The 243,793-nt window shown below is 41.0% G+C and overlaps 1 protein-coding gene, 1 long non-coding RNA gene and 1 other non-coding gene across 4 annotated transcripts; 2 read left to right on the forward strand and 1 right to left on the reverse strand.

The window, feature by feature from the left end:
- The first annotated feature begins 36,678 nt into the window (after positions 1–36,678).
- On the forward strand, positions 36,679–55,620 carry LOC124965854 (uncharacterized). 2 transcript variants are annotated; one of them, XR_007105247.1, is made up of 5 exons: positions 36,679–37,002; positions 45,316–45,425; positions 53,059–53,148; positions 54,819–54,931; positions 55,278–55,620. It is a non-coding gene; the product is annotated as an uncharacterized LOC124965854 (long non-coding RNA). The 2 variants fall into 2 exon arrangements; XR_007105248.1 differs by lacking the exons at positions 53,059–53,148; positions 54,819–54,931; positions 55,278–55,620 and adding an exon at positions 48,855–49,149.
- On the reverse strand, positions 42,797–42,873 carry Trnaa-ugc (transfer RNA alanine (anticodon UGC)). The gene has a single exon. It is a non-coding gene; the product is annotated as a tRNA-Ala (tRNA).
- Positions 55,621–78,439: 22,819 nt separating the features above from the next.
- Positions 78,440–242,506, forward strand: Lama1 (laminin subunit alpha 1). Its single transcript, XM_047526974.1, has 63 exons — positions 78,440–78,649; positions 115,497–115,667; positions 116,059–116,171; positions 143,499–143,741; positions 144,719–144,898; positions 145,971–146,060; positions 148,847–148,964; positions 149,952–150,130; positions 150,660–150,765; positions 152,616–152,776; positions 153,668–153,808; positions 155,655–155,828; positions 157,261–157,362; positions 158,449–158,660; positions 159,378–159,489; positions 163,006–163,116; positions 170,588–170,715; positions 172,612–172,695; positions 173,488–173,699; positions 176,264–176,370; positions 176,683–176,863; positions 177,514–177,650; positions 178,716–178,952; positions 179,950–180,093; positions 180,577–180,756; positions 181,619–181,804; positions 182,997–183,124; positions 183,762–183,882; positions 184,849–184,986; positions 189,265–189,386; positions 191,969–192,055; positions 192,317–192,510; positions 193,335–193,477; positions 195,126–195,215; positions 197,628–197,739; positions 198,869–199,031; positions 203,747–203,957; positions 204,143–204,259; positions 204,385–204,548; positions 206,481–206,616; positions 207,529–207,622; positions 209,658–209,774; positions 211,252–211,434; positions 211,729–211,883; positions 213,184–213,327; positions 213,916–214,049; positions 215,017–215,167; positions 216,346–216,470; positions 222,357–222,507; positions 223,385–223,529; positions 224,085–224,226; positions 227,789–227,903; positions 228,081–228,251; positions 230,268–230,419; positions 231,078–231,263; positions 232,682–232,817; positions 234,083–234,195; positions 235,043–235,232; positions 235,777–235,935; positions 236,450–236,603; positions 237,626–237,759; positions 241,131–241,353; positions 242,150–242,506. Exons 1-63 carry the CDS (start codon positions 78,577–78,579, stop codon positions 242,308–242,310), a joined length of 9,243 nt encoding a protein of 3,080 aa, XP_047382930.1. The 5' UTR covers positions 78,440–78,576; the 3' UTR covers positions 242,311–242,506.
- Positions 242,507–243,793: the final 1,287 nt, after the last annotated feature.

Below are 243,793 nucleotides of genomic sequence, written 5' to 3' on the forward strand. Positions count from 1 at the left end.
ACAGGGGGCTTATGAGTTGAGTGTTGCAAGATGACTTTCAATGCTTAAAGAGTCACTTCAGTGGCCACCTTAGTAATCACAGGCACCCCTTGTCCCAGAAGGATATGCTAACCCTCCCTGGCTACACATCTTTCTCTCTCCTGGATAAAGTTAACTTCTACCCGAGTACACAGAGTCAACTGTGGGTGTCATGGACTGAAAGGCATCACCCCTCAGCAAATTTCTCAAGTTGAAATCCTAACTCCCTGTGTCGGAGATGGGCGTGGAAGACTCAAGGAGAAGATGACCATCTGCACACCAAGGAGAGAGGCCTCTAAAGAAATCAATGCCTGATCTCAGACTTCCAGTCCTCAGAACTGTGAGAAGTTCATTTCTGTTGAGCCTGGTCCTTTGTTACAGCAGCCTTGGCAAATTAACCCAGCCGGGAGGGGACAGACACACTTGTGTAGGTGAAAAATCCTAAAAATAGGTCGTGATTAAAGACAGAAGGGAAAGCAAGGCACTGACATAGGTTCTGAGAAGAGGGCTGGTGGTCCGTGGCCAGGGCTGATTTGGCCCGGAAGCATGTGGTTTTTGCTGGCAGCTGGACTGGAGAGTAATGCTGCTCTGTGCCCCTGACCTTGAAGGACTGTCCACCAGCCCGGGAGCTCCAGCTGGACCTTGGCTGAGGAACTTGCAAGTCCAGCTCCACTGAGGGACTGTCTCTGGGTTGGAGGGGTGGCAGAGGGTGTAGGACAATGGGAACCCCCTTCTCTCTTCACTTGGCATTGAAAGATCTGATCCCTTTGGACTGAATCAATCCCAGGATTTTTGGATAAAGATGAAGATATTGGAAGTTTTTTTTCCCCTCCCTTGGGGCATTTAGCTGTTTTAGCATTAACTAGACCAAATAATAATAATAATAATGCTAAAATTTGTACTCTAAGTTTTTGAAGTCAACTATACCTTATCTACGTAAATTTCCTAAGACAATACAGGTCTGCTATTAAAGAAAAAAGTTTTGCTCCCGCATTCCTTCCTGAGCATAAGAAGTTATACTGGAGGACCTGAAATGTGAGGAATAGAAAGAGCCGGGATATTCTGAGAAGAGGCAACAGTTTTCTTTTTTGTAGTGATTATCTTTCTTTTCTCTTAATATGTTTTTCCAGTAAATTTTTTATATATATTTTAGATAGGCAAGTGCTCTACCACTGAGCCACAACCCCAGCCCTTCCATTAAATACTTTTGAGTACTTATCAATAATTATTAATTGTTTACTATGTGAAAATAATTGTAGAACTGCTTTATTTTCAGGATGGGTATTAAAAGAATCTATTTTATAGATGAAAAAAACAGAGAGGTCAAGTTACTTATGCAGAATCAGCTCAGTTGTTCAAGGTCAAGTGAAGAGTCAATGACAGAATCAAACCCTGTTAGCCCAGCTTGGAACTACAAGAAGACTCTGGCCTTCCTCTGTAGACTTAAAATAACTGACAAGGATATGGTTCCTTATTTTCAAGTGCTATGGGGTAGGGCTACTGCACACATGGAAATTAAAGCATAATTAGTTATTAACCCCACTCACTCTATCACCAACACAACCAGGAAGACTAAAATTAAGAGTAGTAGAATTTAATTCCTTCCAAAAATATTTCAGGTCTTCTCTGGTGTGGTTCTCAAGCTTCAAATGGATGAGTTGTGTGAGTAGCTGACTTGGTTTCTTCTAGCTTTTTGAGATGCAAATACTGTCCACTTAGTCAATCATAGTTATCCAGTTAGAACATAACTCACCTAGAGGACATTCATTGTTTTTTTGTTCTTTTTTCTTTTTCTTTTTTCTTTCTTTTTCTTTTTTTTTGGTGCTGGGGATTGAACCCAGGGCCTTGCACATGCAAAGCAAGCACTCTACGAATTGAGCCATATCCCCAGCCAGACATTCATTGTTTTGGGCCTCAGTTTCCTCATCTATGAAATGGGCTATCTGGACTCCCTGATTGCCCAGAGTCCCTGACTACTCTGTGTATCTGACTCACACTATAAATGAGACTTCTGTGGGGAATGAAAGGTCTCATTTCATCCTTTTCTGGCAAAAATATATAAAATTCAAGACAGCTTTCATTTTAGTGACTTTGATGTTGGTTTCTGGGGGAATAAACAGTAACAAGTTATGGTATGTTTCACCAGCAGAAACTCCTCAAGGCTCCCTAAATGGATCTCAGTTTGGAATGAGCCTCAGAATGAAGCACTGTTGGACAAGTTTTTGAAATTCTACGACCTGGCAAGGAATGTGATTGTCTTTCAAACCTAAGGTAGTTATGAAGTAATCGAAAAACAATGAAATAGGCCCAATGTGGTGGCCGCATTTCCAATTGATTACTGTTCCAACATATGAAGGTCAACGTTGATTATTTATTTAACTCTAAGTAAAATAATACTGAAATGATGAGTGTAAAATAGAAGCTTATGAAGACATCTGAAGTTACTCCTGAATTCACAATAATGGAATGTCTATTAGAAACGATTCACTTTCTTCTCATGATGACTTTTCAGTGTGAATTCACACATCTATTAGTTTTAGGAAAAAGAAAGAATATGCATGTTTAAGTATTTTATTGAAAGAATCTTTTCACTAATTAAAAATTTAAAAAAAACAGAAAATACACAAAAGGATGGAAACAATCCATTAAATATTTTGCATATATAAATCAAGATTTTTTTTCCTATGCATACCTACTTCAATCTTTACAAATTTTTAAATTCTGTTGTAGTCCAGTGCTATGATTCGGATATGGTATGATCCCAAGTCCCCATGTGCTGGAAGCTCTGTCCCCAGAGAAGATGTATTGGGAGGTGGTATGAAATCTTGAAGAGATGGGTCAGTCTGGTAGGAGACCCTGAGGTCAGTTGAGGGCTTTGCCCTAGAGAAAGGATTGAAGAAATTTTCCAAGATCCTCTTAGCAGCTCTCAGGAGGGAGTTGTAATAAAAACCAAGTCTGCCCCGTACCCAGCTCCCTTGCTATGGGATCACTTGCTGCTGCATACTGTTCCCCTGTTGTCATCCACTATGATGAGAAGCATTCAGTGGGTCCCTCACCAGAACTGGGCCGATGCAGGCACCATGCCCTTGAACCTCCAAAAGTGCGAGCTAAGAAAACCTCTTCCCATCACAAGTATCCTGTCTCAGGTATTTCCTCATAGCAAAGAAAACCTGACTCATACAACCAAAGCTTACGGCAAAAGCTTCTGAGGCTAATGTTTTCTTGAGGAGCACAATCCCAGGTAAGCAAGAGTAAGGGGGACATGGAAAGTAGGACAAGGAAGGAGAGCAGCAAATAATGCAATCTGAACTGGTCACATTTTTGCATCAAGCATAATCTGTTGCTAGCTTTTGCAGATATCTACAGAGATGCCATTTTAAACCACTCTGACTCAGAACAATACATGACTGAGCATCATAAAAGTCAGACAATAATAAAACCCAAAGTACATTATAAAATTCCCCAACTCATGATTATTAGTGATGGTATATGGTAAGATATCAATGAATGATATTTGTTCCAGAAATGGTAGCTATTATACACACAAAGCCCCCTTCCCACACCCACATGTGTACCCCTAGAATGATTTAAGAAACATTCTCCATGTGTTTGATTTTATTTTGTCCTTCTTCATGAACTTTACATTTTCTTTAAGGTCCATCAAACCCAGAGCTATGATGCCTCCTGCATTTATCTTGCGTTCACTTTATATTTACAGTGTATTTAGTTAGTGCCCCCATTGTTTTGGATCCTTTCATACGTTCTATTTGATACTCACGAGACTTAGAAGGTTGCTATTATTAACTTCATGTAAATACAAGGAGGCCAGGCTTCCATGGGGTTAAATGCCTCTTCAAGTTGCAAAACTAGTCAAGGTCAGTACAAGATCAACACGCAGGTCTTCTGATCCTGACTCTGTTCTCTCTCTACCATCAGTGTTCTCCTGCATTTTTTTTTTCTTAGTGAAGTAGCCTGTTATTATCCTGAGGAGAGCATGGCACAAGCTTCTGGCTTTTAGCCACTCTAGGGAGGGCACCCTGGCCTTTGGGTTATAACCGCCTCGGGTTTTGAGGATCTGTTACTCAAATGCTGTGTGACCTAGGGCAAGCTACTTTAGTTCAAACTGAGATGATAATAGTACCTATGGTATAAGGTGGCAGTGGGAATTAAATGACTCAATATATAGAAAATTCACAGAGGGGCTGGGGAGATAGCTCAGTCGGTAGAGTACTTGCCTTGTAAGCACAAGGCCCTGGGTTCGATCCCCAGCACCCCAAAATAAATAAATAAATAAATTCATAGAGCAGGGCTCCAGGCACAGCAAGGATACTTGATGAAGCATGAGATGGTCAATCCCATGGCCGCCCCTGGGTGCGGAGCTGAGCACCTTTACCAGCACAGGGGGAACCTTGTCACTTTCTTCCCTGTGGTCCTTCTCATAACCATCCCATGCCCTGCTCTGCATAGGGGCATACCTGTTTTTGTAGTGTGCAAGATTTTAGGGGCAGGTTCTCAGGGAGACTGAATCCAACTGCTTTTCTCTCTAGAACATACTCCTCAAATCATTTCTTCTCCATTTGTTTACTATCTCACTGTTCATTCAACTCACATTAGCTGTTGGCTTAATTAGATAGCAAACTTCTTGTCTCCTCCCTCCTGAGTCCTGGAACAATTCCAAGGATACAGTAGGTAGTCAATAAATGCTCACCGAAATGATCATACATTTGGGCCCTAAAGGGAGTTTGATGTGAGAAAAGAACAGGGCAGAAGGTTCTTGAATACCGTGTGTGCATTAAATTGCTTCTCTGTGACCTTGTGTTGACGTGTGCTTAGGAGTGCAGGCTGTTCACATCCTCTGTGCATGGGGCTCACAGATTCCCTGATTTAAGCTCCTTTGCAGGGGCTCTGTGAACAAAAGATTTGTCCGGGCAACTAATCTATTTCATCTTTAAGGGGGTGCCTCAGCACACTGTCGGGGAAGAAAGACCGTGCTTCTGATCAGACAAGGCTGCTTGGACCCCCACATCCTCTGCAATTGGGGATAATTACTCTTCCTCCTCCTGCTGTGAGTGTGAAATGGAAGGACAGAAGTAAACCCAGTAGCATAGTATCTCATGCAAAAGAGCCATCGCAGCAGCCCACTGTCATCCATGATGTCCAGAAGGTTCTAGAAATCCATTCCCAACTACTCACTGCTAAAAGGCCCTCCACTGCACACCTGTGCCTACACACTATCCTTGCAGCCCATGGCCACACACTCACCTGCATCACAGTCTCATTCACATCTCGGCACACACACACTTGATGTTTCAGACACCGAGGTGGCAAGTGGCTCCCCTGCTCACCCCTTGGGGTTTCATAACACTGCTCCTTTGTTTGTGCTGGTCTCTTATTCCACATGGCTCTCACCTCATGCGCATCCATGAAAGGCACAGGGTCACCTCCTGAGGGAAGGCTTCCCTGGCCACCCACCTTCTTCCAAGCCCTGCTGGGTATTACTCCTCACTCCGAAAGCATCCTGGATTTACTTGGTCACAGCACTCACCACTCCATATGGCAGCAAATGTCAACTGGGTCAATTTTACCAGTTGGGCAATGTTTCACTGTGTCTGAAGATATATTCGGCTGTCAATTGCAGGGGACAGTTACTGTCGTCTGGTGGGCAGAGTCCAGGGCTGCTGCTAACCTCCTACCATGCTCAGGTCAGCCCCAACAAAGAACTCTCCAGCCCAGATTTCCATAATGCAGACATTGAGAAACGCCGCCACCCTGGAATCTGCAGCTGGTCTCCTCCGCTTGGTGCTGTCTCCTGCATTCAACTATAAATATGTTTTTAAGGAGGAGCTAAATCTTGTTCATCCTTGTTGGTTCCCCAGAGTCTAGGAATGGCCTCCCTCACTATGTCCTCTTGTTTATGAGTCAAGTGCACTGGGATTTGAGAGAGTCCCTGCCTCTCTGTTCTCCCAGGGAATCCTCCCCACTATGAACATACATAAAGCTGACTTTGTTTCTCAACTGGTGTCAAACTTCTGTGTGCCCAGAGTGACATCACTGTCACTACATTCAAGAAGTATAAAACCTGAACAAGGACATCCTCTTCAAACTTAAGTTAGTGGAATTGCCATTACACAAGCCAAGTCATTAACTAACTTTAAATGGCTCTTAAAATACAATTTAGAGGGAATAAATGTAAAGAAGTCGTGAAGAAGTACTGATAATGCTTTGAAATGTTTGCAACGATATCACATGTCCAATTAAGTAAACTTACTTTCCACGTGAACACATTTTTAATAGTCGCAGATTCTCCTCTCTTGTTCTCATCCCCTTGGCAGTTCATGAGCTCACTGGCCTCTTTCTCCAGCATGCAGGACTGGACCCTCCACCAGGGCTGTACTCCACTGTCTTGGAGTACCTCCCAGGAAAACAAGCCTGGGCACTGCCTGCCTACCCAGCTAAGTTCTGGAGGGAGGGGTTTGCATGGGGTATTGAGAATCGATGGAATACTGATCTCCCAGTTTAGAGGTTGGATATAGAGGGATGGTTTTTCCAACTTCCAGATCAACCAAAAACCCCAGTGCCAATCAGGGTAAGGTGAGAAATTTCTGAATTTGATTGAATAGAAACCAAATATTACTGCAAAATCGCCAAGTTTAACTACATATTTATGAATATTCTTGTGTATATTTTTAGTTATTGGGCAGCTGTGAGATTTGTTTTGTTGTGAGAAAACAAGACACTTATTTTTGCATAGCTCAATGTGTCTGAAAATCATGCATGCCATATCTGCAGAGCCTTTAAATTTTACAAACAAACCTAATGAAAACATTATGGAACAGAAAACAAAACATGCTTTTTTGAAAGGGAAAGAAAATCAACTTCTGCCATAGGTTATGGCTCCATAAAATTTGCATATTTGGATTCAATTTGTCCTGTAGTTCAGTAAATTGAAGCATCTCATGTTGACTTTGGTGCAGTTCATATCCCTATAAATACATTTGTCCTTCAAGAAGCAAATATATCCCACACAAGAAAGTCTAGAAAGGTAACTTCTACCCCCAAATCACTTCTATCACTTTGTAAGCATATGAAATACCCAGGCCTAGGACTGAATTTTCTTTCAGAGGTGTGTTAGTCTACTTTACATCCCTGTGACAAAATTGTTGAAGAAAAAAAAAGAAAAAGAAATAAGATAAAATATTATCATTTGGAAATTATAATTAAGTGGACAAAAAAATAAGTTGAAATTATGTCATCAATGAGAAAGCAAACTATAAGAATCACACAGGGAGGAGGGAAGCAAACAGAAAACTGAAGTTTTCAATCATATTGGACATTCTAAAATCTGAAAATAAATTAGAGCTAAGTGTTTGAGCAGTAAGATGGAGGAGAAAGTGTAGAGGAAGCAGCAGGTGGAGAAAGTAAAACCTTTTCATTTTTGCAAACCTAGTGCTCAGTACGTGAGTCTCACAGTAGCATGGAACTTGCTTTCTCTTCATTCTTCCCTTGAATGACATTTGTCGGTGTTTTCAATTGTCTTCTTTTTGAAGAAACTCCCTTTAGTGTCCAACAACCGCCTTTAAAAAAAAAAAAAAAAGAAAGAAAAAAAAATGCTTATTGAACCTCAGGGAAGTTTGGTTTTGATTCTTCCTTGTTTTTATTGTATTTGGTGCAGCAAACTTGGGCGAGAAAACACTTGGTTTTCCTTTACCTTTCAGGCTTGACCCCAGCAGAGGAGAATTTTAGAGCTAGCACAACTCTGAGGGCCAGCTCACCGAAATGCTCCAGCTATAGTGGGAGGGTCTAGAGATGCAGAAAATGAAGTGCATGACTCAAGGTCAAGTGCATCACTCAAGTTCAAACAGGTAGTTAGAGGTAAAGTTGGATTAAGGACGTGGGTCTCCAGACACCTCGTCCTGTGCATTTCACACTTGAGCACACTGGGTCCTCAAGATCTTATGGGCTCTGCTTTCCCTGTGTGACTGGGAGAGCTTGGAAGAGTGTACGTGGGGACCAGGAGAGGATGGTGGGGCACAGCCTGTCACCAAATGCTGACAGCGCTCTGTCACCTGCCCCCCGCCCACACCCCCCAGGCACTGGGAGCCTCTCACAGGCTTGCTGGGATGGTGATGTTTTGAGTTACTCCAAGTCAAGGTCTTACATACATTTGTTTCTTCTGTTCTTATTTTATCTTTCTCTTTAAATAACACAGCATTTTTGCTTTAAAATATAGAATTATTGTTTTTAAAAAAGGAAAGATAAGAAAACCTAGAGAAAGGATTTGAAAATGATTTTAACACAGCCCAGAAAAAGAGAAAGACACAGACAGAGGGGGAAGAAGGAAGGAAGGAAGAAAGGAAGAAAGAAAGGAAGGAAGGAGGGAAGGAAGGAAGGAGGGAAGGAGGGAGGAAGGAAGAGAGTTTGTTTCATGTTAATCTTCAAAATCTGGGCCTTTCCCTGGAAAGACTAATTTTCTTGGTGGTGGACAAGAATTGGGAAGTAGAAAAGTTTACTGGCAACCAGACTCAGGAAGTCTGGGCTGTTCAGTGGCAGATCCAGAGTCACTGGGCGATGTGGGAGGCTGCCCCTTAGACACGTGAACAGGGTGCATCCTTTTCTCACTTACATCCAAAATTCCCAACTGTCCTCACAGGACACAGCATGGAGGCAGATGCCTTTCTCGCTGTGGCTCTCAGGTGGTATGAACATCTCCTTTCTGATTTCCCATCTCCCTCTGACAATATTTATCCCAAAACAGTTGAAATGACTTTTAGGGAAAAGGAGACATGGTGGCAGGTGAATGCTGGAAGCTGGGAGGAGGTGTCTTACAGGTAAATGGAGGGAGTTTTGTAGGAAGAGCATTTTGGAGATGACATTTCTGTTTCTTTTATACCTGACTGTAAAGACCCTGTTTTTTTTTTTTTTTTTTTTTTCTTTTTCTTTTTGTGGTGCTGGGGATTGAACCCAGGGCCTTGTGCACGTGAAGCAAGCTCTCTACCAACTGAGCTATATCCCCAGCCCAAGATCCTGATTCTTTTGACATGAATACACAGGCCTGTTTTCTACCCTTACCTTCACAAATGATCTCCCTACAAGATGATTCCTAATTCGAGATGATCAATTCTTTTCAGACACAAAGGGACAGACGCTGCTGTGTGTATTTTGTTAAGGGGCTGGCTTACATACCTGGACCCCCATTTTTCCCTCTGCGTGTTGAATTTTAAGGATCAAGTGCCCCTTTAGCATGGAGTCTGGCACATGGGATATGCTCAATTCATGATAACTGCTATTATTTTCATTGTCTTATGTCTCCCTTATAAAATTACAGAGGTGGCTTATCAACTCTTATGCATCTAATTAAATGAAATCGGGGCAGGCATAATGGAAACCAGGAAGTATATTAGGAAAATTTGGCAGTCGGCATCAAAGGAATCGAATCTGCTTTGTCTTCCCTTCTTCTCCCCTTTCCAGTCACTGTAGTTTATTATGCTTGGCACCTGGCGTTTTGACCTCTCAGTGTCCTACTCAGTCCCACACGGTGGCTGCAGAAGAGTCACAGTGGCCTGTGCCGGGGGAGGCACCAAATGTGGACAAGCCCTGAAGCAGCTGCAGGAGGAGGAGGGGGTGGGGAGGGGAGGCTGAAGATTGAAGAGGCAGTTTGAATTTAGGAGGGTTGATCAGACCTTTTGCAGTGTAGTGATTTTTATTAACTAATTGCGAGGCTTGGCATCATCCCAGGAATGACGTTTTGCAGGTTGAATAGATTCAGCAGTTCTACCAACTAGTTAGATTAGCCCTAATGACACAATAAAATGCTTATGTTTACAGAAAGTCTATAGATATTGAACCCTGGGCACTTTTCCAAAGAATAGAATAAATGGCGAAAGTGAATGGAACGCAAATGGCATTAGGTTTGGGTCTTAAGTGTCCCCCAAAGCCTCATGATCAAAGGCTTGGTGCCCAAATGATGGTGCTGTTGGGAGGTGGTGGAACCTTTAGTAGGTGGGGTCCAGGGGGAGGAAGTTAGGTCATGGGGGGGTGTGCCCTTGAGCAGGATACCAGTACCCCTGTCCTTCCCCACTTCTTCCTGGCCACCGTGAGATGAGCAGTGTCCTTCACCACATGCTCCCACCATGATGTTCTGCCTCACCACAGGACCAAAGTGATGGAACCAAGGGACCATGATCCAAAACCGTGAGTCAAATAAATCTTTCTTTCTTCAGTGTTGCTTATCTCAGGTATTGTGTTACAGTGACAGAAAGCTGACTAATGCAGGGGGAAAGAGAGAGAGAGAGAAGAAGAGAGAGAGAAGGACAGGAAAGGGAGGCAGAGAGGGAAAATGGGAAAGAAGGAAGGAGAGAGTAAGAGAGAGAGGGAGGGGGAGAGAGGGAGAGAAAGAGGAGAGGAGAGGAGAGGAGAGGAAAGAAAAGGAGAGAAGAGAAAAGAAAGAAAAGGAAGCAAGTTGTCTTAGGGTTTGCTAACCCCCTGAGGGTAAAAGCTGGGCAGGATGGGGCAAGGTTGTTCTCACTGAGAGCCTTTGTAGGAGTGTGACAACATCCAGAATCAAGTTAACACAGCATCATCTTTTTTTAGAAGACAATTCAGGGAAGATTTTTCTTTTCCAGCAACTCAACAAGTATCCTTTGAAATGGGCTGACCACAGTCAAGTCCTTACATAAAGTCCTGCCAAAGTGTTTCACAACTATCTTTTTAGAGCCAAGCAAATTATTTTTAACCAGTAGACACTGAAGACTCCCTGAAGCAGGTCATCAAACAGAAGTCTGTGTTCTTCCACTGTTGATTCTAATCTCATAATTCAAAACAGTTGAAATGTCTAAACATCAACAAAGGACATAGGAAGCTTCACAAAAGCCCAGCGTGGTCAGCTGGAAGAACTTTTGGGTCCCTGGCTCATTGCCTCTGAGTTGAATGAGGACCCAGTGCTGTTGAGCAATATCTCCAGAGACGCACAGCCAGTGTCAAGGCCAGGGCTGGACTGAATCCCCAGGTCTGACTCCCGATTCAGCAATACTCCCCTCTACATGATGGCCTTTTCCTGAAAACTCTTCAGAGACCAACTTCCTCAGGGATATTTTGTTGTGGGCAGAATCAAATCTTCATAATAAAAGGGATGCGGCTCCACTTGATTGACTTGTGAGCTTTAAAAAGTAGATTGAACTGTTTTTGGTCACCAATGTATCCTCCCTTGTGCCTGAGATCGCCCAGGAGGAGGGACGGGTTGCATCCTCTCCCTGCAAAGACTAGCTTGTGGGGAGGAAAGGAGAACTGCAATGGCCTGTGGAACGCTGGGCATCCATGTGACACCTCTTCACCCCTCTTCTCCCCAGAGAGCTGTAAAAGAGACCCTGGGGAATGTGTCATCCTGACATTGAGCCTAGAGACAGGACTCCCTCTGCCATGGGGATGTGACTCCTTCAGTGATTGTCTGAGTGATTTGCCTCTTGCTCAGACTTTCTGAGCTTCAGTTTCCTCATTATGCAATACAGGGACCTTCTAAATCAGGAGGACCGAAAATGTTTCAGCAGAATTATGGATATGGTGACTTAATGTAAATGATAATTTGCTCTACAGATTTAAGTTAATAATAATAATGATGATGATGCTGCAATTAATAGGAGTGCAGTTTTTAAAAATTGAACACTCCTCTGGCTCTTGCCACTTAGCCAGTTGGCAAACACCTTGATGGAAATATCCAATGTGACCAAGTCCATATAAAGTAATAGTCAGAAGAAAGAATTTTGGCATTAGACAAATCTGAGTTTTAAAACTTGTTCTATCACCGACAAGTTATTTACCTGCTAAGCCTAGTTCCTCATGTGTGCCATGGAGATGGTAAAACCACCCATCTCTCTGCTTCACATGAGGATTGAGTGATCTCTGCACACACAGCATCTAGTTCGAGGCCCAGCACATACATAACACTGTCTTCAAAATGTTAACTTGTTTTATTAGTAAAAGAAGTCAAGACTCTTCCTCTCTAGAGAGCTGAGATGGAATTTGGTCCTGAAGCCTGGAACTAAGGCAAGATGAAGTGCCTTTGAAGGGGATGTCTGCCTGAGCTGTGGAGAAGGCCAAGCAGGCGTGGGACTCTGGTCTCACCCGCCCTGGTCTGGACACACCCTTCCGTTCAGCAAAGGATGCTGCTCCCGTGATGCCGTGAAAGTCAGGACCGGAACACAAACCTGGCTGAGTCTAATGCTCCTTCCAGAATCCCCCACGCAGTCTCAACACAGAGAAAGGGCTAGTGGGTCCCTTTACAGTACAATGGGGGACTTCGTAAATGCAATTAGGAATATAAATTAGGCAGTAATCATGTCATTTAATTGGATATATTCTTTAGCTTGAAGATTTGTTATCGGGTAATTTTAATTTAAATGGAAAGATATCCTTATTTTCTTAAATTGATCATTGTTGCAGTATTCTAAGATGAAGCGTTCTTCAACGTACACTACAAACGACAGCGACCCTACGGGAGGGAAACGGGGGTGCAGATGTGAAGCTTGTAATCTGAACATTTTGTGCCAGGATATGAAAAGAATTTTTGAGAAATAACAGATTGGCACCCTGTAATTTTCTGTTGTGCATACGTGTGTGTGTGTGTGTGTGTGTGTGTGTGTGGTGTTTGTGTGTGTGTGTGTGTGTGCGCTGTGTGTGGTATGTGTGTGTGTGTGTGTTGTGTGTGGTATGTGTGTGTGTAGTGTGTGGTGTGTGTGGTGTTTGTGTGTGTCTGTGGTGTGTGTGTGGTGTGGTGTGTGTATATGTGTCTATGGTGTGTGTGGTGTGTGTGGTGTGTGTGTGTGTGGTATGTGTGTGTATGTGTGGTGTGTGTGTGTGTGTGTGTGTGTGTAGTGTATGCACATAACTTTTACTGCATTATAAAAAAGATGCTGGCATTTTGCTGCAGGAGCTGGAGAGCAATGGTAAGGGAGTTGTGTGACCCCTAAAGTGAAATCTGACCTTCAGAAAGTCACCTGAGCCTTCAGAATAAAGGCAGAAGCCCTCCCCCAGGCCCTGCGCCCAAGTCCTTGCTCCCCGCCCCCACTTCCTCCAGCTCGCCCCGTGAGCTTGCTCCCTCCAACCAGCACCCAGAGGACCTTCCTGCCCACTCTCCCCTCTGGGGTGCTTCCCGCTAACCCCACAGGCCTCCCTTTAGATGCAGATGTGCATGTTCAGTGGGGTTCCCTGACTTTGTCACTCTTCTTAGAGCCCAAACAGCCAAGGAAAGTCTACTTCTTTTAGAAATTACCTGCATGATCCCTTTTGCTTGGATGAAAGTTCATAATGCTTCGTACAGTCCATCTGATTACTTTTGGTATTTGATTTTTATAGCATTCCTTGAAAAAGTAATTTTAAATAGTTTTTATTGGTTTTTAAAAACCTGTTAAGGGTTTTGGGGGTGGGAAACAGAGGTCAAAAGTCAAAAGCCAGTATCCGGGTCATTCCGTCTCATGGACATCTCTCTGTTTTGAACTCTGATATAAAGTGATGGAGAACATTTATTCCACCAGAAGTCCCTTTGGGAAAATCATCATATGTGTTTGAAAAAAAAAAATTCAGAATCTTGATTGAAGGGGAAACTCAGAGGGGAAAAACAAGTAGTTTTTTTTTGACTAGTTGTCCAAACTGCTTTCTAAGGAAGTTGGGACCAGTTATTGTAGAATTCATAGCTTTGACGAGCAGTAATGAGAAATTCGGAAGTTCCAATGGGGAGAAGTTGCTGGTGTGACCCCGAATTTTTCCCAAAATAGAAGGGAAAGCATCTCACTGAATTTTTAAGAAGTCTCAGAGGGCCAGGAAAAGGCCAGAGAAACTGATGGCAGAGAGACGAGCAGCCAGCCTCCATCCAGCTCTGTGACCAAGAAGCGACACCTGTGTCCAGGCAGGACTTCCAGGTCATCTGCTGAGGAGCATGTGTTGACCCCCTCTGTGTCCCTACCACTGATGTGCTCACCCGTGCTTTTGCCTCAAGGCCTCTGAGTTAGGGACAGAACCTGCCTGTGCAGACAGATGTCTGGGGCACAGGGGAATGTCACCTGGGTTCCCCTGAGCAATGCAGTCTGGGCGCTGTGTGTGTGCATATGCATGTGGGTCCGTATGTGTGCTTGTGTAGATGTGTCTGAATGTTCATGTTTTGGGGGGAGCTCCTCCGGCCCCTCAGTAGTCATATAAAGCTGTATCCACCAAGCCTAAGCCCAGGTCTCAACCTCAAGAGGGAGATAGACGAGGCCCAGAAACACAAGGCACACAGGTTAAGCCCCATTCCTGTCCTGACTGCATCCCAGGTGAGCAGGTAGAGAAGGTCAAGTGTCCCTCTGTGCCCTTGTGGGTTCTGCCTGACTGTGGACTCGCAAGTGGTTGCCTCTGCTCTTTCCTGACAACTGCCAGGTTCCCTCTCACGCAGGTCGCATGATTGGGTGTCGGAGGTCACCCCTACAGAATCATATTGTCCCTTCTGTTGCCAGGCTTCAGTGCAGGGGAAGATTCTGTTTGATGTAATCGTCAGTTCAAAAAATCAGCAGAAGTCCAAGAATGAACTCTGATCAGAGTTGGAGCCTGCAGAGATTGCCAGGGTCCCAGTGAAAGCTGGTGACACCTTGTAATAAAACATTTATTAGGATTGTGATTTTGCAAATGACAAATCAATTTGGAGCCGTGTTCCTTCTGCCGGCTGGAGCTGCACAGCTGGGCTTCCCACCCATCACGGCTGACATTTCCTTGAACTCCCAGCCTCAGCCTTTCAATGCGCAGCAAACGCGTGACACAAATGTAGCAGAGCGGACTGCTCCTGCAAGGCGCAAACCGCTCTGACAGGCCAGCACAGCGGCCCGTGTGGCCACCATAAATAAAGCATCAGCGGATTGGGGAAAAGGGATGCGTAACTGAACTGAGGGGACAAGAGTCAGGTTTCGTACCATCATCCCAAAGAGAATGCAGCTAATGGCTTTATCGTTTCTTCCCCAAGCCGGTTGAATGGCAGGGTAGGCAGCTTAGGAAGCCTGGCGCTGAGGGCAGGCCCCAGGCACAACTGCAGGAAGCCCAGGCCTGGCTGGGGAAGTCCTTTTTAGAAGGCCTGGGGAGTGGACGGAGAGGAACAAAAAGTTGAAAAGAAAAGAGGGAAAATGGAGTGGAGTTGTCTTCTGCTTTACAAAGAAATCCTAAAGCCTTGGAAAAGCAGTTTTCCACAAGGCCTTAGACTCCAAGTCCCTGCCGGGAACTATGGCTATGCAAAGGCGAGAGGCCTGCTAGGTGCCCTACCTAGGTGGCCCCCAGAGAAGGGACTCAGGGAAGGTGTGTTGACTCATTTTACCTTTAACTTTATTAATTCCCTGTTCCTTCTTTCCTCTAAATCCTTCATTCCAACTTTTTTTTAGAACTTTATTTATTATTATTATTATTATTATTATTATTATTATTATTATTGCAGTGCAGGGGATTGAACCCAGGGCCTTGTGCTTGCGAGGCAAGCACTCTACCACCTGAGCTACATCCCCAGCCCCTTCATTCCAATTTTTAAAGTGACCTTGGCTTAATGAAATCCTAACCCCTACTTAGAAGTGGACAGGCATGCAGAAAAGAATCATGAGACTGTAAATTGAAATAGTATAAGTTGTAAATTTAAGACTTTTACTTCATGTCAAGGTGGGATAGCTACAAAATAGGACAAAATGCACACAACAATATTCTCAGTCACTTCGGACTTTGGACAGTGGGGGACAATGACATCTGAGATACAGGAGACAAACTAGGGGAGCCCTGTGCTTGCCCACAGGCTGCCTGGAGGGGAGGGGACCAGAAATAGCTGGGTAGAGTCTTCCTGGGTGCAGGGCAGGATGCAGGGACTGAGGTTGGAGCTTGCAGGTCGCACTGAGTGGGGAAGAGTTCCAGAGAGTTCCAGAGAGTTCCAGAGAGCTCCAGAGGGGCCTCCGGTCTGCAGCCTGACACCGCCAGGTCTGTGCGTGTGAGGAGGCTGCCCAAGGCCAGGAAAACACCAGCCCAGAGATTGCCGTGAGCAATAACGTAAACCCATACGGGCCCAGCAGAGGCCTGTGAACCAGGGTGGAAAAGGTCATAATGCACACTCTACCTGGTCGTGTTTTCTCATAGTATCACCTCAACAGTGAGAAAAATTTTAAATGAGGTCTCCTTGACCCAGCTGTTGGCTTCAGATCTGCTATTTTGCTGCCACCATTATTCTCCCTTCCCCACACCACTTTACAACCCAGATTGTTAGCCTCGAACTTCCTCACCAGCCATTGATCTGTTGTTATTAGCCCTCAAAATTCCACTACTTAAGAATAGCTTCCCCGCCATTTTCTGTCTCTCTCCTCCTGGCTTTCACTCTCTCTCTCTTTCTCTCATTCTCTCTCTTTCTCTCTCACCTTGCAGGGAGACACTCTGCCTATCTGCTTAATAAAATCTCTTGTGTGAGTTCCGCATCTGGAGTGGTTTCTGGGTGCTTTCACCAGTCAACAAAGCTTCAAAGCAAGCTACAGATGGATCACACAATTGTCAAGTAATTCAATGGCATTCCACACAAAATTCAACACAAAATATCCAGCACCTCACAAGGTCAAATTCATAGTGTAATTATGTGTAATAGCTGAAAAGAGGAAAAGAGAAATGTCCATCCACAGTTGAGTGAAGAGATAAGCAAGTCATAGAATATCCACTCAATGGAATACTACACAGCCATAAAAAAGAACAAGCCATGTATACGCAATGACGTGGATGCAACTCAAAATAATTATGCTGAGTGAAAGAAGCCAGCCCACAAACAAACAGAAGCACATACTTTATTATCCCATTTACAAAAAATATTGACTATGCAAATGAATCATTAGTGAAAGAAATCAGATCATTGGTTGCCTGGGGTTGCTATAGTCAGGAGAGCCAGTGGAAACATTTTGGAGGATTTTGGTTTTGTTCATTTTGTTTATTGTGATGATGATTTATATACACACATATGTCAAATCCCATCAAAATGTATAGTTTGAACACCCACAGTTTATTAGATGTCAATTATAGCTCAATAATACCAATAATGCTTTTTTTTTTTTTTTTTTTTTGGTGCCAGGGATTGAACCCAGGGACACTCAACCACTGAGCCACACCCCCTGCCCTTTTTATTTTTTTTGTTTTGAGACAGAGTCTAAAGTTGCTTAGGGCCTCACTAAGTTGCTAAGACCTGCTTTGAATTTGTGATCCTCCTGCCTCAGCCTCCCAAGTGCTGGGATTACGGGTGTGCGCCACTATGCCAGGCCAATAATGCTTTTTTTAAAGTAAATTTACCTCCTAAAGTGTTTAACTGAAAATAACAATATTTACATCTTTACGTGGAAACCCCTAAGTTTTCAAATGCCACTTTGACTTTCTGATTTTTGCAGCAACCCTGTGGACTCAGAAGGTTAAAGGGTTCTCATTCTCGTGTCGAGAGAAGGAGACTCACTTCCAGAGGTGAGCAAGCTGGTTCAGGTTCCCGTGGCCAAGCAGTGGCAGAACCAAAGTTCCAGGGGAGGGTTTCTGACCCTGGAGCCTTGGCAGCAGCTGCTCTGCTTAGTCCCAAGTCTCACAGGGACCCTGGAGTTGGCCTGTTGGAGATTCTGTTTTCATCTGCCAGAATCTAACCAATAAATCTCCAAGATCATTGTACTTTAACGGGGTACTAGATTTGGAATAAAATCAAAGATACAAGTGGCAGTTTGAGGGAATTCTCAGCACAAAATGTGAAGCACATTGCACCACAGAGACCCGGATGAGTGAGTGGCCAGCTTATTGATCACGGTGGGTAATCACTTAAATCCCCAGAGCTGGGTAATGGAGCTCCTGTAATTCCTGCTAAAAGGGGAGTCCATAAAAGGGAGGCTTCTCTGTGAATAACACACTCTCCTTGGGAACTCTCGGAGTCCTGGTCATGATCTTGTGACTGGAGATGTGCTTCTCTTCATGTCTTTGAATTTTCTTTTATCTGAAACATGTTTGAAGGACAGTGAGGCTCTGGATTGCTCCTGCAGTTCTGAGATGCACAGAGTGAGGTTTGGATACCACACGTGTGTAAGCACACGCGTGCGCGCACACACACACACACACACACACACACACACACACACACACACGGCATTCCGTTTCCTTCTTTGCACCTCACCAGCCAGGTGTCTTAGACAGCACTGTCACCTGAGCACCAATTTTCACATTATATCTAAGGCAGATTATTTGCTGCATAGGGATTTTGAAGTATGGAATGGTGTTGGAGCCAGGAGCAGCGGTGCACGCCTGTAATCCCAACGGCTTAAGGAGGCTGAGGCAGGAGGATCGCAAGGTCAAAGCTAGCCTCAGCAACTTAGTGAGGTGCTAAGCAACTCAGTGAGATCCTGTCTTTAAATAAAATACTAAAAAGGGCTCAAATATTCTCTCTGCTAGGATTCACCGATACCACCAGGTTCCATTTTATGCATGCTTCCCTCAAGCTCCATTCCAAATCTTCTCTGATGATTTCACAAGCCTTATTTAGCTCTGTCCTTACCTTCTCACATTATTTGATGTGTGTCCTAGTCTGCTTTATGTGACTATAACAGAATACACAGACTGGGTAATTTATAAAGAAAAAAACTTCATTTTTCACGGTTCTGGAGACTGGGAAGTCCAATATCAAGATAATGGTATCTGAAGGCCTTTGGGTTACATTATTCCATGGTGAAATGGGGACACAAGAGATCCCATGGGAGAGACTGAAAGAGCAAGAGGGGGCTGCTTTCCTCTCAAGCCCACTCTCATGATAACTGACCCCTCCAGTGATAAGGATGCCAATCCCTGCCCACAGGCAGAGGCCGCATCACCAGTCAATCACCTCTTATTAGGCCCCACCTCCCGACGCTGCTGCATTGGAAGCGGGCTTCCTGCTTGCCTGTCAGCTCCTGCCTTGTCCCATCACCATGCAAAAACATGTGTATTTCCTTCACTGAGAGCTCAGCTCAGCTGGTTTGTTCAAATGGTGTCATCGAGAATCACACATGTCACTGCACGTGACACACTCAGCTCAGGGGACAATGGGTCACAGTTCAAGGGTCACAATGAACTGTAAGGCACAGTTGCCACTGGGACGCTGGACAAGCAGGCAAGTGCAGGATGCCGATGGGACAGTCACCATCAGTGGAGCAGGAGAGGAAGCCAGGCAGTGGCCTGAGGTGGCCCAAGGGGCACCGGGTGTCCTCGGTCACCCTCAAAGCTACGGAAGGAGACCTGGTGCAGCCCCAAACACAGAAGGGTGATGTCACATTACCAGACAGGCCAGCAGGCAAGCAGCAATTGTCACTGAGCGAGGAGGATCGCATGGAGGGGAGGAGTCCGCAGTGGCGTGGCCGTGCTTTGACCCCCAGGCTCACGTGTTGGAGATTCTCGGCCCTCAACACAGTGATGGTGGGAGATGATGGGGAACTTTAAGAGGCAGGGCCCCGTGGGAAGTCCTTAGGTCTCCAGGAGAGCCACCTCCAGAAGGATTCAGGCAGCTTTTATGAGACCCCTGAGCAGAATGTGAGCTCTGCCTCCCATACTCCCACCAGGATGCCATCAGGTCCTCACCAGAGGCAGAACCAACAGGACTGTCCAACCTTGGACTTTCAGCCTCCAAAACTTTGAGTTAAATAAACCTTTTTTCTTTATAAAGTTAGCCCGCCTTGGGTATTTCATTATAGTAACAAAAAAAAAAATGGACCAATACAGAAAAGAACACCAACTGTGGCCCTGAGATGAATTGCAGTGCTGGCGGCTGTAGTTGGACCATTGGCTCCCCTCTTCTAAATTTTCACTGGGGTGCAGGGTTCCCCAGGGACCACAGAGGAGCTGCCTCTGAACCTGTGTGGACAAGTACCTTTGCAGCATAAGGAGTGAGCCCAACAGACCATGAAAGACATTCCTGGGAGCAATAATTGTTCAGTGCGCCACTGCTGCACTCTGAGCTCCTCCACAGTGATCCCTCCAGACCACACTTCCCAGAATTGGTCACCTCAAATGGGTGACTCTGGCTTGGGGACGCCTCAGTGACCTTCTGGAACTTTCATTAGACCTTCTCCACAGTTTCCACCCAAATCCCTTCCCTCCTGCCCTCTGTCCTTCAGGTGTGGTCTAACCCTTCCCATAGTCTGCCAGCTCCCAGCCTCTCCCAGCCCCTCCCATTACTCTCACAGGTTTTTCCCCTAATCCCCCCCAGGTCCTCCCACCTTGGCATATGATTCTGGAGGTTTCAGACAAATAGAAGTCCACCGACATTTCTGATGGCAGTTTTCTATATTTTCTCTATTTTCATCCAATGTATTTGTCTTTTCAAACAGTCAACCTTTGACTTTGTTAATCTTCTCAGTTTCACATTGTTTCTATTTTGTGACTTCTCTTTTACTTTTTAGCTCCATTCTTCTCCTCTTGGGGTTTCTTTCCCTGTTCTCTTTCTAGCTTCTTGAAATGGAAGCCTAGTTCATTAAATTTTATGCTTCCTTCACAATATACCTGTTTCAGGCAATAAATGTCCTTTTAAGTATTACTTCAACTGTATTTCATAAATATTAATGATTTTCTCTTTTGTTTAACTCAAAATATGTTCTAATTTTTGTCATGATTTCTTATTTGGCCTGGGTTATTTAAAAACAAAAGGGGATTGTTTTTGCTATTCTTTTACAATTGATTGCTAACATAATTAAATCATAGTAGTAGAATATGTTCGTATTGTTTCAATCCTTTGCAAATTTGAGGGCTTGCTTTGTGCCCAGTACATGGTCAGGTTCTGTAAAAGTCCTTGTACAGTTGAAAATAACTTACCTCCCACCTTTGGATGTAGTGCTGAACGTATATAAATTTGGTCAAGGCATTCATTGTATCATGTTCAAGTCTTCTATCTCAGTATCACCCATGATAAGATATAGACTTAGTTATGTCAACCATTTAAAACATAATTACAGTTGTGTTGTAAAAATTGTAAAAGATGCATGAAAGTTTTCACCTGCGGTTTCTTCCGAGTTAACTGACACATTCATTAATTAGAAGTCCCCTCCAAGATCATTCACGTTGTCACACGTGACAGAATTTCCTTCTTTTTAAAGGCTGAATACTATTCCTTTACGTATGCATACCACATTCTCTTTATCCATTCATCTGTTAACAGACACTTATGTTGATTCCATAACTTGGCTATTGTAAATATCAAAAAACATGCTTGTGCCAACATCTCAACATAATAATTTCAAATCTTTTGATAAACACCTAGAAATGGAACTGCTGGCTTATATGATCTTTCTTTTTTTAGTTTTTTGAGGAACTTCCAGTGAGTAAGGGACAGAAAGACAAGTATCCCATGTTGTCAATTGTATGTGGAATCTTAATCAATCAAATTCGTAGAAGTTGAGAATAGAATGGGAGTCACTGGGCAGGGAGGGGACCCGGGTTCTGGCCACAGGGCAGAGCTCCTCAGTCACACATGAGGAACATGTTTGCTGTTGCTCTTTGAGATTTGAACAGCAGGGCAGATAGAGTTGCGCATTTCAAAATTGTTGAGTAAATTTTTCGAGAGAACCTCAAAAATAATAACTATTTGAAATGATGGGCGTATTAATTAGTTTGATTTAATCACCCTACACCACATTTATAAATCATAACACACTTGGTACCTCATGAATATGTGCAATTATAATTATAATTATAATTTATATTATAATTTTTCAGTTTACAACAAAAGAAAAAAATTAAAAGGTAAAAGAGAAGCCCCCTTCCTTACCATTTTTTAGGCTCTTTTGACTGTAAACCTTCTTCTACCTATTATTAAGATTTAATCTGTATAGTATTTTAAAATTTTTTCCATATTATTACTTTCAATCTTTCTGTATTCTTCTGTGTCCTATAATTTCTAGGTGATTTTTAAAAATAAGAGGCTTAAAATTGTTGTCTTTTAGTAATTTTTCTTTAAAATGCATTGTTCTTTCACTGGAACTTTTGCCACATTAAAATCAATTACAATTGATGTTTAATTGGATGTTTCTGCTTTTTATTTCTTTGCCTGGTTTTATTTTCTTCTTCTAATTTATTTTCTGGCATCACTTGCCTTCTTCACATCCCTTGAATACCTTTTTTTCCCATTCTTTGTCTTTTTCAATTATTTCGGAAGTTAAGAATGACATATCATTTTTTTAACTAGTTTATTTGCTTTTTTTTTTTTTTAATGACAAATATGCAGGGACTATCACTGGTGGTTAGGAAAAGATTGAAAAAGATCCCTGTTCTTGTGAATCTCATTGTGTGTGTGTGTATGTGTGCACACGAGTGTGTGTGTAAGAGAAATAACAAACAATAGATAACAATAAATATGTAAATCAAGTATATGCTGGAAAGCAATGAGTGTTAAGGAAAAGAAAAATGGAGCAGACAAATGAGGTTGGGAGTGAGGATGGAGGGGTGGGGAGTGAGACGCATCTAAATCGGAGAAGGTGAACATTGGGTGTTATGGTTTGGATGTGAGGGTCCCCAAAAGCTCACATGTGAGTCAATGCAGGAAGGTGCAGAGGAGAAGTGATTGGGTTTTGAGAGTCTTAACCTAATCAGTGAATTAATCCCTGATGGGATTAACTGGATAGTCATTCGGGGCAAGGAGGGTGTGGCTGGAGGAGGTGGGGATTGGGATGTGGCTATGGGATATACATATTTGTATCTGGCCAGCCAACTCTCTCTCTGCTTCCTAATGTGAGCTGCTTTCCTCCGCCACCCTCTCCTGCCATGATGTTCTGCCTCACCTCCAGCCCCAAGGAATGCAGCTGGCCTTCTATGGACTCAGACCTCTGAGAACGTGAGCCCTCAAATTAACCTTTCCTCCTCGATAATTGTGCAGGTCAGATCATCTAGTCACAGCAGGGAAATAGCTGACAAAAACACTGGGAAGGTGAATATTGAGGCTGTGGGGAGGGTGGCCCCGCAGATATCAAGGGAAGAGCATGAAGGCCCCCGAAACTTCCAGGGATGTGCTCTAACCCAGCAGGATTACCTAGGAGGCCCGCGGAGTCAGGCAGGCCAGGGAAAGAGATTCATGGAGCTTCCTGTCAGGACCAGGGTAGACTCAGTGTTCACTCTGTGAAGCAGGAGGCTATGGTGAGCAGGAAACTGATATGATCTGACTTAGCATTCTAGAAGAAAGTGTGATATATATATATATACAGTGAATTTTTTTAAGCTATAGAACAGAATGAAATCCTGTTATTTATGGTAACACAGATGGAACTGGAGGACATTGTGCTAAGTGAAATAAGACAGGCACCCAAAGACAAATGCCGCTGTGTTCTCACTCACTTATGGAAGCTAAAAGAGTTGATCTCCTTAAAGAAGGGACTAGAATGCTGGTGACCAGGGATCAGGAAGGGAAGGTGGCAGTGGAGATGAAAAGAAGGTGGGTAACAGGTACCAAAACCCCAGATGAACTAACTCTAGAGTTCTAGCCCAATACTCTACAACAATTTAATGTTTCAAAATAACTCCCAGAGGCCAACGTTTCCCGACGCACAGATAAATGTTGAAGGGGATGGAAATGTTAGTTATCCTGATTTGATCTTTACACTTCATGTACTTATATCAAGTTATCATACCATACCCCAGAAATATGTGCAAATATGACATGTTGATTAAAAATAACATTTAAGAATATTTTTTTCAAAAAGGACCACCCTGGATGCTGTAAGGAAAACAAGAGTCTCGTGGCCAATGGTAGAAATGGGGCGCGTCAGAAGCCAGCTTCAGTGATGGCGGCTCAGAGCAGCTGAGAGCAGGGACCAGAGGAGGTCCGGAGAGGCGCTGTGACCCAGATCTGAAGTGTCCCCCAGAGCCCGTGCCTTAAAAACAGTGTCCAGAGCCTTTGTGCTATTGGGAGTAAGGGGAAACCTTTGTTGAGGGCCTGCTTGGAGGAAGTTAGGTCACTGGGGGTGTGCTCTTGAAGGGGACACTGGGGACATTGGGACCCTGGCCCCTTCCCTTCTCTCTTTGCTCCCCAGCCCCCATGAGCTGAGTAGCTCCCTCCAGCACTCAGCACTATGGCCATGCTGTGCTGCTACAGATGCAAAGGCAGCAAGCTCAAGGGACCATGGACTGAGACCTCTGAAACAGAGCCAGAATAAAACTTCCCTCTTTTTGAGATGTTTATGTCATGTATTTTGTCACAGTGTTGACAAGCTGACTAACACAAGAGTTTTAAGATGCTTCTGGATGGATTGAGAAGGGTGTTTGAATTGAACAACTGGAAGGATGGAGTCACAGTCAAATGAGATGGGGGCCGGACGCTGTGGTGCACTTCTGTAATCCCAGCAGCTCAGGAGGCTGAGGCAGGAGGATCATGAATTCAGAGTCAGCCTCAGCAACAGCAAGGTGCTAAGCAACTCAGTGAGCCCCTGTCTCTAAACAAAGTACAAATCCTCCATTCCACCCTGCAAAATGAGATGGAATACCCCACTAGAATGGGGTTTGTTTTTGATTGGTGGTGGTGGTTTCCTGATGGGGGAGAGCAAATGAAGAACTAAGCTTAGAACATGACCATTGTTTTTTGTTTGTTCAGTGATTTTGTGGTGCTGGGATTTGAACACAGGTCCTTTCACATGCTAGACAGGCGCTGGACCATGGAGCCACTTTCCCTACCCAAGGACGTGGTAATTTCAAATTGCCTAGTAGAAATCCAAGAGGAGATGTAAAGTTTGTAATTCGATATATGAATCTGGAGTTTAGGTGGTGAGGTCTGAAGTTAGAAATTGTGAAGTCTCTAGCATACCAGTACTATGGTGGCTACCCCAGAAATTTTAACATGAATATTTGACTTAACCGAGCATGAAGTTAATCAATATCTACTATGATTTTAACATGAGTAGTTCATGTGTTAAAGGTCCATGTGTTAAAGGTTGGTTCCAGGGTGACCCTGTTGGAAGGCAGTGAAACTTTTAAGAGGTGGAGCCTAGTGGGAGGGCCTTTGGTCACTGGGGCTGTGCTCTCAAAGGGGATTAGGGACCTCTCTTCTCCCCTTTTCTCCTGTGACCCCTGGTTTGTGTGATTTTGCTCTTTCATCACTCCCAACATTATGGTTTTGCTAGAGGTTCAAACTGGCAACTTCAAAACCAAGCATAAGTCAAAATAAACCTTTTCTCTTTCTAAGTTAATTATCTCAGGTCTTTGGTTATAGTGATGGAACTGTTTTATATAATATCTTTACAATTTTACTAAATACACAAAGAATTTGGAATGCTATATCTTTGATTATTCCTCCTTTTGTAGTGCACTTTCTTCTTCCTTGCTTTTGTTTAATCCTCCAGGATTTATTGATATTATTTTACATAGCCAGAACTTGCATAGATTTATCATCTATCAGCACTTATTCTTGCATTTCAGTTCCACATTTTGGGGTCATGTTCCTGTTCATGAAATACAATCTTCAGGATCTCTTTAAAGTTAGTGGCTGAAAACTGTTTTATTGACTTGAAAATGATTTTTATTTCACATTCATTTCTGGGAGATGTTGTTTTGCAAAGAATACAGTTCTAGGTTGACATATGTTTTCTCTAAGGACTTTGAAAATAAATCGTATTTCACTGTCCTGGGTCTCCTGATATTACAGCGAGAAATCAAATCTCAACCAAAATGTCATTCAATTGTCATTTCCTGGGTTTTCTCACTAGCTTTTAAAAGATTTCTTTGTCTCACTATGACATAACTAAATGTGGATTTTTTTTTTCTTTTAATTGTGCTTAGAAATTGTTGGGTTGAGTTAATCTGTAAATTGAAGTCTTTCGTCCACAGCTATTGTCCCTTCAAATGTCACCATTGGTCCCTTGGTGTGTTAGATCTCCTCACCTCTCTGTCTTGTTTCCCATCAGCTGGTCTCAGGTGCTGATCTCTGAATCACTTCTACACAATTAGCTTTTATTTTGCTAATTCTCTCTTTAGTTATGTGTAAACTGGTTCTAAACCTTTCAACTGTTTCAATGTATCAATCATTACACATACCTCCTCTATAAATTTTATTTCACTTTAAAACCTGGTGTGCTTTTTTGTTTGTTTGTTTGTTTTGTTTTGTTTTTTTAGTTTTGGTGCTTTGGTTGTTTTGTTTTGGTTTTTTTGCTGTTTGTTGGTTTTTACTATTTTAAGCTCCTATTGTTATTTCTTTAAATTCTATTAGGCATTCATATTTTATATTCTGTATTCGATAGTTCTAGTATCTGCTGTCTTTGAGGGTCTGAGGCCACTGTTTTTGCGAGGTCTTTTTATTTGTGTGTGTGTTTGTTTGTTTGTTTCAGTCCTGGGGATTGTATTGAGGGGTGTTCTACCACTGAACTACATCCTCAGACCTTTTTATTTCTTATTTTGAGATAGGGTCTTCTCAAGTTGCCCAGGCTGACCTTGAGTTTACAATCCTCCTGCCTCAGCCTCCCAAGCAGTTGGGATCATAGGCATGCAGTCCTGGGTCTGGTTTTCTGATCATGGCTCCTTGATTTTGGGGTGTTTTGTAACTTTTCACACCGAGTTAATATTTCTTGGACATTTATGTGAGGGAATTTGTTGAAGCTTCAGATGCAAAGCCCATGCGCCGGAGGTAACTTTAGTCTGCTATGGCCAGTTAGCTCAGAGCACCGCCACCTCTGGGCGATCATAAACTACTCTGTGGTTTGAAGAATTTGGGGGCCACCAAGTTGGAGTGAACAAATCTTCCTGAGACTACCTGGCAGTGATAACATTTCCAGGAAGATTTTTGGCCTGCTCTAGTTCAACTATTTAAACCACACACTGAGCTTTGCAGTCCCCCGGGAAGAGGATCAGTATCCTGACTCCATCTTGACACCAAGTGAGTAACCATTTGAGGTTTCAGCTTAGCACTGGGAGTGGAGGGGTCTCCTGTTCAGTTCTCCTTCTTGTACCAGCCAGGAAAATCAAAGACCAAGGCTCAGGTTTTGCAAATGCACTCTGCTAAACCCGCTTTCTATTTATTTTCATTTCCAGATTCTACTTTCCCTTACTTTGGGCCCCTGTGTGTGTCCAGTACATTTCATTTGTGTAAATGGAAGAACCGAACAAGGCATCTACTGTCCAGACTGTAGGAATCTCAAGTCCTCTACTGACTTTCCATCTTAAGCATATCAATGGTCATATAATGGAAAACAGAGTCACTTGTAGTGGTTAAGAAGATGCTACTTTTTTGAAAATCTGCTTCCTCTTCTTGTCCATAGTTAAGTTTTTAAAAGCATATGTAGGAAGGAAAGAAAATGAACCAGAATCAAAGAACCAGGGTGATCTAGGAAGTCCAGAAAGTAAAATGGAACAAAAGGGAGATAGTTGGGATTCATTTTGAATCAGAAATGGTGAGCTTTTCACAGAAAAGCTTCCACAGATTTTTCTGATCAGGATAAGTGTGTTCAAAAAGAATTGGTTAGGATATGTATCCTCAAATAACAGCAGCTAGATGCAGGATTCCAAATTTGAATCTCATTTAAAAAATTATGCATATTGAGATGTATTTTTTTTTTGGACCCATCAGATCCTGTTAGTGAAAACAAATTGCTTTGAAATTCATTTTTCTAGGTGTTCATATAGAAACTCTGTATCTAACCCTGGCTCATTAGATTTGTATTTCTGCTTGCAAATTCAAACATCTTTTAATGTTTCACTTTCTGGTTCAAAGCTTGGTCTTCCCTTTGATCCTTTTATTGAGTAAAAAATAATGGTGGGTTAATACTAAATGTTAACCAAGTCTCTATAAAATACATTTTTAAAATTTTACTTGGGTGGCAGGTCGTCTCTAAACATGTTAAGTGAATGCAATTATATTGTGATAAATACCATTAACATATGTTCAACTACTGTGGGGTTTGATGATGTATTTCTTCTCTGTCAAGTCTTTTCCAAACATTATCAAGTTTTTATTGATTTGACTTCTCTAAGAAATTTGTGACTTCATGTAGCTTTGGCCTTTGGGTATCTTTCAGTTTAATTTTCAGTCTTCTGGAATATTTTTCTCTTGTGTTATGTTAACTCAGAATTATACAGAATAATTTCCCAGTTAGATGAATGAAGCAACTAGAAAAGACAGTAAGTAACAAATGCCACAAATCTCTTCTAAGCACAATTCAGGCTTGGAGAAAGTTTTGAAAAGAAATATGTGCCTCTGTCTTAGCATTTTACTATTTCTCCCAAACGTATCGGTGACAGCTACTTAATCACATTAATTTCTCATGAAATCCAGTCCAAATATTTTAGTCTTACCAGTACTATACTTGTAGTTTAAGAATAAACCCTTGTGGGATGCTTTGATACATTAAGTGAATGTTCTGAGATAATTAAACTCACTTTTATCTAAGGGTTTTTTAAAAATTAAGGCTACATGTATGATATTATAAAAATTACAAAAATATAAGTGATACATAAAGTAAGTTACAAAAATATAAGTGACACATCTTTTAAGTTCTTTCTAATTGATAATTATAATGGTCACATTTTTATTGTACTTGTAAAATCTGCCTTAAGATGAGGTTGGATGAGGTTGGATCTGGTTCCTCAGTAAGCTAGGATGAGCACTTAGTAACCGAGTTGTGCCACCAGGGGGCGATGTTGGTCCTTCATTGCTGGGTAAGCCGGCAATGGCCTCCGCCCAGTCTATAAAGCTGCTTTCTGATTAGGAGTGGCTCATTATCACTTCATGGTTGACACAGTTATGAAAGAACTCTCTAATCACTCTGAGAGGCCGTTAAAGAAGCTAGTAAAAAGAAGTTGATAAACTTGATCAGATACCTTGAAAACTTCTGAAGAACGTTCAGCTGCCTTGAGGCTCATCATCAAATCCTAACAACTACTCTAAGGCAGAAAGTAAAATTATAAAAATTCCATACAAGACACACATTTCATTAAAGATAAAAGGGAGCGTAGGTTAAGAAGTACATGATGAATGGCCCCCAAACTGCTTATTAAAGAACAAACGACCATGAAAATGTCAATCAACTAGGTCTTTTAATTTTTTTTAACTTTTTTTCTTTTTTTAATCCAATTCAAAGTACTTGGTTATACCTATCCCTCTACAGCCTCAGGGTACAGAAAAGTTCATATTAACACTGAGATCTGAATGTTTGTTAGCTTGATAAACCCATTGTGGAAATGTAGAATCTTGGCTCCATTAAAAGTCTTCCCTGTATTTTAGAAGAATCTCTGAGAGCCCACGCTGTCTCTCCTGCTTGGGGTAAAGGTTCCTTCTATTATGAGTCTTTTACTGTGGTCCAAATGCTGATAGAGTGCAGGGAGAAAACTCCCTCAGAAGTGCAGAGCCTTCTTCCCCAGCCTTTGGAAAGGAAGTGGTCACCACAGTGACCCTCCAACTCTGGCAAGCCTGTTGTGGACACTATTCTCAAGGTGTGTCCAATCTCAGGGCCCTGCTCTTCCTCCTGATAGTCCAGTGTTTACCAACCTCCTCTTCTTGCTTCAGTTTACCAAACCAATCCATAAGCATTCTTTCCCTCCACATTAAAACAGGAAGGATGGTAACTCAAAAATAATAAACTAACCAACTTCTCATTTCTTTCTCCTGTAAGCCATTCCTGTTGGCAGCCATTTTGCCATTTGGAATAGGGAGAAGGTAACTCAGAAAGCAAAAAACGATAAAACTCTCATGGAGGAAGGAAAGGGAAATGGACTACTGGAGCTTCTGGATCCTGTGAAAGGAATGAGATGGAGCACGTGGGAGACAGTAGAGAAGAGCCCTGATATGGTCTGAACTGTACCCCCCCCCACCCCAAATTCACATACTGAAATCCTAACTCCCAGTTCTTCAGAATACAACTATGCTTGGAGAGAGGGCCTTTAAAAATGTTACTAAGTGTTAAAGGAGTTCATTCGGGTGGGCTCTAATCCAAATACATCCTTGAAAATCCTGACAGAGACACACATAGAGGGAAGAGGACGTGAAGGTGCAGGAGGAAGGCCGCCATTTGCAATCCATGAAGAGAGGCCTTGCAAGGAGCCCACCCTGCTAATACCTTGATCTCAGACTTCCAGTTTCCAGAACTGTAAGAAAGTCAATTTCTGTTGTGTAAACCATCCAGTTCCTATGCTATGGCAGCCACAGCAGACTGATACAGCCTAATTTTCCTCTCCTGCTAATGTGTTAAAGGAAAGTTAACATGTGAATAGAGTGAAGGGACACTGAGAGCAGAGGTCTTTGTCCTACTTTCCATAGGATTCTGGAAGAAAACACCTCACAGTCCTTGATCCCACATGGGGTGTCCCATCTGTGTATAACTGGTCACATAGTTGGAAGTAGGAGGACAAATATTTACTCATTCCCTCTCCCCTCAGCTCCTGTGAAACCAAAAAGTCCCTAACACCCACCCATGAGGGCCAGTATGGAGGAGGTACGAGGAGGCTCACATGCCAGAGGACGACCTAAAGAGAGTAGTCGCTGCTGTAGGGGAACAATCTGGACTCTAGGCCAAGACTGCAGAGTAGAGTCACCCAGGAGGCGTGGGTCACACTTACACTGTGTCCCTTGAAGTGTGAGGGAGGCTTAGCTAGTGGGGAGCAGCATCAGGTCAGCCGAACAGAGTGGACAATAACCAGGTGGCCGGTCACCATTGCTGAGATGCCATCAGCAGTCAGAGACATCTGGATGCAGAGCTGAGCTGAGCACGCCTTGACTCCACTTCCACGAGGGCACAGTAAGCTCCCCTGGTCCAGATGCCACCTTGGGGTGGGAAAGGAGCTGTGCTGTGGAATGCTGGAGAGGTGAGGGCTGCCCTGTAAGGAGCCTGAGCCAGTGAGCACTCCTTCCAAGGGTCACTTTCCCTTCTCCCGGCGCATGGAAGCTGAGTGTGCAACCTCCTACACAAGTGGCCCAGGGCAGCCAAGGGAACCGTGGAATCACACGGCGCTGACCACCATTTCTCCTGCGACGTGGGCAAAAGTCACATGCACCGTGTGGGCGCCATGCCCTGGAATGTCACTCCTGGGACATGACATAATCATCCTGTCCCTAAAGATACTGCCCCATTGTCCCTTTGTTTTCTTTCACCTCTGTTTCTCTTTTCCTTCTGTATTATCTAGTGCTGCCCCGCCCCCTGACGTCATCACCCAAACCATCTGCTGATAGGCAGACAAAGCCGGCTGTTTGCTCTTAATTTAAGGGGGAGGAATGGGGGGTGGGGGGAGGGCAAAGCTGAGATACTTACTGAGACTGTGAAATCTGGATTAAGGTGGGTCTTGCAATTGAAAGGGTGTCCATGAAGACTGAGCGGGGACAATGGTGCAATAGTTTAAGATTGCTGCACATAGCAAGGCAGCCCTATCTAAGCGGGTCAAGGGAGTCTTAGGGGTGTATTAACTTTGATGTTTTCAATCGAACAATGGATGGGTCTTTTTGGAAGATTCTGGGAATACAAAGTTACAGACGTTCCTCGGTTTCTGATATGGTCAAGTTCTGAAAAACCAATCGTGAATTAAAAATATCATTAAGTCAGAAATGCATAATACACAGAACCTGCCACTCATCCGAGCTAGGCCACACAGCACGTCTTGAGGGGCTGACAGGGAGCTGGGGTTGCTGCTGCTGCCCAGAACCCAGAGAGGATCAGACCACATATCACTGGCCAGGGAAAAGATCACATTCAAATAAACCAAGCTCAGAAGGCCAAGGGACATATGTTTTCTCTCATATGTGGAAGCTAGAGAGGAAAAAGGGAATAAAGGTGGGGACTGGGGAATCTCATGATCAGTAGAGTAGAAGAAAGGAACTAGGGGAAGGAGGAAGGGAAGGAAAGGGGAATGATATTGGCCAAATTTTATTACTATTTTCTGTGCATATACAAATGTGTAAAATAAATCCCCTCATTACATGTAACTCTAATGCACCAATAAAAAAGTATGGAAGAACAAAATCCAAACTCAAAATTCCAAGCACAGTTTCTACTAAATGTGTATTCTTCTTGTACCATTGTAGGGGGGCTGGAAATCCTCAGTCAACCCATTGTAAGCTGGGGACCACCTGCATTTGCAACTTCTGGGCAAGATGTCCCTGGAATAGTAAACCTATGTTGGAGAAGACAGTGGCCCAGTGAAGGCAAGCTAATGAGGACAGCAAGATGTGCAGTGTAGACAGTTCCATTCCTATCTGGGAGGAGGAAAGCCCCCGTTCTGACATGGATGCGGCAGTGTTGCCAAGTGTTAGGAGCCACGCACACTGCAGCTGCGGGAGCACACCAGGCTTCGTCGCTTACCACGTGTGGGGCTGGAGCTAGCTAATCTCAGTTTCTGAGAGAGAGCAAGTTCTGTCCATTCATGTTATCAAAGTCTATCATCAGGCCTCGTAGAACCTCAACATCTATGGCGAAATCCAATATGAACTTCAATGGCCATTACAGAAAGTCAAAGAGAAGCCAGGGTGGGGAGCCAGGCTGATGCTTAACTGGTTCCTCAGAGAAGCTATAGGAAGAGACAGGCCATGAGCAGAGCTGAGACTGACAGGGGAGGATGGGGCGGGGCAGGGCTGGCCTTGCCTTCTGAGTGATTCTGCTATCTGCCTTACGCTTCCTCGCTTCCTCCATGTCCCACCACCTGGGGCCTCTGTCTGAGCCTCCGTGGACACAGATTTCCAACCCTAGATTCCTTCCCAAATGTAATCATGAGAAAATGGAAGTTCGCTGGCTGGGAAAGGAGACCCACACTTACCTCCTGGAAGGTCTGGTCATCACAGCTGACCACCATGTGACCCTGGGAGAACAAGTCACTGGCCCTCCAGTCACACAGTACTCCCTGTGAGATCTGCTCTGTGCTTCTTTTGTACTTTATAGGCTTGTTGTGGACGTCAGATGGAAGAGTATAGTCAGTTTTGGATACTTCACTGATCAAGGCATCTCTAAGGGGCTTCCCCTTCCATTTTCCCCTGTGATCCTCTAACACCCTCTGTTCCCCCATTTCCACTTGACCTGTGTCTGTTTGTCCCTTCTCTGTATCCTGGGTGTCAGGGCAAAACCCTTATTGCAGGCTACCTCTGTCTAGGTTCAGTTGGGTGTACAAGGTAGGCCGTCACATATCACGAGACCACCAAAGGGCCCTGAAAAGAGCTTGACTTTGAGGCAGAGTCCCGGGTCAACCGGGGTCTAATGCTGGGTTGTCTGTTTCCACATCTTCAAAGCAAGTGAGAGCTTGCTGTGTGGACATGCATCTCCACACCAGTTAGCATGAGAGAAAGAACAAATGCTTTACTCACCTCTCAAGGTCTGCTGGGACAGTGGGCACTTCCCTATTGGCTTGGGAATTCATTTGACCCCCTGGGCCAGGTAGTCTGTGTTCAAATCCTGACTTCACTACCCAGGGTGGGAACTAGACAGTAAGGGGGTGAAGTACTCCACTTCCCACAAGATCTGTAAGTTTAACCAAGAAACTTTGTAATCAAGTTAGATAATATTTTAATGCAATGTTTTAGAAAATCATATCAGTAAACTATAGCTCACACACTGGCTGTCTGTATTGTCAATCATTTTTTTTAAGAGCTGAGAGTAGGGCCAGTGGAGTGAGACAAGGTTGTACAAGCAAGAGATCAAATCCTGTCTTTATTTAAAATGTTAGTGTTTTATTCTTTGTGAATTTGGGAGTTTATAAATAAACTTTTCAAAATATCATTTTTCTTAACTGGGTGCAGTGGAACATTCCTGTAATCCAGCAACTCAGGAGGCTAAGGCAGGAGGATCACAAGTTTGAGGCCAGCCTCAGCAACTTAGTGAAGCCCTGAGCAATTTAGCAAGACCCTGTCTCAAAATAAAAAATGGGAATGTGGCTCAGTGGTTAAGTGCCTTGGATTCAATCCCTGGTACCAAACAAAACAATTATTTTTCAATGACTAGGTTTTTTTTTTTTTTACCTTACATTTGCCCCCAGTCCTACTACCACTTACTTAGCTGTGTGAACTTTGCTAAGTTACTTCAACACCCCAGGTCTGAGCTTCATTATGCATAAAATGCAGATGACAATAATAGAACCTCTCTCATCAGTCTATTGCAAAGATCAAATAAATTGATGAATGTAAAGTATTTGTGCAAGTAACTATATACATATTTTTTTTTTTAATTTTCTTCTTATGGTTGCCATCTAAGCAAAATGCAGGTTCTGCTGCCATGGAAGGAAGGGGGAAGGGCAATCAACATCTCCTACAGAGGAAGTATATTTCCCAGGTAGTTTCCAGACTCTTCCAAAGGCATACTAGGAGTGGCATGTTAAGAAAGGATTGCTTGAAGCTGAGAGAAACTCTGTTAAGTCAGTGTTTTTAACTTAAAAAGAACAATGAAAGGGTGGGGTTCAGAAGTTCTTTGTCTTTGCTGTGAAAGTCCCTCCCTTGACTCCCTGTCCCTCTTTGAACCATGAAGGCAGTACCATCGAGCACTGTTTATGGTCAGAAGGAGCCATGACTTCCAGTCAGTTGAAGGGACAGTGGTTGAAGTAGCCTTTGGAGAGGTGGGACTTGGCCTTGTAGAGAGGGAGGGGCCTCTAGGGACAGAGATAAGTGAGAGCTACTGATCAGACACAGGAGCAAGAAGCATGTCTAGAAAGTGGCCAGCCAGTCTGGGGCCTAAGTGGGCAGAGGCAGGGAGAGAAGGCGGAAGGTGTCCCAGAAGGCAGGTGGAAGGGCAGGAGCCCAGCTTTGCAGCTGTTTAAGGATATTCAATTAGGCTGTAGAAAGTAAGAGAAACAAGCAACTGGAACCAGAGGGTAAACCCTCTAGATTTGACCAGCTTCACTTACTTTTGGTTGATTTAAAAAAATCACCTACTTAGTCTGTAATCCCAGCGACTCAGGAGGCTGAGGCAAGAAGATGGTGAGTTTAAAGCCAGCCTCAGCAACTCAGTGAGGCACTTAGCAATTCTCAAGATGCTGTCTCTACATAAAATATTTAATAAGGGCTGGGGATATGACTCAGTGCTAGAGTGCCCCTGGGTTCAATTCCTACAACACACACACAAAAAAACACCTACTTTAATATGCATGTACAAATATTTAATAACAAATCCTACTATTATATATAATTATAATACACCAACGAAAAATAGGAAAGTCAAAGAAAAAAAATCACTTTAGAGGTCACTTAGCTAAGCAATGTGTTAGATGCCCAAGAGCTTGGCCATGGCTAACACGTGGGTCATAATGCTAGTGGTTGCCAAAGTTCTTTTTCAGAAACTTGAAGGTCACTTTTGTTCAACTCAAGCCAGTTGAAGTCAGTGACCTGAATCACTTGTCCCTAAACAAGTGTCCACGGAAAGGACCAAAAACTCCACCCTCAGATCACGCCAAGGAAGCCATTTTCTGAACCTGCCTCTATGAAGACCCATGGAGTTCGATGACGCATGTGCAGACCACTAATAACTTTAGTTTAACCTTTCCCCATGTCTTAGACCAGTCTCCTTCTTTATCCTGGAAATATCCCTCAACCCTGTCCTTGGAGAGGCAGGTTTGAGGTTGACTCTCTCACCTCTATGGTTGGTTGTCTCGTGAATAAACTCTTCTGTAAAATCGCGTTGTTGCAGTGACTGGCGTGCTGTGTGGTGGGCAACACAGGCCTGGTGCAGTGACAAAACTAAGTATGGAAGCAGGTGACGTAGGAGCCACAGGTGCAGCTCCTGTAAATGGAGCCTATAGACGTCATGAAGCCATTATGAGGGAGGTGGAGGGAGAGGAAGAATGGGCTCTCAGATTCAGGCTCCCAAAGCTGAAATTGGCATCTACCCAGGAGGCCCCTTCTGCCCAAGAATTGGCCAGGCCACTTGGTGGAGAAAGTGCATGCTGGTTTTCAGAACCACACCAACGCCAGGAAAGGCTCATTGGAAGGGAGAGCCAGGGGCAGGGGCAGGACTCAGGAGTGGGCCGCCCCACCCCAGCAGCTCCCCACCCTCAATTCGGATTCTTCCAGTTCATTTTTTGTGTTGCAGGGCAGATCCTGGAAGGAAGCTTTAGTTCCCTTCAGCACAACTGTAGGCTTGACAGCAGGGCTATTGTCTTGAGAGAGACGTTTCTGAACCCTTCTCCCCAGGTTAACACAGCAGCCAGCCAGGGAGTCTGCACAGCTTGAAGCAAAGCCCTTGGTGGCAAGCATTCAGGTGGCAGTTGGTGCCCCTGCTCACTTGAGTTCCCCTGACTCGGTGTCTTCATCTTCATCCACACCGAGAGGTTGCTATGCGATTATTTCATAAAATAGGTGTGAAGGTTAAATGAGTTTATTCATATGGAGTGCTTAGAATTATACCTGTCCCACCTGCATACTGAGTAAGCACTTCAAAAATGTCACCCATCATGACATGACAGAGGAAGAGGTCCTGACTTGTTCTGCAGGGGAGGCAGTAGATGAGACATCTAGAAGGAAGCGAATAGAAAATTCTTCATTTCCTCTTTTAGGGATGGTCAGAAGGCAAAGGGAATGATCACACTCCACCCACCAGTCACCCTGGGCCCCTGAGGAACTGTTCCAGAAAAGCATAACCAAGATAGCATCAGCTGTGGCAATTTCCTGATCGGTGTTACTTCAAACAAGAATCCAGGGCGGTGAGGCCCAGGAGGTCCAGTGTGGGGGTGCTGAATGGCCCCACACATGCACACGCACAAGGGTCTGGAGAAGAAGGTACCTAGGAGTCTTGCAGAAAGAAAGAGACTCAGGCCACGGTGGGTGAGGTGGAAGGGCTGGTGAAGAGGTCAGGACACTCCCCAAGTCCCTCCCTAGCTCTGCAAACCTCAGATGGCCTCTGGACATGCAGTCCCAGCACCAGGAGATCCACCTTGGGGATAGCACAACTGAGTGGAGCACCCACCAAAGACCAGCCTGAGATGGGGCTCCCCACCAAGACCTCCCACTGTCTCTCCTGAACCCAGGTCAGCTCAACCTGCCTCAGCCAAGCCCCGCAAAAGACCATGGTTACTTCAATGCCACCAGATCCCAAGAAAGCTCCAAAAAGGGTAAGTTAAACAGAAGGATAGAAAGCTCTTGACACACTGCAGTTAAATTATCTTTAATTTTGCCAATTTGACAAAAATATATGAGTGTGTGAAGCTATTGTGGGGGTCCCCTGAGACCTAATAAGAAACCCACGTAAGTGAGAATTCATTAGTTTCCAGGTAAATCCTCCTCTGTTGGAGGGGATCAGGGAAGTGTGTTTTTCTCCCAACTCTATCTCTGCTCAATTCTATTTATTAAACCCAAGATGGGGTCTCTGTTTGGAGGAAGGATTAACTACTTTCTTTGAAAGATAAAGTAGATAGTAAAAAGCCACATATTAATGAATTGGAGCTTGCTTATAAAAACCTCATCATCAAAAATTAGATTTGAGGAAGATTAAAAAAGCCCAATTTATCCTCACACATTTCCCTGGAAATGATGTGTGCAGAATGTGAACATTAATCTCCAAGACCTGGGACTTTAAATTCTAAACCTAGATGTCACCTGTTTTCTTAGGCACCCTGACCTTTCATAATCAAGCAGTTATTCTTATAGTTTTTTTTTTTCTTTATGATGTAGTTTTGTATTTTTTTAAAAATTTTAACTACTCTGGTGTGGCAGAGAATATCTCATAACAGTTTCAGAGCACAACCTTTGGCAAAATAAAGTCACTGCAGGTTAATTAAGAAATTTAGAAAATTCTTTCGCAGACAACTCTATGCCCTGAGAGGAAAGGTTATAATTAAGATAGATTCAGTGTCATTAGGATCATTTAAAATGCCAACTCTTCAAAAAATGGAGATAATAAAGTCAGCAGGGAGAAAACGTGCTGTTTAACGGGTTTGGATGAACTGACCTTGTTAGGAAAAAGGAACTTTCTTTTCTTCCCCTGGCTGTCCTCACGCCTGCAGTCTCGTGTCCATTCCCAAGGCCCAGAAGATGCCCCTAAGCTTTCCCTGTGACTTCCAAGAATTATGACAGCCTCATTTTCAAACCTAAAAAGCCCAGGCACCAATAAATCAAAATGAATAGCTCTCATTTTGTTAAAAGCTTCCCACAGCTCAGGCCTCACCTGGGTTTAGTGACACACCAGGTCTATGTCCAGCCTCTCTAGGGCAGGGCCAGGGTGGGACTGGGTGTGCAGGGGAAAGGGGCTTCCTGCGTGAGGTTGAGGCATCTGGTGTTGCTGCCCTCCTCTATGTAGCAGGGGTCCCGTGCTGATCGCCTTGTGGGTTCCGTAGGGACAAACATAACTGTGAACATCTGACCTGGCACCTCCCTGGAGGGAGCAAGTCCCCCTGGGTGACTTCTTAGGACTGTCCTCAGGTTCTCCTTCTGCACCACAGGACCCTTTACTCTGGAAGGTGACCATTTTGTGTAAATGTGTCTGCAGTAGGTCCCATCTTGCAGCTGGGACCGCTCCCACTGTCTCTTGCTTTCAGACTTTTCTGGGACCAGGCACACTTGATCTGCAGGGGGCCCTGGGTCTAAGGGGCACACCTGTGGCTCCCCAGGAAGCCCTTCATCTTGCTTTGTTCTCTCCTGGTGGCTCTAGGCCTGGTGACTTCTCCCTCCCAGTAAACCTCCCAGCTGCAGAACCTGCCCTTTGGCAATGGAAGTGGGGACTGTGGTCTATTTTCTAAGACCAACCACTGTTTTCAAAGCATCTTCTTTTACCACAATTTCCTCCTGTCGTTCTCATCTCTTTTAGACTAAAAGTGGATAAGAAGTGGATGGAGAGTGAACATTCCGGAACCAGATCTGGGCTGCCCCTGAGCAAGTTCTGCCTAGATGGCCTAGCACACATTCTAGAGTATGGGGAGTTACAGCCTCACCTGAAAGTCTCTGACAACAGAGAAAGCCTATCATTCATGAAATTCATGCTTTATTACAATCTGGGGGAAATTCTTTGCAGTGCAAATTTACAGAATGCAATTTCTTTTTATTCTGATGTCACCAATCACAGCAGATACAGAGAAGTAAAATTATCAAGACTTTTAATCATCACTACTGTATATTCGATCCTTTCTGTGTAAAAGACTCTTCATTGACACCTGATCTTCTGTGGACATTCAGGTCTTTCAATCCAGGGTGAGACACATTATCTTTCAAGAGAGGTAAAAGTGAAAGACTCCAAAACATTATGTGACTTGACCAAGTTTACTCAGCTTCTAAGTAGTGGGTCTGGGGTTTGAGTTCAGAGCTGTTAGGTCCCAAAGCTTTTACAATCATATACTCTCTGACTTCACTAATATAAAAATATCACTTATGCTAGAGCTTGAGACTTCTAGTCTCTCTATTGCCTAATTTTTCTATATCCCTGTGTATCCTTTTTCTGCTACTATAACAAAATATTTGAGACAGGGATATTTATAAAGAAAAAAAGAATGATTTAGCTCATAGTTTTGGAGGTTGAAAGTCCAATCCCCATTTGCTCAGCCTTTAATGAGGGCTCCCTTAGCTGGGTCAAAACCTAATAGAGCAGCAGAAAGGGAAAATGACCATATGCAGAAAGAGCCAAGTGCATGGGGTGGTATCAATGTACAAAGATATGCTCTCTTGATAACTCACTCACTCAGAGACCAGCATTAATTTCTAAGAACGATGCCCCCAATAACCTAACAACTCCTACTTCTTAAAGTTTCTACCACCTCTCAACATCAATTCAGTGGGGACACAAATGTTCAGGGACATATTCAAACCATGTCCAACCATAGCCTCATGAAATGATTGAATCAACCGACTTGATACGGAAGTTAACGATGCTCTGGAGAGGCCTCTTCCAGCTTCTGGCGGCTGCCTGCGTCTCTGGCTTTCCTTGGCTTGCAGCTATATCTCTCCAAATCTCTGTCTCTGCCATCATTTACTCTCCTCCCCTTGTTTGTCTCTGCTTGTCTTTTCTCCTCTTAGAGGGACACCAGTCATTGGATTAGGGGCCACCTACTCCACTCTGACCTCATCATATGTTAAGGAGTGACATCTGCAAGGACCCTATTTCTAAATGAGGTCACAATCTGAGGCACTAGGGTTAGGACTTCCACACCTTCTTGGGAAGGACAGACCTGGAAAACACCTGCCAGTTCCTCAGCTTAGTGTTCCAAGTCTGTCAGGGGACAGTCAGGTCCCTCACATCCTGTCCTCAGCTCCTCTCCTGTCTCACAGTCCGTTGATCTACAAGCTTTGCACTCAAGCTCAGAGCACTTCTTTGGAGTCCAGAGCACCTCGTGGTCCTCATGGGCTTTGCTGTCTCTTCCCTATGCCTCCCCAGACCTTCCACTGAGCAAATACTTCCTATTTCAAGTTCAATGTCACTTCCCCAGCTGGGTCATTCCCTCAGGAATGATGAATTATTCCCTTGTGGCATTGTCTTGAGGGCCTCCCTACCCACTCAGTGTGCAGTGCTGCTAACTAGGTGTGACCCACTTTTAACTCTTTAGGTTCTGGAGTCCTTGAGGGATGGGGTATTCGGATGAGTGGCAGTGTCCTCAGCCAGCTCTCCCATTAGATCTGTAGTCTAGTTGAAGCAAAGCCTGCATTTGTCCACACAAGCTTATCCAGAAGTGGGCAGGTCATACCCACCTGAGATTTGAGGGACACATCCGTTCCCACACAGTAGAGGCAGGAGCTTCCAGAGCAAAAGCTGGGTGTCAGCAGGGAAGTTCTGACTGGCAGGAGCCTGGGCGCAGACCTCCAAATACCTATGGAGGTCAAGGGCTCCAGTTTTAGGATAGCAATAGGGTTGTGTGGAAGAAGAAGAAAATCCCAGGTAGCTCTTTTGGCTCCTACTCTTCTTGTAGAATCTTTAGAAGGACCCACGGTTGGGATGCGGTTTGGTAATTGAGTATCTTCTAAATTGTCACATTTAATACAGATGAAGTTATCTTAGGAGACTTGGGGTTTGATGCGGCAGGGGGGTGGCTCGCTCTTTCTTTCTTTCTTTCTTTCTTTCTTTCTTTCTTTCTTTCTTTCTTTCTTTCTTCCTTTGTGAGTGATAGTCACACTATTGTCAAAGACAGATGAAATTTTAGAATCACTCTCTGATTCCATACAAGGATTCATACTTGGCACTCTCAAATACACAGCCGCCTTAGAAAACCGGCTCTGCTGATGGATCCTCAGCCACTGTACAGATCAGCAGCGCCATCTAGTGGAGCTCAGAGCAAAGTGTCATGGTCCAGAACACCAAAAACTGACTGTCCTAGTGTGTGTTTTACATAATTTATTACAGATTTGAATAAAACTTTAATGAGGGGCTGCGGCTGTAGCTCAGTGGCAGAAAACTTGCCTAGCACATGTGAGGCACTAGGTTCGATCCTTAGCGCCGCATAAAAATAAACAAAGACATTCTACCCGTCTACCACTACAAAATTTTAAAACAAAATTTTTTTTAAAAAGAATAAAACTTTAATGAGAAAACACTTTCTGCAGGGATATAATCCTTTCATTTAAAACTGCTGAGGGGGGAGAAGGGAGGATACAATGAACTTTAACCCTAGCAATGCTTCATCATTCAGCAAATACCACTAGGTGACACAAAGCACCAGGTGTAGGACACACAGAGGTCCCAGCAGCGTCACAGCCCCGGCCTTCACAGGGCCATGATAGGGAAGTTCATAAGAATTCGTATACACTCCATGCTTTACAGATATGCTTCCCACAATATGCTTTTTACGAAATGATGGGGAGTGGTTGTGGCTCAGTGGTGGAATGCTTGCCTAGCATGTGCGAGGTGCTCGGTTCAATTCTCAGCACCACATACAAATGAGTGAATAAAATAAAGATCTAAACTAAAAATATTTTTAAAAAGAAATTATAGGGAGAGAACCTTGAGTTTATACAATTTTCTAGAGCACTTCAAAGTCTATGTTGGCATTTTTATTTTGAGATAACAGTATTTTCTCACCAACCCAATGGCAGGCTTGTTTTTGTTCCTTCCACTTCTTGTTGACTGAGGTGCTCCCCTGGACTGTCCTTGACCCTTGTCCCCACCAATTTAATTGCTGCATAAGTAGACGAGTTTTGCACCTCTATCTGCTCCCCTGATCGCTGACCTTCCAAATGCCTGTCATCTCTGCTTAGATGACCTGCAGGCACCTAAAACTCAACGTGTCCCAAACTGAAGTCAGTATCGTCCCCTCAAATCGGTTCCCCTTGTTTTCTCTTCCTTGGTTAACGGAGTGACACCCACCAGGCCTCCTGAGCCAGAAATCCTGGGGTCGTTCATCCTTGACTGTTTCTCTCCTGCTTCACAGCGCCTTCATCGCTCGGCACAGATCCAGGACCCTGGAGAGCTAACAAGCACACACAGGTGATTTAGGACTCAGCAGGCTTATTTGCTGAAAACAAATGAACAAACAAAATAAGCAAAGTTATTTCAAAATGGACATTAAAAGCACGTAAACGATTACCAAGCCAAAGTCATCTTAACTTCAGCAATTATTATATTTAGTACTCACGAATATCTGATTACATTGAAATTGAGGGTTAGTTCCTAGCATTTTCTTCAGAAGAATGCCTATTTATGCAGGATGGTGATTTGCCAGGAATTGTAGGCAATCACAAAATAAATGAATGAGAATGGTTGCCAAATTTCAAAAATAAAATAATAAGATATGCTTTCTAAGACTTTATTTTATTTACTTGTTTGTTTGGTACTGGGGATTGAACCCAGGGATGCTTAACTGCTAAGCCACATTCCCAGCCCTTTTTATTTTTTTATTTTGAGACAGGGTCTTGCTAAGTTACTTAGTGCCTCACTAAGTTGCTGAGGCTAGCTTTGAACTTGCAACTCTTCTTCTTTTTTTTTTTTTTTTTTGGCGGTGCTGGGGATTGAACCCAGGGCCTTGTGCTTGCAAGGCAAACACTCTACCAACTGAGCTATATCCTCAGCCCACAACCCTTCTTTCTCAGTTTCCCAAGTGGCTAGAATTATAGGCATGTGCCACTTTTTTACAGCAGAAAAATATATTTAATGTGGGAGACTATATGAAAAAGGAGATTGCAACTAGGTCGTCAACTTCAATAGATTGGTGGAGCCTGTGAGGGGCTCTCAGTTGGTAAGGATTCTGAGGTTCAGCTCTGAGCTCAGTAAGTTGTGTTGTCATTTTGGGATTGGGAGGGATAAGGAGTACATGTTCAGTGGTGAGCTGAAGCCAACTCACAGTGAAATTTTGCCAGTTGTTAAACAGTCATTTTTAAAAATTAAATGATATAAACTTATAATAAGTTATATTAAAAATAAAAATAAAAAGCACTTAAGATTCTTCACATTCTAATTATTTTACTGCATCTTCATATTATCTCTGTGCTTGAAGTTATTTATGTCCATTTTACCTGTGCGAAAGAATATATTACTATACGTTGCTCCCGGATTCTGCATTGAGGGAGATCACACTAGTACCTTGAAATCAGCCACAGTGGGCATATTTACACCATGACCATTGGCAAATGTTACAGATCAAAGCTTTCCCCTCAGAGAACCAGTTGTTGAACATTTGCCAACACACCACATATATATCATCCTTATATGCAAAGAAATAATTTCCAGAAGGAAGACTCGGAAAGACACAATAAAATAAAAGCTAACACATAGTGTGTTTTATGTGGTAGGTACTATTCTAATAGTGCCTTAACTACTGTTTAAATGTATTGCTTTATTTAATTCAGTCAAATTCTCACTTTGACTCTGAGCTGAGTACTACTATTATTCCTGTTTTATAGATGAAGAAAGTAAGGCACAGGCATGTCAAGAAACTTGATTAAAAGTTGGTTGAATGGTTACATAAAAGTATACAATTGCTCCCTTCCAGGAGCTTATAGTTCTGGAGAGGAGTCCAACCTGCAAAGAACAGCAAACCACATAGAAGTACAGTAATGGTGGTGTGTAGAAGGTTCCTTGAGAATGGGACTGTGCTTACACACATCTGAGATAACAGTGACTGCCGCTCTGTTGAGATGTGGAGGATCCTACAAGACTGAGCCTCCACCTTATCCAATCCTGGTGTGCTGCTGCCACATTTACTTCAGGCTGTGTGTGTAGGGGGGAGTGTGTCATCCAGCGTGGCTCATTATGTTGCAGCAACAGCTGATCCCCAGGTCTCCATGATACCACACAACAAAAGTTTGCTTTTATTCATACAGCACATTAATGAGGCTCAACCATAGTCACTGCTGTCTCTTGGGGTCCTCAACCACAGATGCACACATTCACCATCACTGTGGCCGTGATAAGGAGATAGAGTGACTCACACAAACTTCTCAAAACTTCACCCAAGAGTGACACAGATAACTTCCTTGGCCAAGACAGTCATGTGCCCACATTTAACATCAGAAAAGGTGAGGAAGTGGAACCCTACCATAGTCCCTGAAAAAGGAGAAATGCAGTATTTGTGAACTGCCGCGGGGTTAGAGACTGAGAGTCAGTTCCCTGAAGATGGGGGATATGTGATGGTGCCTGACTCAAGCCTGGAACATAAGCCACCATGACAGCAGGGTGGAAGGGGCTGGTGACCCCACAGTGGCAGGACAGGGTCAAGGATGCTGAGCACACAGATGGTAAGGACTAGACTGTCTTAGCTCCCAGGGTGCCCTCCGATGCTCTAAGTACTCTGCACACATCGAATCATCTGACACTCAAACCTATGGCCCTAAAAGTGAAGAGCTATAGGCACCCTCAGAAGAGCCCCCCCTTAGATGACTTCTAGTACCTCACTTGTCTCTTTTCCCTCGAACACCTTACCAGGATGTGTGTTACGTCCTGAACTCCCAAGAAAAACTGATAGACTGAGGAACTCCATTCTTTTGTAACAGACTGTCTATAGTATGGTGAGACCCAGAAGAGATGGCTCTTCCTCTGATTTTCATTTATATTATTGCTTCTTGAGAGTGATGTTGACCAGCACGCTGTCTCTGGGACAAACATACACTTCCTTGGATTTGCACCGTAGCTAAAGAGCCACAAGGAAAAAAAGAAAATGTTGACGGTATCCATCACTGGGTTTCAAAAACATAAGTAAGTTTGTTTTGGGTTGATCTGGGTGACCTTTGACAGAAGTCAAATTGTGGAAGGATGGTGGGGTCCCAAGAGAGAACTCGCAGTCAGGGAATGAACAGGATGAAAGATAAAGAGGAACGTTATTCTGGGTCTGCTATAATTTAGATCTCCAATGTCCCCCAAAGGCCTGTGTGTTAAAGATGTGTTCCCCAGAGTGCTGCTGTTGGTAGGTGGTGGAAGCTCTGAGGGGCGGGACCCAGGGGCAGGTCTTTGGGTCACTCAGGTGTGCCCTCCGAGGGGACTGTGGGATCCTGGTCATTTCCTCTCCTTCTCTTCCCAGCCGTGAGGTGAGCTGCTTTTCTCTGCCACATGCTCTCACTGTGATGTGCTTCGCCTGCACAGTCTTAAAAGCCAGAGGGCCAAGTGATCGTGGACTGAGCCTCCAAACCTGTGAGTCAAAAGAAACCTCTTCTCCTGATTAGTCGACTATCTCAGGCATGATGGAAAGAGGACCAGCACAGGGTCCTGGGCATAGGAACAGTCAAACACAGCCACCCTGTGGTATGTGTCTACCCCGATGAATAGGGATTTTGGGTGGGCACCAAAAATGAACACTCTGAGCAAACAATAGTTTTCACAGTTTCATAGAACATGCTAGGCACGGTCTCTCAGAAGTAATGAGGGCTACAGTGTCATCATTGTCAAAAAGACTGATACTTAGAGCTTTGCACAGCCCTAGATGCTTCAGGCATGCCAACCCCCAGATGCACAGCAAATAGGAATTACTGTTTATTCATTTATGGATGAAGACCCTAAGGCACAGAAAGAGTAAATGACTTGCAAAGGTCACACAACTGAAAAGGAGAAGAGTTATGAGGTCTGGATATGAGCTAAAGGCTAAATTGACCTAATTAGAGGGCTTTGTTGAAGGAAAGAAATAGAAACATATTTAGGACTTCAGATAAGCAAAGTTTGCGTAAATTTCAGGACCCTCAAAGCATTACCCATACAATTGATTTGTACATACACATATATAACCAAAGGACTCATAACCAGAAGAAATAAAGAACTTCCATCAATCAATAAGTAAAAGATCAAATAAAGGAGAACATCAAAAATTCAAGGCAGCTGGCCACAGTGGTGCATACCTGTAATCCCAGCGGCTTGGGAGGCTGAGGTAGGATAGAGAGTTCAAAGCCAGCCTCAGCAAAGGTGAGATGCTAAGCAACTCAGTGAGACCCTGCCTCTAAATAAAACACAAAATAGGGTTGGGGATGTGGCTTAGTGGGTCAAGGGCCCTGAATTCAATCCTTGGTACAAAAAAAAAAAAAAAATACTTAATGCATGAGTACATAGGTGCCAACTAGGTCCACTCACCAGGAAATAAAATTAAAATCCCAATGTGATACTTTGATATACCCAAGGAAAGGTCAAAGTCAAAATATCTAAGAGTACCAAAAGTTAGTGAAGATGTACAGCAGCCAGAACTCCCTACATAGCAGGTATAGTACAAGCAGGGAAATTATTTGACAGCAGATCCTCCAGTTAAACACACACCTAGTATGCCTATGGCCACAAATATATATATTTTATTAGTAGCTCTATTCATAATAGCCCTAAGCTAGAAATAACCAAATATGTTCATCAACAGGAAGGTGGACAAATGAATTATGCATATTCAGTGGAAAACCATTCAGCAATAAAAAAGAATGAACTACTTACACACTCAACATGAACCATAGGATTGTGTTGAGTGAGAGAAACCAGAAACAAAATAGCAGTTAACATATGACATTATTTATATACATTTAAGATGAACCAACGGAGATGGATGTCAGAATAGTTATCACATCTGTTGAGGGAGGTCCTGCCTGGGAAAGGGTCCTGAGAAGGTCGGTGATACTGATAATGTATTTTAGTCCAGTCACAGATCCATGGGCATATAAGTGAAGCTCTACAATTAAAACCAACACCTGTCACTTGTTTCAGTGCATATATTATGCTTCAATTAAAAAGCGTGTATGCTTAACAAAGTTGGTAGCTACCCTCCAATCATCTCCTCCTTATCCCCCCAAAACACACAGCCTGGCCTCAGATTTACACAGGGCAATTCCACCACTCTTCGAAGAACAGTATCTTCTATGCTACATAAACAATTTCAAGAAGAGAAAAGGACAGCCTCCAGATGTGTACTGATAGCCCAATAAAGAAAATTAAGACCAATCTTATATATGAAGATCAGAACAAAAGAAGTCAAATAAAAAGTCATGGAAAACAATCCAGAATGCCCTGACCAATCAGAGGTTATGCCTTGAATGCAAAAGTTATTATTTATTAGAAAAAAAATTAATGAAATTCACCATTTAATACATAAAATGGGGAAAAGCATATATTTCTCTAGATCAGTGATTCCTGCAAATATAAGCCACATGTGTAATTTAAACTTTTCTATAACCTACATTTTTAAAAGGCAAAAGAAACAGATAAAAATATTAATAATATATTTCATTGAACCAATGTATTTAAAATATTATTTTATTATGTATCCAATATAAAAGTTATTAATGTGTAATTAACATCTTTATAATAAGTTTCTGGCACATATTATACTCTATGGCATATCGCCATTCAAACACAAGATTTAAAAAGCTTAATCTCTGTTTAGATTTAATTAAATTTACACTTGAAAAAGTGGATTTATATATCTAAGTTCCAAGCATACTTTAGTTTTCCAATAACTGAATTATCAGTTTTTAAATTTAGTGTAATAAAAAATCCAGTTCCCAATCACAAAGTCACACTTTAAGCGCTTTCTAGGTAGCCACACAGGTAGTGGTTACTTTGCTTGACAGTAAAGTTGTAGCTGAGGGACAGGATTTAGATAAAATGCAATATACATCTTTGATTTAAAAATCTACCACTGAGGGCAGTTCTTTTAACACACAATCTATGTTAACTCAGGGAAATCTAGTCACTGAATACTGTTCATTTCCTTCTGAATTCTTCACTAAATTCATCGTAACAAATGACAACAAAATAAACTAATAACTTTTTAATTATTTTCATACAAAATTCTAAAGCAGTCTAAAATTCTTGAATTTGAAAATCTTGCTCAAGGATAAAAGACATTTTCATTTTTCATGATTATTTTAATTAAGGCCATCTTTTTTCAAATTTTAAGAATTTTTAAATTGATCTACAAAGATATCTAAACTTACTTCTATAAGTCATTAGAGTTGACCATTGAATCAACTGAATTTTATGTGAACCCTTTCAATAAGGGAACTTCACTTGCCATTTTGAGTAATAAAGCACACAAAGAATTACCTTTCTTAAGGTCATTAAAAGGAACTAGTTTTATATTCAATTCAGCTCACATGTCAATTTTCAGCTTAAAGAGTTCTAGTTTCTGTTTTATATATACAGCAAGAATCACATCACTCTTTAATCCTTTCTTCAACAAACTTTTCCTGCCAATAAAGGTTACTGTGAGAGGGTTATTGTTTCAAGCACCACATCACAATTTTAATTTCCTGTCTTAATTTTACAGAAAGGTACTCTTTGGGAATGTATGTATTTTGGCAAAATTTGAAAAGGTAAAACAAAATAAGATTTAAGATTGATTTGGTAAAATCTAACCTCAATTATTTTATATCTTTACTTGAGGGAGTTTGGGGGTGGGTCACAGGAACTTTTATTGCTATAGTCTGGATCCAGAATATTCCTATGTGTTAAAGGCTTAGTCTCCAGTCTATCATGCTACTGGGAGGGGTGGAACTTTAAGAGTGGGGTCCACTGGGTTTTAGGTCATTGGGGCCATGACACTGAGGAAGATTGTGGGACTCTGATCTTTCCCTCTTCTGATCTTTTGTCCCCCAGCTTTGCTCCACCATGTACTCTCCATTGTGGTGTGCTGCCTTGCCACAGAACCAGAAGAAATGAGGCCAACTGGGCCATGGACTGAAACTTCCAAAACTGTGAACCAAAATAAACATTTTACCTTTATAAGTGATCATCTCAGGCATTTGTTACAGTACCAGAAAGCTGACTATCACACCTATAATAAATTAATTTCAAATTTATGTAAAGTAAATTTACTTGCAGTTGAATGGAAATGACCTTGAAGTTTCTCTTTGAGATGACAGAAATGTTCTAATGTAAGATTGTGGTGATGTTGCCTAACTACTAATTTTACTAAGAGTCATTGAATTGTACACTTACCATAAATGCATTTAATGTATATGAATTATAACCCAATGAACCAGTTGAACAAATAAATTTACTCCATTTCTAAATTCATGTAGTGGCCAGGGATAGTGGTGCATGCCTATAATCCCAGCGACTCAGGAGGCTGAGGTAGGAGGATGGAGAGTTCACAGTCAGCCACAGTAAAAGCGAGGCACTAAGCAACTCAGTGAGACTGACTCCAAATTAAAAAAAAAATACAAAATAGGGTTGGGGATGTGGCTTAGTACTTGAGTGCCCCTGAGTTCAATTCTCCAGTACGCCCCCAAATGAAAAAAAAAATAAATTCAAATAGCTGTAGCTATAGAAGCCAACAGTAGCTATAGCTATAGCCAAACAGACATAGATGCAGATATAGATATCATAGCACAGAGATAATAACAAAAATAAACTTTTCATCATCTACAGGTGTATCAGGTACTTATATACATTACATATAATGACAATATAGGCACTATTAGTCCTATTCTATGAATAAGAAAACTGCAGCTTAGAGATATGAAACAACTTGGCAAGGTGGAGCAGATAGCATACAGCAGGACTAAGATCTGAGCTTGAGTAATCCAAGGCCTGTACTTATCTGGGTCCACTTTACTGCCTCTATTGTGCAAGTACCTAGAATAGTCCAGTCTGGCAAGTCAGAGAACCAGTTTCCTAATGTACTATCCTACCATGAAATTATAGCTGATATCTGAAAGAAGGAGAAAGAAGGAAGACCTACATAGCGATCACTGGCTTGGTGTGGGCCAGCAGCCACACAGTCACTTTAGAAGTGGTCCTGAGCCATCAGGGTACCAGCCCGCCCACCTCCACGCACAGCCCTGCCCACCTGTTCCCTCCATTGCCTGCATCTCTTCCTGGTTTGGATCTCCTTCTTGCTCATGTGTCACATTGAACGTGTTCACTCTAACCCAGGCCTTCAGATGACACCCTCCACCCACCATTGTTTCTCTACAGTCACCCCAGAGTTCAGTAGAACCGTGGCAAAGTCAGAACACTACCAGAGCTAGATCTCCAACATGGTCACCGTCTCAAGAGTCCAAGGTGGTGAGCACACGTGATGATTGATTTTTAAATGAGGAAAAGGTCTTGGAGGAAACAGTATAAAGGAGAGACTGGAGGATTTTCCAGAAAGTGGTCCACAGAGTCAGCAGTACCACAAGCCCTGCTCGAGCCTTCCTGCCCCAGCAGGGCCCTCCTGAAGATAGAATCAAGCCAAGCCCATCTACAGTCCTGATAAAACCTGTCTTCTTATCTCAAAGGAGAGCCTTGGTTTTTCTTCAGCTGGGGCTTCTATCAAAAGATAAGGCAAGCCACCTTGTGTGAAGGCTTGAGGAATCGCCATGCTAATGCTGACAGGTTCAGGACGGCCTCCCCTGGGTTCTGCCTTTAGCTGGAACTCAGGGGAGGATACCATGGCTGACTTAATGACTCCTCCCCTGAAGATATTCCTCTTCTCTCTTTCTCCATTCCTCACTTTCAGAATGAAGTTGTCTCTACCATTTTGAAAAGACAGAGTGAGCTTCCTGGGTCTGGGCCCAGAAAATGGTTCTGTCCAGCAAACTAAGGATCCCTGGGTGCACGCCTTTGCCCCTTTGGGCAAGAGAGTCCTTAGTGCCCTTCGGTGAACCTGCTCCTCCTTCCACTCACCTCACCTTGTCCTGCCACAGGTCTTCATGGCTGGCTGTCTTTACAGGGTACCGAGTTAGTATGCAGATGAACTAATTTAATTAAATCCTAGGAAACGAGGGAGATGGAGTCCTTGATTAGCTTCTTCTCTGGCACAAGACTAAATACCCCACAGACCAGGAAAGAACAACAGTTAAAGCAGAGCAACATATTGTTTACAGCTTAATCATCCTTTTTTTTTTCCTCACCTAACATAAAAATAGCACTTTGATTAAAGGACACTCTTGGACATTAATAAATAAAATTACTTACATTTTCCAAGTAATTTTATACTTCATCTCAGGTCATCAAGTAACCAGGCCAGTATGTGATACCCTCTAACTCTCTAGCATGTGTCCGACATTTTCTCCAGACCTTAGCCTTAGACAGGAGGTATAAACAATGTATTCATCCCTGTGTTGATTCCTTCTGCTGGACACACAAGCGCTGAAAAGTTATTAATGTCTAACTCAACTTTCTACCGTCAGTCCTGAAAGCCATAAAATCTATGCTCCACTGGATTACTCAGATTGCATTCTAAGATGGTAAAGGGCAAAAAGTAGCAAGCAGTAGCTGACCATTTAAATTCATCCATCATTACTATGTGTTGGGTTGATGATTCTCCATCGGTGCTGAGCTCCATTCCCTGCCGTCCCCTGCCTGCTTCGTGCCCTAGGAGCCTCATGCCTGGGAATGCATCTCCTAGCTCCCTGTCTGGCTTCTCCTCTAGGGGATTCCATTCCCAGGGGCACCAGCAGGAGATTGAAGGGTGAAAGGAGGAAGGGGTCAGGATGCTTCTTCCTGGTTCCCTCCTCTCTTTAACCTGAAGAAAAGGCAGTTTCAGAAGAGCAATATTTTAAAATTTGATAGAATGCACCACTGCCATACAGTTTCTCCACCTTCAACTGTAAAGAGAATCTCCCAACACCCTAACCCTAACCCTAACCCTAACCCTAACTCTAACCCTAACCCTCATCATCCTACCTGTCTACATTTTGCTTGGACCCCTCCCTCCCTGTCAAAACCCTTCCATCCTTTCTCTCAACTTTTCTGCCCAGTCCTAGGTCTCTCAAAACCTTGTCTTCCCAGGTTTCTGACTAGGAGAAGTTTTAAATTGTGCATCATTACTTTAACAAATGCTCTCATAAGCAGAGAAACTGACTTTTCTTTATTGCAACCCTCATTCATTGGGACGAACTTAGGGAGAACTCGTCAGAATCAAAGGGCTCATAGGGTGTTTCACAAAACAGTAGGGATATGAATCTTCGCCCTCCAGCCTAGCATTATAGAGAACTAGCTAAAACTTTAAAATTAAGGTTTTCTTTCATTGTGAGTCACATCACACACTTGGGCAAATGTATTCTCCCTTTACAAGGAAGGAATCAATGGAACATTGTTGTTTTCACAAGGCCAGAGCAGGGTCCCAGGAGTCACCATTCCTATTTCTCTTCCTGATACACAAATCACAGGCATTAACAACTCTTATATAATAAACTCTTGCACACTGGTAAATAATGACTATCTTAACAGAAAAATAGGTAAGCAAGCAATTCAAAGAAGAAATACATGTGGGCAATAATTTTACTTAACATTTTCAACATTATGTAATCAAAATGCAAATATATAACTATGGTACTTTTAAAATTAGGTTGGCCAAGGGCCGGGGTTGTGGCTAATGGTAGAGCACTTGCCTAGCATGTGTGAGGCACTGGGTTTGATTCTCAGCACCACATATAAAAAGTAAATTAAGGTTCATCAACAACTAAAAAAAATTTTTTTTTAATTAGGTGGGCCAAGACTAAAAAGACATAATATTCAGTGTTGATGAGAAGGAAGAGAAAGTGAATGTTCTCAGACACTGTTGACAGGGCACTTTCTTTTTTGCTTTTCTCCATCAGCCTCCCACGCCTTTATGTTCAATGAAAAACTCCACATGCCTTATTTCTTAGCAATGAAGGTCATTTTGATCTCCCTTGTGGTGACGACAATAGAGGTCTCAAGAAGGTCCTCCTGTCACTTCTGGACTTAGTTGATGCATCTTGGGTATGGACCTAGCTCCCCTAGCAGCTGCTCTTTACCCGCAAGGACAAGGATATTGGTACCCCATGGGGTATAGTGTGGCCAATGAGAGAAGCAGCTGGTAATTTCTAACCCTCATTCTTTCCAACAGACTGTTCCAAGGCACGGTGGTTTCACATGATCTGTTCAGAGACATCCTCATTGTAAAGCAACTGAGTGTTTGCATGGAGCTAGCAACTGGGTAATATATCTCCTTAATTTGCTTTCCTCTCTTCCTTCCTTTATGTATTTTTTATCTCTTTCTTGCTCCTCTGAGAGAGCACTCCCACCCCTAATGGAGTATTCACATCTAAGACTTGCTCTTGTTTTCCTAGAAAACTGGAAAGACACTGAATTAGTATATCTTTTTTCATGTGTGTGCTGGGGATCAAACCCAGGGCCTCACAGGTGCTAGGCATGTACTCTACCCCTGAGCTACATCTTCATTCCCTAGTATAATTTTTGCAGGGGACAGTTTGCCAACATACATCATGCTGTAAAAAAATATATATACTTTTTATTGAGGCAAATATACATATTTTAATGTAAAGTTTAAATAACTAACATTTTAAATAAATAATAAATTTACATTAAATCTTATGTGAAGATAAGATTTAACATTTTAACTATTTTAAGCGTACAGTTCCGTGCCATGAAGTACATTCTCATTGCTTCACGACTATCACCATTTTCTTTTTTCTTTCTTTTATTCATTTATCGATTCTTACTGAGGATTAAACCCAGGGGTGTTTGTCACTGACCTATATCCCTGGTCCTTTTTATAAATTTTGAGACAAGTTCTTTCTAAGTTGCTGAGGATCTCCCTAAGTTGTTGGCCTTACATTTGTGATCCTCCTGCCTCAGCCTCCAGAGTTGCTGGGATTACAGGCATGCACCTCCATACCCAGCTATCATCACCACTTTCTATGTCCATAGATTTCATCATCTCAAACTGAAACCGTGGACCCATTAAATAGTCATTCCCCATTCCTCCCTCCACCCAGTTCCTGGTAACATTAGTCTCCTTCCTATGAATTGAACTACACTAGGTACCTCATATGAGTGGAATCATACAATATTTGTCCTTATGTGACTTCCAAGTTCAGTTAGCATATTGCCTTCAGGGTTTACCCATGTTATTGTATGTATCAGAGCTTCCTTCCTACTTAAGGATGAATAATATTCCATTGTATGCCTATATCACAGTTTGCTTATCCATTCATCCATCAGTGAACATTAGAGTTATTTCCATCTTTGACTATTTTGAATAATGCGTCTCTGAATGTTGATGTTCAAATATCTGTTTGTGTCCCTGCTTCCCAATCTTTAGGATCTATATCTTGAATTGGAATTGCTAGACTATGTATAATTCTGCATTTAATTTCTTGAGTAACTGCCACTCCCCAGTGACTGTATCAGAAAAAAATGTATGTACTTTCAAACACAGGACTCTTACTTCTAGAACACTGTTCTAGGGAAATAAAAGAGCTGAAGTGCCTCTGCTAGTTAACATTTTAATATTCAATCTTCAATGACCTTTGTACTTCTCTGTTGATATATAGATGCTGCTGACACATAATATATATATATTTTTGTATATATACATAGGGAAAGCTCAAAACTTTTTAAACAAAAGGCCTATAGGAAAATCCTTAGATGACTTTCCAAGTGTAATTGGTAGAGCATTAGCATCTTGTGAAGACACATTCAAAGTCAAGCAAGTGACAGCTCAGAAGTGACACATCTCGGATGTTGTCAGGGCTGAAGGAATCATCAGAGTGAGATGGATCACAAAAGTCATATTCTAGATTTGTCTTCATTTTACATCGTAGCATATGTGTAATAAAGAATTTGACTGGTCTTTGTTCCCAGCTCCTGGGATGTAACCTCGAGCATTTTGGAATTTCCTGAGTGACTGGACTTTCTTTGTTATCGTGGAAGACCGTGGACCACACTTGGTAGTCTATGCTAACAAGGTGATGGTGGTGAGTCTCCTGGTGCTTTCTACTGACATGGTGACTTAGGATGGGGGCTGGTCACATCAGAGAGACCAACTATGTGATCAGAGGATTGGGGCTTTGAGCCACTTTATCTCAGTCTGATGTTGGAAGAAGGAGCAGTCTGGAAATCACATGGACAATGACTCCATATGAAATGCCAGTGAAAACTCTCAACACAGAAGCTCAGGCTAGCCTCCTCCCTGCTTAAGGTTACAGACGGTGCCTCATTTATGGAGGCTTAACTTTCAATTTTCCAACTCTATGATGGTACAAATCAATACACGTTCAGTAGAAACCATACTTTAAATTTTGAATTTTGCTCTTTTCCCAGACCAGTGAAGTGTGATCTGAACCTCCCAGGATGCTGAGTAGTGGCAGCGAGCTACATCTCCCAGTGAACCACCCAATCACAACGGGAAACAATGGAGGTTCAACGTGGGCCACGTTGCTAAGCCGGGGTGTTTGGTAGGCTAGGTGTATTAGATGCATCATCAGCTTCTGCTAATTTCAAGGTGCAATGCATTTGTTGGATGCGAGCCCACTCTAAGTTGAGGAGCATTTGTACTTTGTATTGTCACACATCAACATGCTAGGTGTGGGAGGGGAAGGAACACATCCCTGATAATGAGTAAGTTTGCCGTTAGGAACCTTCCAGACCTCACCTTATGCATCTCTTTTTTGGCTGATTGTGATTTGTGTCTTTTTGTTCTATTAAAGCTGTAATTATAAATATAGAGCTCTACTGAGTTCTGTGAGTCATCTGATGAATTATCAAACCTGAGAGAATCCACAAAGACCCCCAAATTTGTAGCCAGCTTGTTCAGAACATGAGGGTAGCCTTGAGGTTCCCCAAAAGAACTATTACCTGAAATGAGGGTGTCTTGTGAAAGGCTGGTCCTGGCCTGTGAAGTCTGACCTTCCTCAAACAACTATAGTAGTTGTCATTTAATATAGTCTTTTTTTTACCATTTTTTAGTTATGTTTCTGCTAAGCAGTAGATATTTGGTAATGATAGATATTAAACATAAAAACACTGAGAAATTTATTCAGTTAGCTCTTTCATGAAAGCATTTGAATTTCGGGTCGAGATGACCACTGAGTAACTTCTATATGTTTGAGTATGTCCATCACAGACTTTCAAAGATCTAAATTTTGGAAAGAAGTGACATGTCCATTCATGGAGGCACAAACAAATGGACTTTGAAGAACTGTAAACAGCAAGTCTATACCATCCCATCACTAGAGCATGCTGAACATAAAGATACTTTTCCAGGTGTAAAGAAATATGGGTTAGAAAGTCTGAGTTCCCCTGGCAGGGAAATGAACACTTAAGCTCCCCATCTACTTCTCTGTGTACTCCCCTTCTCTCAAAATAGGAAGTGCTTGCTAATCCCATATGTCAGGCATCATTAAGGTCACATTTGCTAGTTGGCAGGGCTGCTGAGCATTTAAAGGGTCTATACTTACTAGATTTTCAACCCTGCTCTCTATCTGAGCTGCTAGAACTCTTAGGGAAGGCCAAGCTCTCTCTTTGCTTTTTTTTTTTTTTTTTTTTTTAATTTTGGTTTCTCTTTGCGTGCATGTGTGTGTGTGTGTGTGTGTGTGTGGTGGGGATTGAACCCAGTGCTTTCAGCATGATAAGAAAATACTCTACTACTGAGTACACCAGCAACTTTTTAAAAAAATTTTATTTTGAGACAGGGTTTTTTTCACCAGGTTGCAGAGGCTGACCTAGAACTTGCAATCTCCTGCCTCAGCCTCCCCATAGCTGGGATCGCAGGCATGTACCACTGCACCAGCTCCTATGGCCTTTTCTTATTCTAATTCTCCATGAGCTCTCTGCTGACTCCACAGTGATCTGAACCCAATCTGAGTGACCTCAAGGGCTGCTTGTTTCTCCTCTCTTTCTCTCTCTGCCTCTCTTTTCCCAACGTGAGCATGTTCATCATGGCAGTGGGCAACTTTCTAAGAGTAATTATAGTGAGAACTAGAGGACATTCTGTTAAGTGAAATAAGCCAGACACAGAAAGATAAACAGCTCAAGTTCTTTCACATGGCGAGGCTAACAAAGTTGATCTCAGAGTAGAAGAGAGTCAAATAGTGATTGCTAGAAGCCAACAACAGGAGGAGGGAGGTGAGATATGAGGTACTGAAACAGTTAGGAGAAATAAATTCTAGTGTTCAGCAAGCAGAGTAACTTGTTCACCACGACTCATTATACTTTTTATGAAAAACTAGAAGAAAGTAACAAAGTTTCCAAACATAAAGATATAATAGGGAGATGGAAATGCAAATTACCCTGATTTGATAAGTACTCATTATATACATGTGTCGAAATACCACAGGGTACCCCATAAAGATGTACAATATAATGTGCTAATTAAAAAGAAAATATCTTACTCCAATTAGAATGGCTATTATCAAGAATACAAGCAATAATAGGAGTTGATGTGGATGTGGGGAAAAAGGCACACTTTTTCATTGCTGGTGGAGTTGCAAATTGGTGCAGCCCCTCTGGAAAGCAGTGTGGTGATTCCTCGGAAAATTTGGAATGGACCCACCTTTTGACCCAGTTATCCCACTCCTTGGTTTATACCCAAAGGACTTAAAGTCAGCATTCTACAGAGATACAGCCACATCAATGTTTATAGCAGCTCAATTCACAATAACTAGATTATGGAACCAACTTAGCCCTTCAGTAGATGAATGGATAATGAAACTGTGGTATACATACACAATGAAATATTATTCAGCCTAAAGAAGAATAAAATTATGGCATTTGCAGGTAAGTGGATGGAATTGGAGAATATCATGCTAAGTGAAATAAACCAATCCCAAAAAACCAAAGGCCGAATGTTTTCTCTGATGAGTGGATAATGATACATAATGGGGGCAGGTAAGAAAAGAATGGAGGAACTTTGGATTACATAGAGGGAAATGAGAAGGGGAGGTGCCGGGGCATGAAAGATGGTGGAATGAGACAGACATCATGACCCTGTGTACATGTTTGATTACATGAATGGTGTGACTCTACATCATGTACAACCAGAGAAACAAAAAGTCGTACCCCATTTGTCTACAATGAATCAAAATGTAGTCTGTAAAAATAAAAATAAAAGAAATTATAGTCCTCTAGAACCCTTGCTCTTCTGTGTGAATATGATGAAGTATTGCTCCTGAGATTGCATTATGTTACACAACCAGAGAAAGATGGTCTGAGTGGGTCTAGTTTAATCACACGAACACTTTACACACAGAAGGGTTTCCCAGGCTGGCTGCAGAAGGGGGAGTCAGAGGATTGAAGTATGAGAAAGGTGTACCACTGCTCTCTTGAAGATGGAAGGGACCATATCCCATCTCGAGGAGGAGGACCAGAGAGTGGCTTCCAGGACCACTGAGTGACTCCCAGTCAACAGCCAGAGTGGGAATGTGGGCTTCTGTCCTGGGCCACGTGGAACTGAACTCTGACCATGAGCTAAGTGAGCCTGAAAGCTGCTCACCCGCCTTCCATGCCTATCTCAGAACAAGAGCCCAGCCTGGCTGACACCCCTAAGCAGAGACTCCCAGTAAACTCATCCAGACTGCAGACCTCAGCCTATGGGTTAATAAATGAATACCGTTTTTAGCTGTGAGTCGTGTGATAATTTGTGACACAGCAATGAAATCTGAGAGCAGAGACTTTGCCATCTAAAGGACACAGGTGCTGGGATTCCACGGAGCTTCGCTTTTCTCCTTTATAAAAGAGAGACACCACCACCATTAGGGCCTGCGGTGTGACTGAAATAAGATAACGAATGTGAAAAAACCTTGCAGACGACTGTTAAAGAGCACAGTGAAGTCTTCTTGTGGACATCACTGAGCACACACCTGGACTGTGCCCAGCTGGCGGTGTCACCGTGTTTTCCAAAGGGTGGGGCAAGGTGGGCACAAAAGGAGGGCATTGCCCAGGTCAGAAGTCTTTGTAATTCGTAGGCAAGACCACACAGGCAAGACCAGCCCTCTCCTGTTGGTCTTTCCTACCTGTTTACAAAGGTAAATAGTTCCCCTAGGTGGTGCTTGGTTTTTGTTTTTGTTTTTGTTTTTGGTACTGGGGATTGAACCCAGGGGTACTTAACCACTGAGCCACATCCCCAGCCTTTTTAAAAATATTTTATTTAGAGACAGGGTCTTGCAGAGTTGCTCAGGGCCTCACTAAGTTGCCGAGACTGGCTGACTGACTTTGAACTCACCATCCTCCTACCTCAGCCTCCCTAGCCTCTGGGATTACAAGCGTATCCCGCCTTGCCCCGCGTTCCCCTAGGTTTTTGAGGATGTAGTTTCACATTCAAGGGCTACAGCATCTTTGGGAAGTACACTGTTTCCAAATATTTAGTTGTTTCCCACCAAAATGTAGTGGGGTGTTGGTCCTGTCCCTTGCATTTCCAGGGTCTGTACTGCCAAAATACCCAATTTCTTACATCCCAGTCTAAGCCTCCTGGATTCCACAGCTGTGTTCATAACTCCTCCTTGTTCTCAGGTGTTGGGAAATCATTCCATTGAACTCATGACCCCGGATGATTTTTCTATGTCAGTTTCCACAGTATCTAAAGCCCATCTGTGAACATGTTTCAACCAGTCACACCCATAACGGGAGAAGCAGCCGCACTGTGGGGACTGGATTCTTGGGGCAGGTAGAGGCCAACTCTCATGGTTTCTTCAAGCATATTTCATTTCCAAAGAAGGATCAAAATTTTCTGAAAATGAATTATATTGTTGCCCATAACCTAATTTGGAAAACAATAGGATGACTGTAATGACTTTGGAGATACAATTGTTTTTTATGCTTGCTTCCAAAAAGTGAAGGATCTCTTTAGGATTTTTCCATTAATTGAAACAAAAATAGATGGTAGCAGCAGAAGGAAACACAGTTGAGACTGACAATATGTATATATTTATGTAAGTGCATATGGGTATGTATCTGCCTTTATGGAAGTCTTATTTGATTATTATGCCAATGTTTAAGGTGAAAATATTATCTTTTTTACTAAATTTATTACTTGGGAAAGTTAGGCTGCTTCGTTTCATTTCATTCTTCATTTAGTTTAAATATGCACATCTTAAAATGGAATGTGCCAGATAACATGGTAGAGGGCACCTTAGGTGTCAACTTGATGTAGGACAGATGAGGCTGGACACCCAAGGAATTCTCAGGAAGCTGGTTTATTTTAGCAGAACAGTCTAGAAGGCTAATGCTTAAAAATCTCTGGACCCCAAGGCCAGAGGTTCTTTGAACCTTATACCCACTAGGATTGGGGGGTTACGTATTAGTGGAAATTTATATAAAAGTATTTTTTGTTCCATTTTCTTAGACTAGACAGAGGTTTTCACAAGATTTTACTTCGGAAACAGAAATAGTAATCTTTGTACAGACTCAAGCTTGCTGCCAAGAAAGAGAAACAGCCGCTACAGGAAATAGGAATCTTCAAACTACATTGAACTCTCTGCAGAAATCTTTGCTGATATTCTGTTGATGCCCCTTGTAAAATCCTGATGATAGGAACAATTATGGGGAGGGTCTTTGGAGAAGCTTAATTATGATTCTTTGCTGGGGGGGACACTACAAACTCATTTAATGCCACCTAATATCTTGACTCCTGTAGATGTTCCTGAAGACTCACCTAGATTCATTCAATTATTTATTAACCATCCTCTTTATTTTCCATCTTTTATTAAATGTTTATTATTATTCCTTTAGTGTATTTATTAGTTTGTAACCTTGATTTTTCCTATTCAAATGCCTTAAAGGCAGGAGCCATGTAATAGCCCTGCATCTCAGCACAATGTCCCATTTAAAAAGTTTTGTTTTTAATTTTTAAACATTTTTTATTTGTTCTTTTTAGTTATACATGATAGTAGAGTGTATTTTGACATATTATACATACATGGAGAATAAGTTCCCATTCTTGGAATTACACATGATATGGAGTTATACCAGTCATGTATTCATACATGAACAGAAGAAAGTTATATCCAATTCATTCTACTGTCTTTCTTATTCCCATCCCCCTACCCTTCCTCCTCCTTTGTCTAATCCAATGAACTTCTACTCTTCCTCCCCGCCCCAACCATTGTGTGTTAGCATCTGCATATCAGAGAGAACATTAAGCCGTTGGTTTTGGGGGACTGGTTTATTTCGCTTAGATATAGTCTAAGCAATGATCGTCTCTAGTTCCATCCATTTACTGGTGAATGTCATAATTTCATTCTTCTTTATGGCTGAGCAATTTTCAACTATATAAATATATATATTATATATATACACCACATTTTCTTTATCCTTTCATCTATTGAAGGGTACCTTGGTTGGTTCCATAGCTTAGCTATTGTGAATTGAGCTGCTATAAACATTGGTGCGGCCACATCACTATAGTTTGCTGATTTTAAGTCCTTTGAGTTTATACAGAGCAGTGGGATAACTGGGTCAAATGGTGTTCCATTCCAAATTTTCTGAGGAATCTCTATACTGCTTTCCAGAGTAGTTGCACCAATTTGTATTCCCACCAGCAATGTCTGTGTACATTTTTTCCCACATCCTTGCCAACATTTATTATTACTTGTATTCTTGATTATTGGCATTCTGACTGGAGTGAGATGAAATCTCAATGCAGTTGTTTTTGTTTATTTTTCTGGTTTTTTGAAAAAAATATTGTTTTAGTTGTTAGTGGACCTCTATTTATTTACTTACTTAATTGTTTATTTATATGTGGTGCTGAGGACTTATCCCAGTGCCTCACACATGCTAGGCAAGCGCTTTACCACTGAGCCACAACTCGATCCCCTTGGGGTAGTTTAATTTGCATTTCTCCTACTGTTGGAGAAGTTGAACATTTTTTCATATTTTTGTTGACCGATCCTATTGCTTCTTCGCCAAAGTGCTTGTTCAGTTCCTCTCATAAAGATTTTATCCAACTTAAAAACATAAGAATGAACAAACAAAGCAGAACAACTAAAAAATGGCAAAAATCTGGTGACAGGCATAATAGGAAGAATGTGTCAGTGAGGACAGTTTTGATTGTAAATAATGAAGTTCAACTAAAACTTGTTTAAATGGTTTTTTAAAAAATATATGTCACATAACATAATGTCTGAAAGTAGTCGGTTATTCAGTGACCTGGCACTACCATCGGGGACACAGATTCTTGGCAGTTTCTATTTTCCGTCCTCAGTGTGTCCGCTACTACCCTGTGATGGTAGGATGGCTACAGCTCTGGGCATCACGTTCTCACACAATAATATCTAAAAGTTGTAATACAAGGCACATCTTTTTTCTGTGCCTTTTCTATGACTAAGGAAATCCAGATAAGGACCTCGTATCAATGGGAATAAATTAGCTGTTAGACTAAAGTCTTCTCTGCAACTGCCATTAAAAAATTCAAAAGCAAATTTTGTTAGGGTCAAACTGACCCTAAGTGACCTAACTTCATGCCAGAACAAAGCCAAAACACCGTTTGAAGAAATATCACATCTACTACAAAAGAAAGTAAGATGCACAATAAATTTATAAAAAAATTAGCATGCAAAGAGAAAGGGAAATATGGACTATATCAAAAGGAAAATCAATCAATAGGAAAAGATTCAGAAATGACAAATTAGCAAGAACATAGGGAAAGTCTTCATGTGCTCAAAGAAGCAGAGTGGGAAACGAAGGCAATGAAAAGAGAAACGGAGACATAAAAAGACCCTGGTCAAATCACTAGATATGAAAAAAAAATGTTCTGTGAAATAAAACCACATCCAGTAGGATTACCAGCAGTTTGAAGGTCTAGAAAAACAAACAAACAAACAAACAAAAAAAAAAAAAAAAACTAAAGGACAAAGTGACAGAAACTATTCAAAAGTAAGGAAGAGGAAAAAATGTTTTGAACAGAATATCAGTGACTTATAGGACAATATCAAGCTGTGTAATGTACATGTAATTTGAGTCCTAGAAGAAGAATACATACAAAGGAATATAAAAATAGTTGAAGAAACAATGGCTCCAATTTTCCCAATTTGATGAAAACTATACACAAGCAAATCTAAGAATCTTAACCCTAAGCAGAATAAATATGTAAAAAGAAAGATCAAGCTTCATTATAATCAAACTGCTGAAAGTCAGCAATAAAGATTAAATTGTAAAAGAATACAGAAAGTAAGATACATTACATACAGAGGAACAAAAATAAGAATTATAGCAGACTCCTCATCTGAAATTATTCACACAAGAAAGCCAGAACAACATTCTACAAGTACTGAAATGAAACAGCTGTCCACATAGAATTATATTCCCAAGGAAATTATCTTTAGACAGTGAAAATGAAACAAATTCTCCAGACAGACACAAACCGGAAAGTTCATCACTGGCAGATATGCAATTCAAGATGTGCTAAAAAAATTCTCTAAGCAAAAGATAAATGAAACAAGATGGAAATCTAGATGTGCACAATCAACAATAAAATGCCAACTATGACAAATTTGCGAATTAAATTAAAGATTTGTTCCTGTTTTAAAATTAATACAAAAGGTATGGGTCTGTTTAAAGGAAAAATAATAACTATGTGCTTGAGGTTTATACTATGTAAAGGAATAAAATGTGGGACAAGAATAGCACAAAAGGTTAAAGTTCTATATTGTAAAACCTAGAGCAATAACTTCAAAGCAAGAACAAACAAGTGAAGAAGAAGTAGTGGCAATAAGCTGATATTAGAGATAAAGTGGAATAATAAAAAATTTTGAGCTTAAGAGATATCAGAAAAAGCAGAAAAGAGAAACAAGGAACAGATTGGGCAAATAGAAATCAAACAAGAAAGTGGTAGATTTAAACCATGTGTACCAATAATTACATTATTTGTAAATTATATAAATGCTCCAATTAAAAGTGAGAAGTTGTCAGATTTAATAATAAAGTGAGATCCAACTGTAGACTTTCAATAAGAAACATTTTAAATATGCAGATAGAGCCAGAATAAAAGGTTAGGCTGAGCTATGACATGCGAACCTGAATCAAATGGAAAGTGGAAGCATTTATATTAATATTAGACAACATTGATTTCAGAGCAAGAAATTTGAGGTGGGTTAAAGTGAGACATTTCATAATAAAGCAGTCAGTTCATTAAGAGGACATAACAACCACATACGTCCACACTCCTAATAACAGAGTTTCAACATACGTGAAGGAAAAACTAATCAAACTGAAAGGAAAAAATGACAAATCCATGATCACAGTTTGGTACTTCAACACTCCCTTTTCAATAATTAGTAGAACAGATAGGTAGGGAGTCCATGAGAAGGCATGGCCACTACAATCAACCAGTTTAACCTAGTTGGCAATTATTAATTATTAATTACTAATAATTAATAATTAATTACTAATAATTAATTAATATTATTAATTAATTATTAATTATCAGGATACACATTCTCTTTAGGAACACACATAACTTTAACCCAAACAGACCAGATTCTGTCAAACGAGTCTCAAAAACTTTAAAAGAATTGAACTTTAAAAGAATTGAATCGATGGGGTACAGTGGCACATGGAGGCTGAGGCAGGAGGATCACTAGTTCAAGGCCAGCCTCAGCAACCTAGCAAGACCTAAAAAATAAAAAGGGCTGGGGATGTAGTTTAGTGGTAGAGCACCCCTGGGTTCAATCCCCAGGACTAAAGAAAATATATCAATATCATTAAATAATTTAAATAATTGAAGTCATATAAAATATGTTCTCTGAACAGAATTGAAATGAATCAGAAATCAACAACAGAATGCTATCTAGAAAATACCTACATATTTGGAAGTTAAATGATGTACTTCTAAATAAACAGCTCAAGAACAAAGAAACAAAAAATCAAAACCTATAGAAGTATGCAAGGTACCTCTAAATCAGTATGTAGTTGGAAATATATAGCTAAAAGCTATGTTAGAAAAGAATATTCTTCAATTAATAACTAAACTCTGCACCTAAGGAGACTAGAAAAAGAAGAGCAAATGAAACCAAGGAAAGCACAAGGGTGAAAATAATAAAAAGCAGAAATCAGAAAAAGAGTAAACAGTAAAACAGTAGAGAAAATCAATGAAACCCCAAGCTGGATCTTTGTAAAAATATCAGTGACTTGAAAAAACTCCAAGTAGACAGATCAGGATGAAAGTGAGAGAACATAAATTATTCATGTCATGAACGAGAGAGTCTGCAACCTTAAGATGAAAATAAGGGAACTAGTGTGAATAAGATCCTGACAAAAATTCACGACTTAAATGAAATGAATGAATGAATTAAAAGGTACAAACTACTCAAGAAGAAATAGATAACTTTAATATCTCTGTTAATAATGAAATTTAAAGCGTAAAACCTTCTCACAAAATAATCAAATTATTTTACAGGTGAATGATAGCAAATATTTAAATGAAAAATAATACCATGTTTTTTATACAAAATCTTCCAGATAATAGAAGAAACAATTCATTTTATAACAGCACAGCATTAAAAAAAGCACCTTACAGGAAAAGAACATGACCAACTGAATTTCCTTTAAAATGCAAATGCAAAACTCCTTAACAAAATGTTGACAAAGTAAATAATGCATCACAACTAATAATACATTACAACAAATTAGAATTTCTCCAAGGAATACAAGGTTAGTTTAATGCATTTGGAAGATTTAAAAAACAGAATCCATGTGATTACCTCCATAGATACTGTAAAAGCACAGTCATCCCTCTGTATCTGTGGGGTACTGGTTCTTTCCTGGACACCAAAATCCACAGATGCTCAAGTACCTATATAAAACCACATGGTTTTAGCATATAACATACACACATCACTCTGTATACTTTAAGTCATCTCTTGATTACTTATAATACCTAATACAAAATAAATGCTATGTGAATCATTGTTATTATTATATTGTTTAGGGACTGATGATAAGAAAAAATGTCTATATGTGTTTAGGATAGACATAAACTTTTTCTGAATATTATTGGTCCATGGTTGATTGAACCCATGGATGCAATGATAGAGAAGGTCAACTGTTTGTCAGAATAATTGACATTAGTGACATAAGCAAGGCAGTGGATTCCAGAGGGTGTGGGTGAGGAGCTGACTGTAAAAAATCAAAAGGAGCCAGATGTGATGGCACAAGCCAGTTATCCCAGCAGCTAGGGAGGCTGAGGCAGGAGGATGGCAAATTTAAAGCCAGCCTCAGCAAAAGTGAGGTGGTAAGCAACTCAGTGAGAACCTGTCTCTAAATAAAAATACAAAATAGGACTGGAGATGTGGCTCAGTGGAGTGCCCCCGAGTTCAATCCCTGTTACCCATCCCCGCAAAAAAAATATAGGAGACTTTTTTTTTTTCAATGCTGGGGATTGAACTCAGGGAAGCTCACCCACTGATCAATATCCCCAGCCCTTTGTTATATTTTATTTAATGATAAAGTCTTGCTAAGTTGCTTAGGGCCTCTCTAAGTTGCTGAGGCTGGCTTTAAACTTGGGATCCTCCTGCCCCCGTCTCCAGAGTTGCTAGGATTAAAGGTATCAGTCACAGCGCCCAGAAGATTTCCTTATATATAAGATATAGCACAATAATGCTGATTAGAAAAAAGAATTGAGTCAGGAGCCTGAACCTAAGCCAAGTCCTGGCCAACAGGATGGAATTACCTTGCCCAACTTCTGTTTATCCAGAATCACTCCCTGGAGTGGAAAGAGCCCGGCCTCCCCTCAAGCCTAGGCCCCCTTCAACCTGTATTAAACGGGGGTTTGGTAGTAAGCAGGACTGTGGGGTTACAAGCAGTGGTGTTTTATTCCCTGGGTCATCTCTACCCAGGTTTTGGAAAACACAAATGTCCTTATTAAGACTAATCATATGGAATCATCCAATAATTAAAATCCAGCTTTTCATGAATAATAATTACCTATGGAACCATTCCTAAGAATCAAAAGTGCATGGAATGCTAATGAAAAAGAGCTCTTTGACTAAAAGTCACATATCAAGCAAGTTCTCGAGCACAGTGAGTGCCAGCCCAGGGAAGAGTAGATTCAGTTGTGACACTGTGACCAGCACAATGTGGTGCCTGACCTTATTTAAACTTCCCTTTCCCTCCCCTCCATATGGATTATTTTATTTTCAATCCTTGGCTTGCCCTTCTGGCTTTGAAGGGAGGACATTGTGGGACTAATTCTCAGAGAGGAAAGACATATGCTGCTTTGCTCTTGAGATGTTTATTTTTCCCCCATTCCATATGTTTTGCTTCCTTCTCTAATGTCAGTCCTGAAATTGAAGAAATCTGCCTTACACCAGTGGTTTTCATTAAAATGGGACTGGGTCACTCCCTGCTTCTATCTAGACTCCTGGACTCTCAGGTTTACAGGCCAGTTACCAAGTGACACATAACTTCTCTTCTGTCACTCATGATGCATTATGGGCACTTGTTAAAGATTTGGGTGTAAGTGAACTGAGATCTGGAACAGCCTCGCTTGAAACTTCTGCCACTTAAGAAAGCTCATCTACTAGAACAATAATCAGTGCATTCTCCAAGATTCTTTAGACCCTAAATGCCCTAGGAATGTAGATAATCAAAAAAACAAACAAGCATGGCCTCATTATCTCAGTCTCTTTCTTCATAAAAGCCCTCCCTGAGTTAATAAATATGTGATGCTCTGCCCTGGACTTGAAAGAAAGGTGTATATGAGCCTGATTGAATAATGCAGGGTCTTGGAAACCTATGACTAAAAATATTGTCCATTATATTGATAATTCACAGATAATAAATTTATTCTTGAATTTATTTACACTTTTGTCTCTGCAGACACATGCTTTCATTTGGAAATGAAAACTATATAGCCCTTAGTACTTTTCATTTTAGCCTTAGTTGTTAGGCAACATAAAAGCTAAACCTACCACAAAGTTGTAACGATGAGTGTAGCTTACATACCTCTTAACAGCTGAAATATTTACTTTTCAATGTGGTCTCCATCTGAGCCCTCAGTCAATGCCTAGAGATAATGTGACTCTAGTCACTTCTTTCTTAAGGCCTTTCTTGCCTCTAGAGAAGTTCTCATTCCTCACATTGAATTGGTAATGCTTTGTCTCAGGACAGGCTTGGAGAATACCTGGAGCAGAAGGAAAAGAATCTTCCCATCCTAACACAGGTTTTCCTAGGTTGGGGAGCCCTAGGAGAACCCCAAGCTGCTCTCCTGATCAGCTTCTCTATTTGTAGCTATGTGCAGCTATTCGGTGCATATGTTTTGGAGAGCCATCGGATTGGGCTTTGGATCTTAGTGTACTTGACCTTACCCCTCCCTGTCTCTCTTGCTCTTCCTTTCTCCCTCTACATTTCGGCTGGGATCCTTAGACCTCAGTTCTTCTTATGTCTCCCAACCAAGTCCTAGCCTAGTCTACAAGAATTTCTCTGTGGTCCTTGCCAGGGCTATTTCCTCTGCATTTCTGGTTCTCCACATGCAGGCATGGGATGGCATTCCAACCTTGTTTTTCCTTAATGTTATGTATGACCAGGTGCCTGCTGTGGCCAGTGCAATATAAATGGAAACTTTAGGGGCCAGAGTGTGACTTTTTTTGTTTTTTCCGGCCTCAGTTACTATGAAAGCGTCTGTTAAAAAACTTGGATCCCTGAGTGACCATGGTGAACACAGCCCACTGCTAACCTAAAATGATCAAGAAAGATATCTTAGTGGTTTTAAGCCTCTGAGGTTTGAGAGTTGTTTGTTTCAGCAACATAACCTAGCATATCCTGATGGTATACCCTCTCCTGGGTTCATCTTTCATTCTTCTGTTTCACAGTATTGTGTAATCTTTTCCACATTCTTTATTTCACTGGATCCTTTGGGACTTGGTTTGCATTCTTTTTGACCTTGCATATTATGATTTATCCTTATTCTTACAGACTTTAACCAGGCTTGTGACCTTTGGCGTCTTAGACTCATGGTTGGTGCCCTCCTTGCCTTTAGAATTTTTTTCTTTATGTTAATGAAATCCCAAATTTCAAATGGAACACCCCTCTACCTGGTTTCACCTTCATTTAGCTTCTTAGGGATTTCATGCCTGTTTCCTTGTTGATAAGTACTGCTAATAGGAATACCTATTTCACTGGGTTCTTGTGGGGACTCAAGGAGATCATGCACAGAAGCCTGAAGGCAGCACCTAGCATGCTGCAGGTGCTCAGTAGCTGCTAGCTCTGACGATCACCGTCAGCAGCTGCTTCCTGTCACACTTGATGCATTTACTCTTCATTATTGTTATTTGGGATATTTTGTCCTCATTCTAATGTTCCGGTTTCTTCTCACTCTCTTAGCTCCCTTTCACTATGGTGGCCCCTTGCATCCTAGGTCCTAGGTCCCAGCTGTGGCTGCCCCAACGTCGCTGAGTTCTTTCACCTGGGGTTGACTGCAGACACGTGTGTAGGTCCAGAAAGGCAGCAGACAAGCACCCAGTGAGCACATTCACCTGCCAGCCCGCTGAATCATCCCGAGGGAAAAATGAATGCCGGTTGCTCCAAGCTGTGAATTTGGGGGTGGTTTGGGACACAGCAAACACTAACAACTAACTGTGTCAGTGAGTGAGGGTTTGAATATCCCTTGTGAAACGCAGGTAGAAATTTGATGACCATTGCGGAGTCAGTGAGAGGTGGAGCCGTGAAGAGATGGTTAGCTCATTAAGAGGGACCTGTGCGTTTCTTGTGGCACCCCTTCTCTTCCCTGCAGGCACCCCTTCCGTTCTCCGTGTGCACCTGATGTGTGCTTCTGCTTTCCACAGAAGCAGCAAGAGGCCCTCACTGATGCCATACTCTGGATTTTTAGCCTCCACAACCATGAGCCAAAATAAACCTCTGCCCTTTGTAAATTACCCCAGCTCAGGCATTCTGCTGTAGCAACAGAAAATGGAGTGAGACACTAACGGATGCACTCTTCAGCTATGCAACCTAAGGCAAGTTGGTTAACCTCTCCAATCTACTATGGTTTTACCTGTTTACTTTGCACAGGGTGAGGCAGTTGGCATAGTAAATACTCAGTAAAACTTCCATCCCTCATTTTCTCTGTCACTTTTTTGTGCACTCACCATGACCCTTCCTCTCTCCTCTGTGCTTGCTTTCTCATTCAAATTTCCTCCGCCAGCTCTCACCTTTAATGGCCCAGTCCTGGACCTGCTGCCTGGCCTCCTTTGCACTGCAGTTCCTCCAGGCCTCACCCTCAGCCTCCCATGGTGAGCAGCAGCCTCATGATGCTGCAGGAAGAGTGAACTCTCCAGCTCTGGCCTCAATCGCCATCTGCCTTGAATTTCCAGCTGTTGTTCTTACAGCGCCATTGGGCCCTGGTAACATCTAAACCACAACAATCAAGCTGTGCTTATTATTTCCTCTCCCATTGGCTCACCTTCCTATCTAGGTTTTTTTTTTTTTTTTCTTTTTTTACTCTCAGGAAGAAAATTTTAAATCCCCAATTTCCTTTATCATCTGTATCCAATTAGTGATTACAGCCCGTTTCATCTTTTGAACTCTTGTTATTCTCCCTTCTCCATTCCTGACCCCACTGATCACTGAAGGCATTCTCTAGATCCACATCACAGTGATCACCCACCTTTGGTTTCTCTTGATTCCACTCCAGTTATTGCTAGCAGGTAGATTAAAAAAAATATATCCTGTTTCTCTGCTTGAGAATTTATAATTTCACATTGCCTCTGCTTCAAGCTCAGATTCCTCATGCCATATTTCTCCTGCATGATGGTAGTATCATTGTAGTCTCTAGGCCTCTTTCCCGCCTCTCATTCAGGAGGGTCTTTTCTCAGTAAAATATATCTATAAATAAATCCTGAGGCCAAAAGTCAATTGCTGATGCCTAATTTGAGGATTGCAAATCTAGGGCAAAAAGTAAGAAGAAAATGAGAAGCGAAGGAAGGAGAGAGAGGAGGCAACCTAGATGCCCTGGTGCTGCCTTCTGCCACATGATGAGTACTGAAGAAACCCCAGGGGCCTGCCAGACCTGTCCTCATACTGGACTTCCCAGGCAAGCTGCCAAGAGAAACCGGGTTTTGCAGTACTGCATGGTAGAGACAAACAGGAGGCACTTATTTCTAAGTCTAGCTCCCCTGTCTTCTCCTTTCTCAAAAGTCAAAGTTCATCCCACAGGAAGTAAACTGCCCCCCGCTTCTGGGATTTCTTCATCTTTCATCTTCAGTTGCTACTTGGGGTCCCTGATCTCTCAGGATGTGTGTGAAGCTCCGAATTATAGGGAGGGGAGACTCCACAGCTGTCAGGAAGAGGCCTATTGGAGGCCCAACCATCCCAGGGTGGGGTGCTGGTTGGTCCAGCTCTGAGGAGGCCCATCAGATGTGTGCTCCAAAAGACCCCCTCCAAATACTTCCACTCTTATCTCTATTTCCTTGCTTTAGCTATTCCCCACAACCTTTAACAATTAATTCTGTGATTCCAAATTACAGTCATTCCTTAGTATCCACAAGGAATTGGTTCCAGGACCCCCATCAGCACCTGTGAGTTCCAAAATCCAAGTTGCTAAAGTTCCCACATAAGATGGCGTAGATAGTATTTGCATAAAACCTACACACATCCTCCTGGATACCTTAACTCATCTCTAAATCACTGACAATATCTAATGCAATATAAACGTCTAATGCCGTTGACATACTGTGTTTAGGGAATTATGACAGGAACAAAAATATACGATGCAACCATCAATGGCAAAGGGTATAACACACAGCAGTAACAATGTGATGTTTTCCATTTGTGGTTTTTTGGATTGGCTGATCTGAGACCTGCAAATAGAGCTGACTGCACACTTCTCCAGAGATGTTAAGACTTTCACTTCTTCGTAAAGAGCTTCCTGACCACCTATAGAAGACATTTGCTATTTTGGTTTTGTCCACATCACCCTCCTCCTCTCAGTGCTCTACTTTATCTTTGGAGAGAAGCGAGAATCGTCTATCCTGAAAACTTTGATTCCCTTCTCTTATTTTTAGTTCCTCTTAAGAATAAGAAAGGGTCAATGCTTTTCTTTCCCCTGCCTTCAGCTCACAATGTAAGCTCAGCTAATCTGTTACTAGTTCTCCAAGCTTTGAACCTTGAGCAAGTGAAACAAAGAGGCGAGGAACATTTGAAGGTCAGGCAGCTCCCAGAGCTGTCTGCTTCAGCCCAATCTGTTTCTGGTGGGTGACCTTGACGGTGGCTTCTGTTGCCTAGCATCTGTGACTCCTGTTTCCTGAATGTTTTCCAAACCCTGTCCTCTAGGTTCCTGTGGACTTGATGAAACTTATTCTCCCTGCCACACAAATCTCTTTCCCAAAGACTTACCCTGTTTAAAGTGGTTGGAGTCTTCTTTTGTCACTTGTAACCTTGTAGGTTACATTATTTTCCACCAACTTGGGATTTTTATAGCACCTGGAGATAGTTTTTGTAACACATTTAACATAGCCCAGAACATAGCTATACCCAAACAACATTATTGTCATATTCAACAAAGATTTGTCAAGTTTCAGGCACTCTGATGTTAAGACAACAAAATGAGGAGCTTGAACTCCTTGCTTAATGGGAAAATATCTTAATAAATTCAAAAGGATGACCACAAAAGAGTCCTCATCACAAAGTATGCTGATGGCACAAAGGAAGGAGAGGTCCCAAGTCCTGGAACTCAGTCATGGAAGGCCACCTAAGAGAGATGTTTGATGTGGGTCTTGAAGGATGACTGGGAATTCAAAGGTGGAGAATGGAAGAGGTGGATCTCATAGACAGAGAGAAATGCAGTTGAACTCTGAAAGGATGGGCTTGCTCAGTGGGAAAGGGACTGGTTTAAAACAGGTATCTTGACTACCAGCCAATTCTAAAGGCCCATATAATAACTGTGGGTAGGAGGCGAAGTGAGACGGATGGGCAGGATTCTTCAGTCACATGCAACCACCACGATGTGGTCCTGGGACAGGTGGGGTTAGAGATTTAAGTAGAAAAATTAAAATAAGATTCAATACATAGTAGTGATGCGGGACATGGTGGCCCACACTTGTAATTCCAGTGACTCTGGAGACTGACACAGGAAGATCACAAGTTTGAGGCCAGCCTCAACATAGCAAGACCCTCAGCAATCGTGTCTCAAAAAGAATACACAACCACCCCCACATAATAAAATACAAAACCACCCCACCAACCATGACAACAAATACTCCACAGTAGTGAGACAGTCAGGGAACCCCAAAAAGCAGGACCCCTTAGGACTAAGGAATAAATGCCTCTCAGGGGAAATAAGGCAGCCAAATAAGCTTTTGGTTTTATGGTTTAAGAGTCATACCAAAAATTAGGAGTTAAAAAGTGAACCAGTCTTCAAGATATGAGAATAAGATAACACACCAGGAGACAAGACGGGAGGTGAAGAGCTTAGCTTGGCTCCTGAGATTGTGGTCAGCAGGAATGCCAAGAAGCTGGAGTCAAACAAAGCCAAATCACCAAGACAAGGCCATGGAGACAGGACAATAGTCTGTCCCATCCTAGAAATATCAGGGGCTTTCCCAGATGATAAGGAGCAAATTCCAGGCGGTGAAGGGCAAAAGTACGGGTAGGACAGTCACTGAAGTGACCCACAGTCGCCTTGACCTTATCAGTATAGTGAAATGCACAGCCCTAGGTGGGGACTTAAGATGGTGATGAGCCACAGGACATAGGAAGCAGCATGATGGAGAAGAGCTCAGGCATAACTAAACCCCCTCCACAGGCAATGACATCAAGAGACCATGTCCCTGCCTACCCTATAGACACCATAGAAGAACTACACCTGTACCCGGGTTAGAGTTCCCAATAGGTGCTGTCTCCCTTCTGACTTGAACAGAAGCCCCTAAAGAAGACTTGACTGAGTTTACCTTCCCTGGATGCAGTTTCATTTCTGTGTCACTAGCTGAGAAGTTCCCGTCTCCTGTATCAGTAACTGTTATCATTTTACTATCAGTGGAGATAATAGCTACTCCGTCTAGAAAGTGATGTTGTTCCTCAAATTGGACAGAAGAGGAAAATTGAGGCTCTGAGAAGGCAACTGACTTCTAAAAGTCAAACAGCTAAAAAATTTTAGAGGCACAATTTTACTCAGTCTTCTGACTTTCCCCATGTTGTTTCTTAAGACTCAATGCATTTTGTGTCCTGTAAAATCTCTTGAAAAAAGAATGCATCTATTTGGAAACACATTTTAAAAAAATATTTTTAGTTGTTGATGGACCTTTTATTTTATTTATTTATTTCTACATGGTGCTGAAAATTGAACCCAGTGCCTCAGGCATGCTAGGCAAGCACTCTACCCCTGAGCCACAACCCCAGTCCAGAACAAATCTTATTTCTTAGTAACTTCTTCTTTCCAGCATTGGAATATCTTCTTTACCATCATACTAATGCCAGGTTTATAAGTTTTTTGACTTTAAATTGTATTTTTGATGGAGAATCTGAAGTGAATATGGAGAAAAGGAGCTCTCAGGGGAAAAAAAGTACAGAATGTTCTAAAATATTTGCTCCACAGGAATAAATGAAGAATTTAGTAAAAAGTAGAAGGAAGCCGCAAGAACAGCTAACAGTGTGATGACTTGTAAGCCCCAAAACCTCGGCAGATAATTATGACACAATAACAATCAATGATGAGTATCTTCATTAATGTAGACTTCTGACTCTTCAGATAATTGGTGTCCAGCTATAAATTGCTTATGTGCTGTTATGATTGCAAGCTTTGATTTCCCAGTCTAACTTTCCTGTTGAAGGGTTTTATTGTTCCAGATACCCAGCAGGCAAGGATGTCCTGCAGAGTCCAGGGGACAAATGCTGTTTACATGTTCCTATGAACAGCTGCCTTCTAGCCCCCTTCAATTTGGCTTCCTCTTCCTCTATAAAAGAAAAACACACTCACCAAGTTCCCTGATGACCAATTCCCTGCCCCAATTTTTTTTTTCTCTTTTCTCTTTTTAGTTTTGATATAACTGATTGCTACTTGATTGAAATGTCTGTGTACTACTTAGCTTTCAGGAAGATAAACTTTCCCAGCTCCCCCTCTGTCTCCTGGCAATCCTGGCTTCTTTGTAGAAATAAGAGGGTGGATAGTGTCTGTCTCTTACACATGTTCAGCTGTCTTTCAGAACCATGTGCTGCCAAATCTGCCTACCTGTGTTAAGAGTCCAGCATTATAGTCTCACAGCAGCCGTACAACCGAGTCTCCTCACCTACAGTAATGATGAGAACATACGAGAAGAAACTCATCACTGAATGCTCACTTGATGCCAGACACAGTGCTAAGGATTTTTTTTTTTTTTTTTTTTTTTTTTTTTTGTGGTGCTAGGAATTGAACCTGCGGCCTTGTGCTTGCAAGGCAAGCACTTTACCAACTGAGCTATCCCCCCAGTCCAGTCCTAAGGATTTTATGTTTATCACATCATTCACTTTTTAACTTGTTAATGTCGGGTTTATTCTTATCCCCGTGTTATAAATGGGAAAACTGAGGTAGAAAACTTTAATTTCCCAAAGATCAGACAGTTGAGGAAATGCAGGAGCTGGTATTTGTCCCAGGCAGCAATTCCTGCATTTTCTTTTAACCATGCTTTTTCTTAAGTAAATTAAATTGTATTTTTTAACATTATGCTATGAAAACCCAGATATGTAAATGTAAAATACGCTGTCCTTTAAGAAATAATTAAGGATCAGATTATTGAGCATTCTCATGACTGTTAATGAAGGTAGGATATTAATGTAAAAAAGATGCACTGGGACTCAATTTCAAGTGACACAAACCCAACTCAAACAGTTAAAGAAAGAGGAAAGTTTAATAGCATGTAAATATAAAGAAGTATTGAAATACCAAGATGGTACTAAGTCTCAGTAACCCTTTCCTCATGCAGAGGAAGGATAATGACTGTAATTGGCCAAGTCACAGAGGGTAATGACCTGGCCGAGTGGGAGAAGTTGGGGCAAGGTCATACTATGCAGACTGGGTATTATTCTGGTAATCACAAAGCAGCGGAAATTGCCATAAAATATGTGTGAGTGTGGTTTCACCATCCCACAACTGATCCATACAATGGAGGAAGTAAGATATTACTTTAGGATAAATTTTCTTAAAATGTTGTCAAAGGCAAAGACTTAAGAATGGTGAGATATATCCTCATTAAGTAAGGCAGATATGGATCAGGCCAGGCAACTGACAATCCTGATATTACTCATGTGGTTCTGTACTCTTACAAATAAATAGTAGCAATGGAATTTTGAAGAGTAAAAATATCCCTGACATTGAAGCAGGAATAAGACAGAACATGTCAGGCAAAGAAAAGTTATGAACATCCAGCTACAGAAGAATCTTGTAAGAAATACTGAAACGAGATCATGATGTGTAAATCAAATGAATCCAAAATGAAGAAATGCAGAGTAAGTCAGAAAGAAGCAATCTACTCAGGCTTGGGATTCATTCAGAGTAAGATTTGACTTTGAGAGGGTACTTTCTTTCAAAATTGAATCTTGTGGGTAGTTACTTCACTGTTTAATTAAGTTTAATGCATTTGTTTTTAATTTTAGAGTAGATGATCCCCTAGAAGGCCATGGTGATTAATTTTTGTCAACTGCACAGAGAGCCTGGTTATTCAGATTGTAGGATATTATAGAGAAAGACTAGGTGTCCTTTATAAAGAACTTTAAATGCAGTGGCTTAAGTTCTATCATATCTTAACTTCTTTCAGCTACAATGCAGTCCAGGTGGCAAGGTGACTCTTTTTCATGAAGTTAGTTACTCTCCTTCAATCTTGTTGCATCAACATCCTCCAGAAGTTGTCTGTCCCTGCTGGGGGCAGAGGGTTGAAGGGGTGGGATGGCTGAAAATTGTATAAGGGAATCACATCTGAGGTTAGGTCAGTGGGAAGGAGACAGAGATGGTGTGTAGGGCAAGCAGGTCATCTTCAGTTTAGTTGAGATGAATTTCTACTCTTCTTATGAAATGTAAACATTCTTATTATATTTGGTTTTCACCTTGAACTGGCCACCCCACTTTCATGGTGGTGTAAGTAGTTTTGATATTGTCCAAGCTTGCTAAAGGACGGAAAAATTTGTACTAAAAGGTTTTGTAAGGTATAAAGAATTGTGACATTTTTACTGCTCCAATTTTATCCAGGCTTGTTCTTTATATTGGCTTCTGAAAATTTTGTAATGTATATATGAGAGTGCATACACAATTATTTCAGGGCAGAGACATTTTTAATTCATTTCAATGTCTAAATGCTTAATATTTTATACATATTAAATACTTAATTTACTTAATGACTTATTTTACAATAGAATATCTAGTACTTTAATATTTTAATAATTGGAATTTCTGCATTTTAGCAGGACTTGGTGGTGCACCCGTGCAATCCTAGCTACCAGGGAGGCTGTAGCAGGAGGATCAGAAGTTGGAGGTCAGACTGGGCAATTTAGTGAGACCTGGTCTTAAAATAGAAATGCAAAAGTCTAAGGATGTACAGCTCAGTTGTAGAGTACCCTTGGGTTCAACTCCCAATACCACAAATAAAGCAAAGGATGTCTGCATTATCGATCTGTATTGCAACCTTTTTAAAGGACCAAACTCTTTTCATTTCGTTCTGTACTTCCACGATGTTAAAGCAATAATCATCAAGTATTGTAATTAACTTTTACTCATTAAGTGTTTAAGGACAGGTGCTTAGAAAAACTGGGATTGGTACAGTTGTCAAACTGATTCACACAACTGAGTTAAAATTATGTATCAAAAAAAAAAAAGCGTGGGACGCTAATACTAATCAGAAATTTCTTATCTTGTCTGCTTCCGTTGTGAAAATGTGAGATTTGCAAAGTGTTATAAATACTTTAGGTAGGAAAATATCAAAGGAAATTTAAAGTTCTTTATTGGGGAGCAGACGACGTAGTTTGGAGACAGAAAATGTTGAAATCTCTTTCTCTAGCAGTAAGGATAACTAATAATAAAATCCGAGAGCCCTTTTCTTGCCATTCCTAGGCAAAATGTGTAACAAGTTACAACTCATTTTCACAAAACCATCACAACATCCTCTGCCCAAAGCGGAGCGGGCCGTGGTCAGGTGAGCTCTGGTCACGACCCGGGGAGCAGACGCCCCACAAAGTTTAGGCAGTTCTGCATCGGTCCTGGCCCCAGGCTCCGCTAGAACTGCAGAGTCACCCCGGGGCGGCAGGGTCAACAGGGCAAATACCTTTTGGGAATGCACCCGCCCCGGTCAAGCTCAGCACAGTTTTTCTTCTTCTCAGTCCACTTTCTCCGCCCACCCTCAACTCGGACCCCAGGCAGCTGCAGCAGGTCAGCCCGGCCGCTCCGTGTTGGGGGTTGCGGTGCCCTTTCCCGGCCCAAAGCGCGAGCGCCGCCGGGCGGCAGCGGGTCCACGCGGGCTCAGCAGGGCGCCCTCCCTGGGGGAGGGGTCTCGGCCCGTGGGGCGGCTGGGCGGCCGGCTGGGAGGGGCCGGGTACCGCAGAGGTATACTGGGGTGAGCGGCCAGCGTGTGGGAGGCGACTTCCTGGAGGGAGAAGCGGCCCGCCGTCCTGCACCGCGCAGACCGAGCCACACTAGGCCTAGTTTTCTTCCGGGAGCGCACGGAGCTGCAGCGGAGAGATGCGAGGCGGCTGCGCGCGGGGCGCGCTCCTGGCCTCGCTGCTCTGGGTCGCCGTGCAGTGCCAGCAGAGAGGTGAGCCCCACTCCCCCGGCCCCCATTCCTAGCGGGCGGGGACAAAGCCCATTGCTTTGGGACTGCCAGAGTCGGTGGGCGCATCCCAGTTCACTTCGGACCCGGGGCATCCTACACGTGGGTCTCTGGTGCGGCCCCTGCATGGGGTCTCTGGCAGGGCGGGCGGAAGAGGGCCACTCTTGGCGGACGTTGGTAGCTCTTCTGAACCTTTGACTTTTAACTTTTTTTCTATAACCACCTCTTCGCTGCCGATAGAGGTAATGAATGGAGAGGCAGTGTGACCTAGAAAGAAAGAGCTTTATTGGAAAAAGTCGGCATGTTGTGAGATGGTTGTCTGTGCCTTCAATGACCATCTCCGCCTTTGCCTTAAGGGAGAATATTTTATATGACTTTTCAAGTGAAGGTATGTGGCTCCCAGTCAGGTGAGCGCCTGCATTGTCCAGTGTTGAGAAAAGTGAGTGTGCACATCTTATACCCCTCACGTAGGTCGACCAGAGTTGCAGTCTAGCGGACCTAAATGACATAAATGATCAAAGATAAAAATGATCAAAGTTTCTGTGTTGATTAGAGTGGCTCGTGGCTGGGTTTTGTTGTGGTCAGCGTTTCTGTCAAGCGCCCTTCCAGGTGTGACCTTCTCCAGTCACTTGAGACTAGCGAGTGTTTGGAATGGAGGGTTTCGTACATTTCTAGCTAATGTTGGTGTACAGTTCATGTATAAGAGAGGACAGGCAGTAGAAAAGAGAACCGAGAATTGGATTTCGAGATTGGCGAGGAGAGATTATGTGTCCTTTCACAGGGGTCACCGCCTTCCTGGCTTTTGCAGGACCCAGTGGTCCTGGAGCGAAGTGAAGCCAGCAGTGTTGGGGGTGGCGAGAGTGCGGCTCTCTCGGGAGTGCCAGGAGGCGGCTGGGTTTGGCTGGGCTGCTGACCTGTCTGGATGTGGGGCTGCTGCTGACCTGGCTGCTGGTAGGCGCGGGGAATGAATGGGAAAGGAATTCTGAGTCGCCCTCATTGTTCTGTGGTAAAGCCCCATCACCGCGACCTGGAAAGAGCGGGCTTCTCTCCTGCCCTTCATCAGCTGTCCTGGACAGCGAGGACCCGCATATGGCGTCCAGGGCACAACTGTGCCTTCCAGAACCTTGCTCTTTGTGTTGCCCCCGTCGTGACCAAACACGGCACACACTGGGCTCCTGTTTAAACCGTGGGCACTCGGGAGTGAGAGAACCAGCACTTTGCAAGCTCTCTGTCTGCACGGGGACAGCGTTCCAAGGTTTGAAAAGAGAAACCCAAAGCTCATTTTCAGTTTCTACACAGGCAAAGAGGGAGAGAGAGAGAGACCCTCTTTCCCTTTCTGCAGACGACCCTAATCCCCACCCCACCCACAGCGTTAAATCTTCCCAGCTCCTTGTCGGCTAGGCGACCACAAATACTTTTTGAAAACATCTTAAAAGCATGCAACACATGACAACGGTATATTCCCACAAAAACAAATCTCATTTTTAAGAAAAATACAGGTCAAAAATAGTAGTCGGAATTCGAAATACCCTCGTGGGAAAAACGTGTGTTTGGCCATTGTGCTGAGCTGTGAACTATGCAGAAAGGAGACCATCCCATTCATTCAAGCATTCATGATGAAAGCACTGGACCGAGCTGGAAACGCTGCTTTGAATAGCTCCGCGTCTGCTTAGCGCAGAGCTGGGGCTGGGAGAGGGGGAATTTACATAGTTATCAGAGAAAGAAAGGAGCCAGCCTTTCAGGAGGGAGAGAAGCCTTTGACTCTGGGAGCCCTACTCTTGTCTGTGAGGTTGCTGAAAGTGAACAAGTCCCGGTTTCCCACAGGGTGGAGAAAGAGCAGCTTGCCTCAGTTTATTGTTTCAAGAAATTGAAAGTCTTAAGACTGAGGAGATGCTCTGAATGTTTTCCGTTCCCCTGTGGACTCCACACTTGGCTTGGGCAGTTGTGAATGGAGAAAGTAGAGAACCACACGGGGCTTTCCTGCTTTGAGAGACTGCGGAAAACCACCTAGGGCATTAACCTTTTGAATCTTTCACATAGTATTCCATATTTGCCAGTCCAGTCCCCATCAGCCATCACAATTCCTAATGAGTATCCTTGAAGGAGTTTTGATGTTTTTAAGAAAAAAATTTTTTGCCCCTGGTATTCTATGGCACGCATGATTAGTGAGGTGGTATACTTTAGTCAATAAAAATAAACCTGACCTGCAAATCATGCACTGAGTTAGCTGTATGGCCCTGGCTATAATGTATGGAGTCAGCCTGGGTCTGCCTATGTTACCCAGGCTGACCCCAAACTCCTGGGCTCAAAGCAATCCTCCTGCTCAGTGTCAGGAGTAGCAGGAATTATGGATGGGCTACTGCACCCAGCCTGGTGCTTATGGTTTTGAAACTGATCATTATTTAATAAATTCAGATTATTAGAAGTTCTGTCATTTTCTCAGCCTTACTGAGTTACTTTACAGCTTACAGTGTATCTGTTAATGTGTTAAATTCATAACTGGCAATCACATAGAACTGTAAGTCTCTTCACAGATTGATTCGTCATCAACTCTCTTGTTTCAAACCATCCTTTGATTTTTTTTCTAAATAAAAAATAGACAATTCCAAGTATAGGAAAATACCTATGAGAAGGAGAATATAATTCTCATAAGCGGCATGGTTTTCAAATTTAGCATGTAGGTACTCCTCAGTAAGGTGCATGTGCCAGAATGGATTACAAGGTGTCTTTTTCCTTCCTGTAACTGTACTCTCCAACTAAGGGTCAATAAAAATGTTGATTATAACAGTTAGAAACTGCAATAGTAATAGTTAAAAATGTGTAATGCTAATAGTAACAGTTAGAAATGTGTACTAAAAACATTACTCTTCACCTCCGGTGTATCCCAGAGTCCCATTCTCCTTTTCCCTTCTTTTCCATTAAATATGAAACCTAATCTAGAGTAATGAAGAACTCAAGTGCAATCCAATTCTTGGTTCTCTTTTCTATGAAATACATCCATATGCTGTTCTTTAGTGTCTGTGTCACTCTTTGAATTGCATTTCTTTATAAACCAGTATCATCAAATACTTATGCAGCTACTTATTTTAAGATAATGAATTATAAAACCCTACTGTTTCATTAAGTCCTATTATCATCTATAGTAAATTTTTATGGAGAAGTGACACAGGGAATATCTTCACTTTTCAGGTATTAAATTCTCTGAGTGTACTAACTGTGATGGATTGAGCAAGTTACTTTATTTGTGCTTTAGTTTCACTGTGTATAAAATAGGAATAATAATAATGCTTAGCTTAATGATTAAATGAATTAGTTCCAAAAAATTTTTTAGAATAGTGCCTCCTACAGGTTTAACTCTCAATAAATATACATGTGATTATTACTATTTTACATAGAACTCTGTGGGGTGGCATTTTGCCAAACTATGATCTATGGGATGCATTTAGGGATTTGAAATCAAATAGTATGGACAAAACGCCCAGCCCTGTCGCTTTGATTAGCTGTGACAATGGGTAAGTTTCTTAACCTCTGTGAATGTCAGTCTTTTATCTCTTCTCCCACTTAAGCTCTTCCCCCACCTCAGCATCACCCTCATTGTGAATTTTCTAGAAATACCATCTTGATAACCACTCCCATCCTTATTTAAAACTATTTCCATTCCATTTCCTTTTCAAATTACTTGACATTTCCCAGTATAACTTATCTCACTTCCTTTGTGTAACAAGCACGATATATCCTTTGCATATCACATCCCCTTTCCTGGGCTCTCCTATGGGTTTAGACTTTGCCTCAGATCCCTCACTTTAAAAGATGAACACACAAAATGACAGTGTCATGTTTGGGGGTAAACCAAAGTGGCTGGGACCCTAGATGGTCTGCTGTCCTAGAACTGAGGGTTTTCATCTTGGGCACATTTACACCTGTTCATAGCTAACCAGCATTCACCGGCACACAGTCTGTGAAGTGCTGGATCAATTCAGCTGTTTGGGTTCTAAAGCCCTAGAAAACCTTCTGGTCTGGTCCTCTAGATGCTGGAGTATGGGTTAGGTAGGGTATTGTCATGCTTATCATGGTGTCAATAATCGGCTCCTTGTCTATCGCAACCCCAGACGGATCTGGGATTCTCAAGAACAGGGATGGTTTTACTTATATCTACACGTCCTTTGTTTTGCAGTTCTTCTGGCTACTTATCATGGGTGAACTACATTGAAATGAGTATCTTGGGCTGGGGAGATAGCTCAGCTGGTAGAGTGCTTGCCTTGCAAGCACAAGGCCCTGAGTTTGATTCCTGGTACCGCAAAAAAAAAAAAAAAAAAAAAAAAAAAAATGAGTATCTTTATTTAAGAATTGAGTAACTTTAAAAATATTTTCAATAGGATAAATGTACATGGTACCAAATCCAAAATGTACTAAGAAATGTTTAAGAAAAAAGTTACCACTTGACTCTGTCACCCTCTTTTTAAAAAAAATATTTTTAGTGCCTTGCAATTATACATAATAGTGGGGTTTATTTTGACATATTCATAAATGCATGTAACATAGTTTTCTGCTTACCTCTCTTTCTCCCTCCCCTTCCTCTACTCTTGGTCTTCCTTGTCTTTATTTATTTTGTTAATTTGTGCATTGTACTTATATGTGAAAGGGGCATGCATTGTGATATATCATACATGCATGTAGCATAACCTGGTCAACTTTATTCCCCAGTTCTTCCACGTGGCCTGCACTCCTCCCTTACCCTTGGTTGCCTGCTTTTCCTCTCCTGCTTTCCCTTCTAGTTTTACAGGATCCTTTTTTAAAAAAATTCCTTTTTCCTCTCTAGCTTCTGCATATGAGAGAAAACATTCAACTCTTGATATTTTGGGTCTTGAGCCACAGCTTTTAGTTTCTTAGGTATCCTTCCATAAATGTTACTTCATGGAACTTTTAAAAGCAAGCTAGTTATGAAAATCACATCTTCCTTAATAAGTGTAGGAGAGGGATCAGCTGTTTCCTGACAAAACATGGATACAAGGAGGCATGGAACAGTCCCTTTCTCTTCCCTGCCCCCTTCCATACCAGCTTCCTTGATGTACCTCATGCAGGTATTGACACACCACCCAGTAAATGTGTATAATTGTAACTTTCCACCTTCCAGCTCCTTCCTGCTACATAGATCTTGCCAAGAAAGGAGTTTTCAGAGCAGTGTGTCCTAGATCTTTCAGATTTAAAAACTAGATCATTGATTGACTTTGTGACATTACATCACTTGTGAAAGTATTGTTCACCATGGTGTTAAATAAGCTATTTTTGGGGAGGGGTACCAGGAATTGAACTCACCAATGATCCACATCTCCAGTCCTATTCTGTATTTTATTTAGAGACAGGGTCTCACTGAGTTACTAAGCGTCTCACTTTTGCTGAGGCTGGCTTTGAACTCGAGATCCTCCTGCCTCAACCTCCCAAGCCACTGGGCTTACAGGTGTGCACCACTGCTCCTAGCTAATCAGTTATTTTTGAGCCCAGAAAGCATTTGAAATATATTTTAGGAGATTTCTAACATGGAGAAATAAAGTTTGAGAATGATTCTGCTGGAAGTTAAGGGAAGTGTATTAATGATTTATTACTGAAACACCGTGGCAGACTCTGAAAAACTTAATTTTTAGGAATTCTTACTGTATGAAGTTAAGCCTGTACCTTAAATACAGACATTGACTGGAGGCAACTAGAAAGCACTCTGGAACTTAGACCATTGCTGAAGTTTTTAGTCACATTCCTCAGAAATGTTTGGATAAACAAGATAAACTATAATCTCCTAAGAAAGATGTATGTGGTTTATTTATATGATTGCAAAAATTTTTTTTTACTTGTTTTGTTTCTAACTAGTAGAATTCATGGACAATTGCATGGCAAAATTAATGAGAAGAAGTGGGGGGGGAACCTTTAAAGAAGTAATTTAGTGAAGGTCATGAACTTTGGTTCTGTTGGAACATGCCTGTCAGGGAGCTATTTTAGCCTAAAACACCACGTGCTAGCTGGCTTCATTGCATGTCCTTTATACTGAGCATGATAGTCAGTGCCCAGGGTAAGCATTTAATAATAAATAGCATAGACAATTTCCACTTATGTCTGTTTTCTCAAGGCTGGGTCAGGAGAGCCTTCTTTGGGTTAACTTGTTCCCAGTCTTGCTGCGGGGAGGAGGCAGACAATGGAGGCTGTGTAGAGCTTGGTGGGTAACATTCTTGGCTAGGGAAGCATTTATCTCGAAGTGTGAATTCAGAAATGGTGGGGGAGAAATACCACTGTGACGTCATGAGCATGATTTAAATGTGTGTGTGCACATTTTTAAAAGAATCAGCTATTTGAAGTTTTAATCTCCTCATTCCAGAAGGTATCTTTGAAGTCCTATCTGTTGACCCAGCAGGCAGTGTGACTTAAATTCTTGTGCCAGACCCACTTCCTATATTGCTTGTGGGAACGTAAAGGGCAGATTGGTATTTATGGAAAGTGCCACTTTGCTCATTCCGGAAAGTATTTCCTGCATTTTGTTGCTTTGCTCCTTAATTCCTTGAGAACATCAGGAAATTCTCTGTAACAGTGACGTTAAAGAAGATACTTAAATTTAGTGGATTATTTTTAGTTACATTTACAAGCCAGTACCACAATGCTGATTATTATACATCACACACTTAAACATCTTGTAGCCTTTGCATAATGACAGAATTTTACTCATAAAAAGTGGTTCCCTTGTTATCTCAGGCCCAGGACAAGGAATTCTTTTCTTCTCAGGGTGACTGTCCTTCCTGATTTCAATCCATTCATGACATTTTTTTTCTTTTTGATTACCTTGGTTTCAAATTTTTTGTATCTCTTATCCAACTTGTCTGTGAATTTTTATTTCTTTCATTTAAAAAATTCCCTGAGTCTTTGGCTTTTGTTTCTGTTCCCACTGCAAATGGCCACCAGCTGTCTAAACTAAACCAGTCAGCCACTCTTAACAGATCCTGGGGCTAGCTAGTGGCCTTTTACTTAATCTAGTCCCACAGTGCAATTAGACCAATCCTGCTAGCATACCACATTCATCAGGTGCCCCTCTGCCTCATGGGGTTCAGCTCCTGCCCAGCTTCCACACAGCCCTCCAGTAGTCTCAGCTACCGGCCTTTATCCACACCATTCTCGGTCTTGAGACTTCTGCTTCCATTGCAGAGGTCTCCGTCCTGTCTAACTGCAGGAGGTCTATTAACTTGAAGCTCTGTCATTTTGTGGCATGACTCCTTCACCTAAAAACTAAACTGACCACTCACGTGTAGCCCAAGGCCTGCCTAAGGACAGCCTTGTTCATGATGGCTTGTGTCAACTGTCTCATTCTGAATTTGTGTTGTATTTTGCCATAAGTTGGAGTTCCCACCCGGTCGTAGTAGCTCTCCAGTCCTCTTTTGGATGACTTTCCCAACAGTGCCATCAGTTAAGGTGTAAAAGAAGGGATAGTTGTCTTTCAAAGATCAAAACCACAGCTCCCAGTGTTTCTCAATGAACAGGTAACTCAAAGGCATGGGGTCCTGGAACCAGAGTCATGGGTGGTGAGTAGGTAGTCACACCCACTGTTGCACATGGTGGAGATAAAGAACTAGATGATCGGAGTATGCTTTCGTGAATTATCTGGTTTATTTCATGTTTTTCTGATTCATACTACTTAAAAAGGGGAGAATAACAAGACCAAACCTCACAGGGAACACATGCCATAGATGAGCTACCTCAGCCACACAGGGAGTGAGTTCCAAAGTTGCTAAAGTCCACTTGGTCCATTAGGATTTGGCAGGCCTGTGGGGAGAGTCAAGTCTAATTAAAGTTTGAGGTGGACCTTATGAGAGGGTTGTTGGGAGAAGCTGGCTTGATCACCACAGCGGAGATCCTGTGACACTCTGAGGGCCTTGGAACATGAGAGGGCAGGTGGTGCTGGCGTTCCAAGATGAGGGGCAGAGGGGCCACCCTGTTGCAGCCTGAGTTCTCAAAGTGTTGGTCAAACTCTGGAGTTTGAAATCCTGTAGTTGAGGCCAGTAACTCACATAAAGGCGACCGATAAAGGCCATTCCCCAGGGAAGGAAGCTCACTTGAAGCTCTCACACACGGGGTCTTAGATGATGTTCATTCTTAAACAAAACAGAAGGAAAAACAACAACACACGAGCTCCAAAACCAAAACCAAAACCATCTTATAGCAAACTATGTGTTGGGAATTGTTTAAAGCTACATTAATCTCCAGCAGTGGCAGGTCCATAAAACCTGTACCCAGTTGCAGGATCGCAACCCAGTCCTGTGCCCTGGTTCCTCTCTCAGCATGAGGTCCTCTATCCCCCTAGATTTCCCACCACCTGAGGAGATTGCAGGTCTGTAGGTCAGTAGGATCCAGAATCTGTATTTCAAAAAAACCTTATTCCCTTTCGGTGTTCAGAGACACTGAGAGCTTCCCAGTTGGTCTTCAAGCTGACCCTGCTGGGATTCTGGTTTAATTGTTTCCAGAGCTATCTCAGCCACCTGGCTCACTTTCCATCCAGGTTGCCATGTCCTGGTGGTGGTGGTCCATGTGGGGTGGCCTGGCATGCTTTCCCTGTTCCTCAAAATGCTTGGTCTACACTTTTAGCTCTTGTAGTCTGAATCTGTAATTCTGGAATTTCTTAGTTTTACATAATATTTTCCCAGCTCTTTACATCTCCAACCCTATTATCGTGGTAAACTTTTGTTCATTCTAGAGGTCTGGAGTGGGGAAAATTGGCGATGTTCACACACATGTGACATGCCTTTGGAAGAAAAACAGTCACTGTTTTGGTGGGGGCTACTGAGGATTGAACTCAGGGGCACTTGACCACTGAGCCACATCCCCCGCCCTATTTTGCATTTTATTTAGAGACAGGGTCTCACTGACTGGCTTAGTGCCTCACTTTGGCTGAGGCTCGCTTTGAACTCTCGATCCTCCTATCTGAACCCCTCTAGCCTCTGGGATTACAGGTATGTGCCACCTCACCCAGTGCAGCCACTTTTCTTTAAGGGAGTGGGCATTTTTTGTTGTTTATTTGTTTTTTTGAGACAGGGTCTTGCTGTGTTGCCCAGGCTGGTCTCAAACTCCTTGGGGTAAAGAAATCCTCCTGTCTCAGCACCCCAGTGACTGGGAGTACAGTTGTGCTCCACCATCTGGGAATAAGCATTTTAAGGAGTTAAGACTTTCTTGGAGGAAAAAATAATATTTCCTTATGGGATTGCTGTCATTTCTATTCAGTTTCTAATTCTTTCCCCGTGTCTGCTTATTCATTTACTCACTGGGGTACCCGAGCACCCAGCGCACACTGGGACTTGCCTGATGCCCAGCCCTCTCCGGCGGTGTGTGGGGTGGAGCTACCTGGAGCCCTGTTCTCAGCTGCCTTTGCTGTGAATCCAGAACCACAAAGATCTTTCTTGAGCTTCTGGATGAATTTGTTTTGAAGTCCAAGGAACTAAAAAGTTGATACATCAAAAGGAATTTTCTTCATCAAAAATCATGCTCAAAGAAGGAACTGAGGGATTAAAGTCCCAGTGGTGGAAGTTAACATCTATGTTTTGCTTGCTTATATTCGAGTTCTGCGTTCACAGAGAAATGAGCATGTGGAGTCACGGGGCACTTGGGGAGGCAGAGAGGTGCTCAGCATTACAGAGGCTGGCACGTTGAACTTGCAGGATCAGCTTCTACACCAGACACCACTGTTGGTTGATGGCTATGATCCTTGACCCTTAGCTCTTTTTCTTCTTTGGTGACCTCAGAGCTCACCTGCTTGGCTGGCTCTTTGTGTGCCAGAATTGCACATTTGGTGACCCGAAAGTTTCCTCTTGGGCTGCTGGTAATAAAGTCAATGTCCAGGTTCTACCCTCAGGAATCATAATTTATTTGGTCTGGGGGGGGGCCATTCATTTGCATTTAAAAGGTGCTACCCAGGTGATTCCACTGTGTCCACAGGGTTAAGAACCACCCAGTGAATTTGCTGTGCTTGTGAATGTAGTCACACAGCAATGTATGGCAAGGGACCAGCAAGCAGACCTGAGGTGGCTCCTCACTTGTCCTTGGGTGCCTTTGCACAGAACAGATCGGAATCCTCAGACCTTGGCCCACTCTCCTGGCCTGCATCATGTCTGCTTCATGCTGTTTCCTCCACTCTGTGAAGTGGTTTTACTAACACACACCTCGAGGGTGAAAACCCTTGCTGCCCTGAGAATCCAGGCCAGAGAAGTCACTCAGAAAGTCAGTTCCTTGTTCCTGTCCTCATAGCTGCTAGTGTAGTGTTTTTCATTTGGCAAGTGATCACTTGATGCTTAATTGTCCTTGTGTTTGAATGAGCACCATGACAGACTTGGTCACTTGCCAAGGGCTTTCTTTCTTTAAAAATACTCCTGCTGTGCACGGTGGCACACGCCTGTAATTCCAGCAACTTGGGGGGCTCAGGCAGGAGGATTGCAAGTTCAAGGCTAATCTGGGCAATTTGGGGAGACTCTGACTCAAAATAAAAACTAAAAGGGGCCAGGATGTAGCTCAGTGGTAGAGTGCCACTAGGTTCAGTTCCCAGTACCAAGCACACGCAAAACCAAACCAAAAAACCCTGGTTACGTGAATGGTGTGAATCTACATTGTGTAGAACCATAGAAATGAGAAGTTGTACCCCATTTGTGTACAATGAATCAAAATGCAGTCTGTAAAAATAAAAAAGATTTTAATTAAGGAAAAAAAAAAAAACCCAAACCTCTTCCTGATCAGATATGACTCTGAGAGTCCCTCATGTCTTAAGATCTGGGTAGGTTGCTGGACTGGGTCGTTGACTAAAGTGTTCATTCATCCAAAATGTATTAAATACCCTCCATATTCAGTCATTATTTTGTGCCCTGTCCCCTCTTTTCCTGATGCACTTAGGTGAACCACAAAAGCCAATGGAGCGTTTTCTCCGGTTTTATCTGAGGCACCCCTTCTCTTCCTGAACCAGCTTGCACCACCTCCAGCTGGGTGACTGCAAGGTCTGGCTGTCCTTGCTCACCTAGTGCTTCTGGCCCTGTTGGGTCTTGCTTTCAGTGGAGGACCCATCAGGCACTTGCTTTCCTGTCCTCCTTCCCACGTTTTATTATTCTTTCCTTTCTAGCTCCATTCTTTGCCCATCTCTGATGCACTGTGTGAGTGCACACACGCGCACATGTGCACAAGCACACAGCCGCACCACCTAAACTGGCCTTTCAGCCCAGCTCTCTCTACCTGGCTCCCCTGCTGGAGGAGCTTGGTGAGGTGTTGCACTGAGCAGCCCCAGACTGTACACAGCCAGAATCTGGAGCTGGGCTCATCTGCTGGGGCGAGGTGGGTTCTTCTGGAACTGTCGCAACTTCTGGCCCAGTTGCAAGTGCAAACAGTTTACCAAGAGCTCATGACACTGATGGCATCTGAAGTTCCCCATGAGTGAGTGGACCGTGAAGTTGATCTTGTCATCTGTCCCTGCTCATGGGTTCTCACTCTTAACTGAGCAGGACTTGCAGGGACCTCTGATCTGACCTGTTCAGACCTCCCACAGCCTCTTCTCCCATACTTTGGGCATTCAGTAATGGTTGTGATTCCCACAACTGTGAGCCCTGAACACTGTTCTTACACTTTAAAAGCTCTTTTTATTTCACCCATGGTGCTTTGATTTATTCCAGCCCACTCCAGCATTCCTTTTGCTGCTTCCCTAGCAATTTGTCTGTACATCTGAGCAGCACATTATTTTGTAACTGTTGGTTAGCTTGCTTGTCCTTGAGAGTAGAGACGTTTTTGGCTGTATTTCTAAGACATAGTACAGTGCCCAGGATTCAGTGCCAATTCTGTAAAGATTTGTTGCAGGAATGAAGGTTCTAATACAGATGAGCAACAGGAGCTAGAGAAGGAGTCCAGTGAGCATTTAACTTTAGAAAAATGGGCATTTGGGATTAGGGAAGTCACTGAGGAAGCAGAGGAATAATCTCCTAGGAAGGGGCTGGGGCCAGCTCAGGAGGACAGTGGGACTTCCATGGGGCACCAAGACAGAATTTGAAGACAGGGAACAAGGAAGAATCCAGGTAATCAGAACAGGGCAGAGAGGGTGGGTAAATGTTTTGGGGACCAAGACCTTAGCTTGCATTCTAAATCAGAACACATACCAAATGATCCCCAGCAGAGAAATATGTTCAGAAGCTGTTTCCTAGGTGGTGTCCATATGTGAGCAGAAAAGAACTCCAGAATCTGGTAACCCAGGAAGGACTTAATGACACGAACAGATTATTAATCTGGGTTTTTTTCCCCCACCTACCAGTTCAATACAAAGAAACAAAGTGCATTTCTATTTTTTGTAACTGAACTAATATTTACTGATGTTGAGTATTTTATTCATACTTCAAACTCAGATTATATTCAACAAACTTATTTCTAGACTCGGAGCCACTGACTACACATCTCAAGCCAGAGGTTCATTAACTCACATAGTCTACAATGTGTCTAGGATGTGCTCCACACTGGTGACAAGTGGCCTATACACTCCTAATACTTGCAGTCAAACAAGCATGAAATGCCCAGGAATCTACTACATCTGTTCAGATTTGGGAGGGATTTCTGTTTTTGGATGTCTTGAACCCCAGTATAAGTGTGCTTACCTTCTGTAAAATAGTATCATCAACAACAAAAAGACAACTTTTTTTTTTTTCTCATTGAATTTTGTTTTAATGGGTCTCATAATTCTTTAACAGATTTTTGGTCAAGTCGTGTCCATTAAAAAGTACAGATTATACAAACTCATAACTTAAAAATGCCTTCCCCAAAAAAACAAATGGCCCACCAAATGTTCTCTTTCCCCTGCTGAAGTGTGAGGTATCATCATTATTGTCATTAGCCAGCCTTTTACTATTGATGTCAACCTTCAATGGCCAATTGAGACAAATGGTTCTGAGACGGTTCTTTCACCTCTGATTAATGCTGGGACAGCAGGATTAGGGGTGATGTTCATTCAGCTTTCTGAGCTTTTGGGGCAGACCTGATGACCTTGCCTACTCCATCCCTGCTTTGATGACTTCCACAACAACTGTCTGATATCACAAACAGCAAATGTGGGCGGAGGCTGAGAGGAGCTCCCAACACACTTGGGCTCTTCAGGAACTGTGTCAGCATGACAGCTTCACCAGACTGCAAGTATTAGGGCCATTTCCAGCTTCCCTCCAGAATAATGATCAGTCCACAACGAGGGGATGCTTCATGAGTTTGTGTGCCATTCTTGTGCAAGGGCCGTGCATGTCTCTCCTAACCCATAGAAAGAGGATTCTGATTAAACACTCCATTTCTACTGCATGGAGTCTTTTTTTAGTTTAAAGAGTGTGTCTTCAGGGTACTTTGTCGTGTGTAACTTCAGACTTGAATTTGTTGACCAGCTTGCTGGCATTTGCTGAATTGTCATATTTTCACATAAAATAGAGGCGTTCTAAGGGAACTCTACCTGCCTGGCTTTAAAGGAGTTTGTTTAAGTAGAGGAACAGCTGTTCTCCTCCAGGCATTCTGACCTAACACAGCCTCCTCTTCATAGGAACAGAACAAAGGCATACAGAATTTATGTCCCAGATGGATTTGTGTTTGATACACATCACTTATGAATGAATGAAAGGATGGCCTATTCTCTTTAGAAATTTGAGCATAATATCTCCTGTGTCTTTTCTGGATTCTAACTTTCTTGCTCTAGTTTTAATTATTATAACTGACTGAATTAAAATGGGTCTTATTTTGCATGGTCAAACTTTCCCTAAAAATTTGTGCATCAGATAGTTTTTATAAATAAGATCATTTCAAATTCAATATTAAAGTAATGTTTGACTACCATGGATTTTTTTCAGTTAGAAACCATTTCTGATATTCATCCTGCCATTAACAACCCACTAACTTGATAAACATTCCATTGCTGGTATTTTGAAGGAAACAGCTAGGAAAGAAAATAAATAACTCTTTGATTACTGTTGGCAACTAACATAAACCAAATTAGTTATGCTATACAAAATGTTTAGAAGTTGGAGATACATTAAGACTGGCTACTCTCCTACAGTCTGACCACTAATGATCACGAAAGTTTACTTGGATCAAACATTGACTTGCTTGGTACACATTATTAACATACTTTTATTAGTGGACAGGTCCAGAATAAGTCATAGACTATACCCTTATTTAAAGGATTTAAAAGATTTTTGAAATTGGTAGTGTACACATTTCAACTTTTTCACCTTTTCTAAATTATTTTGATTGTTCTAGAAGTTTCCACTGGTAGCAATTTCTATAAAACAGCCAGCTGAGATTTTCATAGCTCCTGGGTTAATGCTATAGATCACTTTGGAGAGAATTGCTAGTAATTCTGGCTTCCTATCTATGCATAAAAAATGTCTCTTCATTCATTTCAATCTTTAATTTCTCTCAAACATTTTTGTACATTTGGTCTTGAATTTTTTTTGTTTGATCATTTTCTTAAATATCGTGTTCTTTTTTAATAATAATAAAAAAGGATGAATGGAGATCTGACCTAACCCAACTTGTGTGGCTGTCATGTTTCCAGGATCTCCTTGTTACATTTTTGACTGGTCCAGCTGTCTGTCACTTGTCCTTGCTATGACCAGAACTTCAGGCTAGCCCAGCTGTTAGTTTTTCTCTTCATTTTCTGCCTAGTTCATGACTTTTGCTGACAGCATCAGTGGGCATGTGCTTTTCCCATCTGCTCCAAATCAAGCCAGTCACCCTTATCTGTGAAGCTGCTGTCTTTTGTGGCCATCCCTGGCCTGGTAGGTGTGAGGGTATAGTAGCCCCAGCCAGAAGGCCTTCTCACCCACTGGTCTTCCCTGAAACTGTAGAAGACTTTCATCAACAAAACCTTCCCAGTTTGATGTTTGTCCTAATTTTATTTTCAGAGTTCTGAAATGGTTGTGTTTGAAAAGTTTATCCATTTACATAGTTGATTTTTGGGGAGGGAGAATTTGTTACTCTGCAGTAGACAGAAGTCTCTCTGAAATATTCTGATAGAGCTGCTTTGACTACCATGGATTTCTCCAGTTAGAAACCAGTTCTGATATTCATCCTGCCATTAACAATCCACTAATTCGATAAATGATCCATTGCTGTTATTTTTCATGCTAATTAGCAAAGTGCTGATGTTGGTGGAGATAGATAAGAGGTGGCTTTGGAATATGGGAAGTATTCTCAAATGAAATATCAGCTGATTTTTAGGCTCACTGTGTATTTAATACTAGCTGTAATACTTATGACTGTCTCTTTCTCTCTGTCTCTCTCTCACACACACACACGCACACACACGATCACAGGCTTTCTATTGACATATCTTTTTTTTATATTTATTTTTTTTTAATTATTATATACAAAAGGGATACATGTTGTTTCTCTATTTGTACATACAGTCAAGGCATACCATTTGTGTAATCATACGTTTACATAGGGCAATGATGTTTGATTAATTTTTTTTCCTTCCCCCCCACCCCTCCCACCCCACTTTTCCCTCTATACAGTCCTTCTTTCCTTCATTCTTACCGCTCTCCTTATCCCTAACCCTAAACCTAACCCTAAACTTAATGCTAACCCCTCCCACCCCCATTATATGTCCTCACCCGCTTATCAGCGAGATCATTCGTCCTTTAGTTTTTTGAGATTGGCTTATCTCACTTAGCATGATATTCTCCAATTTCATCCATTTGCCTGTAAATGCCATAATTTTATCATTCTTCATTGCGGAGTAATATTCCATTGTATATATATGCCACGGTTTCTTTATCCATTCATCAACTGAAGGGCATCTAGGTTGGTTCCACAATCTGGCTATGGTGAATTGAGCAGCAATGAACATTGATGTGGCTGTATCTCTGTAGTATGCTGATTTTACGTCCTTTGGGTATAGGCCAAGGAGTGGGATAGCTGGGTCAAATGGTGTTTCCATTCCAAGCTTTCTGAGGAATCTCCACACTGCTTTCCAGAGTGGCTGCACTAATTTGCAACCCCACCAGCAATGTATGAGTGTTCCTTTTTCACCACATCCTCGCCAACACCTATTGTTGCTTGTATTCTTGATAATCGCCATTCTAATTGGGGTGAGATGAAATCTTAGGGTAGTTTTGATTTGCATTTCCCTTATTACTAGGGATGTTGAACATTTTTTCATATATCTGTTGATTACTTGTACATCTTCTTCTGTGAAGTGTCTGTTCATTTCCTTAGCCCATTTGTTGATTGGATTATTTGTATTCTTCGTGTAGAGTTTTTTGAGTTCTTTATAGATTCTGGAAATTAGCACTCTATCTGAAGTATGGTTGGCAAAGATATTCTCCCACTCTGTAGGCTCTCTCTTCACATTGCTGATAGTTTCCTTTGCTGAGAGAAAGCTTCTTAGTTTGAATCGATCCCAGTTGTTGATTCTTGCTTTTATTTCTTGTGCTATGGGAGTCCTGTTAAGGAAGTCTGATCCTAAGCCAACAAGTTGAAGATTTGGACCTACTTTTTCTTCTATAAGATGCAGGGTCTCTGGTCTGATTCCAAGGTCCTTGATCCATTTTGAGTTGAGTTTTGTGTAGGGTGAGAGATAGGGGTTTAATTTCATTCTATTGCATATGGTTTTCCAGTTTTCCCAGCACCATTTGTTGAAGAGGCTATCTTTTCTCCATTGCATATTGTTGGAACCTTTGTCTAGTATGAGAAAATTGTATTTATTTGGGTTTGTGTCCATGTCCTCTATTCTGTACCATTGATCTACCTGTCTATTTTGGTACCAATACCATGCCGTTTTTGTTACTATTGCTTTGTAGTAGAGTTGAAGATCTGGTATTGCAATACCCCCTGCTTCACTCTTGCTACTTAGGATTGCTTTAGCTATTCTAGGTTTTTTATTCTTCCAGATGAATTTCATAATTGCTTGCTCTATTTCTGCAAGGTACATCATTGGGATTTTAATTGGAATTGCATTGAATCTGTATAGCACTTTAGGTAGTATAGCCATTTTGACAATATTAATTTTGCCTATCCAGGAACATGGGAGATCTTTCCATCTTCTAAGGTTTTCTTTCTTTAGTGTTCTGTAGTTCTCATTGTAGAGGTCTTTCACCTCTTTTGTGAGATTGATTCCCAAGTATTTTATTTTTTTCGATGCTATTGTGAATGGGGTAGTTTTCCTAATTTCTATTTCTGAAGATTCATCACTTATGTATAAAAATGCATTGGATTTATGAGCATTGATCTTGTAACCAGCTACTTTACTGAATTCACTTATGAGTTCTAAAAGTTTTCTGGTGGAATTTCCAGGTTCCTCTAAATTTATAATCATGTCATCAGCGAACAGGGATAGTTTGAGTTCTTCTTTTCCTATTCGTATCCCTTTAATTTCTTTGGTCTGTCTAATTGCTCTGGCTAGAGTCTCAAGGACGATGTTGAATAGAAGTGGTGAAAGAGGGCATCCCTGCCTTGTTCCAGTTTTTAGGGTGAACGCTTTCAGTTTTTCACCATTTAGAATGATATTAGCCATGGGCTTAGCGTAGATGGCCTTTATAATGTTAAGGAATGTTCCCACTACCCCAATTTTTTCTAGTGTTTTGAGCATGAAGGGATGTTGTATTTTATTGAATGCTTTTTTCTGCATCTATTGAAATAATCATGTGATTCTTAACTTTAAGTCTGTTGATATGGTGAATGACATTTATTGATTTCTGAATGTTGAACCAACCTTGCATCCCTGGGATAAAACCCACTTGATCGTGGTGTACTATCTTTTTAATATATATTTGTATGCGATTTGCTAAAATTTTGTTGAGAATTTTTGCGTCGATGTTCATTAAGGATATTGGTCTGAAATTTTCTTTCCTCGATGTGTCTCTGTCTGGTTTAGGTATCAGGGTGATATTGGCTTCATAGAATGAGTTTGGGAGGGTTCCCTCCTCTTCTATTTCATGGAATAGTTTGAGGAGTATTGGAATGAGCTCTTCTTTAAAGGTTTTGTAGAACTCGGCTGAGAACCCATCTGGTCCTGGACTTTTCTTTGTTGGTAGGCTTTTGATGACCTCTTCTATTTCATTGCTTGAAATTGGTTTATTTAAGTTGTGTATGTCCTCCTCCTTCAGTTTAGGTAATTCATATGTCTCTAGAAATTTGTTGATGTCTTCGAGGTTTTCTGTTTTGTTGGAGTATAGATTTTCAAAATAGCTTCTAATTATGTTTTGTATTTCACTCGTGTCTGTTGTGATGTTTCCTTGTTCATTCCGAATTTTAGTAATTTGAGTTTTCTCCCTCTTTCTCTTTGTTAGTGTGGCTAAGGGTTTATCAATTTTTTTTATTTTTTCAAAGAACCAACTATTTATTTTGTTAATTTTTCCAATTGTTTCTTTTGTTTCGATTTCGTTGATTTCGGCTCTGATTTTAACTATTTTCTGTCTTCTACTACTTTTGGTATTGGTCTGCTCTTCTTTTTCTAGCGCTTTGAGCTGTAGTGTTAAGTCGTTTATTTGTTGATTTCTACTTCTTTTTTTGAATGCGCCCCATGAAATAAATCTTCCTCTAAGTACTGCTTTCATAGTGTCCCAGAGATTTTGATATGATGTGTCTTTGTTCTCGTTTACTCTAAGAATTTTTTTATTTCCCTCCTGATGTCTTCTGTTATCCATTCATCATATAATAGTGTATTATTTAATCTCCAGGTATTGGAGAAGTTTCTGTTTTTTATTCTGTCATTTATTTCTAATTTCAATCCATTATGATCTGATAGAGTACAAGGTAGTATCTCTATCTTCTTGTATTTGCTAACAGTAGCTTTGTGGCATAAAATATGGTCTATTTTAGAGAAGGATCCATGTGCTGCTGAGAAGAAAGTGTATTCGTTCTTTGTTGGATGGTATATTCTATATATGTCCGTTAAGTCTAAATTGTTGATTGTGTTGTTGAGATCTATAGTTTCTTTATTCAATTTTTGTTTGGACGATCTATCCAGTGGTGACAGAGGTGTGTTAAAATCGCCTAGTATTATTGTGTTGTGGTCCATTTGATTTCTGGAATTGAGAAGGATTTGTTTGATGTACGTGGATGAGCCAATGTTCGGGGCATAGATATTTATGATTGTTATGTCTTGCTGATTTATGCTTCCCTTAAGCAGCATGTAATGTCCTTCTTTATCCCTTCTGACTAGTTTTGGCTTGAAGTCCACATTATCTGAAATGAGGATGGATACTCCAGCTTTTTTGCTGTGTCCGTGTGCATGGTATGTTTTTCCCCATCCTTTCACCTTTAGTCTATGGGTGTCTCTTTCTATGAGATGAGTCTCTTGCAGGCAGCATATTGTTGGATTTTTCTTTTTAATCCAATCTGCCAGTCTATGTCTTTTGATTGATGAGTTCAGGCCATTAACATTCAGGGTTATTATTGTGATATGATTTGTATTCCCAGTCAATTGACTCATATTTGTTTTTGACATGATTTGGTTTCTCCTTTATTTGGCTATTCCTTTAGGCTAGCGCCTCCTGTTGCTGATTTGCATTGTTGTTTTTCACCTCTTCCTCATGGAATATTTTGCTGAGAATATTCTGTAATGCTGACTTTCTTTTTGTAAATTCCTTTAGCTTTTGTTTATCATGGAAGGATCTTATTTCATCGTCAAATTTGAAGGTAAGTTTTGCTGAGTATAAGATTCTTGGTTGGCATCCGTTTTCTTTCAGGGCTTGGTATATGTTGTTCCAGGCCCTTCTAGCTTTTAGGGTCTGGATTGAAAAATCTGCTGATATTCTTATTGGTTTCCCTCTGAATGTAATTTGATTCTTTTCTCTCGCGGCCTTTAAAATTCTGTCTTTATTTTGTATGTTAGGTATTTTCATAATTATGTGCCTTGGTGTGGGTCTGTTGTAATTTTGTATGTTTGGAGTTCTATAAGCCTCTTGTACTTGGTTTTCCATTTCATTCTTCAGACTTGGGAAATTTTCTGATATTATTTCATTGAATAGATTGTTCATTCCTTTGGTTTGTTTCTCTAAGCCTTCCTCAATCCCAATAATTCTTAAATTTGGCCTTTTCATGATATCCCATAATTCTTGTAGATTCTGTTCATGATTTCTTACCATCTTCTCTGTTTGGCCAACTTTGTTTTCAAGATTAAATAATTTGTCTTCAATGTCTGAGGTTCTGTCTTCCAGGTGTTCTATCCTATTGGTTATGCTTTCTATGGAGTTTTTAACTTGGTTTATTGTTTCCTTCATTTCAAGTATTTCAGTTTGCTTTTTTTTCAGTATCTCTAACTCTTTATTGAAATGATCTCTTGCTTCCCGTATTTGGTCTTTTAACTGTTGATTGGCGCGATCATTTAATGCCTGCATTTGCTCTTTCATCTCCTCCTTCAATGCCTGCATTTGCTCTTTCATCTCCTCATTTGCTTCCCTGATCGTTTTAATTATGTACATTCTGAATTCCCTTTCTGACATTTCTTCTGCTGTGCTGTCATTGGGTTTTATTGATGTAGTATCTAGGTTTGTTTGGGACATTTTCTTCCCTTGTTTTCTCATATTGGTCAGCTGTCAGTGGGACCCTGAGATATTGCAGATTTCCGCTATTGGCTTATAGTGTCCCGGTAGATTTCCAGTGTATCACCTCCCAGCCTTCAGTAGCCTGATGTCTTGGAGAAATTTGATAATGCAGTGCATCTGAAGAAAGCTGCCCCTAGCCCCCTACTGGTTCCAGTGTTTGGAGCTGGCTCTGTGCGGAAAGGCTCTCACTGGGGGCCTGCACCGCAGCTGGCCGTGTGGGAGGAGCCCACCGCCGGAGTGTGGAATGCTACCTGGGGAAGACTCTAGCTGCCCTGCCCTACTCTGATAAGCCACCCCTATCCGTGCCTGCCACCCGGGCCGAGCTTTACCCAGTGGGCAGACTCACCCGTGGCTGTATTTCAGTCTGAGTCTCTAAATGCCTCCCCTTCTTAACTCCTGGGTTCTGGAGCGACTGGGGATGCAGTCACCCTCTAGGCCGCCATCTTGGATCGCCCCGTGGAAAGAACCTGTAGCCGGAGTGGGCAGAGCCGCCTAAAGAGGTCTCTGGCTGCCCTGCCCTGATCCCAGAGACTGCTTGCGGATCGAAGCTCTCCGTTGGTTCGGGGACTTGTGGCTGGCTTTGTGTAGAAAGCCTCTCACTGGGCGGTCTGGTCTGAGAAGCTAGCCTTGAAAGGCACCTCCCACTGCAGGGGTCCAGGCTGCTTGGGGAAGTCTCTGGCTGCCCTATCCTGGTCCCTGAAGCCACTTGTGGGCCGGAGTATGCTGGGAGTACGCTGCGCTGTCTCCGGGACTTGGAGCTTGTTCTGGTCAGAAAGGCTCTCACTAGGGGGCCTGCTCCGAGAACCTGGAGAAGCTGGCTGTGTGGGCGGGGCCCACCGCGGAGTGCGCAGGGCTGCCTGTGGAAGACTCTAGCTGCCCTGCCCGGCTCCGATAAGCCACCTCTATCTGGGCCTGCCACCCGGGCCGAGCTTTACCCAGTGGGCAGACTCACCCATGGCTCTATTTCAGTCCGAGTCTCTCAATGCCTCCCCTTCTTAACTCCTGGGTTCTGGAGCGACTGGGAGTGCAGTCACCCTCTAGGCCGCCATCTTGGATCACCCCCCTATTGACATATCTTGAATTTAATTTCATAGATGGGACCAGTGACCATTTATGTTTAACTGGATTTTCACCTTGAATCAATCTTCAATTTATGTCCTCAGTTTGAATCATGGGTCAGCACAATCAGGTGATGAACTCAGTGGAAATTTTGGTCCCTGACAGAAAATGGATGCCAACTCCAAAGAATTGCTGTATTAGCAGCTTGGGACCATGGAGCAAAGCTTGAAGGAAGGGCTGACATTCTCCAGTAAACAGAAAAGTCTCCTAAACCTTCCAGGGCTACAGCCCAGCAGGGGCAGCAGGAACAGCCTGGGGAGGTAGGTGCTCCCCAGGAGGGGACAGAGACAGGGAAGAGAGGGGGTGCATTTGAAAGCACACTTCAGAACCCAAAGCGGGGACTCCCCATTCTCTACCTGCACCAAAGTGAGGACTGTGGTCAGGACAATTCACTTGGTTTTTACTGGTTCCTGTTAAAAGAAAACACATTTTTAAAAAATGTGTATAGGAGAGATATTATAAATAGATGTGATTTATGAAAGTAGCCTTTTAATGGGATCCAGTCCGGGTTTTCATTCCTTTATTACTATGTTAAATACTTCATTTAGTAAATAAAGTATATTAATGTATTGGTCTTGCATTTTTAGTCTATTGGATTTGAATTGAGTGAATTTTTCCTGCTAGTATTATAATAAGAATACAATATAGGGAAGTACTTAGAAAATCAAAGGAAGATAATTTTTAATAGCTGATTTGAACAAGGGTCAAAGCGAGGCAATGGAGACCCCCAGCTCAGGCCCCAGGAACTTTGTCCTGGCCTCCACCTTCCAGGCCTCTCTAGAGCAGGCGGAGGCCCCATCCTGTGTGACTGGCCCTTGCTTTGCAATTAGAGGTGCTCTTGAAAATACTCTCTGCTTCTCTCACATAGACCTGCACCCTCTCCTGGAAGCTCACACTCAACGCCCTCAGGAAACAGCTTATTGGTTTTTATGATTTCTAAAAAAAAAAAAAAAAAAAAAAAAAAAGGCCAAGAAATTTTGACAGTAGAGTGAATCTATAGATTAGTTTGAAAATTACTAACAATATTGTCTATCTCTGAATAAGAATTGTCTCTTCATTTAGATCTTCTTTAATTTCTCTCAGAGAATTTCTGTCCTTTTTGTCTTGTTGGTCTTGAGTTTATTTCATTACATATTTTTTCTTACATATTTTATAGGATTCCAGGTGTGAGCTCTAGCTCTGTGTGGATGAGGCCTGGACCCTGTGCCTGGTTGATGCTCAGTGGACCTTGTTCATAGGAGCCCTTGAAGTCTTTCCCTCTTAACAATATGCCAGGGACCTTGCTTTTCACAGAAGTACCCTTTCCCTCTAAAAATAATTACCAAAGGTCTCCCAGACTTGAATGCAGAATGGGGAATCTGTAGTTATGGTTAGCTAATGACAGAAAACTTTTTGAGAAGATGTGACCTCACTCATCAGTCTGGTGATCTTTGAACCACACTTGGCTGAACTCAGAGTGTTGAGCTGGAAACAAGCCCAGGAAATTGTACACTCCCTTCAACTCAAAGTGTCATCCCTTGGTGAACTTGTTAGACATGGAACATCCCAGTCCCAGCTCAGACCCCCTGCATCAGAATCTGCATTTCCACAAGATCCCCTGGTGTGAATATGAAAGTTTGAGAAGCCTGCTTGAATTCTCAATTCTCTCTGCTGTGTGCATAGTTCATAGTTTTCATATTATGGATGCCAGGGGTCATCTTCCTCTGTCTTTAATATGGTGATTATCACTTCAACTGTAGATCATTTTAACATTTTCATAACACTTTCTCCATTTTGTGAACCAAAGTTCCTCCTTATTTACAGGGGCTACTTTTCAAGACCCCCCCAGTGGATGCCTGAAACCTCAGATGGTACCAAGCCCCATATATACTCTGTCTTTTCCTATACATACATGTCTATGACAAGTTTAATTACAAATCAGGCATGGTAAGAGATTAACAACAAGAATCAGGAACAATTATAATGATATACTGTAACACAAGAGATTTTGTCACACAATTTAAAACTTAAGAATCATTTATTTCTGGAGCTTTCCATTTAATGTTTTGGCGCCATGGTTGACAGTTAACTGAAATGGCAGAGTAGGACCTCAGATAAGGGAGGGACTACTGTAGACCTATCATGAGGAACCATGAAATCCTTTCTGCCTTTGCTAAAGCTCTACTGTACTCGTGGGTGGATTTTGGGAGAAAAGTAGAAGGTGCCGCATTCACCCCTGTGAAACTAACTCTGAGTTTATTTTGGCCACTAGTCGATTCCACTAATTCTGTGACCCCTGTATCCACTTCTCATATGCTTGATGAATCATCTCCTGTGAGACTTAAAATAGCAGCAGAAATGGACAAGTTGCTATGAGACAGGAGGAAATAGAGGAGGCAGGAGTATGATGTGTAACGTACGTATGTTGTACAATACATACAGTGTGGAAAATGGGCACCTAAAGAAATAGAATTTAAGAAAGATAAAGGTCATCATTGGCAAGAGCTTCTATGAGGTCAAGTAACTAAACACGAACTGCTTGCTGGCTTTGGAAGTTGATCATGAACTCGAAAAGGGCATTTTTGTTTATTAAAAAGAGGAGAATCCCAGTTGGAATGAAATGAAGAGAAAATGTGAGGCAAAGTATTAGGGATGGTGAATATGTATCTTATATACAGTCCTGATCCACTAACAGCTTTGTGAAAAAGAGAGCGCTATGCTGCCATTAAATGTACACATCTGTATCAAGAGGCAGCTAAATCTTAGTAGGTGGTTGTGGGGGATGGCTCTAGAATGAAGAAAGCACACTTCTATCAGTCCCAGTGAGGATGACAGCAAGGCGTTTAACTCTGTGTACCTTTGATTGGAATGTTTACTCTGGTTATTAAATGTGTTTAATAAGGTGAATATGTTTAATAAGTACATAAGGTAAAAGATACCTCCATTGATTTCTTTGTTTGTAAGGTGTCCCTCTAAGATATGTGCTGGAATAAAAGCAGCTCTGATCTGGGGGAGTCCAACCACCTGGGGGTGATCTTAGGTGTTCATCTAGAAGTGGGGGTGCTTGGCATCTTGAAGGGCGTGTGCTTTTTTCAGATGTGCTGGTCTATGGACATTTGTAAGACGATCCCCTACTGAAGCTACCACTAGGCATATGAATCACTAAGTAATTTGAGAAGTCAGTGCAAAATAAAAATGGGGGCCCCTTGTTTAAATTCTTAAAAATTTAAAGACCATTTTAGCAGAGCTGTACACAAAAAGCAAGTCCTTGGAATCCCTTGGCAAGCAGCCCTCCCTGTACACCTGGGATAACAAAACATGAATGCTAACTTTTTTTTTAATCTTAGGGATTGAATCCAGAGGTGCTTAACCACTGAACCACATCCCCACCCCACCCCACTTTTTTTCTTTTTCTTTTTTTTTTTTTTTTGAGACAGGTTCTTGTTAAGTTACCTAGATCCTTGCTAAGTTGCTGAGGCTGGCTTTGAACTCGTGATCCTCCTGCCTCAGCCTCCCAAGTGGATGAGATTACAGGCATGCACCACCATGCCCAGTGGATGCTAAAATTTTAAAGCATAAAGCATGTAAAATCTGGACAGCAGAGTGCAGAAGAAAGGGGAAGAAATAAGACTTTGGAGGGTTTGTAAAAAAGTTCATTGTTTTTAAAAGTGTTTGAACTGGTCATAAAGTGTAGAATTAATTGATGTTTTTAAGTATTTAAGTAAATAATATAAATGTTGCAAACATAATAGATGATATAAGCAATCCATAATACAAACACATTATACTCCAAGCCGGTCATCAATATTCATCTCAAAGACGACACTTGCTTTTTACCTTCGCTTAAGTCATGTTCATTCCTGAAGGATCTGGAATGCAGGAGAGGCAATGAGCTCTTCGGAACAATCGGAAGGATGTGGAGTTTTGGAGTTTGGTGTATGCTGTAGGGCTTGTGTGTTGCTTCCGTGCAGTGATGATTTTGATCAGGTAATATGCTAAAATGGTTGCCCTTGACCACAAAAGAGAATACCACTCCATCAGGAATGAATCAGTTTTTTTCTCTGCAAGTGAACATCTATGCCGAATCCAAGCCCACAAAGTCGTTGAACGTAAGCACTGAAGAAACCATCACTGACGAGCAGGCAGGTGCTGTTTTTCTGCAGACTATTTGTGCCTAACTTTGTTTGTACTACTTGTTTATCTCACAAGATAAACCCCTGGCGTCTTCAAGGACATCTTGAGCACATTGCTGTGGAAATAGGACTCTAGCAAACCCCTGCTAAGGCCTTTTGCTTGCTGCCCTCTCTTGTTTCAGGAGATTCAACTTCTTTTCATCCTCCCACATAAGAAAACAAAACAAAACAAAAAAACAAGTAAGCAAATAAAAAAACACAACTCTGTTAAAAGCCAGACTCCCCTAGAGTTTGAATTTGACTTTTCCCTCACTGTGTATTTGGGGTCTGTCTGTCTGTCTCCCACCACCCCTCTTCTCTCCTTTCTCTCTTTGTCTTGTGTTCTGTTTTTCTACGTCCCTGCCAAGGTCCTGGTGCTTATCCAGTGGAAGCTCCAGAGGACCTTGAAGCTTCTCTTTTACTAAGGTCCATCAATGATTAAATTGGTTTAGTCCAAAAACCAAGTGTTTGCTTTTGGAGGAGGAGGGGGAGAGCTTCTGTCTCAGGCAGAAAGGGCTCCACACCTAGAGGTGACTCAGGTCACCTTCACTTAAAAACACACCAACCAACCAACCACTCCCAAGTGTTAGATATTTGTTTGAGAAATATAATAACTAACTGGTAACTTTGGGATAATTCTCCTCGAAAAATGAAAATCCTATTTTATATTAAACAAGCAAGACTTTTATGTATTTCACATGTTTAAATCTTAACTTGGATGTTTTAAGATTTAGATATTTTATAATACTGAATTTTGATATGCAAAACAAGTTCATTGGGTAGTAACTAAAATAATTTTTAATGTTTAACAAATGTAGTCACATCCATTTAGATTTTAGAGGTGGGTCATTAGGTGATATCGTGGTGTGACATCATAGAAGGTGTTACACAGTCCTAGATGGTATGGGCTAGTCACTCCATGTGGCCTCTGGACACCATCAAGAGATGTGGTAAACACCAGAGCTCTGAGATCTCAGGCTGGTTTAACACAGCACTGTTTTACAGTGTTGTTGTTGTTGTTGTTAACATATAGTAGTACATTCTACTGATGATTAAAAGCATAATATAATGGATGTAAGCCAGTAACATAGTCTTTATGATTGTCACATATCATTTTCTGTGCACAGCTGTGTGTATGGTCCAGGCTCCCAGGGCAGTAGGTTTGTGTACACCAAGTTGACTGGGACATTTGAGTAACACCTTGCAGTGTGATGTCAGCATGACTTTAGGGTCACTAAGCAGTAAGTAACAACTCTTCAACTCCGTTAAAATCCTACAGGACCACTGTAGTAGATTCAGTCCAATGTTGACCCAAATACCATCATGCAGCGTGACTAACTTGAAATGGAATCTCCTTTAAGTGGTGATGTGACAGCATGTTTGGTTACCAGTATCTCATGGGAAAGAAGAACTTATTGGAGGACCCACTGCCATTTGTTGGTCAGTCAGTAGAGATAAAACCTCTCTGAAATGGGTGGTATCAAGAATGCCTGTAGTTGGGGGACACAGTTTGGTGCTTAATCTATTTTTATATTATCATGGCAAAAAAAAAATTAGTTTCAGATTCATTCTTGATCACTAATTGGTCAAATTCATTCTTGTCACTTTGATGCTAAAAGGAGTCAAGACAAATTCTGTTTGGGTAGTTGTATATTTATTTATTAAAATCTAGTCTGCTTTATCACTGTGTCCAACCACATACTGGAGAAAGAGTGTGTGTGTGCCCTAAGTGATATATTCCTCAGTCCAGTGTCAGTGTGCCTATAGAAAAATTAAAGAGTAATATCCCTAGTGTCATCCAATACTTAACACGTACCTTAGAGACAGTCAGTTAAAAGAAAACAAAAGGAAAAAGAGAGAGGAATCAAACCAGGGGGACATACCAAATCGTGTTGACTGGTGTTCTCTCTCACACAGCGTAGTAAAATGAGTTGGAGTCTTAATTCTGTCATGTTTATTTATGTGGCATCATACATATTTACATAAAAAATTTTCAAGCTTGCTTTAGTAGTTTGAATTTGATACTGTAACTTACACCTGTTATTGGAATCCACACTTAATTTTTAAACACACCTACTTCATTGTAGGCCTGTGTGTCTGTATTGTTTTCTCCAGGGGGTGGAAAAAATTTGAGTTAAGATGAATTTTGCCACAGCTCATAAGTAACTTCCTGAATATGCTGGGGATGTACTGGTATGAAAAATATTATCAAGCCTTCCTTCATCTCTACCCCTCACTCTTTTCCTATATGCCCGTAGTCTTCAGCAATCAGAGAGAATGTGTCCCTCATAATAAAATGTGCTGGAACATTGAATAAAGAAATCAAATAATAGCCTATATTTTATAAGGGTGATTTTATTATCCAGAGGGAAGGGTTAAACATCTCATTAAAGTTTTAATTGGTCTCCTCAGAATATCTCATCTCCTGGGCCAAGCAATCTAGATGCACCGAGGACCTAGGTCAGGCACTCACTGGGGACTTTCCCTGCTATAGTTTTTTGGATCTTGAATATCTCCAAAGGCCCACGTGTTGAAGTCTTGGTCTTTAGCCCATGGCATTATTTGAATGTGGGGAAGACTTTAGGAGGTGGAGCCTAGCGGGAGGAAGTTAGGTCATTGGGGACTTCATGCCCTTAGAGGGGATATGGGGACCCCAGCTCCTTCCTGTCTCTCTTTGCTTCCTGAATTACTTGAGGTGAAGAGCTTTTCTCCACTAGCACACTTTGCCATGATGTTCTGCCTTACCACAGGCCCAAAGCAATGGGAACAAGTGACTATGGATAAAACGTATAAAACCATGATAAGCCTGTGCTCCTTCGTAGTTGATCATCTCAGGTATTTTGTCAAATGATAGAACGTTGACTATGTAGAGCCTGACATCAACTCTTGGCTTGGCCTGAGCACCCAATGGACCTCTCCCTCCACACACACACGCACCTTCCCAATTCACCAGGAGCAATGGGTCATGGGCCTCCTGGTTGTCTCTGTCCAGGGAGGCTTAGGTTTCTGGAAGTCAGGAGCAGTGGGGTGGGTAGACAGAGTCCCCTCCACCTACCTCCTTGACCTCTTCCTCTACCATTAACCCTTTGCTCACCACACTTCTACCAGGCTTTCACCTTGCTCACCTTTTCTACCAGGCTTCTTGAAGTTTTTGCTGCCCAGGGACCCCTTTGACAAAGCTTGTGCACAAGTGTATAAAAACATATATTACCAAGGAACCTGAGTACGTTAAAATACAGTGCTAGCCCTGCATGCCTGACTCCCTCTCATGTTTTAGGTACATGGTCTATCACCTCTTCAGAGATGACTTCCCTTGAGCTCACCCAACAATCAAAGAAGATTGTGATTCACAAATGCGCATTTAACTTATGGGGATTTAACTTCACAGTGTTGCAAAGATAACAACAGAAAGAAGAGTCAGAGAAAAAAAGGAAGGAAAAGAGGGATAGAGGAAGGAATGGAGGGATGGAGGGAGGGAGGGTAGAGCTTCCAGATCTGAAATAGCTCCACGTGATGCAGACTTGCACATTTCCTGAGGACTGAGCTGTGGCCACCGCATCAACAGGAAGCAGAGCCAAGCCAAGGCTTCTTGGGCTCTGTAGCCACAGCTGCATGGAGCCATTGCTTGTTTCTCTCCCAACACGTCTCGAGGTGAGGGTTCTGAAGAGCATCTCTGTGTCTGTGCCCCACACCTTTTTCGTCCATTTCTACATTGGAATATAGTGATACAGTCTGAGTCTTAAGAAATGGGAGCTTTGCCTGAAAGGAAGGGATTTGAGGGCTTCCTTAATGGCTTGATTTTGACTTGAGCTCCCCCAACTAGAGCTCGTTACTGCTACCAAGACTCCCACCCACGGTACCATTCATTCTTCTGGAGAGAATACTGGACATTTCACTGACAATTGCTATAGCTTGCTACTTGAGTGTCCCTCAAAGGCATGTGCTGAAGATTTTGTCTGTAACCTGTGATGCTGTTGGGAGGTGGCGGAACCTTTTGGAGATGGGGCCACGTGAGAGGAAGTTGGGCTATTCAGGTCATGTCTTGGAAGGGGCTTTTAGGATCCTGTTCCATTTCTGTCTTTCTGCTTCCTGGCCTCCATGAGGTGAACAGGCCTCCTCTGTCACACACTCCTGCCACAGTGTGCTATGTTACCACAGGCCCAAAGCAGCAGGGTCAAGGACGGAGGACTGAAACCTCCAAAACTGTCATCCCAAATAAACCTTTCCTCCTTAAAGTTGATTTGTCACAGTAAGGGAATGCTAACAAATACTATATATATACATGTATGTGTGTGCAGATACATATATGTATTTTTTAAGTGAATTAACTTCAATGCGAGGCACAAAGAAGCAAGAAATTGTAATACTACTTTTTGTTGATATTTTATCAAAGAAGATGAAATAATTGCCAAATTACTTCTCTTTACTTTTCTGCTCTTTGGAGACAAGCTTTTATTATCTCATTTTTCCAAACACTGAGGGGTGAGAGAGAGAGAGAGAGGGAAAGAGAGATGGACGAATCTACCTGATAGTCTGTCAAAGTAAAATTCTAGAATTTCAGTATCTTAGAAAAAATGACTCATGAAGATACTCATCTTGTAGTTGAGGAAATAGGGGCCCTGAGAGTGGTTGAGATTGTAGCACTGTGTTCTGTGCACTTGTTTGTGAAGTCTGGGGATGTTCCTTCCTTCATGTATTCATTCTTTCCTTCAGGCATTAGTGGACATTCACATCAGTCAGAGGTTGACCCAGGGCAAGTAAGTCAAGGTTCCTGCCCCAAAGGAGTTCACAGATAATTTAAAAGGTCTTTGTTTGTTTGTTTGAGAAGGAAAGTGGGTGCCATGGTTTGGATGTGGTTTGTCCCCCAAAGGTTCACATGCTGGAAGCTTGGTCCCAGGGTGTGGGATTGAGATAGTGGAACCTTTATGGCATGGGGCCTGGTGGGAAGTGATTAGGTTATTGGGGTGCTGCCCTCCAAAGGGATTAATGTAATTCTAGAAGGATCCTCAATAAGAGCAAGTTGTGATAGAAGAACAAGTCTGACTTCTGAATCTCTCTGGCTTCCTGTCTCACCATATGATTTTCCTCTCCCACGTGCTCCCACTCTAATGCCATCTGGCTTGTGGTGTATCCTGAAGGTGCTCACCAGAGCCTTTCATATGCCAGCACCATGCCCTTGAACCTCTTGAACTATGAGCTAAATGAACCTTTTTTTCTTTATAAAGTACCTGGCCTCAGGTATTTTATTATAGGAAGAGAAAACAGAGTAACATAGTGGAGGAGAATGAAATGGGAGCCTTGTTAGTAGATAAACAATATCTGTATAAATGGTAAGTGTAGCAGTGGGACAAAGGTAGGGTGGAAGAAGATATTTACATTAGCTTTGGGTTCAGGAAAGACTTGGGCCTAACAGGAAAGATGAGTATGGCATCAAAGGATATATGAAAGGTGGGAAAGGAAGGAAATTGTAATTGATCTGTAGAGCAATGAGAGAAGCCACTAAAGGAATTCTAGATCTGCCCTGTCTGGTGAGTGCATGATCTTATAGGTCTGCCTGGATTGGGCCTGCCTGGTTTTTTGCCCTAGAAATTTTCTTCTAATCCATTTTATCATATCATTGCATTTTAAATATTATACTTTGATGGCTGGGGATATAGCTCAGTGGCAAAGAACTTGCCTACTATGTGTGAGGCCCTGAATTTGATCTCCAGCACTAAAAAAAAAAAAAAAATTATGTGTGTATGTGTGTGTGTATCTGTGTGTCTGTTTGTCTGTGAGTGAATAGATATCTCTATTTCCCTCACAAATCCTTAATTTTCCTGATTTCTCCATGGATCAAATTAATAGTTTTGATTTTACAAAATAAAAACTCCAGATGCCAGAGGCCCCTTCAGATACAATATTCATAATCTGTTATTTCATTCTGGGAAAAAAATGATCTGAAAATATTGAGCCAGATCCTTTAGGTTAGAATTGCAGATCATTTTCTTTGCTGATTATCATATTGATTTTGAGTATAGGTTAGGTAAATATAGCATTTTATGGAATTCAAAAGCATTATTTTTTCAAAAATGGGGAAAAATAAAACCCTCACACTTTACTTACATACAAGTGAATTAAGGTTCTGAACCTTTGGCTCAGAATTATTGGAAAAATATTGATTAAGAAATTGTTGTAGTGAGAGTCCAGCCTAATCAACATTTTAGATATTTTTTTTTCATCATGGGAAAATATTTGTGCTGGACAAAAATCCAGAAACCTCCAGAAGTGAATTCTCAAGCTATCTAGAAGTGTCTCGGGGGAACGCTGTGGTGATCCTGTAGTGGCATTGTCCACTGGCTTGGTGGCAAGTTTTCTCTTAATGTTAATAGGGAACTCTCCAGCAGATTAACCTGACCCTGTGTACTCAGGTCGTGAGGAAAGGAGACTGAAAACAAAAGCAAGCGGTGAATGAGAAGGAATTTATTTCATGCTCAGTGGAGTCTGGTGTAATAAAGTCTCTCGCTGCTAGTTAAATCCACCACGGGAGGAGGGTTTCTGCCCTGTGACTTGAATGGCGGTAAAGGCACCAATTAGTATTGCAGTAGCAGTAACTCTAGTAAACAGTGTCTCTCCACAAAAACGTATGATCTAATTTATTAAGTAGGAGAATAAGTCAGAGGGAAACAGTGTCACTTGTGTGCCAAGCTCCAGCCCTCCTGCCTTTGATTTTTTTTTTTTTTTTTGCTGTGCATGAAACCAAACTTTTTCCTTGGGAGGGTCGTGACCCTAATGCCCTGCCTCCCTCTGGGATTTCCTCTCCCTCCTCCTGCTTGATGCTCCTGTAGTCGCCCTCTATTGAAATATTTCAGTCATCTTTGAAATGATTCAGCAGCCTGAGGGACTGTTCAAAAAATTTCTTCTCACAACATGCTCTTTCCAGTACCAACTTCCAACTTTCTTCTTCCAACAGATGTGGTCGCATGCTGCAGCATGGAATAATTACTCTCTAAAGTGAGAATAACATTGTAAAGTGAAAAAATAAGGCACGATTTTTAATGGAACTTTTTTTCCACCCCAAATCCAAGCTTCTCTGAGAAGGAAGATTTAGTTTTAGTGAAAGACAGCCTACATATTTTAATGAAATTAATCAATTAATCATTAAAGGTTTTTTGCACAACCATGCTAACAAAGCAATTTTATCTTTTTATTGAAAGTATATATAGAAGACCTGTAAGGTAAGGAAAAATCAGAAGTTCTATTTTTCTTTTTCTCTGTGGTACTGGGGATTGATCCCAGGTCCTTAGCAAGTGCTCTGCCACTGAGCTACACCTCAACCCAAACTGGGACACCCTAAAAACCCTCCTAGAACAAAGAGCTACCTGAGGCTGGTGACCTCTGGAAATGTTCCTCACCAAAACAGTGCTCCGTGTATGTACATGAGTGTGAGCTGCTTGCCCTCGTGACTTGGGGCCAAGACTGTATCATAGGAGCAGGTATTGCCCCTGAGGTTCCCTGGCCGCCTCCACCACTGTCCCAAGCCTCTAGTAACTCAAGACCCTCACCAATCCCAGAGTGGGAGGGGAGCTCTGGGTAGAAAATGAGGTATTTCCTTGATGTCTTGCAACCTGGAGGGATGACTAAAGAGAAAGTGAGAACATCTGTTAGCTGATTGTCATTGATAGAGAAATGCTTTAAGTCCATTCTTGCAACCTAGATTTCTTTAAAACACCAGAGTTTTAAAAGCATGTCATACTTTCACTCATTAGTTCATAAGAACAGCATGAACCAGATTGCTAGAATATTGTGGTCATAAAGGAGGGAGAAAATTATTATTTATCTCAGTAGCACACAGTAGACATTGGCTGCTGCTACCAGACAAGGACCAAGTCCAAGGGTTCACATGTCAGTGTAGGAGCTCAGTCATCACGTAAAATGCATCTAACTGTGGTTCACAGAATTAATAATTTAGAGACCTGCATAATTAAACACTGATTCCTCCAGCTTCTCATAAAGTATTTTGTACTCCTTTTTAGTTAAATAAGTTCCTTTAAGGGAATATGATGAAAGTACCCAGTCTTAAATTAAAAAAAAACTTAAAAACCATAATGCATGACATGTTCGTGTAGTGCTTCAAAATTACAAATAATCCTCTACAATTATTAAGAATACAAACAGCGGGTTGGGGTTGTAGCTCAGTGGTAGAACACTTGCCTAGCATGTGTGAGGTACTGGGTTCGATTCTCAGCACCACATATAAATAAATGAATAAAATAAAGGTCTATCAATATTTAAATTAAAAAAAAAGAATACAAGCAGCAATAAGTGTTGATGAGGATGTGGGGGAAAAGGTACACTCATACATTGCTGGTGGGACTGCAAATTGGCACAATCACCCTGGAAAGCAGTATAGATATTCCTTAGAAAACTTGGAATGGAACCACCATTTGACCCAGCTATCCCACTCCTTGGTTTATACCCAAAGGACTTAAAATCCGCATACCACAGTGATGCAGTGACATCAAGTTCATAGCAACTCAATTCACAGTAGCTGGATTGTGGAACCAACCTAGATGCCCTTCAGTTGACGAATGGATAAAGAAAATGTGGTATATATACACAGTGGAATATTACTCAGCCTTAAAGAAGAATGAAATTATGGTATTTGCAGGTAAATGGATAGAGTTGGAGAATATCATGCTAAGTGAAACAAGCCAACCCAAAAAAAAAAAAGTCCAAATGTTTTATCTGATATGCAGATGCTGATCCATAATATGGGGGAGCTAGGGAAGAATAAAGAAACTTTGGATTGGGGAGAGGGGAGTAAGGGAGGAGTAGGGGTGTGGAGGTGGGAAGGACAGTGAAATGAGATGGTCATTATTGCATGTTAGTACATATTAGTACATGTATGATTGCATGAACTGTGTGACTCAGTACCATGTACAGCCAGAGAAATGAGAAGTTGTGCTTTATTTGTGTACAAGGAATCAAAATACATTCTGCTGTCATGTATAACTGATTACAACAACAAAAAAGACATAATAAAGAGAAAAAAAGAATAATCCTCTAAAACTGATTTGAATCCTATTATTGTAGAACAACTAAGAGGCATTTCTGGTTTTTGTGAAGTCTTTGAAAAACTACCCAATAAGTGTTTTGGATATTTTTGTTTGTTTGGTTACCAGGGATTGAACTGAGGGGTGTTTAGCCTCTGGGCCGCATCCCCAGTTATTTTATATATATATTTTTTTATTTAGAGTCAGGTTCTTGCTAAGTTGCTTAAGCCCTTGCTAAGTTGCTGAGGCTGACCTTGAACTTGCCATCTTCCTGTCCCAGTCTCCTGTGTCGCTGAGATTACAGGCATGTGCCATCTCCAACTCTAACAGATATTTTTCAGTAGGTACACAGTAGGTTTTAATATAGCAGGTCTTATGAAAATAACTGGTTTGTTTTATAAATATTTTAAATGATTAAAATATTTATATTAGAAGATATCATTGAACACATTAGGCAATACCTGCAAAATAAAAATTGAAAATATGAATCTTTTCTATATAACTAAAATTATACTATGATATTTCAAATATCAATGGAAAATAAACATCTCAGAAATAGTGTTATCCATATGCCCTTTACAAAGAAAAGATTATGTTCTGTGCTCTTTGAAACCTCACCAAGCTAAGACCCTCTCCATACTGTTTGCGATTCCCATTCACGTGGAATGCCTCCTTTATGTCACGTGCCACTTAGCCGCAGTTTCTCCATCTTTCCAGAATCTTCACTGCTGTTTTCCTCTTTTACCAAGATAAAGTTAAATCTCTCAAGAATCTAATGGAGATACTTTTCTCACAGTCCTGTTTTCTGAATAGTTTGGACCTGATCCTGATCCCCGCTGCTTAAAGATAAAAATCAGTTGAGACAAAGGGACTCTACAGAGGCAAGGATTAATTATGAGTTGAAGAGATGTCTGAAAATTGGATCTTTGTATTCTAAAGTTTTGTTCACCAAAGAAAATAGACAGTAAGGAAATTGAGAAAGAGAGAAAACTATCCAACACAATTACATGAAAACCTGTGAGTCTGACCAGAGGGAGGCACCTGGGACAAAATGGAAGCAGAGGAGATGCCTTTCTCCTCAGGGCGAGGTGTGTAGATTTCACTGGTCCAGTATGTGCACTTGAAACTTGTCTTGAAACCTATTTCCCCAACATTATTATGAAAATTTTCAATCAGAAAACTAGCAAGGGCCAGGTGCAGTGGTGCAAGCCTATAATATCAGTGACGTGGGAGGTTGAGGCAGGAGGAGTCCAAGTTCAAGGTCAACCTCAGCAACTTAGTGAGACCCTGTCTCAAAATAAAAAGAGGACTGGGGATGTGGCTCAGTGGTGAAGTGCCCTGGGGGTTTGATTCCCAGTATCAAAAAAAAAAAAAAAAGAAAAAAAATAGTGTGTAGTGAATGTCTACTCCGCCACATGGATTCAACAATTCACATTTTACTCTCTTTTCTTTATCAACTGTCTATCCATGTCTGTTTGTTCATCAGTCCAACATATTTTTTTAATGCATTTCAAAGTGATTTGAAGGTGTTCAGGACACTTCATGCCTGAACATTTCAGCATGTACCTCGATATTTGTTTATGATTATTTTATTATTTGAGGTAGAAGTTACATATAGTAAAATACCCAAATCTACCCAAACCTCCAGGGTACTCATTCTATGATTTTTTTTTCACAATTGCATGTGCAAGGGAAACCTGGACTTTCATCAGGATATGTTCTACTCCAGAAAGTTCCCTTGTGTTCCTTCATGGTCAGTCTCCACCCCTGCGTTCTTGTTCTGAATTTTGCTAATACGTGAGTTGTACTCGTCCTGGAAGGTCACATCAAGGAAACCTGACCGTGTGTCCTGCTTTTGTGGAAGGCTTCCTTTGCTTTGCTCTTGGTTTTGCCATTTCTCTTTTTGATTGACCTATGAAGTGGGTTGAGTAGCTAAGCTGATGGGGTGACTCTTGACTTTCAGGTTTGTTCCCTGCCATTCTTAACCTGGCCAGCAATGCTCACATCAGTGCCAACGCGACCTGTGGAGAGAAGGGGCCTGAGATGTTTTGCAAACTTGTGGAGCATGTACCTGGCCGACCTATACGAAATGCCCAGTGCCGGGTCTGTGATGGCAGCAGCGTGAACCCCAAAGGCAAGTGAAGCTCCTATGCATTTTATTTTATTATTTAATTTAAGTTTTGGTGCTGGGGTGGAGCCCAGGGCCTTGCCTGCACTCTGCCTCCAAGCTGTACCCAGCCATGGGAGAGTTAGAACCTGGTCCTGATCCCAGATACTTAAAGATAAAAACCAGCTGAGACAAAGGGACTCTACAGAGGCAAAGATGAATCATGAGTTGAACACAATGTTCAAAACTGGATCTTTGTGTTTTTTCTTCTAAAGTGACAACTGAAGACTTCCGTCAGGAAGCCATGAATATTGTGTCCATCTTCAGTGCCCTTCATTTTCACTGAGGGTTTAGATGTTCAGGAGTTTTAGAAATTCAGGAGCCAAGAGGAATGCCTGTTTTTATTTTCTCTTCACAGAACGCCACCCAATATCAAATGCAATAGATGGCACCAATAACTGGTGGCAAAGTCCCAGTATCCAAAATGGGAGAGAGTATCACTGGGTCACGATCACGCTGGACCTAAGACAGGTAGGTCAACCCAGATCCACTGGTGGCATCTACGCCTTTGGGGAATGTCTGGCTTGTTTTCTAACATGGCTGCATTCTGATCTCACTGTGTTCCGCCAGGCCCAGTCAAACGATACACAGAAGTAATCCCTGGCACCATTTCTTGTCACCCTTATCCTCCTCAGGTGTCTCTGAGGAGAGGAGTGACATTGCCCACAGGGGGTTGATGTTCTTTGCAGCTATGTGGCAGGGAATCCTCATCGTTCAGGACAGTATGCCAGGCAGTGGGCTGGATGTCCTGGGGAGGGTCTCAGACACCTGAGGCAAGAAGGAAGACGAATGCACACAGTCCCTAACCTTGGGCTTTCTGTCTTGTCATTGTCATTATGCACATGTATTGTACAAGGGTTGCTTAAAGCTGGGACACAAAAGAGTGTAGCTGAACCTCCTGACTGTATCTCAGCCTGCCAGATGCTGGCCACGTGTGAGCTGGGCTGCCCGGTCCTAACGTGAGCAAAGCCTTCAGCGTGAGTGGGAAGGAAGGGCCAGGCAGACTGGCTCCGTCACACATCTCCTCCTGCGGCTTCAAGGCCAAGAGGAGAATTCAGGGTAATATGATATTGGTTGTCCCCGCATTTCTGGAAAGGGAAAGGAGGCCGAGTGGAAGGCATGAAGAAGAGAGAGGGCAGGTTTGTTGGAGCTACAGGCGCACTTTCTGATTCGAGTTCTCTGGAAAAGCCATTGCAGGACATTCATACGTGTTCCCACTCACATTCTCTGTGTCGTAGATTTTGTGTAAAATATCTACATCAATTAAGACAAGTGGTGTAGGTATGTGCTGTAGAATTGAAATAGGAATTTGGAAATTTAGTGACCATTAGGATTCTTTGAATAAGTGATAGTTTAAAAATTTTTTAAAAATGTGCTGGATTTTAAATAGAACCCAGTATTGCATAACTTCGTGTAGAAGGAGCTTTTGATCTCTAATAATTATAGTGGATGAGGTTGCAAAATGTGAAGTTTGCGAGACTTTTTCCGAGCTTAGTTTCACAGTTTTATGGAATTGACACATTCTGTAGCTTTCAGCCATTGAGACTTGAATTAATATGATTTGTTTTAATATTTTCAAATCCCCCTGAAGAAAAAGAAAAAGAGCCCCTTTTTCTTGGCCTGAACTTTGTTTTGATCTCAGTGCTAAGAATGGTTCTGTGGGCATTTTTGGTTTTCCTGTCATCTTTCTAATTTGTTTTTCTTTCTTTAAGGGAAAAAGTATAACCATGTTTATTATTAAGAAAGTAGTAGTATATGAGTGCTATTGTTTGGATAAGTGTCCTGGAAAGGCCCATGTGTTAAAAACTTGGTGCCAGTGTGGCACTTTTGGAAATTGGTGGAAACCTTAGATAGAGCCTAGTGGAAGGAAATTAGGTCACTGTGGAGATGCCTTAAAGGGGATGTTGGGCCCCTGGCCCGTCCCTCCTTCTCTTTTTGTTTTCATCTGCCATGAGGTGAGCAGCTTCCTCTGTCATATGTTCTTTCCATCATGTTCTGCCTTGTCGCAGGTTCAAAAATATGGACTGAAACCTCTGAAATCATGAGCCCAAATCAACCTTTCTTCCTTATAAGTTGATTATCTCAGGTCTTTTGTCACAGTGACAGAATGCTGACTAAAAACGTGAGGTTAGCCAAATTAAGAACTGGATATTTTACCAAATAGATTTCAAACTCTTTCTGAACTGTCCTTTATTGCCAGCATGAGGAATTCCAAAATGAAAGGAGTATCAGTTTTAGATCCATAAGGCATATTTCAAAAACAAGCATGGATATATAGTTATAGATCTCTTTAGGCAATTCCTAGTGTTTTGGAGTGAGCTTCTAAAAGAAGGTAATTAAAACAATTAATACTCAAAAATTCCTTTGTCTTTTACACAGTACAAAAATTCCGTGCTTTCAGTTTAAAAAGATATTGTGTATGTGTGTACGTATATATATAATGCACTAATTAAAATAAATATAATAGAAGGTAGATCAGTATAGTAGAGCAAGTGGGTGGGGGAGGACAGGGAGGGTAAGGGAAGGTTCTGGGGAATGAGACTGAACAAATTATGTTACATGAATGTACGATATGGCATAATGAACCCCCTATTATTTATAATTGTGATGCACCAATTTAAAAAGTCCACTATACTTATATCTGGGCAAATGCCTCTAAAGTTCATTGTTTATTTTTTAGGTTTATTTTTTATCGAGCCTTTTTATTACAAACATTTTAAAATGTGTAGAACACATAGTACAGCGAGCACACATATCTCCACCCCTGAGATGCGGGGACTTTTAAGCATTGTGGCACATTTATTTCAAGGGAACTATAATCATCAGGGCATTTCGTCACCAATGTTTCCATTTATATATTAAAAAAAATAAAGACATTTGTTCTGAATAGACACCATACCATTAGTCCCCTGAATGAAAGTAACAGTAATTTCCTAATAACTGTTTTGTCATCCAATTATCTCCATTTTTTCACTAGCATTTTCTATAGCTTTCTTTCTTTCAAACCAGGATTCAGTAAGGACCACTGGATATTGTATTTGATTGCTGTGCTTTCTAACTCTTCTGATCTGAGTTGTCCTCTCCTTTTTATTTAATGGTATTAAATTTTTTAATAGGAGCCATTTGTGGTGTAGAATGTCACCCCACATTCTAGGTTGGCTGAAATGTTTCATTATGGTTTTATTTGAGATGTTCCTTTATTCCCTCTATTTCCTGTCCAATGAACTCAGCTCTAGACACTTAATTAAATTCCATTAGACATACTTGGCAAGAGCACCTTATGGAAGAGCCCGGATGCTTCACCTCACAGGCAGCCCTGAGCTAGCTGTCCCACCCAGTGATGCTCAATTGGAGCTGACAGTCTGACCTCTTCCTGGAGAGTTAGCTTCCTCTTACTCTCACATTTCCCCCAAGCTTCTTTGGTTTGGCTGATTCTCAAATTTAGGGCTTAGCTACACCTTCCTCTTATCTTTACTTTTGCCAGAATCTGCATGTTTCCCTTTCAGGCCGGCCATCAGCCTGCTGCTGGTGAATTTCTAGATTGTTTACTCCCCGAGGGCAGGGATCCCCCTGTCTTCTTCCTCTCCTCCTCTTCCCACTAATGTTTTTTGGAGGGATGTCTGGCTCACTCGTGCACACTGAGCCATCGATGTGGTTCAGGCATGGAGTGAAAAATCACTCCATGTAGTAGTAGTGTAGATCAATGCTATTTTTTGCTTCCCCTCTTTTTTTGCTTCCAGCTTGATTAAAAGACAACAGTAAACTAACAAGCCTTTTGACTGTCTTAGCCCTATAGAAATGTAACACTGAAAACGCAGATTTCTAAAGTAGAATTACAGATAGATCTTAAAATTATTTTAATATTATTGTAAATGTGTTCATGTAACTTAATAAATATGTCAGCTCCTGAGGTTTTATGACTAAATTAATTTCGTTCTGTTTTAGCAAAGGCTGGAGACATTGATCTCGTTCTTGATTCTCTAGTTGATGACAGCTGTTGACATCACAGCATTTTTTAGCCTCTATGTATAATGTTTTATCTGGGACATAAATTAAAGATAAAAAGTACAGCTATCAGAAAGCCCATGAATTTTGTATAGTTTGCAATAAGGTTTAACTACAGTGTTCATTTTAGTCACATATTACAAGAGGAATGATGAGATTTATTTCTTTACTTCTTATAAATAATGCCCGCTATTCATTTCTTTTATTGATTCATATTTTAGAAGCTCCTCTTAGATGTTCAGTAATATCTTACTTTAAAAAATTCATGGGAATGGAATGCGTGTGGTATTTTTGTTTTAAGAAAAATAAAGCTGAGTGAACTTTAACAAATGTCAAAGTGACATTTATGTGGTGGTCTGCATTAATACAATGCTGCTCACTGTCAAGTGATTGAGGATTTCACTTGGCAGCATCTCCCCAAAGTGAGCTGGTGATCTTTTTTGATGACTTAAAATTGAAAAGATATTATTCTGGGGGAGCAGACACATTTTGTGGCTCTTGAATTTTATGATTGTCAAAATTCTTTTAGGCCCCTCTAGTTATGTGATGATGTCATCCTATGTTAGTGCTTCTCAGTCAAACAGAAGCATTTCCAGTTTGAGAAACGCTGTATTAAAAGCTAATACACTGGGCAGATGAAAAGAAGGTCAGCATCATTCATTGTGAGGGAAATGACAATCAAAACCACAAGATGCCCTTCACACACATGAGGATGGCTATTATAAAAGAAATGGGAAATCATGTGTGTCAGTCAGGATGTGGAAAAATTGAACCCCCTCTGCATTGCTGGTGGGAATGCAAATGGAACAGCCACTGTGGAAAACAGCCTCTTGGTTCCTCAAAAATTAAACACAGCATTTTAATATGACCCAGAAGTTTGAGTATATACCCAAAAGGACTGAAAGTAAGGACTCGAATATTCATATTTAATTTTCATAGCAACATTATTCAATAGCCAAAAGGTAGAAACAACCCAAATGACCATCAACAGATGAATGGATAAGCTAAATGTGATACACACATACACATGTACACACATGTATGCATACATATATGCATATATGTGCATACACATGCACGTATGTGTGTATATATGTATACAATAGAATATTATTCAACCTAAAAAGGAACTAAATTCTGACACATACTATAGCATGAATGTATCTTCAAAACATATGCTAAGTGAAATAAGTCAGACACAAAAGAGGAAATACTATATGTTTCTCCTTACATGAAGTACCTAGAGTAGTCCAATTCAGAAAGACAAAAGGTGGACTGGTGGTTCACCAGGGCCTGGGAGGCAGGGGGAGGGGGAGTGAATGTTGAATGAGTACAAAGTTTCAAGCTGGGATGATGCAAAGTTTTAGAGATGCATGGTGGTGATGGTTGTGCATATACTTAATGTCACTTAAATATGTCCAGAATTATGTTATTATATAATAACATATGTTATTATATAATAACATAATATATATAATATATATAATTATTATGTTGTGTGTACTTTTCCACATTTAAAAAAAACATAATGCACCATATAGTGCATTGTATGTATTTGTCAGGATTCAATCAGGAAAGCAGAAACTAAAGTCATGTAAAGGGGTGTATTTAGTATGAGGAATTGGTAAAATGGTGTTGGAGAATTGGAAAAAAGGGATCAGGAAGGTAACTCCTCTGGGAGAGTAATGGCTGAGGAGGGAGGAGAGTGGGGTTATTAGCACCTGGGGACTTGGAGGAGTGTCCCCTCCCCTGTTTTTGTGGGGCATGGTGAGGCTCCTGTGGGAGTGAGTACCAGGAAGCAGGAGACTGGAGTCAACTTCCCCAGCCAGGCCAAACATGGTGTCTTGGGTAAGGCTGGCTGGAACATCAAGTAGACGGGGGCAGTCCCGCCTCCCTTTTCAGAATTCCAGTGTCTCTCCTCCACTCAGCCTCCTTCCTGCAGCCTTCCAGCCTCTTGCTGGTACTTCCACTGAGGAGCAGTGGTTTTCAGAGTCCCAGGAAGCAGATTCCAGAAAGGTGAGCTGACTGTTCCTTAGCAATTGGCACAGTCTTTGCAGGAGGTGATCATTTGTGCCAATGCAATGACAGAAACACTGAGTAGCAGCTGTTGACATCCTGGGACACTGGTTTGTTATATATGGTGGTCAGCCAGATCCTGAATATGCTCGTGTGTTTTTTAGATTAACTTTGGAATGGAAATGCAAATTTTAGAATTCTCCTAGAAAAATCATCGACTGCCTTTTAATTCATCCACAGACTAAGTGTCCTTAGGGCACAGGTTTGGTACTGTGACTCTAAGGACAGTGGTAGAGGAAATGGAGAAGTCTTCTTTAATGTGTGAATTGTTTACTATGAATTTTCGGTTGTGAGGTATGATGGAGATGCATAAAGAATGGTAACAAGATATACTTTAGTGCAACTTACAAAGTAGAATGTAATAGCTTTAAGAATGATACATAGCACCTGACAAATTCCTCACACTCAATAAACCTGTGTTTTCTTTCCCTCAGTCCTCTTTCTAACTCACAAATTACTTTGGATTCCCAAAGAATTTCAGATATCACCGAGGGAATGCTAAACAAGACCTTAATATAATCTAATTAGAGATAGCTAATAATATTAACTAAGAAGTACAATTGTGTAGATTTTTAGAAAATTAACTCATAAGTCAATGATTATTTTTCTGATTAGAAAAGTAATATGGGAATCATTGTAGAATAATCAGAAGATAGATGTAGGTGGAAAGAGGCAGAAAAATTTACAGTCCCTTAACTCTGAAATAGCCACTGATAATATTTTGTCGTATTTTCTTTTAGTCTTTTGCATGAAATTCCATGAGTTTTATAGTGATGCACTTATTACATATTTACTGAGCCAGACCCTGTGTTACTATGCACTTGATCTGGATTGCCACTGAATCCTTATAATCACCTTATGAGCCTAGCCCCATTTTTATCCCCTTTGACAGACTCTGAAATGGGAGCTTAGAGAGTTTAAAGGTTCAAGGGTTGGACTTGGGATATATGCATTGCGTCATGATGTTTTATTTAACATTTTAGCATGAACATTTCCTGATAAAACTACAACTCATTAATAATTTTTAAAGCTGTGTTTGTCTTCTTTAGGGTTTATGCATCATTTGCACAACAATTCCCAGACCTGGTGCTTTGCTTATTTTTTAGTTATGAATAGTCACCTGTGCTTTTAGTTAAAAAAAAAAGAAAGAAAGAAAAGAAAGAAAAAAGAGGGCTAACCTCATCTGTATGTCAATAAAATAACACAGTGAATAGAAATCATTTTTTGAGGTTCATATGACAAATTTATGGTTAGTTTTGTTTTGAGCATATCTTTAAAAAGAAATGTTTATTGCCTTGGACACATGTAAGAATTTATAGGTGCAGGTTATTGACTATTTGGCATTTTCTTCCTCATCATGTTATTTCCTCTGCTCTCCCTACAGACCTGGAGTGCAGTTGTTCTCTGTAAGAAGGAAAAGGGCAACACAGAGCCAGTAGGTCTGTGGTTTTCCAGGGTCACTCCATCTGCTAAAGCTAGGCCTGCAAACCAAAATTTCTGGTCCTCTGGGCACTATGCCACACTGTCTCACCTCCTGGGTCCCTGATCTGCAGTCCTTGTTTTCCTTTTCTTTAGATTTTATGGGGACACTGGCAAGAGCTCGTACACTTTCCTCTTGATTTCAGATTCTAGCGCCATCCCCCCACCCTCCCCACTCCCTGCTCTGTTTTCTTAGCCAGCTAACTGGAAGGCTCCTCTTCCTGAGAATCAGTAGAACATTAGCACCTCCTTCATACTTTTGCAGTGACTATTAGTAGTGCTAACTAATGTGATTTTTGGCCAGGAATCAGGAAAATGAATCAATGGTTTATATTTTCCTTTAAACAATTTTTAAACCTGGGCAAAAAATTTCACTTGGAGGGTCCGATTTGTGAGTAAAAATCCTTGAAGAGATAAAAATCTGTTTCATTAAAGAGGAAGTGTTTCCTATGGCTTTGATAATAAAGCTGCCTTTCAGAGCAGGGCCTTGTTTTCTGTGTAGGTTTAATTAGGAAGTAGCACTTTGTTCCGGGAAAATAATCACAGAAGGGCCTTTGTTGTATGAAAACCTTTAGACAAGAGCTGCTTGTGTGCTGGTTTTGTAAAACATCATTAATTCAAGTGTCTGTTGTGTTTCCCCGCCCCAAATTCTGAAAAATTGACCAAAATTAGGTGACGTTTATTATTAGATTATCCAAACATAAAGTGTTTGCTAAGCACACTGACAAGGCCAATCAGAAGGGAGGCAAGTTGCACATTCCATCTTTAAAAATTTGAGGACAAAAATTGCATGTAAATCAGCATCCCTTATTACAAATGAGTCTTGGCTTCATTAAAAGAAGTTAAGCAGAGCCCCTTCCTGGAAACGCTCTGATAGAAACCACTGGTACCCTGTACTTGTATTGACTCAAAATGATCCTATTTCCATTTTCTGTTACTTCATATGGCCTCACCCAACTTGAGATATTAAGTTTTTCTGGAATTTGGCAAAGTGAATAGATTGGAAGAATCTCGAGTTCTTCATTATGATTTGGAAGTAAGCCACATTACATTCCTGCCCTTCAGACATATTTTTGTATGTTTTTTTGTTATGTTCTCTGTGAAACTGCTATTCTTAGATTTATGTCTCTTGTTTTCACATTTTTTATTACTTCATTTTATCTTTTCCACACATAGCTTCTCTTCCAGTTATTGGTTGCTGTGTAAGAAGTCACTGAACAACTCTGTGGCGTATAACAGCAACATTTATTTTGTACCTTTCTTGGTTTGAAGGGGTCAAGATTTCAGGAAGGATTTTGCTGAATATGTCTAAGTCTAGAGTCCCTGGGGTGGAGGGGGATCAGTTGGGGGAGTGGCCCTTGGGCAGCTGGGGCAGGTGGGGACCAACCAGAAGTCTGTCTCTATGTGGCCATAGAGCCTCTCTGTGGTCTCTCCATGCGGGCTGGTGTGGGCTGCCTCCCAGCATGGCGGCCTCCATGCAGGTTGCTCACAGTGTGGTTCAGGGCTCCAGGTGCACATGTTCCAGAGAAACAGGCAGAAGTTGCATTCCCTCACAGACCTGGCCTCCAAGTCACACAGCACCAACCCCTGTGCCGAATAGACCACTATCACTAAGGTGGGCAGATATTCAAGAGCAGGAAATGTAGAAAAACCCCACCTGTCAGTGGGAGGAGAAGTGAAGAATTTGAGACCTGTCTGGACTATGAGAGCCACATGCTTTTTTTTTTGTTGTTTGTTTTCAGTGCTTTATTTTTTGAACACATTGTATTTTATTTATTTTTTTCTTTTTTTAAATTTTTATTGTAAACAAATGGGATACATGTTGTTTCTCTGTTTGTACATGGCCTAAAGGCATACCATTTGTGTAATCATAAATTTACATAGGGTAATGTTGTTTGATTCATTCTGTTATTTTTCCCTTCCCCCCACCCCTCCCACCCCTCTTTTCCCCCTATACAATCCTTCCTTCCTCCATTCTTGCCCCCCTCCCTAACCCCAACTCTAACCCTAACACCAACCCCTCCCACCCCCCATTATGTGTCATCATCCACTTATTAGCGATATCATTCGTCCTTTGGTTTTTTGAGATTGGCTCATCTCACTTAGCATGATATTCTCCAATTTCATCCATTTGCCTGCAAATGCCATAATTTTATCATTCTTTATGGCTGAGTAATATTCCATTGTATATATATGCCACAGTTTCTTTATCCATTCATCAATTGAAGGACATCTAGGTTGGTTCCACAATCTGGCTATTGTGAACTGAGCAGCTATGAACATTGATGTGGCTGTATCTCTGTAATATGCTGATTTTAAGTCCTTTGGGTATAGGCCAAGGAGTGGGATAGCTGGGTCAAATGGTGAGAGCCTCATGCTTTGAAGGCTTTCTCCAGGAGGCTCCATGCTTTGCAGCCTGACAGATCTTTCCTTCCAGGGTCCCACATGCTCACATTTAGATGAAGTGGAGAGCTGTACCATTCAAACAGGGACACCAATACTTTAAACTGCTTGAGGTTATAACAGGCGAAAATAATCAAGGCCAGGTTTCAAGAATTATGTGGAGTTTCATTTCTTGACAAGATCTAGTTTTAAACTTTCCCATTTGTGTAACGAAAGTGGTGTTTTGCAAAACCATTCAGGATAACCATTTTGCCATTTGGTAGAACTCACCAAGCCTTCTCTCATTTCCTTATTTGGTTTCGAGTGGCAGAGGATTGGCCTATCAGTATCTCTGATTCTGACTCAGACCTAGGAAGGATTCTGAGGATGAGCAAGGACAGTTTTGCAGGATTCTGTCAAAATATGTTTTCCATATCCCCAACTGTTTTGGCATCAAAATAAATCTTCTTGTATATTTATGGAAAGAAAGGGAAGTCCATTCTGAAATCATTATTTCTTCCTGTGATATTGAGGCTGAAATAAAAGGGGGGAAATTAAATTTTAATTTCTGAAGTAATATTTGTTTGAGACAGAGTACAGTTTGGAATCCACTCTAGCTTTAAAAAAAATCTTTTTTATATTTAGACTTGGCTTCTACTTGGACTGTAACATTTCCATTTTTGGAAAGAAAGCTGTAACAAATTAAAACAGACACAGTGGTTTAGGAGTACCTCAGCTATATCTCAACATATCTCATGGGTTTTTAATGTCTGTAGTGGACCTTTCCTCCATACAGAATTTCCTTTATTCTAATATTATTTTAAAAACATGGTAATAGCAGAAAAAGTTATAAAATGTAGAAAGGTATAAGAAAAAAAAATTATTTAAAAAAATCACCTGTGACTCAAGCAGAAATTAGCTTTTGCTCTATTCTGTCCCATCTCTGAGTACTGTGTATATATAATAAATCAGGAAATCTCTGGTTTGCGGGGGTTTGGGTGCTCAGGATTCATTCATGAATGTGACAATGACCATATCACACAAAGCCCTTAGCACAGAGAAGGTAAGTTCTTAGCTCCATTAACCAGGGGTGTTGCCTCCACTGTTAGTTTATGGCAGACCTGGGTCCTCAAGGGGCTTCTGGTCTAGTTGGGGAAACAGGCTTCTTGCTCTGTGGTACAAGGTGTGAAGGGGCCAAAGATGTGTGGAGAACATACAGGAAGGGTAGCTGAGGGACTCAAGGAAGCAACCCAAAGAACCACCTGCTGAAGGTAAGGAAGAAGGATGTGGTAGGAGGCAGCAGCTTGGGAAAGGCCTTCAGAACAGAAAGCCTAGCTGTGAGCAGAGCTGAACTCATGCATTCAGCCCTAAAGTGTTTTCTTTCCTTTTTTCTATTTGTTGGGATATACTGTCAGTCATTCCCTGATATCCATGGGCAATTGATTCCAGGACACCCCCACATACACATTGCAATCAGGATGTAGATATGAAAGTCCACAGAGGCCCAAGTCCCTTATGTAACAAGGTGTAGTATCTGCATATAAACCACACATCCCCCCATATACTTTCAAGCATCTCTAGTTGACTTCTGATATCTAATAGAATGTAATTGCCATGTAAATAGTTGTTATTCTGTATTGTTAAGGCAATAACGTCAAGGAAAAAAGTCTGTTCGCATTCAGTACAGATCAACCATGGTAGAACTAACTACGTGGTACATGAGCGAGATGTAAGGTACATTGTGCCCAACAACCAGTGCTGGTGACAGACTGAGGATCTGAGATGGAGGTGGGCAGGATGTGCTTGCCTGTCACTGACATGGATTCAGCAGAGTGCTAGGCTCTGATGTGAGGGCCAGCAATAACTTGCAGACAGTGAAAGGCAGAGCTTGAGAGTATATTTGGATGAATTTTGACAAATACAAAGTCAAGCGTAAGCTAGTCCCTCATCAAGCTTTAGAACATTTCCATCACCCCTCAGCGTTCCCCTATGCCCTTCCCCATCAGTTCCCTACCAGTGCCTTTTCTGACTTCCAGCCAGAGGAAACCACTGATTTTTTTTCACTTTGAATAAATTTTGTCTATTATAATATTTTGTCTATCCTAGAGAAATGGAATCATACCATGCATTGTGTTTTTTGGTCTGGCTTCTTTCTCTGAGCATTATGTCCATGAGATTCATCTGCTGTCGCCTATGTTCCTTGTATTTCTGAAGAGTATTTCACTTCATGAATATGCTGAAATGTGTTAATCTGTTCTCTTGCTGGGTTGTTTCCAGCTTTTGTCAATTATGAAAAAGCTGCTGTGAATGGTTTTATGAAAGACTTTTTCTGGGTGTATGTTTTTGTTACTCCAAGAGTGGAATTTGCCAGAGGATAAGACATTAACAAACCACAGTCCAGAGAGTGCCTCCAGGCAGAAAGCAGGGTAACCCTCTGTCCTCTCCCAGGAATCCCTGTGCTGTGATGCCCCCGTCCACTATTTGAAAACCGTTCTTTATACACTTTGTCTATTTTCTAGTTGTCTGTAGGAGGGTTAGGAAGTACTGGCAATGAAATTCCTGTAATAATTTTAATGGCCAAATAATATCTCATTATCTAGGTGCACAATAATTCATTTAACCTGCTTCCACTGTTGGACATTTAAAATGTGTTTTCAGGTTTGGGCCACTGTAAATCATGCCACAACAAATACTTAAATATTTTTGTGAGTGTGTTGCTGATTTTTTTTTTTGTATAGATTCTAAGAAATTGGATTATTGGGTAAAAAAAAAAACATAGACCCTTTTCAAATACAATCTTTACTGTCTTTTTTTTTAATTTTCAAAAATATTGTTCAATTTATATGCTCCCTAGCAGTGATTGAAAATGTATCTCACAGTTCCTTGGCAGAAATGGAGATTAGAATTTTCTTCCTTTCTTCCCTCTCTGTTTTCTGCTAATTGAATAGCAGATAATTAATTAAGAATGAGCTTTTACATTATGCCACTATACTGGACATACATTTCAGCACATTGGGCCGAATTTAGATGCTTTAACAGTGCTTGGTCTTACTATTTTCACATATACAACATGTCATGATTATCATCTCTATTGAGGTGATCAGATTGCTTTGCAATATGGTGGAGACGTTTTTAGATATTTGAGTATCAGTTCAGAGGCCAGGTAGACTTTCTAAGTCACGTTCTAACAAAAGAGAAAAAAGTGAATTAACTCCCAAGTATTATGATTTTGAGAAGCACCAGTTACAAGAAAAATAACCACAGAACTTACAGAAAGTGAATAAAAATCTGATACCTTCACATCTGCACTTGGTAAAGTTCTTTCCTGTTTGTTATTTCATCTCATACTTACAACATGAAAAATGTATCCACATTATTCATTGTGAATAATACAGTGGGATATAGGAAAGAATCCTCTGGATTTATCATTTTAAATCTGAATTGTGGGAAACCTTAAATTTAGTTTCATAATTCCTTAGATTGCAAGAAATTTAAAAATTCATTAAGAAATTAGAAATTGATTAATCACCTAGCACTACTTTTTGGTGTGTGTGGAGACAGCAAGAGTGATTGTTGAAGTCTAACTCCACAAGCATTAGTGTTGGTGAGATGATGATAAAGTACAAACTCATTAGTGACTGGGACAGCTACCAATGCACATCCTCAGACCTGTGGTCCCTTTGAAATTCATACACAGATACAGTCATGTGCCACATGATGAGATTTTAGACAGGGGTAGTGGTGTGAAAAATTCCTATTGCCCAATATTTTACTGTACTTTTTCTATGCTTAGATATGTTTAAACACACAAATATTTACTGTCATGTTACAGTTGCTTACAGTGGCGCCCAGGTGGCCCTAGTATAGTAGCATGCTGTGCAGGTTTGTGGCCTGACAGCTGTAGCCACACCATAGGCCTAGTTGGGTAACTGCCTATACCATCTAGGCAAACAGGTACGCTCTGATGTTCACACAGTGACAAAAAAGCCTAATGGCATTTCTAAGAATGTGTTCCCAAAATTAAATGATGCATGACTATAGAAAACACTGACACGCTCTGGCCTGCCCTTCATCCTTGATGAGGTATGGAGATGAAGCATGGGAAATCTGTGAAATCAAATTAAAATCTGCAAATAATTAGCTGGGGCAGCACAACTGTACAAACCAAGATATCCTGAGAAATTTGGTGAAGCCTTAAAACCATTTCTTAACTTCTTTTCAGCCATCTGTAGTGGTTTAAACCTTCTTATAAGTTGATAATTATGAGTGTATGTGGGTAAAAATGTTAAAAAAAATCAATAGACTAGTTGTTCAAGAAATTTTAGGTTTATATAAAAATTCAATGGAAAGTACCTAGAGTTTCCATATACCCACTCTAATAGTTTGGGGTCAGGTTTGGGCTATTGTTAATCATCCTTTTAAAAATAATTCATAAAGTGACATTTTAACAGTTTCTAAGGCTGTTTTCCCCATTTTAACAGTTTCTAAGACTGTTTTCTTTGTAGTGTTTAGAAGATGATCAAGAGAATATATAATTTGGAGATTAATTTTCAAATTAATTTGAAATTGTGTTTTCCCTGCTATTTATCTAGTGGCATGGAATCAAGTTATTTACCTTTGTTCTTCATGAAAGAAAGTCAGTAGCCTTTCAGTGGGTCTCCAATGAGATGGCTAACATTTAGGATCATTTATTACTTTTTACTACTCTCACAGTGGGGCTACCCTGCCCAGCCCACTGGTCAGGTAATGGTACCAAGAACAACACTTCTCAGGAGGGCTGGTCTCCAGTCAGGTCATCTCCAGGCTTCCTGTAAAACCCTAGCAGCCTTGGGCTCTGATTTTGTATTTTGTGAGGTGTCATCATGACTTGCTTGAGCTTAGTAAGAACATGAAAGAAATAGGATCCTGGGAAAGATAAGATTTCAAACATCAGGACTTGTAGGTTTCTTCATAATTGACTCCTTTCTGGAAATACTACATTCCTGCCCATTTTTAGCATCTCAATATTCCACAAAAGGTTGAATCTTCATTCCATTCTCTCTTCTCATTTTTACTTTTTTTTTCTGGTTCTTGTAAAATATGCATAATTTACCGTTGTAATCATTCTAAGCATATTTTATGTAGTTCAGTGGCATTAAGAACATTCCCTCTGTTGGGCAACCATCCCACCATCCGTCCCCGGAACTTCACTGTGCAAAACTGAAATTCTGCCCACTAAACACTAACTCACATTCTTCTCTCACCCTAATCCTGATAAATTCCATTCTACTTTCCATCTACGAATTTGACTACTCTGGGTAGCGTACAGGAGGGATATGATATTTGTCCTTTTGTGTCAAGTTTTATTCATGTTTTTAGTATGCATCACATTTTATTCCACTTTAAGGTGAATAATGGAAATTGTATGTTATATACCAAGTTTTGCTTAGACTTTCATCTATTGACAGATATTTGGTTTGTTTCCACGTTTTGACTATTATGAATAATGCTGCTGCACACATTTATGTACAAACAACTGAGTTCCTGCTTTCACTTTTGGGGGATGTATATCTAGTACAGTTGCTGGATCACATAGTAATTCTGTGTTTAATTATTTTGAGGACTGCCATGCTGTTTTTCATACTAGTGATGTCATTTTACATTCCTACCACATCTTTTTTTTTTTTTTTAATAATCAGAAACCTTCCTACATGTTATGTATTCTACATATTTGGATTTTAAAAATAAGCTCTAGAAGTGTTGATTTGTTAATTCAATGCATAGAAAATTATAGATGCTCAATGAAGTTAGATGTTTAAAAGAAAAATGGAAATCTTCATATAGACTATAGAACAAAGATCCACATCCAGAGTGAAACTTGTGATGCACACACAAAAAGGTGCTAACCTTTCTAGTACAAAAACTTAAATGCTACAGTTAGTGACCAAAGGAAAGGAAGCATATCATTATTGTTTCTGGGAGTTGTAAATGTATAACTAATAGGTTAATATATAATGGAATTAATTCAGTACAGATTTTCCCAGCTTTTCTAGACAATGTCCACAGTTGGGACTGTGAGGCTTAATGATTAAGGTCCCTGTACTTCCTTTGGGTGTGATGATGGTGTTTTCTGATGATGAGGGATGAGAAAGGATGTGAAGCTACAAGCCCTTCATTGTTGCTACCCTTACTGGAGCAAAAATGAGTCAGGGTGCAAACCAGGAGACAAAGTGAAAAGAGCTTGAGTTTGTAACCAGAAAGCCTCTGGGTCTGAGAACAGAGGAGGGACCGTGGGAAAGTTGCGGGGGGTGAGGGGCACCATTCTTGTCTCAATAAAGGGAGGGATCTGGACCAAGCTGCAAAGTCCTGTTTGGCCTCTTTGTATGTTTTTCCTCACTCCTTGGAACCTTGTAGAAGACTCTTTGAGATATACTTGCCGTTATCTCTTACTCTGGTCTTTTGGTCTTTGTAAAGTCAACACCACCATCTCTCATGATTTCCAAGTATTGACATCCAACTCTGTGATCTTTCATCCCTGATGACCCTGTAACTCCATGGCTTAAGGACAATGGTTTAAGAGTATTCACATGAGGATTGAAGACCTATGGGATGGTCTACCCTGCCTGTCCAGTCTCCCTCTGACTCTCTTTACTCATGCCAACAAAGCCACTTGTACTCTCTGTCCAACCCCATGCTTGGCTCCTCAGGGTATCCCTCCTTTGTCCCTCTGCCCCTTTGCTTCTGTTACCTAGACATATCCCATTTGTCTTCCCCTACATTTACAGATTCTTTTGGAGAAGGCTTCCCTGACTACCCAACTTCTCCAGACTGGCCTCCTCCACCTCGCTCAGCCCCTGCCCTTGTCCCTGGTGACTTGGGTACCCTCTGCTTTTCCCATCAGGGTATTGAGTTCACACAGACCACAGACCAAGTCTCTACATCACTGCTATGTTTGTAGCATCTGCAATAGTCCCTGTTAAAAAACAGATGTTCAATCAATGTTTATTGGATAAGGCTTAAATGAAAAATTATTAGTGAGCATCCCTTGTTCCCAGTCTGCTGTCGTTTAGGTCTTAAATGTCCCAATAAGTCCCACATGTTAAAGGCTTGGTCTTAGTCCATGGTGTATTGGGAGGTGGTGGAATCTTTAGGAGGTGGAGCCTATTAGAAAGAAGTTAGGTCACTGGGGGTGTGCCCTGGAAGGGGACACTGGCATATTCCTCGCTCCTGTTACTTCCTGGTCACCATGAGGTGAACAGGCCTTCTCCACCATGTGCTTCCATCAAGATGAGCTGTGCCACCATGGGCTCCAAGTGATGGGGCCAAGTGAATATGGACCGAAATCTCTAAAACTCTGAGACAAAATAAGCTTTTCCAGTTTAAGGTGATCACCTCAGGTATTTGCTACCATATTGGACAACTGACTCACATTCCATCTACTATGTCCAAGGGGGAAGCTTCTCTGCCCAGCCTTCCACCAGACCTCCTCAGGGAGGAACAGCCATTTTCCTAGCTAGGGAATTGCTGACTCTGCTGTCCTCAGCTCCCGTGTGCTCTCATTTGACTGGGCAGGCTCTTCCCAGAATGCAGAGGTCATCTGACCCATAGGGCAAAGCTGCAGAGGCAGATGTGTCCTTGCAACCCATGAGGCAGGAGGAAGTGTGTCAGCAAGCCTCCACAGCCTCCAGCTAGGCCACAGCCTCTAGTTTTGCTTTTTTTCTGGAATAGTACTGATTTCTTTTTTTAAAGTCTGCATGACAGATTTTGGAGCCTACTGCCACAGTCAGGAGGGACAGAAAGGGATACTGTTTATTTGCCACATCCCTTCCAACATGAACAAGTGAGGAGCTTTCTTTGGAGAAAACCCTATGTAATCTCAAAGGCTAAGATATTCCTAAGTGAAAACTAGACAGATCTGGGCAAGGTCATTTAGGAGTTGGGGAAGAGGAACAATGAAAATTGTTAGGGTGCTGCTCTCAGTGTGCTATAATTTAGATCATAAATATCTCCTAAAGTCCTGTGTGTTAAACACTTGGTCTGAGAATGGCCTGTCACTGTATTTCACAAGTGGGCTCATCTGTCACATGGAGCTTGAAAGGAATGGGGGAAAGTGTAGATCCCCACAAAGGACATTTGGTGACATACCTAGTTGAGCTACTGAGGTTATTCCAACCAATTTTCCACAAATTAGGTAAATCATTCCAGAGTACTTGGTGAAATTTAGCAAATATATATGGAGAAATACATTGGCACTAGGAATGGAGACTGACCTCCTACTTTTCAGTTTTGACTTCTTAGGTAAAGTAGTCCCAACTTTACTTTTGAAATAACACTATTAGTCACCCTCAAATGGAAAGAGTGGCACTTGGACCAAGGGCTAGCTTTCCGGTGGACTCTTTTTGAAATAGTCTTTCTGGTTGATGGAAAACAGAACAGCTTCTGACAGATGTTTTAAAAATTCCTTTCCCATCTCCAGATTACTGATTACAGGCTACTGTTTACTTCTTAAATGGACTCCTACTTCAGCGCCTTCTTGTCGATAATCGTCTTTAGCTTTTCTTCAGTGTCTACTTAAGTATTTCATCATGGATCAAAGCGAGCATTCCTTGATGTTCTGAGACATGAATCTTAAGAATTTTAAGGAAAGAAACCTGCTTGATCTGAATTGATCAACACTGGCATCCAGTCCCTCCTCCTTCCAGTACAAGGAAAAGGCAAAAGTAAAGAAGCAAACAGGGTGGAGGTAGGGGAGAAGTTACAGGTCTTTCACATGTTTATTTTGTATGTCTAATGTCAGCAACAGATTTAAAGAAAGACAAATCAACCTGTAGTCCAAAAGTCTCTTCTCATTCATGAAGCAATTTCTTTTTTTACTTTAGTTGTTTATACTGACCTTGACTCATTATGTCCCCTTGCCCTATATCCAGGGCATCTATAATGTTGCTTAGTTCTTTAATAAGTGCCCTAGATACAGAATAGTGAGACCTAATGGGTTAAATGAGGGGGAAACAGTAAAACAGGCAACCAAAATGTAATAGAAAAGACATTTTAAGGTAATTGCTCCTATAAGATCTAAAACATGTGTTGCACACATCCTTCTCCAGCAAGCATCTAAAAGCTCCCTTACTTGTCTTTCACAGATTTTGCTACTTCCCTAGTCATGAATGAACCAGTTGCTTTAGGGATGGATGTTTTGTAAAACTGGAAGTGATTCACATTAGCATTAGTAAAGAGCCTTCTATGAAATAATCGCTTATTTATTGTCAAGTCCTAAAGAGTAATTCGAACAGTCATTTTTTATTCCTTTCTCTAATAATTTTATAAGCAAGAAAGCTAATAAAGCAGAAATTCCCTTATTAGGGCTAGTCAAGCAGTGTTATTTATCAAATACACTTAACTATTAACCTAAATCTCTTTCACCTGTGAGAAGTTCATTTCCTTCACCTAAGAGAGAAAATACTCCCTCATTCCCTGTTTGGTTATAGCCATGGAGACAGTTATATTTTTCCACGGGCAATTTCCAGAAGGGATTCAGGCATGGTCTTGGGCCCCAGAGATTTCCTGAGACCACAATAGTGCAGAACACAGCTGCCCTTTCTGTGGAGAGGAGGAACTTCTCCCTGCACATGGGAAATGGGCCTTTGACCTTGGAAAGTTGGGTCATCTGTAATTTTCAGACTTGTGGGCCTGAGATGGATTTACTATATTTAAGTTAGGATTGAGGCCCACATGAAAATTCCAGTGTGGATTCCTCTGTAGAAAGTGGTGTTTGATGTGTGCCTTCTTTATTTATGTGACAATGTTTATGTGCATTCCAGTGATCATTAACGAAGGCCACTGGACAGAGAACTGGGATGAAAGTGGATTTAAGAATGGCTGTATCAGCTGTAGGTTTGGAAGACTGTGATGATTCTGAGTCTAGTGAAAACCCCTGTGTCAACAGTTTGTGTTCAGCCAACCTTATATTGGGAGAAAAGGCAGTTTAGTCAACCATGCCAGAAAGAGATAACAGAAACATCATGGATTTTATTTGAACAAAGGTTTAAATTCTCCAGACAGAGAATCCCTTGCTTTTTCTACATTATCTATAAGACCTATTTATCAACACGGGATTGTTAAATTAGGGCTTGTATTAGTCAACTCAAGCCACCATAACAATATCACAGACTATGTGCCTTAAGCAAGAGAAATTTATTTCTAGATTGGGAGCCTGAAAATCTGAGATCAAGGTGTTGGTGGGTTTGCTTTTCTCTGAGATCTTTCTGGTTGGCTTGGAGGTGACCATCTTTTTGCTGTCTCTCCACGTGATCTTCCCTGTGTGTGTGTCTGTGTCCTGATCTCTTCTTTATAAGGACACTAGTCATGTTAGATCAGCCTCATTTTACTTAAGTCACCCCTTCAAGGCCCTGTCTCCAAGCACAGTCACATTCTGACGTACTTGGGGGTTAGGACTTTACCATATACAATTTGGGAGAGGGCATAATTCAACCCATCATGGGGTTTAAGTGAAGACAGTTTGTATTGATACTCTTCATAGTATCCTTTTCCTCTGTCAGACTTAGAGATCTCTGTCTGATTTTCATTTGTCTCCTGGTCCGCCTTTTGGGGATGACCTTGGTGACCATTGAGAGATTGTGAGAATAATGACTGACTTCCTAACGGAAGTCTTTGATCCAGATAAGAGTTCACACTCCCTGAAGGATGTATCCTGAAGTTTTTCCTCTATAGCTTTTCTTCCTTTTTGCATAATTTTCTTACACACGGCTGAACTGTCAATACAAAGGCTGACAAGGCTTTGATAAGCTCCTAGAACATGGTATGGAAATAAATGCTACCAGTGGAAGTAAGGGTTTGGGAAAATGGGGTTGGTTCTCATCAGTTGCCTCAGCCCAGAGTTCCTTTGTCCCTCTCCTTGTAATCTCTGGCGGTCATATTCCATAGTGGTTATGAGGGCACACCTCCTGGGTGCAAGCCCTGTGGTGTACAGATTAGGACTTGTGAGGTCCCAGGAGAATGACTTAATCTTTCTGTGACTCAATTTCCTCATTTGTAAACTGTAGGAAATAATAGTACTTACTTCATAAGAAGAATGCAGTTCTAAGGAGTCAAAGAGTCCATCAGTCTAATAAAGCATTTATCACTGGCCACAGTAAGTGTTCTGTATTTGATTAGAGTAACTAATTAATATTGACATTCATTGCTCATCTTATTATTAATGATATGTATTAATATATCAATTAATATGTTATCAATTAATATATTAATTATTAATATGTATTCATTTTTGTTTCTTACATATTCTTCATTCCCTCCCCACACTGATCCTAGCTCTATGACAAAAACTCTGGAATATGTGCCATTGTGCATCTTTGGAACCTGGTTTCCAAGTGAATGTGAATGACGCCTTCGTTGTTGTTACTGTTGTTATCACAAAAAGAAAGTGCAGCGCTGGGGGCGTAGGTCAGTGGTGGAGGATTACATGGTGGCCAAGGACAGTGGAGGGGGAACTCCTGGTTTCTTTTTGGGACCTGCACCTCACTAACTTGTTCTTTGACATTTCTTTACATCAGTTTCCATATATGTAAAAACAATAGCAGTGTTGTTTGGGGTTAAATGAGATGGTAGGAGTAAGCCCTTACATACATGCAGTGAGTCTGGAAAACAGAAGGTAAATATATCCCATTTCCGTTATCTTTGTAAGTTATGTCTGTAACCTGTTTCTCTCCAAAGGTCCCAGTTGCTCGGAACCTAATTTCATTCATGTATAGTGGAATGTGATAATAGCCCACATGCTCCTGAAGTTCTGCTTTTTTTTTTTTTTTGGTACCCAGGATTGAACCCAGGGCTGCTTAACCATTGAGCCACATCCCCAGCCCTTTTTATTTTTTTCTTTTGAGACAGTCTCATGAAGTTCGTTAGGGCCTCCCTAAGTTGCTGAGGCTGGCCTCCGACTTGACGTCCTCCGGCCTCGGCTTCTGGAGCCACTGGCATTACAGGCATAGAGTTCTACTTTTATGATGAAAATCTTTGCAAAGCACTAGGACAGTGATCAGTACATAGGAGGTTCTCCCTGTCCTCATTTATCAAAACCCCGAGGACATCGTTTTGCTTCTAATGTGCTTTAGAAACAGTGGTTGCTTTCTAGAGGAAGACAACACGTGAAGGGGGAGAGCCCAGATATCAGGCACCCTCATATCACCCACATACCAAACTCAGCCGGGGAGCCTATCTTGTGGGTGAACAGAGTTATAACAAGATAGAATTGTCCTTGCCTTTTGATTCCCTATGATCAGTGGGTGAATATAAAATTATTTGATTTGTGGTGGGTTAGTTTTAAAGAACTCTTGCATGCCTGGAATTGATGAGGAGAAGTGAAAAAAAAAACAAAACCCCAAAATGCCAGAGACAATAAGACTCAGAGTAAGTGAACAACTTCCTTCCCAATGTGTTTGTATATGTATGTTATGTATACACAAACATATGCACAACACACAAACATATGCATGCGCAGATATACACACATATCAAAACACATATTCACACAAACATACACACAAATACGCACTCACACATAAACATATACAACATACACACATACATATATACACACATACATGCTCACATATATACATACAAACACATGTATGCATACAAAACACACATACATACAAGCATATACACATATATATAAATGAACATGTATATTCAAGCATATATACTCAAACTTGCATATTTTATGTTCACTTTTACATGCTTTAATTATGTATACAGTTCATCTTTATTATCCTTGGGGAGTGGTCTCAGGATACCTAGAGAATACTAGAATCCCCAATATGCAAGCCCCTTATATAAAGTGGCACTGTATTTGCAGAGAACCTACGCATACTCTCTCATACAGTTTAAATCATCTCTAGATTACTTATAACACTTAACACCACGGAAATGCCATGAAAATACTTGCTATAATCTATCATTTAGGAAATAGTGACAAAAAAAGTCTGTCCATGTTTAATTCAGATGAAATTTTTAAAAATACACCTTTAAGCTGTGGTCGGCTGAACTCACAGATGCAGAATCAGATACAGAGGGCTGACTGTTATGTTTAAAAAATAGAAAGTACTGGACTTTGGCTTTAAAAAAGTCGTATATATCAATCTGAGTTAGAAGGAATCTGGACTAAACAGCAGTTCACGTGGAAAGGGAGTCATTGAGTTAGCCATGCTTAGAAAAGTGCACGTTCCCCAAGACCAAATGACTGAAATGAGGGACGTGGTGTTCTTCACTCCTTCTTCCCATTCCAGAGCATTTGGAGTTTTGTGCTGAGTTCCTGGAAACTGTGTTTTAAAATAAGCTTGTGTCCAGAGCATCATGACAAGGTGATGGTATCTTGTTAAATAATGAATGTTTTTAGGAAACCAGAATGTTGAAGGAAAAAATAAAAAGACTTTGGATTCTGAAGGAGATATGTGATAGTTAAGTTCAGTATTTGAAGGACAGTTACATGAATGTGGAATCCTACATCTTTTCTGTATCTCTAGTGCATAGAAATTTATAGGGGACCTTGAATAAATGTAAAAAGAAAGAACCTGTGACACAGAGTTGTCATAAAACAAAAGGGCTGTCTTAGGAACCAGTGAATTTCCTGTCCCTGGACGTATTCTCGGAGGGGCTGGGTTGCTGGAGAGATGATTCTTCCCTGGTGCTGGATTTGGGGCTAGTTATGCACAAAGGTCTTTTCCAAATCCAAGGTTTGTCTGGCCAGTTTCCTCATGCTGTTAATAGTCATCTGCTGCCTCCTTATTCTGAATTCTGGTTTTTTATTTGTTCTAATTAGTTATACATGACAGCAGAATGCATTTCAACTCGTTGTACACAAATGGAGCACAACTTCTCATTTCTCTGGCTGTACATGGTACTGAGTCACATGGTTCCTACAATCATACATGTACTAATATGTACTAACATGCAATAATGACATCTCATTTCACCGTCCTTCCCACCTCCACACCCCTTCTCCTCCCTCACTCCTCTCTGCCCAATCCAAAGTTCCTTCATTCTTTCCTAGCTCCCCCACATTATGGATCAGCATCTGCATATCAGATAAAACATTTGGCCTTTGTGTTTTTGGGATTGGCTTGTTTCACTTAGCATGATATTCTCCAACTCCGTCCATGTACCTGCAAGTGCCATAATTTCATTCTTCTTTAAGGCTGAGTAATATTCCATTGTGTATATATCACACTTTCTTTATCCATTCATCTGTTGAAGGGCATCTAGTTTGGTTCCATGGTTTAACTACTGTCAGTTGAGCTACTATAAACATTAATGTGGCTGCATCACTGTAGTATGCTGATTTTAAGTCCTTTGGCATAAACCGAGAAGTGGGATAGCTGGGTCAAATTGTGGTTCCATTCCAAGTTTTCTAAGGAATATCCATACTGCTTTCCAGGGTGATTGTGCCAATTTGCAGTCCCACCAGCAATGTATGAGTGTACCTTTTCCCCCACATCCTCGCCAACACCTATTGTTGCTTGTATTCTTGATAATTGCCATTCTGACTGGAGTGAGAGGAAATCTTAGAGTAGTTTTGATTTGCATTTCTCTGATTGCTAGAGATGTTGAACATTTTTTCTTGTATTTGTTGATGGATTGTATATCTTCTTTTGTGAAGTGTCTGCTCAGTTCGTTAGCCCATTTATTGATTGGGTTATTTATTGTTTTAGTGTTAAGTTTTTTGAGTTCTTTATATATCCTGGAGATTAGTACTCTATTCAGTGTGTGTGTGGTAAAGATTGTCTTCTATTCTGTAGGATCTCTCTTCATGTTACTGATAATTTCCTTTGCTGAGAAGAAGCTTTTTAGTTTGAATCTATCCCATTTATTGATTTTTTTTTTTTTTGGTCTTTTTTGGAACTGGGGGTCAAGCCCAGGGCTTTGTGAATGCAAGGCAGACACTTTGCCACTGAGCTACATCCCAGTCCCCATTTATTGATTCTTGATTTTATTTCTTGTGCTTTAGGAGTCCTGTTAAGGAAATCAGGTCCTAAGCCAACATGATGAATTTTGGGGTCTACTTTTTCTTCTATTGGGCACAAGGTCTCTGGTCTAATTCCTAGGTCCTTGATCCACTTTGAGTTTTGTGCAGGGTGATATATAGGAGTTCAATTTCATTTTACTACACATGGATTTCCAGTTTTCCCAGCACCATTTGTTGAACAGGCTATCTTTTCTCCAATATATATTTTTGGCATGTTTGTCTAGTATGAAATAACTGTATTTATTTGTGTTTGTCTCTGTGCCTTCTATTCTGTACTATTGGTCTACATGTCTATTTTGTGCCAATACCATCCTGTTTTTGTTACTGTAGCTCTGTAGTATAGTTTCAGGTCTGGTATTGTGATGCCTTCTGCTTCACTCTTCTTTCTAATGATGCTTTGACCATTCTGGGTCTCTTATTTTTCCAAATGAATTTCGTGATTGCTTTTTCTATTTTTATGAAGAATGACATTGGGATTTTAATAGGAATTGCATTAAATCTGTATAACACTTTTGGTAGTATGGTCATTTGACAGTGTTCATTCTGCCTATCAAGAGCATGGGAGATCTTTCCATATTCTAAGGTGTTCTTCAATTTCTTTCTTTAGTATTCAATAGTTTTCATTATAGAGGTCTTTGACCTCTTTTGTTACGATTGATCCCAAGTATTTTTTTAAGTTATTGCGAATAATAATATAATTATATATTATATTATATATTAATATAATATAATTTCTCTTTCAAAGATTTCATCACTGATGTATAGAAATGCATTTGGTTTATAGGTGTTGATTTTGTGTCCTGCTACCTTACTGAATTAATTTATTAGCTCTAGAAGTTTTCTGGTGGAATTTTTTTGGATCTTCTAAATATAGAATCATGTCATCAACAAATAGTGATAGTTTGAGTTCTTTCCTATTCATATCCCTTTAATTTCTTTCATCTGTCTAATTTCTCTGGCTAGAATTTCAAGGATGATGTTGAATAGAAGTGGTGAAAGAGGGTATCCCCATCTTGTTCCAGATTTTAGAGGGAATGCTTTCAGTTTTTCTCCATTTAGAATGATGTCGGCCTTGGGATTAGTGTAGATAGCTTTTACAATGTTGAGGTATGTTCCTACTCTTTCTAGTTTTTTTTTTCTGGTGTTTTGAACATGAATAGAATTTCATTATCTGAATACACTATAGTTTGGGCTTCTCACCTATTCAAGGCCTTCTTGGCTGCTTCCAATGTTTGCCAGTTATGAATAAAGCAACTCTAAACATCTGTGTGCAAGTTTATAAGTCTTCAGTTCATAAGTAAATATCAAGAAGCGTGGTTACTGGATCATATGGTGTTTAGTTTTATAAGAAACTGTCAAACTGTCTTCAAAAGGCTGCAGTTTTTTATTCCTACCACAGTGAGTGAGGCTCCTGTTGCTCCACATCCTTACCAGCATTGGGTATTGTCAGTGTTTTGGATTTTAGCCGATCTAGTAGACATGTAGTGGGATGTTTTTTATTCAATTCAGATGTATGGTCTCTAAATCACCAAATCACTGTGAGAAACAGTTTTAACATTACTATTAATGTAATTAATGCTACTATTACCAGCCAGAATCCAGAAAAAAGACTTTGGAAACAATAGAATAAGTGCTTATGTTAATGCTAACACTGCTAATAATAAAAATGCAAATTTATTTGTGAGTACTTTTTGAACTTATTATGGAAACAAATGCCACCAGGACATAAGACATATTTCTGATTAATGTGTCTGAGCAGTTATACACAAAAGTGTTCCTGGCACATGGCAGGGGTCCCCAGGAGGTACCAGGTCCAAGTTCTTGGCATCCAGAACAAAGACTTGACCATGACCAGAGAGGTTGGTGAACAAAGCAAAGGTTTATTAAAAGCAAAAGAGCACTCTGGGAGAGCAGAGTGGGCCGAGCTCTGAAGTAGCACAAGGTCCCACCTACACAGTGGAGCTTACTTTATTGAGCTGTGTTAGTACTCTCCTGGTGGCTTTGGGTTTGATTAACACCTTGATTGACAGCTGAACCTGAGATAATTTCTTTACTACTGTGCATATGGAAGTTTCTCCTTGCCCTTCACCCAAATGCACAGGAGGGGAGCAAACTGCAATCGTAATGATATGTTAACTAGCAAATAGTTAACTTTTAGGTCCATCCCCCAGGTATTGTGCGTGTCCAAGATGAATATCTGGGACTTTCCCTTCAAGGTCCTGAACTCCCCTTGTGGTGGTCTAGCTTCCTCCCTTTAATCACAAGATGGCCCAGTTTCCCCTCAGGGGAGGGCCTTAGGCAGAGTATAAGGTGGATGATAACTGCTCCCATTTTTCTATCCTTTCCCCATGACCTATCTCCTGCCTAACGAAAGCATAGAAAGACATTGGTGATCATCATATAATAGTTTTCTCAAGAAGCACTGTGGTTTTTGAACAATTACTGCTGATTCTGTCTTTTTCTAAATTTTTAAAATCTTATATATTTAATATACACAATTTAATGATTTGATGTACATGTTCCCTGTGAAATAATAATCATAATCCAGACAAGGAACTTATCCATCTCTTCACATAAGAACAATCCTTCCTCTTAGCACACAATATTGTTCCCTTATAGGCACATTGCTGTACATGAGACCCCCCAGAACTTACTCATCTTGCATAACTGAAACGTGCTCTTTGACACATACTCCCCCATTCTCCCTTCCTCCAGCCCCTGGTGACCACGCTTCTGTGAACATGACTGTCTTGGATTCCACATGTCATCGAGCTCATGCAGAGAAATCTGCCTCTGACACACTGATTCTAGGTTGAGATTTTCCAGTGTCTTTATTTCAGGTTTTTCAAGTTGCCTACGTCATCATTAAAGCCGCCAATGCCCCCAGACCTGGAAACTGGATTTTGGAGCGCTCTCTGGATGGCACCACATTCAGCCCCTGGCAGTATTACGCAGTCAGTGACACGGAGTGTTTGACACGCTACAATATAACTCCAAGACGGGGGCCGCCCACTTACAGAGCTGACGATGAAGTGATCTGCACCTCCTATTATTCTAGACTGGTGCCACTGGAGCATGGAGAGGTATTGTGCCCACGGTGACAGCTTTTCCTCCTCAGAGACCCCTGCCTCAAATGTTGAGATAGCCATTGTAGGAGCAGATCTCGAACACTCAGATCGATTGCTCTCAATACAGAGATCTTCAATACAGTACCAAGCTCCATTTAAAGTAGCCCTGAATGCTGTCTAGTATGATTAATTTCACTGCAGATAATTTTACCACATTGATTTCTTCCCTTCCCGGAGGTCCCGCATTCTTTACTCAGTTGTAATGGAATAACTCCATCAGTTATCTTTCCATAACACCAGGGTGGGAACGTTTGTTGAAATATTAAAAAGAGCCAAAATGCTTCTGAAAGATGTAGTTCCCAATTTTCTCTGTGTAGCTCTGTTAGGAGGGATTTGAGGACTGGGAGGTGCCCATATAATGTCACAGCTCCATGCTCAGCATGCCCAGGTTGCACACACTTCATTAAAGTCGGAGTGTAATGAAAGCAGCACATCCTTCAAAGCACCTGGCCTGATGAGATAAAACTACAAAAACCTCTCTGAAGTGCTCTTCACAGCAGGAACTCTAGAAAGCCCTGCATTGTTTCAAGAGCAGAGATTAATTAAGAGAGCAGGTATGATTATGGCTTTTGGCACCTTTCCCTGTCTCTCCCCAGCCTCTTCATGGATTTTAGAATTTGTTTCTGAGAAGCCCTAGCTTAATAATAGATGTTTAAAAGATCCTTACCGCGCAGGGAGAGGTGCCCTGTTAAAGATCCCCAGCAGCCTCGGACACTGGAATGGATAACTCTCATAAATTGAAGATGTAATGTGGATTGTGGTGATTCACGAGTAGTTAACAGTTAGTTGTTAGATTTTGACAAGAGCTTAATTGTTGGGGTTTGATTTTAAATAGCGTCTTTGTAAAGATTATATCCTGAAATTAAGCCAACAGGACTATATTTTTGGCATGCATAACACTGACATTTGTTTATTTCCCTTTCATGTTTTAGATTCATACATCACTCATCAATGGCAGACCAAGTGCTGACGATCCTTCCCCCAAGTTGTTGGAATTTACCTCTGCACGATACATCCGCCTTCGATTACAGCGCATCAGAACGCTCAATGCGGATCTCATGACCCTTAGCCACCGGGAACCCAAAGACCTCGATCCCATTGTTACGAGACGAGTGAGTCCATGGTGCCCCGCCCACCATCGTCACAAGTTTATTTGGTTTTGGGGGGATTCTCTTTTATTCTTTTCCATTTGATTTTTCTCCTTGGTTGGCCCTCTTTCTTCCCAGCTGTTACATCCTTATTTTTATCAAACATCATTGTATATCCTTTGTTACAAATGCTGCCTTTACATGGTAGCTCTGATATAATGTCCTACCCCCTCCAAAAAAAAAAAAAAAACCTGCTAAAATTTTCACTGGGATTCAGTTGATTCTTTACATCAATTTAAGATGAATTTTGGAAGACCTCTTAACAATATTGAATGATTCAATTTACAAACATACTCAATTATCTAGACCTTTTTAATTCCTCTTGGAAATATCTCATGGTTCATTGGTAAACCTCTTGTTTAATAATGCAAGAAAAAAAGAAATCAAAGGCATACAGAGAGCACAGTAAGAATAAAGCACCACTTGGAGATGACATGATTACCTGCATAGAAAATCTGAAATCACTAGTAAATATAAGTGAATTTAACAATGTTGCAATATACAAAATCAATTATTAAAAATGAATCACATTATATATGCAGCAATGAATGATGGAAAATAAAATCTGAAAAGATTTCTATTAACATATAAAGCTACAAAATGGTGAGAAAAATCTTAAGAGAAAAAACACTATTTTGTTAATAGGGCTGTTTACATCTACTGAGTTTTGTGTATTAAACTAACTGCATTTGGGGGATAATCTTATTGACTGGTGTTATTTTTTTATGTAGTGCTAAATTCAATTCTCCAGTATTTTTTAATTGTTTCAACAGATTGGGTTTGAAGATGACCACTTGGTTTAAGGTGTAGCCAAGTTGGAAGATTCTTTTGAATTCTTGGGTTTAGGAGAAATTTGAGCATTATTGATTTTAATTGAGCACCAAGATTCATTGTTCATGAAATATAATTTAAAATGTATATCTACTTTTAGATTACCAATAACAAACTTCCCGAGAGAATTGTGGAATGCCAGTGTTTTCTTTTCATTGAAATTAAAAAGGTTTTAATTTCTATTTGTAACATTCCTTTTTCTTAGTATTACTATTCGATAAAGGACATTTCTGTTGGAGGGATGTGCATTTGCTACGGCCATGCTAGCAGCTGCCCATGGGATGAAACTACAAAGGTAAATCCCAGTATTTGACAATTTGCTGCAACTTGAGCATAGAAGCTGTAGCTATAATATCTTCAGTATTCTTTTTATTCAAGGCAAATGATGAAAGGTATAAAATCATGCTGCTAAAGAGTTTTAAAATATTTCCATAAATCTTTACTATTTTAATTTTGTATTAGTGTATTGTATTTACACAAAAGAGTGGGGTTCATTTTTGCATAGTCATGCATAAATGTGGAATATAATTGCTCCATTTCAGGACCCAGTAGGTCTTCTTTCCCTCCCCTTCTCCCTACCCCTGCTTCCCTCCTCTACTCTACTGGTCTTCTCTTTACTTACTGTTTTTTTAATTGGTGCATTATAGATATACGTAGAAGTGAGATTGAGATTCACTGAGGTATATTCCTAAATGTACATAGCATAACTTATTCAATTTCATTCGGTAGTTCCTGCCTTTTCCATCACTCCTTCATGCCCCTCAATCCCCTTTCTTTATTCCACTGATCTCCTTTCTATTTTCATGGGGCCTTTTCCCACCCCCACCCCTTTTTTTTCTTATTTTGCCTTTGTTTCCACTTGTGAGACAGTATTTAACCCTTCATTTTGAGTCTAGCTTATTTCACTTAGCGTGATGTGCTCCAGTTCCATCCATTTACCTGCAAGTGATATAATTCCATTCTTTATGGCAGATTAGAACTCTGTGTATATATACCACATTTTCTTTATTCATTCATCTGTTGATAGGCACCTGGGCTGATTCCATAACTTGGTTATTGTGAATTGTACTGCTATAAACACTGATGTGCCTATCACTGTAGTATGTTGATTTTAGTGCTTAAGAATAAATACCATGGAGGGAGATAGCTGGGTCATATGGTGGTTCTATTCCTAGTATTTTGAGGAATCTCCATACTGCTTTCCAGAGTGTTTGTACTAATTTGCAGTCCCACCAATAATGTATGAGTGTATCTTTTCTCTCATATCCTTGCCAGTACTTATTATCACTTGTATTCTGGGTAATTGCCATTCTAACTAGAGTGAGATGGAATCTTAATATAGTTTTGATTTGCATTTCTCTGATTGCTAGGGATGTTGAACAGTTTTTCATATATTTGTTGGCTACTTGTATTTCTTCTTTTGAGAAGTGTCTGTTTAGTTCTTTGCCCATTTATTGATTGGGTTATTTTTTGTTAAGTTTTTTGAGTTCTTTATATATGCTAAATATTAATCCCCTGTCAGAGGAGTAGCTGGCAAAGATTTTCTCCCATTCTGTAGGCTCTCTCTTTATGCTCTTATGTTTCCCTTGGTATGCAGAAAATTTTCAATTAGATGTCATCTCACTTATTGATTCTTGTTTTTTTTTTTTTTTCCTTAAACTTTAGGGATATTGTGAAGGAAATTGGTGCCTGCACAGATATGTTATAATGTTGAGTCTCAGCTTTTTCCTAGAAGTTGCAAAGTTTCTGGTCTAATTTCTAGGTCTTTGATTCACTTTGTGTTGACTTTTGTGCAGAGTGAAAGCTAGGGAATCTCATTTCATTCTTCTACATATGAATATCCAGTTTTCCCAGCACCATTTGTTAAAAAGTTTATTTTTTCACCAACATATATTTTTTGGCACTTTTGTTGAGTATCAGAAGACTGTATCTATGTGGGTTTTTCTCTGTGTCTTCTATTCTGTTCCATTGGTCTTCATGTTTTGTTTTTGTGCCTATACCATGCTGGTTTTGTTTACTAGAGTGCTATAGTATAATTTGCTCTTTTTTCTCAGTATTGTATGGGCTATTCTGGGTCTTATATTCTTCCAAATGAATTTTAGGACTGTTTTTTATAGATCTGTGAAGAATGTCATTGGTATTTTATTGGGGTTTGCATTCTATCTGTTTAACACTTTTGTTGGTATGGCCATTTTGACAATATTAATTCTGCATGTCCAGGACATGGGAAGTCTATTCATCTTCTAAGGTCTTTGATTGCTTTCTTTCTTCAGTATTATAGAGTTTTTATTTTAGATGTCTTTAACCTTCTTGGTTACTTTTTATTCCTAAGTATTTCTATTTTTTTTAGTTTGTTGTGCATGAGGTAGTTTTCCTGATTTTTCTCTCAGCAGGTTGGTTTTTGGAGTATAAGAAAGATATTTATTTTTATAGAGGAGGAAGAGTTTATTTGAGGGCTCATGGTTTCAGAGATCTCAAACCAGAGAAGGCTGGTTCCGTTCCTCGGGGCTCGAGCTGAGGCAGAACATCATGGTGGAAAAGTGTGGCAGAGGCTTGCATGGTGATCAGGAAGCAGAGAGAGAGAGGTCTCCACTCACTAGATACAAATACATACCCACAGTCACGCCCCAATCCCCACTCCTCCAACCACACCCTACCACTTCAGTTCCCACTCGGTTAATCCCTTTCAGGGGCTTAATTCACTGCTTGGGTTAAGACTCTCACAACCCAGTCATTTCTCCTCTGAACCTTCTTGCACTGTCTTACATGTCAGCTTTTGAGGAACACCCAAAAATGTGGATGTGAGCTTCCAAACCATAACATTGACGCATCTTTAAGAAAACATTTTTGTTAGCTAGCCTTTTTTTTAGAGTTGCTTTTTTCTTCCTCACTTCTCTTTGTAGTCAGACTGTGTGTGACATATTCTTCTAGAAAAGTTACATTCCAGTTTGTTGGATATGGGCATATGTTCTCCATTGTGACGTCTTTCTACTTATTTGTGGTAGGTTCTTTCCTTAAATAAAACAAAGAAAAATATCCAGGTAAACTTTTCTGATCCACTTCTGTGTCCCTTTTGTGTAGAAACTACAGTGCCTATGTGAACACAATACTTGCGGAGAGAGCTGTAACAGGTGCTGTCCTGGGTACCACCAGCAGCCCTGGAGGCCTGGGACCGTTTCCTCTGGTAACACATGTGAAGGTAAGTTCACGATTTGAAGAATGTGGTTCTTTTCCCCTTAAAGTAGTTATATTTTTGTCCTTTTAACTTTTGCAGTGAATAGGTAACTTGCTTTCTCAGAAAATCCAATAGTGCCCAGAGTTTTAAATTTCCTTAGTAAAATTTAAACTATTGAGGGCCAAATGTATCTTTATGGATTTCCTATTTCCTCCAATGTCCCCTTCCCATACATCCATGCGTTCTTTATTATTTTGAATTCAATTTTTAAATAGGCCATATATTCACAAGATTACAACATCTAATAATATAAAGAAGTTTAGGGTAAAAGCTTTCCTTCTACTTCATCTCCATCCTTCCCACTTTTTATTATTTCCCATTATGTTCTTATTAAAATGTTTGTGCAAATAAGCATATATCAGTGTATTTCTACTCCCAGGACAGGTTCTTTTACAGGAGATGGCATAATAGTTACACCACCACTTTTTTTTTTTTTTTTGGAGACCTGGGGATCAAATCCAGGACTTTACACAAGCTAAACAGGTACTCTGCCACTGAGCTATGTATTACATTTTAATATTTAACAATGTATCCTTAAATTCTTTTCATGTTAACTATTTAAAATGCTGCTTTTAAAAACAGTTGCACAAAATCCCATTATATGAGTATAATAAGTAATTAATTTAAATGGATATAATGGATATCCATCAATGGGTGTTTCATTTGTCTCCAGTCTATTGTTAACACAAACAATTATGCAGCGATTAGCCCCATGGATTTCATTCACAAGTGTGCAAAGATTCTGCAAAGTATAATCCCAGAAGATGGGATTAAATGGGCATGCACTTTTATTATTTTGATAGTTCTTCCTAATTATCCTACATAATATTGCCTACATCTTATTAAAATAGCTTATTCTAGAATTTTAATTCATAGTCCTATAAACTTAAGGGCCTGCTCTCTATAGGACATCCTATGTATATTAATTAAGATGTTAAAATATCCTCCTAGAATGTAACTGTCACAATAAAGCCAAAGACTGTTACTACGATGAAAGTGTCGCCAATCAGAAGAGAAGCTTGAATACGGCTGGGCAGTTCAGAGGAGGTGGGGTTTGCATTAATTGCCAGCAGAACACCATGGGAATCAATTGTGAAACCTGTGTGGATGGATATTATAGACCACATAAAGTAAGTATGTGTCTCTCCCATGGCTGAGCGTCATTGTCTTCCCAAAGTAGAAAAGAGACTTTAGAAGTTGCAACCTCAACACTGGAGACTCATCTCAACCTCCATGTTGGAGACTCCTTTCCTTCTGTAATGCTAAATTTATATTATTGTTATGCTAATAGTGTTCTTCTGATTTCTATTTTCTATTCTGCCCTGTTTCTTTCTTAAAGTAAGATGTTCAGGTGGTGTTATTTAACTTGAATTCAGGGACCTGTTGGCTGTGTGATCTTGGGTAATCTAACTGAGAATGTGGAGATTCTGCCACTAACTAGAGGCTGAAACTTGCCCACAGATTTAGCCAGTCCTCAGCTGACTTGATACACAGTTGTTATAGTGTCCTTGGGGTATTCTTCCTTCCTCTTTTGCCTAGTTCCCTGTTAAAACAGTAGAGCAAAAAGCCTATATCTTGGCATTCATAATATTGTTCATATGATTGCTAATATTGCTGTCATTTCCTGTAAGATAATCCCGGTCAACTTCTGCCTTTCAGATTTCCCCTTATGAGGATGAACCTTGCCATCCCTGTGACTGTGACCTTGTGGGGTCCCTCAGTGCCATCTGTGTTAAGGATGATCTGCATTCTGACATAAACAAGGGTAAATGCTTAATTGATTTTTGTGCTTGCAATTGGTTTTTTTTTTTTTTTGGTGGAATATTGTACCTGATAGAACCATAACCACTGTGTTGGATGAAAGGATTCTTTATTAATCCTTTGGTTCACCAAATATTTATAGAGCATCTACTATGTGTCAGGGACTTTTCTAGATCCTAGTGATACGTATTTGAATAAGATAGCCAAGGTCCCTGCTCAAAGGCAACACTAAACAAGTGCATGGATGCTGTAATGCCAGGGAGAGTGCTATGGACATAAAGCCAAATTGAGCATAATTGGTAGGAGAGTGGGTGTGGAGGTGATGCTGTTGGGGTGACGAAATGACATTTGAGCAGATAATTGAGCATTTGATGAAAAAAAAGTAAGGCTTGGTTTAAGCCATCTGTGGAGCACAGTAAATAGCAGTTGCTCTATTTAGCTCTTAGAAGGTGCTCAGAGGACTTCTGCATACATCATCTCACAAAGCAAGCAAATCCTCCAGTTCACTTTGTAAATGTCAGTGTTCTTTCCCTTTTAAAATTGGGTAAGTGGACTTGCAAATCTCAGAGTCTCCTGAATAGGTTGCATCTGTTCACAGACTTCTGTGACCCCATCAAATTCTCAGCCACTGGCAGTAAAAACGGCTGTTGTCCAGCAGGCATGGAGGGGCAACTGTGGGGCCCAGCAGGAGCATGCAGGGTCAATTGCATGACTGAACCGATTCTGGCACCCTGATGGAAGGGTGATGATGGGGGTGCTGGGGGGTAGTGACGATGCCCCTTGATTGGGTTCATTTACAAGAATATCATCTAAACGTCTCAACCATAGCAGATAGACATTATTTAACCCCTCTTTACAGACAAGGAAACTGCAGCTCAGAGCCGTTAAGGAACGGAGCCAAGGTCATATGGCTAGTAAGATTGAAAGCTGGCATTAAATATGGTATCGTTGCCTTCTACCTCGTTGGCTCTGCTTTAAAATCTGTTTTATAATTTCTTACCATACAGTTCTCCCATTTCAAGTATAGTAGAACATTTTCATCACCCAATGAAGAAACTCCTTATCCTTTATCAGTCACTCCCCATTTCTCTTCACCTGGAATTCTCACATTCCATCCCAGGCCTCCTCAACCGCTGATCTACTCTATCTAGGTACATTTGCTTATTCTGGAATTTCATGTAAATAGAAGACAATATGTGGGGTTTTTGTGACTGACTTCTTTCACACAGTATATTTTCAAGGGTTATCTGTGTCGTAGCATGCATCAATATTTCATTCCTTTTTATTGCTGAATAATATTCCATAGGATGAATATTTCACAGTTTATATATCCACTTATTGACTGATAAATATTTGAGTTATTCCTACTTTGGGCTATTATAAATAATGCTGCTATTAACATTCATTTACAAGGTTTGGGGGCACTTATGTTTTCTTTTTCTTGGGTGTTTACTTAGGAGTGGAATGGCCATGTCATATGGTAACTCTACGCATAACATTTTGAAGAAATATTAAACTGTTTTTCAAAGTTGCTGTACTATTTTACATTGACACCAGCCTTTGTGATTTTCCTCTCTGTTTTCTTTATTTAAAACAAGAGTTGGCAAACTATGGCCCATGGTCCAAGTCCACACGCTGACTGTTTTTAAGAATAAGGTTTATTAGAACAGAGCTAGAGCCATCGACTTGTGCATCGTCTGTGGCTGCAGTCCAGCAGTAGTGGCTGAGTTGAGTAGTTCAATAGACTGTTTGCCCAAAAAACCCTAAAATGTGCATTCTCTGGCCCTTTACAGAAAAAGTTTGCCAACCCCTGCTTTAAACTTCTTTTATTTTCGTGTGTTGTTTTCTCCCCAGGAAAATGGCCAGGCCAGTGTCCATGTAAGGAAGGTTATGCAGGAGAAAAATGTGATCGCTGCCAGTTTGGCTACAAGGGTTATCCAAACTGTGTCCCCTGTGACTGCAATCCAACTGGCAGTGTGAACGAGGATCCATGCACAGAGCCGTGTCTTTGTAAGGTGAGCACGGAGGTCTAAGGTGGACCTGAGTTTCTTCTGTGCTTCTCTGGAAAAGGAGCACCTTCCCCTGGCTCACAGAAACCCTTGTCCCTGCCCAGAAGCAAGATATGTCACAGCAAGTTGGCTCTGGTGTGTCCTTGGACTTAGATGAATACTTGGATTCCATTTTTTATTTTTCTGGGCAATGGCCATGTATTCCAGAGGTATTTCTGTGACTTTCTAGGTGAAACCCAACACTGCGTATCATTTATTTGGCCTTGGCTGAATTCTTCCTTGACATTCTTTTCCAGCTTTGTATGTGGGGGATAATCATGTACACACTAAGTTTCCAGGAAAATTAATGAAATGCAGATTTTTATCTTGGATTTTTCTTAAAAAAATTGTGCAATCATAACAAATACATTTATATGGTACCATTGAGGAGTTTTACTTGACCATATGATATTAATAGCAATTTCCCTGGAATTCCCAGGATTTCCTGTTGTACCTTTTGTGCTTATTCCCATGAAAGCATAGTCTTCGGCAAACGTTATATATCACCAAAAATAATCTCTAGTATTTGTGTAGAGTACAAACAATTAGACAGCCCTCCTCAGATTTTAAAATGTTTATATGAGCAGCAAAAATGGAAGAGGTAAAACAATTCATTTACATTTAATGACCAAGCTTACAGATTTACGTATAATCCCCAGCCTTGTTCTTGGCTACAAAATTAAATAGTAATTCAAACTATGTATTTTGGAAATAACAACTTCATGAGGCTTTTTAAAAAATATTTACCTGCTTCTGTGGGCTACCAACCATGCCCCCCTTGTTAATCTCATACCAATGTAATTTTCTTCTGTCTGGATCCATTGGCTTCACCAGGAAATTTTTTATTCTAACTTGCAGGAAAATGTCGAAGGGGAAAATTGTGACCGCTGCAAACCAGGCTTCTTTAACTTGAAGGACAGAAACCCCCAGGGCTGCTCTGAGTGCTTCTGCTTTGGTGTCTCCGGTGTCTGCGACAGCCTTTCTTGGCACATTGGTCAGGTGGGAGGCCTTGAGTATAAACTGGGTTTAATCAGCAAGTGGTTATGTGAGCTCTGTACCACTGCGTCACCAGGTCACGAGGCTGATTTTCCCTGAAATATCACTCTCATGCATTTGGAAGGACACCAATAACAGTCAAAAGGCAGTTGATTCCTGAAAGGGTCCCTAAACTTTCCTGGGCTTGTTTCCACACACGTGTTCCTGTCCGTGTAAGATATGTATTGTAGAATGCACTGTTTCCATTTCTTCTGTGGGGTATGCATTAAGTCAGGAGGTCAGATCTCACTCCACCTGCCCCCACTGGCACATCTGGGGTCATGAGAATTTTTCAATTCAAAAAGCTGGGGGTGGGAGGCACCAAGGGATAGGGTAGGAACAACAGCAGGTGGCCCAGGTTTTACAAGGTGTTAGCTTTTTGTTGCTGTGACATGAACTTAGGGGCAGATAGATTTATTTTGGCTCCTGGTTTCAGAGGATACTGCCCATGATCAGCTGGCTTTAAGGCAGAAACATGGTAGAAAGGCATGACTGCAGAAGGCTGCTCTGTTCATTGCAGTCAGGTATCAGAGAAGGGGAGAAAGGAGCCAGGAATGAGATATAATCCCCAAGGGCACAACCCTAGTGACCTGTTTCCTCCAGCGATGCCCACCTGCCTACGGTTACCACCAGGTAATCCATTTAGATTATTAATCCATTATGTGAATTAATCCACTGATGAGGTTGCAACCCTTATAATCCAATCATTTTCTAAAAGCCCCTCCTCTGAACCTTGTTGCATTGGGAACCATGCTTTCAACACATGAGCCTTTTGGGGGACATTACAGATTCAAACCATAACATGAGGGTAGGCATTCTGTTTTGAAAAGGGGGAGTTCCCAGGGGATGAGTTTGAAGCAGGTGTCATATGGTGATGAGGGGAAGAGACAATATAATGACTGCAGATTGGGAAGGAGCTGCTGGGCATAGGGCTTACCAACTGGTAACTGTGGCCACCATGCTGGGGGAAAGTGACCAACATCTTTATGTAGGTGATAAATCGGGAGTATAAAATCTATAGAATACACACACACACACACATATATATATAAAACATATAGCATATATATATATATATTTAAATATTTTTTAGCATTTTGGGAAAAAGCAGAGTACAACAAAGAAGAGGGAGTCAGAGTTAGCAAAAGACACTTAATCCATCCATTTTCAGGTCAGGTATCCCTTATCTGAAATGCTATTTTGGAATTTGGATTTCAGATTTTTTCAGATATTTGGAATATTTGCACATATATAACAAGATATCTTGCAGATGGGATCCAAGTCTAAACATGAAATTCCTTTATGTTTCTTACACAGCTTATGCACATAATCTGCAGGCAATTTTATAATATATTTAGTGCACCTGCAATTTGTGACCCACCACATGAGATCAGCTGTGGCATTTTCCAGTTGTGCTATTATATAGGCACTCATGAAGTTTTGGTAGCAGAATTTCAGATTTCTGAATTAGGAATGCCCAACCTCTATTTTTTATTATTTTTTAAAAATCTAAAATATATGTCCATAGCCTTCATGACTTTACTCCTTTACTTGCTTATAATTGATCTGGATTTGAGGTGTGTTATGACTTGGTCTCAGGTTTCCTTAGTCCTTTGACAAGTGGAAGTGTCACAAGTTCTGTGGTTCATTTGTAGCAGTTGTGTTAACTTCATCCCTTACTAAACTTTCTGGGTTTGTCTCTTCATTGTGAAAATACTTACACTGGATTGCTTGAAATCTAAGGTTCATTCTATTTCATATTCTAAAATTCTTTTTTCTTTCTTTCTCTCTTTTTTTTTTTTCCTTCTAGGTGAATGATATGTCTGGGTGGCTGGTCACCGACTTGGTCAGTTCAAGTAAGATCCATTCTCAGCAAGAGGCGCTGAGTGGGCGCCATCAGATCAGCATCAACAACACCATGGTCATGCAGAGACTGACTTCCAAGTACTACTGGTCGGCCCCTGAGGCCTACCTTGGAAATAAGGTATGTATGCTTAGATGAAGATCTCAGAGGCCCTTAAGAAAGGACTCCTACTGTTTGTTGTTTGCATTTTAAGTAATTTTGTTGGTTAGTTGAACTTTGAAAAGGCATTTCACAGCCTTTAATTTACATTGGATACAGAGGATTTTTGATCCTTTTGCCTTTTTAGTCACATTATTCCAATATGAGCATCTGTTCTTCTTGGCCCAGTTCCTAAGCAGTTTGTGTTGTGAAGTCTCATCCTCTTGTCAGTGATGGACCCTCTAATTTCCTCCTCTGGGTCCCCATCACTTGGGCCTTTGGAAATGTTAATCACATTCATACTTTGTTCAGTTAGTGGTGAACTCAGATTAGTGCCCCATGGCTTTGTGGAGGGCCTAGCTTAGTGAAGGGCCCAGCTTAGTGCAGGGCCTAGCTTTGTGGAGGGCCTGGCACCTGGAAAACACTCAAGAAGTTTCCCACAAAGGAACTTTTGCTCTGCTTCCTCCATTTAGGTTTCAGGACAAGCTGTTGCTCATGTAAAATTCATATATAGGAACAGACAGAATACTTTCTGTTTTAATTTTAACTAAATGCAAAATATCTTCAGTGTAGAAAGTTGGTTTCTAAGATTGAACCTCCCTTCAACGACCTGTTCTCATTCTGCCTCTCCAATTAATTATACCCTTTCTCTCGAGAGTCTGATTGATTGGGAAATACATTTGAGAGAGTCTTTTTGAACACCTATAGTTCCCTGCTCACTTGGGAGTTGTGTTCATTTAAGGGTACCGGTGTCCTTTCATAGTACTGCAATCTCATAGCTTAGGGAGCTTCTAGTTAATTTGATGATTAAATTTTCTAACTTATTTTTAAGGAATGTTTATTTTTGAAGATGATTATTTTTACCATCAAATTATAATTGTAGACTATGTCTTCCATTTATAATATGACCTTATCACCCAAATTCACTGAAATTTTTTCTTTTGAAATCACTTGTCCAATTTTATGATTGCAAAATTGGATTCCTAACATGCTTTTGTTGCGACACATTCATCAGGAAGAAGACTCCTACATTCAAGGAGATCTGATTGGGAAGAAGTACTTTCAGTCCTTCCTTTAAGTAGCAGATCTAACATGTTATTTGCTGCAGCAGGGCAATGAAATAAAAATAGTCCTGGGTCCAACTTCTCACCTGCTAAACAAGATTATAGACCTTGGGGTCTCTCAGGAATGCATTTTTCTTCTGGAATTCAGCAATATCCTCTGGTCTTGGTAGTATCAATTAAAATACTTATATAGTATGTTTTCATTGCCTTTAATGGGAATTTCCTTACATATGGTGGCCACTGAATGGCTTGCAGCCTAGTTCTTTCCAGATGGTTTCTAGCTACTGCTTCCTCCTCCTTGGGGCTGTGGTTGTTTCTCCTTGGTGTTCACGCCCTCTTAACCATTCCAGCTGACCTCATTTGGTGGGTTCCTGAAATACACGGTATCTTATGATATTCCAGTGGAGACCGTGGACAGTGACCTCATGTCTCATGCGGACGTCATCATCAAGGTGAGACTGTTTTGCTTTGCTTTTGTGTAGAGCTTAGGAATTAATGGGGTGATAGTTTGCTGACTGAAAATGGCTAGGCCAGGTGGTTCCTGCAGGGAAACTGTGACTGGGTGATTTGTCTGCACATTCCCCAGAATGTGTGTGCGATGATCTGACTTGAGGCCCTTTCTGGAGTTCTTTGCATTCCTGTCATCCCCAGGGTGCACCCATCCTTTCATGTTTAAAAAAGAGGTGTGCTGGGCCTGATGGCACGTGCCTAATATTAGTGACAGGTGAAGTTGAGGCCCAAGGATCACAAGTGTGAGGACAACCTTGGCAAATTAGTTAACACCCTGTCTCAAAAAGAGTGCCCCCTGGGTTCAATCCCCAGTACTGCAACCAACCAGTCAATCAATCAAACATGAGTGTTTGTTCTGACCTTGAAACTAGGGGGCCTTTCAAGGACCTTTTCTCCTTCCTGCCACTTTGCCTCCCCATATGAATGCATTAGACAGTTCCTGGCAATGGGGTGACAAGAGACACACTGCCTTTGTTCTCTCTCCCTGTCCCTGTATATCCTCCTCACTCCTCCCAAAAAGTCCTAGTGTGACCTTGCCCTGGGGTCTGTGGCATATTTGGGTTCTTGTCTCCAGTGTCCTTTCACCTTGAGTGACCTGTACCTCCGTGTTCACCCTGAACAATTGGAAACTGGAAGGTAAATTACCGTTGTTAAAGGCAATTTTATGAGAAGGTGGAGGCATATTTACTGTACATACTGTTTTCAACTTCTATTATTTAAAGATTAGGAGTATCAGATGCAGGCTACTTTGATGAAAACTGTAAGCAGATGCATGACCTTGTTTCTTTTCCAAGATCCCAGCAAAGCACATGATCTTTAGGCTCATCGCTGGAATCCCTCTGAAAGAAATTCAGACCACCTCCTTTTCTTCAGTAATTCTGGACTGAGAGTTGTACAGACCATTGCATGTTTGCCTCAAGAACCTAGGCACAAATGAAAAACCATATTGTTGGGTGCAAAATTTGATTTTATTTCTTGATCATTAAGTTGAATTGCAACTATCTTTCCTCATCTTTTTTGAATGCCAGGGAAATGGACTCACTGTAAGCACACAGGCTGAGGGCCTGTCATTGCAACCCTATGAAGAGTACTTCAATGTGGTTAGACTTGTGCCTGAGAATTTCCGAGACTTCAATAACAAGAAGGAGATCGATCGTGACCAGTTGATGACCGTCCTTGCCAATGTGACACATCTCTTGATCAGAGCCAACTACAATTCTGCAAGAATGGCACATTACAGGTGTGTTTTGGAGCAGGAGGAAGAACTTACAGCAAAGATAGTTCTAGCTTGTCTTTATTTATTACTGTGTATTTCCAACAGTATAGTTTCCATTGCTTTTATTAAAGACATAGTTAAGGAACTAGCTATATTAAAATTACTTTTATAAATGTAATTTTACTGAAGATGTATTCATGACAAAGGTATCTCCTAGGAAACAAACTTGATTTTAAATTCAGAAATTTGCAAAGTGTTTCCAAGAATTACTAAATGAGTTATCAATTTCCTGGACCCTGTTGCTTCTGGTTCTCCCTCTCCTGATGTTTTTGGTCTTAGTCTTGCAGTTATTTCAGCTAATAGTCATTTTGTTACTTTGAGGAAGTCAGTTTCTGGCAATGCCTGACCAACCATAAACGTCAATGCTGCTAAAGCAAGCATATAGAGCTCATTTGAGGATAATTTCTGTGTTCATGGTAAGATGGCTGAATGGATGAATTGTTGTGAAGGACATCATTCCTTCCCCGCAGTGGTCTATGGGCCACTGCTTATCCAATGTTTGGAGGCACTTCCAGGAATAATGATGACTCCCAGAGAGTGTATTATTGGAAGAATCTTTAGTTACTTACAAAATCGTATGCCCATTTTGTTTGAATTAAATCTTTTAGGGACTCATTTCATTCAGGTGTAATATGTTATTTGCAAGCATGTGAGTCCTGTAACGACCCTGTGTGTTTGTAGGTTGGATTCTGTCTCCTTGGACACAGCGAGCCCTAATGCTATAGACCTGGCAGTAGCCACCGATGTGGAGCACTGTGAATGCCCGCCAGGCTACACAGGGACATCCTGCGAGGTACCGCTCACCTCTCTTCCTGTCTTCTTTTTGTTCTTTCGTAAGAGGAAAATAGTGCACTGAAGTTAGTCTAATGATACAAGCTTGAATTTTAACTTTGGAAACCCAATATTTGATCCAGAGTTGATTGATTATAGGAATGGGGGAAGTCTTATTGTTTAAAGAAATCCATTCCTTTGCTAGGGGTAGTCTCTGGGACTCCTGGAAATGCCTGGTTTTATGCAGCTCTCTTGCCTCAGTAGGAAGTTTGTACTACCTGTGCCGTATTTTATATTTCTAAGGAGGACTGAACTTGATCATTTGAATATTTATAATCACCTGTGCAAGAACAGGAAAGCTTCAGACAAGCCAGACCCATTTTGAGATCTTTCATGGCCCCTGGCTATTTTACTTTGGTGGGTTACACCTTACATTTGAAGTGCAGGTTCATTGAATGCAGTGTGAATTGAACCAATTAGGGATTGAATATATTCTAAGAAAGAAAACACTTCATCTGTACCAAAGTCTGTACAGATTTTTTTTTGTCATTATTCCCTAAATAATACAACTATTTACATACCATTCACATTGAGATTTAAGGTATATAGGAGCCAGGCACAGTGGCTCATGCCTGTAATCTCAGCAGCTTGGGAAGCTGAGGCAGGAGGATCACAAGTTCAAGGCCAGCCTCAGCAACTTAGCAAGGCCCTAAACAATTCAGTGAGACCCTGTCTCTAAATTTTATATATATATAAAGGGACGGGGCTAGGGACAGGGTTTGTGGCTCAGTGGTAGAGTGCTCACCTAGAATGCGTGAGACACTGGGTTCGATCCGCAGCACCACATAAAAGTAAAATACAGGTGTTGTGTCCATCTACAAGTAATATATGTAATATTACTTGTATATGTATAATAATAATATATATTATTCATATATTTATACATGGACAGGGCTGGGAATGTGGCTCAGTGGTTAAGTGCCCAAGTTCAATCCCTGGTACTAAAAAAATAAAAATAAATAAATGAGTAAAGTATACAGAAGAATGTGCATATGCAAATACTATGCCTTTTTATATAATGAACTTGAATATCCAAGGATTTTGGCTTCTGTGGGGGGTCTTAGAACTAATCCTTCATGGATACCAGGAATGACTGTATATGAAAATACACTTGCAATCAGAAATAAAAGTATTAAAATTATTTGGACATGAGTAATTTTAATAGCTCTCTGATACTGAGAACTTCCTGTGTATTCATCAGTATTCTAAGCTCTTTCCATGTGTTATCGATCTGAATCCTGATAGCACCCATGTGTGGTATTTCACTTTCTTTTCCAAACTGAGGCACGAAAGATTCAGTAACTTGACCTTGGCCACACAACTAGGAATAATCATATTGGGGTTTGACCTTCATCTCTACTGTTCACCACCACTGTATGATCCTGCTTCCCACATGTTCATGGCTGATGATTATGAACAGTTGTCATTGACTTGATTCCTTGGCAATCATATTTACAAAGTGAGAAAATTTAATTTACAGTTTGTTTTTATTAATCTGTCAGTCACAGACTTTGTAGTTATAAAGTTAGCCTAATGCCTCATGATGTAGATATTTAATTAAATAGACCTATTTTAAACATTTTATACGGTTTTTATTTGTTTGTGTTTTGAAACCAATTGATTTTTTTTTAGGTTTGAAACATGGATTTTTAAGTCCAGCAATTATTTGCAGTTTCTAACCATTGTGTGCATAATGTTTAGTGGATAAATGATCCTGACTAAAGTCACCGAAATCCGTGGGCTGTGGCATAGGAGAGCACGGATGGACATAGAGCAGGGAAACCCTGGAAGTAGAAGCCAGACCAGCTGGAGCAGGAGGGGGCAGCAGAGAGAAGCTTAACACAGTGCTGCCTCTGTGTGTGAGGGACTGGTTCTGGGAACCCCACAGATACCCAAGTCTGCAGATGCTAAAGTTCATTCTGTAAAATGGGTAGTGTTTGCATATAACTTAGGCACATCCCCCTCTATACTTTGCCATCTCTAGATTTCTTGTAATACCCAACATAATGTAAATGGTATATAAATAGTTGTTCTACTACATTGTTTAGATGATAATGACAAGGGAAAAAAATGTCTGTATATGTTCAGCACAGATCCATATCTTCATTCCTTGGTTGGGTGAATCCGTGGATGTGGGCCCTAAGAATATGGAGGGCCAACTGCACACAATTGCAAACTTTTTGTTAAGTAGAACTCATTCTTTAATCAAACTTACTTGGAAACTGCCTTCAAGGATCAGGCAGCTGTTGGTAGGGGATGGAATTCTCCCCCACACAGACCTCTGGGGCAGTGTCCACTCAATGCCCACCTGCTGATGAGCCCCCTCTTTCTGAGGGGCACACAGATGAGTGTAGGTGTTAGGGGACTTTCACAATTCCTATGTGTCTTTATAATTACAAAACTCTTTAAGAATTTTTTTAACAAAACAAAAACTAATCCCAACTCTCCCCTTCCATGCCCCCATGGGAGGATGCTGACTTCTAAATTAATCATTTTCAAGTCCACCTGCTAAAGGCATTTTATGTCTGCTGGAGCCCTTGGCTTCTGGCTGGGGACATGGTCATGGAAGTGTGCCCACTTGGCTTTGAGTCACTCCACCTGCACACTGGGCACTATGCACCCGTCTGTGTCCCACGTTCTGCATCTGTAGAGCAGAGATGCAGTCTCTCAGGGTTGTGGTAACAGTTAAGTGAATTATTGTGTGTGGGTGTTCACTGCTTCTCAAAGGTGGGAGTAGCATCCTTGCATACCCACGTTGCCTCTCCAGGTTTAGTTCTTGTAAAGCACACCTGTAATGTTTGCTCAATTAAAATTGCTGCTGTGTGACCCAGACTTGCACTTGAATGCATGCATTGTGTGATGGTAACCTTGAATGAATTGTAAGCCTAAGGGGAAAAATAAAGTTGAGCAAAAAAAATTCTTCATGGAGACACTGGCTAGATAGTGTTACATCATTTGTAGTTTAAGAATACTGCAAAGGCCAGGCACTGCTATGCAGGCCTGTAAGCTCAGCAACTCTTGAGGCTGAGGCTGAGGCAGGAGGATTGCAAGATCATACCAGCTTCAGTAACTTAGCGAGGCCCTAAGCAACTTAGCAAGACCTTGTGTCAAAATAATATATTTTTTTTAAAAAAAGAGTACTGTATGCATGCATGGGATGCCACTAAATATTGTATGCTGTCCCGTGACATAGCCATTAAGTTTTTTGGGGTATGTTTCCACCTTTAAAATGAAACAAGCAACTGGAATACGGTGCTCATGGCCCAGTTTGGTAAGTTGACTGAAAATCCCTGAATTGCACGATTAAAATGGCTGAATTTTGTGGCATCGATGAAGATGTTTAAAAAATTGAAAAAAAGAAATATGTTTCTGTGCTCATGGAAAATTGAGCAGTTGATTTTTCAATATATTGGGAAGAATGAATCCTATAATGTGCAAAACTGCCTTCACCAAAACAGACGCTGCCCTTCTTTTGCAGTCCTGCCTCTCTGGTTATTATCGAGTCGATGGAATACTCTTTGGAGGAATTTGTCAGCCCTGCGAATGCCATGGCCACGCATCAGAGTGTGATGTTCACGGAGTTTGCTTGGTGAGTTTCTTGCTCCAAACTCCAAGTGTCCCCTCCCACCCAACCCAGAACTTTGTGTGGTATAAAAGTGATTTTTAAAAATGCTTCCTTCACAGAATTGCCCAGATACCAAAGGAAATTTGCAGTTCAAAATCATGTCTTGAAACATTTCCTATCTTCTTTTTTTTAAACCTTTTTTAGAAAAAGCAAAGTCACTTTATTGGAACAGGTTGAGCATCCCTATTCTGAAAATTTGAGTATTAGAAAATGCTCCAAAATCTGAAACTTTCTGAGCAATGACATAAAGCCCCAAGTGGAAACTTCCACACCTGACCTTTTGTAAGTAGTCAAAGTGCAGGCATACTGAAATTATCTTATAGCTTTACCTTCAGGCTCTGTATTTAAAGTGTATATGAAACATGAATTAATGTCATGTTTAGATCACATCCCCATGATACCACATTGTATATATGCAAATATTCTAAAATTCAAACCACTTTTGGTCTCAAGATTCCTTTTCACTCAACCTGCAGTGAAAAAGGAATATGGAATATCTTGTCATTTTTTTAGTATTAGAACAATGAAAAGTAATTACTTAGTAAAGTTATAAAGCAATATGTAAGTAAAGTTGTCCACTGATTAAATACAAAGGATTCATTTTACAAACGGAAGTGCTAGGTTCTCCAACATTATGTTACATAGTACAAAAGGAATAATATCACACTCATTTGTACACTATATAATGCTTTACAATTACTTTGGATAAACTCTACAAACAAGTATCTCTTTCATAAGCAATGTGAGTTGAAACAGGGCTTACCAAATATGTAATTTTGAGGATGAATGTTCAGGGCAGATACAGGGAGAGACTTGTTTTTTTGCTTCAGTGAGGAATTTTTTTAGCCCCTCTGCCTTGAAGACAGGCCACCCTCTGGGTTCTAATAGACTCACTCCTCAGAGGTGGAGTGAATGTGTGTGCCAATAGACTATGCCCTATTCACGAGGCAGGGAAACTCACGCTTTTTCAGAAAGAGATTGATTGAGTCCCAGAGCTAGGGAAAATTAATTACCAGAGCCCTAGAGAAGAACTGAAGCCCTGGTGCCCTGGATTGCTTATTCTCTCTAGAACCTCATTTTTCTGTCTTTGGTAAGGAAAGCCCCATTTTGCTCTGTGTTCCTTTATCCCTGTGGGGTAGGCGTCTGTAGGAAGTACTTGAAGTGGTGGCTTGCAGGCAGACTTGGTCCCTCTAGGATGGGTTCCTCAGGGGCACAGCTTCCGGCAGCTTGGGGATGTTACTGTGTTTTTCACTTCTCTTCCTTTGCCAATCGGGTTTGCAAGGCCAGCTTCTCAAACCTCCTGCCAGTGTTTCCAGATGGTGGGTGTATAGCTAGTGACTTTAAGCACAGCTAATCTGAAAGTGTATATTTCTCATGCTTCTGTAAATATGTTTCTAGAACTACATACTAAATATATTAACTGCATACTAAATATACTCATTTTTAAATGAATAGTATGTATTTAGTATGTTTAATAGTAACTGTCCTTAAAGTTCTTCTTACAATAAATATTGATGATGATTTTTTAGAGTTTTAACCATTTTTGAGGGAACAGTTTAAGATTTAGAGGAGAATTGCAAGCATGAAACAGAATTCCCAGCTGACCTTTACCCAACATCCCAAGTGCTAACGTCTCGCATAGCCAGAGTAGTTATCAAAACTAAGACCTTCACACGGGCACCATGTGCTCCCCTAAACCACACACCTCATTCCTACTACACCAGTGTCCCCACTCTTCTCCTTGTCCTTTCTGGGAGCAAAGCTAGGAGCCCACATGGCACTCTGTGGCCTTGTCTCCTCAACCTCCTCTGGACAGTTCCTCAGTCTTCTTTGTGACCCTGGTATGCTTGAAGTGCGGAAGAGCGTGGTGGACCTTCTGTGGAAGGGCCTCAGCTGGGGCTTGTCTCTTGTTCTGTGTTTTGGTCAGCCTTTTTTGTCACTGTGACCAAAAGACATGACAAGAACAATTAGAGGAGGAAAAGTTTATTTGGGGGCTCATGGTTTCAGAGGTCTCTGTCCATAGACAGTGGCAAAGCTCTGGGCCAGAGGCGAGGCAGAACATCAAGGCCGAAGAGTGTAGAGGAGGAAAGCAGCTTAGTACACGGCCACCAGGAAGGAGAGAGAGCTTTCCTCAACACAGACAAAATATAAACTCCAAGGGCACACCCCCAGCAAACCATCTTCTTCAACCATACCCCACCTGCCTACAGTTACCATCCAGTTAATCCCTATCAGGGAATGAATGCACCGATTAGGTTAAGATTTTCGTAACCCAATCATTTCACCACTAAACTTTCTTGCATTTTTGTACACATAAGCTTTTGGGAACACCTCATATCTAATCTACAACACTTTGCTATGACTGGTTTGAGGTTTTGTACTGTACATTATTACCAGAGGACATGGAGGTAATAATGTACCATCTCAGACAAGCCACAGGTACATGGGCCTTCCTCCTGGGGCTGTTAGCCTGTGTCCCTCAGATAAAATGATGTCTGCCAGGCCTTTCCACTGTCACGTTACCACTTTTCCCTTTTAAACAATTAAATTTGATTTAATTTGGTGGGGATTTTTTGCGGGGGGAGTAGTAAAATAAGAAAAAATTAGGGGGGATATTAAGGAAATATAAAGACTTGATACTATCATTGGTTTAATCTGACTTTGCTTATTTTTTTTCTATTCTGTTTTGAAAAGAACTGCTTTCCCCAAAGAGAAAGAAGGCTCAGTTTTGCCCATTGAGTAAAGAGAACATTCTACAGACATATTAGAAATGAATATAAGCAAGCATTTTTAAAGGAAATTGTGTTTATTTTGCATAATACTTTTAACTTGAACAAATAGCCGTTTACCAAAGCCCATTGCATTTTGAATGATTTTTGTTAACGATGGAAACTGAGGTCACATGGGGGATGGGAAGAACAAATGGGTCTATGACGTTGCAGCATGAGCATCACCTGGGAGCTTGTTAGAAATGCAGTCACTCATACCCCACCCCAATCTCAGCGCCTGAATCAGAATCTACAGGTAACCCAGGTGATATGTTATCCACCTATGAGCCCTGGTCACTCTGGTCTGGGATAATCCTAAATAAAACTGGCAAAACCCTGGCATAAAATGGAGGTAATTCTAGGCATTTTTAGGACCCATTTGAATTTAATATCTGGAAATACTTTCATAAGTTTCAAGAATTATAGAAATATATGTAGTTTAGTTAAGTCGTTGAATGGAAAATGACCAAAGTATGTAAAAATGAGGAGCCACCAAAAAGAGAGGCACATGGGGGCTCTGGAGCCAAGTTCAGGCAGGCTGGGGGAAGTGACAGAGCAAGCACTAGCAGCTGTCAGTACAGGATGGGGACCTGCGGAGACCGAGTCAAGAGAAAGAGGAACCTGGCTAAGCGTGCGCAGGAGAGGGCTGCCATTAGTGCGACTGCCCAGATGATTAGTGCTGCCCTGTCCTTGGCCTTCATACCTGGCCCATCTCCTTTCTCCTGTCCTGTATACCTTTGTCCACAAGCAGAACATTCCACACTATGAAACAAACTTTAAGGCTCAAAGTTATTAGAAATATTATGTAAACTTACCTCCAAGCTACATGTATGTGAATCAAATCAGTTTTGTGTCTGGACTTGGATCCCATCCCAGAGATACCTCACTATACTTATGCGAATGCATTATGTTTATGCAGAGTCCCTAATCTGAAAAATTCCAAATCCAAAATGCTCTGGTCCCAAACATTTTTGGATAAGGGGTGCCCAACTTTTACCACTTTTCTGCAGCCCAAAGAACTGTTTTTATCATTTTTCCAATTAGGTGTGCTTGCTGACAACATCTCTTTTGTCTGTCTGAAAAAGACTTTAAAAATCCTTCAATTTTGAAATCGATTTTTGCAGATTTTTCTTTGAGCACTCCAAAGTTGTCCTGTTGGCTTTGGCCCATCTTGTCTCAAATGAGAAGTTGCTGCTCATTCTTATGTATGTCAGGCCATGTGTTGTTCTTTTTTTTCCCCTGCCTGCTTTTAAGATTTTTCTCCTCTTCCCTGGTTTTGAACCACCTTGATGTGGTTTCTAATCCTTTTCCTGCTTGGAGTTTGTTGAGCTTCTAGAATCTGTGGGTTTGTCTTAACGGATTTTGAAATCTTGAGACTAAATCTCTTTTCTGCCTTCCCCTGTCCTGCTCTCCCCCTGATGATCCCTTTGCACGTGATGTTGCCCCATGATGACTGAGGCTGGGTCCTTTCCAGTTATTTACCCCCCTCAAGTTGGAGCTTCTATTGCGATCTTCAAATTATTGGTCTTTCTGCCACAGTGTCTAATCATTCAATCTTTCATTTTGATTATGGTCTTTCCTCAGTTCAGAAGGTTCCCTTAGGTCCTATTTCTTATCTTGCCTTTCTTTCTTCCCTGTGTTTGTTTCCTTTTCAGTCTGTGAAAATGTATGACTTTAAAATTTTTTACCATAATATTATTACATATTTATGGCATACAGTATGTTAATTCAATACATGTAATAGTATGCCATGATCAAATTGGGGTAGTGAGCATTTATTTTCATCTTCCCAAACACTTGCTATTTTTATGTGCTGGGAACTTTTGGACTTTTTGAATTATTTTGAAATATAGACAACAAATATGCTACTGTGCTATAAAACACCAGAAGTAATTCCTCTTGCCTAACTTCATTTCCTAACATCTTTCTATCTTCCCTCCTCTTCCTGGTCTCTCATGACCACTCTTCTCTCTTCTATGAGATCAACGTTTTTAGTATCCAGACGTGAATATTGTTCCATCCATGTTTGTCTTTCGGTGCCTGGTTCATTTAAATTAACACAGGGTCCCCCAGTTAGTTTTTGAAATGCCTGAGGATTCCATCAGCTTTGCAACTTCTGGGTATATTTCTAATGACTCATTTTTCTTCTGATTATGGATCAGTGCTCCTAGTTGTTTTTAGCTCCCATTTGTCAAAACCTTATATTTGGAAATAATTTTAAATTTACCCCAAAGTTGTAAGAATAAGAATAGTGCTTGGAACATCTACCACTTACCCAAATTCCACTATTGTTAAGCTGTCCTTTATTTGCTTTATTAGTCTATTTATCTATCTATCTAGTTGAGATATTTTCTTAAACTTCTTGGGAAAAAGTCACCTATGGCCATTATCTTTAAGTATTTCAGTGTGCATGTCCTGAGAATAAGAATATTCTTATATTCATGTTACATTTATCAATGTAAGTAAATTTAACATTGATTACTCTCCTTTTTCTAATCTGCCATCCATTTTTCACTTCTGCCCAGGGACTCAACTCTGCCTTGGACAGCAGCATTTTCCCCTTCAGTATAGACCTCCATGTGGGACTGGATATTGCATTTTATTGTCATGTTCCTTCAGAATTCTTTAATCTGAAATATTCCCTCAGCTTTTACTTGTCTTTTATTACATTGTCACTATGAAGAATAGAATCCACATTTTAAAAAACAGAGCATCCTTCATTTGGGGTTCTTTTGTTGTTTTCTCATGAAGAGAGTTAAGCATTTCAGTTCAGAATGCTTGATCAGTGATGGTGTCTGTCTCAGACACCCCCAGGAGAAGCTCACCGTGTCTGTCTTCCCCTTACTAATAATTCTACTATTCATTCCTTTTGCAATTAGTAAGCAGCCTGAGGGAGACACTTCTCCATACTTTTATTGATGCATTATATTTTTACATAATGGTGGGATTCGTTGTTACATATTCCAACATGTGCATAATATAACAATTAAATTTGGTCCCGGTATTTCCCCTTTCCCTGTCCTTCTCCCTCCTCCTGGTCCCTTTCCTCAGCTCTACTGATCTCCCTTCAATTTTCATGAGATCCCCCAACACTTTCTTTCTTTTCCTTTTTCCTCTCTAGTTTCCACATATGGGAGAAAAAACATACAATCCTTGACTTTCTGAGTTGGGCTTATTTCACTTAACATAATGTTCTTAAGTTCTATCCATTTTCCTGCAAATGACATCATTTCATTTTTCTTTATGACTGAATAAAACTCCAATACACACACACACACACACACACACACCCCATTTTCTTTATCCATTCATCCATTGACAGACACCTAGGGCTGGTTCTGTAGTTCAGCTCTTGTGAATTGTGCTGCTGTAAACATGGGTATGCATGGATCACTGTAGTGTGCTGACTTGAATTCTTTAGGATAAATACTGAGGTGTGGTATAGTGAGCCATATGGTGATTTCGTTCTTAGTCTTTTGAGGAATAAAGGAGATACTTTAAGGGCATGCAAAAGTCCTGTTCCTCATCAGAATCCCCGCTTCAATTGAGCAGTCCAATGAACTTGCCTACCCAGTACTTACAGTCAGATGTGCACAAGGATGACCCTCAAGCCAAGCCCCTCTGCCATCCTTCTCAGGGGCATGAGGCAGCCTGCTGCTAAGAACCTCCCCCGCCCCTATGTGTTCACTTACTCATCTGCTCGTCATCTCTCTGGACTCATGGATTCCAAACATGCCCAGTGGCCCCTGGGAACATATCCAGTCATTTTTTATTGCATGATGCATATTGTTCAACATATTGGTGATATGTTGCTGAGTTTGTGGATTATTTTGCTTTCTTTTAAAGCAAAGAGTTTATTCTGGCGGGCAGTGAAACGATAGCAAGTCAGATTGGTGGTTTCAAGGATTGTTTTAAGCTTTTTAATAGTGGATTTAGATAGCCTTTACTCTGCGGCAGGTTTCTCTTGGGGTCTCTATGGAGAGGTCTGGATATCTCTCAGGTTGTTTCCTCACTGACTGGTCAGAATTCTGATGTCCCTCAGCTCTGTGTTCTGAATTATTCCTCTTACAGCTCCGCTGTGTTGCTTTGGCCAATTGGAGTTCCATTCTACACAAAAGCAGCTTAGTATTTAATAGCTATTCAAAGGGGGTCTGGCAGACAGATTCCCAGAGCTTTTTCTCTACAAACACCCAGTGTTCATCCCCAGATCCCCCCTGGGCCAACCCCTTCAAACCAAGACCTCTGCCCCCTCCTCTCAGCCAGACTTCCCTGCTCTGTCTGGGCTGCCCTTTCCTAGCAAGTGTCTCCAGCAGAAATGTGATCGTAGGAGTCGCCTGGTTTGCCTCCTTCTCCAAGCGTCATGGGCCTGTGCTTGCTGTTGGAAAGTGCCAGAAAACAGTTGTTTGATACATTTTGCTCCACTTTTCTGTTTCCTATAGGTAGAGGAGTTTGGTACCAGTTAGTCTGACAAGGTCAGGTTGAAAGTTCTTAGGTCCCTCATTCATAGAAGTTACATTTTTAAAAATTAGCCAATCTGAAAACACTCTGTAACTCGTTTTAACATTTTGTCTTTTGTTGTTAACTTGGACTTCAGGCCCTTTGTAGATGAATCTGAAAATTCTTTAAAGACACCTGGGCTGATTCCCCTTTCCATGCATGTGTTCTAGGCATGTGCCCACAACACCACTGGGGACCACTGTGAGCGGTGCCTGCCTGGCTTCTATGGGTTGCCTTCCCGTGGGACTCCTGGGGACTGCCAGCCTTGTGCCTGTCCTCTCTCCACAGCTTCCAACAAGTAAGTCTCATGCCTCCGCTAGCAGGTCCTGCCTGGCCTGACCACTAGGGTGTGTCCTAATGTCTCAGAGGGAGCCTGTGTGTAATCTGTGTGAATTTTGCTTAGCAGTCATGGATTCAGACTAGAGAGGGGGATGAAATATCTTCTTTAAAGAAAGTTTGACTTATTCAGTTATGCCAGAAAAGGTATATGATAGCAAGGACCTATGCATACTTTCTTCTTCTTGGTCACCATTTCTTGTACAAATACACATTTTGTGCCTCCTCCTAGGCTAGCAGGTAAGAGGGGCTTCAGAGATGATTAAGATATGGTTCCTGGGCTTAGTGAGTTTTTGATCTAATGACCAAAATTTGAAAATATGAGGCTGAGAGGTCTGAATTAATTAATCAGTACAACAAATATTTATTAAGTGCCTGCTGTATACGGGTGTCACAGTAGATGTTCTAAGTAGCAAACCATTCATCCATAGCTCCTGGTCCCAGGGATTCAGGAGTGGTCAGGACTGAAGTGGTGACCTGTCCACCAGATGGGGGGTGGAGAGGGGATAAGGGAAAGCAGTACTGAGCCTTTCTGGGTGGGTGTAGGAATGACTGAGGAAGTGCTACTCTCAGACCTGAAGGAGGAGGAATTCAAGAGGCAACATAGGACATTCCAGGCAGGAGGACTCAAGTGTGCCTAGGCATGGCCATGTGAATGTTTGCATCCTGTTTGAGTAATTGCAAATGGGCCTTGAGCAGAAGGTAGAGGGGGAGGTTAAATAGACATATTCAGCTTGGCATTATTTGTCTTTTCAGGGCATGCATGTCCTATAGGCCAGTGGTTTTAAATCTTCTTTCCCTCTCTTATTTTCCTCCATCCACTCCAAATCCCACAGGGATTTTTAAAAAAACTCTAGCATATAAAATGATATGGTATTAGGTTGTTTTCTGTTGCTAAGATAAAATACCTAAGGCTGGGTAACTTATAAAGAAAAGAGATTTATTTAGCTTACTGGTCTGGAGATTCAAGTGTCTGACACTAACTCCAGGTAAGGACTTGATGGCATCAGTGTTGTGGGAATGTGTGTGACAGGAGAGACTACAGGGTGAGATAGTACATCAGAGACAGAGGCAGGGGGAGGGAAAGAGAGAATATTAGGGGTCAGACTCCATTCTCTCAAGAAACTAACTCAGGGTCCCAAGAGCACCCCCTTAATCCCTTCCAAGGGTAGTTTCCTAATTACCTAACCAACTCCTACTAAGTCCCACCTCTTAAAGGCCACCCTGGGGATCAAACTTCCAAAACACGAAACTTTGGGATGCACTTAAACCATACCCAAACCTCAGATGCCATTGGGTTCTCTCATAAAGATGTGGTCAGGGTACTGTAAACTGGCCACACACAGGCTCCCCTAAACTCAGGAATGGGCTCTGAAGGGATCTCAATCAGCAGTGGTGATCTTTGTGGAGACACAGGACCCTCCTAACAATACTGTGTTTGAGTGGACCTTCTCCTGCCCTTTCATTGGCTGAGCTTTGCAGAGGTGGAAGGTCCTTAGAGCAAGGGGAACCCCATGGACCAGGAACATCTGAGCAGGCTTCCTGGAGGAAGCAGTGGCCGAGTTGGGAGATGGGGATAAACTGATTGACCCAGACAGAAATGGGGAGCAGAAAGCACATTGCAGGCTGAAGGACAGAGCAGCAGGGAGCAGTGAGTGCCCCTTCCCCAGAACATGGGACAAGAAACCAAGGAGGCTCATAGGCTGGGCTGGGTGGCAAAGACCCTGAGTTTGGGGTTAAGGGCTGAGAACATGTGGAAAGTTTGTAAAGACAGGAGTAGTGAAAAATCAGTATTATAAATATTTAGCAATTGGCAACATCACCTGGAAAATTGCATTCATTTCTAATGTTTTAACAGTTTCAGTCCCACCTGCCATCTCAATGGAGACGAAGTAGTCTGTGACCAGTGTGCTCCAGGTTACTCAGGAGCTTGGTGCGAGAGGTACTCTGTATCACCCCATTGGTTTCAAAAGACAGCATTAATATTATTTTCTAAATTTGATATAAATTTTATGTGCTTATTTTTAACTACTTTTTAAAATTTTAATTGACACACAATAACTGTACATATTCATTTTGTGTGCACAATGTGTAATGATCAAATTGTTTTTAAATATGTAGTTAAGTGTGGTTTTGGAGTATGGTTGTATAATTATTATTAATAGAAACATAGAGAAAACCCAGTATATCTGTTAAAAACATTAATGTTAAGACTTGCTGGGAGTTTTTAGACGATAGTAATCTTCTCCTGGAACTCATCTCAGTTCACACCAAGAAGAATATAGAAACAGCGAGGAGCCAGGACTTAACGATTCACATGTTTGAGTGTGCCATGGCTCCAGAAAATAATAAAGGCATTAGGTGGTTTGATTTAATAGTCGGTCTTCCTGTTCCTGAAAGCCAGTGTTTTTTCCCATGGGTAAGTCTCAGTGCCCAATTCTGGCTCAGCCCTTCAAGAGCTGAGTGACACCCCAGTTGGCCATGGTGGGCTAGAGTTGGCCCTGGAGGTGGTATCCACCCACTGGATTTATGCCTCATTTTGGACATGCTCCTGTTCATGACGAGGGGTGAAGACAATCTGTAACTCTCTGAATGTGGAGTCACATTCTTTCCACAGTAAATCTTAGGGAAAAGAGCCAGTCTGATTTATTAGCCATTCAGGAAGTCCCTGCAGAGTGGGATAGTGTCTTGAGTAATTGCATTTATCTGAACCTGTTTTTCATGTTGGATACAGATGCGCGGATGGTTACTATGGAAACCCAACAGTGCCTGGAGAATCCTGTGTACCGTGTGACTGCAACGGGAACGTCAACCCCTCCGAGGCTGGTCACTGTGACTCTGTCACCGGGGAATGCCTGAAGTGTGTGGGAAACACAGACGGCCCCCACTGCGAAAGGTGTGCAGATGGGTTCTATGGGGATGCGGTGACTGCCAAAAATTGCCAAGGTGAGTGTGTGGTCTATGAGTTCAGGGTCATTTTATCACACCTGAATCCCCGTCCATCTCCATCATGTATCAGGAAGGGCTCAGCCCAGGAGGTGACGTTGTCTTGAATGTTGCTTGTGTTCATGCTGGGTCTCTGGTTGATCCACTGTGAACTGACAACCCAGTTCTTCCCTCTCCCCTCTTCATTGGCTTGATTAGTTGCTGTCCATGGAGGTCAGTGTCCTAGATAGCATGCACCCTTCCATTCAAGGGGAAAGGGTTGCTTTTCAAAGTGAGCTCTGTTTGAAGTGACTCAGAGGAAGGGCGGGTGATGCCCAAAGCAGTTGTGGTTGTGGAGGAGAAGCCATGGGGCCACACGAAGCAGGTGGAATTTCAAGACATAGAGAAATCTGAAAAAATTAGCGTTCTCACTAAGATGGTGAGACTCCAAGCCTGAAATCGCTAACACAATGTTGGCACAGCTTGGTGGTCTGTTCACTAACTTCCTGACCCTCATGTTGCTTTGCTGAGTTCTACTTGGAGCCTTGAAGTTGTGAATTGTGTTGAATTCACAACACTGTGTGTTGTTCACAGTGAAGTTGATTTTCATTCACCTGTGATGACCTAGCCCTAGGACTGATAACAGCCCTCAGAATTTTTCCCTCCCCTTTGGAACAATCTGTGAGGAGTGAGTCAATACAAATGGCAATTATTAATTCTGCTAATTTCATGCAAATGCTGGTCTTACTCTGATATTACAATATGGAGACACAAGAGGGCGTTAGTGGTACAGAAAAAGTATTTCATAGGCATCCATTTGAAAAGATTGAAAATGTTTCACAGCCCTGGGCCCATCCAACTGCACTTCAACAGTGTGGCCACCTTAATTGGAATTATAGGGAGAGAGAGGTCAGTGGGGTACATTCTGCAGAAAGATCCAGTGAGGTGACGACTGAAATCTGCTCACTGAATTTATCACCTGGGACATCTCTAGAGACTTAAGGAAGCAGAGCTTTAGCAGGTTAGGAACCAGGAGGACACAAAGCAAGAGTCTGGGTGGACAGATGTACTAAGAGGAAGGAAAGACTATAGGGGTGCTGGGAGATGTCCCCTCAGGTGAAGAGGTAAGAGCAGGGTGTGAGGTAAAAGACGGATGAATGTTTGCTGAGAAGTTAGTGGAAGGTGCAAGGACGCAGCAGAAAGTCCCCAAAGGACAGCAGTGAGTGGGACCCTGGCATTTCACTGGGTTCCTACAGAAGCTGTAGCATTAACCCACTTACACCAGGGAAAACGGAGGGCCAGGGAGAGGCGCCTCAACATAAGCAGCGTGGACCATAGTTACGGAGGCCGGATTCCAGTGCCTTTCCCTTCCCACCCCCAGGTTCCAGCGCCACTCCTGCTGTTGCGCTGCCTCTCACTGAGCCTGGGCCTTCCGTTACCCGTCACGTTTTCCTTTCCTTTTCTTACGCTGTTATACAGGTTGATTATCCCTAATCTGAAATGCTTGGCCAGAAGTGTCCAGATTTTTAACTTTTTTCAGATTTCAGAATATGCATACACATAACGGAATGTCCTGGGGTTGGGACCCAGGTTCAAACATGAATTCGTTTACTTTTCATATGCACCTTATGCACACAGGCTGAAGGTGATTTTGTGCACCCCTTTTAGCGTGCCTGTCTTTTGACAGTGACTTCGTATATGAAGTCAGGTGTGGAATTTTCCATTCATTACATCAAGCAGTTGCTCAAAAATATTTGGATTATGGAGCATTTCAGATTTTCAGATTAGGGATGTAGAACCTATATCATATGGACAGATGTAAGTTTTCAGACAAGCATTCACAAACAGTCCCTTGAATACTTTGTCAGTGAACATATTAAATATTATGAATATTAAATAATATGAAATATGTTAATGCTCACCTTATGAATTAAACATTTTTGGGACCTATTAAATTGCATCACTTTGAATAGCTGAGGGACTTTATAACTCTAAATGTTAATGCTATGACCAGGTAAAACTGAAATTCTAGCATGAAACTACAAATAACTCAAGATTTATAACAGGGAACTCTTCATTAAATTTTGAAATATATTCATATATGCCCTATCTGGATTGTTTTAACTGAACTTTAATGTATTATGTATATGTTTGATTGGAATGGGAGTGAATGACTAAATTGATTGAAGTTTCCATTGCATGTTTTTAATTGAAATTTACTGGCATACACTAATACCTTGTTCAAAAATAACATGGTGCTCATGAAATTGGTCCAGGTAGTTTGCTAATTGTTATCTTAATAGCTTCAGTATTATTATCTGTTATTATCTGAATGGCTTGAATATTCTTTTCTGATAGTTCCTTCCACTAACTCTGTTTTAGTTTACTCTTCAAAAAATGCTAAATTTTATTTATTGCAAAGTAATATATACAATATACATATGTCTTATTAGGCATTTATTATATACATATTTATTTAGTTTCATGATCTGGTACATTGAGTGTTTAACATTTTGGACATTGAAGGAGCTGACTACAACTATAACCAGAAATAACCCTTAATATGTCCTGTATATGTGTGTTAGCCTGTGATTGCCATGAGAAAGGTTCCCTTTCTGATGTGTGCCATCTTGAGACTGGACTCTGTGAATGCAAACCCCACGTGACTGGACAGCAGTGTGACCAATGCCTGGTAAGATGCTTATGGTCATTGCATGTAATTAAAATATCTGTCAGTGATATGTAATTGATGCCTTGACCTGGATTCAAAGGAAAATTGAATTCATGACACCTGGAAAAGAGCTCACTCCTGAGCATGGTTGGTACATGCTGCACCTCTCCATCTAGAGAGCACGTGGTCACTGGGCAAAGGAGGGGAGTTGAGTCATGAATACTTTATGATCTATGGAGCAGCCTGTGTGTGATTTGGAAAACCTTCTTGTGTGCATATTCGCTTACTAAACCGCATGTTGGCTTGTGTGATTCTTCCCCTTCTGTGACATAGCCAGGCTATTATGGGCTGGACACAGGGCTTGGCTGCTTGCCCTGCAACTGCAGCACCACAGGCTCCACCTCGGACGAGTGCACAGATGAAGGCCAGTGTCACTGCATTCCAGGTGTGGCTGGGGAAAGGTGCGACAGGTGTTCGCGTGGCTTCTATGCCTACCAAGATGGTGGCTGCACACGTAAGCTTTTGAATTTCTTGTTTGAGGCTTGCTTTTGAATTTCTTGTTTGAGACTTTGCAGGACTCCTAGCCTTTCTGGGCAGCTCTGTTAGCTTTGAACTAACTTTCGTGACCTTCCTTTACTTTCTTCTTTACACATACAGGTTTTCATATCTTTTTTCTGTTTCTGATCCATTTCCAGGTATAAGCTTGAAGTTCGGTTTGGGCTCTGCTGCCTACTAATTGTGTGAGCTTGGATTAATTACTTAACTCCCCTTAACCTTAGTTTCCTCATCTGTAAACTGGAGAGGCTAATTATAATCTACGCCAGTGAGTTTTTATAAGGACTGTGTGCAAAGCCCTTGACATGGAATTTGGCGCATAATAAATGATCAATAACATTCAGTCTATCTGTTCTTCCACCCACTGAGATATTTTTCAGTCTTTTCCTGCTCTGTCCCCATGACCTCTCATCCAGAAGCATCTCTTGACCTAGAGGAATAGGAACCTCTGTGAGATACAGAGAGATCTCTGAAATCATGAGCTGTCTTTTAGAAACTAGAAGAATTATTCAGATTATTAATAAAAGGGACATAACTTGTAAAATCAACTCTCACCCCTTTAATTCCATTGATCATCCAGACCTGTAATGGTGTTTGTCTTTGTTTCAGCCTGTGACTGTGCTCATACACAGAATAATTGTGACCCTGAATCTGGAAAGTGCATCTGCCCTCCTCATACTCGGGGTCTGGAATGTGAAGAATGTGAGGAAGGGTACTGGGGTCTAGACCTGAATCATGGGTGCCAGGTGGGTGCTAACATATTTCCATTTTCTTAACTGAGAGTCCCTAGGCTATAGTTAAGTTTTGTTCCATTTCTTTTATCCATTTGGTTCATATAAAAGCTCAGTGCAGCTGGGCTCATGTTGTCCCAGCTACTCGAGAGCTGAAATGGGAGGCTCTCATGAGTCCGGGAGTGAAGGCAGTCTGGGCAACATAGTGAGACCTGTCTAAAATAAACAAGAAAGATTCAGTGCAGATTGTTGGAATAAATGCGGAAGTGCAACACCCTTCAAAACCTTTACATGGAGTTTTCTGCAAAAGCCCAGTTATAAAATTGAAGAATAAAAAATCCAAAAATGTTTTTAGTGCCCTTTAAATATATTCTTCAATGTATACAATTTTTCAAAGAGAAAGTCATAAGTCGGTTTATGGGGGGATTATGTCCAATCTTTGAGGGCTCTAGTTTTCCATGAGTAAAATCCTTTGATTAGAGTTGGGGATAATTTGTTTTGAAAAAATTGCTTGACCTCTAAAATAATTTTGCTAGATTGTTTGGACCCTCTTGGCTTTATTTTCAGTTCAGTTTTGGCCCAGTGTACAAGTGACTTTAAGATGCCCAAATGAAATTAGGCATGGTGGCACACACCTATAATCCCAGCAATTTGGGAGGCTGAGGCAGGAGGATCACAAGTTCAAAGCCAGCCTCAGCAACTTAGCAAGACCTGGTCTCAAAAAAAAAAAAAAAAAAAAAAAATCATGCTGGAGATGTGGCTCAGTGGCTCAGTGGTTAAGCACCCCTAGGTTTAATCCATGGTACCAAAAAAAAAAAAAAAAAAAAAATAGAAGCACAAATTGTCCTGCAATGCAGTCCCTGTCTCCTGTTAGTACATGGTAAAGAGGATCCATGGAGCAATAGTGAGAGATCAATTCATTTATATAATTTTCCCACATTTAGTGTTTTTTCCAAAATCCAAATATGTATATATTATGAAAACATAAAATCTGCCTTTTTATTTAGTTTCATTCTCTCCTCTCTCTCTCTCTCTCTCTCTCTCTCTCTCTCTCTCTCTCTCTCTCTCTCTCTCTCTCAGGCCTGCAATTGTAGTCGTGAGGGGTCCACCAGTCCCCAGTGTCACATGCTTTCTGGCCATTGCCAGTGCAAACTGGAATTTGGTGGGCAGAGCTGCAATCAGTGCTCCTTGGGTTACAGAGACTTTCCCAAATGCATTCCCTGTGACTGCGACCTGAGGGGGACGCTGGTGGACACCTGTGACCTGGATCGGGGTCTCTGCAGCTGTGTGGAGGAAACTGGCACCTGCTCTTGCAAGGTATTTGCCATCCACCCTCCACTTACTTCCTTGCCCCTCGTCAGTATGACTCTTGGGTCTTGACTGTTTCAATGAGCAGCTAGATTTTAAACACTTCCTCTAATGGTGTCTCTCTGTATCTGAGTTTTAAGTCTGTGAATGCTTTCTAAAGTGATGGAAAATTCTTAAAATGGAACTTCTGCCATTTACTACAAGCATCAAGTGGTGGGCCCACTTTGAAAAACTCTTAGTTTTCTCACACAGGTTCCAGTGGGCTGTGACTAGTCTATCTTGAATATACAGGTAAAATAGAGAACAGGATTTGAGAAGATTTGTGACTTTATAGCTATGAAGTAGTAAATGCTCTCATATGTTTTGGTCAGAGTAAAGGAAATTTATGTGTATTGTTTTCTCAGTAGTAAGACTCCAGTTCCATTTTTGATCTTGTGCGTGTCCCTTGGCTTTCCCAAAGTGCTTTGTTACTAGGAGGCTATTACCACCTTCTCTGGTCCTTATGCAAGGAGGTGAGGGTAAAGTCAGAGGGTAAAGGATGGATGAGGGACTGAAGATGACAAAGGGGAATGTCATGGAGATACCATGGAGTGGGAATTGGAGGAGCATCAGTCTCTGTGTGGTTGGCTTGCTGCATCTTAGGATACATGTTCTCATTATGGATGATCAGAGGAGCCTTAGCAATCACCCAGTTAGGGGTGACTTCCAGAATCACCTGGGGTCTCAGGGTGGGTTCCAGAGATCCCAAGAGATTCTCATCAGGGACTCTGTATTCTCAAAGGCTTCCGAGATGATTCTGAACATCCTCCATGTTTGGGAATCACTAACTGAGTCTGTGAGAACTGGTGCTCACAGAGGTCAGTTAGGGACCTTGCCTGAGAAAGCAGCAAGTTGAGAGATGCTTGTGGGTCTAAGATTGTTTTTGTGTTTTATTTTGACTCTGTGTGTACAGAAATCGCATTTCCTTTTTTCAGGCATTACTGAGTCCACTCTTTGTTCCCTTTAGGAAAATGTCTTTGGCCTCCAGTGCAACAAGTGTCGTACCGGCACCTTTGCCCTGCATGCTGACAACCCTCTGGGATGCAGCCCCTGCTTCTGCTTTGGGCTGTCGCACCTCTGCTCAGAGTTGGAGGGATATGTGAGGACCCCAGTAAGTCACACACAGTTGAAATGTTCAAACCCCCTGCCCTGTGGGTGTTGGGTGGGGGTCAAGGGGACAGTCAAGTACTTACTGCCATAAGTTTTACCCTCATGGTATCAGAATTCATTTGGGTTAGTATATCAATCCAAGCTTCACTTCTACTGTCCAGGGAAACAAATGGAGCTTCATTGTTGCATCTTAGCTGATCTGTCAAAGGCTTCACTTGGCATGTAGGACTGTAATCACCTCAACGGTCTCCTTCACATGATTGAACATGGCCCCGGCGTAGCAATAATTTGACCCCTATGTTCAGTAACTTAAAGCCCTTGCAATTTCATTTTTAATCCAGATGTTTTGTTTAAAGGAAGAGCCTCACTGTTCCTGTCTTAATCATGAAGCTGTTCTGTCTCTGAGGCAGTGGTGGAATCTGACACATCACGCCTGAGCGCTGGATTCACCATCTGAAGTATGTTTTCTTCTTTTTATGACTAGGTGACGCTGGACTCCAATCAACCTCTTCTGCGTGTGGTTTCTCAAAGCAACCTGAGGGGCACCACTGAGGGGGTGTATTACCAGGCCCCCGATGTCTTGCTGGATGCCACAACGGTCCGTCAGCATGTCCACGCGGAGCCGTTTTACTGGCGGCTGCCAGCTCAGTTCCAGGGAGACCAGGTAAGGCACACACCCAACCTAGAACTGGTGCTCCTCTCCCCGGGATGGGGGCTCTGGGTACAATTTAAAATCACAGTAGCCTGTGCAGGCCTGTCATTAAGAAGTGTGATTATTGGGATGCTGGGGTTGTAGCTCAGTGGTAGAGCACTTGCCTAGCATGTGTGAGGCACTGGGTTCGATTCTCAGCACCGCATATGAATAAATAAAATAAAGATCCATCAACAACTAAAAATATATTTAAAAAAATAAAAGATGTGATTATTAAATTCATTTTCTAAGAGGGGATAGAGGTGTTTATCACTTACAAAATTCCCCACAATTTTGGGGACTTTTCAAGTCTATTAATGTTTTAATCATTTCATTTTACTATTTCCTTAAGCATTCCTTCAACAAACATATATTGTATTTACAAATATCAGCTTAGTACCAGCCTAGGTGCCACACTGTGTCTCAAGCATCATCACTCATTTCGGGGGGGGGGGAATCCATATAAAACAGTTATCACTTATGAAAGATATAGTTTGAATTTTTTCATTAGCTAAACATCAGAGGCTATGTATGAATTCACCCTAACCTTTAAAATTTGCGAATATACACTCCGTGCTTCTATGGAGATCATTTATAATCCAAAGGAGTCTTGAAAATAATTAGATGTTATTGCATTGATTTGTTTTGGAGCCCACTTTGTTGATCAAGAAGAACTAAACAATCTACAGTTGAGTAGAATTAGACTTAAGCAAATTCTGGACAAGATATTTCATGTATGGAATATAGGTTTAAGATGCAAGATTTCTTTCATATAGTGGAAGACTTACAACACTATGTTTTTAAGAGAGATAAACAATAATTTGTTCTTTAATAGCTCCTGGCATATGGTGGCAAACTAAAGTACAGCATGGCCTTCTACTCTTCTGATGGCATTGGCACCTCCAATTATGAGCCTCAAATTCTCATCAGAGGAGGTCGAACCAGAAAGCAAGTCATTTACATGGATGTACCAGCACCAGAGAATGGAGTGAGACGGGACCAAGAAGTAGACATGAAAGAGGTGACTGTGATCTTTTAATATATGTTCCTTTAAGAAGTGATCTTTGCGGGCTGGGGAGATAGCTCAGCTGGTAGAATGCTTGCCTCGCGAACACCAGGCCCTGAGTTCGAACCCCAGTACGGCAAAAAAAAAAAAAAAAAAAAAAAAGTGATCTTTGCTATCTCTGTAATGAAAACTTGAAGCTACTAATAAGAAAATGAGAAATATCTTGGTATTAAACTTCCCCTGGGTTTAGCAAGATTTCTAAAAGCTATTCCAATTTCATACCCTCAGGAAAGATATGCAGTAGTCCTTCCTTATCACAGTTTTGCTCCCTACATTTTCAGTTACCCATGCTCAACTGAGGTACAGAAATACTAAATGGAAAATTCCAGAAATAAACAGTTCATAAGCTTTAGCTTGCACAATTTTGGGGATAGCATGACAAAAATCTCACACCATCCTGCTCTGTCCTGCCCAGTGGGCCAGTGTATCCACACTGTGTATGCCACCTGCCCATTAGTCACTTAGAAACTATCTAGGTTGTCAGATCACTGTAGTGTTCACTCAACTCTTATTGTATGTAATAATGACCCCAAAGCACAAAAGTGGCGATTCTGGCGATTTTGTTATAGTGTATTTTTATAATTGTTTTATTTTATTATTGTTGGTGTTAATCGCTGACTGTGCCTAATTTATGAATTGAACATTGTTATAGGTGCGTGTGTGTAGGAAAAAACATAGTATGTATGGGATTCAGTACTATATGAGGTATCAGATATTCACTGGAGGTCGTGAAACAATGCCCCAGGGCTAAAGGGGGACTACTGTGTTAGGTTTCTACTAATTTAATGGGAATTGCATCTTAAATCCTTTATCTTGGTGCACTAGCTTCAACTTGCATAGTTATGATGATACAAAAATCTTTGGACTTTGCTAGAATTCAGGTAGTGTCTCTTCATTCCTGTAGCACCTGTTTACTGAATGTTCACTGTGTGCTGAACACTGTCTTTGGTGATGTCTTTTCTATTGAAAGTATTGACACCATGCCTGCCCTGGTGGAGGTTACAGATCTTTGTTAGTTAAACTTAGTGACATGCCCAGAACAGGGTTCATTTATAATAACATTTATGAAATTTATATTTTCTTTCTAAGGTCATTTGCCTATGAGAATTTGTACTCTTAATTTAATTGAGTATATTCTTATCCACAGAATTTTTGGAAATATTTTAACTCTGTTTCTGAAAAACCCGTCACACGTTCGGATTTTATGTCCGTCCTTAGCAATATTGAGTACATCCTCATCAAGGCATCATATGGTCAAGGATTACAGCAAAGCAGGTATGTAGAACTTCAAACATTTTTTTATTTGACATTGAACTGAAAGCATTTGATTCACTTCACTCCTACTACATACATTATTAATATATGTATCTCTGTTCCTAATCCAAACTTTGCTAAATGTTGATATCCTTATGGAATAGGACGCGTGAATTACAAATTATCCACCTGTCGTGCTAATGTAATTATAAAATATAAGCCTATCATGGTGGAATCTTAGATGAAGATGAAATTTTTTTTTAAAAATTGCCATTTTCTGCACTTAGATGCTGCAGTACCCAATATATGAAGAATATATGAATATATATGAAGAATACTGTCACCTACTCATTTAATATGTTAGCCTGTAAGAGACCTATTAAGTCTTGGCCAAACTAGTATTTGAAGAGGTCTTTCAAGTACACTTTCCACAACATTATATTCAAGTTCTAAAATGTTGATTGAGGGCCTTTGCTGTGTAAGGACATTGCTATTGCACTTTAAGGCATTTTGTTTATAATCATGGGAAGGAACTACTCCACACTGGGAGGAAATCGTTGGTTTAATATATATGCAAATGTGAAGTCACATACAGTGCTTCTAGAAAGTGTTTTCAAGTATTAACATCTACTCTCTTCTTCCCACACTGGTTGCACAGAATCTCAAACATTTCAATGGAGGTTGGCACAAAGGCTACTGAGCTGCACCCTAAGAGAGAAGTGGCTTCTCTGTTAGAGAATTGTCTCTGTCCCCCTGGCACAGCTGGATTCTCATGTCAGGTAGGGAAACCAGTTAAAATCTGTTTCCTAGTTTTAAATTGAATTGTGCTTGTTTATAGCAATTGCAAAGGTAGAAAAGAACTCATGTGTATCCACGATATCATTTTTTTCTTGAATTAAAATTTTTTTCTAAATTGTGTTCCAGTCTATACAACATCAGATTTAGCATCCTAACTGTTCTTAAGTATGGTAGCCATCAGTAGTGTTAAGTACGTGCACATTGTGGTTTAACCAATATCCAGAACACTTTTCACCTTGCACATCTGGAACCCTGCACCCATTCAAAAACCACCCATCCCTCTCTCCTACCCTACAACCACCATTCTACTTTCTGTCTCCATGAATTCAATTACTGTAGGTTCCCCAGATAAATGGAATTGCACAGTATTTGAATTTTTGTGACTGGCTCATTTTAGTTTGCAGAATGTCCTCCAGGTTCATCCATACTGTAGTATGTGTCAGAATTTCTTTCCTTTTTGAGGTTGAATAAACTCCACTCTGTGGTTATACTTATTTTATTTACTAAGTCTTCTATGGTCATTTGGGTTGCTTCCTTCTTTTGGCTATGATAAATAATACTGCTGTGAATAGGGGTATACAAATACCTCTTCGAGTTCCTGCATTTAGTTCTTTTGCTAGATCATATGGTATTTCCATTTTGAAGGAACCTCTATACTGTTTAGCACAGCGACTGCACCATTTTACATTCCCACCAGCAATGCACAAGGGTTCCAATTTCTTCACCTCCTCACCAACACTTGTTATATTCTGTTATTTCTATAGGAGGCACCCTCGGGTGTGAGATGGTATCTCATGTTTTGGTTTGCATTTCCCTCCTGACAGTGATGTTAAATGTTTTATGTGCTTATTGGCCACTTGTATGTCTTCATGGGAGAAATGTGTTTAAGTCCTTTGCACAGTTTTTCATCAGATTGTTCTTTTCTCCTCCTTTTTGTATTCCTTCAGGACTGTGCCCCTGGATACCACAGAGGGAAGCTTCCAGAAGGCAGTGGCAGGGGACCACGCCCTCTGCTTGCTCCTTGTGTGCCCTGCAACTGCAACAACCACAGTGAGACTTGTGACCCCGAAACTGGGAAGTGTCTGGTATGCTTGTTTTTGTGGGTGTTTGCCTAAAGTTTAGAAGTAGCACAGGCACTGAGTGTTTAAATTTCTGCTCTAGGGTCATACCAGTTTCTTGGTTTAGTGAGAGGTTAAATTTACCTAAACACAACATGTATTTCCTTCAGAAAGGCTTAACTAAGTGATCTGACAGAGTCAATAGAAATTCTTTTATAAATGCTCCTTCCTTAATGAATTTGTTCGTAGACATTATTTGGGAGTTAGTTAAATGCGCCAGTTTTCACATGCAGTACTAGTAACCATAGTCAAAGTGGATGAAAACTTTATGTCATAGATTTTAAAATAAGTTAGTGTTAGTGTTGAAAATTTGTTTCTCTGTGTAAAGTAGTGCCCTCTGCTCACATTTTAAAAATGCATGTTGTATCAGAGGATGATTATACAATGAATTATTATGTCTTAGTAAATTATTTTGCTTCTTGATCACCTTCCCCTAGACCAAGATTGGTTTTGGAGACACAAAGAGAACTCTGACCATTGAAAATGACAATAATGCAGACAGAAGCCTTGTGGCCCCTGACTGAGGGCAAATTCTTCTGTCTGATTTTGCATAAGCCAACCAGGACTTACTGATGACATAAAATAATCTGGTATTTGTTCCCTACTCCTGAAATCTCATCCTTCACAGTAACTCCTGTGGGAAACATCGGTGACTTGTATGCACTGTGCTCAGACTGACTTGCCCCAGGTAGAAAAACCTGAAATAAGGGAATCAAGCTGTCCACCAAGAAAGACCCCCCTGAAACCCTAGAGATCTTGGGTGTGGCCTGACCACAAGAAGACACAAGGAATCAAACAGGAATTAGAGCTGTGCATCCCTACTTGCCTTCAGCTACTATCAACTATCTTCCTCTTTTGATCAGAAATATCCTTTGTATGTAGACTTTAAAGGAGGCTTCCAGGGCTGAGGATGTAGCTCAGTACTAGAACTCTCGCTTAGCATGCATGAGGTCCTGGGTTTAATCCCAGTACTACAAGCAAATAAATAAATAAATAAAGGCAATTTCCCCTGGCACAATGAAAGTTAGAAAAAGAAGTTCTGCGTGGTTTTCCTCAATGAAAAAGACACCTGTTAACCTTTGCTGACTTCATTATTTATGAGGGATAAAAGAAATTTTTCCATTACACAAGGACTTAATGATGACGCAGATAACTCCAGCACTATTAAAAATTTTTGTTCGCTCTAATCAGCTCACGCTCTGGGCAAAAGCAAAGACCTAATAGAGAAAATGGAAAGATCTCATTTAAAGATTTACGGAGAATTGATTTCAGACAAATAGAGTGAGATGTAATTAGCTGGGAAGTTTCCTTGGACAATTATGGGGAGAGAGGTCACTTACAGAAAGAAGTTGATCAGTTCTTTCATGCTTAATCTTTCCATGACACAGCTATTTAACAAGATGAGGTATTCCTAGGACACTCAATTATTACCCTGCCTTTCCTGGCCCAAGTCTACCAGAATATAGTTATACAATCACCTGCTGATCTGCTGATTTGCAAACTAGAAATAAATAATGCAGTCACTTCACCTAGTATGAAAAAGATCACCTTAGACCATGCCAAAAATCACCCTGGGTGAATAACAGCCGTTAGCTATCCAGGGCAGTGGTTTTTGCAGACGCCACCTGCAAATCACAAGACATCTCACTTGGGTCTGTCAGTCGAATGTTGCAATTTCCAACAATGGTTATTCCTACTGCCAGAGGACTGGACACAGATTCTAAGTCTAGAATATGCACATATTCTTTGGAGCTATTGAGATAAATCAGTAGTTCTGATTTAATCTTGAAAAGTGGCATTGTCTTATCAAAGAATTTGCAAAACTACTTGATCAGATCCCTCTCCCTCATGCCAAAGACCCCAAATCTTCAGCCCTGCACATTTTTTTTTTACATTTTTTTTTATTTATTTTTTTACGTTTACATAGGGTAATGATGTTTCTTTTTTTTCCCTTCCCCCCCACCCCTCCCCCCCTTTTCCCTTTATACAGTCCTTCAGCCCTGCACATTTTACCTCCTCAGTGTGTGTACCTGGTGGTTATATGATGTGACTGTGAATCCATTCACCATCCTGAGGCTCCCTCTCGCCTTTAACCAGGGCCCATGGGGTGCACCCCTTTCTGACTTGAGGAACTGTGTCTCTATGACACAGCCTGTGAGTTTTAACTACCTGGTCAGTGCTGCCTCACCGTGTTGATGACACACTAAGATGGTATATTCTTCCAACTGGTATATTCTTCCAACTGGGCCCTGGTTACTTCATCCTTGCTCTTTGAGCTGGAGACCTTTGCTTTCCTCCTTACTCTTTATCTTGTCAGACTTCTTTTGTGGGTTTATGCAATAATCCACATCCTTTTAGTACCATCTACTAAGCATTCCTTCTGTGCTGGTTACAGTTAGCACAAAAAGACCGGTCAGGACACAAATCTCATGAATCATCTCAGCTGTTTATTCAGGAACAGTTCTACACCAGAACAGGGGATGCAGGGATGAAATGGTGTTGGTGGACCCACTTTCCTGGTGGAAAATGAGCCACTAAACAAAGAAAGGGACTGGGTTTATGTAGGTTATCTTGAGGGGTGGTCTAGGGAACATAGCAGTTTCCTTGAGCACTCAGGAATTTGAACATTTTTGGGTCGGGTTCTGTAGGCAGTGTCTGGAGAGGATTTACTTTGAAGGAGATTAATGCCTTCTGGAGACTGTTACTTTAGGGGTGATAAGACACTTCCTCCCTGTCTGCAGCCAGCACCTAGAAAACATTTATCTTGGGAGATGAAGGCTGTCAGCGCATGGCCTTCTTTTTCACTCTCTTTTCCCAAGCTACCTTATCTTGGAGATTTTTTCATTTTCCATATCTATTAGTTACCATCTGTGTGGGCATCAAGAACTCTGTGGATCTGATTTTATTATCCAATATGTAGGATTTTCCTGCCTGCTTCATGTCAGTAGGTCTTTGGTATTATCAAAAAAGTGAGTGATAGAAGTAGGGCCTGGAAGGGGGAGACCAAGGACCAGGGAGATACCTGGGTAGCCCCTTTCCACCATCTGCTTTTGGAAGACACATCTGAATTGGCAAGTGTTCCCTGTGCATCTCCCACAGCATCTAACGTATCCCACTTCAGTTCTCATTAATAGCTCTTTATTTCTCTGCTGTTCTTTAGGGCAGCTTGCCTTTGATTCTCTAGGATCTCAAAAATGAGGTAGTCTATGATCCATTGTTAGAGAAAGTTTTTATGCTCGAGTTGATGTTGACAATGAAACATCTGAGAATCTCCTTCTGCCTTCTCACCTAATATTTATTTCATGTCAGCTTTATACTATTTTGGTAAAACAAGTATTTAACAATTTATTTTTAAGAAAGAGGTTGCAAATTTTATTTCTAAAGACAGATTCCTTTGAGGAGCCAAGAAAAATTGATTTTTACCAGCTGAAATATTACAGCTCTAAAATGAAAAATGCTGATTTTTTTTTTATTTAAAGGGGACTTTTAAAAATAGTTTTTTAAATACTTAAAAAATTTCTTTCTTCATTCTCTCTTGGAGTCAGTCCTCAAATTGGCTCAGGGGCTCTCTCTGCTATTCTTTCCATCTCACCTGCATCAGACATGAGACCCTGTGCACAAGAGCTCAATAAACAGTGCCAAATTCAGCAAAAGCAGATTTTAAATTGGAAAGGGGTGGCAAGAATCACTTGCTCTTTTAGCTTAAAATCCATGTGCTCTTTTTTAAACAAAAATAGGACCATAGTCAACTGATGACATAAAGTCTATCTGGAATTTTCTTGCCTATTATAAGAATCTGTTGGTGGTGCTCTGAGACCATAATTTCTTCCTCAAGGTCTGTTTCCTGAACCATTTTTCTGTTCACTTCTGCTGTTTCAACTCCCTGCATGTGATCATTTTTTAGGTTACCATATATTTTAGATCCACATTTCAAGGTTCTGAAAGCTGACTGCTTTTAGGACTCCTTGTGTCTCTTTTTACTTTGGAAAAAATGTACTGTAATATCTAGGCTTTATTAGATGAATGCAGTCTTAATGATGAATGAGGATCGCAGAGCTGGAAAAATTTCCAGGATTTAAAAAATTGAAGGAAAAATGCTCTCCCATGCTTAAGAATTAAAGAACCACCACAACAGAAGCCTAGCTGATATGAATCAGGGTGGTGCTTAGCTGTCACCAGATCAGAATGGTTTTTTTTATACCATCTCCCATTGTTTCCTTGTTCTTTTGAAACATGGAACTCCAGAACTGCCGTGATAACACAGCTGGTGACCACTGTGACGTGTGCGCTCCTGGCTACTATGGAAAGGTGACTGGCTCCACTGGGGACTGTTCTCCATGCACCTGTCCTCATCGCTACCCTTCCAGGTGAGCTACGCTGTGCAGCCCAGCACACCAGCTCGGCCACAGCCCGGTTTACTTCCATTCTTGGCCTCACTTCTTGGTCTCTGAATGGTCTACATTAATGAATATTCTCCATTTCAAGGTAAACATTTTTTCAAAAGGGTTCATTCTCATAAGTGTTTGAAGAGAATCTTTTCAAAAGCAAAGCATCTGTGTTGGTCTTGGGTGCTAGACGGGAACAATTCAAGAAAGGACTTAAGTTGGCTGTTTTCTTTTTTTTTTAATGTTTTAATTAGCTTGATTTAATCATTCTACAATGTATTCATATATCGTAATATCACATTGTACCACATGAATATATAATAATTTATATATTATTTGTTTTTTTCCAGGCAATTAATAAATATATGAAAAAGTGTTCAACATTTCTAGTAATTAGAGAAATACAAATTAAAACAACTCTAAAATTTCATCTCACTCCAATTAGAATGACTGTTATCAAGAACACAAACAAGAATAGATGTTGGCATGGATGTGAGCAAAAGGCACACTTTTACATTGCTGGTGGAGTTGCAAATTATTTTTTAAGACTAATTTTAGCTTCCACCTATGTTTCTATTCTGTATAGAGATGAGTTGCTATTAACTTTATAAATAATGGCCCAATCCAAAAGAATCCAATTCCTATTTAATTTAAGCTCAGAAAAGGGTGCCTGATAAAGTGCTGAAATGTTACCTAGTAATAAAATAGGGACTAGTTTCTGCCTTGTGCTCATGATGAATTACCTGAGTGCAAAAAGAACCAGAGATTTGAAGTGGGAATTGGAATACCAATAGGTCTTCTTTGTGTTTAAATGAAAGTTATAATTCATTAATAATATTTTATTATTACTTTAACTATTTGGCAAGGCATTGAACACAGAAAGATCAAATGCCAGATTTTGCTATACTAAAATGAAGTTTTCCTTTTAATGTTTATTTGAATCTTCTTTTATTGTCTCCAAGTAAGTGATGTTTGGTATGAGTACCACATGAGAGGTACTACATACACTTTCCTTGTAAGCCACCAAGCATCCTAAAATTTGTTGTTGCTACGACTTGTTTTTCGTATTAGAACCGTACATAAATTTTGGCTCATCAACTCCACTTCTGCAGCCTGTGCTATAGAAATATGTGAGTAGATGTGGAAAGATGGATGTATTTTAGCATTGCTCATGAGAAATTGGGGGGAAACTAAAATACCTACCTACAAGGGATTGATTTATATACACTGTGATACAGTCCTAGAGTGAATTATCATGTGAACACATGGAGAAGAATAACTTATGTTTGTCAGTAAATTATTGACACATGGGGTTGGAGTCATGGCTTAGTGGTAGAGCATTTGCCTGGCATGTGGGATGCCCTGGATTCAATCCTCAACACCACATATAAATAAATAAAATAAAATTTAAAAAAAGAATTGACACAAAGGCCAATGGAAGTATGTAATTGACTATTTGGTGTAATGAGATTTTGGGAAAAAAAAATACTTACCTATATGTATATTCATAGCTATATAGCTGTCTGTACCCAGAGAAGTATTTGGAAGGATATTTCACCTTTCAGGTCAGAGTGGCCTGGGGCTGATCACTCATGGTGGGTACTTCATCGTACCAGCCAACAAGGAACCAGATCTGATTTGAGTGGGTTTGGTTTGGTTTTCTTTCAGTAGTTTGCAGGTGTTCAACTTGGCCTCTAGAAGGTGTCTGGGTAATTTATAATATGGAGGCAGAGGGGTTTGCAAAGAAATAGAAGGAGCCCAAATGAGCCATGAAGGAGGTCAGCATCTGAGCGGGCTATGAAACTTGGAGGGACCCTGTCATTTGGCTTCTACTCATCTGCTGTCTGCCCTGCTCCCTGCCTGCAGGTCCAGTCGTTTTCAAATGCCACCCCATCTCAGGGCTTTTCTTCCCTCTGGTCTCTTCTCTGCCGTTCACTGCAGCCAATGAAGTTCTCTTCTTTGTCAGTTCAGCCCTCTTCTCCCTGCTGTCTTTCCTACTTCACAGACATTTCAGCTCTTAATCAATTTATCACCTGGTGAGCAGGTAACTCTCTACATACATCTCAGAACAAGACCCCGTTTTACCTGGGATGATTTCCTGGGTGACTAATTAGTTATAATCCATAAGACTGGTCTTCTGCCCAGCCCTCACGGGATGGTCACTGGAAAGGGCCACTTGAATGTCTTTAGGATATAGGATATGAGCACACTTATATTAATTGCATTTTTATTTTTCTTGTGTTTGCCCAACAGAGTTAAGCTCTAAAAGCTTGTCTAGGGCTGGGGTTGTGGCTCATTGGTAGAGCGCTTACCTAGCATGAGTGCTTACTTAGCACTGGGTTCCATCCTCAGCACCACATAAAAATAAATGAATAAAATAAAGATATTGTGTCCATCTACAACTAAAAATATATGTTTAAAAAGCTTTGTCTAATCATCTAATGTACTCTCTTAACTTATAAAACACTATGGTGTGTCCCAACAGTCATGAATAAGTAACTTATGAAAGATTTGAAGCTACAATATCTGTAAAAATTCAAGGAAAAAAAACTATTTTCTTCCAGCTTTAGTCCCACTTGCATCTTGGAAGGTGATGGAGATTTCCGTTGTGATGCCTGTACTCAGGGCTACGAAGGACAATATTGTGAAAGGTACACTATTGATTTATCACATGGAGATCACCAGGGACACCTTGCATACATACTCTCATGATTTGGGAGTCATTATCAATTTGTATGTGCATAATTGGTATGAGACCTCATGACTGTTCCAGATCAAGGTCTCCTGAGATGAATATGTGCTTTGCATTTCATTTGGCAGAAATGATTACTGTCCTTGGGCAGGGGCTGCTTTATGTATTTACTGTCAGGTGTTGGCCGCACTGTCTATACCTAATATCTTCCTTTCTGTAGGTGCGCCTCAGGCTACCACGGGGACCCTCGGACACCGGGTGGCAGTTGCCAGAAGTGTGATTGCAGCCCACAGGGCTCTGTTCACAGTGACTGTGACCGCATGTCCGGGCAGTGCACTTGCAGGCCAGGGGCCACGGGAATCCGATGCCAGGAATGCCAGCCAAGGCACATGCTGGTGGAGAGCAATTGTGTTTGTGGGTGTTCCTTTCGTAAATGTTTAAAGCTACATTTCCCTCTTCAGTGTTAGCTTTTGTAGGAAAGAAATGCTTATGTTGACCTATGGTGTCAATGAGAAACTGAAAGTCTCCTTATATTTTATTCTATTTTATTACTTTAATCGAGCATAGATGGCTGTTGCATCTAATGAATTGAACTTGCAAGCAGGAGTTCTAGGATACCAGCACTGATACCCACAGCAGCACAGGAATTTTAGCTCAATAGTTCAGTTGCATTAATAGTTCATTCTTGTAGCGGGACCAAGGATCCGTCCTCACAGGACAGGAAACACCATGGTGGGGCTGTCATGGGTGTTACCCAAATCTCACTGTAGCATAGCTGTTTTCTCCATTGTCCTTCTTTTGTACTTTCCAAGGGAGGTTTTGCAAACTCACTGAAGAAGCAATAGACCAGGCTTTGGAAGGAATGCTGAAATTGTTACAGCTGTCCTGAGTTATAGATGAGCAACAGCACTTTAAAAGTTGGGGCAGTATAATAGACTGGGCCACACCAGAAGTCACTCTTGGGCTCAGCTGCTCCTTTCTGTGTGACCCTAGGGATGTCCCTTCTCTGATCTCAGTCTCAGTCCTACCGTATGAGGATGGGGGGCGGGGTCTTAGCACTTCTGCGGTACTGCCCACCCACCCACAGCAGGGAGTGATAATGAGATTAGACACTGTCCCTGGGAACTTGGCATGACCTTTGCTCATATCAATAACAAAACAGCTCACACAACCCATGGAACACAGGGCAGGCCACTTTATTTTAACTTGAACCCTGCCCCTTTTTCTGTCTCTTCTAGCTTGTGACGACGAGTGTGCTGGTGTGCTGCTGAATGACTTGGATAACGTTGGCGACGCCATTCTTTCGATGAACCTCACCGGCATCTTCCCTGTCCCACACAGAGTTTTGTCAAACCTGGAAAATACAACTAAATATCTCCAGGTGGGTACTGAGAAGATGGAGGCGGAAACGTGTTGTCGAGAGAGTCAGTGGTGGTGTTAGTGTAGGAGCCTCACTTCCATCATCCCCAACTGGGAGGTTTCCAGCATGGCCTCAAAGGTGACCTCGTCATCTCGCACCTAACTTGTTTCCCTGTGGGAAGCTTCTATGTTCTGAGACTTGGGCCATAGGGACCTTTGTATACATTCTGCCACATGGTCCTTGTTTCGCCCTTCGGAATTAAATAAAAATCGCTTGCTCCTCTTTAGACAGACTTTGGATATTTGGAAACATTTGTCCTCATATGAATACAGCAAAGAAATCTGCACGTTATCTTCTTTAGTGCTGGTTTAGACTGAATATGAATAATATTCTGTTAAGTGTCTCATTTTTAATTGAAGTTCCAGGTCACAAAAGTCCTTCCCTAGAAGATTATTAATTTCTGGGGGTAAATCACACTTTGATGTTTTGTCAACAAGGTCTGATCAAAAGGATGGGAAATTGAGAGATTGACTTAGTAACCAGCTTCCTCCTCTAGTACTTTAAATTCTCATTGGAAGAAAATATGATTCTTAAAATTTGAGGTCTTTTCTGTGTAATACAGTAATAAAAAGGTTAGTCATTCCTAAATGCCTTTATGAAATAAAAGCTTTTCTCAGACTTAATATTTCCTTAGATGTGTTTTGCATGTTTGTTCACATGTATGGGTGTTCTTTACAATGGCCCTTTCTCTAATGGTAGCAAGGGAAAATTAGGAAACTCAAAGAAATGTTTTAAAACTTACTTTTCCTCAAATAGCAAAAAGTGTCTTTGGAAGATGAGAAATTCTATATCCATTTTAAAAATCAAAAAAAAATTTAAAATATTTAAATTTTCTTTCTAACTACTATGTACATAATCAACAAATTGTTTTCTGCCAGTTTGGGCCCCTGGGATATAACTGCATTTTAAATGTATCAAGGGACATGAATGCTTGATTTAAATTTTAACTAATTTTGAGTGATTTGTTCCATTTTAAAGTACTTGCCCATTCCTTTAAATAACTTTTTATGTTTATGTAAAGTATCCAACAAAGGTTAGGAGTGTGAACTCTGTTATTTTACATTGTTTGCCAACACAGGGATCTTGGGCAAGTTATTTAGCCTCCCTGAAAAAGTATTATGACAGATTCATAGAATTGTTGTTAGGGTTAACCAAATTCAAACATGTAAAGAAATTAGTGTTGGCATAAATTAAGCACTTAATAATTATAAATGCTTTTCTTTATTGAATTCATTTAAAAACTTTCGCCTAGCAAACATCTTTTAAATTGTTGGCAATTGTAGTTAAAATTTATGACTGATACTGATAAAACCAGACTTTTATCTAAGAAATGCAGCAATTTCTGATTCTGCTTAACACATCAAATTGTAAATTTATATCTACGTAGGAAATAGAATGCAAAGGTTGGCAGTATAGACTCGTGGCTATAATTGAAATGTAAGTAAATGTGGACTGTTTTATTTTTAAATGACAATTTCAGGCAAAGTAGAACTTCTTTCTGTGAACAACAGCAACAACAAAAGGGATTGATAAGTGATTTTTTCTGTTGTTGTTGTTAAGAATCAGAACTTCTTACTTTGAAACCTGGTGATATTTTCTTTGTTCCCAGGAATCTTTATTAAAAGAAAATACCCAAAAGAATTGGGCAGGAATTCAACTGGAAGGTGTTGCAGAACAAACAGAGGACCTGCAAAAGCAGGTAGGTTCTTGGCACAAAGAACCAACTCCTTGCCCACCCTTCATCCCAGCCCTTGGGAGTCATTGCCTTGTGGCTATCTAGAAGGTTCTGATGAGGTCAGACCAGCCCCCTCTTCCAGGAGCTGCTCCAGGTGCTTTATCATCAAATTTTTTCTAACCCTGACGGTTTCATGGGAAAAGGCTCCTGACTTACTTTTCATCATCTCTACAGAGGGAAGAGTCAGGTGGTGGCTTTGCTGTCTGACCTCCATTGTCTTTTCTGAACCAAGGGGTATGGGTGGAATTAAAAGATTGTTGAAGTTTCCTCACTCTAAATTTATTCTATAACTGAACCCATAGTAAGCACCAGGTCATCCACTTAAGACCAGTAAAGCTTCCTGTGATTTATTGGGTGGACAGGACATAGCGCAGACTCTGGTGTGTGTTATCCCCACAACACTCAGGCTTCAGACAGGGACAATTCTGATTTTCGGACTTGAAGTGACAAGTCAGCTTATCTTCGTATCAACGGGGATTTATTTATTTTGTTTAGTTCATGCCAGAGAAATAGTTTTTAGGGATCTTAAATGAATCTCCTCCTGAGTAGTCGGCACAGGAGGCTTATTGTCAAATTTACAATTTATCACTTATATATAAATTTCTCAAAGTACACACCTAGAAGCCTACACTCTTAAAGAAAAGTATTAGTTTGGCTTGTGTTAATTTAGAATTCAGGATAATTTGAAAGAGTTTAAGGGTTCAAGTGTGGGCTTTTGGTACTTCAGCAAGCAAACATTTGGTAGGAAGTGATAAGCTGATCTTAATAAATTCTGTAATTAAAGAAGATTCTCTTTGGTCTTCACTAGAAAGAACTTTAAAGCCCAGTCTGATTATTTTGCCTTCTTGGAAATTACAAACAACCTTGCATTTTACAAATTAGGAAATCCTTTATGAAAAGAGCAGCTAAGGTCGCTAAGTCTCAGCCTCTGGGCTGGTAAGCGTTGTTATTACTCCAGCGTTATAGATGACACTTGGAGATGTCTATAACTCTGCCACTGGTGCTTGCCGCCGACCAGCGGGACAAACGACACGTACACTTCAGAGGTTCATGAAGCAGCTTCCACTTTATTCAGATAACACCCTCAATATATAAGCAGTCTCATGCATATGCAATTGTAACCAGATATGTCCATCCAATCCTATTAAAGGTCAAGCGATCACGAGCTCAAGCATACATGCAAGATATATCTGTCCACGCGCTAGGCGGCTGAACTAATTATCATACAGCCAATGGTAAACCTTCCTGTTTTTCTCAAGGCGCATTCAGCACACCCTTTGGCTCTCTGCCAGTCGCCATCTTTGGATGCATGTGGCATAACCCTGGGCCCCGGGTCTCGCCCACCACAGCCACCTGGCAGAATCTGGTCTAACACCCAAGTTTGCCTGACTCCTTGTTCTTAACTCTTAGGGACTCGGTTCTCTCAGGCCATACAATTTAGTAAGGTCTGACTTTCTGTATTCTGATAGTTGTGTGCTACATGATATTTGGGTCAATGATGGACAGATATGACAGCATTCTCGTAATATCATAATAAAGCCAAAAAATGCCTATGGCTTAAGTCTTGCTGTAGCTGTCCAATCATTGCAGACAATGTGGTACTGCTGGTGCAAACAATCTCCTGTGCTGCCAGTCATTTGTAAGTATTGGATTGTGTACAGTGCATAATACTTGACAATAACAATAAGGACTGTGAAATTCTTTCATTTATTCTCAGTAGTATACTTTTTCCTCTTATTACACCGTGTACTTTTATGACAATAGCCATAAAATTTATGACTGATATTGATAAAAAATAAATAATAAGTCATAATAATAAATTAATAATAAGTCATAAATTTATGACTCAGTTTACTGAGTCTCTTGATAGCATCATTTTCCTTTGTGCTTGATTTAATCTCATATAGTTTTTGTCCATCATAAATCTGGGAGCAATAGCTATACTGTGTGTGTGTGTGTGTGTGTGTGTTTGTGTGTGTGTAGAGGCTACACCATGTAGGTATGTATAAACACACTATGGCATTTGCACAGTGATGAAGTGTGTCCTAGTGATTTAGTCATCATTAAGTGACTGCACTTGCATTCTAAAGTGAATAGACACAGGGAGAATCCGTGGTTTGATAGTCAGTTTTGTTGCTAGTAAAAATATAACATCTTTTCTCTCATTGAGTATTAAATTATCACATTAACCACTTAGTTTGTAGTCCAGATTAACCTGGCTTTAGAGAGAGTGTACACCTTCACTCTCTATCCTGGAAGAGAGATGGATGGATAGATAGATAGATTTTTTTTTTCTTAAAAAAGGAAATAACTGGAATACCAAAGCTTGAGTATGATTTAAGGTCAAACTAACCTGAGACCTTATTTTTCTGTCAGCTCACCAGAGTGTTAACAAACAGCCAGCAGGTAAACAGGGCAACAGAGCGAATTCTCGACAAGAGTCAAGACCTGGCTGCATTCATTGAGAGGCTGCATCACAGCATCAGAGGTAGCATGGGCGGGTCTTGAGTGGGACTCTGTGCTTATTTGGTGGGAAGAGGCACAATCACTTTATTAGATGTGGGAGTAGATGCAGTGTCTTGTGCTGAGCTTCCTACAGCTACAGGACCAGAATTTTCCATAGATTGAGAATCCTGAATGTCCAGGACGTAGTCTTTCACTGAGAGATTTCTCTCTTATGCAATGCATGTTTCCTTTTTATTTTCTGTATTATTTTATGCCTAACACTTGGATCCTAATTCTCAAGCCTCACTATGGTAAAGTTGATACCTATTCTCCCAGAATGGAAGCAGAAAGAACTCAGGGTTTCAGTTTGGTGCCAAGGTGCATCCAGCCTATTAGAGTAATTCTCTCACTCCACAGTTGCTTCTCCTTGGGCTCCTGGTTACTCTCAATTTTCTGGATACCAGAAACATACTTTTGCTTTCATTTTTTAATTATAATGCAAGGACTTTAAAAGTACAAAATCCAGCTGTGCACTGTGGCACATGCCTGTAATCCCAGCAGTTTGGGAGTCTGAGGCAGGAGGATTGCGAGTTCAAAGCCAACCTCAGCAAAAGTGAGGCACTAAGCAACTCAGTGAGACCCTGTCTCTAAATAAAATACAGAATAGATTTGGGAATGTACCTCAGTGGTCAAGTGCCCCTGAGTTCAATCCCTGGTAATCTCTCCCCCAAAAAAGTACAAAATCCAATGGGAAAAAAAAAGACTTTATAGGGCAAAATGTAAGAAAATGATTAGAATTTTAAAATGCTTAATAAAAGAGTAGTATCAAATGTTGGTGGTTTATTTAGCAGAAAATATTTATCAATATTTGCCTATGCCACTTACAAGGAAATGCCAAGGTAAACAGGATGAATAGTCCCTGCCTTTATGGAGTTTGTGGGTAGTGGGGAAGACTGACATGAGATAGACCAATAATCCCAGCTTCCCTAGTGCTGGGTCGGGGGATGTGCAGAGCATGCTGGGATACATGGAATGTCCTGGTCTGGCCTGGAGTGGAGGTCCAGCCCAGCTGAGGTAAACAGAACATTCCTCACTAAGGAAGATTCTAAGTCTCTGTTAGTACTGTCTGCTTTGGAGAAACTTATTAAATGATTGATGAATTTTCTCCATAGAAATCCTTGAAAAGGCAACAACTTTAAATCAGACCTGGGATGAAGATTTCCACCTACCCGATTCTGCTCTTCACAATATGCAACAGAACATTTCCTCTTTGCTGGAAATTATACAGAAAAGGAATTTCACACATTTGCACCAAAATGCCACCCTTGAACTCAAGTAAGTTCATAAATATCCTTCACAACACCACAAGTAGAAATGGAAAGGTAGATATGGGGAGAGAAGGAAGAATAATGGAATAATAGTGCTCACTGCGGATGGAATATTGTGGAAAGGAGAGGACCCCCACCCCCACCCTTATTAGGTATGTGAAGAGATGGGTACTGACTCCTCCAGAGTAGAGACTATAAGCAGTACAGTCATTACAATCTATCTTTGTGCTATGATGAAGTAGTTCTGGGTTTTTCTATCACTCTTGAATTAGATTTCATCTACCACAAACAAAAGAAACTCCTGGTACTGTGTTTATTGTAGATCAAGTACAAGGGTATCTCTCATAGAAGTAGAGTCCATAGATACACAGGCCATGAACAGATGGACATTACTTCCAGAATAACTGAGCTCAGTTCTACAAATCTCATTGAAAACTACTGTGTGAAATGACAGAGATCCCAAAGAATTCTTGTACCTGATCAGGGAGCTTGAAACTTCCTTCCGGTATCTTTTCTTAGTATTTTCATTAAGTTATTACTTGATATAATAGCACAAGTCGTCTTTCTTCCAGATTGTGATGAATGCCTTAAGGACTATTTTAAATAGCCCTTATTTTTTTAAAATATTTTTCTAGTTGTAGATGGACACAATACCTTTATTTTATTTATTTATTTTTGTGTGGTGCTGAGGATCTAACCCAGTGCCTCACACATGCTAGGCAAGTGCTTTACCACTGAGCCACAACTCCAGCCCCACCCTTATTCTTTCTAGTGATATATTCAAATCATTTATGATTTATTTTGCTATTTTCAATCATCTTAATACAAGATTTTTATATACTTTTACTGTCTGTATTTTTAAATACCAAATATTTATATATTGATACTACATGTATCAATATATGTATATGTTGATACTATATGTAGTTCTAATTTTTCTATATTTTAGCTTTTTTCTTATCAGAGTAGATATTAAGAACTAGAATCATTTAGTCAAATAATGTGCATTTTGAGGATTCTGGATTTCTAAATTATTTCCTAGAACTCATTTTTTAAAAAAACAATACACACTTCTCCCAGCAACATGCTAGAAGGTTAGATTTATATTCTTCTTTTGTCATTGACATAATTTTTGGCATTGTTGCTGCTTTGCTGGGTGAAACACAAAATGGGGGGCTTGCAGTAGATGCAGTGTGGAGACAGGACTGGTAACCTATTTACTAGGACTTTACTTAGGACCTGGACGGGTCCCTAAAAGAACCATAAAGTAGATGCCATGGGGTAGATCAGAAGATGGCGAGGGAAGGAGACAGTGAGCGCCTCCTCTGTGCTGCAGAGAGTGTGCTCCTTCACTCCTGTGTTGTCAGTAGCCGACTGACCTTTCCGGGCAGAGGAGCCCCTGTCTGTTAAGAGACTTGGTAAGGACGGCGATTTCCAGGCCCTCCCTGGAGTCGCTGTGTGGGACCATCCCCTCTCACCATCACCCACACGGTCAGCTCATTCATTCACTTAGCAGGGGATGGAGCCCCAGGGGGCAGGCATGGTGCCAAGAGCGGGGCACAAAGGAGAACAACGGAGTTCCTGCTGCAATTGGGATAACTTCACTTTCTGAAGACGCAGTTGAGAGGAAGGGGACATGCAGAGTCAGCCTTGACCCCTGTTCCCCTTGGCACCCCCTACCCTCCCTCACTGGCTAGTCTCCCTTGGATCCCTTTCTCTGACACTAAAGTTCTTCTGTTTCTTTTTTTTTTTTTTTTTTTTCCTTTCAGTATGGGGGATTGAATAAGGGTCTCACTCTCTGCTAGACCAGTACTCTACCATTCAGCTATATCCCCAACCCTTTTTTAGAATTTTATTTTAAGTCAGGTCTCACTAAGTTGCTCAGCCTGGCCTGGAACTTATAATTCTCCTGCCTCAGCCTCCTGAGTAGATGGGATTATAGGCATGTGCCCCTGTGCCTGGCTTCTGTTTGGAATAAAGTTACTGCTAATCAGATTGCTGATTTCTCTCTTTAATATGTAAGTGCAACTATGACTAGTGAAACCTTTTATTGTGCTCTACTAGCATGTTTGAGGCCCCGGTTTCCATCTCTAGTACTACAAAAAAGGAAGGGAGGGAGGGAAGGAGAACATTTTTTATTTAAAACAATTATGAGTTCAAAATGGGTCCCCCAGCCTCCTTTCCAATTCTACATGTATCATTCCTATATTTATACCATTTCAAATTATGTGGATTATATTAAGAGTTATCATTGGCTCTTTAATTATAATTCCTAGAAAATTAGTGATTTATGCTCACATGGGGCAATCTCAAAGAGAAGCAGATTTAGCACACGAACCAGTTGCTTTTCAAGTTTGTGTCAGACCACCATGATATTTAGAGTTTCACCAAGACTCATAGAATTCAGCACAGAATTGAATTTATGGCCAAGACTTATTGTGGATGCGTAGCTGAACCAGGAAAAAGGATGCAGTGGAGTCTGAAGGAATCCATGAAGGCTTCTTCCCATAAGGGCTCCCTGAGCACACTTTTTCTCTAACAGTGTGTGCGTGGCATTTCTGCCCAGGGAAGTCCACTAGAGATGCGTCATCTGTGGTTCTTACTGGGGACTTGTTTTAGTCAGCTTTTTCTCTCTTGTGACCAAAACTGACAAGAACAATTTTAGAGGAGGAAAATTGTATGTTGAGGCTCACGGTTACAGAAGTCTCAGTCCACAGAGAGCTGCCTCCAATCCTCAGGGCTCGAGGTAAGGCAGAACATATGGCAGAAGGGTGTGACAAAGAGAAGCACCTGAAATGATGACCAGGAAGTAGAGAGAGAGACTCTACTTGCCAGATACAAAATATATCAAAAGCATGCCCCCAATGACCCACCTCCTCCAGCCACACCCTACCAGCTTTCAGTTACCACTCAGTTAATCCCTCAGGGAATTAATTCGCTGAGGGGGTTAAGATTTTCATAACCCAATCATATCTCCTCTAAACCTTCTTGCATTGTCTCACACATGGATATTGGGGGATGTCTCACATCCAAACCATGATAGGACTGATCATACCTCACATGTGCCAAAACACCAGACTCCCAGAAGGAAAGCACGCATCAGCACAAATCACCTTGCTTGCACAGTTGAGCTGGTAAGTTACAGTTATCAATTAGGGACCGGTGGCAATACTTCTGGGCTTGCCAGGACAGTGACTCCAACCTGACACATGAACTCATGTCCACATTCTGCAGATTATTGTTTGCAACTATGTTTCCCAACGATTTTCCACTCAGGTATCCCCAGAGCTATTAAAAAACATTTTATTGAAATGTGTTCTATGGCAGATACATTTGGGAGACACAGTGTCTGCTAAAGAGACAAGTTCTTTACTGCAAGGCTTCTCACTAAAGCTTTTAGTGTATGTTTAGTGTATGTTGTTAATACACTAAAGCTTTTAGTGTATTAACATTTCCAAGGTGGGTGAAGGGCAAATATAGTGTAGTTCCTTTCACTGTAAGACTTTTCTCATGAAATCTGCTTAAGGGTTTATGGGACTGTCAGATCATAAAGAAACAGTCTGGGATGTACTGGCTCACTCTGTTAATCAAATGAATTTTGCAGTATGAAAAGTGTGAAACTTTTTGCTGTTCTTCCCCAGGTTGAAGTCATTGGGGACTATATCATTTCACCCTGGTGAAGTCATTCCATATATGGAAATTGAATGCCGATTTTACATTTCCATAAAGATACTTTATTTAATGAAAAAGAATGATCGATTCATGATCTTTAGTTCTTGTTGTCTATTTCATAATACTTCTTTACTATAATTAAAAATCATTAAGTACATTCAAATAACTTCTGATGTTATTCCAATGATGTCAGAGTTCAAATATGTATCCTTGTATATATCCTTGAATAACATTTCTGTCATGTCTTAATAGTGATCTGGTATGTATGAAAGCTAAGGTATTTTATAAAGCATTTTCCATGGATATTTTCAAAGTTCACCTGAAAAATTAAGTCAGAGAATTAGTGGGATATTTTTGACCACTGCAAGGTTTGTAGTGTGGAATTTTAATATCCTATGCAGCTGTAAATACAAAATTGACTTAAATAGCAAGTGGATAACACATTTTTAAAGGAACAGGAAAAATATTTTGACTTCCTGAAGTTTACATTTATTAATGATGCAAAATATGTCTTTTAAGCAAATTGACTTAAAGGTTTTTAAAAAATCTGTTTCTTAACCAGCTACCAAAAATCCTTTGTATCATATAAATCAATTGGTAAATTCATAATGAACCACTGAATAGCCCTTTTCTTAAAATTTTATACGATCATGAAACATCACAGTTCCCATCATTAACACAGAATGGAGCCCCAATTTTCTGAGTCCATATTCACTAAGATAATTTTTTTAATTACATGTCTAAAGTGTGTTGGAAGTTTGTAAAAAATAGACAGAAGCAGAGCTGTCTTAGAAAAACTGTTCCCCATTCTCCAGAAGTTATGATTATGGCCTGGGGATGAAGCTCAGTGGCAGAGTGTTTGCCTAGCATGCCTAAGACCCAAAAAATAGAAGAAGAAAAAAAAAAGAAAGAAAAGAATAACTTTGATTTATCATTCATGATCTCAAGAAGAAACTGGGTGTGAACATGTAAAAAATTCCTTCCACTGTATTTCAGAGGTAAGAGCATTATTGTTCATGTACTTACAATGTGAATGATTTAATTTATCAGGGCTGCTGAAGATTTATTGTCACAAGTTCAAAAACATTACCAGAAGCCACAGGAAGAGTTGGAGGTATTTAAAAAAGCAGCCAAAGGCCTCCTTTCAAAGCATAACAGTGATCTGCGGGCAGTCGAAGAGCTCCTGAGGGATGCGGAAACCAAGACCCAGGAGAGCAACCGCCTGCTGCTCATTGTCAAGGCCAACCTGAGAGAATTCAGGGTGAGCCTCCCTAGCCTCACTAGTCTCATTTAGAACTGGTAACCAAGTACTTCAAGGTCAACAGTGTCATTTTTAGCTTCTTACAAAATGAGCCCCAAGTACTTTCAGTATGAGATATTAGGCACCAAAGCTCAGAAGCTGCCTTACTTTTATGAAGCATCCTTAAAAGGTGATTTTTGCTGCAGGATAAAAAGCTGCGTGTTCAAGAAGAAGCGAATTTGACCTCAAAGCTAATTGCCAAAGGAAGAGGATTGATAGATGCAGCTAGTACACATGGAGATACTGCACAAAATGCTCTAGCAGTGAGTTACAACTCAGCCACAATAAATCTTCCAAAGAATTCTCGCACTACTAATCTCCCTGTGATTATGAAATAATCATTTGCAATAGGTGTACATATATTTACAAAACTGATTTCTCCATGTAGCAGTTGGAGCATCACAGGGATGAGCTGCTTCTGTGGACTGCTAAAATCAGGCACCATGTAGATGACCTGGTCATGCAGATGTCCAAAAGGAGAGCAATTGACCTTGTCCACAGAGCTGAGGACCATGCCGCTGAGCTCCAGAGACTTGCAGGTGTTTTGGACCGGTAAAGTCACAGACTTTTGGGAATTCATGAGGTGGTGGCCCATTGCTTAGAATGGCAGCTATTTTGATTGTGGTGTTGAATCACTTTTATTCCTTTGTGCAAAAATAAGAACTCCTGTTTTATTTATGTCATAAATCAGATTTCCTCCTTTGTTTGCTATTGTAGTTTACCACCAGCATGATGGGAAAATGCAAACAGAGCTGTATAAGAAGTAAAACAAATAGTATATTATATATCAAGCTACTGAGGTTTTCTTAAGTATTCAGAGCTTTGTTAGGGTACATGGGGATTGCACGGGAATATTAATTTCTATACAGATCTTGCCTTTTGGGAATTGATTTGAATGGAAGGTATGGATGCTCACACTCCATTTATAGAAGTGTAAGTGGTCTCTTTTCCAATTCTTGATAGATCCATTCCCAATTATTTTCTACTGCCTGAAGGGCTATCATTGTAACACAAAACCTATTTTAACTTAACATTTTTGGATGTTCCTTAAATATGTCCTCACTTAAAAGTTAAAAGTACCTTTAAACTAGAAACACAACTGTAGGCCAGTGGTTCCCAAACTCATCTGCACATCAGGCTAACCTGGGTACTTCATAAAATGTTGAAGTCTTTGTCCCTTGTCCTCCCTCCCCCAGGAGTGTCACTTAAGTTCTTTGGAATGTGGACTGGACTTTGTAATTTGTTTTAAAGATGCCTAGTTGATTCTAACATGCAGCAAAGTAGGAACCAGTGTGTTAGATCTTACAGGTCATTTACACAATCCTGGGTATTAATTGTTTTGTTTTGTTTTTTTTTTTTTTCTTTAAAATGATAGGTGGGAAAAGTCTAAACACACCAGAAGCCTGTATGTGTTTGTGCAGGACTGTATTCTATGAAAGGGGAAACGTAAAGTTTTCCACATTTGGGAAATGCTGCCATGAAAGATTAGCTCACACAACAAAAGCAATTAAAAACAACATAAGATAGACTAGTGTGCAAATTGTGAGCTAAACTGACAGCAGCTTCAAGCACATGCCATAGGAACCAGTCACAGAAAATGGAATTAGATACTATGCTTCACACTTTCTATCATCTTCTATCATCTCCCAAAAGAGAAAAAAGATATTTGGACTCTAAGAATCGCTAGAACAAAATCTTTATTACTTTATTACTTAGCATAAGAGTAGCAAAAGCAATTTTGTACAATATACAAAGTTACATAACATTATCTTTTATTTATAAGTCACCAGATTTTGCCAATCAAATAGTAACAGAAAGTAACTGCGAATGACTGACCTGGGAATCGCCCGACTCAATAACCTTAGAAAGAAAATGAAGTGAGTTACTCAGAAAAGATGTACCAATTGTCAGATTTCATTTTCCAGATAGAGAGAGCTGGATGAAATTGCACCATTACCAGTTGACAGGTTCCTAAGTGATTGGCCCACTTGTTAGAATGGAGTTCAGCTGATTGAAATATCTGATCTTCCTGCAACATCTCTACTGAATTTCATCAGCCTGGGGTGTGCCATTTGAGGGAGGAGATCCAGAATCCTTATGTGTGTAGGAAAACTTTTTGACAATTAGCAAGTGCCTTGGAGCAGAGTTTATAACCAGTGCAGACAAGCAGTGGTCCCTCAATACAAGCAAAGGGTTAAACATAGATCAGGGAATGTGGAGGGTGGCAGGTTGAAGGTGATGGAATGGTTGTCTAAGGAAATAGCAATAATCTCTTCTGGTTTTAATTAAAGAGCAATTCTGAGTGCTACCATGACATTGAGGATTTAAAGGGGAACCCATAGATGATTATTCCTTGCTGATGATGCTTTTCTAAGGAGAAGGGAGCTAGGAGGCTTCCGAGAATAGTGGGCGCTTATAATATTCGTGTGAATCCACAAATGTGATTTAGTGTATCATAACAATCTAAACATGCTGATTTGATAGTGGCCTTGAAAATGTCAGACATGTGACCCTGAATGCAACCAGTGCGGCTCATGTCCACTCCACCCTTCAGAGCCTGACAGAAGAATCGGAAAAGCTGGCCAGTGATGCTTACAGGACCATAAATAAGATCAGCTTGGTAAGAAATGCCCCAGGGCTTCAGGGTGTACCTCCTTTTCTGGGCACTGTGGGAGATCATCCCAGAAGGTTCTTGAGTAAAGACTTAGTGGCTCGAATATATACTCAATCACACTTTTTCTGGTGGAATCTGTTTATGACTTCTGTTATCATTTGATACACATTTTGATTTAAATTGATTTTTTTTTTTTTTTTATTTTAAGAGACAGGGTTTGCAATGCCCAGGCAGGTCTCAAAACCCTGGGCTCAAGTCAGTCTCTTACCTGAGCCTCGCAAATAGCTGGGACTACAGGAGCATGCCACCATGCCTAGCTCATTGTCATTTTTTAAAGTCATACATACTTCTTTTTAAAGACTAAAGATTATGATTGAAGAAATGAGGAAAATCACAATTCTTCATGATAAAAACAATAATACCACTGGATATCTGTGTGAGACATTTTTCTTATGGTGAAAATCTGTTTTTTGGTTTTTGTGGGGGTTTTGTTTGTTTGTTTGTTTGTTTGATTTGGTTTGGTTTTGGTATGGGGGTTGAACTCAAGGACATTTTACCACTGAGCCATACCCCAGCTCTTTTTTTTTTTTCTTTTGAGACAGGATATCACTAAGTTGCTGATGCTGACCTCAAACTTGCAATCCTCCCGCCTCAGCCACCAGGTCACTGGGATTATAGGAATGTGCCACTACACCCAGCAAAAATCTTTTTAAAATGACTGGCCTTCTTCTTTATACATTTAAAAATGTATTCTTCTTCCTCAGACATACTGAATGGTCCCTCCTGTTCTCTGGTTGACTTTCTTGTTTGGAAAGGAGCCTCTGACTAGGGGCTGTTCTCACAGGGTTGCTTTCTCTGCCCCCAGCAGGATTCTACACTGTCCTAGGGTCACCAGGTTTAAGTTGTTCTGTTTTTCAGTTCTCAGAATCCCTCCTTTCTAATGGGACAGCAGCTCTGCAGCGCAGTTCCAGGTTTCTAAACAAAAGCAACAACCTCAGCAGAAAGCACCAAGGTCAGTGTATAGCTGGGACCACACTGATGAGCAGAGTGGAAGGAGACCACATCTCTGAGCATCTCAGAGAACCTTGGTTCTCATTTCCTGGAGTAATGTGAAGCTTCATATTTTTTTGCCACGTGAATATTCCAGTTCCCTGTCATCTTAACCTTGGATAATTTGGTATTTTATCCTAGAAATATCACATATTTGAGTTTGCATGTTCCATCATCATTCAGCCTTCCTTGATGACCAAGTCTCTCACTCATTGCTTGAGCTTAGAGCCTTCTCTGTTCTTCCTGAAGTTTGTTAAGTTCTCATTGCTTGCAAGTGCTTCTCTATTTGATTTATTACTTCCCAGTTCCTTAAAGAGATACGTCATGTTTGGTACTTCCCTTGCCTTTCTGGCAGGGCTAGTTTCGTGTTAACCTCTTGATAGGTTCCCATTAAATAATCGCTGAATTAAATAATAATTGATTTGTCAATTAAAATATGTGATTTAGTTTTTATTAGGAATTACTTCAAGAAGCAAGTACTTGTCATATGGAAGAGCTATTCATCCAATAAGTATAACAAAAAATGACAGCATGAACCTATTGTGTAAGAGAAACTACATAGGCATACATTTTTGATAACATATAATGTGATTTTTAATTTTTTCTCAAAAATTAAATATTTATTCAAGATAAGTAACAAATTTACTTATTATAGCTCAGTTATCCATTCACAAGGAGAAATGATTACACATTTTTAAAAACAAAGTTGTCTCATTTTTGTTTTTCCCCAAGAATTCCATAATTTTTTATTTGTTCTTTTAGATATATGTCATATTAGAGTAAATTTGACATATTACACACACGTGGAGTATAACTTATTCTAATTAGGATCCCATTCTTGTGGTTGTGCATGATGTGGAGTTTCTCTGGTTGTATATTCATATATAGGAAAGTTACATCCAATTCATTCTACTGTCTTTCCGATTCCCTTCCCCCTTCCCTTCATTTCCCTTTGTCTATTCCAATGAACTTTTCTTCTTCCCTTCCCCACCCCTATTTGTGTGTTAGCTTGGTGGAACTGGAGACTATCATGCTAAGTTAAATAAGCCAGTCCCAAAAAACCAAAGGCTGAAATCTTGTCTCTGATATGTGGATGCTAATACATATAATGTGCTTTTTACCTTAGCATATTTCTAATATATGAAAAATATCAGACATTCTGTAGAGCAATAAATAGTGGGCCATGCACAAAGCTGATAGCTTTTTCAGATTATTTCCAAGGCTATGACTGGATCCTTCCATAGTTTTCTGAACCAAGGGCTCGGATATGTGAGTTTTTTCTTGTTTCTCTGGTGAATAACACAATTCAGAATTTAGGTTGTCAACTCACAGTATAGATAATGCATAATGCTCAGTCTTGGACTCTAGCATCCATATTGATGAGTCATGGCTTCCATTGACACAGGTAAAGGAACTTCACAGCTCATGAAATCTTGAACTTCCTGGCAATTACAATATCTTATTTCACTCACATGTTCAAAATCCAATGTGATTGTGTGTTATGAACAAAAACATTCAATCTAAAAGCTTTGATCAAATAGGGCTGATGAAACCTGAAGGAGGGCAAGCCCAGCTGAGGGGTCAGAAGGGAACAGAGAGGGACAGAGGACTGGTAGGGAAGCCAGTGGGGGAATATGAGGGAAGGTCCCAGGGAGGAGCCCCAGTGGGGGTTGACAACCTAGAGAAAGAAAGGTAGCCAAGATTCAGGTGCAGATAGGAAGTTAGTGATGAAGACCGTGATGCGAACATTTCTTCACCCTTGAGCTCTAATAAACTGGAGCATGAAATTAAAGAAGAAATATTGACGAGAAAGAGAACAAGGAAAGTAGAAAAATCAATCAAGTCAGCTAAAAACACACTCCTAATTTCTATGATGCTGGGAGAATATTGGGGTGGATTTAGAAAGGATTCTAAAGGATTGGAAATGATAAAGCTCTTGCATGGGCAGTTTCTTAGCAGGCTAACCTAAAAGGGAACACTTTTCCCCTTTTAAATAGGTATTACATTGGAGCTGAGTAAATTGAGACACAGGGCAAATGGATTTCAAGAGAATGCGGATGAAATTATTAGACAGACCAATGAATCACTCTTGATACTTAGAGCAATTCCTGAAGGTAAGTAGAAAGAAGTTTCTTGATTTAATTAACATCTTTTCCTTGTAAAAGCATTACGCATGGGCATAAGGAAGTCCTGCATCGAGTTTGATTAGGAGCCCACGCTTGAAAATGAAACTGAGATGGATGAAATTTATATTTGCAGATGAATATGATTTGGAAGAGAAGATCAAAATAACCTCAGAACACTGCATTGAAATACTTGAATTATATTCTTAGAAACTTTATACTATAAAGCCTTACAGACTTTATACTATCATGTTAATTGCTTACATTGAAAATGCACTTGTCACAGGCTTAGATTAAATAAGGGTCATTCAAAGAAGTCAGCAAGTAAAGAAAATAGAGTACTTTTTCCCCTGACATTGCGGGGAAATGCCAGATTCATTACAAATGTGGGGAATTAAAGAATTCTTGCCTGGTGATCTTCCAGGCAAGAATTCAGAAATAGGCCCATAGATCACGTTAATATCAATGGTTTGGAAATGCAGTACTCATTAAAATTTTAAAGAGGATAATTTTTTAAAGTGTGAAACAAATGCACCGTGCTATTTACTGTCCCCTCAAACTTCTCTTTTGTTCTACGTATCCATTCTTTTTCATTCTCATCAGATGCTCACCTCTCGCCAAAGTCCTTCTGCCTCTTTAACTCCCTGTATGTTGGGCTTACTTCTCACCTTGAATCAGCAGAACATTATCTCTTCTGGAAGTTTCTTTTTCCTTTTTCTTTCTTTTTTTTTTCCCCAAGGATAATATGTTTGATAAAACACTCAACTTTTTTTCTGAAAGTAACTTCAAACTTACAGAAAAGTTATAAGACCAGTCAGTAGAACAGTTATACACCTTTATGTGGTTTCTTCTAGAATTGTTTTGCCCCACATTCATTAAACATTTTTAAAATGCATAATAGTGCCTTTTTAAAAATCCTCATAGATGTTTCTTGATTCACTGGATCCTGCATTACCTTTAGTTGCCATTTAGTCTCCATTCTGTGGTTATTTCTAGCAACCAGTTACTGTTGTGAGCAAACACCACTTTTTCTAGCCTTAGGTAATTCCCTTTGAACCACAGACTTAAGCCCCAGAACTTTCTTATGCAAATATGGAAGGATGTAGATGGAGAACACATTTAATAAAGATGAGAAGGGGTGCTAGAGAAGGGCCCGAAGAGAGAAGTTCAGTCTACTACATAAGATGCTACAACAGGGCCATTTGCCATTGCTTTTGTGATCAATTGTGTACCAAAGTCATGTTTCAGAGAATTTTTATCAAAATTATTTCATGTGTCCCTACATGGGGGCAGTAGAGCATATGATATGCAGTCTTAATATTTGCCACGAAAAACAAGAAATTTTGCTTTAACAATCAAGAAAATCACTGTAACAAGTTTCTTGTGTAATAATGACATTGGTTGTAGTTTTACACTTTTCCCTGGTGCATTTTCACCTGACTGCATGCTTGAATATCCTTTCATTTAGGTATGAGAGACAAAGGAACCAAAACCAAAGAGCTGGCCCTGTCTGCCAACGAGAGTGCCGTGAGAACACTGAAGGACGTCGTGGGACTGAGCCAGAAGCTATTGAACACCTCAACCGGCCTGTCCAGGATGAACACCACATTGCAGGAGATGAATGGACTTCTGCGGGACTCCACGGTGACCAGTACGCCAGGGACTTCCCTCTGGTTATGAAAGTCTACTGGCTGAGTGTACAATGGTGCCCTGTTCTCAAGCAGCATTCCTTAAAAAGAAAAATGTGCTCACACTGGATTAGACTTTGCAAAGGAGAAGGGCCTTGGGGAGTCATATGGCCAGTGCATGTTTCAGATATTTTCCAAATTTCAAGGACTGATTATTAGAATATTCTGTTTTATCCAGTGCATTACTAATGAACAATTTATCTTCTTTTCCTCCTCCCCAACTCTCTTGCCACCCTTCACCTCCTTGTATTTGTTAGCTCTGTTGGCTGGAAGAAAAGTTAAAGACATGGAAACACAAGCCAACCTTTTATTTGATCGGTTGAAACCTTTGAAGACATTACAGGAGAACCTGAGCAGAAATTTATCAGAAATTAGACTTCTGATCAACCAGGCACGGAAACAGGCAGCTTCTGTGAGTGGGACCCCATGAATCAGTAATGCCCCATACCCCAATTCCAGAGAATTCATGTGGACTTGGTTTTCCATCACTCCGGCCTCCCTAGAACTTGCAGACTTGGATCTCAATAATATCAGCTTCCTCCTAACCTTGTCTCAGTATATTTAAGGCCAATAAGTAGACTTCCTGAGTTCTGCTTTTGTTCAGAATGTTTCAAAAGATTGTTAGCAACCTGCATATCTTTATGGAGATTTATAATTATAGCCAGGCTTATAACAATTAAGCTAAGATGGTACAGAAGACATATGTCTAAGCTGTTGACATCACTCTCAGTTTCATTGGTTGCATTTGTGCTGTTGCTTCATTTTGCAATTTAATTTTAATAACCCAAGTGCTCTTGAGAATGTGCAGTAAGGGCCTCATCCTGCAGGAATCTTGAGAAAACAGTTTGTGTACACATAAATGCTGCACAAATCCATATTACCAAAGGCATAAAATATTGACCCCTGAAGAAGTTCAAAGCTAGAAAATGTTTGATAGCTATCTGTGGCACATGGCACCAGTTACCCCTAGAGAGGAGTTTCAGGCAAATAACAAGACTTTCAAGAGAATGTGCAACCAACATGCTAATGGGCCCTTATGGAGGATGCATATGACCTCTGGTCTCCCATTAATCCTCTTACACTTTTCCAGGCAAGGAAAAGGAACTCTGGGCTCTCTGTTTTCCACCCAAATGTCTTCACTGTTGGAAAAGGGAAACAGGTTTACATGAGCTTTGGCTTCTCCCTGTTCTAGTTACAGTTGCTAAGTGAATGTAAGCCCAAGGGATGATTCCAAACCCCATGGTTAATACAAACTAAGAATCTTTAAGGTTAAAACACGCAGAAACAATTGCTAATCAGAGAAATTTGTGGTAAGCATGTCACTTGCTCTATAAATATTTATGGAGTGAATAAATATATTTCCCTTCCATTTATTTGACAAATAGTCATCAAATATCGTCTCTGGGTCAGTGGAAAGATGCAAGGTCATAAGGTCCTTGTCTTTAAGGACCTCAGTATCTCATTTGAGCAAGACAATTTCCTATGTAAAACATCCTGTTAAAAAATCATTAAACTAACTTTCCCATGTTTAATCATTAAACCAAATAAAATCATTCTCATCACAATCTGAATCCTCCCTATATGAAACGCAAAGCCTTCTGTGTCACCAAGAGAGGAAACTTACAGTGGAAATTGAAATAGCACCTTTGACCTGCTGGAGAGCTGCCGCTGGGTCACTAAATGATGGGAACACCTTCCTCTTCCTTCTACAGATTAAAGTCGCTGTAGCTGCTGACAGAGACTGTATCCGGGCCTACCAGCCTCAGATTTCTTCTAGTAACTATAACACCTTGACACTGAATGTTAAGACACCTGAACCTGACAACCTGCTTTTCTACCTTGGCAGCAGCACCAGTGTAAGTGAGAGCAACATTGGATATTTATGAACAGTTCCGTATTTCCCTAATCAACACTTTTTTGATGGAAAAAGAGTCTTTGTGAAATCACTAGTTACGCACTTTGCTAAAATGGTAGTATTAGATTAAAAAATAGCAGCAGGGTACAGTGACACACACTGGCTCATGCAGGAAGATCACGAGCTCAAGGACAGCCTGAGTAACTTACCGAGAGTCTGTGTCAAATTGCTAAAAATAAAACGTGGTGGCGGGGACTGGCAATGTAGCTCAGTGGTAGAGTGTCCTGGGTTCAATTCCTGGGACCAAAAATAAAATAAATCACAAAAGTAATTGCCTATGAACAAGAAAGTGACAAAAGATGATAGCCTGTTGGGGCAGGTGTGTGGCTCAGTATAGAGCTGCTTGCTTAGTGTGCTCCAGGCCGTTTTCCATCCCCTACACTGCTAAAATAGAGAGCCATTTGTCTTTGTTTTTTAAAGACTAGAGAAAATACTGTAAGAATTCATTCTTTAAAGTGTTCTGTGGTCATGCAAATTTTCTGTGTGGAAATTCATCCCCCGCTCTCATGTCCTACTCCCCACCCCCCAGTCTGATTTCCTTGCAGTGGAGATGCGACGGGGGAAAGTGGCCTTCCTCTGGGATGTGGGCTCCGGGTCCACACGGCTGGAATTTCCAGACTTTCCCATTGATGACAACCAGTGGTACAGCATCCACGCAACCAGGTAGCAGAGAGGGCTCCTCAGAGCATTGCTTGTATTTAAACTATCTTATAAGTAATCACATGCTTGTATTTAAACTATCTTAGTAATCATGTTCTAAAGAGGCATTGAAACTTCTGGAAAGTCAGATTCTAATCAAAGAATGCTTGGTTTAGATTAACTACAGAAAATTGTTTTCTTATTACAGATGAAATAAACTTCGTTACCGCAAATAACTATTGAAAGAAGAAAAACTTTAGAAGTTTAGATTATTTTCATAACTGATTTTTAGAAACTCTCAATCCAAGGCAGCTAACCTTGTAAAACATTTACTCCTCCCCAGTAAAGAGGAGTAAAACATACCATGGAAGAAATACCATGAGTCTGGTAGTGGCATGCGGGTAGAAGAGAACAGAGGATGGAGGTGCAAATGGGAATTGCATTTTCCTAAAATTCAGACACAACCGAATTGTATCATTCATTGTGAACATGAACAGATATGTAAGAGTGAGTCCCACTAGTATGTAAAATTATACTGCACCAACAAAACTATTTCTAAATTCAAACACAAGCAAAATTCTTCCTTTTAAAGCCTCCTCCCCAGAGGTAACATCTGAGCAGCTTTTGCTCTGTCTTTCTTTTCACTTTTCTGTAGCGTTATGGTTTATTGTTGATGTTCTGTTTGGGGGATTTTTTTCTTCATTATTTCCAAAAAGAATGGTGCTGTATTGAAGGGAGCAAATTGTATTCCAATATGGTTCAACTCATCTGCAACCGTTTTAAACAGGGAAGCAACACAATGAAAGAAGTCTTTTCTACAAGATTGGGGGGAGTGAACTACAAGTGGACTGGGCAAGACCGGAAGCAGGGAGACTAGTTGGGGTGTTGCAGGAGATGTGGGGAGAAGAAGGGGCCTGGGTGAGAGAGACGTGGATACCTGTGTGATGACGAGATTCCAGAGGTCCCTTTCACAATTCTTTGTGACCCTTAGGTTTGGAAATGTTGGTTCATTGAGTGTGAAGGAAATGAGTTCAACTCAAAAGTCACCAATGAAAACAAGTAAATCCCCCGGAATGGCTAATGTGCTGGATATAAACAATTCAACACTCATGTTTGTTGGAGGACTCGGGGGACAAATCAAGGTAACATTCTGAAGGTTTATTTGAACAGGGCTGATTGGCCAATGTCATAACGTAAAAAGTACTATGCTTAAATTGTTCAATATATCTCCAGCAGATGAAGATTTTTCAGCTTTTATTGTTTTGCTCACTTGCAGAGTTGGGTCAGTTTTGTGGGCAAAGGATCATGCTTAATCACTCATCTCAGTGGAGAAGAAACCAATTTTGCTATTTGACTTCTTTTCTAATGATGAACTAAGAAATTCAATGTTCTATATTAATGTCTATAATGTTCCTTCATCTTTAGTCTGAATCTAGTAATAGGTGAATACTAACTGGTGTTTCATGAGAGAGCAGATCATCTTTGTTTTGTTGAATCAGTATCCTCTCACCAAATAAAGTCACATTAATTGGTCTTGGCTTAGTACTCTGCATGGGAGGACAGGTCTCAGCTCCATATGGACCTTCACTACCAACCACATTCTCTGGATTTGTTTCCTTACCTTCAATAAAAAGGGGCTTTTCTCCAATAACCCTGGTGTAGCATGGAGCATAGAGTTGGGTTCTTTGTCTCATGAATTTGAAGAATAAAATCCAAGGACACAAGGGTGAGAGCAAAATAACAGGATTTATTAGAGTAATAGAAAGAAAGCAGAGCTCCCAAAGAGGGAAGGGTCCCAAGAAAGGGATACCAAAGAGTGGCTATTGTCTAGGGGTTTACATAGATCTATAGATTTAAGGAAGTCAGTCTCCTGCTCGATTCTGGATAAGGCATTCAGTGTCCATGAGGTATTTTAGTCAAATCAAAATATCAATCAGGTATCTCCTTCTTTGGAGAAGCGTGGACCCCCAGTCATGTAGGTCCTCATTTAAAAACAGCCTTTTTGTCAGTTTTTCAGCAAATATCTACAGCTGCTATTTATGTGCTGCTACCCGGAAGTTGCCCAGGGGCCCATTTCCCTATCCTCCCAGACTTCTCTTCCTCCTGATCTTACTAGTAACTGGGTGATCTTTAAGATCCTGCCCAGTTGTCACTCATTCTAGGATGCCACTTCCCAACCAGAAGGAAATTCAGTGATGACTCACTGGCCACTTTTATGAATGCCGTTTTCTCAGGATTTGCATCTATTAAATTTGAACTCCAGAAAGAAACATCAGATGTTCTATGCCAACTATATGTGGTTTGTGTTTGTTTGCATTAGAAATCTCCAGCAGTGAAGGTGACTCATTTTAAAGGCTGCATGGGAGAGGCCTTCCTGAATGGCAAATCCATTGGCCTCTGGAACTACGTCGAAAGGGAGGGCAAGTGCGATGGCTGCTTCTCAAGGTAATGTCTCCTCAGTTTCACACACTATTCTGTTACCATCTGAGAACTGCTTAAAGAATCTACATAGACATCAGGGTTGGTTGGAGTGTATGATATTGATCATCTTATTACAAAGGATATGATGAGATTATTTGCTCTTAGTAGCATGTCATTTTTAAACACTTAAAAGGAGTGCTCTTTTTGCTTTTCTTGTCTGGTACGTTTTGATCCTGGATCATAAAATCTAGAAGCTTCAGATAGCTTCTCAAACACCTTTCTGTTTCAGAGAGACACAGTTACAAGTTGGATAAATCACTGTACGTTTTTATTCTAAAAATACCTCTAAGGAAGAGAATATTTTGTGTGTGTGCAGTCGATTTTTATAGATAAGTATGTTCCTATTCCTGAGTTCTATAATTCTAGTAACAAGATGCATTTGGAAACGAAGAACAGCTAACATCTTTTTGTGTATGCTGATATTGAAGGCATTTAATAACTAAATCTCATCGGGCTCAACTCTGCCTCCTTGTAACAAAAAAATCATTGCATCCTCTAAAATATATAAGACCTGTCTTCTAGTACTTTAATAATTAAGATAATAGATTGCCCTTTGACTTTAGAGAAATGTAACATATCAGACAACTTCTCTCATGTAACAGCTGCTCTGTCCAGATAGATATCTGTAACTAACAGTGAGTCATGACAAGATCAGTTAGAAGCAGCTCGAATTGGGGTAGGTTTTCATTTTCTCATTATCAGGTCTGCTTTCTCACCTGGCTCAGACCATGGGATTTTGTCATTTAAAACTTTCTTTTTTTTTGCTGCACGCCTCCACCCTCCACCCCACTTAGCTTGCTTGAAAAATTCTGACTAGGCTGGGATGTAGCTCAGTGGTAGAGTGCTTGCCTAGAATGCATAAGGCCCTGGGTTCAATTCCTAGTACTGGGGGGAAATGTGTGTGTGCTTGTGTGTGTATTATACACACACAGAATCTTGCAGCTTATTGAACAGGTTATTGCAGCTTTAGGATTTTAAAAAGGACATTGAGTTTGGAGTCTAAGTTTTACAGGCTCCTGGCCAGATCTTCCATCAAATTTTCTAGGTGACTTTGGGTAATATTTTCTCTTCACCTCACTGAGGTTTCCTTTCTTATTTCAGAGAAGGAAAATAATAATCATGCTTATCTTACCCGCCTCCCAGAATTATCACATGAACACACAACAGTATGTATGTGCAAATACTTTCCTCACTCTGATGTTACTCACTGGTCTGCCTACAGTGGTATATTCCTTTCTAGATAAATGTCTCAGGAGTATTATCTCAACAGTAAATGTAAGAGGAAACCAAGACTTTGAAGTTCAAAATATGATTAAAAACTCTAAATATATAAGATGCTCTAGAACTTTAGTGGAATAAGCAGGTGTATTCAGACTATTTGGTCTATTACTTTTTCCTTAAGTTTTGTGTCTACCAAGGAAGTTTTCCCAGCAATTTAGTATTTCAGACATGAAAGGCACCCCAACCCCTAGAGTACATCACCTGCCCTGACCCCAGATCATTAACCTTACTGTTAGAAAGTTTTAGCAGAAATGGGATATTTCTAATATTGAACAAGTTCCTCTGTGTTAGCTGTTACTTGATCCCCTGTTTTCATCAGTCACTTTCAGAGTTATTTTTAAACCAGTGATCTTAGACTGCAGCCTGGAGTGAATTTAATGATGATGCTGGCTCTTCTCTTTTGTTAGGGTGAGGAGGTCATTACTCTATGTGGCCTCTGGGTTTGTTCTGAGACACCTGCTCTCCTACCAGATCGCCAGCACAGCCTTTGAAGGATGAGCATGCAAGGTCAGGGAATACTGCTGTCCTTCTGATATTAATTCAGGGGTTTTTTTGATGCAGGACTGGCCACCCAGCTGAGTTGTAAAGGCCAAATGGACTCTTGGGCTCAATCAACCTGGGATTTCATGACGATACTTTGTTGGGTACTGAACAAATCAGCTGGCTGTTCTTGTGCTTTATTGGCCAAGGATTCCAAAATTATATGTTTATAAATAATACTAGCTTAGTAGGATACTAATAGATATCCCTTTTTTTTTTAAAGTAGCTTTATAGAGTATGTACAGATCATAAATGGTTGGGAAACCCTGAGTTAAAAAATTAAACATGTTTCTTTACCATGAGGCTGTCAGAGCTGTTAATAATTAAGATGTTACTATGCAGACCACCTCTGTCCCAGGAAGAGGCCAGAGTTGCAGCATTACCCAAATTTATTTGACCCAACCTCTTTTTAGAATGGTGCATCTGGAGTTGCTTTTTTGTTCTTTGAATATATTACTTTACTTCCTTACATGGTGTCAGCATGTTTATAATTATAAACAGTCTCTTAAAAAAAATTTTTTTTTGGTGGTACTGTGCATCAAACCCAGGAGCCTCACACATGCTATTCAAGTACTCTACCACTGAGCTACATCTCCAGCCCCCTTTTTTTTATTTAATTTTATTTTGAGACAAGGTCTCACTGAGTTGCCCAGGCTAGCCTCAAACTTGTAATCCTCCTGCCTCAACTTTCCAAGTACCTGGGATTACAGGCACCTACCACCATGCCCAGCTAACCTCTTAAATACTTAAAGGATACTGTGCAATTAATCACTGGTTCTAACATTTCTCATTGAAGTAAATGTGCAAAAGCCTTGTATTTAATTAACAGGAATAATATGTGCGTTAGTTAAGAGTGGCTATCACAATAATATACTAGACACCTAGACTTGTGAATGATCTTTGATACAGATCATTAGCTGGGTCCTGGGCCCTTGACTGAGTACTGGCAATGTCACTATGAGTCACACAAATTTATCTCCTCATACATCCCATGGTTTAGGGGAAAACACATATAGAGAAACTAAAGTGCCCTGCACCATGGCAAGGTGGGTCAATAGGAGGACGATCTATGCCAGGCCTGGGCTCCGGCCTCCTCTCAAGCCCTTGTAAAACAGCTGCCGGGCATGCGGGTAGGTAAGGAGGGATATCCCCATTTCCAGACTGAGACTGGGAAGTGGGGGATCTGGAGGCCAGGGGATCCAGCAGGCTCACAGGACTGAGAGCCAGGGAGGGCAGCCTCGGCCTGAGCCTGCCTGCTGTGGGCACCCCCGCCTCCTGACTGCAGTCCTCCACTGGTACCTGCAGGGCTGAGGCCTCCGAGGCCTAGAACAGAGCTCTCAGTGAAGTGCTGGGGCGAACCTGGCTGTTCATGATCCTGGGCCTCTTGCCTGGGAAGAATAGACGGGCCATCTCTCTGTGCCTACTTGGGGAACCCGAGCTTCAAGGTGGTAGAACAGAAGCCTGCAGGGGCTCCCAGAGAAGCTCAGGGAAGTCACCAACTGGGGCCAGCCCCAGAACCATGCCATTGACCCCAGGGACCTGAGCCTTCCCAGAGGCTCACACGCGGCCCTCCTTTGCTTTGAATTCATTCCTCTTCCCTGATCACCTGAGCAGGCCCTGCAGAGGGGAGAGAAGTCAGAAGCCACGACTCCACCTTTTTGAAAGTGTAGGAAACATACTGGTCCAGAAGCAGCAAGCAGCACTCAGAGAGAAGGAGAACTCCAAACTTTATTTTACACGGGCGGGGCCAGAGGAGAACAGAACTCCAGATTCCGAGCCCCCATCCACAGGTTTCCACAACATTTATAGGTCGTCGAGTGTCATAAATTTTCTAGTCCACCGGATATATGGTCGTGCACAGGGTTTCTAGTGGGAAGCATGTTCACAGAAGCAGAGTGATAAGAGGAAGAACTGGCTCTTCTTCCAAGGCCTTCATAAATCTCTGGTCTTGGGCCTGGAGCCTCCACAGGGGCGTTTACACTTCAAAGGGCAGTAGTCAGACTCCCAGGGAACCTAATCTAGGTCAATCAGCCTTCCTGGAGAAAGGCTGAGAGAGGGGAAGGGAACTGACCCCTTCCCCAGGCATTGGTTTTTTGTTTTTTTGGTTTTTTGTTTTTTTTACCATAACATTTTTATAATTTTATTTCACAACCAGGTTTGGTTTTGCCATCACAAAAGAAGAGAACTCATGGACTCTGCAGAGGCAGGGGCCATGCACAGAGGGTCAAGATAGGTTTGAACAGGCTAAATGAGACCTGTGGAGGACTTCTGAGCACGTTACAGCAATAAGGGCTAAAATGGAGCACATGTTTGCTGTGTGCCAAGCACTGTTTGAAGGACATCACATGTTGAGTCATGTGTAACCTTTGGGAAGAGGCAAGGTCATTATCACTATTCTAGAGATAAAGGGAAAGGAGCACAGAGAAGTTAGGTAACTTTTCCATGTTCACACAGCTAATAAGTTGGGGAACTGGGCTTTGAACCCCAGTGGTCTGGTTCTAGGGTATGTGTCCTTAGCCACATGAGGCTGGTTGGCCAAGAAGTAGAGCAACTATAAAGTCACAGGTTTAAGAATTAAACCATAGTTTAAGTTATAAAAGAAATTACAAGATGGAAATTTTTAGAAAAATCACGACTGCAGGTCGCAATAAATGTGAAACCCAAAGTCTCATAAAACCCTGCTGTGATTTGTTTTGTTTTGCTCTGCTTTTCCATCAATGGAAACCATTTCATGGGTTATAGGACCCTGCCTGGAGGTGTGGCAGTGAGGTTTGTTATACTTTCAACTGGGCAAAGTTCAAAGTCATAACTAAAAACTATCGTCATCCAACTTCCACTCTCAAGACCAATTATATTCCAGAAAACTATTTTTGATAGAAACATAATTAATGATACATTCAGATTAATTACTTTTTGATTGAATTCTGAGTCAAATCAGCCTTTTGAGGGATGCTGGGGGAAACAACACACTCCTCTGAGAAACTCTGTGGTCCGTATTGTACAACTGCAGAAATCCCCACACCCACCTCAATGTGATCCAGGGCTTTAGACTCCTGCAGATTTTCCAGGATGTCAGTGATACCTTGCAAAATGGTCCTTCCCGTACAGAGGCACATCTCTGATTTTCATTGCAACTCCAGTTTACCTGGTATTTGTCAAAACCAGCAGAAAGTAATAAATGCCAATAAAAAATCTATTCTGAAAGCACCAGGAGTAAGAAAGTACAGTTACATTGAAGGAAACTAGAGCAAACAAACAAACTTATCTACTTGACAAACAGAAAGATTTGTAGCAGTTATCTTCCTGTGAAGAAAGTTCTTTTTCTATTGCAGTGAACTCTGCCTGCGTTAGCTTTCTTTCCATTGTGAAGCAGTGGGACATTTGTCTTGCATAATCGCATGGCAAGTGTATTTTCAGATACAGGTTGAGCATCCTTTGTTTGAAATGCGTGAGACCAGAAGCATTCTGGTTTTAGAATTTTTTTTCTGATTTTGGAATATTTGCATATTGAGATATCATGGGGGTGAGACCCAAGCCTAAACAGGATAATTCATTTATATTTCAGATGCACCTTATACATAGCCTGAAGATCATTTTATACAACATTTTTTTAAAAAATTTTTGGTTGTTGATGGATCTTTATTTTACTTATTTGTTTATGTGCGGTGCTGAGGATCAAACCCAGCCTTACACATGCTAGGCAAGACCTCTACCACTGAGCCCCAGCCCCTTATACAACATTTTAAATAATTTGGGGGCTGAAACAGTTTCAGGGTGTGGAATTTTCCACTTGTGGCAGCATTGACGTGCTGTACTCAAAAAGTTTCATATTTTGTATCATTTCAGATATTTTAAAGTGTGGAGACTCTGCCTGTGTTGTGATTTATACTTGTTATTAAATAATGGAAATAATAATTCTACCATGATTCTGCAAAAAATTATTTTGGGGAAGGAAAATGTAGTAGCCGCACTGTCCGTGCTCTTTCCCCTCCTGAGAGTGGACAGTATTTCATCTCTTCTGTTTTGCAGCCCCCAGAATGAAGACTCTTCCTTCCATTTTGACGGGAGTGGATACTCGGTGGTAGAGAAGACGCTCCGGGCCACTGTGACTCAGATCATAATGCTCTTTAGTACCTTCTCACCTAATGGTCTTCTTCTCTACCTGGCTTCAAATGGCACTGTAAGAGACTGTAGGGCTGCTGGGGAGGGTGGCATGTGCCTGTAATCCCAGTGACTCAGGAGGCTGAGGCAGGAGAGTCACAGATTCAAAGCCAGCCTCAGCAACTTAGTGAGACTGTGTCTCAAAATAAAAAATAAAAAGGGCTGGGGAATGTGGTTCAGTGGTAAAGCATCCCCTGGGTTAAATCCCTAGTACTCCCCCTTCCCCCGAAAAAAAATGGAGTGCTTGGGGCACTAAGCCCTCTGTTTATGTACATTTAGATTGCTGTAAGATTATTTGTTTGATGAGGATTTGCTAACAAACTGATATAATATATACACACATATGCCATACAACTTTTCCATTTAAAATCATTAACACAAATTTATGAAGAACCTTTGGAAAACGCAGAATAACACCAAGTTGAAACACACCTTCCAGCCATCGTAGATAGCAATTAAATGCTTATCATTAAATTTTAGTTCAAATACTATCTTGTTTGTGTTCACTGTGACCACAGTGGCCTTCTTCGAATCCCATTCATAGTACCTTATGTTCCCCTTTGTATCTCATTGCTTGTCTATTTTGTCTCAATCTTGAAGGTTTCTTTTTAGAACTGGTCCACTTGTCTTTTTTAATGAAAAAGACACAAAGAACCCAGATCTCTTATTGAATTGTGAATTCTGATTATAATGACTAGTGGTTCATTAATAATTTGGGGAGTGTTCTAGGAAGCCAGGATGAACATTTTAGTTGTGTAGAATAGACTTCTAGCTATGGGGAGAGATCCAGTCTTTCTGGTTTGACTATAAAAGGCGTTTGTCATCCCTGCCTGGAAGGGAAGGGAAGTTTGGGGATAAAGATGTGGCCCTCAGGAACCCTGTTCTCTTCTTCACAGAAAGACTTCTTGTCCATCGAGCTGGTGCAGGGTAGAGTTAAAGTTGCAGTTGACCTGGGTTCAGGACCTCTTGTTCTTATGACAGACAGACGGTATAACAATGGAACCTGGTACAAAATTGCCTTCCAGCGAAACAGGAAGCAAGGTAGGTGCATGATACACTCACCTGATGTTGGTCACTCCCATAAGAATAAACATCTTTCCAAAATCCACAGCCTTTACCTTAGTTTCCTGGATGTACCTGAGTAATATTCCAGTCCATCACCCTGACCCCACTGGGGCATGACTATATTCTTGAACTATAATTATAAGAACATAATGACTATATTCTTGATACTCTAATTGAAAGCCATTCTTGTCCTTGGAATGCTAAGCAAGAGGAGATACATTTTGCTGGAGAAATAAAATAAATCTTTTTGTGGTTTTCTTATTTCACATTAAATGCTGAACTGAAATTAAGGATCCAACCGATTCTATTTTCTTCCGCCTACCTACTGCCATCATTTAGCAACATGTGTTCTGGGTTTGTTGACTTTCATGGAGGGAATTTTCTGTTGTCCTTTAATAGTCAAGAGGCTGGTCAGATTTGCAGAATTCAGAAGAATGTCTTTGTGAATGAACTTTGTTGGCAGAAGTTTGCATTTTACTTTAATGTAAGTAGCAATTTTTATTTTATCTCTTCCTTTCAATCTTCTTTTAGGACTCCTAGCTGTTATTGATGCATATGACACTAGTGATAAGGAGACCAAACAAGGGGAAACTCCAGGACCATCTTCAGATCTCAATCGACTAGAAAAAGATCTGATTTATGTAGGCGGAGTACCTTGGTCAAGAGTTGTAAGGTATGATATTAAACTGCAGAATTTTTGTGTCCCTAATACCTAGCCACATTAGTTTTCAGGACTATTATATCAAAGTTTCACAAACTATGTGGCCGAAATGCTTATTCTGTCCCAATTCTGGAGAGTACAAGTCTGAAATCCAGGTGTGGGCAAGGGTTGACTTCTTGTAAGAGTCATTGGGAGCAGATCTGTTCTATGCGCCTCACCTCTGGTCGCTTCAGGCACTCCTTGGCTTGTAGATGGCATCTTACCTGTGACTTCACATCCTCTTCCCTCTGCTTATGACCTCTGTGCCCAAATTGCCCTTTATAGTGGGCCAACAGTCATATTGAATCATGACCTAACCTAATGGCCTCATCTTAACTTGATTACCTCTGCAGAGATCCTGCTTCCAAATAAGGTTATATCCACAGATACTGGGGGTTAGGATTGCAGCAACTCAACCCATACCATCCATTTTTATCTAAAGTACTCTATACGATATTAGTAAAGCAAGCCTTCTGCAAAATATGTAATGATTTTGTACTTAATGCCTTTAGTACATGTAAAAATTGTTCCTGTGAGACACCCCCCTTTCTGTCACACTCCACCCTCCTCTCCAGACTTTTTAGGAGTAGTATAATCTCTTTAAAGGCCCAAAACTTTTTTAAATGTGAAACCAGCTTAGGGGTCCATGAACAGATGAATGGATAAAAAAAAATGTGGTATATATACATAATGGAGTTTTACTCAGCCATAAAGAATAAAATTATGTCATTTGCTAGTAAATGGATAGAACTGGAGAACATGCTGAGTGAAATAAGTCAGACCCAGAAAGTCAAGGTTCCGAGGTTTTCTCTCATATGTTGGAAGCTTAGGGTGGGGGACTGTACTTTAAAAAAGAGCAACTTCATGAGATCAATAATGTAAAGGAAGGGCACTGAGTGGGAGGGAAGAAGAGAGGGCACTAGAAATGAAATCTACCAAATTATGCCATGTCCACGTACAAATATACCACAGCGAATCTCATATACATACATATATGTATGTACACATATTGCACTAATTAAAATAATAGCTAATAATAATGGAAGGAATATCAGTAAAACAGAGTAAGCAGATCACAAGAGGGAGGAGGGGAGGGAAAGGGAGGGTACAAGGGGTGAGAGTGATGGAATTATATACAATCATCAACATGGTATAATGAATTCCACTATTATATAATTATAATGCACCGATAAAAACGAGTTATTAAAAAAAAAACATGCTTTCCATCGACTTATCTGAAGTCTGTCCCCCTTTGTGTGGTTACAATGAATGACATATGTGACAGCAGAGAGACCATCAGAAAGTTGGATGAAAGATGCCAAAGGAGGGGACAATGGGATCCTTTTCTAACACTGATTTGTGCTTAACTTTGTGAATCAAATGATTTACATAAACTTTTGTACTTCTTTGTCTCCAGTTTTATAGTTTTGATTTGCACAAATTAAGTTCTAAATCATTCACACTATTTTTTAAAAAGTTATATGTGAAAGACCCACAGTCAAGGCAAGGACTGGGGTCATCAAATGTACAAACTGCGTCTCACAGCCCAAATGTACATTTCTAGCCCTATTATGCCCTCTACCCTGTTGTGCTAGTCAGCTTTCCATAGCTGTAACAAAATACCTGAGATAATTTTAGAGACTTTAGTCCATGATTGATTGGCCTGTTGCTTTTGGATCTCTGGAGAGGTAGCACATCCTGGCAGGGAACACACAGTAAAACAAAGATGCTCATTTCGTGGCAACTGGGAGGCAAAGGAAACAGGAAGGGCTAGGGTCCCAGTGTCCTCTGCAGGGGTACACCCTAATCACCTAACTGCCTTCCATTAGGCTTTACCTCTTAAAGGTTCTGCCACCTCCCAATAGTACAACAGGCGGGGTACCCTGCCTTCAATCTGGGACCAGTAGGGGTAATGTAAGATTCAAACCACAATGCCAATCTTATAGGTCAAGTACTTTCACAGAACCCTGGTACTCAAAAGTATAGCCATTCCAATTGTAATGGCTAAGTAACCCAGATCCACTTATTTACTTCCTCTTTCCCTTTGCAAGAAATCTCTGAAAGTTCCAAGGAGGATATTTTGCAACCACAGTCACCTGGTCTTCAAAATGATTACATCTAAACTTTAGGGGAGTCAGTCACCTGCCACTTGCCATGTCTCAGCTCCCCACCAAGACAGAGCCAAGATCAACTGTCTCCTGATCCCATCCCAGATCTCATTCCCTGCCACTGTGGGACTGGGACCTGGGGGGGGTGTTTCTAAGCCACAGCTGTGTCATAGTTCATCTGCTCTTTGCCTACATGGCACATAGTGTAGACCCTGGAGAAAAGGTCAGAAGCCCAAATCGTAGATGTTCCTGGTGAAAAGACTTGGGATCATCAAGACCAGCTTCTTCACTGACATCAGAAAAAACAGATTCACAAGGGTTGAAATATTCCCCCAAATCATGTCGTTGCTCAATGATCCACGACTTGTTGCTCACCAGAGAGAAAAATAATGAGGGGTCCCTGGAAACCATGTTACTGCACAATTCTCATGTAACTAACTAATGCCTAAGAGTACGGCTCAGAGATATTCAGCAGTTCCCATATGTTGGAAAGGAGAGCCTGACCACATTACAGCCTGACCCTGACCAGGAGTATGGCAGCTTCCATTAGGATACATACGGTTTGGTGGGGAGGCTAATTAATAGGGATTTGGATAATCTCAGACATTACCAAATGCAGTTATTTCCTTTGGGACAAAGTTCCTGAATGTACAATGAAGACAGTAGCCAGTGATTTCTCTGACCGTCAGATCCTAGGAAGTCACTTTACCTACACTTGCCCCAGATTCTACTCTGAGTGGAGACTGGATTGCCGTCTCTGTACTGTGCCTTCCCCATGATGGTGCTTGATCTTTCTTAAATAAGTTATACTCCATGTGTGTATAATATGTCAAAATACACTCTACTGTCATATAGATCTAAAAAGGACAAATAAATTTTTTTTTTTTTTAAATGCCATGTCACCGGACATGGTGGTGCATTCCTGTTAATCCCAGTGACTCAAGAGGTTGAGGCAGGAGGATTGTGAGTACAAAGTCAGCCTCAGCAAAAACGAAGCACTCAACAACTCAGTGAGACCCTGTCTCTAAATAAAATACAAAATAGGGCTGGGGATGTGGCTCAGTGGTTGAGTGCCTTGAGTTCAATCCCTGGTACAAAAAAAAAAAAATCCCTGTGTATTAATGAGTATATTTAAATTGTAATGGCTTCAAGAGTTCCCCTTAAAATAGTATACTTATGTTTTTTCATAGGTAACCACCATATGGCCAAACTCACTAAGTTCAATCCCTTGCTCTAGTCCTTAGGAGGTATTGGTTGCACCTGGTGTTCTTTCCATCATGTTGTTCTTATAGGGAGGCCTACACATTCTGTAGTGATGTCTGGAAACAGGTTTTCTATGTGTGTAGGTTCATGTTTTATTCCGTCTTTCAAAAATGGAATTATAAAACCTAACTTCATTTCATTTGTTCTCATGACCTTCCCTATAGGAAAGGTGTCACCAGCAAAAGATATATGGGCTGTATCAGGAACCTGGAAATATCCAGATCTACCTTCGATTTGCTCAGAAATTCCTATGGAGTGAGGAAAGGCTGTAGACTGGAGGTGGGAAACGTTTCATCAGTATTGGAACGCATTTCTATAAATGGTCCTTGGCTTACCAATATGCTGATGTAGCAAGATCTCAACCCGTGGGGTGGGTAGAAAAAGATGCAAGGGAAGCGGGCAGAACCCTCAGCCCGCTTGTGGGAACTTACTGTGCTCTCTCCCCTCTGTGACCAGCCTATTCAAAGCGTTAGCTTCCTGAGGGGCGGCTACGTTGAGTTGCCACCCACATCTTTGTCACCGGAATCGGAATTGCTGGCCACATTTGTCACCCAGAACAGCAGTGGCATCATCCTGGCTGCCCTTGGCAGGGATGCAGAGAAGCAGGGTCGACGGCAGGCGCACATGGTGAGTAGCCTGAGTGTTTGGGAAGGACATGACTTCTGGAAACACTGAGTGGAAAATCCCTGACTCATAAGCATTTGTTGTAGCTGTGTTCCCAGTTGTTTACACATATGCACTTTTAATAAGTAAGAGTTATGACTACTGAACATCTCTCTCTTATGAGTCAGTGATTTTGTGTATTGCATAAGCCATCTTCCATGTCTAGGGACTGAGGAAAAAAGCTATTTGCTGTCTACCTCTAATTAAAGCTACTCCAGACGGCACACAAGTTTTCTTCATATGTTGTGGTTGTTTCTCTTCATTCTAAGGCTAAAACAGAAAGTACTTACATTGTATTTGGATCAGAATTATCTTTAGGGGACAGAAAGAGAAATGTGACTTGTGATAAACACAGGGACCAGCAGTAGGAGAGGGGAGAAAAGATAGTTTTCCATATTTTTATTCCATTTCAAGAGCATAGGAGGGCTGGGGTTGTAGCTCAGGGGCTGGGGTTGTAGCTCAGTGGTAGAGCATTTGCCTAACATGTGAGGCATTGGGTTCAATTCTCAGCACCACATATAAATTTTTCCCTATCTTCTGCTCAAACTTGTGTTACCTGTACTTGGAAGAGACATAAAGAATACGAATGTGTTGTCTTAATAAATTAGAACCATGCACGTGTTGTGCTGTGCAAGGCAAATGCTACTTCCCTCTATTTTACTGAGTAAGAAATGAGTTTAGAAAACCTGATTAACCTGACCAAGGCCACACAGCTGTTAGGTGTTAGGGCCAGGACTGGAACACCAATCTGCAGACCCCAAATGTGGCATGTACCACTTAATGAAGAACTAAAGATGACTGAGATTAGTGTGTCACTAATCAAACAAATCTTTTTTTTTAGTTGAGGTGAAGTTCACATAACCTAAAACTAACCATTTTCAAGTGAACAAATTCAGTACCATTTAGTGCATTCACAGTGTTGGGGAAACCACCTCCTCTGTCTAGTTCCAGATAATTCCATCACCCAAGTAACAGCCTTTGGTGAATGAGGAGGTGCTTCCCATGCTAACTGACAACCACCCATCTGCTCCCTGTCTCTATGGATGAACTCCTCCTGGTCTGGATATTTTTTGCAAATTTAGTCACACATGATGTGATCACACATGATGTGACTTAACATGTTTTCAAGGTTCATCCGAATTGTAGCATATGTCAGCACTCCTTTTTTATAGCTGAATAGCATTTCTCTGTGTGTGCACCCCACTGTTGGTCACTTTGTTCATTGATGAACATTGGGTTATTTCTGCTCTTTGGCTATTATGAATAATGCTGCCATGAACATATGCATACAATTATTTGTTTGAGTCCCTGTTTTCAGTTCTTTCATGAGTGGAATTTCAGGTCATGTGGTAATTCTGTATTTTACTCTTTGAGGAACTGCCAAACTCTTTTTCTCCACTGATCTTAATAAAGTTACTTGCAATTCAAAGTTTTCTTACATAAAGGAATGGCACCCTCCAGTGCTAGTAGGGTATCATTAAATGCTCACAGTCCAGTCCTGCTGGTAGCTTTATAAAGTGTTATACCTCTTTTCAATGCAGCAGAAGAGTTTAAACATTTTCAAACTCTTCAATCTCTTAATGTCACTTTTAGAAATGTTAGAAGCAATTTCACAGGCAAAAAAAAAGTAAATATTCATATTATGTATGATAATAAAAATTAGAAATGACTTAAAATTTTCATTACTAAAAATACAAATCACAATATCTCAACTTGTTGGTACATTATGTAGCAATAAATATTAAGTCTGAGGCTATGTAAAAAAGAAATCTTTGGCATGGTTAGCGATGACAGCATAATGCAGAATATAAATTATATGAACAAAGAGAGTTTTATAAAAAATTTAAAATAGGAAAGATGGTGAGATTCTTGAGAAATTGCTTGTTTGCTGTTGCTATTCCTATGTTATCTATGTAAGATGAAAATTTAATATTTCAGTAATGTGTTTTGTATGGGCAACTCTCTCTGTAATCTCCACAGCCCTTCTTTTCCATCTTGCTGACTGAAGGCCACATTGAAGTACATGTGAGCTCTGGAGACGGAACCAGCCTGAGGAAAGCTCTCTTACACGCTCCCACAGGCACTTACGGCGACGGAAAAGAGCATTCCATCTCCTTGGTTAGGAATTGGAGGTACTGTCGCACAGCAAGGCATTTGCTTCAGGAGGATAGTGTGACCTCACAAGAACTCTCTTGTTAGGGTACCCTGTGCAGCTAAATCATTGAGATAATTAGAATTATATCATTAGCAATCAGTTTTTATTATTTTAGACTAATTCTAGAAACTTGCTTGACTACTTCTTTGGAGTCAGTTTCATTTGCTTTTAAGGGAGATATTTGTGGAATTTTTTATAACTGAACAACCTTCACCTTGCTTTTGACTGGGGCCCAATATAAACTTTTACATTGGCTCAATTCTGTGGCAAATAGAATGATAGCGTTAGTAGATTGTGGCTTTCCTATTGAGTAAGTAGTATTTATCAACATTCCTGGGTGATTCCCTAGAAGTTCTAGACCGTGGGTTTTAAAAGCACACAGAACATTTTCATCATAGGTAGAGAGGTAAAACGCTAAGTATTCTCTAAAAAGCAATCACAGCTTTTAATAGCATTTTATTCATCTCTGAAGAATTATAAGCTTTAATTTTTAAGGTTCACCTTTTTTAGCACATAAAATTGTGTTAAAATTTATCTATTTTATTTATTATTCTGAGCTTGCTGGAATTATGCATTAAAATGGAGCTATTGTTTATTAAGTTCAAAATATTTTGTTTTCTCCTTTGTTCTTTTAGAATTATCACTGTTCAGTTGGATGAGGCCAATCCTGTAGAACTGAAGTTAGGCCCACTGGCAGAGAGCAAGACGATAAACATATTCAACCTGTACATAGGAGGGATTCCCAAGGATGTGGAGATACCAATGCTCAAAATGAGGAGATCATTCCAGGGCTGTATCAAAAACCTGATCTTCAACATGGAGTAAGTGTAACTGGGCAGTACCTTCTAAGCAGGTCTCATGTTTTAGTTTAGGACATTTTTCTTGGTCATATCTGCCCATCCCAAGCTGGAAAACAGATTCTGAGCTTCAATCTAATTTTGCTGTTTGAGATTGCCTAAATTGCTGCAATTTCTTGGTAACAAATGAACCCTATTACTCTATCAAAAAGTCCTCCTCTAAAATGGACCTTATTGGATTAGAATGATGGACAGATCTGGTCATTCATAGTTTATTAAAAAGTCATTGAACATTAGCCACATGAACTTGTCAATATAGCTAAAGTTAACATAAATTTTCGTTGTGAATTTGAAAGAACATAGAGATTTTATGATGCAAGTTTCTTGTATTGATTGCACCGCTTCCCTGCTTTGAAGGAGCCTTTTACAACTGAGCGACTAGAGCTTCAGATTATTGATGTTTCCCCCTACACAATTTCTGGGTAATAAAGAACTGGGAGTCTCTATTCCCTATGCAGAGCTCTTAATGAGGAAAAGAATCAGCATGTGCCCATGAGCTGTTCCTTCTCTCTCTCTGCCTCCGTCAGCTACTGCAGGGGCAGCTGTGTCTGAGCTGCAGCCAGTGTCTGCCCAGCAGAAACTGAGCACATTGAGCATAAGGAGACAGGAGCTCTGACCTGGTTGGCTCTGTAACCTCCCTTGTGACCTGAGGCAGGGACTGGGATCTTTCATAATCACAGTGTCATCATCTGGGAGTCCCTGAAATTGGCAAGAGTAAAACACAACAGTGGCTTCATGTAGTTACAGTGTCAGAGCCTTGATTTTGTGGTTTGTACAGTTAGAACATTATTCACTTAGGTGACTGCTCATTCATTGACTCATTCATCAGGCATTATCATGCTCCTGAAAGCTACCAGGTCGTGAACTTGATAGGAAAGAAACATTTCTCTATGGTTCTTGGCCATATCCTGGGGCAGTTCCAGAGGGATCCAGACAGACACAAAACATGCCGTAGAGCTGCAGGGTAAAGGGACATATGATAAGTGTAGCTCATGACCTCCTGGCAAGGGGACACCTGTAAATGAGGAGTCAGTGTTTAGTGGAGGCCTCTGTGCCACACTGTGGGAAGCAGAGTCAGACTTTGTCCTGAGGCATCCCAGCCAAGACTGCAGAAGGAGGTGACTGAACTGAGGGATGCTCAGGAATGATCAGTTCTCCAATATGGGAATGGGCAGGGGGGTGATTGTCATTTCAAGCAGAACGAAGAAACAAGAAGATGTATAAGATAGTACATGTTAATGACTCATCACTGTGAAGGATGATCAGTGTGGTTTTTCTGTGAGAAATATGTTAATGTTTTTTAATTGCACCATAGTCAATTAACATGTTTCCTGTATTGGTCTGTAGTATCTTAATTTCGAAAATTTTGTGTTTGTATGTAGACTTTTGGATTTCACCCATGCAGTTAGCTATGAACAAGCGGACTTGGACACCTGCTTGCTTTCAGAAAGGTCCAAGCTGGCCCTTCACGGAGAGGACAGTGAGCTTCCACCAGAACCCCCTACTCTACCACAGCCTGTAAGAGTGATTTTTTTAAATACTGTCAGCCAGGTCCAGTCAGAGAGAGCACAGGCCAGGGGAAGTGAAGATGGGACTCTGTGATAGAGGTGTTGGGAAAGCTGGAACTGGAGCCACGAAGCAAGGGGAAGAGGTGGTCACCAGCCCCCGGGAGCGTGGGCAGCTGAAGGAACAGAAAGGGATACCTGGTGGGAACTGAGCCTAAGGGAGGGCACCGGAAGATGTAGGGAGGGGAAAATGCTCCAGCATCCCCTCTCTCTGCCCTCCAGTTTCCTGGCAGTGACTCCCAGGGACCATCCTCCCTGTGATAAAAAGCAGAACAGAGAACAGGTGGAAAAGGGTGCTCAGAGCCCACCAACAGGTGACACCACCCGCATTTTCAGCAGCAGGCCAGAAGATTCAGGCACCCTGACTGGGCTGACATACAGCAAGCTCTTTAGGCAGTGTTTCTATGATGCCTCCATAACATTTTAAATGTAGTTGGAGAAACATGAAAATAAGTACTTAATGTAAGCCACTGTATACATCATTGTTGCTTAAGAAAAAAAGACTTGATTCATTGAGGAAAAGCCAGTTATTATTCTTTTTCACTTTCTGCCTTCCTGATTTCTCTTTCTTTGGTTGGTAAGGTACACTTTAATCATTTAGAAGATGGCCCCGTTATGCAAAGTGCAGTACTTTCTAAGAAGGGCCCGTCTGGGTTCAGGACAGTGTTCTCAGTTATATCTGCCCACCCCAAGATGCAAAACAGATTCTGGGCTTCAGTTGGCTTGGGGTCAGGATGAAGCACTGGGGCAGCCAGTACCTGGGTAGGCACCTTCCCTGTGCCCCAGGTCTAGGAGTCCTTCTAACCCCGCTTGTTAAACTCAAGGCCCCTAAGGCCTGTGGGCACTTCCCTCTCCCAGGGCTGTGCTGTGGCTACTGCTTGGCCAAAGGCACCTTCAGAGTCATCCATAGAGTCTGAAGAGGGACAGCAAGACCTTTGCCCCCTGGGTGTGTTGGAGGTCATTGGAGGAACTCCAGTGTCCCCATAAATGCAAGTGAATTTGAGTGAATGAAGGTGAAAGAGGTTCTAATCACATTCTCAGAGAAAAAGGCCTGGCAGGTATGTCATTTCAAGTAGATTTAAATCAGTGCGGACACACTAGTGGTTGCTGCTATTGCATGCAATGCCTTCTCAGAGACATTTTTTTTTCCCCTGAAAAAACGTGTCCGTGTTAATGTCCTGGCAGCCATGGCTGAGTGTCCCTCTATGTCTCCTGCAGGAACAGTGTGCGGTGGACATCGCTCCCGGTTATGTGCCTGGTGCTTACCAGTTCGGCCTCTCACAAAGCAGCCACTTGACATTGCCTTTTAATCAGTCAGCTGTCAGAAGGAGGTAGGTATTGTTCCTATTTTTTTTTTTTTTTTGTATCAGGGATTGAACCCAGAGGTCTTTTATCACTGAGTCACATCCCCAGCTCTTTTTTATATTTTATTTAAAGACATGTTCTCACTGAGTTGCTTAGGGCCTCGCTAAGTTGTTGAGGCTGGCTTCGAACTCATGATCCTCCTGCCTCAGAATCCCAAGCCACTGGGATTATAGGTGTGCACCACTGCACCTGGCTAGGTATTATTCTAAAGACCCTCTGAGGTGTCTCACTCCGAGGTGGCTCAGGGAAGTGTGGTGACATGTGTCCTTCTGAAGGAGACTCACCCAGATATAACCCTCCAGGACTCCTCCAATGTTTCCAGCTCCCAGCCTGCCCCAGGTGGAGATTCTTGACTATCAACCATATCAAGTCCCTTATTTTAAAGCATATTGTTTTTTAAAACAGATCAAGGATTTTCCTGCCTAGCTGTGCCAGGTCTTGCTCCTTTTTGTCTTTCAGAACTCAACTGAAGTGCCATCTTCTCAGAGCTTCCTCCTGACTGTCTAACACAGTCCCCGTTAGTCTTTCCATCAGCTGGTTAGAACTCTCGTACATCTCTGGCATTAGCTCTATGACAGAGGAGCCTCCTTGTTGATCATTGCTTCCTCCTAGAACAGTTCCTAGCAGACAGGAACCAGTAGCTCTCCATTAAACAAATGGATGCACAAATGGATAAAGGAGGAAATGCCTCTCGCTCTTGAGATGTTCAATAGGAACACCAAAACAATGATTGGGTTCTCCGCTAGAGGTGATTTTAAAAAATTTTAAGTCTAGCCTCTTTCTTTCTGATCCTGAGCTCTTGTTCTCCTCCAGGCTCTTAGTTCAGCTAAATATCCGGACGTTTGCCTCCAGTGGTCTGATTTACTACATGGCTCATCAGAACCAAGTGGACTACGCCACGCTCCAGCTCCAGAGGGGCCGCCTCCACTTCATGTTTGACCTTGGCAAAGGCCGAACCAAGGTCTCTCACCCTGCGCTGCTCAACGATGGCAAGTGGCACATGGTATGTCCTGGGGAGGCTCATGGCTACCTGTTCTGAGCTTCATTCCTTTGATCTCTGGTGCTCACTTCTTTTCCCTAGAGGAAACTTATGTCTGCTGTTCTCTAGCTTGCCTTGTGTCTGATATGTCCCCCAGAGAATGCAAGCTCCCCAGAGGTAGGGCTCTTTTGCTGCCCCCTGAAACATCCCTAGAGCCTTCCTTGGTACCCAACATCTAATAGGTGCTCAACCTCGGCAGGATGAATGGAAGGAAGATCATTGTTCTCGACCTCACGAGTAAAGAAAGCCTACCTGTGACATGAAGGGACCAAGCCACCCATCATGGCATTTTCTTTCTAATAACTAGGGTTCTGTAATTCTGTCTGCTTCCCATCTTCTGCCAGGTTCAACCTGTTTTCAATACCAACTGTGCAAAAATCAAAGCTATCCAATAGGGTTTTTTTTTTTTCAAGTTATTACAGCTATAAGGAATGTATATTTCAAACATGTGTCTGTTGACATTTTCTCAGATTGCTTAAGAATTATGGATGTTTTCATCCTGCTATAGGTCAAGACAGAGTACTTTAAAAGAAAAGGCTCCATGACTGTTGATGGCCAAGAATCCCCCATGGTGACCATGGTGGGAGATGGAACCACACTGGACGTGGAGGGTATGCTGTACCTGGGAGGCCTTCCCTCCCAGTACAGGGCCAGGAACATTGGAAATGTAAGCAACATGTTCTGCACGGGGTCCATGTTACCTTTGTTATGGTTGTGTTTATTTTGTAGGAGAACATAATTCTTCACACTCTCAAGTTTAAATTATCTTGTTTGAACCTGGCACTCATCTGTAAGGTGGAGACCTTTCCAATCATGTTCATAGATCTTGTATTATAGATTCCCTTTAAGCCTGACCAACTTTTCCTCCCATTAATTGCCACTTAGTCCCAAAACCATACAGGAAAATCCAACAAATTTGTATTTGCACGTAGTGTACCCAGCACTCTTGATTTGCACAATATTTCACTAAAATAATGGAAAATGCTTTCAATGCATTATTAGCAAAGATACTCAAATGGTATCTTTAAGTTAAATGTTCATGTGAAGTATTATGGTAATTAAATTTTAAAAACCAAAAGACAATATTATAATGGGTTTTATTGAAACAGATTTAAGGAAGTACAGAAACAATATGTCCTAGCCTTATTATAATCCCTGCTGTCACATGTCATTTGGTTTAGATCACCCACAGCATCCCTGCCTGCATTAGTGAGGTGACAGTTAACAGCAGACAGCTGGACAAGGACAGCCCGGTATCTGCCTTTGCAGTAGGCAGGTGCTATGCAGTGGCCCAAGAAGGAACTTTCTTTGAAGGAAGTGGATATGCAGCACTTGGTAGGTATTATCAACAGTCTCAGAAGAAATCTTAGGGATTGATTACATTCTAAGATGACAAGGATCCAAGACAGGACCCAGCTGGTCAGAGACCAGGAAACTATATTTAGTTCAGTGTTCCTGGGCATTCCTGATGTCTTGCCTCTTCATGTAAAAGTCCCGTGAGGTCTTATGTGCTGCAGATGGCCTGACCAGACTGGTGTGACTCCTGACAGAGGACAAATGGGGGTGCTGGCTTCCCTGGACTCTCACCAAGTTGACATAAGGCACAGTCACTATCCCAGTTAATAAAGGCCTTTGAATTAAAAATCAGCTGCATGAGCTATCTGGACCCTCAGTGCCCAGAGGTTATAGTAGGAGTTTGGACAGAGAGGGGGAAGTGACTAAAATTTTATTCTGTGCTCCCTGCACCTCAGAGGCTCAGGCCCCAACTTTATGATTTCAGCTCCCCTGGGACCATGGCTGCCAGGCCCTAGTAATATGTTCTCCCATTTTTCCTTCAGCCTCCAGCAGGTAACACTGTCTGCAATTGCCAATATTCCTGGTTTTGCTAATATCACCTGAATTAAAAATTATTCAATTCAATCTGCACTCAGTTTGGAGTCTGATGTACTCAGTCCATGCTGATAGACCTGGTACTCGGGATAGATACTGGGAAGATAAAGTAGACTATTCCTAGATAATGAAGAAAGAACACAGGGATCAAACCCTAACAGCAAATGGAAAAGACTGCCACAGATAGACGTGTCTACAGGGCAGAGTGCCACCTGCCCCCATGGCTGTAGGTGAAGGCTGTGCCTGCCTCCACTCTTGTCACAGTTGACAGTTGAATGGGAAAGCTCAATCCTAAAGAGTGGGTGAGAGTGACTCGGTGGAGAAAAGCTGGATTCAGAGGAAAAGCCAGAGCCAGATTCTTATCCTAGACCAGCAGGCCAGATGCACAGCCAGCCCCGTCTGCATCTCTGGGCCTGAGCCAGGCTGGGCCCCGCAGGGCTCACTAACACTGTTCTTGTGCTTTTTAGTCAAAGAAGGCTATAAAGTCCGGTCAGATTTAAACATCACACTCGAGTTTCGTACCTCCTCAGAAAATGGTGTCCTCCTGGGGATCAGCAGTGCCAAAGTGGATGCCATCGGCCTAGAGATTGTTAATGGCAAGGTGAGGTGCTTCATCTTGATGGGATCACCCTGCTTCCCAGTGTCAGAGACAGAGCAGTTGAGAAATGGACATACCTAAATTCAAATTTCCTATTACCCACTACATTAATGGAATTAAGAAAGGCTCCATTGATACTTTAAAAAACAGATTATCCTAAAAAGATGTTTAAAAATAATTTCTTTTATAAATTTGAAATTAAACTTATGCAAAATGTCAACTACAATATGAAGAACTTCTTTCCCCCAGCCTTACCGACAGTGCCAACCCGATGCCCTGTCCCTTCTATTAGTTTTTAACTTTTCACTTGGAAGCAATTACAGATTCATATGAAGTTGCAATGAAGTGTACAGGGAGGTCCCTAGGCACCCTTCACCCAGGCCCCCTGAGGGTAGCATAGTGCATAACTAGAATGCCACATTAAAACCGTGACATCATCACCCATGCAAACCACAGCATTTGTGCAGTTAGACCAGTTATGCAAATATATGTGTGTGTGTGTGCATGTGGCTTGTGATTCCATGTGAATCACACAACCATCATCATCACCAATCACCACAAGCAAGACACTTCATTGTACCATCACGAGGCTCCCCCAGGTGCCTCTTCATAGCCACAGCCACTGCACCATATCCCTAACCCCTGGAAAAAACTAATCTGTTGTCAATCTCCATCATTTTGTTATGTAAATGGATTCACGTAGGAAGCATCCCCTTGATCTTGGCTTTCTGCTCTTAGCCTGATTTCCTGTAGGTTCTTCCAGGTTGTGTGCATCAACAGTTCGTGTCTCATGGCAGAGTGTCACTCCATGAAATGGATGATGTACTGTAATCTGATTTTTTTGATGCAAAAAATGTATTTTTTCCCTAAATCCTCTGCTCTTGCCTCTCAACCTCTCGTTCTCCTGTCCTGCTGGGAACAAAATGAACTCAACCATTTACAGTACTCTCATCTCCTCTGCCTCTTCTAGAGTTGCTCCCAGTGCTCACTCTCCTTCCTCTCCCCTTGAGGGTATCTGGGCACAGGAAGCTGTGGGGAGGGGAGCCTGGATGGTCCTTCCATTTTCTGGAACTCTCTCCCTGGCAGCACTTAAGGTGTAGCTCATGCTCCTGGTCTTCAGGTGGCAGCTGCTGTCCTCGTCCTCCCTACACCCAACTGGGTGAGTGGTCTGGGGTCTCAGTGTTGCCACTGCATGGTGACTCCTCCCAGAAGAATTTGGCCGTTGTCCCTGGGGACCAGCCTTCCCATACCTGTTGTCAGGAGCACTGCTACCTTTTCATCTTCAGCCACTTCCCATCCTTCCCCAGGGATGTGTGAGAACTTGGGAATTTCTGCCAGGTCACACCTCATTCCCATGAAATTGATATCACCATTTACCAGTGACGAATTCTGCTTCCTCTAATGTTGAAGTTTGAACACTAGAGAAGCACGCCAAGGAAAGGATATTAAGCAGGTTTTATTTAAAAGTAGTAATAATACAGATTTTTCCCAGGAGGGAGAAGGGGGCCATGGCTGATGTTCTAGAGTCCCAAGAAGTGATGCGCCCTACATCTTTTATAGGTTAAGGTTTCTTTTGTTCTCCAGTTCTCTCCCCCCTCATCTCTCCTTCCTGCCTATGTGACTAGGCCTGGTTTTGCAGGTGAGATGCATCAAGTGAGAAGCAAATGGGGCGTGGGCGGGGGGCAAAGTGATTCAGCCAGGCAAGGGCCCAGGGGCATTAATTAGCAGCTTCTTGCCTGCAGTCCTTGATAAGGGCAGGTAAATTTGGTAATCAGTGGTCTCCGGAGATCCTTGACATTCCATTCTCCCAGGGGCAGTCTCCAGCTTCCAGAGGCAGATGGCTTTCATGGCCTCCATTTCCTCGGTTTGACTGGATCCCCTATTTCTACACTAACTGCCTGTCCCCAATTCTGGCTTCAGAATTGGGGATGGTTAGTTTCTCATGTCCTTTCTCTACCTAAATGCATTTGCCACCGTTTCTACTGCATCCTACCCAAATCATATTGTTGAAGGAGTAAGGTGCTGGAATTTTCTTTCTGGAAGGCAAGGAACAAATCCTGTTTTAGATTCCCCCAAACTTACCTGGCTATTTCTAGTGTTTCCCTACCTTCTCTCCACTGGGATTTTGGTCCCTAGGCTATCCTACAGTGGAGGTAGGGATGACCTAGGAAAGTACTACCTGACCCCTTGTCTTCGCCTCCCCCTGTCTTCGTATTTCATGTCAAAACAAAACTACACCTGTGTCATGTTACTGCCTCTCTCTGCTGCAGTTTATAGCCAACTTTTCCCTTAACTATATTTTAAGTTTAATAACTTTGTATCTATTTGCAAATTTTTATGCCACATCTAAAAATAGTTATCAGAAGTGCAATAGCTTCAAAAATGTTCTTTTCTGATGCATTGTATATTTTACTTCTGACATTGACTTACTGCTTATTATTCTTTTTTAACTTTTCCTAGTGGTTTCCTGAGGGTCTGTAATATACATCTTTGTCAAAGTCTACCTTGAAGTAACACTGAGTGACTGTAGAGATAGCATAAGAATCTTGCAACCATATACTTCAAATTCTTCCCTTCTTTCCAAGTCTGCTTGGGCTGCCTGAACAACGTACCGCAGATTAGGTGACTTAAACAACAAAAATTGATTTTCTCATTGTTCTGGAGACTTGTAAGTGTGAGACCAAAATGCCAGTAGGACCGATTGCTTCTGAGGTCTCTCTCCTTGGCTTGTAGCTGTCTGTTCTTCCTGGGTCTTCTCATGGTCTTCCCTCTGTGTGTGTCTGTGTCCTAATCCTGTCTTCGGATAAGGACACATATGCGTTTTAGATTAGGACCCACCCTAACTACCTCACTGGAACTTCATTACCCCTTTAAAGCCTCCATCTCCAAATATAATCTCATTTGGAGGGAGATTTGGGTTAGGACTTCAGTGTATGAATTTTGGATATCACTCAGCCTGGAAGACCTCCATCATTTGCAAAGCTTAGATTTGTTATTGTTGGCTACTTGCTGTTGTAAAACATCTACGAACAGATTTTTAGGGGAGTTAGTAAATGTCACCACGTAGGTGCTATCAACTGACAGGCTCCTTAGACCTGTTAACTCCTGAAAATGTCCCCCAGTGCCCTGAAAGTGGGGCACTGGTTCTAGGACACAGTGTGGCTCCAGCTTGTTGCCATGGGGTGACCATTTGCCCTTTTGGGGAACAGGATAGCACGTGACCCCCTTCAGGAGGCTATTTTTTAACAACACTATTTCTCATGGTCAGCCCTCCTTTGAACACTGCAGCGACTTTATCCACTCCAAGAGCATTATACAAATGCCCTGTGTTCCTTAAACGTGGAAAAACTCACCAAGATGTTGGCTTTCTTCAGCTCTTATTTCATGTCAATAACGGTGCTGGAAGAATAACGGCCACTTACGAGCCCAGAGCTGCCAGGACTCTCTGTGATGGAAAATGGCACACCCTTCAAGCTAACAAAAGCAAACACCGTGTCATTCTGATAGTAGATGGGAACGCAGTCAGTGCCGAAAGTCTACACACCCAGTCCACCTCGGCGGACACCAACAATCCCATCTATGTTGGTGGCTATCCTGGTAAGTACGAAAACCTGCTCTCCTTAGCCACATGAGAAGACATGGTCACTGGGGGACCCTTACTTCAGCAAGATATGGAATAGGAATTGGTTTGGTGACAAATCCTTCATCATTTTAGAAAAACTATTATAAATACTAACCTAAAAATCCTGGAAAAATTCAAAATAAAAAAATTAAGCTGGGCATGGTGGTGCATGCTTGTAATCCCAATGGCTCAGGAGAATGAGACAGGAGGATCGCAAGTTCAAAGCCAGCCTCAGCAGCTTAGCAAGACCCTAAGCAACTTAGCAAGACCCTGTCTCAAAATTAAAAATTTAAAAAAAAAAAAGGAAGACTGGGAATATGACTTATGGGTTAAGCACCACCGGATTCAATCCCCAGTACCAAAAAAAAAAAAAAAATTAAAAATCAACACACAAATTAATCATTAGGTAAACCCTTGAGAACATTGGATCTGGTGTGAAATAAGATGAATGCTTTTACTGAAGTCAGTCATGGGAATCATTTTAGTGGACAAACCTGTGACATCCTCTCACGCAGATTAGAAGTGTATATTTCAGATGTCCCGAGAAATTATTACAAATAACAAACATTCATTTATGACAAAAGTCACAACTGTGCCTTAAAATTATGACATATTACAAGTTTTCTGTGCCTTTACTCAAGGCACATATGGAAAAATTGTCCTTCTGGTTTTGACGGAGAACACACTTGAAATTATTTTTGTTCCTACTGTGCTCTCCTATCTCATTCCACAAAACTAAACAGAATGTGTCTTCTTTCCTTTCTGTAACAGCTGATGTCAAGCAAAACTGCCTGAGCAGCCGAGCCTCGTTCCGGGGGTGTTTGAGGAAGCTTACCCTGACTAAGGGCCCACAGGTGCAGTCCTACGACTTCAACACAGCTTTCGACCTACAGGGAGTTTTCCCTCATTCCTGTCCAGGGACTGAGCCCTGAGCTTCTAGTAGAATCCTTAATTGGAATCACTGCTAACATTTTGAGGAAAGTTATTTTTCTGAATTCAAATATGTTCCGTTCAGTGTTCATTTTCCAACTCAGGTTAAATATTTCTTCAGAGAAACATGTTTTTGTTAAACTAAAACCATATGTAAAACAAATACTTCTATTAAATAGTCCGAAATGTAAGACTCAATGGCTCTTTTTTTTAACATTATTTGTAATAAATCTTTTTCAACACTGAATATTCTGTTGATTTTTTTAACAATATGTTTTAAGTTTTGCATTTGGGGGTTTTTAAAAAAATAAAATATCACGACAGATTGTAATAGGGTAGAATATGGGTCCTTTTATTTACTCTTGAAAATGTTAAACTCTGAATTCTTCAATGGACAAGCAATGTCATTGGACACATTTCAGCAGAGAGTACCAACTGTTTGCCACATAGGAACCCCAGCAAATCATAGAAGGCAAAAGGAGCAAGGGAAAGAGAACCTCCTTTTAACATGACCTGGTTCTATCAGGACCTGACCTAGGTTTTTTCAGGACAGGGAAAAAAATATGGTGTCACAAGTTAGCTCCTCCTTTATTATTATTTTCACCCCTTATAATAAATCCCTTGATTGGTTATGCTTTGAAAATGTGTATAATTTGAAAAAAAGGAAAATTCAAAAACCACATAGGTACGTTCTTTTAATGGACTAAACTGTTGTAAACCCGTATTTCTGAAGTCTGTTTTGGTCCCCTCCAGATGGATTTTGACCCTGCTCTGTGTTCATGGCAGGTGTTAAGATGGCTGCTATCCCAAATACTTCATATTTTTCAAATGTTTGTTGGACGAGGGGCCCCTACTGGCTTCTTCTAAATGAAGAGAACAGATTCACATCTGTATGTACAAAAGATTTCAGTTTGATAAATAAGGACACTGTGGAACTGGTCCTGTCCCTCTTCTGTGCCTGGTTTATGTACCTGAACCCTTGTAGCCATCTGTGTTTCTTGGCAAATGTATTTGAAATTCATAATTCCTTTCCCAGTTAAATATTAGCATGAAGATATTTCTTAGGGAAAGATGGCAGCCAGCTGTGGAAGTGCCCATTGTTCTATAGCACCTATAAGTCTAAGGAACACAGACTCCAGTGTCTAAAAGCAGCTTCCTGGGACAGCTGAGTCAGGAAGGGGGCATGAGTCCTCCCCACAACACAGCAAATCCACCAGGGACTCCCCACTGTGCCATGGGTGACCTTTCTGCTCACAATTCTGTGGAAACCAGCTACAGCACAGACCAACTTTCTAGACCGTGGTCCACCATGTTGGATGATGACCAATCCAGAGACATCCAGTCCAGAGTCACCTTGGACTTCAAGCCCCTGCCCTCTACCCTTCATGAATAGACCCAAAACAGAGTTTGCACTTGTCATGGTTTTAACTGTTCACAAACCTTCTCTTAAAGGATCCCTTCAAAGGAAAATGCACTTCTCTCCCC

The sequence above is a fragment of the Sciurus carolinensis genome, chromosome 15, assembly GCF_902686445.1.
Source record: "Sciurus carolinensis chromosome 15, mSciCar1.2, whole genome shotgun sequence".
In the NCBI taxonomy this organism is placed as follows: domain Eukaryota; kingdom Metazoa; phylum Chordata; class Mammalia; order Rodentia; family Sciuridae; genus Sciurus; species Sciurus carolinensis.

Coding starts and splice junctions, on each gene's coding strand:
- Lama1 (XM_047526974.1), top strand. CDS start 78,577: ATGCGAGGCGGCTGCGCGCGGGGCGCGCTCCTGGCCTCGCTGCTCTGG. Junction 115,668..116,058: donor CAGCAGCGTGAACCCCAAAG/GCAAGTGAAGCT, acceptor TTCTCTTCACAG/AACGCCACCCAATATCAAAT. Junction 189,387..191,968: donor CCTCATCGCTACCCTTCCAG/GTGAGCTACGCT, acceptor ATTTTCTTCCAG/CTTTAGTCCCACTTGCATCT.